The 221,968-nt window shown below is 38.2% G+C and overlaps 6 protein-coding genes, 1 long non-coding RNA gene and 2 pseudogenes across 7 annotated transcripts; 7 read left to right on the forward strand and 2 right to left on the reverse strand.

Moving 5' to 3' along the window:
- The first annotated feature begins 215 nt into the window (after window positions 1-215).
- On the forward strand, window positions 216-33,436 carry LOC118768207 (zinc finger protein 708-like). The gene is made up of 5 exons (XM_036514292.1): window positions 216-391; window positions 980-1,033; window positions 19,981-20,301; window positions 24,278-24,498; window positions 33,379-33,436. Exons 1-4 carry the CDS (start codon window positions 259-261, stop codon window positions 24,460-24,462), a joined length of 693 nt encoding a protein of 230 aa, XP_036370185.1. The 5' UTR covers window positions 216-258; the 3' UTR covers window positions 24,463-24,498; window positions 33,379-33,436.
- Window positions 31,848-32,231, reverse strand: LOC115225173 (zinc finger protein 3-like; the record flags this gene model as incomplete). The annotated part of the gene is made up of 1 exon (XM_029796121.2): window positions 31,848-32,231. A coding segment is annotated over one exon (384 nt), but the record flags the coding sequence as incomplete, so codon positions are not given.
- Window positions 32,888-46,650, forward strand: LOC118768209 (zinc finger protein 679-like). Its single transcript, XM_036514302.1, has 3 exons — window positions 32,888-33,107; window positions 33,354-33,492; window positions 46,025-46,650. The coding sequence occupies exons 1-3, from the start codon at window positions 32,928-32,930 to the stop codon at window positions 46,249-46,251; spliced, it is 546 nt and encodes a 181-aa protein (XP_036370195.1). The 5' UTR covers window positions 32,888-32,927; the 3' UTR covers window positions 46,252-46,650.
- Window positions 46,651-50,139: 3,489 nt separating this feature from the next.
- Window positions 50,140-68,898, forward strand: LOC115225174 (annotated as a pseudogene).
- A 15,490-nt stretch (window positions 68,899-84,388) lies between these two features.
- On the forward strand, window positions 84,389-84,679 carry LOC118768230. Its single transcript, XR_005004058.1, has 2 exons — window positions 84,389-84,431; window positions 84,514-84,679. It is a non-coding gene; the product is annotated as an uncharacterized LOC118768230 (long non-coding RNA).
- A 6,198-nt stretch (window positions 84,680-90,877) lies between these two features.
- LOC118768085 (zinc finger protein 22-like) lies at window positions 90,878-91,632 on the forward strand (the record flags this gene model as incomplete). The annotated part of the gene is made up of 2 exons (XM_036513887.1): window positions 90,878-91,148; window positions 91,592-91,632. Coding segments are annotated over 2 exons (312 nt in total), but the record flags the coding sequence as incomplete, so codon positions are not given.
- Window positions 91,633-91,664: 32 nt separating this feature from the next.
- Window positions 91,665-192,213, forward strand: LOC115225178 (annotated as a pseudogene).
- Window positions 192,214-193,351: 1,138 nt separating this feature from the next.
- LOC118768086 (zinc finger protein 22-like) lies at window positions 193,352-205,460 on the forward strand. The gene is made up of 4 exons (XM_036513888.1): window positions 193,352-193,389; window positions 197,831-198,006; window positions 205,110-205,296; window positions 205,387-205,460. Exons 1-3 carry the CDS (start codon window positions 193,352-193,354, stop codon window positions 205,193-205,195), a joined length of 300 nt encoding a protein of 99 aa, XP_036369781.1. The 3' UTR covers window positions 205,196-205,296; window positions 205,387-205,460.
- A 7,121-nt stretch (window positions 205,461-212,581) lies between these two features.
- On the reverse strand, window positions 212,582-213,403 carry LOC115225181 (zinc finger protein 436-like; the record flags this gene model as incomplete). The annotated part of the gene is made up of 1 exon (XM_029796126.2): window positions 212,582-213,403. A coding segment is annotated over one exon (678 nt), but the record flags the coding sequence as incomplete, so codon positions are not given.
- Window positions 213,404-221,968: the final 8,565 nt, after the last annotated feature.

The raw sequence follows: 221,968 nt of genomic DNA on the forward strand, positions 1-221,968 counted from the left end.
TCTTCTGGATGATGGAATTAAGAGCAACATTTTTTTTGCCATCTGGAATGTAGAGATGATGATGAACCTACAGGTTAAGTTTGAGTAACTTTACAAAAGAGTTAACCAATTTATATCTTCTGTTTTAGATATTAAGCAAGATCACCAATGAAAGTAACATAACATTTAATTATTCTCTGATGCATTTGAACACAAACATTCATAGAAATGAAACAGATACTATCATTGTGATATGTATAACGAAATTATTCTCTCATAATGAATAATTCAACTAAAGCAAAAATCTCTGATAAAAGAGAGAAGCCATATCACTGTGATATCTGTGGTAAGTCATTCTCTCATAGTAGTAATCTAAGAAGGCACAGACGTGTTCATACTGGAGAAAAACCATATCAGTGTGATATCTGTGGTAAGTCATTTTCTGAAAATGGCACTTTAACTCATCACAAATTTATTCATACTGGGGAAAAGCCATATCACTGTGATATCTGTGGTAACTCATTCTCTCAAAGTGGTAATTTAAGAAGGCACAGACGTGTTCATACTGGAGAAAAACCATATCAGTGTGATATCTGTAGTAAATCATTTTCTGACAAAAGCTCTTTAACTCATCACAAATTTATTCATACTGGGGAAAAGCCGCATCAGTGTGATATATGTGGTAAATCATTTCCTGGAAGTGCTGACCTACCTAAACACAAACGTACTCATACAGGAGAGAAACCATATCAGTGTGATATCTGTGGTAAATCATTTTCTCAAAGATCTGAATTACCTAGACACAAACGTACTCATACAGGAGAGAAACCATATCAGTGTGATATCTGTGGTAAATCATTTTCTCGAAATAGCAATTTAACTCATCACAAATTTATTCATACTGGGGAAAAGCCATATCAGTGTGATATCTGTGGTAAATCATTTTCTGAAAATAGCACTTTAACTCATCACAAATTTATTCATACTGGGGAAAAGCCACATCAGTGTGATATCTGTGGTAAATCATTCTCTACCAGTGGTGACTTACGTACACATACAGGAGAGAAGCTATACCATTGTGATATCTGTGGTAAATCATTCACTACAAGTAGTCATTTGACTAGTCATATACGTATTCATACTGGGGAAAAACCATATCAATGTGATATCTGTGGTAAATCATTTTCCCATAATTCTACTTTAAACGGGCACAAACGTATTCATACAGGCGAGAAGCCATATCAGTGTGATATCTGTGGTAAATCATTCTCTGAAAATAGCCATTTAACCAGACACGAACATATTCATACAGGAGAGAAGCGATATCATTGTAATATCTGTGGTAAATCATTTTCCCAGCATTCTACTTTAAACGGGCACAAACGTATTCATACAGGTGAGAAGCCATATCATTGTGATATCTGTGGTAAATCATTCTCTCACAGTAGTGACCTGTCTAATCACAAACGTATTCATACAGGTGAAAAACCATATCATTGTAATATTTGTGGTAAATCATTCTCCAGAAGTAATACTTTGTCTGGTCACAGACGTATTCATACTGGGGAAAAACCATATCCGTGTGATATCTGTGGTAAATCATTTTCCCAGCATTTTACTTTAAAGGAGCACAAACGTATTCATACGGGTGAGAAGCCATATCATTGTGATATCTGTGGTAAATCATTCTCTCACGGTAGTGACCTGCCTAAACACAAACGGATTCATACAGGTGAAAAACCATATCAGTGTAATATCTGTGGTGAGTCATTCTCTCAAAAGCGCCACTTAAGCACACATCTGAGTATTCATACACAGGTGTAATCATATCAATATAAAAAGTTATTACAACACGGCAGGACAAGTGAGACTATAACCCATGGCCTGCACCTGGGATGTAGCCAGTCCATTTATGCATAGCTTTCCTTCTTGGGACACAAAACTCTACTTGTGAAGACCTGTTGAGGCAAGTGAGAATCAGAATCAAAATCGAAATCAACCAACATCAATGGAAATTGCAGCTGTGATACCAGTGCTGGTGGCATGTAAAAAGCATGATCGTGGCCGTTGCCAGTCTAGCCTGGCCCCCATGCGGCTGGCACGTGAAACGCACCATCCGATCGTGGCCGTTGCCAGCCCCATCAGGCGCCTGTAATGGTGACACGTAAAAAGCACCCACTACACTCACAGAGTGGTTGGCATTAGGAAGGGCATCCAGCCGTAGAAACATTGCCAGATCAGACTGGGCCAGGTGCAGCCTTCTGGCTTCCCAGACTCCAGTTGGACTGTCCAACCCATGCTAGCATGGAAAGCGGACGCTAAATGATGATGATGACAAGAATTATGAATATTTTGTCTGCTAAAAGACAGGGTTTATTCCTCTTCAAGCTTGACATTATCAACTTCAGTTTCTTGGATGTCAACATGAAATTCATGAATCACAACTTCAATATCATTTATATATCTAAATATATTAACACAGAGATGACTTTGGTTTCTGAAGATGATTGTGCTGGATTTTTGAGGAATTTGTTTTGAGAGAATAAAGGAATGGGAATAAGGAATAAAAGTTTTAAGTGACATTGATTTTGTCTTTGTTGTGTTTTCATCATCATCATCCTCATCCTTCTTCTTCTTCTTTTTCTTCTCCTCCACCTCCTTCTTCTTCTTCTTCTTCTTCTTCTTCTCCTTCTTCTTCTTCTTCAGTGTTCATTTTCTTTGCATGCTTGGGTGGGAAAGTGTGACCTGAGCTGGCAAGCCAGAGTGCTGCTCCAGGTTCCGCTCAGATTTTGCTTGCTTTCTTTGGCTGTATCCCCTTAAGACGTCCATTGCGGTGAAAAACATTATGTGCCTTATGAATATGTCCCTCGTTTAAGAAACAGATTGGGTTTATTTACATTTGTGGAGAAATAAAGATAGCCTTCCCCCCACCCCTAAACCTAAAACAGATTGAAATGCAATAGATCAATACTAGGGTCATAATTATGGGTGACAATTTCAACAAATCAATGACGTCTATTGAGGTGAAAACATTCTGTGCCGTATGAATATGTCCCTTGTTTAAGAAACAGATTGGGTTTATTTACATTTGTGGAGAAATAAAGATAGCCTTCCCCCCACCCCTAATCCTAAAACAGATTGAAATGCAATAGATCGATACTAGGGTCATAATTATGGGTGACAATTTCATATGATACTGCAAGAAAAAACTGCCGTAAAACCGAAAAGATCCGAATGTGTGAGTACACTTTATTGAAAGAATCTTGTAAAAGTTTGAAAACTCTTGAAAGTGAAGTTCTTGACAGAAAGGGACAAAGAGGAAACTACAACGAATCTCACGAGTCACAGAAGAAAGACAACCATATGAAGAGAAATAACTTCTGCAACACTTTAACCCCGGTTCAACAGTTAAATTCTTAATTAAGGAGCTTAATTACTGCTTCACTGACTCGTTGCTTACTTGTGAATACGGTAAGTTGATAAAGATTTACTTTAAGGCTGTAATAGTGATAATACTACTACTACTACTAATAATAATAATAATGTGAATAATAGAATTCTGTGAACTTCTCTCGATGTTAGAGTAATTATTTATCGAAGCGGAAACCTGACAACAATTAAGAAAATATAATTTGCTCGTCTTAATTAATAACTTCCAAACTGAAATGTTGATCTGTTATTTATGAAAACCTTTGATTGACAGTTCCATGCTTGTTCTCTCTTTCTCTTTCTCTTTTACTTGTTTCAGTCATTTGACTGCGGCCATGCTGGAGCTTCGCCTTTAATAGAGCATCTCGACCCCCGGGACTTATTCTTTTGTAAGCCCAGTACTTATTCTATCGGTCTCTTTTGCCGAACTGCTAAGTGACGGGGACATAGACGCACCAGCATCTAAGGGGACAAACAAAAACACACAAGCACACACACACATGCATATATATACATCTATACGACGGGCTTCTTTCAGTTTCCGTCTGCCAAATCCACTCACAAGGCTTTGGTTGGCATGAGGCTATAGTAGAAAATACTTACCCAAGGTGACACGCAGTGGGACTGAACCTGCAACCATGTGGTTGGTAAGCAAGCTACTTACCACACAGCCACTCCTGCGCCTATATGTATATTGTGATTACATTTTCTTTTGAGTTGTCATATTTTGTGCCACATCTTCTGGGTAATCGGTAGCCATCTTATTTCTGGTGCCACTACAATCTTTCTATTTTCAAGCCCCGCACTCAAGGGGGAGCCGTGTAGTGACACCTGGTCCCTGACGCCATTTTAGGATTTTCATCCACGCATGCACAGGGGTAAGAGCCTGCCGGAAGCCCCTTATGCACATGTGCAGTCATCAGCATCAGCTAAGCTTGACCGCTGTCCTCTCTCTCTCTTCGCCCCGGCTTCCAACCAAGCCGGACACAACTTCACCAGCTCTGTGTGGCTGGAATTCTGAAGGCGATCCATGACTTCAGCGAATCTGAGAAGTATGCCTTCACAATCGTGATTAAACTGTCTCTGTTGCTTCTGCACCAAGGCGACCTAGCTACTGATTGTCCAGAGATGTAACGCTTGTACAGACAGAAAAATAAATATTGTTATTTGTTCAGAGATCCTTGTTCTATTGATTTTTTAATGGCTTTGTGGGGTGACTGGGGAAATGTGAAGATGTGCACGACCCACCTTGGACGGTTTTGAATGACCATAGAAAGTGCGAGCCCTCTAACTGAAAAATTGTGGATGTGTATAAAGGACAAGCACACATTTGGCCATTTATATATAGAGAGATGTTGATGTAATTCAGCCTAAGGAGACATCTACAGCTGGCTACACGACATGATCTGTTTATATTCGCGAGTGCCCGTTCTGCATATTTTATTTGTTAGTATAAAATACTTTTAAAAAATGGAAGACCCGGCAAAACCAGTGAGAACAGTCAAAATCAAAATCAAACCAAATCAATTCATATATCAGAAAGCAGAACCAAATTGAGGTCGATCAACATCAGTGGGAATTGCAGCTGTGGTTAAGCGAACCATCCGATCGTGGTCGTTTTCGGCGCTGCCCCGTCTAGCCTCCGTGTTGGTGGCACGTAAAAGCACCACCCGTTCGTGTACGTTGCCAGCCTCACCTGGCCCCCGTGCCGGTGACACGTAAAAGCACCATCCGTTCGTGGCCATTTGCCAGCTCTGGCTGGCCCCTGTGTCGTTGGCGCGTAATAAGCACTCACTACACTCACGGCGCGGTTGGTGTTAGGAAGGGCATCCAGCCGTAGGAACACTGCCAGATCTGACTGGTCTTGATGAAGCCTTCCAGCTTCACACACCCCAGTTGAACCGTCCAACCCATGCTAGCATGGAAAACGGACGCTAAATAATGATGATGATGATGATGAATCTTCCTCATTTTCTGCAGATTTAAGAATTATCTTTTAAATCTATAGGTGAAAAGGTAAAAATCCCAGCGCTTCTCTATTTCTGTTCGTAATTGTGCATTATGTTGGGAGCGGCGCCATCTTTTCCCTCCCCGTTGTCATTGGAAGAATTAATCAACCTTCGAATATTGAACACACGACACTACATGCCATCCACTGACGGTTCTCTCAAAGTAGCAACTTAATTATACATGAGAGAAAATAGATCACTGTGATCATCATCATCATCATCGTTTAACGTCCGATTTCCATTCTAGCATCGGTTGCACGATCTGATTGAGGACTGGCGAACTAGGAGGCAGCACCAGGCTCAAATCTGATCCGGCAGAGTTTCTACAGCTGGATGCCCTTCCTAACACCAACCAGCTGTAGAAACTCTACCAGATTAGATTGGAGCCTGGTGCTGCCATCTGGTTCGCCAACTGTTCTCTGGGAATAATGGGGATCCTTTCGGTTTGAACGGCAGGTTTTTAAATTTCTAGGTAACTAAAAAAATATTAAACTTCGTATATAGATAGAATGTATTTATAAGGCATCCTTTTCCTTGGCTGTATTGAGAAAATTCTGTAGTTTGTAACATATTTGTCGTTTTTTTTCTGCAATTTCAACCAATCAATGACGTCTATTGAGGTAAAAAAAAACATGTGCCTTATGAATATGTCCCTCGTTTAAGAAACAGATTGGGTTTATTTACATTTTTGAAGAAAAAATAGATACCCTTCCCCCACCCTAACCCTAACAGATTGAAATGCAATAGATCGATCCTATGGTCATAATTATGGTGACAATTACATATGACACCGCTACAAAAAACTGCCGGTCAAACCGAAAAGATCCCTTTTTTTTTACACAAAGTAAATAATAAGGCGATGCTTCCATATATAAGTACGCACGTGACTTTGTTTACATTTGGGAAGATAACAGAAAGCCTTTTCTCCCCACTCCTAACCCTAACACGTGGAAATTATTTTAAAAAACTGCCGTTCAAACTGAAAAGTTCCAAAATATTTTACAAACTATAGAATTTTCTCAATAACGCCAAGAGAAAAAGATGTTTTATAAACACATTCTACCAGTATACGAAGTTTAAAAGTGTTTAGTTACGTGGAAATTATTTTAAAAAACTGCCGGTCAAACCGAAAAGATCCCCAAAAGGTATCCAAGCATTGTTCTTTAGGTGAGAGAGAAGTGTGAAGGAAGAACAATGATTGGACAGGAGAGAAAATGACGTCAGAAACGGATCGGAAGTGCAACGGCCTGACGTCACATCAGGAAGATATGAGTCAAAGATGCCTTCTTTCTTTCGGTGTCTGCGACGGGGTCCAGTTCGTGCGCTGGAAACGGTCGTAGATTAGAATATGTGAGTGTATATATTCTATATTACCTTGAAGGTAAAACCGTTGACAGAATGGGACAAAGAAGACACCGGAACGAAACGAACCAGTCATAGAAAATTGAAGTACTATAATCATATAAAGGGATATAACTTTCCTTAATGAATTAATTAAGGTGCTTAATTAACGATCACTGACTCGTTGTTCGTATCTGAATACGGTAAGTTGACAAATATTTATTTTAAGGCTGTAATGATGATGATGATGATACCATTAATGATAAGGTACTACTAGCGAATAGTGGTCCCGGTGCGCGCACTCGCGTTAGCTAGTCGTAAGTAGTCGAATCTACAATTTTTAAAACTAAGTAAATACATTATTTTTGTAAACAAACTAAGGTTAGGGTTAAAAAGTCGTAGGATCAACTACATACGACTAGCTAGCACGGATGCGCGAGTGAGCGCACCTGGACCACTGTTCGCTAGTAGTACCGCGCACCTCTCCAAGATAATGACGCTTACTTGTGAGAAAAAGTTAGGAAATGGGAAATATATCCAGAATACATAAAGTATGGAGGAAATTAGAAAGATTAATCTATTTTTTAAATATTTTATACTAAAAAATAAAATACGGAGAACGGGCACTCGCGAATATAAACAAACATACAAGGGTGTAAGAGTTAGCAGTTCCTTCTCTAAGCTTGGATTCGAAATCGAATCCAAGAATCATCGGTCGTCAAATACCAATGCATGTATAGGCGCGAAATTAAGAATCCCTTTGTTCTGACAAAAACTGATTGATCATCTCCCTTTGACCTCCGACCTGAGCAATGTCAGGACAAAGGGATTCTTAATTTCGCGCCTATACATGCATTGGTATTTGACGACCGAAGATTCTTGGACTCGATTTCGAATCCAAGCTTAGGGAAGGAAGTGCTAACTCTTACAAGGGTACTATTTAAGAAGAGAGGTCCCGGTGCGCGCATCCGCAGAAGCTAGTCGTGACTAGTCGATCCTTACTTTGTATTTTTGTTTTATTTACTTTGTTTTAAAAAAATGAGCGTAACTTCGGTATAGGTACCGGAAGTACCAGATACATTTCAAGATAGTGTATTTTTTCTTCTATATGGGGGGTTGTGGTTAAGGTTTGTGTTAGGGGTGGGAGAAAAGGGTTTCTGTTATCTTCAGAAATGTAAACAAAGCCACTCACGGTACCTATACCGAAGGATCACAAAAAAATTATTTACTTTGTGTAAAAAAAAATTATTTTTTTTTGTGTTTTATTTACTTTGCTAGGTAGTCGTTGTAGGATCGACTAGTCACGACTAACTATCGCGAGTCTGCGCACCGGGACCGCTCTTTTTAAATAGTACCGGAGAAAATTAGAACGAGTAATCTATTTTTTTAACTATTTTACACTAAAAATAAAATACGCAGAACGGGCACTCGCGAATATAAACAAACATGTATGTACGTATACGTATGTATTTATGCATATATATGTATTATTATGTATACATATATGTGTGTGTGTAAGGGTGAAAGAAATTGAATATTAATTAATAACATCAATTTCGTATGGATTTTGGCGTTTGGTTCAGCAAATTATGTTTTTGATATACTCTACCTATGATTCGAAATTGATTTGTAAGTAAAATTACACAATCTATTAATGATGAAACAATTGTATAGAGTTAATCCATTTTTTCGTTATTTTTCATTTGTCCTGCCCGCTTACATTCTTGGCGTGTTGAATTAATGCTTGAGAACAATTCTTTAGTGGTGGATTCCCTTTGTGGATCTATTTCTAACGTTAGGGTGACCACATGTGGTCCCTCTCTTAATACTTGTATATATATATATATGTGTGTGTGTGTATACAAATATATTTGTAGTGAATCTTGCACGCATGAAGTAGATTGGATCCATCCTTGCCAAAATTTTAATTAACCCTTCACCAAAATTTTTCCCACAGCAGAACAATAGAGAAATCTCTATAGAGAATGTTGTAAAAGTTTCAATGCCTCAATGGATTCTGACCCCTGCAAACATAGACATTAAATGGATGACAGTGTTGATGTTGTAAGATTTGCAATGTTGAATTACTATGTCGTTTAATGATTCTCTTTATCTCACTGCTTCTTTTTTTTCCTATTTCAGAATATAACATCCTGTTGATATGAAAGAAATTACTTCATTCAGATGTGCCTCTGATATTTTATCAGCTCCCATCAACCAAAGGAAGATGATATATTTATAAGGAGCATTCATCAATACATCAAACTCATCTTATAAAGGAAATCTGTGAAAAACAACAGCAAAATATTTCTTCTGGACGATGGAATTAACAGCAACAATTTGAAGTCTTTGCTGTCTGGAATATAGAGGAGATGATTGTTTTACAGGTTAATTAAGCTTGGATAACTTTACAAAGGGGTAGACAATTGTCACCTCTTGATTTAGATATTAAGCAAAATCACAGATGAAAGAAGCATAGCATTAAATTATTCTCTGAAAATAGCAACACAAATATATTCATAGAAATGAATTTTTTTCCTGTTTCAGAATATCATACCATGTTGATTTGAAAGAAATTTCTTCATTCAGATGTGTGTCTGTTATTTTGATTGACTTTCATCAATTAAAGGAAGACCATATATTCATAAGGCACACTCATCAAAAGATCAGCTTCTTTATATAAATAAAATCTTTTACGAACGATGGGGAAATATTTCTTCTGGATGATGGAATTAAGAGCAACATTTTTTTTGTCATCTGGAATGTAGAGATGATGATGAACCTACAGGTTAAGTTTGAGTAACTTTACAAAAGAGTTAACCAATTTATATCTTCTGTTTAGATATTAAGCAAGATCACCAATGAAAGTAACATAACATTTAATTACTCTCTGATGCATTTGAACACAAACATTCATAGAAATGACACAGATACTATCATTGTGATATGTATAACGAAATTATTCTCTCATAATGAATAATTCAACTAAAGCAAAAATCTCTGATAAAAGAGAAGCAATCATATATCTGTGATATCTGTGGTAAATCATTCTCTAAAATAGCACTTTAAAATCACAACTTTATTCATACTGGGGAAAAGCCGCATCAGTGTGATATCTGTGGTAAATCATTTTCTCAAAATAGCACTTTAACTCAGCACAAATTTATTCATACTGGGGAAAAGCCGCATCAGTGTGATATCTGTGGTAAATCATTTTCTCAAAATAGCACTTTAACTCATCACAAATTTATTCATACTGGGGAAAAGCCGCATCAGTGTGATATCTGTAGTAAATCATTTTCTCAAAATAGCAATTTAACTCATCACAAATTTATTCATACTGGGGAAAAGCCGCATAAGTGTGATACCTGTAGTAAATCATTTTCTCAAAAAATTGAATTGACTGTCCATAAACGTATTCATACTGGTGAAAACCATATCAGTGTGATATCTGTTGTAAATCATTTTCTCAAAGTGCTACCTTAGCTACACACAAACGTACTCATACAGGAGAGAAACCATATCAGTGTGATATCTGTGGTAAATCATTTTCTCGAAGTGCTGACTTACCTAAACACAAACCTACTCATACAGGAGAGAAACCATATCAGTGTGATATCTGTGGTAAATCATTTTCTCGAAGTGCTGACTTACCTAAACACAAACGTACTCATACAGGAGAGAAACCATATCAGTGTGATATCTGTGTGATATCTGTGGTAATCATTTTCTACAAGTAGCTCTTTAACTCCTCACAAAGTTATTCATACTGGGGAAAAGCCGCATCAGTGTGATATCTGTGGTAAATCATTTTCTCGAAGTGCTGACTTACCTATACACAAACGTACTCATACAGGAGAGAAACCATATCAGTGTGATATCTGTGGTAAATCGTTTACTAGAAATAGTACTTTGACTAGTCATATACGTATTCATACTGGGGAAAAACCATATCAGTGTGATATCTGTGGCAAATCCTTTTCTGAGCCTTCTTCTTTTAAAGGGCACAAACGTATTCATACAGGTGAGCAGCCATATAATTGCGATATCTGTGGCGTATCATTCTCTGAAAATAGCCATTTAACCAGACACCTACGTATTCATACTGGGGAAAAACCATATCAATGTGATATCTGTGGTAAGTCATTTTCTGGTAATAGCAATTTAATCAGTCACAGACGTATTCATACTGGGGAAAAACCATATCAATGTGATATCTGTGGTGCATCATTCTCTGAAAATAGCCCTTTAACCAGACACCTACGTATTCATACAGGAGAGAAGCCATATTGTTGTAATATCTGTGGTAAATCATTCGCTCACAGTAGTTACTTGCCTAAACATAAACGTATTCATACAGGAGAGAAGCCATATTGTTGTAATATCTGTGGTAAATCATTTTCTCAGCCCTCTACTTTAAAAGGGCACAAACGTATTCATACGGGTGAGAAGCCATATCAGTGTGATATCTGTGGTAAATCATTTTCTTACAGTAGTAACTTACCTAAACACAAACGTATACACACTGGAGAAAAACAATATCACTGTGATATCTGTGGTAAGACATTTTCTGATAATAGCAATTTAATCAGTCACAAACATATTCATACAGGTGAAAAACCATATCATTGTGACATCTGTGGTAAGTCATTCTCTCACACTAGTGACTTGCCTAAACATAAACGTATTCATACTGGGGAAAAACCATATCATTGTGATATTTGTGGTGAGTCATTCTCTCAAAAAGGCCACTTAAGTACACATCTGAGTATTCATACACAGGTGTAATCGTATCAATATCAAAATTTATTACAACCCGGCAGGACAAGTGAGACCATAATCCATGGCCTCTACCTGGAATGTAGCCAGTCCACTTATGCATACCTTTCCTTCTTGGGACACAAAACTCTACTTGTGGATACCTGTTGAGGGAAGGGAGAATCAGAATCAAAGTCGAAATAAATCAACATTAATGGAAATTGTAGCCGTGATACCAGTGCTGGTGGGACGTAAAGAGCAACATTCGAACGTGGCCGTTGCCAGCAGCGTCCCAACTGGCTTCCGAGCCGGTGGCACGTAAGAAGCACCGACCGATCGTGGCCGCTGCCAGCCTCTCCTGGCCCTTGTGCCCGTGGCACGTAAAAAGCATCCACTACATTCACAGAGTGGTTGGCGTTAAGGAAGGGCATCCAGCTGAAGAAACACTGCCAGATCAGACTGCAACCTGGTGCAGCCTCCTGGCTTCCCAGACCCCAGTCAACCGTCCAACCCATGCTAGCAGGGAAAACAGATGTTATACAATGATGATGAGGAGGATTCTCTATTGTTTCCTGTGACAGACAGCTGTTCTTTTGTGTACTGGACATTTTCAATGTTTTGTTATTAAACATTTTGTAAAAATAAAATTTTTTGTGCATGCTTATTCTCTCTTTCTCTTTCTCTTTTACTTGTTTCAGTCATTTGACTGTGGCCATGCTGGAGCTCCGCCTTTAATAGAGCATCTCGACCCCGGGACTTATTCTTTTGTAAGCCCAGTACTTATTCTATCGGTCTGTTTTGCCGAACTGCTAAGTGACGGGGACATAGACACACCAGCATCGATTGTCAAGCAATGCTAGGGGGACAAACACAAACACATTCATATATATACATCTATACAACAGGCTTCTTTTAGTTTCCGTCTATCAAATCCACTCACAAGGCTTTTGTCGGCCTGAGGCTATAGTAGAAGATACTTACCCAATGTGACACGCAGTGGGACTGAACCTGAAACCATGTGTTTGGTAAGCAAGCTACTTACCACACAGCCACTCCTGCGCCTATATGTATATTGTGATTACATTTTCTTTTGTGTTGTCATATTTTGTGCCACATCTTCTGGGTAATCGGTAGCCATCTTATTTCTGGTGTCACTACAATCATTCTATTTTCATGCTCCGCACTAAAGGGGGAGCCTTGTAGTGACGCCATTTTAGGATTTTCATCCACGCATGCACAGGGTAAGAGCCTGCCGGAAGCCCCTTATGCACATGTGCAGTCATCAGCATCAGCTAGGCTTGACCACTGTCCTCTCTCTCTCTTCGCCCCGGCTTCCAACCAAGCCGGACGCAACTTGACCAGCTCAGTGTGGCTGGAATTCTGAAGGCGATCCATAACTTCAGCGAATCTGAGAAGTATGCCTTCACAATCGTGATTAAACTGTCTCTGCTGTTTCCGCACCAAGGCGACCTAGCTACTGATTGTCCAGAGATGTAACGCTTGTACAGACAGAAAAATAAATGTTATTTGTTCAGAGATCCTTGTTCTATTGATTTTTTAATGGCTTTGCGGGGTGACTGGGGTAATGTAAAGATGTGTACGACCACCCTTGGACGGTTTTGAATGACCATAGAAAGTGCGAGCCCTCTAACTGAAAAATTGTGGATTTGTATAAAGGACAGGCACACACAGACAGACATTTGGCCATTTATATATAGAGAGATGTTGATGTAATTCAGCCTAAGGAGACATCTACAGCTGGCTTCACGACATGATCTGTTTATATTCGCGAGTGCCCGTTCTCCATATTTTATTTGTTAGTATAAAATACTTTTAAAAATGGAAGACTTAGCAAGACCAGTGAGAACAGTCAAAATCAAAATCAAAGCAAATCAATTCATATATCAGAAAGCAGAACCAAATTGAGGTCGATCAACATCAGTGGGAAGTGCAGCTGTGGTTAAGCGAACCATCCGATCGTGGTCGTTTCCGGCCCCGCCCCGTCTAGCCTCCGTGTCGGTGACACGTAAAAGCACCATCCGTTCATGGCCGTTTGCCAGCTCTGTCTGGCCCCCGTGTTGGTAACACATAAAAGCACCATCCGTTTGTGGCCGTTTGCTAGCTCTGTCTGGCCACCGTGTCGGTGGCACGTAAAAGCACCATCCGTTCATGACCGTCTGCCAGCTCTTTCTGGCACCTGTGCGGGTGGCACGTAAAAAGCACCCACTACAGTCACGGAGTGGTTGGCGTTAGGAAGGGCATCCAGATCTGAATGGGCTTGATGAAGCCTTCTAGATTCACAGACCCCAGTTGAACCGTCCAACACATGCTAGCATGGAAAGCGGACGCTAAATGATGATGATGATGAATCTTCCTAATTTTCTGCAGATTTAAGAATTATCTTTTAAATCTGTAGGTCAAAAGGTAAAAATCCCAGCGCTTCTCTATTTCCTTTCGTAATTGTGCATTATGTTGGGAGCGGGGCCATCTTTTCCTTCCCCATTGTCATTGGAAGAATTAATCAACCTTCGAATATCGAACACACGACACTACATTCCATCCACTGACGGTTCTCTCAAAGTAGCAACTTAATTATACATGAGAGAAAATAGATCACTGTGATCATCATCATCATCATCGTTTAACGTCCGATTTCCATTCTAGCATTGGTTGCACGATTTGATTGAGGACTGGCGAACCAAGTGGCAACACCAGGCTCCAATCTGATCTGGCAGAGTTACTACAGCTGGATGCCCTTCCTAACACCAACCAGCTGTAGAAACTCTACCAGATCAGATTAGAGCCTGGTGCAGCCATCTGGTTCGACAACTGTTCTCTGGGAATAATGGGGATCATTTCGGTTTGAACAGCAGGTTTTAAAATTTCTAGGTAACTAAAAAAATTTTAAACTTCGTATACAGATAGAATGTATTTATAAAGCATCTTTTTCGTTGGCTCTATTGAAAATTCTGTAGTTTGTAACATATTTGTTGTTTTTATTTCTGCAATTCCAAGCAATCAATGACGTCTATTGAGGTAAAAAAAAAAACATTATGTGCCTTATGAATATGTCCCTCGTTTAAAAAACAGATTGGGTTTATTTACATTTTGAAGAAAAAAAGATACACTTCCTCCACCCCTAACACTAACACTGATTGAAATGCAATAGATCGATACTAGGGTCATAATTATGGGTGACAATTTCATATGACACCGCTACAAAAAACTGCCGGTCAAACCGAAAAGATCCTTTTCTTTTTACACAAAGTAAATAATAAGGCGATGCTTCCATATATAAGTACGCACGTGACTTTGTTTACATTTGTGAAGATAACAGAAAGCCTTTTCTCCCCACTTCTAACCCTAACACGTGGAAATCATTTTAAAAAGCTGCCGTTCAAACCGAAAAGATCCCAAATATCTTCCACACTGTAGAATTTTCTCAATGAAGCCAAGAGAAACAGATGTTTTATAAACACATTCTACTAGTATACGAAGTTTAAAAGTGTTTAGTTACGTGGAAATTATTTTCAAAAACTGCCGTTCAAACCGAAAAGATCCCAAATATCTTACAAACTATAGAATTTTCTCAATAAAGCCAAGAGAAAAAGATGTTTTATAAACACATTCTACCAGTATACGAAGTTTAAAAGTGTTTAGTTACGTGGAAATTATTTTAAAAAACTGCCGGTCAATCCGAAAAGATCCCAAATATCTTACAAACCATAGAATTTTCTCAATAAAGCCAAGAGAAAAAGATGTTTTATAAACACATTCTACCAGTATACGAAGTTTAAAAGTGTTTAGTTACGTGGAAATTATTTTAAAAAACTGCCGGTCAATCCGAAAAGATCCCAAATATCTTACAAACCATAGAATTTTCTCAATAAAGCCAAGAGAAAAAGATGTTTTATAAACACATTCTACCAGTATACGAAGTTTAAAAGTGTTTAGTTACGTGGAAATTATTTTAAAAAACTGCCGGTCAATCCGAAAAGATCCCAAATATCTTACAAACCATAGAATTTTCTCAATAAAGCCAAGAGAAAAAGATGTTTTATAAACACATTCTACCAGTATACGAAGTTTAAAAGTGTTTAGTTACGTGGAAATTATTTTAAAAAACTGCCGGTCAAACCGAAAAGATCCCAAATATCTTACAAACCATAGAATTTTCTCAATAAAGCCAAGAGAAAAAGATGTTTTATAAACACATTCTACCAGTATACGAAGTTTAAAAGTGTTTAGTTACGTGGAAATTATTTTAAAAAACTGCCGGTCAATCCGAAAAGATCCCAAATATCTTACAAACCATAGAATTTTCTCAATAAAGCCAAGAGAAAAAGATGTTTTATAAACACATTCTACCAGTATACGAAGTTTAAAAGTGTTTAGTTACGTGGAAATTATTTTAAAAAACTGCCGGTCAATCCGAAAAGATCCCAAATATCTTACAAACCATAGAATTTTCTCAATAAAGCCAAGAGAAAAAGATGTTTTATAAACACATTCTACCAGTATACGAAGTTTAAAAGTGTTTAGTTACGTGGAAATTATTTTAAAAAACTGCCGGTCAAACCGAAAAGATCCCAAATATCTTACAAACCATAGAATTTTCTCAATAAAGCCAAGAGAAAAAGATGTTTTATAAACACATTCTACCAGTATACGAAGTTTAAAAGTGTTTAGTTACGTGGAAATTATTTTAAAAAACTGCCGGTCAATCCGAAAAGATCCCAAATATCTTACAAACCATAGAATTTTCTCAATAAAGCCAAGAGAAAAAGATGTTTTATAAACACATTCTACCAGTATACGAAGTTTAAAAGTGTTTAGTTACGTGGAAATTATTTTAAAAAACTGCCGGTCAAACCGAAAAGATCCCCAAAAGGTATCCAAGCATTGTTCTTTAGATGAGAGAGAAGTGTGAAGGAAGGACAATGATTGGACAGGAGAGAAAATGACGTCAGAAACGGATCGGAAGTGCAACGGCCTGACGTCACATCAGGAAGATATAAGTCAAAGATGCCTTCTTTCTTTCGGTGTCTGCGACGGGGTCCAGTTCGTGCGCTGGAAACGGTCGTAGATTAGAATATGTGAGTGTATATATTCTATATTACCTTGAAGGTAAAATCGTTGACAGAATGGGACAAAGAAGACACCGGAACGAAACGAACCAGTCATAGAAAATTGAAGAACTATAACCATATAAAGGGATATAACTTTCCTTAATTAATTAATTAAGGTGCTTAATTAACGATCGCTGACTCGTTGTTTGTATCTGAATACGGTAAGTTGACAAAGATTTATTTTAAGGCTGTAATGATGATGATAAGGTACTACTAGCGAACAGAGCTTGCTATCGTAAGTAGTCGATCCTACAATTTTTAAAACGAAGTAAAACATTATTTTTGTAAACAAACTAAGGTTAGGGTTTAAAAGTCGCAGGATCGACTACATACGACTAGCTTGCACGAATGCGCGAGTGCGCGCACCTGGACCACTGTTCGCTAGTAGTACCGCGCACCTCTCCAAGATAATGACGCTTACTTGTGAGAAAAAGTTAGGAAATGGGAAATATATCCAGAATACATAAAGTATGGAGAAAATTAGAAAGATTAATCTATTTTTTAAATATTTTATACTAAAAAATAAAATACGGAGAACGGGCACTCGCGAATATAAACAAACATACAAGGGTGTAAGAGTTAGCAGTTCCTTCTCTAAGCTTGGATTCGAAATCGAATCCAAGAATCATCGGTCGTCAAATACCAATGCATGTATAGGCGCGAAATTAAGAATCCCTTTGTTCTGACAAAAACTGATTGATCATCTCCCTTTGACCTCCGACCTGAGCAATGTCAGGACAAAGGGATTCTTAATTTCGCGCCTATACATGCATTGGTATTTGACGACCGATGATTCTTGGACTCGATTTCGAATCCAAGCTTAGAGAAGGAACTGCTAACTCTTACAAGGGTACTATTTAAGAAGAGAGGTCCAGGTGCGCGCATCCGCAGTAGCTAGTCGTGACTAGTCGATCCTTACTTTGTATTTTTGTTTTATTTACTTTGTTTTAAAAAAATTATATTCTTTGTTTGAAAAAATGAGCGTAACTTCGGTATAGGTACCGGAAGTACCAGATACATTTCAAGAAAGTGTCTTTTTTTCTTATATATGGGGGGTTTCGAAGGATCGCCAAAAAATTATTTATTTTGTGTTTTATTTACTTTGCTAGGTAGTCGTTGTAGGATCGACTAGTCACGACTAACTAGCTCGAGTGCGCTCACCGGGACCACTCTTTTAAAATCGTACCGGAGAAAATTAGAACGATTAATCTAATTTTTTAACCATTTTATACTAAAAAATAAATACGCAGAACGGGCACTCGCGAATATAAACAAACATGTATGTACGTATACGTATGTATTTATGCATATATATGTATTATTATGTATACATATATGTGTGTGTGTAAGGGTGAAAGAAATTGAATATTAATTAATAACATCAATTTCGTATGGATTTTGGCGTTTGGTTCAGCAAATTATGTTTTTGATATACTCTACCGATGATTCGAAAATGATTTGTAAGTAAAATTACACAATCTATTAACGATGAAACAATTGTATAGAGTTAATCCATTTTTTCGTTATTTTTCATCTGTCCTGCCCGCTTACATTGTTGGCGTGTTGAATTAATGCTTGAGAACAATTCTTTGGTGGTGGATTCCCTTTGCGGATCTATTTCTAGCGTTAGAGTGACCACATGTGGTCCTTCTCTTATTACTTGTATGTATATACATATATATATATATATGTGTGTGTGTGTGTGTGTATACAAGTATATTTGTAGTGAATCTTGAAGTAGATTGGATCCATCCTTGCCAAAATTTTATCTAACACTTCACCAAAATTTTTCGCACGGCAGAACAATAGAGAAATCTCTATACAGAATGTTGTAAAAGTTTCAATGCCTCAATGGATTCTGACCCCTGCAAACATAGACATTAAATGGATGACAGTGTTGATGTTGTAAGATTTGCAATGTTGAATTACTATGTCGTTTAATGATTCTCTTTATCTCACTGCTTCTGTTTTTTCTATTTCAGAATATAACATCCTGTTGATATGAAAGAAATTACTTCATTCACATGTGCCTCTGATATTTATCAGCTCCCATCAACCAAAGGAAGATGATATATTTATAAGGAGCATTCATCAATACATCAAACTCATCTTATAAAGGAAATCTGTGAAAAACAACAGCAAAATATTTCTTCTGGACGATGGAATTAACAGCAACAATTTGAAGTCTTTGCTGTCTGGAATATAGAGGAGATGATTGTTTTACAGGTTAATTAAGCTTGGATAACTTTACAAAGGGGTAGACAATTGTCACCTCTTGATTTAGATATTAAGCAAAATCACAGATGAAAGAAGCATAGCATTAAATTATTCTCTGCAAATAGCAACACAAATATATTCATAGAAATGAATTTTTTTCCTATTTCAGAATATCATACCATGTTGATTTAAAAGAAATTTCTTCATTCAGATGTGTGTCTGATATTTTGATTGACTTTCATCAATTAAAGGAAGACCATATATTCATAAGGCACATTCATCAAAACATCAGCCTCTTTATATAAATAAAATATTTGACGAACGATGGGGAAATATTTCTTCTGGATGATGGAATTAAGAGCAACATTTTTTTTGCCATCTGGAATGTAGAGATGATGATGAACCTACAGGTTAAGTTTGAGTAACTTTACAAAAGAGTTAACCAATTTATATCTTCTGTTTTAGATATTAAGCAAGATCACCAATGAAAGTAACATAACATTTAATTATTCTCTGATGCATTTGAACACAAACATTCATAGAAATGAAACAGATACTATCATTGTGATATGTATAACGAAATTATTCTCTCATAATGAATAATTCAACTAAAGCAAAAATCTCTGATAAAATAGAGAAGCCATATCATTGTGATATCTGTGGTAAATCATTCTCCAGAAGTAATCATTTGTCTGGTCACAAACGTGTTCATACAGGAGAGAAGCCATATCACTGTGATATCTGTGGTAAGTCATTCTCTGAAAGTTATAATCTAAGAAGGCACAGACGTGTTCATACTGGAGAAAAACCATATCACTGTGATATCTGTGGTAACTCATTCTCTAAAAGTGGTAATCTACGTAGGCACATACATGTTCATACTGGAGACAAACCTTATAAGTGTGATATCTGTAGTAAATCATTTTCTGACAAAAGCTCTTTAACTCATCACAAATTTATTCATACTGGGGAAAAGCCGCATCAGTGTGATATCTGTGGTAAATCATTTTCTCGAAGTGCTGACTTACCTAAACACAAACGTACTCATACAGGAGAGAAACCATATCAGTGTGATATCTGTGGTAAATCATTTTCTCGAAGAGCTGATTTACCTAGACACAAACGTACTCATACAGGAGAGAAGCCATACCATTGTGATATCTGTGGTGAATCATTTTCTAGAAGTAACATTTTAACTGATCACAAACTTATTCATACAGGAGAGAAGCCATACCATTGTGATATCTGCGGTAAATCATTCACTACAAATAGTAATTTGACTAGTCATATACGTATTCATACTGGGGAAAAACCATATCAGTGTGATATCTGTGGTGAATCATTCTCTGAAATTGGCACTTTAACCCGACACGTACGTACTCATACAGGAGAGAAACCATATCAGTGTGATATCTGTGGTAAATCATTTTCTCGAAGTGGTAACTTAAATAAACACAAACGTACACATACTGGAGAAAAGCCCCATCAGTGTGATATCTGTGGTAAATCATTTTTTCGGCCTTGTTCTTTAAAAGGGCACAAATGTATTCATACAGGTGAGAAGCCATATCATTGCGATATCTGTGGTAAATCATTCTCTGAAAATAGCCATTTAGCAAACCACTACAAATAGCAAGACATCCAAGAGAAAAAAAATGTTTTATTTTGACACATTCTACCAGTAAACGAAGTTTTAAAGTGTTGAGTTAACTAGAAATTGTGTTGAAAACTGCCGTTCAAAAGGAAAAGATCCCTCAACAAAGCTATTGACGAAAGAAATATTGTGAAGCATTTTGTCTGGCATGCTAGTGACCCTGCCAGTAAATAATGGGATTATGTAAACCCTTCAATGTTAAAGTAATCATATAGAAGTGAAAACGGATCTTTTCGGTTTGAACGGCAGTTTTTTCGAGTGGTGCCATATGAAATTGTCACCCATAATTACGACCATGGTATCAATCTATTGCATTTCAATCTGTTTTAGGGGAAGGGTATATTTTTTTTTTCACAAATATAAATAAACCAAATCTGTTTCTTAAACGAGGGACATATTCATACGGCATAGAATGTTTTTTTTTACCTAAATAAACGTCAGTGATTGGTTGAAATTGCAGAAATTGAAGAAAAAACAACAACAAATATCTTACAAACTATAGAATTTTCTCAATAAAGCCAAGAGAAAAATGTTTTATAAACACATTCTACCAGTATACGAAGTTTAAAAGTGTTTAGTTACGTGGAAATTATTTTCAAAAACTGCCGGTCAAACCGAAATGATCCCCAAAAGGTATCCAAGCATTGTTCTTTAGATGAGAGAGAAGTGTGAAGGAAGGACAATGATTGGACAGGAGAGAAAATGACGTCAGAAACGTATCGGAAGTGCAACGGCCTGACGTCACATCAGGAAGATATAAGTCAAAGATGCCTTCTTTCTTTCGGTGTCTGAGTCGGGGTCCAGTTCGTGCGCTGGAAACGGTCGTAGATTAGAATATGTGAGTGTATATATTCTATATTACCTTGAAGGTAAAATCGTTGACAGAATGGGACAAAGAAGACACTGGAACGAAACGAACCAGTCATAGAAAATTGAAGAACTATAACCATATGAAGGGATATAACTTTCCTTAATGAATTAATTAAGGTGCTTAATTAACGATCACTGACTCGTTGTTCGTATCTGAATACGGTAAGTTGACAAATATTTATTTTAAGGCTGTAATGATGATGATAATACCAATAATGATAAGGTACTACTAGCGAACAGTGGTCCCGGTGCGAGCACTCGCGTTAGCTAGTCGTAAATAGTCGAATCTACAATTTTTAAAACTAAGTAAATACATTATTTTTGTAAACAAACTAAGGTTAGGGTTAAAAAGTCGTAGGATCGACTACATACGATTAGCTAGCGCGAGTGCGCGCACCGGGACCACTGTTCGCTAGTAGTACCGCGCACCTCTCCAAGATAATGACGCTTACTTGTGAGAAAAAGTTAGGAAATGGGAAATATATCCAGAATACATAAAGTATGGAGAAAATTAGAAAGATTGATCTATTTTTTAAATATTTTATACTAAAAAATAAAATACGGAGAACGGGCACTCGCGAATATAAACAAACAGACAAGGGTGTAAGAGTTAGCAGTTCCTTCTCTAAGCTTGGATTCGAAATCGAATCCAAGAATCATCGGTCGTCAAATACCAATGCATGTATAGGCGCGAAATTAAGAATCCCTTTGTTCTGACAAAACTGATTGATCATCTCCCTTTGACCTCCGACCTGAGCAATGTCAGGACAAAGGGATTCTTAATTTCGCGCCTATACATGCATTGGTATTTGACGACCGATGATTCTTGGACTCGATTTCGAATCAAGCTTAGAGAAGGAAGTGCTAACTCTTACAAGAGTACTATTTAAGAAGTGAGGTCCCGGTGCGCACATCTGCAGTAGCTAGTCGTGACTAGTCGATCCTTTCTTTGTACTCTTGTTTATTTACTTTGTTTAAAAAAATGAGAGTAACTTCGGTATAGGTACCGGAGGTACCAGATACATTTCAAGAAAGTGTCTTTTCTTTATATATATATGGGGGGTTGTGGTTAAGGTTTGTGTTAGAGGGGGGGGGGAAAGCCATTCATGGTACCTATACCGAAGGATCGCCAAAAAATTACTTATTTTGTGTTTTATTTACTTTGGTAGGTAGTCGCTGTAGGATCGACTAGTCACGACTAACTCTTTTTAAATAATACCGGAGAAAATTAGAACGATTAATCTATTTTTTTAACTATTTTACACTAAAAAATAAAATACGCAGAACGGGCACTCGCGAATATAAACAAACATGTATGTACGTATACGTATGTATTTATGCATATATATGTATTATTATGTATATATATATGTGTGTGTGTAAGGGTGAAGGAAATTGAATATTAATTAATAACATCAATTTCGTATGGAGTTTGGCGTTTGGTTCAGCAAATTATGTTTTTGATATACTCTACCGATGATTCGAAAATGATTTGTAAGTAAAATTACACAATCTATTAATGATGAAACAATTGTATAGAGTTAATCCATTTTTTCGTTATTTTTCATTTGTCCTGCCCCCTTACATTCTTGGCATGTTGAATTAATGCTTGAGAACAATTCGTTAGTGGTGGATTCCCTTTGCCGATCTATTTCTAGCGTTAGAGTGACCATATGTGGTCCCTCTCTTAATACTTGTATGTATATATATATATATATATATATACATGTGTGTGTGTGTGTATACAAATATATTTGCAGTGAATCTGGCACGCATGAAGTAGATTGGATCCATCCTTGCCAAAATTTTAATTAACCCTTCACCAAATTTTTCCCACGGCAGAATAATAGAGAAATCTCTATACAGAATGTTGTAAAAGTTTCAATGCCTCAATGGATTCTGACCCCTGCAAACATAGACATTAAATGGATGACAGTGTTGATGTTGTAAGATTTGCAATGTTGAATTTCTATGTCGTTTAATGATTCTCTTTATCTCACTGCTTCTTTTTTTTTCTATTTCAGAATATTACATCCTGTTGATATGAAAGAAATTACTTCATTCAGATGTGCCTCTAATATTCTATCAGCTCCCATCAACCAAAGGAAGATGATATATTTATACGGAGCATTCATCAATACATCAAACTCATCTTATAAAGGAAATCTGTGAAAAACAACAGCAAAATATTTCTTCTGGACGATGGAATTAACAGCAACAATTTGAAGTCTTTGCTGTCTGGAATATAGAGGAGATGATTGTTTTACAGGTTAATTAAGCTTGGATGACTTTACAAAGGGGTAGACAATTGTCACCTCTTGATTTAGATATTAAGCAAAATCTCAGATGAAAGAAGCATAGCATTAAATTATTCTCTGAAAATAGCAACACAATATATTCATAGAAATGAATTTTTTTCCTATTTCAGAATATACCATGTTGATTTAAAAGAAAATTCTTCATTCAGATGTGTGTCTGATATTTTTATTGACTTTCATCAATTAAAGGAAGGCCATATATTCATAAGGCACATTCATCAATACATCAGCTTCTTTATATAAATAAAATCTTTGACGAACGATGGGGAAATATTTCTTCTGGATGATGGAATTAAGAGCAACTATCATTGTGATATGTATAATGAAATTATTCTCTCATAATGAATAATTCAACTAAAGCAAAAATCTCTGATAAAAGAGAAAGCCATATCACTGTGATATCTGTGGTAAGTCATTCTCTCAATTGTAATCTAAGAAGGCACAGACGTGTTCATACTGGAGAAAAACCATATCACTGTGATATCTGTGGTAAGTCATTTTCTCAAAATAGCAATTTAATTCATCACAAATTTATTCATACTAGGGAAAAGCCGCATCAGTGTGATATCTGTGGTAAATCATTTTCTCGAAGTGCTGACTTACCTAAACACAAACGTACTCATACAGGAGAGAAACCAAATCAGTCTGATATCTGTGGTAAATCATTCTCTACCAGTAGTGACTTAAATAGACACAAAAGTACACATACAGGAGAAAAGCCCCATCATTGTAATATCTGTGGTAAATCATTTCTCTAAGTAGCAATTTAATCAGTCACAAACGTATTCATACAGGAGAGAAGCCATATCTGTGTAAGTCATTCTCTCACAGTAGTGATTACCTATACATAAACTATTCATACAGGTGAAAAACCATATCATTGTATTATCTGTGGTAAATCATTCTCCAGAAGTAATAATTTGTCTGGTCACAGACGTATACATACTGGGGAAAAACCATATCACTGTGATATCTGTGGAAGTCATTTTCTGAAAATAGCAATTTTTAATTCACATCATTTATTTATTCATACTGGGGAAAAGCCGCATCAGTGTGATATCTGTGGTAAATCATTTTCTCGACGTGCTGAATTACCTAAACACAAACGTACTCATACAGGAGAGAAACCATATCAGTGTGATATCTGTGGTACATCATTTTCTCGAAGTGCTGACTTACCTAAACACAAACGTACTCATACAGGAGAGAAACCATGTCAGTGTGATATCTGTGGTAATCATTCTCTACCAGTAGTGACTTAAATAGACACAACGTACACATACTGGAGAGAAAGCCCCATCATTGTAATATCTGTGGTAAATCATTTTTCTCGTAATAGCAAATAATCACAAACGTATTCATACAGGTTAAAAACCATATCTGTGATATCTGTGGTAAGTCATTTTCTGGTAATAGCAATTTAATCACACAAACGTATTCATATAGGAGAGAAGCCATATCATTGTGATATCTGTGGTAAATCATTCTCTCACAGTAGTGATTGCCTAAACATAAACATATTCATACTGGGGAAAAACCATATCATTGTGATATCTGTGGTGAGTCATTCTCTCAAAAATGCCACTTAAGTTCACATCTGAGTATTCATCAACAGGTGTAATCGTATCAATATCAAAATTTGTTACAACCCGGCAGGAAAGGTGAGTCTATAACCCATGGCCTCTACCTGGAATGTAGCCAGTCCACTTATGCATACCTTTCCTTCTTGGGACACAAAACTCTACTTGTGAAGACCTTGTTAAGGCAAGTGAGAATCAGGATCAAAATCGAAATCTATCAACATCAATGGAAATTGTAGCTGTGATACCAGTGCTGGTGGCACGTAAGAAGCACCTACAGATTGTGGCCGCTGCCAGTCTCCCCTGGCACCTGTGCCAGTGGCATGTAAAAAGCACCATCCGAACGTGGCCGTTGCCAGCACCGCTTCAACTGGCTTCCATGCCGGTGGCTTGTAAAAAGCACCGACTGACCGTGGCCACTGCCAGACTGCGTAGGACCCTGTGCCGGTGGCACGTAAAAAGCATCCACTACATTCACAGAGTGGTTGGCGTTTAAAAAGGGCATCCAGCTGTAGAAACACTGCCAGATCAGACTGCAACCTGGTGCAGCCTCCTGGTATCCCAGACCCCAGTCAACCGTCCAATCCATGCTAGCAGGGAAAACAGATGTGATACAATGATGATGAGGAGGATTCTCCATTGTTTCCTGTGACAGACAGCTGTTCTTTTGTGTACTGGACATTTTCAATGTTTTGTTATTAAACATTTTGTAAAAATAAAATCTTTTGTGCTTGCTTATTCTCTCTTTTTCTCTTTCTCTTTTACTTGTTTCAGTCATTTGACTGTGGCCATGCTGGAGCTCCGCCTTTAATAGTGCATCTCGACCCCGGGACTTATTCTTTTGTAAGCCCAGTACTTATTCTATCGGTCTCTTTTGCCGAACTGCTAGTGACGGGGACATAGACACACCAGCATCGGTTGTCAAGCAATGCTAGGGGGACAAACACAGACACACAAACACATGCATATATATATATATATATTCATATATACGACAGGCTTCTTTCAATTTCCGTCTACCAAATCCACTCACAAGGCTTTGGTCGGCATGAGGCTATAGTAGAAAATACTTACCAAATGTGACACGCAGTGCGACTGAACCTAGAACCATGTGGTTGGTAAGCAAGCTACTTACCACACAGCCACTCCTGCGCCTATATCTATATTGTGATTACATTTTCTTTTGAGTTGTCATATTTTGTCCCATAGTTTCTGGGTAATCGGTAGCTATCTTATTTCTGGTGCCACTACAATCTTTCTATTTTCTTGCCCTGCACTGAAGTGGAAGCCTTGTAGTGACGCCTGGTCCCAGATGCCATTTTAGGATTTTCATCCACGCATGTGCAGTCATCAGCATCAGCTAGGCTTGACCACAGTCCTCGCTCTCTCTCTTCGCCCCTGCTTCCAACCAAGCCGGGCGCAACTTGACCAGCTCCATGTGGCTGGAATTCTGAAGGCGATCCATGACTTCAGTGAATCTGAGAAGTATGCCTTCACAATCGTGATGAAACTGTCTCTACTGCTTCCGCACCAAGGCGACCTAGCTGCTGATTGTCCAGAGATGTAACGCTTGTACAGACAGAAAAATAAATATTGTTATTTGTTCAGAGATCCTTGTTCTCTTGATTTTTTAATTGCTTTGCGGGGTGACTGGGGAAATGTAAAGATGTGCACGACCGCCCTTGGACAGTTTTGAATGATATAGAAAGTGCGAGCCCTCTAACTGAAAAAATGTGGATTTGTATAAAGGACACGCACACACAGACAGACATTTGGCCATTTATATACAGAGAGATGTTGATGTAATTCAGCCTAAGGAGACATCTACAGCTGGCTACACGACATGATCTGTTTATATTCACGAGTGCCCGTTCTCCATATTTTATTTGTTAGTATAAAATAATTTTTAAAATGCAAGACCAGTGAGAACAGTCAAAATCAAAGCAAATCAATTCATATATCAGAAAGCAGAACCAAATTGAGGTCGATCAACATCAGTGGGAATTGCAGCTGTGGTTAAGCGAACCATCCGATCGTGGTCGTTTCCCGCGCCGCACCGTCAAGCCTCCGTGTCGGTGGCACGTAAAAGCACCACCCGTTCGGGTCCGTCGCCACCCTCGCCTGGCCCCCGTGCCGGTGACACATAAAAGCACCATCCGTTCGTGGCCGTGTGCCAGCTCTGCCTGGTCCCCGTGTCGGTGGGAGGTAAATGCACCACCCGTTCGCGTCCGTTACCAGCCTTGTCTGGCCCCGTGCCGGTGACACGTAAAAGCACCACCCGCTCGTGTCCGTTGCCAGCCTCACCTGGCCCTCGTGCCGGTGACACGTAAAAGCTCCATCTGTTCGTGGCCGTGTGCCAGCTCTGCCTGGTTCCCGTGTCGGTGGCACGTAAATGCACCACCCGTTCGTGGCCATTTGCCAGCTCTGTGTGGCCCCCGTGTCGGTGGCACGTAAAAGCACCACCCGTTCGTGACCGTTTGCCAGCAATGTCTGGCACCTGTGCGGGTGGCGCGTAAAAAGCACCCACTACACTCACGGAGTGGTTGGCATTAGGAAGGGCATCCAGCCGTAGAACCACTGCCAGATCTGACTGGGCTTGATGAAGCCTTCTAGCTTCACAGACCCCAGTTGAACCGTCCAACCCATGCTAGCATGGAAAGCGGACGCTAAATGATGATGATGATGAATCTTTCTAATTTTTTGCAGATTGAAGAATTATCTTTTAAATCTGTAGGTCAAAAGGTAAAAATCCCAGCGCTTCTCTATTTCCTTTCGTAATTGTGCATTATGTTGGGAGCGGGGCCATCTTTTCCCTCCCCGTTGTCATTGGAAGAATTAATCAACCTTCGAATATTGAACACACGACACTACATTCCATCCACTGACGGTTCTCTCAAAGTAGCAACTTAATTATACATGAGAGAAAATAGATCACTGTGATCATCATCATCATCATCGTTTAACGTCCGATTTCCGTTCTAGCATGGGTTGTACGATTTGATTGAGGACTGGCGAACCAGGAGACAGCACCAGGCTCCAATCTGATCCGGCAGAGTTTCTACAGCTGGATGCCCTTCCTAACACCAACCAGCTGTAGAAACTCTACCAGATCAGATTGGAGCTTGGTGCAGCCATCTGGTTCGCCAACTGTTCTCTGGGAATAATGGGGATCTTTTCGGTTTGAACGGGAGGCTTTTAAATTTCTAGGTAACTAAAAAAATTTTAAACTTCGTATACAGATAAAATGTATTTATAAAGCATCCTTTTCCTTGGCTTTAATGAGAAAATTCTGTAGTTTGTAACATACTTGTTTTTTTTCTGCAATTTCAACCAATCAATGACGTCTATTGAGGTAAAAAAAACATTTGCCTTATGACTATGTCCTTCGTTTAAGAAACAGATTGGGATTATTTACATTTTTGAAGAAAAAAAGATACCCTTCCCCCACCCCTCACCCTACCACAGATTGAAATGCAATAGATCGATACAAGGGTCATAATTATGGGTGACAATTTCATAATGACACCGCTACAAAAAACTGCCGGTCAAACCGAAAAGATCCTTTTTTTTTACACAAAGTAAATAATAAGGCGATGCTTCGATATATAAGTACACACGTGACTTTGTTTACATTTGGGAAGATAACAGAAAGCCTTTTCTCCCCACTTCTAACCCTAACACGTGGAAATTATTTTAAAAAACTGCTGTTCAAACCGAAAAGATCCCAAATATCTTACAAACTGTAGAATTTTCTCAATAAAGCAAAGAGAAACAGATGTTTTATAAACACATTCTACCAGTATACGAAGTTTAAAAGTGTTTAGTTACGTGGAAATTATTTTCAAAAACTGCCGGTCAAACCGAAAAGATCCCCAAAAGGTATCCAAGCATTGTTCTTTAGATGAGAGAGAAGTGTGAAGGAAGGACAATGATTGGACAGGAGAGAAAATGACGTCAGAAACGGATCGGAAGTGCAACGGCCTGACGTCACATCAGGAAGATATAAGTCAAAGATGCCTTCTTTCTTTCGGTGTCTGCGACGGGGTCCAGTTCGTGCGCTGGAAACGGTCGTAGATTAGAATATGTGAGTGTATATATTCTATATTACCTTGAAGGTAAAATCGTTGACAGAATGGAACAAAGAAGACACCGGAACGAAACGAACCAGTCATAGAAAATTGAAGAACTATAACCATATAAAGGGATATAACTTTCCTTAATTAATTAATTAAGGTGCTTAATTAACGATCGCTGACTCGTTGTTTGTATCTGAATACGGTAAGTTGACAAAGATTTATTTTAAGGCTGTAATGATGATGATAAGGTACTACTAGCGAACAGAGCTTGCTATCGTAAGTAGTCGATCCTACAATTTTTAAAACGAAGTAAAACATTATTTTTGTAAACAAACTAAGGTTAGGGTTTAAAAGTCGCAGGATCGACTACATACGACTAGCTTGCACGAATGCGCGAGTGCGCGCACCTGGACCACTGTTCGCTAGTAGTACCTCGCACCTCTCCAAGATAATGACACTTACTTGTGAGAAAAAAGTTTTGAAATGGGAAATATATCCAGAATACATAAAGTATGGAGAAAATTAGAAAGATTAATCTATTTTTTAAATATTTTATACTAAAAAATAAAATACGGAGAACGGGCACTCGCGAATATAAACAAACATATAAGGGTACTATTTAAGAAGAGAGGTCCCGGTGGGCGCGCTAGCGTGTCGTGACTAGTCAATCCTTACTTTGCATTTTTGCTTTATTTACTTTGTTTTAAAAAAATGATCGAAACTTCGGTATAGGTACCGGAATTACCAGATACATTTCAAGATAGTGTATTTTTTTATTCTATATGGGGGGTTGTGGTTAAGGTTTGTGTTAGGGGTGGGAGAGAAGGGTTTCTGTTGTCTTCAGAAATGTAAACAAAGCCACTCACGGGACTTATACCGAAGGATCACCAAAAAATTATTTATTTTGTGTTTTATTTACTTTGCTAGATAGTCGTTGTAGGATCGACTAGTCACTACAAACTAGCGCGAGTGCGCGCACCGGGACCACTCTTTTTAAATCGTACCAGAGAAAATTTGAACGATTAATCTATTTTTTAAACTATTTTATACTAAAAAATAAAATACGCAGAACGGGCACTCGCGAATATAAACAAACATGTATGTACGTATACGTATGTATTTATGCATATATATGTATTATTATATATACATATATGTGTGTGTGTAAGGGTGAAAGAAATTGAATATTAATTAATAACATCAATTTCGTATGGAGTTTGGCGTTTGGTTCAGCAAATTATGTTTTCGATATACTCTACCGATGATTCGAAAATGATTTGTAAGTAAAATTACACAATCTATTAACGATGAAACAATTGTACAGAGTTAATCCATTTTTTCGTTATTTTTCATTTGTCCTGCCCGCTTACGTTCTTGGCATGTTGAATTAATGCTTGAGAACAATTCTTTAGTGGCGGATTCCCTTTGCGGATCTATTTCTAGCGTTAGAGTGACCACATGTGGTCCTTCTCTTATTACTTGTATGTATATATATATATGTGTGTGTGTGTGTGTGTGTGTATACAAATATATTTGCAGTGAATCTTGCACGCATGATGTAGATTGGATCCACCATAGCCAAAATTTTAATTAACCCTTCACCAAACTTTTTCCCACGGCAGAACAATAGAGAAATCTCTATACAGAATGTTGTAAAAGTTTCAATGCCTCAATGGATTCTGACCCCTGCAAACATGGACATTAAATGGATGACAGTGTTGATGTTGTAAGATTTGCAATGTTGAATTACTATGTCGTTTAATGATTCTCTTTATCTCACTGCTTGTTTTTTTTTCTATTTCAGAATATAACATCCTGTTGATATGAAAGAAATTACTTCATTCAGATGTGCCTCTGATATTTTATCAGCTCCCATCAACCAAAGGAAGATGATATATTTATAAGGAGCATTCATCAATACATCAAACTCATCTTATAAAGGAAATCTGTGAAAAACAACAGCAAAATATTTCTTCTGGACGATGGAATTAACAGCAACAATTTGAAGTCTTTGCTGTCTGGAATATAGAGGAGATGATTGTTTTACAGGTTAATTAAGCTTGGATGACTTTACAAAGGGGTAGACAATTGTCACCTCTTGATTTAGATATTAAGCAAAATCACAGATGAAAGAAGCATAGCATTAAATTATTCTCTGAAAATAGCAACACAAATATATTCATAGAATTGAATTTTTTTCCTATTTCATAATATCATACCATGTTGATTTAAAAGAAATTTCTTCATTCAGATGTGTGTCTGATATTTTTATTGACTTTCATCAATTAAAGGAAGACCATATATTCATAAGGCACGTTCATCAAAAGATCAACTTCTTTATATATAAAAAATCTTGGACAAACTATGGGGAAATATTTCTTCTGGATGATGGAATTAAGAGCAACATTTTTTTTGCCATCTGGAATGTAGAGATGATGATGAACCTACAGGTTAAGTTTGAGTAACTTTACAAAAGAGTTAACCAATTTATATCTTCTGTTTGTGCAGGTCACTACTGTGAGAGAATGATTTACCACAGATATTACAATGATATGGCTTCTCTCCTGTATGAATACGTTTGTGACTGATCAAATTGCTATTATCAGAAAATGTCTTACCACAGATATCACAGTGATATGGTTTTTCCCCAGTATGTATACGTTTGTGTTTAGGTAAGTCACTACTGTAAGTGAATGATTTACCACAGATATTACAACAATATGGCTTCTCTCCTATATGAATACGTAGGTGTCTGGTTAAATGGCTATTTTCAGAGAATGATTCACCACAGATATCACATTGATATTGCTTCTCTCCTGTATGAGTACGTTTGTGCCCTTTTAAGAAGAAGGCTGAGAAAATGATTTGCCACAGATATCACACTGATATGGCTTCTCTCCTGTATGAATACGTTTGTGCCCTTTTAAAGAAGAAGGCTGAGAAAATGATTTACCACAGATATCACAATTGTATGGCTTCTCTCCTGTATGAATACGTTTGTGATCAGTTAAAATGTTACTTCTAGAAAATGATTCACCACAGATATCAGATTGATATGGCTTCCCACCTGTATGAATATGTTTGTGCCTTTTTAAAGAAGAAGGCTCAGAAAATGATTTGCCACAGATATCACACTCATATGGCTTCTCTCCTGTATGAGTACGTTTGTGCCCTTTTAAAGAAGAAGGCTGAGAAAATGATTTACCACAGATATCACAATGGTATGGCTTCTCTCCTGTATGAATACGTTTGTGATCAGTTAAAATGTTACTTCTAGAAAATGATTTACCACAGATATTACAATGATGGGGCTTTCCTCCTGTATGAGTACGTTTGTGTTTAGGTAAATCAGCACTTCGAGAAAATGATGATGAACCTACAGGTTAAGTTTGAGTAACTTTACAAAAGAGTTAACCAATTTATATCTTCTGTTTTAGATATTAAGCAAGATCACCAATGAAAGTAACATAACATTTAATTATTCTCTGATGCATTTGAACACAAATATTCATAGAAATGAAACAGATACTATCATTGTGATATGTATAACGAAATTATTCTCTCATTATGAATAATTCAACTAAAGCAAAAATCTCTGATAAAAGAGAGAAGCCATATCACTGTGATATCTGTGGTAAGTCATTCTCTAAAACTGGTAATCTAAGAATGCACAGACGTGTTCATACTGGAGAAAAACCATATCAGTGTGATATCTGTAGTAAATCATTTTCTGAAAATGGCACTTTAACTCGTCACAAATTTATTCATACTGGGGAAAAGCCGCATCAGTGTGATATCTGTGGTAAATTATTCTCTCAAATTAGTCACTTGACTGAACACAAACGTGGTCATACAGGAGAGAAGCCATTCCATTGTGATATCTGTGGTTAATCATTCACTATAGTCATTTGACTAGACATATACGTATTCATAATGGGGAAAAACCATATCAATGTGATAACTGGTGAATCATTCTCTGAAATTAGCAATTTCACGAGACACCTACGTATTCATACAGGAGAGAAGCCATATCATTGTGATATCTGTGGTAAATCATTCTCTCACAGTAGTGACTTGCCTAAACATAATCGTATTCATACTGGGGAAAAACCATATCATTGTGATATCTGTGGTGAGTCATTCTCTCAAAAGCGCCACTTAAGCACACATCTGAGTATTCATACACAGGTCTAATCGTATCAATATCCAAATTTATTACAACCTGGCAGGACAAGTGAGACCATAACCCATGGCCTCTACCTGGGATGTAGCCAGTCCACTTTTGCATACCTTACTTTCTTGAGACACAAAACTCTACTTGTGAAGACCTGTTGAGTCAAGTGAGAATCAGAAATAGAATGAAAATCACTTAACATCAATGGAAATTGTAGCTGAGATACCAGTGCTGGTGGCACGTAAAAAGCACCATCCGATCGGTGCCGCTGGCAGCCTCCCCTGGCACCTGTGCCAGTGGCATGTAAAAAGCACCATCTGATCGTGGCCATTGCCAGCCTCGCCTGGCTCCCATGCTGGTGGCACATAAAAAGCAACGAGCGATCTTGGCCGATGCCAGCGCCCCTTGGCACGTAAAAAGCACCATCCGATCTTTGCCATTGCCATCCTTGCCTGGCTTCCGTGCCAGTGGCACGTAAAAAGCATCGACCGATCGTGGCCGCTGCCTGCCACTCCTGGCCCCTGTGCCGGTGGCATGTAAAAAGCATCCACTGCACTCACAGAGTGGTTGGCGTTTAAGAAGGGCATCCAGCTGCAGAAACACTGCCAGATCAGACTGCAACCTGGTTCAGCCTCCTGGCTTCCCAGACCCCAGTCAACCGTCCAACCCATGCTAGCAGGGAAAACAGATGTTATACAATGATGATGAGGAGGATTCTCTACAGTTTCCTGTGACAGACAGCTCTTCTTTTGTGTACTGGACATTTTCAATGTTTTGTTATTAAACATTTTGTAAAAATAAAATTTTTTGTGCATGCTTATTCTCTCTTTCTCTTTCTCTTTTACTTGTTTCAGTCGTTTGACTGTGGCCATGCTGGAGCACCGCCTTTAATGCAGCATCTCGACCCCGGGACTTATTCTTTTGTAAGCCCAGTACTTATTCTATCGGTCTCTTTTGCCGAACTGCTAACTGACGGGGACATAAACACACCAGCATCGATTGTCAAGCAATGCTAGGGGGACAAACACAATCACATTCATATATATACATCTATACAACAGGCTTCTTTCAGTTTCCGTCTACCAAATCCACTCACAAGGCATTGGTCGGCCTGAGGCAATAGTAGATACTTACCCAAGGTGACACGCAATGGGACTGAATCCAGAACCATGTGTTTGGTAAGCAAGCTACTTACCACACAGCCACTCCTGCGCCTATATGTATATTGTGATTACATTTTCTTTTGAGTTGTCATATTTTGTCCCATAGTTTCTGGGTAATCGGTAGCTATCTTATTTCTGGTGCCACTACAATCTTTCTATTTTCAAGCCCCGCACTCAAGGGGGAGCCGTGTAGTGACACCTGGTCCCTGACGCCATTTTAGGATTTTCATCCACGCATGCACAGGGGTAAGAGCCTGCTGGAAGCCCCTTATGCACATGTGCAGTCATCAGCATCAGCTAGGCTTGACCGCTGTCCTCTCTCTCTCTTCGCCCCTGCTTCCAACCAAGCCGGACGTCACTTGACCAGCTCCGTGTGGCTGGAATTCTGAAGGCGATCCATGACTTCAGCGAATCTGTGAAGTATGCCTTCACAATCGTGATTAAACTGTCTCTGTTGCTTCTGCACCAAGGCGACCTAGCTACTGATTGTCCAGAGATGTAACGCTTGTACAGACAGAAAAATAGATATTGTTATTTGTTCAGAGATCCTTGTTCTATTGATTTTTTAATGGCTTTGCAGGGTGACTGGGGAAATGTAAAGGTGTGCACGACCACCCTTGGACGGTTTTGAATGACCATAGAAAGTGCGAGACCTCTAACTGAAAAATTGTGGATTTGTATAAAAGACACACACACAGACATTTTGCCGTTTATATATATATTTAATGGCTTTGCGGGGTGACTGGGGAAATGTAAAGATGTGCACGACCACTCTTGGACGGTTTTGAATGACCATAGAAAGTGCGAGCCCTCTAACTGAAAAATTGTGGATTTGTTTAAAGGACAGGCACACACAGACAGACATTTGGCCATTTATATTGTTATGGTTTGGCTAGTGCAGTATTTCTTGACCCACTTTTTGGGAGTGGCGCCGGCACGTCTGGAAGAAAAGCAACAGCCCTTTGTTTACTGGAAGAGTAATGGCTTTTTTGGAGGGACCTTTTGGCCTTGTGCGGTCGATTGGGGGTCAGAGAGATGTGAGGGCCGAGGAAGAGGAAAGTAGTGAGAAAGATAGAGTAAGGGCTGAGAGCAGATAGAGAGAGTATAAGGCTAAGAGACAGATTGAGGATAGAGATAGGCAGTTAGGGCTGAGAGCAGTGAGAGAGGATGAGGGGCAGAGGAAGACAGGCAGAGAGTATAGCAGAGCTAGGGTAGTGGCAAGGACAGAGCAAGTGAGGTTTTTGCACTGTCGGATTTTGGAAGTCAGAGGAAGCGGTTGGGATGCGAGAGCTTGGCAGGTTGGAGCTAGCAGCGCAAAAAGGGATATATACAGAGGAATAGGCGACAGAGAGAGAGAAACCACAATATGGGACACTGGCTATTCTAATCAGGAATTAAGGTATTTAATTGTATTGATACGTGCTACGATGTAAAGAGACTGTAGAAGGAAAAAAAAGAATTGGTGTATTGAACAGTGAAATGAACAATGTGAATTGTGTAAAGACATTTTGTACAGTGTTGTGATTTGAACATTGTATAATGTCCTTCGAACTGTATATGACTTGTTGTGTCGTTACCGGACTGTTATATTGTTACTTGCATGTTTAAATGCTTTGATCTGTTGTATACCTGTATTGATTTGTTGTTTCCTTTAAATGCTTTGATGTTGTAACAATTAATTGTCATAAACTAGTTGTTAAATGTAAGCCAGTTGTTGCCTTGCAGTTTTGTGTCTCTCTCGGTTGCCTCTGTGTCTCTCTGTGCTGCTGTTACAGTTGATGTTGTTGTTCTATCTCTCCTCTCTCTGGGTTCCGTGGCAAACCTGCCCGTTCGGGCGAGCGGCGACGGGTGTTTCCGTAAGAATATATATAGAGATGTTGATGTAATTCAGCCTAAGGAGACATCTACAGCTGGCTACACGACATGATCTGTTTATATTCGCGAGTGCCCGTTCTCCATATTTTATTTGTTAGTATAAAATACTTTTAAAAATGGAAGACTTAGCAACACCAGTGAGAACAGTCAAAATCAAAATCAAACCAAATCAATTCATATATCAGAAAGCAGAACCAAATTGAGGTCGATCAACATCAGTGGGAATTGCAGCTGTGGTTAAGCGAACCATCCGATCGTGGTCGTTTCCGGCGCCGCACCGTCTAGCCTCCGTATCGGTGACACGTAAAAGCACCACCCATTCGTGTCCGTTGCCAGCCTCACCTGGCCCCTGTGCCAGTGACACGTAGAAGCACCATCCGTTCTTGGCCGTGTGCCAGCTCTGCCTGGTCCCCGTGTCGGTGGGACGTAAAAGCACCACCCGTTCATGTCTGTTGCCAGCCTAGTCTGGCCCTGTGCCGGTGACACGTAAAAGCACCATCCGTTCGTGGCCGTTTGCCAGCTCTGTCTGGCCCTTGTGCGGGTGGCGCGTAAAAAGCACCCACTACACTCACGGAGTGAATGCTGTTAGGAAGGGCATCCAGCCATAGAAACACTGCCAGATCTAATTGGGCTTGATGAAGCCTTCTAGCTTCACAGACCCCAGTTGAACCGTCCAACCCATGCTAGCATGGAAAACGGACGCTAAATGATGATGATGATGATGATGAATCTTCCTAATTTTCTGCAGATTTAAGAATTGTCTTTTAAATCTGTAGGTCAAAAGGTAAAAATCCCAGCGCTACTCTATTTCCTTTCGTAATTGTGCATTATGTTGAGAGCGGCGCCATCTTTTCCCTCCCCGTTGTCATTGGAAGAATTAATCAACCTTCGAATATCGAACACAAGACACTACATTCCATCCACTGACGGTTCTCTCAAAGTAGCAACTTAATTATACATGAGAGAAAATTGATCACTGTGATCATCATCATCATCATCGTTTAACGTCCAATTTCCATTCTAGCATGGGTTGTACGATTTGATTGAGGACTGGCGAACCAGGAAGCTGCACCAGGCTCCAATCTGATCTGGCAGAGTTTCTACAGCTGGATGCCCTCCTAACACCAACCAGCTGTAGAAACTCTACCAGATCAGAATGAAGCCTGGTGCTGCCATCTGGTTCGCCAACTATTCTCTGGGAATAATGGAGATCTTTTCGGTTTGAACGGCAGGTTTTTAAATTTCTAGGTAACTAAAAAAACTTTAAACTTCGTATACAGATAGAATGTATTTATAAAGCATCCTTTTCCTTGGCTTTATTGAGAAAATTCTGTAGTTTGTAACATATTTGTTGTTTTTTTTCTGCAATTTCAACCAATCAAGGACGTCTATTGAGGTAAAAAAAAAACATTATGTGCCTTATGAATATGTCCTTCGTTTAAGAAACAGATTGGGATTATTTACATTTTTGAAGAAAAAAAGATGCCCTTTCCCCACCCCTAACCCTAACAAAGATTGAAATGCAATAGATCGATACTAGGGTCATAATTATGGGTGACAATTTCATATGACACCGCTACAAAAAACTGCCGGTCAAACCGAAAAGATCCTTTTTTTTTACACAAAGTAAATAATAAGGCGATGCTTCGATATATAAGTACACACGTGACTTTGTTTACATTTGCGAAGATAACAGAAAGCCTTTTCTCCCCACTTCTAACCCTAACACGTGGAAATTATTAAAAAAAACTGCCGTTCAAACCGAAAAGATCCCAAATATCTTACAAACTATAGAATTTTCTCAATAAAGCCAAGAGAAAAAGATGTTTTATAAACACATTCTACCAGTATACGAAGTTTAAAAGTGTTTAGTTACGTGGACATTCTTTTAATAAACTGCCGTTCAAACCGAAAAGATCCCAAATATCTTACAAACTATAGAATTTTCTCAATAAAGCCAAGAGAAAAAGATGTTTTATAAACACATTCTACCAGTATACGAAGTTTAAAAGTGTTTAGTTACGTGGAAATTATTTTCAAAAACTGCCGGTCAAACCGAAAAGATCCCCAAAAGGTATCCAAGCATTGTTCTTTAGATGAGAGAGAAGTGTGAAGGAAGGACAATGATTGGACAGGAGAGAAAATGACGTCAGAAACGGATCGGAAGTGCAACGGCCTGACGTCACATCAGGAAGATATAAGTCAAAGATGCCTTCTTTCTTTCGGTGTCTGCGACGGGGTCCAGTTCGTGCGCTGGAAACGGTCGTAGATTAGAATATGTGAGTGTATATATTCTATATTACCTCGATGGTAAAATCGTTGACAGAATGGGACAAAGAAGACACCGGAACGAAACGAACCAGTCATAGAAAATTGAAGAACTATAACCATATAAAGGGATATAACTTTCCTTAATTAATTAATTAAGGTGCTTAATTAACGATCGTTGACTCGTTGTTTGTGTCTGAATACGGTAAGTTGACAAAGATTTATTTTAAGGCTGTAATGATGATGATAATACCAATAATAATAAGGTACTACTAGCGAACAGTGGTCCCGGTGCGTGCACTCGCGTATCCGCGCTTGCTAGTCGTAAGTAGTCGATCCTACAATCTTTAAAACTAAGTAAATACATTATTTTTGTTAACAAACTAAGGTTAGGGTTAAAAAGTCGTAGGATCGACTACATACGACTAGCTAGCACGGATGCGCGCACCTGGACCACTGTTCGCTAGTAGTACCGCGCACCTCTCCAAGATAATGACGCTTACTTGTGAGAAAAAGTTAGGAAATGGGAAATATATCCAGAATACATAAAGTATGGAGAAAATTAGAAAGATTAATCTATTTTTTAAATATTTTATACTAAAAAATAAAATACGGAGAACGGGCACTCGCGAATATAAACAAACTTATAAGGGTGTAAGAGTTAGCAGTTCCTTCTCTAAGCTTGGATTCGAAATCGAATCCAAGAATCATCGGTCGTCAAATACCAATGCATGTATAGGCGCGAAATTAAGAATCCCTTTGTTCTGACAAAAACTGATTGATCATCTCCCTTTGACCTCCGACCTGAGCAATGTCAGGACAAAGGGATTCCTTATTTCGCGCCTATACATGCATTGGTATTTGACGACCGATGATTCTTGGACTCGATTTCGAATCCAAGCTTAGAGAAGGAACTGCTAACTCTTACAAGGGTACTATTTAAGAAGAGAGGTCCCGGTGCGCAATTCTGCAGTAGCTAGTCGTGACTAATCGATCCTTTCTTTGTACTTTTGTTTTATTTACTTTGTTTTAAAAAAATTATATTCTTTGTTTGAAAAAATGAGCGTAACTTCGGTATAGGTACCGGAAGTACCAGATACATTTCAAGAAAGTGTCTTTTTTTCTTATATATGGGGGCGTTATGGTTAAGGTTTGTGTTAGGGGTGGGAGGGTTAATATCTAGATCCGCACCCGGTGGAAAAAATGGAAACGCAAATGTGTAACAGTTGTAAGGCATCGTATATTGACGTAATAAGACGGAAAAAAGGGGCGCTGACGAACGGGGGTGGGGGGGTGGTGGTGGAAATTCCCAGGATCAACCTGGAATCTAAAATGTGTAACAGTTGTAAGGCATCGTATATTGACGGAATAAGACGTAAAAAAAGGGCGCTGACGAACGGGGGTGGGGGGGGGTCGGAAAATTCCCAGGATCAACCGTAGAGGATCCACGCCCAGGTGGCAAAAATGGAAAAAAATATGTGTAAGAGGTGTAAGGCATCGTATATTGAAGGAATATGACGAAAAAAAAGCGCGCTGACAAACGGGGGGGGGGGGGAGGGCGCTCGGAAAATTCCCAGGATCAACCGTAGAGGATCCACGCCCAGGTGGCAAAAATGGAAAAAAATATGTGTAAGAGGTGTAAGGCATCGTATATTGAAGGAATATGACGAAAAAAAAGCGCGCTGACAAACGGGGGGGGGAGGGCGCTCGGAAAATTGCCTACGATTTAAAGAAAAATTTACCATCAATTTTCACCATTTAAACGCATTGTTGGCATAAGGGAAGTAACTCTCTAAAAATCTCTATATATAAACGGCAGTTTTTCTGTGTGTCTGTCAGGTTGTACCCTCACCCTGACCACGGCTTTCAACCGATTCTGATGAAACTTGACACACACATAACCCAATGTCATAATTCAAAACTAACGCAGCGAAAATTTTGAAAAGTTCCCCCAGTTCTGAAAAATATCGATAAATTCGACATGGGGTCGAGAATTTCAATTTTTTTGCTATTTTCAATATTCTTCAATATTTTTGCTAAAAATGCTTTATAGTTATTTCCCTTACAAACCCGAGCAACGCCGGGCGATACTGCTAGTCTATATATATTTTTTTTTTATTTTACAAACAAAAAGTGAAAACTGAAGTAATAGAATTTGAATTTTTGAAGTTGCGATTGATAATTATTCTGTGACAATCAATAATATTGGGAAAATATAATCTGTACTTACCACATGTGTGGTAGATTTGCTGATTATTTTCAACAAATCTACCACGCTTCTATTTCAAATTCTTTAACGTTGTCAGTTGTTACAGCAGCCACGTGGAAATTGGTCGAACATCTTTATTGCCCAGGATACAAATTCGCAGCTTGCAATAAAAATTCATGAATCCTTTTGGGAGCAGGGCGGAAAGCTTGCATGAATTGGTATGTAGCTACATATTGTTTTAAGTAACACGATTTAATTCCTGCTCTTATGACGTTTTTTTTTAAGCTCCCCCAAAATCTTTCTATTGTCTGTGTATGTATAGATGGGTTTGTTGGATCTACAAAATTCTGGCTGTGATTTATCTTAAAATGCGTGTAGCCTAATGTATCTAACCTATTATATACGGGCCAACAATCACTATATACAGTTGAACCAGGTTTAATGTGGCGTCTAATTAATGGAATTAGTGTGGAAGAATCTCGCCTTAGAATTTCACCACATTCTGATGTCAGGGGTATCAAAAAATTTTTCTTGGAATCTCTTTCGATTCCGCCAAATAGCCAAATAGTTTTCACAAGTCTCCCCCTGTTATATTTCCTCCTAACCAAGACTGTCTCATCTATTTCTACTTCTATTCCTGGCCCTCCAATTGGTGTTTGGGAATTTGTGGCCCAATGAAGACAGACTTCAGAGCAGAAGGACCTCCAATCAACCGACGTAGCAAGCGATATATCTAAATTCTCAATAACTGCTTGGTGCGACCAATCTTCTGTTAAGAAATGGTTTACATACAAAAGAATTTTCCAGGGGGTTAATCTACTCCGATTCAAAAAGGTGTTCTTAAATATGGAAACAGAAAAACCACATTCTGTCGCCTTCTGTCTTCTTCTGCGAACCATTTTCCTGCAACGAAATATATGTGTTCCATTTCGTAGAATACACGGTGAATTGCACGTCGGGCAATTCACATTTCTTGGTATCACCCCATGTTCCCGAAAAAATTCTAATGCTGTTTCATCGTTAAGCCGAAATCTCGAAACCCCGTCATACAGACTCAGCTCGCACGGAATAACACACGATGCCATCATGCAAATTAAAATGACCAGATTAAAGATAAATTCAAATAATATTTTCGTTAAAGGGAAGAGTACGTCTAGTCACTGCGAATACACAAATTTGAAAGGCTTTTCCACGCTGCCTGCGCACGCAATTAGGGCTGGCACTTCACGCAATTAGGGCTGGCACTTCCGGCAATGTGGTCACTCAATGTGGTCAACCGGAAGTTGGGCTGGCACTTCCCAATATTATTGATTGTCACAGAATAATTATCAATCGCAACTTCAAAAATTCAAATTCCATTACTTCAGTTTTCACTTTTTGTTTGTAAAATAAAAAAAAATATATATATAGACTAGCAGTATCGCCCGGCGTTGCTCGGGTTTGTAAGGGAAATAACTATAAAGCATTTTTAGCAAAAATATTGAAAAATATTGAAAATAGCAAAAAAATTGAAATTCTCGACCCCATGTCGAATTTATCGATTTTTTTCAGAACTGGGGGAACTTTTCAAAATTTTCGCTGCGTTAGTTTTGAATTATGACATTGGGTTATGTGTGTGTCAAGTTTCATCAGAATCGGTTGAAAGCCGTGGTCAGGGTGAGGGTACAACCTGACAGACACACAGAAAAACTGCCGTTTATATATAGAGATTTTTAGAGAGTTACTTCCCTTATGCCAACAATGCGTTTAAATGGTGAAAATTGATGGTAAATTTTTCTTTAAATCGTAGGCAATTTTCCGAGCGCCCTCCCCCCCCCCCGTTTGTCAGCGCGCTTTTTTTTCGTCATATTCCTTCAATATACGATGCCTTACACCTCTTACACATATTTTTTTCCATTTTTGCCACCTGGGCGTGGATCCTCTACGGTTGATCCTGGGAATTTTCCGACCCCCCCCACCCCCGTTCGTCAGCGCCCTTTTTTTACGTCTTATTCCGTCAATATACGATGCCTTACAACTGTTACACATTTTAGATTCCAGGTTGATCCTGGGAATTTCCCCCCCCCTTCCCCCCCCACCCCCGTTCGTCAGCGCCCCTTTTTTCCGTCTTATTACGTCAATATACGATGCCTTACAACTGTTACACGTTTGCGTTTCCATTTTTTCCACCGGGTGCGGATCTAGATATTAACCGGTGGGAGAAAAGGGTTTCTGTTATCTTCAGAAATGTAAACAAAGCCACTGACGGTACCTATACCGAAGGATCGCCAAAAACTAATTTACTTTGTGTGAAAACAATTATTTATTTTGTGTTTTATTTACTTTGCTAGGTAGTCGTTGTAGGATCGACTAATCACGACTAACTATCGCGCGTGTGCGCACCGGGACCACTCTTTTTAAGTAGTACCAGAGAAAATTAGAACGATTAATCTATTTTTTTAACTATTTTATACTAAAAAATAAAATACGCAGAACGGGCACTCGCGAATATAAACAAACATGTATGTACGTATACATATGTATTTATGCATATATATGTATTATTATGTATACATATATGTGTGTGTGTAAGGGTGAAAGAAATTGAATATTAATTAATAACATCAATTTCGTATGGATTTTGGCGTTTGGTTCAGCAAATTACGTTTTTGATATACTCTACCGATGATTCGAAAATGATTTGTAAGTAAAATTACACAATCTATTAACGATGAAACAATTGTATAGAGTTAATCCATTTTTTCGTTATTTTTCATTTGTCCTGCCCGCTTACATTCTTGGCGTGTTGAATTAATGCTTGAGAACAATTCTTTAGTGTGGATTCCCTTTGCCGATCTATTTCTAGCATTAGAGTGACCACATGTGGTCCCTCTCTTAATACTTGTATGTATATATATATATATATATGTGTGTGTGTGTATACAAATATATTTGTAGTGAATCTTGCACGCATGAAGTAGATTGGATCCACCAGAGCCAAAATTTTATTTAACCCTTCACCAAAATTTTCCCCACAGCAGAACAATAGAGAAATCTCTATAGAGAATGTTGTAAAAGTTTCAATGCCTCAATGGATTCTGACCCCTGCAAACATAGACATTAAATGGATGACAGTGTTGATGTTGTAAGATTTGCAATGTTGAATTACTATGTCGTTTAATGATTCTCTTTATCTCACTGCTTCTTTTTTTTTTCTATTTCAGAATATAACATCCTGTTGATATGAAAGAAATTGCTTCATTCAGATGTGCCTCTGATATTTTATCAGCTCCCATCAACCAAAGGAAGATGATATATTTATAAGGAGCATTCATCAATACATCAAACTCATCTTATAAAGGAAATCTGTGAAAAACAACAGCAAAATATTTCTTGATTTAGATATTAAGCAAGATCACAGATGAAAGAAGCATAGCATTAAATTATTCTCTGAAGTTAGCAACACAAATATATTCATAGAAATGAATTTTTTTCCTATTTCAGAATATCATACCATGTTGATTTAAAAGAAATTTCTTCATTCGGGATGTGTGTCTGATATTTTTATTGACTTTCATCAATTAAAGGAAGACCATATATTCATAAGGCACATTCATCAAAACATCAGCTTCTTTATATAAATAAAATCTTCGACGAACGATGGGGAAATATTTCTTCTGGATGATGGAATTAAGAGCAACATTTTTTTTGCCATCTGGAATGTAGAGATGATGATGAACCTACAGGTTAAGTTTGAGTAACTTTACAGAAGAGTTAACCAATTTATATCTTCTGTTTTAGATATTAAGCAAGATCACCAATGAAAGTAACATTTAATTATTCTCTGATGCATTTGAACACAAACATTCATAGAAATGAAACAGATACTATCATTGTGATATGTATAACGAAATTATTATCTCATAATGAATAATTCAACAAAAGCAAAAATCAATGATAAAAGAGAGAAGCCATATCACTTTGATATCTGTGGTAAGTCATTCTCTCAAAGTTGTAATCTAAGAAGGCACAGACGTGTTCATACTGGAGAAAAACCATATCAGTGTGATATCTCTGGTAAATCATTTTCTGACAATAGCACTTTAACTCATCACAAATTTATTCATACTGGGGAAAAGCCGCATCAGAGTGATATCTGTGGTAAATCATTTTCTCAAAATAGCACTTTAACTCAAAACAAATTTATTCATACTGGGGAAAAGCCGCATCATTGTGATATCTGTGGTAAATCATTTTCTCAGCCTTCTTCTTTAAAAGAGCACAAACGTATTCATACAGGAGTGAAGCAATACCATTGCGATATCTGTGGTAAATCATTCTCTCACAGTAGTCACTTGCCTAAACATAAACGTATTCATACAGGGAAAAACCATATCAATGTGATATCTGTGGTGAATCATTCTCTGAAATTGGCACTTTAACCGGACACCTATGTACTCATACAGGAGAGAAACCATATCAGTGTGATATCTGTGGTAAATCATTCTCTACCAATAGTGACTTAAATAAACAGAAACGTACTCATACAGGAGAAAAACCATTGTGATATCTGTGGTAAATCATTTTCTGACAATAGCACTTTAACTCATCACAAATTTATTCATACTGGGGAAAAGCCGCATCAGTGTGATATCTGTGGTAAATCATTTTCTCGAAGTGCTGACTTACCTAAACACAAACGTACTCATACAAGAGAGAAACCATATCAGTGTGATATCTGTGATAAATCATTTTCTGAAAATAGCAATTTAACTCATCACAAATTTATTCATACAGGAGAGAAGCCATACTATTGTGATATCTGTGGTAAATCATTCACTACAAATAGTTCTTTGACTAGTCATATACGTATTCATACTGGGGAAAAAACCATATCAGTGTGATATCTGTGGTAAATCATTCTCTACCAGTGGTGACTTAAATAAACACAAACGTACACCTACAAGAGAAAAGCCCCATCATTGTAATGTCTGTGGTAAATCATTTTCTAGAAGTAACAGTTTAACTGATCACAAACGTATTCATACAGGAGAGAAGCCATACCATTGTGATATCTGTGGTAAATCACTTTCCCATAATTCTACTTTAAACAAGCACAAACGTATCCATTCAGGTGAGAAGCCATATCATTGCGATATCTGTGGTAAGTCATTTTCTGGTAATAGCAATTTAATCAGTCACAAACGTATTCATTCAGGTTAAAAACCATATCATTGTGATATCTGTGGTAAATCATTCTCTCACAGTAGTGACTTGCCTAAACATAAACGTATTCATACTGGGGAAAAACCATATCATTGTGATATTTGTGGTATGTCATTCTCTCAAAAACGCCAATTAAGTACACATCTGAGTATTCATACACAGGTGTAATCGTATCAATATCAAAATTTATTACAACCCGGCAGGACAAGTGAGACCATAACCCATGGTCTCTACCTGGGATGTAGCCAGTCCACTTATGCATACCTTTCCTTCTTGGGACAGAAAACTCTACTACTGAAGACCTGTTGATGCAAGTGAGAATCAAAATCGAAATCAATCAACATCAATGGAAATTGTAGCTGTGATACCAGTACTGGTTGCACGTAAAAAGCACCATCCGATTGTGGCCATTGCCAGCCACGCCTGGCCTCTGTGCCGGTGGCACATAAAAAGCAACGGCCGATCTTGGCCGAAGCCAGCCTCACCTGGCCCCTGTGCCGGTGGCACATGAAAAGCATCCACTACACTGACAGAGTAGTTGGCGTTTAGGAAGGGCATCCAGCTGTAGAGACACTGCCAGATCAGACTGCAACCTGGTGCAGCCTCCTGGTTTCCCAGACCCAGTCAACTGTCCAACCCATGCTAGCAGGGAAAACAGATGTTAAACAATGATGATGATGAGGATTCTCTATTGTTTCCTGTGACAGACAGCTGTTCTTTTGTGTACTGGACATTTTCAATGTGGGCGCACTCGCGCAAGCTAGTCGTAAGTAGTCGATCCTACAATTTTTTTTTATTAAACTAAGTAAATAAATTATTTATAGATCCGCGCCCAGGTGGCAAAAATGGAAAAAAATATGTGTAACAGGTGTAAGGCATCGTATATTGAAGGAATATGACGAAAAAAAAAAGCTCGCTGACAAAGGAGGGGGTGGGGACGGGGCTTGGAAAATTCACACGATCAACCGTACTAGATTGGCGCCCGGGTGGCAAAAATGGTAAAAAATGTGTAAAAGGTGTATATATATACATGTATATATATATCACAGACACACACACACACAGTTACGTGCGCAAACACACATGCACACACACAGACAAACACGCACACACACATATTTCCATATCTGTGACTTGTGTTTGTCCCAAGTCAACGCTTCATTTTCGGTTTCGGCTGATTACGTCATCGTAACTTAGCAATTCGACCAAAGGAGAAGGAAGGAATGAGTAGCAGTCTGAAGAGAGATAAGCCCAGCCGTCGATGAGTATGAGTAAACACGCTGATGTGGTGCTCCAGCATGGCGGTCGTCCAAGAATCGAAACTAGCAAACTTCGGACGATAAAATCTACTTTGTAGGTAAATGGTGTCAAGGGAGAGAACTCTTATATATATAAACCATATATATTTAAGAGTAGTCTCCCTTAAGACGTTAAAGACAGATGATAGAACTGAAGCGGTTTCGCAACGTTGTTCAAGGGAGCAAACTCTAGTACCATATATTTGTGAGTATTCTCCCTTGAAACCAATCGTTATGCCAGCAAACTCGTACAGGGGTTGAGAGACGGAGATGGAGAGAGTCAGACCGACAAGCAGTCGGACGGTCACGTAAATCGGTGAATGAAGGATAGAAACGTATTCTGTGTCATTCCATAAATAATTCGGGTTTTTTTTAAAATTTATTTTTCAAGATTAAGATAGGCAGTGTTTTTTTTTTTTAATCTAAAATGTTCTACCTATATATATATATATATATATATGTGTGTGTGTGTATATATATGTGTGTGTGTGTGTGTATATATTTATATATATATGTATATATATATATATATATATATGCACTCACACATACACACGCATATATATATATATATATATATATATATTTCATTTCATTTCATCTAATTTCAGCTCATGAGCTGTGGCCATGCTGGGGCACCACCATTTAAAACTTTGTCAACAACCAGCCATGGGACTTGAACCCAGATCCCTTGGAGATGCATATTTATATGTATGTATATATATTTATGCATACATTCATATATACATACATATATATATATAGGAGTTGAGGAACCTGTGGAAGAGGTAGACCCAGGAAAACCTGGGACGAGGTGGTGAAGCACAACCTTTGAACTTTAGGTCTCACCAAGGAAATGACTAGAGACCGAGACCTATGGAAGTATGCTGTGCGTGAGAAGACCCGGCAAGACCCCTCAGAACAGTCAAAATCAAACCAAATCAACATCAGTGGAAATTGCAGCTGTGGTTAAGCAAACCATCCGATCGTTTGTCCGTTGCCAGCGTCGCCTGGCCCCGTGCCTTTGGCATGTAAAAGCACCATCCGCTCGTGTCCGTTGGCAGCCTCGCCAGGTCCCCGTGCCGGTAGCACGTAAAAGCACCATCCCTTCTTGTCCGTTGCCAACCTCAACTGGCCCCTGTGCCGGTGGCACATAAAAACACCATCCGTTCGTGGCTGTTTGCCAGCGCTGTCTGGCACCTGTGCAGGTCGCACGTAAAATGCACCCACTACACTCACGGAGTGGTTGGCGTTAGGAAGGGCATCCAGCCGTAGAAACACTGCCAAATCTGACTGGGCCTGATAAAGCCTTCCGGCTTCACAGACCCCAGTTAAACCGTCCAACCCATGCTAGCATGGAAAACGGACGCTAAATGATGATGATGATGATGATGATGATTCATCAATACATCAAACCCATCTTATAAAGGAAATCTGTGAAAAACAACGGCAAAATATTTCTTCTGGACGATGGAATTAACAGCAACAATTTGAAGTCTTTGCTGTCTGGAATATAGAGGAGATGATTGTTTTACAGGTTAAATAAGCTTGGATAACTTTACAAAGGGGTAGACAATTGTCACCTCTTCATTTAGATATTAAGCAAAATCACAGATGAAAGAAGCATAGCATTAAATTATTCTCTGAAAATAGCAACACAAATATATTCATAGAAATGAATTTTTTTCCTATTTCAGAATATCATACCATGTTGATTTAAAAGAAATTTCTTCATTCAGATGTGTGTCTGATATTTTGATTGACTTTCATCAATTAAAGGAAGACCATATATTCATAAGACACATTCATCAAAACATCAGCTTCTTTATATAAATAAAATCTTCGACGAACGATGGGGAAATATTTCTTCTGGATGATGGAATTAAGAGCAACATTTTTTTTGCCATCTGGAATGTAGAGATGATGATGAACCTACAGGTTAAGTTTGAGTAACTTTACAAAAGAGTTAACCAATTTATATCTTCTGTTTTAGATATTAAGCAAGATCACCAATGAAAGTAACATAACGTTTAATTATTCTCTGATGCATTTGAACACAAACATTCATAGAAATGAAACAGATACTATCATTGTGATATGTATAACGAAATTATTCTCTCATAATGAATAATTCAACTAAAGCAAAAGTCTCTGATAAAAGAGGGAAGCTATATCACTGTGATCATCATCATCATCATCATCGTTTAACGTCCCCTTTCTATGCTAGCATGGGTTGGACGGTTCAACTGGGGTCTGGCAAGCCCGAAGGCTACACCAGGCCAGTCAGATCTGGCAGTGTTTCTACAGCTGGATGCCCTTCCTAACGCCAACCACTCCGAGAGTGTAGTGGCTGATTTTATGTGCCACCGACACAGGTGCCAGACGAGGCTGGCAGACGGCCACGCTCGGATGGTGTTTTTTATGTGCCACCGACACAGGTGCCAGACGAGGCTGGCAGACGGCCACGCTCGGATATGGTGTTTTCGGTGTTTTTCTTATGTGCCACCGACACAGGTGCCAGACGAGGCTGGCGAACGGCTACGATCGGATGGTGTTTGTTACGTACCCAAGGCACGGAGGCCAGTCGATGCGTTACCGGCTACGGTCCCTTTCGGATGGTTTTCTTATGTGCCACCGGCACTGGTAACACAAGGATACAAATTCCATTGATGTTCATCTATTTTGATTTGGTTTGACTTGATTCGATTTGACTTTGATTTGATTTGCCTCAACAGATCTTCACAAGTGTCACAAGCAGGAAATTATGCACAGGTGGACTGACTACGTCCCAGGTAGGGGCCACGGGTTATGGCTTCACTAGTCTTGCCGGGTCTTCTCACGCACAGCATACTTCCATAGGTCTCGGTCTCTAGTCATTTCCATGGTGAGACCTAACGTTCGAAGGTCGTGCTTCACCACTTCGTCCCAGGTTTTCCTGGGTCTACCTCTTCCACGGGTTCCCTCAACTGCTAGGGATTGGCACTTTCTCACACACCTATCTTCATCCATTCTTGCCACATGACCATACCAGCGCAATCGTCTCTCTTGCACGCAACAACTGATGCTTCTTAGGTACAACATTTCTCTCAGGGAACTAACACTCTGTCGAGTAAGTACACTGACATTACACATCCATCGGAGCATACTGGCTTCATTCCTCATGAGCTTACGCATGTCCTCAGCAGTCATGGCCCATGTTTCACTGCCATGTAGCATGGCAGTTCGAACACATGCATCATACAGTCTGCCCTTTACTCTGAGCGAGAGGCCTTTAGTCACCAGCAGAGGTAAGAGCTCCCTAAACTTTGCCCAGGCTATTCTTATTCTAGCAGTTACACTCTCAGCGCACCCACCCCCACTACTGACTTGGTCACCTAGATAACGGAAGCTATCAACTACATCTAATTTTTCCCCCTGGAAAGTGACGGAAGTTGTTTTCTGCAGATTTTCGGAGGTCAATGCTCCCGAGCATCTGCCACATATAAAAACTATCTTCCCAGTTAGCCTACCTTTGACATTGCTGCACCTCTTCTGTGTCCATAGCTTACACTGGGTACATCTTATAGAGTTTCCACCTACACCTTTTCTACAGATCGAGCAGGGCCATCTTCCTGAGGACATTTGTGGATTGCCTACCTTTCTACTTATTAGTACTTTGGATTTAGCTAGGTTGACTCTAAGGCCCCTCGATTCTAAACCCTCCTTCCACACCTGGAACTTCTCCTCCAGTTCTGATAGTGACTCAGCAATTAGAGCGAGGTCGTCAGCATAGAGGAGCTCCCAGGGGCAACCTGTCTTGAATTCCTCTGTTATTGCCTGGAGGACTATGATAAATAGGAGGGGGCTGAGTACTGAACCCTGGTGGACCCCAACCTCTACTTTGAATTCTTCTGTGTACATGTTGCCAACCCTAACCTTGCTTACGGCATCTCTGTACATGGCTTGCACAGCCCTCACCAGCCATTCATCTATCCCTAGTTTCCTCATTGACCACCAGATGAGGGATCGGGGGACCCTATCAAAGGCTTTCTCCATGTCAACGAAAGCCAGGTACAGGGGCTTATCTTTGGCTAGGTATTTCTCCTGCAGCTGCCTTACCAGGAATATAGCATCAGTGGTGCTTTTCCCTGGCACAAACCCAAACTGCATTTCATCTAAACTAACTCTCTCTCTAATTAGTTGGGCTATGACCCTCTCCGTAACCTTCATTACCTGATCCAACAGCTTGATACCTCTGTAATTATTTGTATCTAGGGCATCACATTTACCTTTGTAGCAGTTGACTAGTACGCTGCTACACCAGTCATTGGGTATGACTCCTTCGTGTATCACCTGGCTGACTATACGGGTGACTAGGTTATAGCCGACACTGCCAGATATTTTGAGCATCTCTGCAGTAATTCCTGATGGGCCTGGGGCTTTCCCTGTCTTCATGCTTCTAATTTCCTTAGCTACCACGGAACTATCAACTCGGATAGCTGGTCCCTCTGTTGGGTCAACATTCGGCAGACTCTCTTTATCCCATTCATTTTCTTTATTCAGCAACCTTTCATAGTGGCATCTCCAAACCTCTCTCTTTGCATCTGTGGTAAGTCATTCTCTCAAAGTGGTAATCTAAGAAGGCACAGACGTGTTCATACTGGGGAAAAGCCGCATCAGTGTGATGTCTGTAGTAAATCATTTTCTGACAATAGCTCTTTAACTCATCACAAATTTATTCATACTGGGGAAAAGCCGCATCAGTGTGATATCTGTGGTAAATCATTTTCTTGAAGTGCTGACGTACCTAAACACAAACGTACTCATACAGGAGAGAAACCATATCAGTGTGATATCTGTGGTAAATCATTTTCTCGAAGTGCTGACTTACCTAAACACAAACGTACTCATACAGGAGAGAAACCATATCAGTGTGATATCTGTGGTAAATCATTTTCTTGAAGTGCTGACGTACCTAAACACAAACGTACTCATACAGGAGAGAAACCATATCAGTGTGATATCTGTGGTAAATCATTTTCTCGAAGTGCTGACTTACCTAAACACAAACGTACTCATACAGGAGAGAAACCATATCAGTGTGATATCTGTGGTAAATCATTTTCTTGAAGTGCTGACGTACCTAAACACAAACGTACTCATACAGGAGAGAAACCATATCAGTGTGATATTTGTGGTAAATCATTTTCTCGAAGTGCTGACTTACCTAAACACAAACATACTCATACAGGAGAGAGACCATATCAGTGTGATATCTGTGGTAAATCATTCTCTACCAGTGGTGAATTAAATAAACACAAACTTATTCATGTGATATCTGTGGTAAGTCATTCTCTCATAGTAGTAAACTAAGAAGGCACAGACGTGTTCATACAGGAGAAAAACCATATCAGTGTAATTTCTGTAGTAAATCATTTTCTGAAAATGGCACTTTAACTCATCACAAATTTATTCATACTGGAGAAAAGCCTCATCATTGTGATATCTGTGGTAAATCATTTTCTCAAAGTGCTAACTTAGCTACACACAAACGTACTCATACAGGAGAGAAACCATATCAGTGTGATATCTGTGGTAAATCATTCACTAGAAATAGTAATTTGACTACTCATATACGTATTCATACTGGGGAAAAACCATATCAATGTGATATCTGTGGTAAATCATTTTCCCAGCATTCTACTTTAAACGGGCAGAAACGTATTTATACAGGTGAGAAGCCATATCATTGTGATATCTGTGGTAAATCATTCTCTCACGGTAGTGACCTGCCTAATCACAATCGTATTCATACTGGGGAAAAACCATATCATTGTGATATCTGTGGTAAATCATTTTCTTGTTTTAGTCATTTGTCTGGTCACAAACGTATACATACTCGGGAAAAAACCATATCACTGTGATATCTGTGGTAAGTCATTTTCTGATAATAGCAATTTAATCAGTCACAAACGTATTCATACAGGTGAAAAACCATATCATTGTGATATTTGTGGTGAGTCATTCTCTCAAAAATGCCACTTAAGTACACATCTAAGTATTCATACACAGGTGTAATCGTATCAATATCAAAATTTGTTACAACCCGGCAGGACAAGTGAGACCACAACCCATGGCCTCTACCTGGGATGTAGCCAGTCCACTTATGCATACCTTTCCTTCTTGGGACACAAAACTCTACTTGTGAAGACTTGTTGAGGCAAGTGAGAATCAGAATCAAAATCGAAATCAACCAACATCAATGGAAATTGCAGCTGTGATACCAATGCTGGTGGCATGTAAAAAGCACCATCCGATCGTGGCCATTGCCAGTCTCACCTGGCCCCCGTGCGGCTGGCACGTAAAAAGCACCATCCGACCGTAGCTGTTTGCCAGCCCCGTGTGGCACCTGTGTCCGGTGGCACGTACAAAGCACCCACTACACTCACGGAGTGGTTGGCGTTAGGAAGGGCATCCAGCCGTAGAAACATTGCCAGATCAGACTGGGCCAGGTGCAGCCTTGTGGCTTCCCAGACCCCGGTCGAACCATCCAACCCATGCTAGCATGGAAAGCGGACGCTAAATGATGATGATGACAAGAATTATGAATATTTTGTCTGCTAAAAGACAGGGTTTATTCCTCTTCAAGCTTGACATTATTAACATCAGTTTCTTGGATGTCAACATGAAATTCATGAATCACAACTTCAATATCATTTATATATCTAAATATATCAACACAGAGATGACTTTGGTTTCTGAAGATGATTGTGCTGGATTTTTGAGGAATTTGTTATGAGAGAATAAAGGAATGGGAATAAGGAATAAAAGTTTTAAGTGACATTGATTTTGTCTTTGTTGTGTTTTCATCATTATCATCCTCATCCTTCTTCTTCTTGTTCTCCGCCTCATCCTCCCTCTTTTTCTTTTTCTTCTTCTTCTCCTCCTCCTCCTTCTCCTCCTTCTCCGTCTTCTTCATCTTCTCCTCCTTTTTCTTCTTCTTCTTCTTCTTCTCCTTCTTCTTTTTCTTCTTCTTCATTGATTTTGTCTTTGTTGTGTTTTCTTCCTCATCATCATCCTCATCTTTCTTCTTCTTCTTCTCCTCCTCATCCTCCTTCTTTTTCTTTTTCATCTTCTTCTTCTTCTCCTTCTTCTCCTCCTCCATCTTCTCCTTCTTCTTCTTTTTCTTCTTCTTCAGTGTCCATTTCCTTTGCATGCCTGGGTGGGAAATTGTGACCTGAGCTGGCAAGCCAGAGTGCTGCTCCAGGTTCCGCTCAGATTTTGCTTGCTTTCTTTGGCTGTATGCCCTTAGGATGTCCATTGAGGTGAAAAACATTCTGTGCCTTATGAATATGTCCCTTGTTTAAGAAACAGATTGGGTTTATTTACATTTGTGAAGAAAAAAAGATAGCCTTGCCCCCACCCTTAAACCTAAAACAGATTGAAATGCAATAGATCGATACTAGGGTCATAATTATGGGTGAAAATTTCAACAGATCAATGACGTCTATTGAGGTGAAAACATTCTGTGCCTTATGAATATGTCCCTTGTTTAAGAAACAGATTGGGTTTATTTACATTTGTGAAGAAAAAAAGATAGCCTTCCCCCCACCCCTAACCCTAAAACAGATTGAAATGCAATAGATCGATACTAGGGTCATAATTATGGGTGACAATTTCATATGACACTGCAAGAAAAAACTGCCGTTCAAACCGAAAAGATCCGAATGTGTGAGTACACTTTATTGAAAGAATCTTGTAAAAATTTGAAAACCCTTGAAAGTGAAGTTCTTGACAGAAAGGGACAAAGAGGAAACTACAACGAATCCCACCAGTCAGTAGAGCCACCTATTGGAGAACTGAAAGAAGACAATCATGTAAAGGGAAATAACTTCTGCTACATTTCAACCCCGGTTCAACATTTAAATTATTAATTAAGGTGCTTAATTACTGATTCACTGACTCGTTGCTTATTTGTGAATACGGTAAGTTGATAAAGATTAACTTTAAGGCTGTAAAGGTGATAATACTACTACTACTACTACTAATAATAATAATAATGTGAATAATAGAATTCTGTGAACCTCTTTATGTTACAGTAATTACTTTTCGAAGCGGGAACCTGACAACAATTAAGAAAATGTGTCGGTAGCACGTTAAAAGCACCAACTGATCGTGGCCGATGCCGGACTCCCCTGGCACCTGTGCAGGTGGCACATAATAAGCACCCAATACACTTCTGGAGTGGTTGGCGTTAGGAAGGGCATCCAGCTGTAGAAACACTGCCAGATCATACTGAGACAACTTACAAATTACAATTTTCTCAAGAAAGCCAAGAGAAAAAATGTTTTATTTTGACACATTCTCCCAGTAAACGAAATTTTAAAGTGTTTAGTTAACTAGAAATTGTGTTGAAAACTGCCGTTCAAAAGGAAAAGATCCCTCAACAATGCTATTGATGAACGAAATATTGTGAAGCATTTTGTCTGGCATGCTAGTGACCCTGCCAGTAAATAATGGGATTATGTGAACCCTTCAATGTTAAAGTAATCATATAGAAGTGAAAACGGATCTTTTCGGTTTGAACGGCAGTTTTTTCTAGTGGTGCCATATGAAATTGTCACCCATAATTACGACCCTGGTATCAATCTATTGCATTTCAATCTGTTTTAGGGGAAGGGTATATTTTTTTTTTCACAAACATAAATAAACCAAATCTGTTTCTTAAACGAGGGACATATTCATACGGCACAGAATGTTTTTTTTACCTCAATAAACGTCAGTGATTGGTTGAAATTGCAGAAATTGAAGAAAAAAAACAACAAATATCTTACAAACCGTTGAATTTTCTCAATAAAGCCAAGAGAAACAGATGTTTTATAAACACATTCTACCAGTATACGAAGTTTAAAAGTGTTTAGTTACGTGGAAATTATTTTTAAAAACTGCCGGTCAAACCGAAAAGATCCCCAAGAGGTATCCAAGCATTGTTCTTTAGATGAGAGAGAAGTGTGAAGGAAGGACAATGATTGGACAGGAGAGAAAATGACGTCAGAAACGGATGGAAAGTGCAACGGCCTGACGTCACATCAGGAAGATATAAGTCAAAGATGCCTTCTTTCTTTCGGTGTCTGCGACGGGGTCCAGTTCGTGCGCTGGAAACGGTCGTAGATTAGAATATGTGAGTGTATATATTCTATATTACCTTGAAGGTAAAATCGTTGACAGAATGGGACAAAGAAGACACAGGAACGAAACGAACCAGTCATAGAAAATTGAAGAACTATAACCATATAAAGGGATATAACTTTCCTTAATTAATTAATTAAGGTGCTTAATTAACGATCGTTGACTCGTTGTTTGTATCTGAATACGGTAAGTTGACAACGATTTATTTTAAGGCTGTAATGATGATGATAATACCAATAATAATAAGGTACTACTAGCGAACAGTGGTCCCGGTGCGTGCACTCGCGTATCCGCGCTTGCTAGTCGTAAGTAGTCGAATCTACAATTTTGAAAACTAAGTAAATACATTATTTTTGTAAACAAACTAAGGTTAGGTTTAAAAAGTCGTTGTAGGATCGACTACATACGACTAGCTAGCGCGAGTGCGCGCACCGGGGCCACTGTTCGCTTGTAGTACCGCGCGCCTCTCCAAGATAATGACGCTTACTTGAGAGAAAAAGTTAGGAAATGGGAAATATATCCAGAATACATAAAGTATGGAGAAAATTAGAAAGATTGATCTATTTTTTAAATATTTTATGCTAAAAAATAAAATACGGAGAACGGGCACTCGCGAATATAAACAAACATATAAGGGTACTATTTAAGAAGAGAGGTCCCGGTGGGCGCGCTAGCTAGTCGTGACTAGTCGATCCTTACTTTGTATGTTTGTTTTAAAAAAATTATTTTCTTTGTTTGAAAAAATGAGCGTAACTTCGGTATAGGTACCGGAAGTACCAGATACATTTCAAGAAAGTGTCTTTTTTATACATATATGGGGGGGGGGTTATGGTTAAGGTTTGTGTTAGGGGTCGGAGAAAAGGGTTTCTGTTATCTTCAGAAATGTAAACAAAGCCACTCACGGTATCTATACCGAAGGATCGCCAAAAATTATTTATTTTGTGTTTTAATTACTTTGGTAGGTAGTCGTTGTAGGATCGACTAGTCACGACTCTTTTTAAATAGTACCGGAGAAAATTAGAACGATTAATCTATTTTTTAACTATTTTACACTAAAAAATAAAATACGCAGAACGGGCACTCGCGAATATAAACAAACATGTATGTACGTATACGTATGTATTTATGCATATATATGTATTATTATGTATACATATATGTGTGTGTGTAAGGGTGAAAGAAATTGAATATTAATTAATAACATCAATTTCGTATGGATTTTGGCGTTTGGTTCAGCAAATTATGTTTTTGATATACTCTACCGATGATTCGAAAATGATTTGTAAGTAAAATTACACAATCTATTAACGATGAAACAATTGTATAGAGTTAATCCATTTTTTCGTTATTTTTCATTTGTCCTGCCCCCTTACATTCTTGGCGTGTTGAATTAATGCTTGAGAACAATTCTTTAGTGGTGGATTCCCTTTGCGGATCTATTTCTAGCGTTAGAGTGACCACATGTGGTCCTTCTCTTATTACTTGTATGTATATGTTTGTGTGTGTGTATACAAATATATTTGTAGTGAATCTTGCACGCATGAAGTAGATTGGATCCACCATAGCCAAAATTTTAATTAACCCTTCACCAAAATTTTTCATATGGCAGAACAATAGAGAAATCTCAATACAGAATGTTGTAAAAGTTTCAATGCCTCAATGGATTCTGACCCCTGCAAACATAGACATTAAATGGACGACAGTGTTGATGTTGTAAGATTTGCAATGTTGAATTACTATGTCGTTTAATGATTCTCTTTATCTCACTGCTTCTTTTTTTTTCTATTTCAGAATATAACATCCTGTTGATATGAAAGAAATTACTTCATTCAGATGTGCCTCTGATATTCTATAAGCTCCCATCAACCAAAGGAAGATGATATATTTATAAGGAGCATTCATCAATACATCAAACTCATCTCATAAAGGAAATCTGTGAAAAACAACAGCAAAATATTTCTTCTGGACGATGGAATTAACAGCAACAATTTGAAGTCTTTGCTGTCTGGAATATAGAGGAGATGATTGTTTTACAGGTTAATTAAGCTTGGATAACTTTACAAAGGGGCAGGCAATTGTCACCTCTTGATTTAGATATTAAGCAAGATCACAGATGAAAGAAGCATAGCATTAAATTATTCTCTGAAAATAGCAACACAAATATATTCATAGAAATGAATTTTTTTCCTATTTCAGAATATCATACCATGTTGATTTAAAAGAAATTTCTTCATTCAGATGTGTGTCTGATATTTTGATTGACTTTCATCAATTAAAGGAAGACCATATATTCATAAGACACATTCATCAAAAGTTCAGCCTCTTTATATAAATAAAATCTTTGATGAATGATGGGGAAGTATTTCTTCTGGATGATGGAGTTAAGAGCAACATGTTTTTTGCCATCTGGAATGTAGAGATGATGATGAACCTACAGGTTAAGTTTGAGTAACTTTACAAAAGAGTTAACCAATTTATATCTTCTGTTTTAGATATTAAGCAAGATCACCAATGAAAGTAACATAACGTTTAATTATTCTCTGATGCATTTGAACACAAACATTCATAGAAATGAAACAGATACTATCATTGTGATATGTATAACGAAATTATTCTCTCATAATGAATAATTCAACTAAAGCAAAAATCTCTGATAAAAGAGAGAAGCCATATCACTGTGATATCTGTGGTAAGTCATTCTCTAAAAGTGGCAACTTAACTAGTCACAAACGTGTTCATACAGGAGAGAAACCATATCAGTGTGATATCTGTGGTAAATCATTTTCTCGAAGTGCTGACTTACCTAAACACAAATGTACTCATACAGGAGAGAAACCATATCAGTGTGATATCTGTGGTAAATCATTTACTAGAAATAGTACTTTGACTAGTCATATACGTATTCATACTGGGGAAAAACCATATCAGTGTGATATCTGTGGCAAATCCTTTTCTGAGCCTTCTTCTTTAAAAGGGCACAAACGTATTCATACAGGTGAGCAGCCATATCATTGCGATATCTGTGGTGTATCATTCTCTGAAAATAGCCATTTAACCAGACACCTACGTATTCATACTGGGGAAAAACCATATCAATGTGATATCTGTGGTGCATCATTCTCTGAAAATAGCCCTTTAACCAGACACCTACGTATTCATACAGGAGAGAAGACATATTGTTGTAATATCTGTGGTAAATCATTTTCTCAGCCCTCTACTTTAAAAGGGCACAAACGTATTCATACGGGTGAGAAGCCATATCGGTGTGATATCTGTGGTAAATCATTTTCTCAGCCCTCTACTTTAAAAGGGCACAAACGTATTCATACAGGTGAGAAGCCATATCAATGTGATATCTGTGGTGAATCATTCTCTTACAGTAGTGACTTACCTAAACATAAACGTATTCATATTGGGGAAAAACCATATCATTGTGATATTTGTGGTGAGTCATTCTCTCAAAAACGCCACTTAAGTACACATATGAGTATTCATACACAGGTGTAATCGTATCAATATCAAAATTTATTACAACCCGGCAGGACAAGTGAGACCATAACCCATGGCCTCTACATAGAATGTAGCCAGTCCACTTATGCATACCTTTCCTTCTTGGGACACAAAACTCTACTTGTGAATACCTGTTGAGGGAAGGGAGAATCAGAATCAAAATCGAAATAAATCAACATTAATGGAAATTGTAGCTGTGATACCAGTGCTGGTGGCACGTAAAAAGCAACATTAGAACGTGGCCGTTGCCAGCACCGTCCCAACTGGCTTCCGGGCCGGTGGCACGTAAGAAGCACCAACCGATCGTGGCCGCTGCCAGCCTCTCCTGGCCCTTGTGCCCGTGGCACGTAAAAAGCATCCACTACATTCACAGAGTGGTTGGCGTTTAGGAAGGGCATCCAGCTGTAGAAACACTGCCAGATCAGACTGCAACCTGGTGCAGCCTCCTGGCTTCCCAGACCCCAGTCAACCGTCCAACCCATGCTAGCAGGGAAAACAGATGTTATACAATGATGATGAGGAGGATTCTCTATTGTTTCCTGTGACAGACAGCTGTTCTTTTGTGTACTGGACATTTTCAATGTTTTGTTATTAAACATTTTGTAAAAATAAAATTCTTTGTGCATGCTTATTCTCTCTTTCTCTTTCTCTTTTACTTGTTTCAGTCGTTTGACTGTGGCCATGCTGGAGCGCCGCCTTTAATGCAGCATCTCGAACCCGGGACTTATTCTTTTGTAAGCCGAGTACTTATTCTATCGGTCTCTTTTGCCGAACTGCTAAGTGACGGGGACATAGACAAACCAGCATCGATTGTCAAGCAATGCTAAGGGGACAAACACAAACACATGCATATATATACATCTATACAACAGGCTTCTTTCAGTTTCCGTCTATCAAATCCACTCACAAGGCTTTGGTCGGCATGAGGCTATAGTAGATACTTACCCAAGGTGCCACGCAGTGGGACTGAACCTGGAACCATGTGGTTGGTAAGCAAGCTACTTAGCACACAGCCACTCCTGCGCCTATATCTATATTGTGATTACATTTTCTTTTGTGTTGACATATTTTCTGCCACATCTTCTGGGTAATCGGTAGCCATCTTATTTCTGGTGCCACTACAATCTTTCTATTTTCATGCTCCGCTCTCAAGGGGCAACCTTATAGTGACGTTTGGTCCCAGACACCATTTTAGGATTTTCATCCACGCATGCGCAGGGGTAAGAGCCTGCCGGAAGCCCCTTATGCACATGTGCAGTCATCAGCATCAGCTAGGCTTCACCGCTGTCCTCTCTCTCTCCCTCTTCGCCCCTGCTTCCAACCAAGCCGGACGCAACTTGACCAGCTCCGTGTGGCTGGAATTCTGAAGGCGATCCATGACTTCGGCGAATCTGTGAAGTATGCCTTCACAATCGTGATTAAAGTGTCTCTGCTGCTTCCGCACGAAGGCGACCTAGCTACTGATTGTCCAGAGATGTAACGCTTGTACAGACAGAACAATAAATATTGTTTTTTGTTCAGAGATCCTTGTTCTATTGATTTTTTAATGGCTTTGCGGGGTGACTGGGGTAATGTAAAGATGTGCACGACCACCCTTGGACGGTTTTGAATGACCATAGAAAGTGCGAGCCCTCTAACTGAAAAATTGTGGATTTGTATAAAGGACAGGCACACACAGACAGACATTTGGCCATTTATATATAGAGAGATGTTGATGTAATTCAGCCTAAGGAGACATCTACAGCTGGCTTCACGACATGATCTGTTTATATTCGCGAGTGCCCGTTCTCCATATTTTATTTGTTAGTATAAAATACTTTTAAAAATGGAAGACTTAGCAAGACCAGTGAGAACAGTCAAAATCAAAATCAAAGCAAATCAATTCATATATCAGAAAGCAGAACCAAATTGAGGTCGATCAACATCAGTGGGAAGTGCAGCTGTGGTTAAGCGAACCATCCGATCGTGGTCGTTTCCGGCGCCGCCCCGTCTATCCTCCGTGTCGGTGACACGTAAAAGCACCATCCGTTCATGGCCGTTTGCCAGCTCTGTCTGGCCTCCGTGTCGGTAACACATAAAAGCACCATCCGTTTGTGGCCGTTTGCTAGCTCTGTCTGGCCACCGTGTCGGTGGCACGTAAAAGCACCATCCGTTCATGACCGTCTGCCAGCTCTTTCTGGCACCTGTGCGGGTGGCACGTAAAAAGCACCCACTACAGTCACGGAGTGGTTGGCGTTAGGAAGGGCATCCAGATCTGAATGGGCTTGATGAAGCCAGCTAGATTCACAGACCCCAGTTGAACCGTCCAACACATGCTAGCATGGAAAGCGGACGCTAAATGATGATGATGATGAATCTTCCTAATTTTCTGCAGATTTAAGAATTATCTTTTAAATCTGTAGGTCAAAAGGTAAAAATCCCAGCGCTTCTCTATTTCCTTTCGTAATTGTGCATTATGTTGGGAGCGGGGCCATCTTTTCCTTCCCCATTGTCATTGGAAGAATTAATCAACCTTCGAATATCGAACACACGACACTACATTCCATCCACTGACGGTTCTCTCAAAGTAGCAACTTAATTATACATGAGAGAAAATAGATCACTGTGATCATCATCATCATCATCGTTTAACGTCCGATTTCCATTGTAGCATGGGTTGCACGATTTGATTGAGGACTGGCGAACCAAGTGGCAACACCAGGCTCCAATCTGATCTGGCAGAGTTACTACAGCTGGATGCCCTTCCTAACACCAACCAGCTGTAGAAACTCTACCAGATCAGATTGGAGCCTGGTGCAGCCATCTGGTTCGACAACTGTTCTCTGGGAATAATGGGGATCATTTCGGTTTGAACAGCAGGTTTTAAAATTTCTAGGTAACTAAAAAAATTTTTAACTTCGTATACAGATAGAATGTATTTATAAAGCATCTTTTTCGTTGGCTCTATTGAGAAAATTCTGTAGTTTGTAACATATTTGTTGTTTTTATTTCTGCAATTCCAAGCAATCAATGACGTCTATTGAGGTAAAAAAAAAACATTATGTGCCTTATGAATATGTCCCTCGTTTAAGAAACAGATTGGGTTTATTTACATTTTTGAAGAAAAAAAGATACACTTCCTCCACCCCTAACACTAACACTGATTGAAATGCAATAGATCGATACTAGGGTCATAATTATGGGTGACAATTTCATATGACACCGCTACAAAAAACTGCCGGTCAAACCGAAAAGATCCTTTTCTTTTTACACAAAGTAAATAATAAGGCGATGCTTCCATATATAAGTACGCACGTGACTTTGTTTACATTTGTGAAGATAACAGAAAGCCTTTTCTCCCCACTCATAACCCTAACACGTGGAAATCATTTTAAAAAGCTGCCGTTCAAACCGAAAAGATCCCAAATAACTTCCACACTGTAGAATTTTCTCAATAAAGCCAAGAGAAACAGATGTTTTATAAACACATTCTACCAGTATACGAAGTTTAAAAGTGTTTAGTTACGTGGAAATTATTTTCAAAAACTGCCGGTCAAACCGAAAAGATCCCCAAAAGGTATCCAAGCATTGTTCTTTAGTTGAGAGAGAAGTGTGAAGGAAGGACAATGATTGGACAGGAGAGAAAATGACGTCAGAAACGGATCGGAAGTGCAACGGCCTGACGTCACATCAGGAAGATATAAGTCAAAGATGCCTTCTTTCTTTCGGTGTCTGCGACGGGGTCCAGTTCGTGCGCTGGAAACGGTCGTAGATTAGAATATGTGAGTGTATATATTCTATATTACCTTCAAGGTAAAATCGTTGACAGAATGGGACAAAGAAGACACCGGAACGAAACGAACCAGTCATAGAAAATTGAAGAACTATAACCATATAAAGGGATATAACTTTCCTTAATTAATTAATTAAGGTGCTTAATTAACGATCGCTGACTCGTTGTTTGTATCTGAATACGGTAAGTTGACAAAGATTTATTTTAAGGCTGTAATGATGATGATGATAATACCAATAATAATAAGGTACTACAAGCGAACAGTGGTCCCGGTGCGAGCACTCGCGTATCCGCGCTGACTAGTCGTAAGTAGTCGAATCTACAATTTTTAAAACTAAGTAAATACATTATTTTTGTAAACAAACTAAGGTTAGGGTTAAAAAGTCGTAGGATCGACTACATACGACTAGCTTGCACGGATGCGTGAGTGCGCGCACCTGGACCAGTGTTCGCTAGTAGTACCGCGCACCTCTCCAAGATAATGACGCTTACTTGTGAGAAAAAGTTAGGAAATGGGAAATATATCCAGAATACATAAAGTATGGAGGAAATTATAAAGATTGATCTATTTTTTAAATATTTTATACTAAAAAATAAAATACGGAGAACGGGCACTCGCGAATATAAACAAACATACAAGGGTGTAAGAGTTAGCAGTTCCTTCTCTAAGCTTGGATTCGAAATCGAATCGAAGAATCATCGGTCGTCAAATACCAATGCATGAATCGGCGCGAAATTAAGAATCCCTTTGTTCTGACAGAAACTGATTGATCATCTCCCTTTGACCTCCGACCTGAGCAATGTCAGGATAAAGGGATTCTTAATTTCGCGCCTATAGATGCATTGGTATTTGACGTCCGACGATTCTTGGACTCGATTTCGAATCCAAGCTTAGGGAAGGAAGTGCTAACTCTTACAAGGGTACTATTTAAGAAGAGAGGTCCCGGTGCGCGCATCCGCAGTAGCTAGTCGTGACTAGTCGATCCTTACTTTGTATTTTTGTTTTATTTACTTTGTTTTAAAAAAATTATTTACTTTGTTTTAAAAAAATGAGCGTAACTTCGGTATAGGTACCGGAAGCACCAGATACATTTCAAGATAGTGTATTTTTTTCTTCTATATGGGGGGTTGTGGTTAAGGTTTGTGTTAGGGGTGGGAGAAAAGGGTTTCTGTTATCTTCAGAAATGTAAACAAAGCCACTCACGGTACCTATACCGAAGGATCACAAAAAAATTATTTACTTTGTGTAAAAAAAAATTATTTATTTTGTGTTTTATTTACTTTGCTAGGTAGTCGTTGTAGGATCGACTAATCACGACTAACTATCGCGAGTGTGCGCACCGGGACCGCTCTTTTTAAATAGTACCGGAGAAAATTAGAACGATTAATCTATTTTTTTAACTATTTTACACTAAAAAATAAAATACGCAGAACGGGCACTCGCGAATATAAACAAACATGTATGTACGTATACGTATGTATTTATGCATATATATGTACTATTATATATACATATATGTGTGTGTGTGTAAGGGTGAAAGAAATTGAATATTAATTAATAACATCAATTTCGTATGGATTTTGGCGTTTGGTTCAGCAAATTATGTTTTTGATATACTCTACCGATGATTCGAAAATGATTTGTAAGTAAAATTACACAATCTATTAATGATGAAACAATTGTATAGAGTTAATCCATTTTTTCGTTATTTTTCATTTGTCCTGCCCGCTTACATTCTTGGCGTGTTGAATTAATGCTTGAGAACAATTCTTTAGTGGTGGATTCCCTTTGTGGATCTATTTCTAACGTTAGAGTGACCACATGTGGTCCCTCTCTTAATACTTGTATATATATATATATGTGTGTGTGTGTGTATACAAATATATTTGTAGTGAATCTTGCACGCATGAAGTAGATTGGATCCATCCTTGCCAAAATTTTAATTAACCCTTCACCAAAATTTTTCCCACAGCAGAACAATAGAGAAATCTCTATAGAGAATGTTGTAAAAGTTTCAATGCCTCAATGGATTCTGACCCCTGCAAACATAGACATTAAATGGATGACAGTGTTGATGTTGTAAGATTAATGATTCTCTTTATCTCACTGTTTCTTTTTTTTCCTATTTCAGAATATAACATCCTGTTGATATGAAAGAAATTACTTCATTCAGATGTGCCTCTGATATTTTATCAGCTCCCATAAACCAAAGGAAGATGATATATTTATAAGGAGCATTCATCAATACACCAAACTCATCTTATAAAGGAAATCTGTGAAAAACAACAGCAAAATATTTCTTCTGGACGATGGAATTAACAGCAACAATTTGAAGTCTTTGCTGTCTGGAATATAGAGGAGATGATTGTTTTACAGGTTAATTAAGCTTGGATAACTTTACAAAGGGGTAGACAATTGTCACCTCTTGATTTAGATATTAAGCAAAATCACAGATGAAAGAAGCATAGCATTAAATTATTCTCTGAAAATAGCAACACAAATATATTCATAGAAATGAAATTTTTTCCTATTTCAGAATATCATACCATGTTGATTTGAAAGAAATTTCTTCATTCAGATGTGTGTCTGTTATTTTGATTGACTTTCATCAATTAAAGGAAGACCATATATTCATAAGGCACACTCATCAAAAGATAAGCTTCTTTATATAAATAAAATCTTTTACGAACGATGGGGAAATATTTCTTCTGGATGATGGAATTAAGAGCAACATTTTTTTTGTCATCTGGAATGTAGAGATGATGATGAACCTACAGGTTAAGTTTGAGTAACTTTACGAAAGAGTTAACCAATTTATATCTTCTGTTTTAGATATTAAGCAAGATCACCAATGAAAGTAACATAACATTTAATTACTCTCTGATGCATTTGAACACAAACATTCATAGAAATGACACAGATACTATCATTGTGATATGTATAACGAAATTATTCTCTCATAATGAATAATTCAACTAAAGCAAAAATCTCTGATAAAAGAGAGAAGCCATATCACTGTGATATCTGTGGTAAGTCATTCTCTGAAAGTGGTAATTTAAGAAGGCACAGACGTGTTCATACTGGAGAAAAACCATATCAGTGTGATATCTGTGGTAAATCATTTTCTCAAAATAGCACTTTAACTCATCACAAATTTATTCAAACTGGGGAAAAGCCGCATCAGTGTGATATCTGTGGTAAATCATTTTCTCAAAATAGCACTTTAACTCAGCACAAATTTATTCATACTGGGGAAAAGCCGCATCAGTGTGATATCTGTGGTAAATCATTTTCTCAAAATAGCACTTTAACTCATCACAAATTTATTCATACTGGGGAAAAGCCGCATCAGTGTGATATCTGTAGTAAATCATTTTCTCAAAATAGCAATTTAACTCATCACAAATTTATTCATACTGGGGAAAAGCCGCATAAGTGTGATACCTGTAGTAAATCATTTTCTCAAAAAATTGAATTGACTGTCCATAAACGTATTCATACTGGTGAAAAACCATATCAGTGTGATATCTGTTGTAAATCATTTTCTCAAAGTGCTGCCTTAGCTACACACAAACGTACTCATACAGGAGAGAAACCATATCAGTGTGATATCTGTGGTAAATCATTTTCTCGAAGTGCTGACTTACCTAAACACAAACGTACTCATACAGGAGAGAAACCATATCAGTGTGATATCTGTGGTAAATCATTTTCTACAAGTAGCTCTTTAACTCCTCACAAAGTTATTCATACTGGGGAAAAGCCGCATCAGTGTGATATCTGTGGTAAATCATTTTCTCAAAGTGCTGACTTACCTAAACACAAATGTACTCATACAGGAGAGAAACCATATCAGTGTGATATCTGTGGTAAATCATTTACTAGAAATAGTACTTTGACTAGTCATATACGTATTCATACTGGGGAAAAACCATATCAGTGTGATATCTGTGGCAAATCCTTTTCTGAGCCTTCTTCTTTTAAAAGGCACAAACGTATTCATACAGGTGAGCAGCCATATCATTGCGATATCTGTGGCGTATCATTCTCTGAAAATAGCCATTTAACCAGACACCTACGTATTCATACTGGGGAAAAACCATATCAATGTGATATCTGTGGTAAGTCATTTTCTGGTAATAGCAAATTAATCAGTCACAGACGTATTCATACTGGGGAAAAACCATATCAATGTGATATCTGTGGTGCATCATTCTCTGAAAATAGCCCTTTAACCAGACACCTACGTATTCATACAGGAGAGAAGCCATATTGTTGTAATATCTGTGGTAAATCATTCTCTCACAGTAGTTACTTGCCTAAACATAAACGTATTCATACAGGAGAGAAGCCATATTGTTGTAATATCTGTGGTAAATCATTTTCTCAGCCCTCTACATTAAAAGGGCACAAACGTATTCATACGGGTGAGAAGCCATATCAGTGTGATATCTGTGGTAAATCATTTTCTTACAGTAGTAACTTACCTAAACACAAACGTATACACACTGGAGAAAAACAATATCACTGTGATATCTGTGGTAAGACATTTTCTGATAATAGCAATTTAATCAGTCACAAACATATTCATACAGGTGAAAAACCATATCATTGTGAAATCTGTGGTAAATCATTCTCTCACACTAGTGACTTGCCTAAACATAAACGTATTCATACTGGGGAAAAACCATATCATTGTGATATTTGTGGTGAGTCATTCTCTCAAAAAGGCCACTTACGTACACATCTGAGTATTCATACACAGGTGTAATCGTATCAATATCAAAATTTATTACAACCCGGCAGGACAAGTGAGACCATAACCCATGGCCTCTACCTAGAATGTAGCCAGTCCACTTATGCATACCTTTCCTTCTTGGGACACAAAACTCTACTTGTGAATTCCTGTTGAGGGAAGGGAGAATCAGAATCAAAATCGAAATAAATCAACATTAATGGAAATTGTAGCTGTGATACCAGTGCTGGTGGCACGTAAAAAGCAACATTCGAACGTGGCCGTTGCCAGCACCGTCCCAACTGGCTTCCGGGCCGGTGGCACGTAAGAAGCACCGACCGATCGTGGCCGCTGCGAGCCTCTCCTGGCCCTTGTGCCTGTGGCACGTAAAAAGCATCCACTACATTCACAGAGTGGTTGGCGTTTAGGAAGGGCATCCAGCTGTAGAAACACTGCCAGATCAGACTGCAACCTGGTGCAGCCTCCTGGCTTCCCAGACCCCAGTCAACCGTCCAACCCATGCTAGCAGGGAAAACAGATGTTATACAATGATGATGAGGAGGATTCTCTATTGTTTCCTGTGACAGACAGCTGTTCTTTTGTGTACTGGACATTTTCAATGTTTTGTTATTAAACATTTTGTAAAAATAAAATTCTTTGTGCATGCTTATTCTCTCTTTCTCTTTCTCTTTTACTTGTTTCAGTCGTTTGACTGTGGCCATGCTGGAGCGCCGCCTTTAATGCAGCATCTCGAACCCGGGACTTATTCTTTTGTAAGGCGAGTACTTATTCTATCGGTCTCTTTTGCCGAACTGCTAAGTGACGGGGACATAGACACACCAGCATCGATTGTCAAGCAATGCTAGGGGGACAAACACAGACACATGCATATATATACATCTATACGACAGGCTTCTTTCAGTTTCCGTCCATCAAATCCACTCACAAGGCTTTTGTCGGCCTGAGGCTATAGTAGAAGATAGTTACCCAATGTGACACGCAGTGGGACTGAACCTGAAAACATGTGTTTGGTAAGCAAGCTACTTACCACACAGCCACTCCTGCGCCTATATCTATATTGTGATTACATTTTCTTTTGAATTGTCATATTTTGTGCCACAGTTTCTGGATAATCGGTAGCCATCTTACTTCTGGTGTCACTACAATCATTCTATTTTCATGCTCCACACTCAAGGGAGAGCCTTGTAGTGACGCCTGGTCCCAGACGCCATTTTAGGATTTTCATCCACGCATGCCCATGGGTAAGAGCCTGCCGGAAGCCCCTTATGCACATGTGCAGTCATCAGCATCCGCTAGGCTTGACCGCTGTCCTCTCTCTCTCTTCGCCCCTGCTTCCAACCAAGCCGGACGCAACTTGACCAGCTCAGTGTGGCTGGAGTTCTGAAGGCTATCCATGACTTCCGCGAATCTGTGAAGTATGCCTTCACAATCGTGATTAAACTGTCTCTGCTGTTTCCGCACCAAGGCGACCTAGCTACTGATTGTCCAGAGATGTAACGCTTGTACAGACAGAAAAATAAATATTGTTATTTGTTCAGAGATCCTTGTTCTATTGATTTTTTAATGGCTTTGCGGGGTGACTGGGGAAATGTAAAGATGTGCACGACCACCCTTGGACGGTTTTGAATGACCATAGAAAGTGCAAGACCTCTAACTGAAAAATTGTGGATTTGTATAAAGGAGAGGCACACACAGACAGACATTTGGCCATTTATATATAGAGAGATGTTGATGTAATTCAGCCTAAGGAGACATCTACAGCTGGCTACACGACATGATCTGTTTATATTCGCGAGTGCCCATTCTCCATATTTTATTTGTTAGTATACAATACTTTTAAAAATGGAAGACTTAGCAAGACCAGTGAGAACAGTCAAAATCAAAATCAAAGCAAATCAATTCATATATCAGAAAGCAGAACCAAATTGAGGTCGATCAACATCAGTGGGAATTGCAGCTGTGGTTAAGCGAACCATCTGATCGTGGTCGTTTCCGGCCCCGCCACGTCTAGCCTCCGTGTCGGTGACACGTAAAAGCACCATCCGTTCGTGGCCGTTTGCCAGCTCTGTCTGGCCCCCGTGTCGTTAACACATAAAAGCACCATCCGTTTGTGGCTGTTTGCCAGCTCTGTCTGGCCACCGTGTTGGTGGCACGTAAAAGCACCATCCGTTCATGACCGTCTGCCAGCTCTTTCTGGCACCTGTGCGGGTGGCACGTAAAAAGCACCCACTACACTCATGGAGTGGTTGGCGTTAGGAAGGGCATCCAGCCATAGAAACACTGCCAGATCTGAATGGGCTTGATGAAGCCTTCTAGCTTCACAGACCCCAGTTGAACCGTCCAACACATGCTAGCATGGAAAGCGGACGCTAAATGATGATGATGATGATGAATCTTGCTAATTTTCTGCAGATTTAAGAATTATCTTTTAAATCTGTAGGTGAAAAGGTAAAAATCCCAGCGTTTCTCTATTTCCTTTCGTAATTGTGCATTATGTTGGGAGCGGGGCCATCTTTTCCCTCCCCGTTGTCATTGGAAGAATTAATCAACCTTCGAATATCGAACACACGACACTACATTCCATCCACTGACGGTTCTCTCAAAGTAGCAACTTAATTATACCTGAGAGAAAATAGATCACTGTGATCATCATCATCATCATCGTTTAGCGTCCGATTTCCATTCTAGCATGGGTTGCACGATCTGATTGAGGACTGGCGAACCAGGAGGCAGCACCAGGCTCTAATCTGATGTGGCAGAGTTTCTACAGCTGGATGCTCTTCCTAACACCAACCAGCTGTAGAAACTCTACCAGATCAGATTGGAGCTTGGTGCAGCCATCTGGTTCGCCAACTGTTCTCTGGAAATAATGGGGATCTTTTCGGGTTGAACGGCAGGTTTTTAAATTTCTAGGTAACTAAAAAACTTTAAACTTCATATACAGATAGAATGTATTTATAAAGCATCTTTTTCTTTGGCTTTATTGAGAAAATTCTGTGGTTTGTAAACTATTTGTTGTTTTTTGTCTTTTATAAAAAAACATTATGTGCCTTATGAATATGTCCCTCGTTTAAGAAATAGATTGGGTTTATTTACATTTTTGAAGAAAAAATAGATACCTTTCCCCCACCACTAACCCTAACACAGATTGAAATGCAATAGATCGATACTAGGGTCATAATTGCGGGTGACAATTACAAATGACACCGCTAGAAAAAACTGCCGGCCAAACAGAAAAGATCCTTTTTTTTTACACAAAGTAAATAATAAGGCGATGCTTCGATATATAAGTACAAACGTGACTTTGTTTACACTTGTGAAGATAACAGAAAGCCTTTTCTCCCCCACCCCTAACCCAAACACGTGGAAATTATTTTAAAAAACGGCCGTTCAAACCGAAAAGATCCCAAATATCTTACAAACTATAGAATTTTCTCAATAAAGCCAAGAGAAAAATGTTTTATAAACACATTCTACTAGTATACGAAGTTTAAAAGTGTTTAGTTACGTGGAAATTATTTTTAAAAACTGCCGGTCAAACCGAAAAGATCCCCAAAAGGTATCCAAGCATTGTTCTTTAGTTGAGAGAGAAGTGTGAAGGAAGGACAATGATTGGACAGGAGAGAAAATGACGTCAGAAACGGATCGGAAGTGCAACGGCCTGACGTCACATCAGGAAGATATAAGTCAAAGATGCCTTCTTTCTTTCGGTGTCTGCGACGGGGTCCAGTTCGTGCGCTGGAAACGGTCGTAGATTAGAATATGTGAGTGTATATATTCTATGTTACCTTGAAGGTAAAATCGTTGACAGAATGGGACAAAGAAGACACCGGAACGAAACGAACCAGTCATAGAAAATTGAAGAACTATAACCATATGAAGGGATATAACTTTCCTTAATTAATTTATTAAGGTGCTTAATTAACGATCACTGACTCGTTGTTTGTATTTGAATACGGTAAGTTGACAAATATTTATTTTAAGGCTGTAATGATGATAGTAATGCCAATAATAATAAGGTACTACTAGGGAACAGTGGTCCCGGTGCGCGCACTCGCGTATCCTCGCTTGCTAGTCGTAAGTAGTCGATCCTACAATCTTTAAAACTAAGTAAATACATTATTTTTGTAAACAAACTGAGGTTTGGGTTAAAAAGTCGTAGGATCGACTACATACGACTATCTTGCACGGATGCGCGAGTGCGCGCACCGTGACCACTGTTCGCTAATAGTACCGCGCACCTCTCCAAGATAATGACGCTTACTTGTGAGAAAAAGTTAGGAAATGGGATATATATCCAGAATGCATAAAGTATGGAGAAAATTAGAAAGATTAATCTATTTTTTAACTATTTTATACTAAAAAATAAAATACGGAGAACGGGCACTCGCGAATATAAACAAACATATAAGGGTACTATTTAAGAAGAGAGGTCCCGCTCGGCGCGCTAGCTAGTCGTGACTAGTCGATCCTTACTTTGTATTTTTGTTTTATTTACTTTGTTTTAAAAAAATTATTTACTTTGTTTAAAAAAATGAGCGTAACTTCGGTATAGGTACCGGAAGTACCAGATACATTTCAAGAAAGTGTCTTTTTTATATATATATGGGGGGGGGGTTAAGGTTTGTGTTAGGGGTGGGAGAAAAGGGTTTCTGTTATCTTCAGAAATGTAAACAAAGCCACTCACGGTACCTATACCGAAGGATCACAAAAAAATTATTTACTTTGTGTAAAAAAAAATTATTTATTTTGTGTTTTATTTACTTTGCTGGGTAGTCGTTGTAGGATCGACTAGTCACGACTAACTATCGCGAGTGTGCGCACCGGGACCGCTCTTTTTAAATAGTACCGGAGAAAATTAGAACGATTAATCTATTTTTTTAACTATTTTACACTAAAAAATAAAATACGCAGAACGGGCACTCGCGAATATAAACAAACATGTATGTACGTATACGTATGTATTTATGCATATATATGTATTATTATATATACATATATGTGTGTACATATATATATATATATATATATATGTGTGTGTGTGTGTGTATACAAATATATTTGTAGTGAATCGTAAAGTAGATTGGATCCATCCTTGCCAAAATTTTAATTAACCCTTCACCAAAATTTTTCCCACGGCAGAACAATAGGGAAATCTCTATACAGAATGTTGTAAAAGTTTCAATGCCTCAATGGATTCTGACCCCTGCAAACATAGACATTAAATGGATGACAGTGTTGATGTTGTAAGATTTGCAATGTTGAATTACTATGTCGTTTAATGATTCTCTTTATCTCACTGCTTCTTTTTTTTTCTATTTCAGAATATAACATCCTGTTGATATGAAAGAAATTACTTCATTCAGATGTGCCTCTGATATTTTATCAGCTCCCATCAACCAAAGGAAGATGATATATTTATAAGGAGCATTCATCAATACATCAAACTCATCTTATAAAGGAAATCTGTGAAAAACAACAGCAAAATATTTCTTCTGGACGATGGAATTAACAGCAACAATTTGAAGTCTTTGCTGTCTGGAATATAGAGGAGATGATTGTTTTACAGGTTAATTAAGCTTGGATGACTTTACAAAGGGGTTGACAATTGTCACCTCTTGATTTAGATATTAAGCAAAATCACAGATGAAAGAAGCATAGCATTGAATTATTCTCTGAAAATAGCAACACAAATATATTCATAGAAATTAATTTTTTTCCCATATCAGAATATCATACCATGTTGATTCAAAAGAAATTTCTTCATTCAGATGTGTGTCTGATATTTTGATTGACTTTCATCAATTAAAGGAAGACCATATATTCATAAGGCACATTCATCAATACATCAGCTTCTTTATATAAATAAAATCTTCGCCGAACGATGGGGAAATATTTCTTCTGGATGATGGAATTAAGAGCAACTTTTTTTTTGCCATCTGGAATGTAGAGATGATGATGACCCTACAGGTTAAGTTTGAGTAACTTTACAAAAGAGTTAACCAATTTATATCTTCTGTTTTAGATATTAAGCAAGATCACCAATGAAAGTAACATATCATGTAATTATTCTCTGATGCATTTGAACGCAAACATTCATAGAAATGACACAGTTACTATCACTGTGATATGTATAACGAAATTATTCTCTCATAATGAATAATTCAACTAAAGCAAAAATCAATGATAAAAGAGAGAAGCCATATCAGTGTGATATCTGTGGTAACTCATTCTCTAAAAGTGGTAATCTAAGTAGGCACATACGTGTTCATACTGGAGACAAACCTTATAAGTGTGATATCTGTAGTAAATCATTTTCTGACAAAAGCTCTTTAACTCATCACAAATTTATTCATACTGGGGAAAAGCCGCATCAGTGTGATATCTGTGGTAAATCAATTTCTCGAAGTGCTGACTTACCTAAACACAAACGTACTCATACAGGAGAGAAACCATATCAGTGTGATATATGTGGTAAATCATTTTCTCGAAGTGCTGAATTACCTAAACACAAACGTACTCATACAGGAGAGAAACCATATCAGTGTGATATCTGTGGTAAATCATTTTCTAAAAGAGCTGATTTACCTAGACACAAACGTACTCATACAGGAGAGAAACCATATCAGTGTGATATCTGTGGTAAATCATTTTCTGAAAATAGCAATTTAACTCATCACAAATTTATTCATACTGGGGAAAAGCCATACCATTGTGATATCTGTGGTGAATCATTTTCTAGAAGTAACAATTTAACTGATCACAAACTTATTCATACAGGAGAGAAGCCATACCATTGTGATATCTGTGGTAAATCATTCAGTAGAAATAATAATTTGACTAGTCATATACGTATTCATACTGGGGAAAAACCATATCAATGTGATATCTGTGGTGAATCATTCTCTGAAAATGGCCCTTTAACCAGACACCTACGTATTCATACTGGGGAAAAACCATATGAGTGTGATATCTGTGGTAAATCATTTTCCCAGCATTATACATTAAAGGAGCACAAACGTATTCATACAGGTGAAAAACCATATCATTGTGATATCTGTGGTAAATCATTCTCCAGAAGTAATCATTTGTCTGGTCACAGACGTATTCATACAGGTGAAAAACCGTATCATTGTGATATCTGTGGTAAATCATTCTCCAGAAGTAATCATTTGTCTGTTCACAAACGTATACATACTCGGGAAAAAACCATATCACTGTGATATCTCTGGTAAGTCATTTTCTGATAATAGCAATTTAATCAGTCACAAACGTATTCATACAGGTGAAAAACCATAATGTTGTGATATTTGTGGTGAGTCATTCTCTCAAAAACGCCAATTAAGTACACATCTGAGTATTCATACACAGGTGTAATCGTATCAATATCAAAATTTATTACAACCCGGCAGGACAAGTGAGACCACAACCCATGGCCTCTACCTGGGATGTAGCCAGTCCACTTATGCATACCTTATCTTCTTGTGACACAAAACTCTACTTGTGAAGACCTTTTGAGGCAAGTGAGAATCAGAATCAAAATCAAAATCAACCAACATCAATGGAAATTGCAGCTGTGATACCAATGCTGGTGGCATGTAAAAAGCACCATCCGATCGTGGTCGTTGCCAGACTCGCCTGGCCCCCGTGCGGCTGGCACGTAAAACGCACCATCCGATTGTGGCCGTTGCCAGCCCCGTCTGGCACCTGTAATGGTGGCATGTAAAAAGCACTCACTACACTCACGGAGTGGTTGGCGTTAGGAAGGGCATCCAGCCGTAGAAACATTGCCAGATCAGACTGGGCCAGGTGCAGCCTTGTGGCTTCCCAGACCCCGGTCGAACCATCCAACCCATGCTAGCATGGAAAGCGGACGCTAAATGATGATGATGACAAGAATTATGAATATTTTGTCTGCTAAAAGACAGGGTTTATTCCTCTTCAAGCTTGACATTATCAACTTCAGGTTCTTGGATGTCAACATGAAATTCATGAATCACAACTTCAATATCATTTATATATCTAAATATATCAACACAGAGATGACTTTGGTTTCTGGAGAGGATTGTGCTGGATTTTTGAGGAATTTGTTATGAGAGAATAAAGGAATGGGAATAAGGAATAAAAGTTTTAAGTGACATTGATTTTGTCTTTGTTGTGTTTTCATCATCATCATCCTCATCCTTCTTCTTCTTGTTCTCCGCCTCATCCTCCTTCTTTTTCTTTTTCTTCTCCCCCTCTTTCTTCTCCTCCTTCTCCGTCTTCTTCATCTTCTCCTTTTTCTTCTTCTTCTTCTCCTTCTTCTTTTTCTTCTTCTTCAGTGTTCATTTCCTTTGCATGCCTGGGTGTGAAATTGTGACCTGAGCTGGCAAGCCAGAGTGCTGCTCCAAGTTCCACTCAGATTTTGCTTGCTTTCTTAGGCTGTATCCCCTTAAGACGTCCATTGAGGTGAAAAACATTCTGTGCATAATGAATATGTCCCTCGTTTAAGAAACAGATTGGGTTTATTTACATTTGTGGAGAAAAAAAGATAGCCTTCCCTCCACCCCTAAACCTAAAACAGATTTAGATGCAATAGATCGATACTAGGGTCATAATTATGGGTGACAATTTCATATGACACTGCAAGAAAAAACTGCCGTTCAAACCGAAAAGATCCGAATGTGTGAGTACACTTTATTGAAAGAATCTTGTAAAAGTTTGAAAACCCTTGAAAGTGAAGTTCTTGACAGAAAGGGACAAAGAGGAAACTGCAACGAATCCCACCAGTCAGTAGAGCCACCTATTGGAGAACTGAAGGAAGACAATCATATAAAGGGAAATAACTTCTACTACACTTCAACCACGGTCCAAGTAGATTCTTAATTAAGGAGCTTAATTACTGATTCACTGACTCGTTGCTTATTTGTGAATACGGTAAGTTGATAAAGATTTACTTTAAGGCTGTAAAGGTGATAATACTACTACTAATAATAATAATGTAAATAATAGAATTCTGTGAACCTCTCGATGTTACAGTAATTATTTTTCGAGGCGGGAACCTGACAACAATTAAGAAAATATATTTGCTCGTCTTAATTAATAACTTCCAAACTGGAATGTTGATCCGTTGTTTATGAAAACCTATGATTGACTGTTCCATGTGATATAAGGTAAATTGACATCTAAAGTGAGTGTAATGTAGCATAATTAATTAGTAAAATGAGGGGAAACCGATTGAAGAATACCACATTAATTAAAGTTGCCCTGTTGCTTAAGAGGCACTAATTAATTGGTGAGTTGATAATGACTTACTTTAAGGTTATATTAAGAATAGTAACGATGATGATGGTTTCAAATTTTGGATGTGGGCCAGCAATCTTTCATGTGAGCGGGAAGTTGAATACATAGAACCCAGTATTTCCTGAAAGGGTTGAAAGACAAAGTCGACCTCGGCCGTATTTGAAGTCAGGAGTTTCTGCCAAGGATGGCTTCGATGTTCATTCGTTTCGGGGTCGATGAATAATGATAATAATAATAATAAAATGTTTTCTACACTAGGCATAGGCCCGAATTATTGGGGGAAGCGGACAGTGGATTACTGGTACTTAATCCGTCGACGCTGAAGGGATTAAAGGCAAAGTCAACCTCTATGGAATTCCTGCTTCGAGAGCAAAGTAGACAGGGATTTTCACTGTGGTTCGTCCGTAAAAATGGAACGTCTGTTTAGTCGAGAGAGGCGTCTTGGAGAATTAAATGGTCGATGGTAGCCACCCTCACACTGTGTAGCAAAATAAGCAATAGACCGACACGCCCTTGTTCCTGATTATTTTTATGTATAGCTCAACAAGGATCTTTTCCTTTTGATAGCCAGTTTTCAACACAATTTCTAGTTAACTAAACACTTTAAAACTTCGTATACTGGTAGAATGTGTTAAAATAAAACATTTTCTTCTCTTGGCTTTCTTGAGAAATTGTAATTTGTAAGTTTAACGTACTTTAATTTTTCGAATTTTAACCAATGAATCACCTCTATCTAGCTAAAATCATTTGCTGCGTCTAAAACTGAGACAACATCCTATAGAATTATTTTTTTGTTAATTGTTTAAATTATTTTCCATTGCTTTCGTTTTAGCCTTTCGTTTTTTTTTTATAATTGTTATCCTTAAATTAATTTAACAATTAAGAAAAAAAAACCGAAAGGCTAAAATTTAGGGTGAGGGTTAGGGTTAAGGTTAGTGACAGGATGTTGTCTCAGTTTTAGACGCAGCAAATGACTTCAGCTAAATAGAGGGCATAGGATTGGTTAAAATTCGATAAAATTAAACTACTTTAAACTTTCAAATTACAATTTTCTCAAGAAAGCCAAGAGAAAAAAAATGTTTTATTTTGACACATTCTACCAGTTATACGAAGTTTAAAAGTGTTTAGTTAACTAGAAATTGTGTTGAAAACTGCCGTTCAAAAGGAAAAGATCCCTCAACAAAGCTATTGACGAACGAAATATTGTGAAGCATTTTGTCTGGCGTGCTAGTGACCCTGCTAGTAAATAATGGGATTATGTGAACCCTTCAATGTTAACGTAATCATATAGAAGTGAAAACGGATCTTTTCGGTTTGAATGGCTTTTTTTTCTAGTGGGGCCATATGAAATTGTCACCAATAATTATGACCCAAGTATCGATCTATTGCATTTCAATCTATTTTAGGGTTAGGGTTAGGTTTGGGGGGAAGGGTATATTTTTTTCTTCACAAATATAAATAAACCCAATCTGTTTCTTAAACGCACAGAATGTTTTTTACCTCATTAGACGTCAGTGAATGGTTGAAATTGCAGAAAAAAAACAACAAATATCTTACAAACTATAGAATTTTCTGAATAAAGCCAAGAGAAAAAGATGTTTTATAAACACTTTCACCAGTATACGAAGTTTAAAAGTGTTTAGTTACGTGGGAATTATTTTAAAAAACTGCCATTCACATCGAAAAGATACTTTTTTTCTTCAGAAATGTAAATAAACACAATCTGTTTCTTAAACGAGGGACATATTCATACGAGACAGAATGTTTTTTTCACCTCAATAGACGTCATTGATTGGTTGAAATTGCAGAAATTTAAGAAAAGACAACAAATATCTTACAAACCGTTGAATTTTCTAAATAAAGCCAAGAGAAAAATGTTTTATAAACACATTCTACCAGTATACGAAGTTTAAAAGTGTTTAGTTACGTGGAAATTATTTTAAAAAACGGCCGTTCAAACCGAAAAGATCCCAAATATCTTACAAACTATAGAATTTTCTCAATAAAGCCAAGAGAAAAATGTTTTATAAACACATTCTACCAGTATACGAAGTTTAAAAGTGTTTAGTTACGTGGAAATTATTTTCAAAAACTGCCGGTCAAACCGAAAAGATCCCCAAAAGGTATCCAAGCATTGTTCTTTAGTTGAGAGAGAAGTGTGAAGGAAGGACAATGATTGGACAGGAGAGAAAATGACGTCAGAAACGGATCGGAAGTGCAACGGCCTGACGTCACATCAGGAAGATATAAGTCAAAGATGCCTTCTTTCTTTCGGTGTCTGCGACGGGGTCCAGTTCGTGCGCTGGAAACGGTCGTAGATTAGAATATGTGAGTGTATATATTCTATATTACCTTGAAGGTAAAATCGTTGACAGAATGGGACAAAGAAGACACCGGAACGAAACGAACCAGTCATAGAAAATTGAAGAACTATAACCATATAAAGGGATATAACTTTCCTTAATTAATTAATTAAGGTGCTTAATTAACGATCACTGACTCGTTGTTTGTATCTGAATACGGTAAGTTGACAAATATTTATTTTAAGGCTGTAATGATGATGATAATACCAATAATAATAAGGTACTACAAGCGAACAGTGGTCCCGGTGCGAGCACTCGCGTATCCGCGCTGACTAGTCGTAAGTAGTCGATCCTACAATTTTTAAAACTAAGTAAATACGTTATTTTTGTAAACAAACTAAGGTTAGGGTTAAAAAGTCGTAGGATCGACTACTTACGACTAGCTTGCACGGATGCGCGAGTGCGCGCACCTGGACCACTGTTCGCTAGTAGTACCGCGCACCTCTCCAAGATAATGACGCTTACTTGTGAGAAAAAGTTAGGAAATGGGAAATATATCCAGAATACATAAAGTATGGAGAAAATTAGAAAGATTAATCTATTTTTTAAATATTTTATACTAAAAAATAAAATACGGAGAACGGGCACTCGCGAATATAAACAAACATACAAGGGTGTAAGAGTTAGCAGTTCCTTCTCTAAGCTTGGATTCGAAATCGAATCCAAGAATCATCGGTCGTCAAATACCAATGCATGAATCGGCGCGAAATTAAGAATCCCTTTGTTCTGACAAAAACTGATTGATCATCTCCCTTTGACCTCCGACCTGAGCAATGTCAGGACAAACGGATTCTTAATTTCGCGCCTATACATGCATTGGTATCTGACGACCGAAGATTCTTGGACTCGATTTTGAATCCAAGCTTAGAGAAGGAAGTGCTAACTCTTACAAGGGTACTATTTAAGAAGAGAGGTCCAGGTGCGCGCATCCGCAGGAGCTAGTCGTGACTAGTCGATCCTTACTTTGTATTTTTGTTTTATTTACTTTGTTTTAAAAAAATTATATTCTTTGTTTGAAAAAATGAGCGTAACTTCGGTATAGGTACCGGAAGTACCAGATACATTTCAAGAAAGTGTCTTTTTTTCTTATATATGGGGGTTTCGGTTAAGGTTTGTGTTAGGGGTGGGAGAAAAGGGTTTCTGTTATCTTCAAAATGTAAACAAAGCCACTCACGGTACTTATATCGAAGGATCGCCAAAAAATTATTTATTTTGTGTTTTATTTACTTTGCTAGGTAGTCGTTGTAGGATCGACTAGTCACGACTAACTAGCTCGAGTGCGCTCACCGGGACCACTCTTTTAAAATCGTACCGGAGAAAATTAGAACGATTAATCTAATTTTTTAACCATTTTATACTAAAAAATAAAATACGCAGAACGGGCACTCGCGAATATAAACAAACATGTATGTACGTATACGTATGTATTTATGCATATATATGTATTATTATGTATACATATATGTGTGTGTGTAAGGGTGAAAGAAATTGAATATTAATTAATAACATCAATTTCGTATGGATTTTGGCGTTTGGTTCAGCAAATTATGTTTTTGATATACTCTACCGATGATTCGAAAATGATTTGTAAGTAAAATTACACAATCTATTAACGATGAAACAATTGTATAGAGTTAATCCATTTTTTCGTTATTTTTCATTTGTCCTGCCCGCTTACATTCTTGGCGTGTTGAATTAACGCTTGAGAACAATTCTTTAGTGGTGGATTCCCTTTGCGGATCTATTTCTAGCGTTAGAGTCACCACATGTGGTCCTTCTCTTATTACTTGTATGTATATATATATATATATATGTGTGTGTGTATACAAATATATTTGTAGTGAATCTTGCACGCATGAAGTAGATTTGATCCACCATAGCCAAAATTTTAATTAACCCTTCACCAAATTTTTCCCACGGCAGAACAATAGAGAAATCTCTATACAGAATGTTGTAAAAGTTTCAATGCCTCAATGGATTCTGACCCCTGCAAACATAGACATTAAATGGATGACAGTGTTGATGTTGTAAGATTTGCAATGTTGAATTACTATGTCGTTTAATGATTCTCTTTATCTCACTGCTTCTGTTTTTTTCTATTTCAGAATATAACATCCTGTTGATATGAAAGAAATTACTTCATTCAGATGTGCCTCTGATATTTTATCAGCTCCCATCAACCAAAGGAAGAGGATATATTTATAAGGAGCATTCATCAATACATCAAACCCATCTTATAAAGGAAATCTGTGAAAAACAACAGCAAAATATTTCTTCTGGACGATGGAATTAACAGCAACAATTTGAATCTTTGCTGTCTGGAATATAGAGGAGATGATTGTTTTACAGGTTAATTAAGCTTGGATAACTTTACAAAGGGGTAGACAATTGTCACCTCTTGATTTAGATATTAAGCAAAATCACAGATGAAAGAAGCATAGCATTAAATTAATCTCTGAAAATAGCAACACAAATATATTCATAGAAATGAATTTTTTTCCTATTTGAGAATATCATACCATGTTGATTTAAAAGAAATTTCTTCATTCGGGATGTGTGTCTGATATTTTTATTGACTTTCATCAATTAAAGGAAGACCATATATTCATAAGGCACATTCATCAAAACATCAGCTTCTTTATATAAATAAAATCTTCGACGAACAATGGGGAAATATTTCTTCTGGATGATGGAATTAAGAGCAACATTTTTTTTGCCATCTGGAATGTAGAGATGATGATGAACCTACAGGTTAAGTTTGAGTAACTTTACGAAAGAGTTAACCAATTTATATCTTCTGTTTTAGATATTAAGCAAGATCACCAATGAAAGTAACATAACATTTAATTATTCTCTGATGCATTTGAACACAAACATTCATAGAAATGAAACAGATACTATCACTGTGATATGTATAACGAAATTAATCTCTCATAATGAATAATTCAACTAAAGCAAAAATCTCTGATAAAAGAGAAAAGCCATATCACTGTGATATCTGTGGTAAGTCATTCTCTCAAAGTGTAATTAAGAAGGCACAGACGTGTTCATACTGGAGAAAAACCATATCAGTGTGATATCTGTGGTAAATCATTTTCTGAAAACAGCACTTTAACTCGTCACAAATTTATTCATACTGGGGAAAAGCCGCATCAGTGTGATATCTGTGGTAAATCATTTTCTCAAAGTGCTTACTTACCTAAACACAAACATACTCATACAGGAGAGAAACCATATCAGTGTGATATCTGTGGTAAATCATTTTCTCAAAGTGCTGAATTACCTAGACACAAACGTACTCATACAGGAGAAAAGCCCCATCATTGTGATATCTGTGGTAAATCATTCACTACAAATAGTGATTTGACTAGTCATATACGTATTCATACTGGAGAAAAACCATATCAGTGTGATATCTGTGGCAAATCATTTTCTAAGCCTTCTTCTTTAAAAAGTCACAAACGTATTCATACAGGTGAGAAGCCTTATCATTGCGATATCTGTGGTGAATCATTCTCTGAAAATAGCAATTTCACCAGACACCTACGTATTCATACAGGAGAGAAGCCATATTGTTGTAATATCTGTGGTAAATCATTTTCTCAGCCTTCTACTTTAAAAGGGCACAAAACTATTCATACAGGTGAGAAGCCATATCAGTGTGATATCTGTGGTAAATCATTCCCTTACAGTAGTGAATTACCTAAACACAAACGTATACACACTAGGGAAACAGAACATCACTGTGATATCTGTGGTGAATCATTTTCTTGTAATAGCCATTTAACCAGACACAAACATATTCATACAGGAGAGAAGCGATATCATTGTAATATCTGTGGTAAATCATTTTCCTATAATTCTACTTTAAAAGGGCACAAACGTATTCATACAGGAGAGAAACCATATCAGTGTGATATCTGTGGTAAGTCATTTTCTGTTAATAGCAATTTAATCAGTCACAGACGTATTCATACAGGAGAGAAACCATATCAGTGTGATATCTGTGGTAAATCATTCTCTACCAGTAGTGACATAAATAAACACAAACGTACACATACAGGAGAAAAGCCTCATCATTGTAATATCTGTGGTAAATCATTTTCTAGAAGTAACATTTTAACTGATCACAAACGTATTCATACAGGAGAGAAGCCATACCATTGTGATATCTGTGGTAAATCATTCACTATAAATAGTCATTTGACTAGACATATACGTATTCATACTGGGGAAAAACCATATCAATGTGATATCTGTGGTAAATCATTTTCTCAAAATATTAATTTGACTATCCACAAACGTATTCATACAGGAGAGAAGCCATATCATTGTGATATCTGTGGTAAATCATTTTCTCGCAGTAGTTATTTCCACAAACATAAACGTATTCATATTGGGGAAAAACCATATCATTGTGATATTTGTGGTGAGTCATTCTCTCAAAAACGCCACTTAAGTTCACATCTGAGTATTCATACACAGGCGTAATCGTATCAATATCAAAATTTATTACAACCCGGCAGGACAAGTGAGACCATAACCCATGGCCTCTACCTGGGATGTAGCCAGTCCACTTATGCATAGCTTTCCTTCTAGGGACACAAAACTCTACTTGTGAAGACCTGTTGCGGCAAGTGAGAATCAGATTCCAAATCGAAATCAATCAACATCAATAGAAATTGTAGCTGTGATACCAGTGCTGGTGGCACATAAAAAGCACCAACCGATCGTGGCCGCTGCCAGCTTCCTCTGGCACCTGTGCCAGTGGCATGTAATAAGCACCATCCGAACGTGGCCGTTGCCAGCACCGCTTGAACTGGCTTCCATGCCGGTGGCTTGTAAAAAGCACCGACTGACCGTGGCCACTGCTAAGTGACGGGGACATAGACACACCAGCATCGATTGTCAAGCAATGCTAAGGGGACAAACACAAACACATGCATATATATACATCTATACAACAGGCTTCTTTCAGTTTCTGTCTACAAAATCCACTCACAAGGCTTTGGTCGGCATGAGGCTATAGTAGATACTTACCCAAGGTGCCACGCAGTGGGACTGAACCTGGAACCATGTGGTTGGTAAGCAAGCTACTTACCACACAGCCACTCCTGCGCCTATATGTATATTGTGATTACATTTTCTTTTGAATTGTCATATTTTCTGCCACATCTTCTGGGTAATCGGTAGCCATCTTATTTCTGGTGCCACTCCAATCTTTCTATTTCCATGCTCCGCTCTCAAGGGGCAACCTTATAGTGACGCCTGGTCCCAGACGCCATTTTAGGATTTTCATCCACGCATGCGCAGGGGTAAGAGCCTGCCGGAAGCCCCTTATGCACATGTGCAGTCATCAGCATCAGCTAAGCTTGACCGCTGTCCTCTCTCTCTCTCTTCGCCCCTGCTTCCAACCAAGCCAGACGCAACTTGACCACCTCCGTGTGGCTGGAATTCTGAAGGCGATCCATGACTTCAGCGAATCTGAGAAGTATGCCTTCACAATCGTGATTAAAGTGTCTCTGCTGCTTCCGCACGAAGGCGACCTAGCTACTGATTGTCCAGAGATGTAACGCTTGTACAGACAGAAGAATAAATATTGTTATTTGTTCAGAGATCCTTGTTCTATTGATTTTGTTATGGCTTGGTGGGGTGACTGGGGAAATGTAAAGATGTGCACGACCTCCCTTTGACGGTTTGGAATGACCATAGAAAGTGCGAGCCCACGAACTGAAAAATTGTCGATTTGTATAAAGGACACACGCACAGACAGATATTTTTCCGTTTATATATATATTTAATGGCTTTGCGGTGTAACTGGGGAAATGTAAAGATGTGCACGACCACCCTTGGACGGTTTTGAATGACCATAGAAAATGCGAGCCCTCTAACTGAGAAACTGTGGATTTGTATAAAGGACACGCACACACAGACAGACATTTGGCCATTTATATATAGAGAGATGTTGATGTAATTCAGCCTAAGGAGACATCTACAGCTGGCTACACGACATGATCTGTTTATATTCGCGAGTGCCCGTTCTTCATATTTTATTTGTTAGTATAAAATACTTTTAAAAAATGGATGAATCTTCCTAATTTTCAGCAGATTTAAGAATTATCTTTTAAATCTGTAGGTCAAAAGGTAAAAATCCCAGCGTTTCTCTATTTCCATTCGTAATTGTGCATTATGTTGGGAGCGGCGACATCTTTTCCCTCCCCGTTGTCATTGGAAGAATTAATCAACCTTCGAATATCGAACACGCAACACTACATTCCATCCACTGACGGTTCTCTCAAAGTAGCAACTTAATTATACATGAGAGAAAATAGATCACTGTGATCATCATCATCATCATCGTTTAACGTCCGATTTCCATTGTAGCATGGGTTGCACGATTTCATTGAGGACTGGCGAACCAGGAGGCAGCACCAGGCTCCAATCTGATCTGGCAGAGTTTCTACAGCTGGATGCCCTTCCTAACACCAACAAGCTGTAGAAACTCTGCCAGATCAGATTGGAGCCTGGTGCAGCCATCTGGTTCGCCAACTGTTCTCTTAGAATAATGGGGATCTTTTCGGTTTCAACGGCAGGTTTTTAAATTTCTATGGAACTAAAAAAATTTTAACTTCGTATACAGATAGAATGTATTTATAAAGCATCCTTTTCCTTGGCTTTATTGAGAAAATTCTGTAGTTTGTAACATATTTGTTGTTTTTTTTTCTGCAATTTCAACCAATCAATGACGTCTATTGAGGTCAAAGAAACAGTATGTGCCTTATGACTATGTCCCTCGTTTAAGAAACAGATTGGGATTATTTACATTTTTGAAGGAAAAAATATACCCTTTCCCCACCCCTAACCCTAACACAGATTCAAATGCAATAGATCGATACTAGGGTTATAATTATGGGTGACAAGTTCATATGACACTGCTACAAAAAACTGCCCGTCAAACCGAAAAGATTTTTGTTTACATTTGTGAAGATAACAGAAAGCCTTTTCTCCCCACTCCTAACCCTAACACGTGGAAATTATTTTTAAAAAACTGCCAGTCAAACCGAAAAGATCCTTTTTTTTACACAAAGTAAATAATAAGGCGATGCTTCGATATATAAGTACACACGTGACTTTGTTTACATTTGTGAAGATAACAGAAAGCCTTTTCTCCCCACTCCTAACCCAAACACGTGGAAATTATTTGCAAAAACTGCCGTTCAAACCGAAAAGATCCCAAATATCTTACAAACTATAGAATTTTCTCAATAAAGCCAAGAGAAACAGATGTTTTATAAACACATTCTACCAGTATACGAAGTTTAAAAGTGCTTAGTTACGTGGAAATTATTTTAAAAAACTGCCGGTCAAACCGAAAAGATCCCCAAAAGGTATCCAAGCATTGTTCTTTAGATGAGAGAGAAGTGTGAAGGAGGACAATGATTGGACAGGAGAGAAAATGACGTCAGAAACGGATCGGAAGTGCAACGGCCTGACGTCACATCAGGAAGATATAAGTCAAAGATGCCTTCTTTCTTTCGGTGTCTGCGACGGGGTCCAGTTCGTGCGCTGGAAACGGTCGTAGATTAGAATATGTGAGTGTATATATTCTATATTACCTTTAAGGTAACATCGTTGACAGAATGGGACAAAGAAGACACCGGAACGAAACGAACCAGTCATAGAAAATTGAAGAACTATAATCATATAAAGGGATATAACTTTCCTTAATTAATTAATTAAGGTGCTTAATTAACAATCACTGACTCGTTTGTATCTGAATACGGTAAGTTGACAACGATTTATTTTAAGGCTGTAATGATGATAGTAATGCCAATAATGACAGGGTACTACTAGCGAACAGTGGTCCCGGTGCGCGCACTCGCGTATCCTCGCCTGCTAGTCGTAAGTAGTCGATCCTACAATTTTTAAAACTAAGTAAATACGTTATTTTTGTAAACAAACTAAGGTTAGAGTTAGAAAGTTGTAGGATCGACTACATACGACTAGCTTGCACGGATGCACGAGTGCGCGCACCGGGACCACTGTTCGCTAGTAGTACCGCGCACCTCTCCAAGATAATGACGCTTACTTGTGAGAAAAAGTTAGGAAATGGGAAATATATCCAGAATACATAAAGTATGGAGGAAATTAGAAAGATTAATCTATTTTTTAAATATTTTATACTAAAAAATAAAATACGGAGAACGGGCACTCGCGAATATAAACAAACATATAAGGGTACTATTTAAGAAGAGAGGGCGCGCTAGCGTGTCGTGACTAGTCGATCCTTACTTTGTATTTTTGTTTTATTTATTTTGTTTAAAAAAATGAGCGAAACTTCGGTATAGGTACCGGAAGTACCAGATACATTTCAAGAAAGTGTCTTTTTTATATATATATATATGGGGGGTTATGGTTAAGGGTTGTGTTAGGGGAGGGAGAAAAGAGTTTATGTTATCTTCAGAAATGTAAACAAAGCCACTCACGGTACTTATACCGAAGGATCGCTAAAAAATTATTTACTTTGTGTAAAAAAATTATTTATTTTGTGTTTTATTTACTTTGCTAGGTAGTCGTTGTAGGATCGACTAATCACGACTAACTAGCGCGAGTGCGCGCACCGGGACCACACTTTTTAAATAGTACCAGAGAAAATTAGAACGATTAATCTATTTTTTTAACTATTTTATACTAAAAAATAAAATACGCAGAACGGGCACTCGCGAATATAAACAAACATGTATGTACGTATACGTATGTATTTATGCATATATATGTATTATTATGTATACATATATGTGTGTGTGTAAGGGCGAAAGAAATTGAATATTAATTAATAACATCAATTTCGTATGGATTTTGGCGTTTGGTTCAGCAAATTATGTTTTTGATATACTCTACCGATGATTCGAAAATGATTTGTAAGTAAAATTACACAATCTATTAACGATGAAACAATTGTATAGAGTTAATCCATTTTTTCGTTATTTTTCATTTGTCCTGCCCGCTTACATTCTTGGCGTGTTGAATTAATGCTTGAGAACAATTCTTTAGTGGTGGATGACCTTTGTGGATCTATTTCTAACGTTAGAGTGACCACATGTGGTCCCTCTCTTAATACTTGTATATATATATATATATATATGTGTGTGTGTGTATACAAATATATTTGTAGTGAATCGTAAAGTAGATTGGATCCATCCTTGCCAAAATTTTACTTAACCCTTCACAAAAATTTTTCCCACGGCAGAACAATAGAGAAATCTCTATACAGAATGTTGTAAAAGTTTCAATGCCTCAATGGATTCTGACCCCTGCAAATATAGACATTAAATGGATGACAGTGTTGATGTTGTAAGATTTGCAATGTTGAATTACTATGTCGTTTAATGATTCTCTTTATCTCACTGCTTCTTTTTTTTTCTATTTCAGAATATAACATCCTGTTGATATGAAAGAAATTACTTCATTCAGATGTGCCTCTGATATTTTATCAGCTCCCATCAACCAAAGGAAGATGATATATTTATAAGGAGCATTCATCAATACATCAAACTCATCTTATAAAGGAAATCTGTGAAAAACAACAGCAAAATATTTCTTCTGGACGATGGAATTAACAGCAACAATTTGAAGTCTTTGCTGTCTGGAATATAGAGGAGATGATTGTTTTACAGGTTAATTAAGCTTGGATAACTTTACAAAGGGTTAGACAATTGTCACCTCTTGATTTAGATATTAAGCAAAATCTCAGATGAAAGAAGCATAGCATTAAATTATTCTCTGAAAATAGCAACACAAATATATTCATAGAAATGAATTTTTTTCCTATTTCATAATATCATACCATGTTGATTTAAAAGAAATTTCTTCATTCAGATGTGTGTCTGATATTTTTATTGACTTTCATCAATTAAAGGAAGACCATATATTCATAAGGCACATTCATCAAAACATCAGCTTCTTTATATAAATAAAATCTTCGCCGAACGATGGGGAAATATTTCTTCTGGATGATGGAATTTAGAGCAACATTTTTTTTGCCATCTGGAATGTAGAGATGATGATGAACCTACAGGTTAAGTTTGAGTAACTTTACAGAAGAGTTAACCAATTTATATCTTCTGTTTTAGATATTAAGCAAGATCACCAATGAAAGTAACATAACATTTAATTATTCTCTGATGCATTTGAACACAAACATTCATGGAAATGAAACAGATACTATCATTGTGATACGTATAACGAAATTATTCTCTCATAATGAATAATTCAACTAAAGCAAAAATCTCTGATAAAAGAGAGAAGCCATATCACTGTGATATCTGTGGTAAGTCATTCTCTCAAAGTTGTAATCTAAGAAGGCACAGACGTGTTCATACAGGAGAGAAACCATATCAGTGTGATATCTGTAGTAAATCATTTTCTGACAAAAGCTCTTTAACTCATCACAAATTTATTCATACTGGGGAAAAGCCGCATCAGTGTGATATCTGTGGTAAATCATTTTCTCGAAGTGCTGACTTACCTAAACACAAACGTACTCATACAGGAGAGAAACCATATCAGTGTGATATCTGTGGTAAATCATTTTCTCAAAGATCTGATTTACCTAGACACAAACTTACTCATACAGGAGAGAAACCATATCAGTGTGATATATGTGGTAAATCATTTTCTCGAAGTGCTGAATTACCTAAACACAAACGTACTCATACAGGAGAGAAACCATATCAGTGTGATATCTGTGGTAAATCATTTTCTCAAAGAGCTGATTTACCTAGACACAAACGTACTCATACAGGAGAGAAACCATATCAGTGTGATATCTGTGGTAAATCATTTTCTGAAAATAGCAATTTAACTCATCACAAATTTATTCATACTGGGGAAAAGCCATACCATTGTGATATCTGTGGTGAATCATTTTCTAGAAGTAACAATTTAACTGATCACAAACTTATTCATACAGGAGAGAAGCCATACCATTGTGATATCTGTGGTAAATCATTCAGTAGAAATAATAATTTGACTAGTCACAGACGTATTCATACTGGGGAAAAACCATATCAATGTGATATCTGTGGTGAATCATTCTCTGAAAATAGCCCTTTAACCAGACACCTACGTATTCATACTGGGGAAAAACCATATAAGTGTGATATCTGTGGTAAATCATTTTCCCAGCATTATTCATTAAAGGAGCACAAACGTATTCATACAGGTGAAAAACCATATCATTGTGATATCTGTGGTAAATCATTCTCTAGAAGTTGTCATTTGTCTCGTCACAGACGTATTCATACTGGGGAAACACCATATCATTGTGATATCTGTGGTAAATCATTCTCCAGAAGTAATCATTTGTCTGTTCACAAACGTATACATACTCGGGAAAAAACCATATTACTGTGATATCTCTGGTAAGTCATTTTCTGATAATAGCAATTTAATCAGTCACAAACCTATTCATACAGGTGAAAAACCATAACGTTGTGATATTTGTGGTGAGTCATTCTCTCAAATACGCCAATTAAGTACACATCTGAGTATTCATACACAGGTGTAATCGTATCAATATCAAAATTTATTACAACCCGGCAGGACAAGTGAGACCACAACCCATGGCCTCTACCTGGGATGTAGCCAGTCCACTTATGCATACCTTATCTTCTTGTGACACAAAACTCTACTTGTGAAGACCTTTTGAGGCAAGTGAGAATCAAAATCGAAATCAAACAACATCAATGGAAATTGCAGCTGTGATACCAGTGCTGGTGGCATGTAAAATGCACCATCCGATCGTGGATGTTGCCAGTCCCGCCTGGCCCCCATGCCAGTGGCACGTAAAAAGCACCGGCCGACCGTAGCTGTTTGCCAGCCCCATCTGGCACCTGTGTCCGGTGGCACATAAAAAGCACCCACTACACTCACGGAGTGGTTGGCGTTAGGAAGGGCATCCAGCCATAGAAACATTACCAGATCAGACTGGGCCAGGTGCAGCCTTCTGGCTTCCCAGACTCCAGTTGGACTGTCCAACCCATGCTAGCATGGAAAGCGGATGCTAAATGATGATGATGACAAGAATTATGAATATTTTGTCTGCTAAAAGACAGGGTTCATTCCTCTTCAAGCTTGACATTATCAACTTCAGTTTCCTGGATGTCAACATGAAATTCATGAATCACAACTTCAATATCATTTATATATCTAAATATATCAACACAGAGATGACTTTGGTTTCTGAAGAGGATTGTGCTGGATTTTTGAGGAATTTGTTATGAGAGAATAAAGGAATGGGAATAAGGAATAAAAGTTTTAAGTGACATTGATTTTGTCTTTGTTGTGTTTTCATCATCATCATCCTCATCCTTCTTCTTCTTGTTCTCCGCCTCATCCTCCTTCTTTTTCTTTTTCTTCTTCTTCTCCCCCCTTTCTTCTCCTCCTCTCCGTCTTCTTCATCTTCTCCTTTTTCTTCTTCTTCTTCTCCTTCTTCTTTTTCTTCTTCTTCAGTGTCCATTTCCTTTGCATGCCTGGGTGGGAAATTGTGACCTGAGCTGGCAAGCCAGAGTGCTGCTCCAGGTTCCACTCAGATTTTGCTTGCTTTCTTAGGCTGTATCCCCTTAAGACGTCCATTGAGGTGAAAAACATTCTGTGCCTTATGAATATGTCCCTCGTTTAAGAAACAGATTGGGTTTATTTACATTTGTGGAGAAATAAAGATAGCCTTCCCCCCACCCCTAAACCTAAAACAGATTTAAATGCAATAGATCGATACTAGGGTCATAATTATGGGTGACAATTTCATATGACACTGCAAGAAAAAACTGCCGTTCAAACCGAAAAGATCCGAATGTGTGAGTACACTTTATTGAAAGAATCTTGTAAAAATTTGAAAACCCTTGAAAGTGAAGTTCTTGACAGAAAGGGACAAAGAGGAAACTACAACGAATCCCACCAGTCAGTAGAGCCACCTATTGGAGAACTGAAAGAAGACAACCATGTAAAGGGAAATAACTTCTGCTACATTTCAACCCCGGTTCAACAATTAAATTCTTAATTAAGGTGCTTAATTACTGATTCACTGACTCGTTGCTTATTTGTGAATACGGTATTTTGATAAAGATTTACTTTAAGGCTGTAATAGTGATAATACTACTACTACTACTAATAATAATAATGTGAATAATAGAATTCTGTGAACCTCTTTATGTTACAGTAATTATTTTTCGAAGCGGGAACCTGACAACAATTAAGAAAATGTGCTGGTAGCACGTTAAAAGCACCAACTGATCGTGGCCGATGCCGAACTCCCCTGGCACCTGTGCAGGTGGCACATAAAAAGCACCCACTACACTTCTGGAGTGGTTGGCGTTAGGAAGGGCATCCAGCTGTAGAAACACTGCCAGATCAAACAGAGACAACTTACAAATTACAATTTTCTCAAGAAAGCCAAGAGAAAAAAATGTTTTATTTTGACACATTCTCCCAGTAAACGAAATTTTAAAGTGTTTAGTTAACTAGAAATTGTGTTGAAAACTGCCGTTCGAAAGGAAAAGATCCCTCAACAAAGCTCTTGATGAACGAAATATTGTGAAGCATTTTGTCTGGCGTGCTAGTGACCCTGCCAGTAAATAATGGGATTATGTGAACCCTTCAATGTTAAAGTAACCATATAGAAGTGAAAACGGATCTTTTCGGTTTGAACGGCAGATTTTTCGAGTGGTGCCATATGAAATTGTCACCCATAATTACGACCCTGGTTTCAATCTATTGCATTTCAATCTGTTTTAGGGGTTGGGTATATTTTTTTTTCACAAATATAAATAAACCAAATCTGTTTCTTAAACGAGGGACATATTCATACGGCACAGAATGTTTTCACCTCAATAGACGCCATTGATTTGTTGAAATTTTCACCCATAATTACGACCCTAGTATCGATCTATTGCATATCAATCTGTTTTAGGGGTGGGGGAAGGGTATATTTTTCCTTCAGAAATGTAAATAAACCCAATCTATTTTTTAAACGAGGCACATATTCATACGGTACAGAATGTTTTTTACCTCAATAGACGTCAGTGATTGGTTGAAATTGCACTAATTGAAGAAAAAAACAACAAATATCTTACCAACAGTAGAATTTTCTCAATAAAGCCAACAGAAAAGGATGTTTTATAAACACATTCTACCAGTATACGAAGTTTAAAAGTGTTTAGTTACGTGGAAATTATTTTTAAAAACTGCCGGTCAAACCGAAAAGATCCTCAAAAGGTATCCAAGCATCGTTCTTTAGATGAGAGAGAAGTGTGAAGGAAGGACAATGATTGGACAGGAGAGAAAAATGACGTCAGAAACGGATCGGAAGTGCAACGGCCTGACGTCACATCAGGAAGATATAAGTCAAAGATGCCTTCTTTCTTTCGGTGTCTGCGACGGGGTCCAGTTCGTGCGCTGGAAACGGTCGTAGATTCGAATATGTGAGTGTATATATTCTATATTACCTTGACAGAATGCGACAAAGAAGACACCGGAACGAAACGAACCAGTCATAGAAAATTGAAGAACTATAACCATATAAAGGGATATAACTTTCCTTAATTGATTAATTAAGGTGCTTAATTAACGATTGCTGCCTCGTGGTTTCTTTCTGAATACGGTAAGTTGACAAAGATTTATTTTAAGGCTGTAATGATGATGATAATAGCAATAATGATAAGGTACGACTTGCGAACAGTGGTCCCGGTGCGCGCACTCGCGTATCCGCGCTTGCTAGTCATAAGTAGCCGATCCTACAATTTCTAAAACTAAGTAAATACGTTATTTTTATAAACAAACTAAGGTTAGGGTTAAAAAGTCGTAGGATCGACTACATACGACTAGCTAGCACGGATGCGCGAGTACGCGCACCGGGACCACTGTTCGCTAGTAGTACCGCGCACCTCTCCAAGATATTGACGCTTACTTGTGAGAAAAAGTTAGGAAATGGGAAATATATCCAGAATACATAAAGTATGGAGAAAATTAGAAAGATTAATCTATTTTTTAACTATTTTATACTAGCGGTGGGCGCGCTGGCTAGTCGTGACTAGTCGATCCTTACTTTGTATTTTTGTTTTATTTACTTTGTTTTAAAAAAATGATCGTAACTTCGGTATAGGTACCGGAAGTACCAGATACATTTCAAGAAAGTGCCTTTTTTTTTTATATATATGGGGGTTTTGGTTAAGATATGTGTTAGGGGTGGGGGAAAAGGGTTTCTGTTATCTTCAGAAATGTAAACAAAGCCACTCACGGTACTTATACCGAAGGATCGCTAAAAAATTATTTACTTTGTGTAAAAAAATTATTTATTTTGTGTTTTATTTACTTTGCTAGGTAGTCGTTGTAGGATCGACTAGTCACGACTAACTAGGGCGTGTGCGCTCACCGGGACCACTCTTTTTAAATAGTACCGGAGAAAATTAGAACGATTAATCTATTTTTTTAACTATTTTATACTAAATAATGAAATACGCAGAACGGGCACTCGCGAATATAAACAAACATGTATGTACGTATACGTATGTATTTATGCATATATATGTATTATGTATACATATATGTGTGTGTGTAAGGGTGAAAGAAATTGAATATTAATTAATAACATCAATTTCGTATGGATTTTGGCGTTTGGTTCAGCAAATTATGTTTTTGATATACTCTACCGATGATTCGAAAATGATTTGTAAGTAAAATTACACAATCTATTAACTATGAAACAATTGTATAGAGTTAATCCATTTTTTCGTTATTTTTCATTTGTCCTGCCCCCTTACATTCTTGGCGTGTTGAATTAATGCTTGAGAACAATTCTTTAGTGGTGGATTCCCTTTGCGGATCTATTTCTAGCGTTAGAGTGACCACATGTGGTCCCTCTCTTAATACTTGTATATATATATATATATATATATATATATATATATGTGTGTGTGTGTGTGTGTATGCAAATATATTTGTAGTGAATCTTGCACGCATGAAGTAGATTGAATCCATCCTTGCCAAAATTTTAATTAACCCTTCACCAAAATTTTTCCCACGGCAGAACAATAGAGAAATCTCTATACAGAATGTTGTAAAAGTTTCAATGCCTCAATGGATTCTGACCCCTGCAAACATAGACATTAAATGGACGACAGTGTTGATGTTGTAAGATTTGCAATGTTGAATTACTATGTCGTTTAATGATTCTCTTTATCTCACTGCTTCTTTTTTTTTCTATTTCAGAATATAACATCCTGTTGATATGAAAGAAATTACTTCATTCAGATGTGCCTCTGATATTTTATCAGCTCCCATCAACCAAAGGAAGATGATATATTTATAAGGAGCATTCATCAATACATCAAACTCATCTTATAAAGGAAATCTGTGAAAAACAACAGCAAAATATTTCTTCTGGACGATGGAATTAACAGCAACAATTTGAAGTCTTTGCTGTCTGGAATATAGAGGAGATGATTGTTTTACAGGTTAATTAAGCTTGGATAACTTTACAAAGGGGTAGACAATTGTCACCTCTTGATTTAGATATTAAGCAAAATCACAGATGAAAGAGCATAGCATTAAATTATTCTCTGAAGATAGCAACACAAATATGTTCATAGAAATGAATTTTTTTCCTATTTCATAATATCATACCATGTTGATTAAAAAGAAATTTCTTCATTCAGAGGTGTGTCTGATATTTTGATTGACTTTCATCAATTAAAGGAAGACCATATATTCATAAGACACATTCATCAATACATCAGCTTCTTTATATAAATAAAATCTTCGACGAACGATGGGGAAATATTTCTTCTGGATGATGGAATTAAGAGCAACATTTTTTTTGCCATCTGGAATGTAGAGATGATGATGAACCTACAGGTTAAGTTTGAGTAACTTTACAAAAGAGTTAACCAATTTATATCTTCTGTTTTAGATATTAAGCAAGATCACCTATGAAAGTAACATAACATTTAATTATTCTCTGATGCATTTGAACACAAACATTCATAGAAATGAAACAGATACTATCATTGTGATATGTATAACGAAATTATTCTCTCATAATGAATAATTCAACTAAAGCAAAAATCTCTGATGAAAGAGAGAAACCATATCACTGTGATATCTGTGGCAAGTCATTCTCTCAAAGTTGTAATCTAAGAAGGCACAGACGTATTCATACTGGGGAAAAACCATATCAGTGTGATATCTGTAGTAAATCATTTTCTCAAAATAGCAGTTTAACTCATCACAAATTTATTCATACTGGGGAAAAGCCGCATCAGTGTGATATCTGTGGTAAATCATTTTCTCGAAGTGCTGACTTACCTAAACACAAACGTACTCATACAGGAGAGAAACCATATCAGTGTGATATCTGTGGTAAATCATTTTCTCAAAGAGCTGAGTTACCTGGACACAAACGTACTCATACAGGAGAGAAACCATATCAGTGTGATATCTGTGGTAAATCATTTTCTGAAAATAGCACTTTAACTCATCACAAATTTATTCATACTGGGGAAAAGCCGCATCAGTGTGATATCTGTGGTAAATCATTTCCTCGAAGAGCTGATTTACCTAGACACAAACATACTCATACAGGAGAGAAACCATATCAGTGTGATATCTGTGGTAAATCATTCTCTGGAACTGCTGATTTACCTAGACACAAACGTACTCATACAGGAGACAAACCATATCAGTGTGATATCTGTGGTAAATCATTTTCTGAAAATAGCAATTTAACTCGTCACAAACGTATTCATACTGGGGAAAAGCCATACCATTGTGATATCTGTGGTGAATCATTTTCTAGAAATTACAATTTAACTGATCACAAACTTATCCATACAGGAGAGAAGCCATACCATTGTGATATCTGTGGTAAATCATTCACTACAAATAGTTCTTTGACTAGTCATATACGTATTCATACTGGGGAAAAACCATATCAGTGTGACATCTGTGGTAAATCATTCTCTACCAGTGGTGACTTAAATAAACACAAACGTACACATACAGGAGAAAAGCCCCATCATTGTAATATCTGTGGTAAATCATTTTCTAGAAGCAGACATTTGTCTGGTCACAGACGTATTCATACTGGGGAAAAACCATATCAGGGTGATATCTGTGGTAAATCATTCTCTCTTAATAGCAATTTAATCAGTCACAAACATATTCATACAGGAGAGAAGCCATATCATTGTGATATCTGTGGTAAATCATTCTCTCACGGTAGTGACTTGCCTAAGCACAAACGTATTCATACAGGTGAAAGACCATATCATTGTGATATTTGTGGTGAGTCATTCTCTCAAAAAGGCCACTTAAGTACACATATGAGTATTCATACACAAGTCTAACAGTATCAGTATCAAAATATATTACAACCCGGCAGGACAAGTGAGACCACAACCCATGGCCTCTAACTGGGATGTAGCCAGTCCACTTATGCATACCTTACCTTCTTGGGACACAAAACTCTACTTGTGAAGACTTGTTGAGGCAAGTGAGAATCAGAATCAAAATCGAAATCAATCAACATCAGTGGAAATTGTAGCTGTGATACCAGAGCTGGTGGATCGTAAAACGCACTATCCGATCGTGGCCATTGCCAGTCTAGCCTGGACCCGTGCCGGTGGCACGTAAAAAGCACCATCCGAACATGGCCGTTGCCATCACCGCCTCAACTGGCTTCCGTGCCGGTGGCACGTAAGAAGCACCGACCGATCGTGGCCGATGCCAGACTCCCCTGGCCCCTGTGCCGGTGGCACATAGAAAGCATCCACTGCACTCACAGAGTGGTTGGCGTTTAGGAAGGGCATCCAGCTGTAGAAACACTGCCAGATCAGACTGCAACCTGATGCAGCCTCCTGGCTTCCCAGACCCCAGTCAACCGTCCAACCCATGCTAGCAGGGAAAACAGATGTTAAACATGATGATGAGGAGGATTCTCTATTGTTTCCTGTGACAGACAGCTGTTCTTTTGTGTACTGGACATTTCCAATGTTTTGTTATTAAACATTTTGTAAAAATAAAATTTTTTGTGCATGCTTATTCTCTCTTTCTCTTTCTCTTTTACTTGTTTCAGTCGTTTGACTGCGGCCATGCTGGAGCACCGCCTTTAATAGAGCATCTCGAACCCGGGACTTATTCTTTTGTAAGCCTAGTACTTATTCTATCGGTCTCTTTTGCCGAACTGCTAAGTGACGGGGACATAGACACACCAGCATCGATTGTCAAGCAATGCTAGGGGGACAAACACAAACACATGCATATATATACATCTATACAACAGGCTTCTTTCAGTTTCCGTCTACCAAATCTACTCACAAGGCTTTGGTCGGCCTGAGGCTATAGTAGAAGATACTCACCCAATGTGCAACGCAGTGGGACTGAACCTGAACCATGTGTTGGTAAGAAGCTACTTACCACACAGCCACTCCTGCGCCTATATGTATATTGTGATTACATTTTCTTTTGAGTTGTCATATTTTCTGCCACATCTTCTGGGTAATCGGTAGCCATCTTATTTCTGGTGCCACTACAATCTTTCTATTTCCATGCTCCGCTCTCAAGGGGTAACCTTATAGTGACGCTTGGTCCCAGACACCATTTTAGGATTTTCATCCACGCATGCCCATGGGTAAGAGCCTGCCGGAAGCCCCTTATGCACATGTGCAGTCATCAGCATCAGCTAGGCTTGACCGCTGTCCTCCTCTCTCTTCGCCCCTGCTTCCAACCAAGCCGGACACAACTTCACCAGCTCCGTGTGGCTGGAATTCTAAAGGCGATCCATGACTTCAGCGAATCTGTGAAGTATGCCTTCACAATCGTGATTAAACTGTCTCTGCTGTTTCCGCACCAAGGCGACCTAGCTACTGATTGTCCAGAGATGTAACGCTTGTACAGACAGAAAAATAAATATTGTTATTTGTTCAGAGATCCTTGTTCTCTTGATTTTTTAATGGCTTTGCGGGGTGACTGGGGAAATGTGAAGATGTGCACGACCACTCTTGGACGGTTTTGAATGACCATAGAAAGTGCGAGCCCTCTAACTGAAACATTGTGGATTTGTATAAAGGACAGGCACACACAGACAGACATTTGGCCATTTATATATACAGAAATGTTGATGTAATTCAGCCTAAGGAGACATCTACAGCTGGCTACACGACATGATCTCTTTATATTCGCGAGTGCCCGTTCTCCATATTTTATTTGTTAGTATAAAATACTTTTAAAAAATGGATGAATCTTCCTAATTTTCTGCCGATTTAAGAATTATCTTTTAAACCTGTAGGTGAAAAGGTAAAAATCCCAGCGCTTCTCTATTTCCTTTCGTAATTGTGCATTATGTTGGGAGCGGGGCCATCTTTTCCCTCCCCGTTGTCATTGGAAGAATTAATCAACCTTCGAATGTCGAACACACTACACTACATTCCATCCACTGACGGTTCTCTCAAAGTAGCAACTTAATTATACATGAGAGAAAATAGATCACTGTGATCATCATCATCATCATCGTTTAACGTCCGATTTCCATTCTAGCATGGGTTGCACGATTTGATTGAGGACTGGCGAACCAGGAGGCAGCACCAGGCTCCAATCTGATCTGGCAGAATTTCTACAGCTGGATGCCCTTCCTAACACCAACCAGCTGTAGAAACTCTACCAGATCAGATTGGAGCCTGGTGCTGCCATCTGTTCTTTGGGAATAATGGGGATCTTTCCGGTTTGAACGGCAGGTTTTTAAATTTCTAGTAAAACTAAAACAATTTTAAACTTCGTATACAGATAGAATGTATTTATAAAGCATCTTTTTCCTTGGCTTTATTGAGAAAATTCTGTAGTTTGTAACATATTTGTTGTTTTTTTTTCTGCAATTTCAACCAATCAATGACGTCTATTGAGGTAAAAAAACACGTGCCTTATGACTATGTCCCTCGTTTTTGTAGCGGTGTCATATGTAATTGTCACCCATAATTATGACCCTAGGATCGATCTATTGCATTTCAATATGTGTTAAGGTTAGGGGTGGGGGAAGGGTATCATTTTTTATTCTAAAATGTAAATAAACCCAATCTGTTTCTTAAACGAGGGACATATTCATAAGGCACATAATGTTTTTTTCACCTCAATAGACATCATCGATTGGTTGAAAGTGCAGAAAAAAACAACAAAGATGTTACAAACTACAGAATTTTCTCAATAAAGCCAAAGAAAAAGATGCTTTATAAATACATTCTATCTGTATATGAAGTTTAAAATTTTTTTAGTTACCTAGAAATTTAAAAACCTGCAGTTCAAACCGAAAAGATCCCCATTATTCCCAGAGAACAGATGGCAGCACCAGGCTCCAATCTGATCTGGCAGAGTTTCTACAGCTGGATGCCCTTCCTAACACCAACCAGCTGTAGAAACTCTACCAGATCAGATTGGAGCCTGGTGCAGCCATCTGGTTTGACAACTGTTCTCTGGGAATAATGGGGATCTTTTCGGTTTGAACGGCAGGTTTTTAAATTTCTAGGTAACTAAAAAAATTTTAAACTTCATATACAGATAGAATGTATTTATAAAGCATCTTTTTCTTTGGCTTTATTGAGAAAATTCTGTAGTTTGTAACATCTTTGTTGTTTTTTTCTGCACTTTCAACCAATCAATGATGTCTATTGAGTTAAAAAAAACATTATGTGCCTTATGAATATGTCCCTCGTTTAAGAAACAGATTGGGTTTATTTACATTTTAGAAGAAAAAATGATACCCTTCCCCCACCCCTAACCTTAACACATATTGAAATGCAATAGATCGATCCTAGGGTCATAATTATGGGTGACAATTACATATGACACCGCTACAAAACTTCCGGTCAAACCGAAAAGACCCTTTTTTTTTACACAAGGTAAATAATAAGGCGATGCTTTGATATATAAATACACACGTGACTTTGTTTACATTTGCGAAGATAACAGAAAGCCTTTTCTCCCCCACTTCTAACCCTAACACGTGGACATTCTTTTAAAAAACTGCCGGTCAAACCGAAAAGATCCCAAATATCTTACAAACTATAGAATTTTCTCAATAAAGCCAAGAGAAAAAGATGTTTTATAAACACATTCTACCAGTATACGAAGTTTAAAAGTGTTTAGTTACGTGGAAATTATTTTCAAAAACTGCCGGTCAAACCGAAAAGATCCCCAAAAGGTATCCAAGCATTGTTCTTTAGATGAGAGAGAAGTGTGAAGGGAGGACAATGATTGGACAGGAGAGAAAATGACGTCAGAAACGGATCGGAAGTGCAACGGCCTGACGTCACATCAGGAAGATATAAGTCAAAGATGCCTTCTTTCTTTCGGTGTCTGCGACGGGGTCCAGTTCGTGCGCTGGAAACGGTCGTAGATTAGAATATGTGAGTGTATATATTCTATATTACCTTCAAGGTAAAACCGTTGACAGAATGGGACAAAGAAGACACCGGAACGAAACGAACCAGTCATAGAAAATTGAAGAACTATAACCATATAAAGGGATATAACTTTCCTTAATTAATTAATTAAGGTGCTTAATTAACGATCACTGACTCGTTGTTTGTATCTGAATACGGTAAGTTTGACAAAGATTTATTTTAAGGCTGTAATGATGATGATAATAGCAATAATGATAAGGTACGACTAGCGAACAGTGGTCCCGTGCGCGCACTCGCGTATCCGCGCTTGCTAGTCGTAAGTAGTCGATCCTACAATTTTTAAAACTAAGTAAATACGTTATTTTTGTAAACAAACTAAGGTTAGGGTTAAAAAGTCGTAGGATCGACTACATACGACTAGCTTGCACGGATGCGTGAGTGCGCGCACCTGGACCACTGTTCGCGAGTAGTACCGCGCACCTCTCTAAGATAATGACGCTTACTTGTAAGAAAAAGTTAGGAAATGGGAAATATATCCAGAATACATAAAGTATGGAGAAAATTAGAAAGATTGATCTATTTTTTTAATATTTTATACTAAAAAATAAAATACGGAGAACGGGCACTCGCGAATATAAACAAACTTATAAGGGTACTATTTAAGAAGAGCGGTCCCGGTGAGCGCGCTAGCTAGTCGTGACTAGTCGATCCTTACTTTGTATTTTTGTTTTATTACTTTGTTTAAAAAAATGAGCGTAACTTCGGTATAGGTACCGGAAGTACCAGATACATGTCAAGAAAGTGTCTTTTTTTTTTATATATATGGGGTTTTTTGTTAAGATTTGTGTTAGGGGTGGGAGAAAAGTGTTTCTGTTATCTTCAGAAATGTAAACAAAGCCACTCACGGTACCTATACCGAAGGATCGCTAAAAAATTATTTACTTTGTGTAAAAAAATTATTTATTTTGTGTTTTATTTACTTTGCTAGGTAGTCGTTGTAGGATCGACTAGTCACGACTAACTATCGCGAGTGTACCGGAGAAAGTTACAACGATTAATCTATTTTTTTAACTATTTTATACTAAAAAATAAAATACGCAGAACGGGCACTCGCGAATATAAACAAACATGTATGTACGTATACGTATGTATTTATGCATATATATGTATTATTATGTATACATATATGTGTGTGTGTAAGGGTGAAAGAAATTGTATATTAATTAATAACATCAATTTCGTATGGATTTTGGCGTTTGGTTCAGCAAATTATGTTTTTGATATACTCTACCGATGATTCGAAAATGATTTGTAAGTAAAATTACACAATCTATTAACGATGAAACAATTGTATAGAGTTAATCCATTTTTTCGTTATTTTTCATTTGTCCTGCCCGCTTACATTCTTGGCGTGTTGAATTAATGCTTGAGAACAATTCTTTAGTGGTGGATTCCCTTTGCGGATCTATTTCTAGTGTTAGAGTGACCACATGTGGTCCCTCTCTTAATACTTGTATATATATGTGTGTGTGTATACAAATATATTTGCAGTGAATCTTGCACGCATGAAGTAGATTGGATCCACCATAGCCAAAATTTTAATGAACCCTTCACCAAAATTTTTCCCACGGCAGAACAATAGAGAAATCTCTATACAGAATGTTGTAAAAGTTTCAATGCCTCAATGGATTCTGACCCCTGCAAACATAGACATTAAATGGACGACAGTGTTGATGTTGTAAGATTTGCAATGTTGAATTACTATGTCGTTTAATGATTCTCTTTATCTCACTGCTTCTTTTTTTTTCTATTTTAGAATATAACATCCTGTTGATATGAAAGAAATTACTTCATTCAGATGTGCCTCTGATATTCTATCAGCTCCCATCAACCAAAGGAAGATGATATATTTATAAGGAGCATTCATCAATACATCAAACCCATCTTATAAAGGAAATCTGTGAAAAACAACAGCAAAATATTTCTTCTGGACGATGGAATTAACAGCAACAATTTGAAGTCTTTCCTGTCTGGAATATAGAGGAGATGATTGTTTTACAGGTTAATTAAGCTTGGATAACTTTACAAAGGGCAGGCAATTGTCACCTCTTGATTTAGATATAAGCAAAATCACAGATGAAAGAAGCATAGCATTAAATTAATCTCTGAAAATAGCAACACAAATATATTCATAGAAATTAATTTTTTTCCTATTTCAGAATATCATACCATGTTGATTTAAAAGAAATTTCTTCATTCAGATGTGTGTCTGATATTTTGATTGACTTTCATCAATTAAAGGAAGACCATATATTCATAAGGCACATTCATCAAAACATCAGCCTCTTTATATAAATAAAATCTTCGACGAACGATGGGGAAATATTTCTTCTGGATGATGGAATTAAGAGCAACATTTTTTTTGCCATCTGGAATGTAGAGATGATGATGAACCTACAGGTTAAGTTTGAGTAACTTTACAAAAGAGTTAACCAATTTATATCTTCTGTTTTAGATATTAAGCAAGATCACCAATGAAGTAACATAACATTTAATTATTCTCTGATGCATTTGAACACAAACATTCATAGAAATGAAACAGATACTATCATTGTGATATGTATAACGAAATTATTCTCTCATAATGAATAATTCAACTAAAGCAAAAATCTCTGATAAAAGAGAGAAGCCATATCACTGTGATATCTGTGGTAAGTCATTCTCTCATAGTAGTAATCTAAGAAGGCACAGACGTGTTCATACTGGAGAAAAACCATATCAGTGTGATATCTGTGGTAAGTCATTTTCTGAAAATGGCACTTTAACTCATCACAAATTTATTCATACTGGGGAAAAGCCTATCACTGTGATATCTGTGGTAACTCATTCTCTCAAGGTGGTAATTAAGAAGGCACAGACGTGTTCATACTGGAGAAAAACCATATCAGTGTGATATCTGTAGTAAATCATTTTCTGACAAAAGCTCTTTAACTCATCACAAATTTATTCATACTGGGGAAAAGCCGCATCAGTGTGATATATGTGGTAAATCATTTCCTGGAAGTGCTGACCTACCTAAACACAAACGTACTCATACAGGAGAGAAACCATATCAGTGTGATATCTGTGGTAAATCATTTTCTCAAAGATCTGAATTACCTAGACACAAACGTACTCATACAGGAGAGAAACCATGTCAGTGTGATATCTGTGGTAAATCATTTTCTCGAAATAGCAATTTAACTCATCACAAATTTATTCATACTGGGGAAAAGCCATATCAGTGTGATATCTGTGGTAAATCATTTTCTGAAAATAGCACTTTAACTCATCACAAATTTATTCATACTGGGGAAAAGCCACATCAGTGTGATATCTGTGGTAAATCATTCTCTACCAGTGGTGACTTACCTACACACAAACGTACACATACAGGAGAGAAGCTATACCATTGTGATATCTGTGGTAAATCATTCACTACAAGTAGTCATTTGACTAGTCATATACGTATTCATACTGGGGACAAACCATATCAATGTGATATCTGTGGTAAATCATTTTCCCATAATTCTACTTTAAACGGGCACAAACGTATTCATACAGGCGAGAAGCCATATCAGTGTGATATTGTGGTAAATCATTCTCTGAAAATAGCCATTTAACCAGACACGAACATATTCATACAGGAGAGAAGCGATATCATTGTAATATCTGTGGTAAATCATTTTCCCAGCATTCTACTTTAAACGGGCACAAACGTATTCATACAGGTGAGAAGCCATATCATTGTGATATCTGTGGTAAATCATTCTCTCACAGTAGTGACCTGTCTAATCACAAACGTATTCATACAGGTGAAAAACCATATCATTGTAATATTTGTGGTAATCATTCTCCAGAAGTAATACTTTGTCTGGTCACAGACGTATTCATACTGGGGAAAAACCATATCCGTGTGATATCTGTGGTAAATCATTTTCCCAGCATTTTACTTTAAAGGAGCACAAACGTATTCATACGGGTGAGAAGCCATATCATTGTGATATCTGTGGTAAATCATTCTCTCACGGTAGTGACCTGCCTAAACACAAACGGATTCATACAGGTGAAAAACCATATCAGTGTAATATCTGTGGTGAGTCATTCTCTCAAAAGCGCCACTTAAGCACACATCTGAGTATTCATACACAGGTGTAATCATATCAATATAAAAAGTTATTACAGCACGGCAGGACAAGTGAGACTATAACCCATGGCCTGCACCTGGGATGTAGCCAGTCCATTAATGCATAGCTTTCCTTCTTGGGACACAAAACTCTACTTGTGAAGACCTGTTGAGGCAAGTGAGAATCAGAATCAAAATCGAAATCAACCAACATCAATGGAAATTGCAGCTGTGATACCAGTGCTGGTGGCATGTAAACGGCACCATCGAATCGTGGCCGTTGCCAGTCTCGCCTGGCACCCGTGCCGGTGGCACGTAAAAAGCACCATCCGACCGTAGCTGTTTGCCAGCCCCGTCTGGCACCTGTGTCCGGTGGCACGTAGAAAGCACCCACTACACTCACGGAGTGGTTGGCAATAGGAAGGGCATCCAGCCGTAGAAACATTGCCAGGCAAGACTGGGCCAGGTGCAGCCTTCTGGCTTCCCAGACTCCAGTTGGACTGTCCAACCCATGCTAGCATGGAAAGCGGACGCTAAATGATGATGATGACAAGAATTATGAATATTTTGTCTGCTAAAAGACAGGGTTTATTCCTCTTCAAGCTTGACATTATCAACTTCAGTTTCTTGGATGTCAACATGAAATTCATGAATCACAACTTCAATATCATTTATATATCTAAATATATCAACACAGAGATGACTTTGGTTTCTGAAGATGATTGTGCTGGATTTTTGAGGAATTTGTTTTGAGAGAATAAAGGAATGGGAATAAGGAATAAAAGTTTTAAGTGACATTGATTTTGTCTTTGTTGTGTTTTCATCATCATCATCCTCATCCTTCTTCTTCTTCTTTTTCTTCTCCTCCACCTCCTTCTTCTTCTTCTTCTTCTTCTTCTCCTACTCCTTCTTCTTCTTCTTCTTCAGTGTTCATTTTCTTTGCATGCTTGGGTGGGAAAGTGTGACCTGAGCTGGCAAGCCAGAGTGCTGCTCCAGGTTCCACTCAGATTTTGCTTGGTTTCTTTGGCTGTATGCCCTTAGGACGTCCATTGCGGTGAAAAACATTCTGTGCCTTATGAATATGTCCCTCGTTTAAGAAACAGATTGGGTTTATTTACATTTGTGGAGAAATAAAGATAGCCTTCCCCCCACCCCTAAACCTAAAACAGATTGAAATGCAATAGATCAATACTAGGGTCATAATTATGGGTGACAATTTCAACAAATCAATGACGTCTATTGAGGTGAAAACATTCTGTGCCATAAAAATATGTCCCTCGTTTAAGAAACAGATTGGGTTTATTTACATTTGTGGAGAAATAAAGATAGCCTTCCCCCCACCCCTAATCCTAAAACAGATTGAAATGCAATAGATCAATACTAGGGTCATAATTATGGGTGACAATTTCAACAAATCAATGACGTCTATTGAGGTGAAAACATTCTGTGCCGTATGAATATGTCCCTCGTTTAAGAAACAGATTGGGTTTATTTACATTTGTGAAGAAAAAAGATACCCTTCCCCACACCCCTAACCCTAAAACAGATTGAAATGCAATAGATCGATACTAGGGTCATAATTATGGGTGACAATTTCATATGAGACTGCAAGAAAAAACTGCCGTTCAAACCGAAAAGATCCGAATGTGTGAGTACACGTTATTAAGATAATCTTGTAAAAATTTGAAAACCCTTGAAAGTGAAATTCTTGTCAGAAAGGGACAAAGAGGAAACTACAACGAATCTCACGAGTCACAGAAGAAAGACAACCATATGAAGAGAAATAACTTCTGCAACACTTTAACCCCGGTTCAACAATTAAATTCTTAATTAAGGAGCTTAATTACTGCTTCACTGACTCGCTTATTTGTGAATACGGTAAGTGGAAAAAGATGTACTTTAAGGCTGTAAAGGTGATAATACTACTACTACTACTAATAATAATAATGTGAATAAATAGGTTTATGTGAACTTCTCTCGATGTTAGAGTAATTATTTATCGAAGCGGAAACCTGACAACAATTAAGAAAATATAATTTGCTCGTCTTAATTAATAACTTCCAAACTGAAATGTTGATCTGTTGTTTATGAAAACCTATGATTGACTGTTCCATGCTTGTTCTCTCTTTCTCTTTCTCTTTTACTTGTTTCAGTCATTTGACTGCGGCCATGCTGGAGCTTCGCCTTTAATAGAGCATCTCGACCCCCGGGACTTATTCTTTTGTAAGCCCAGTACTTATTCTATCGGTCTCTTTTGCCGAACTGCTAAGTGACGGGGACATAGACGCACCAGCATCTAAGGGGACAAACAAAAACACACAAGCACACAAACACATGCATATATATACATATATACGACGGGCTTCTTTCAGTTTCCATCTACCAAATCCACTCACAAGGCTTTGGTTGGCATGAGGCTATAGTAGAAAATACTTACCCAAGGTGACACGCAGTGGGACTGAACCTGGAACAATGTGTTTGGTAAGCAAGCTACTTACCACACAGCCACTCCTGCGCCTATATGTATATTGTGATTACATTTTCTTTTGTGTTGTCATATTTTGTGCCACATCTTCTGGGTAATCGGTAGCCATCTTATTTCTGGTGTCACTACAATCTTTCTATTTCCATGCTCCGCTCTCAAGGGGTAACCTTATAGTGACGTTTGGTCCCAGACACCATTTTAGGATTTTCATCCACGCATGCACAGGGGTAAGAGCCTGCCGGAAGCCCCTTATGCACATGTGCAGTCATCAGCATCAGCTAGGCTTGACCGCTGTCCTCTCTCTCTCTTCGCCCCTGCTTCCAACCAAGCCGGACACAACTTCACCAGCTCCGTGTGGCTGGAATTCTGAAGGCGATCCATGACTTCAGCGAATCTGTGAAGTATGCCTTCACAATCGTGATTAAACTGTCTCTGCTGTTTCCGCACCAAGGCGACCTAGCTACTGATTGTCCAGAGATGTAACGCTTGTACAGACAGAAAAATAAATATTGTTATTTGTTCAGAGATCCTTGTTCTCTTGATTTTTTAATGGCTTTGCGGGGTGACTGGGGAAATGTGAAGATGTGCACGACCACTCTTGGACGGTTTTGAATGACCATAGAAAGTGCGAGCCCTCTAACTGAAACATTGTGGATTTGTATAAGGACAGGCACACACAGACAGACATTTGGCCATTTATATATACAGAAATGTTGATGTAATTCAGCCTAAGGAGACATCTACACCTGGCTACACGACATGATCTCTTTATATTCGCGAGTGCCCGTTCTCCATATTTTATTTGTTAGTATAAAAATACTTTTAAAAAATGGATGAATCTTCCTAATTTTCTGCCGATTTAAGAATTATCTTTTAAACCTGTAGGTGAAAAGGTAAAAATCCCAGCGCTTCTCTATTTCCTTTCGTAATTGTGCATTATGTTGGGAGCGGGGCCATCTTTTCCCTCCCCGTTGTCATTGGAAGAATTAATCAACCTTCGAATGTCGAACACACTACACTACATTCCATCCACTGACGGTTCTCTCAAAGTAGCAACTTAATTATACATGAGAGAAAATAGATCACTGTGATCATCATCATCATCATCGTTTAACGTCCGATTTCCATTCTAGCATGGGTTGCACGATTTGATTGAGGACTGGCGAACCAGGAGGCAGCACCAGGCTCCAATCTGATCTGGCAGAATTTCTACAGCTGGATGCCCTTCCTAACACCAACCAGCTGTAGAAACTCTACCAGATCAGATTGGAGCCTGGTGCTGCCATCTGTTCTTTGGGAATAATGGGGATCTTTCCGGTTTGAACGGCAGGTTTTTAAATTTCTAGTAAAACTAAAACAATTTTAAACTTCGTATACAGATAGAATGTATTTATAAAGCATCTTTTTCCTTGGCTTTATTGAGAAAATTCTGTAGTTTGTAACATATTTGTTGTTTTTTTTCTGCAATTTCAACCAATCAATGACGTCTATTGAGGTAAAAAAAACACGTGCCTTATGACTATGTCCCTCGTTTTTGTAGCAGTGTCATATGTAATTGTCACCCATAATTATGACCCTAGGATCGATCTATTGCATTTCAATGTGTGTTAAGGTTAGGGGTGGGGGAAGGGTATCATTTTTTCTTCTAAAATGTAAATAAACCCAATCTGTTTCTTAAACGAGGGACATATTCATAAGGCACATAATGTTTTTTTCACCTCAATAGACGTCATTGATTGGTTGAAATTGCAGAAAAAAACAACAAAGATGTTACAAACTACAGAATTTTCTCAATAAAGCCAAAGAAAAAGATGCTTTATAAATACATTCTATCTGTATAGGAAGTTTAAAATTTTTTTAGTTACCTAGAAATTTAAAAACCTGCCGTTCAAACCGAAAAGATCCCCATTATTCCCAGAGAACAGATGGCAGCACCAGGCTCCAATCTGATCTGGCAGAGTTTCTACAGCTGGATGCCCTTCCTAACACCAACCAGCTGCAGAAGCTCTACCAGATCAGATTGGAGCCTGGTGCTGCCATCTGGTTCGCCAGCTGTTCTCTGGGAATAATGGGGATCTTTTCGGTTTGAACGGCAGGTTTTTAAATTTCTAGGTAACTAAAAAATTTTAAACTTCATATACAGATAGAATGTATTTATAAAGCATCTTTTTCTTTGGCTTTATTGAGAAAATTCTGTAGTTTGTAACATCTTTGTTGTTTTTTTCTGCACTTTCAACCAATCAATGATGTCTATTGAGGTAAAAAAACATTATGTGCCTTATGAATATGTCCCTCGTTTAAGAAACAGATTGGGTTTATTTACATTTTAGAAGAAAAATGATACCCTTCCCCCACCCCTAACCTTAACACATATTGAAATGCAATAGATCGATCCTAGGGTCATAATTATGGGTGACAATTACATATGACACCGCTACAAAAACTGCCGGTCAAACCGAAAAGACCCTTTTTTTTACACAAGGTAAATAATAAGGCGATGCTTTGATATATAAATACACACGTGACTTTGTTTACATTTGCGAAGATAACAGAAAGCCTTTTCTCCCCCACTTCTAACCCTAACACGTGGACATTCTTTTAAAAAACTGCCGGTCAAACCGAAAAGATCCCAAATATCTTACAAACTATAGAATTTTCTCAATAAAGCCAAGAGAAAAAGATGTTTTATAAACACATTCTACCAGTATACGAAGTTTAAAAGTGCTTAGTTACGTGGAAATTATTTTAAAAAACTGCCGGTCAAACCGAAAAGATCCCCAAAAGGTATCCAAGCATTGTTCTTTAGATGAGAGAGAAGTGTGAAGGAAGGACAATGATTGGACAGGAGAGAAAATGACGTCAGAAACGGATCGGAAGTGCAACGGCCTGACGTCACATCAGGAAGATATAAGTCAAAGATGCCTTCTTTCTTTCGGTGTCTGCGACGGGGTCCAGTTCGTGCGCTGGAAACGGTCGTAGATTAGAATATGTGAGTGTATATATTCTATATTACCTTGAAGGTAAAACCGTTGACAGAATGGGACAAAGAAGACACCGGAACGAAACGAACCAGTCATAGAAAATTGAAGAACTATAACCATATAAAGGGATATAACTTTCCTTAATTAATTAATTAAGGTGCTTAATTAACGATCACTGACTCGTTGTTTGTATCTGAATACGGTAAGTTGACAAAGATTTATTTTAAGGCTGTAATGATGATGATAATAGCAATAATGATAAGGTACGACTAGCGAACAGTGGTCCCGTGCGCGCACTCGCGTATCCGCGCTTGCTAGTCGTAAGTAGTCGATCCTACAATTTTTAAAACTAAGTAAATACGTTATTTTTGTAAACAAACTAAGGTTAGGGTTAAAAAGTCGTAGGATCGACTACATACGACTAGCTTGCACGGATGCGTGAGTGCGCGCACCTGGACCACTGTTCGCTAGTAGTACCGCGCACCTCTCTAAGATAATGACACTTACTTGTAAGAAAAAGTTAGGAAATGGGAAATATATCCAGAATACATAAAGTATGGAGAAAATTAGAAAGATTGATCTATTTTTTTAATATTTTATACTAAAAAATAAAATACGGAGAACGGGCACTCGCGAATATAAACAAACTTATAAGGGTACTATTTAAGAAGAGCGGTCCCGGTGAGCGCGCTAGCTAGTCGTGACTAGTCGATCCTTACTTTGTATTTTTGTTTTATTTACTTTGTTTTAAAAAAATGAGCGTAACTTCGGTATAGGTACCGGAAGTACCAGATACATTTCAAGAAAGTGTCTTTTTTTTTTTTATATATATGGGGTTTTTTGTTAAGATTTGTGTTAGGGGTGGGAGAAAAGTGTTTCTGTTATCTTCAGAAATGTAAACAAAGCCACTCACGGTACCTATACCGAAGGATCGCCAAAAAATTACTTATTTTGTGTTTTATTTACTTTGGTAGGTAGTCGTTGTAGGATCGACTAGTCACGACTAACTAGCGCGAGTGCGCGCACCGGGACCACTCTTTTTAAATAGTACCGGAGAAAATTACAACGATTAATCTATTTTTTTAACTATTTTATACTAAAAAATAAAATACGCAGAACGGGCACTCGCGAATTGGTTCAGCAAACTTAGGGAAGGAAGTGCTAACTCTTACAAGGGTACTATTTAAGAAGAGAGGTCCCGGTGCGCGCATCCGCAGAAGCTAGTCGTGACTAGTCGATCCTTACTTTGTATTTTTGTTTTATTTACTTTGTTTTAAAAAAATGAGCGTAACTTCGGTATAGGTACCGGAAGTACCAGATACATTTCAAGATAGTGTATTTTTTTCTTCTATATGGGGGGTTGTGGTTAAGGTTTGTGTTAGGGGTGGGAGAAAAGGGTTTCTGTTATCTTCAGAAATGTAAACAAAGCCACTCACGGTACCTATACCGAAGGATCACAAAAAAATTATTTACTTTGTGTAAAAAAAAGTTTTTTTTTTTTGGTGTTTTATTTACTTTGCTAGGTAGTCGTTGTAGGATCGACTAGTCACGACTAACTATCGCGAGTCTGCGCACCGGGACCGCTCTTTTTAAATAGTACCGGAGAAAATTAGAACGAGTAATCTATTTTTTTAACTATTTTACACTAAAAAATAAAATACGCAGAACGGGCACTCGCGAATATAAACAAACATGTATGTACGTATACGTATGTATTTATGCATATATATGTATTATTATGTATACATATATGTGTGTGTGTGTAAGGGTGAAAGAAATTGTATATTAATTAATAACATCAATTTCGTATGGATTTTGGCGTTTGGTTCAGCAAATTATGTTTTTGATATACTCTACCGATGATTCGAAAATGATTTGTAAGTAAAATTACACAATCTATTAATGATGAAACAATTGTATAGAGTTAATCCATTTTTTCGTTATTTTTCATTTGTCCTGCCCGCTTACATTCTTGGCGTGTTGAATTAATGCTTGAGAACAATTCTTTAGTGGTGGATTCCCTTTGTGGATCTATTTCTAACGTTAGGGTGACCACATGTGGTCCCTCTCTTAATACTTGTATATATATATATATGTGTGTGTGTGTATACAAATATATTTGTAGTGAATCTTGCACGCATGAAGTAGATTGGATCCATCCTTGCCAAAATTTTAATTAACCCTTCACCAAATTTTTCCCACAGCAGAACAATAGAGAAATCTCTATAGAGAATGTTGTAAAAGTTTCAATGCCTCAATGGATTCTGACCCCTGCAAACATAGACATTAAATGGATGACAGTGTTGATGTTGTAAGATTTGCAATGTTGAATTACTATGTCGTTTAATGATTCTCTTTATCTCACTGCTTCTTTTTTTTCCTATTTCAGAATATAACATCCTGTTGATATGAAAGAAATTACTTCATTCAGATGTGCCTCTGATATTTTATCAGCTCCCATCAACCAAAGGAAGATGATATATTTATAAGGAGCATTCATCAATACATCAAACTCATCTTATAAAGGAAATCTGTGAAAAACAACAGCAAAATATTTCTTCTGGACGATGGAATTAACAGCAACAATTTGAAGTCTTTGCTGTCTGGAATATAGAGGAGATGATTGTTTTACAGGTTAATTAAGCTTGGATAACTTTACAAAGGGGTAGACAATTGTCACCTCTTGATTTAGATATTAAGCAAAATCACAGATGAAAGAAGCATAGCATTAAATTATTCTCTGAAGATAGCAACACAAATATATTCATAGAAATGAATTTTTTTCCTATTTCAGAATATCATACCATGTTGATTTGAAAGAAATTTCTTCATTCAGATGTGTGTCTGTTATTTTGATTGACTTTCATCAATTAAAGGAAGACCATATATTCATAAGGCACACTCATCAAAAGAGCAGCTTCTTTATATAAATAAAATCTTTTACGAACGATGGGGAAATATTTCTTCTGGATGATGGAATTAAGAGCAACATTTTTTTTGCCATCTGGAATGTAGAGATGATGATGAACCTACAGGTTAAGTTTGAGTAACTTTACGAAAGAGTTAACCAATTTATATCTTCTGTTTAGATATTAAGCAAGATCACCAATGAAAGTAACATAACATTTAATTACTCTCTGATGCATTTGAACACAAACATTCATAGAAATGACACAGATACTATCATTGTGATATGTATAACGAAATTATTCTCTCATAATGAATAATTCAACTAAAGCAAAAATCTCTGATAAAAGAGAGAAGCCATATCACTGTGATATCTGTGGTAAGTCATTCTCTAAAAGTGGTAATTTAAGAAGGCACAGACGTGTTCATACTAGAGAAAAAGCATATCAGTGTGATATCTGTGGTAAATCATTTTCTCAAAATACCACTTTAACTCATCACAAATTTATTCATACTGGGGAAAAGCCGCATCAGTGTGATATCTGTGGTAAATCATTTTCTCAAAATAGCACTTTAACTCAGCACAAATTTATTCATACTGGGGAAAAGCCGCATCAGTGTGATATCTGTGGTAAATCATTTTCTCAAAATAGCACTTTAACTCATCACAAATTTATTCATACTGGGGAAAAGCCGCATCAGTGTGATATCTGTAGTAAATCATTTTCTCAAAATAGCAATTTAACTCATCACAAATTTATTCATACTGGGGAAAAGGCGCATAAGTGTGATACCTGTAGTAAATCATTTTCTCAAAAAATTGAATTGACTGTCCATAAACGTATTCATACTGGTGAAAAACCATATCAGTGTGATATCTGTTGTAAATCATTTTCTCAAAGTGCTACCTTAGCTACACACAAACGTACTCATACAGGAGAGAAACCATATCAGTGTGATATCTGTGGTAAATCATTTTCTCGAAGTGCTGACTTACCTAAACACAAACCTACTCATACAGGAGAGAAACCATATCAGTGTGATATCTGTGGTAAATCATTTTCTCGAAGTGCTGACTTACCTAAACACAAACGTACTCATACAGGAGAGAAACCATATCAGTGTGATATCTGTGGTAAATCATTTTCTACAAGTAGCTCTTTAACTCCTCACAAAGTTATTCATACTGGGGAAAAGCCGCATCAGTGTGATATCTGTGGTAAATCATTTTCTCGAAGTGCTGACTTACCTATACACAAACGTACTCATACAGGAGAGAAACCATATCAGTGTGATATCTGTGGTAAATCATTTACTAGAAATAGTACTTTGACTAGTCATATACGTATTCATACTGGGGAAAAACCATATCAGTGTGATATCTGTGGCAAATCCTTTCTGAGCCTTCTTCTTTTAAAGGGCACAAACGTATTCATACAGGTGAGCAGCCATATAATTGCGATATCTGTGGCGTATCATTCTCTGAAAATAGCCATTTAACCAGACACCTACGTATTCATACTGGGGAAAAACCATATCAATGTGATATCTGTGGTAAGTCATTTTCTGGTAATAGCAATTTAATCAGTCACAGACGTATTCATACTGGGGAAAAACCATATCAATGTGATATCTGTGGTGCATCATTCTCTGAAAATAGCCCTTTAACCAGACACCTACGTATTCATACAGGAGAGAAGCCATATTGTTGTAATATCTGTGGTAAATCATTCGCTCACAGTAGTTACTTGCCTAAACATAAACGTATTCATACAGGAGAGAAGCCATATTGTTGTAATATCTGTGGTAAGTCATTTTCTCAGCCCTCTACTTTAAAAGGGCACAAACGTATTCATACGGGTGAGAAGCCATATCAGTGTGATATCTGTGGTAAATCGTTTTCTTACAGTAGTAACTTACCTAAACACAAACGTATACACACTGGAGAAAAACAATATCACTGTGATATCTGTGGTAAGACATTTTCTGATAATAGCAATTTAATCAGTCACAAACATATTCATACAGGTGAAAAACCATATCATTGTGACATCTGTGGTAAATCATTCTCTCACACTAGTGACTTGCCTAAACATAAACGTATTCATACTGGGGAAAAACCATATCATTGTGATATTTGTGGTGAGTCATTCTCTCAAAAAGGCCACTTAAGTACACATCTGAGTATTCATACACAGGTGTAATCGTATCAATATCAAAATTTATTACAACCCGGCAGGACAAGTGAGACCATAATCCATGGCCTCTACCTGGAATGTAGCCAGTCCACTTATGCATACCTTTCCTTCTTGGGACACAAAACTCTACTTGTGGATACCTGTTGAGGGAAGGGAGAATCAGAATCAAAGTCGAAATAAATCAACATTAATGGAAATTGTAGCCGTGATACCAGTGCTGGTGGGACGTAAAAAGCAACATTCGAACGTGGCCGTTGCCAGCAGCGTCCCAACTGGCTTCCGAGCCGGTGGCACGTAAGAAGCACCGACCGATCGTGGCCGCTGCCAGCCTCTCCTGGCCCTTGTCCCCGTGGCACGTAAAAAGCATCCACTACATTCACAGAGTGGTTGGCGTTAAGGAAGGACATCCAGCTGAAGAAACACTGCCAGATCAGACTGCAACCTGGTGCAGCCTCCTGGCTTCCCAGACCCCAGTCAACCGTCCAACCCATGCTAGCAGGGAAAACAGATGTTATACAATGATGATGAGGAGGATTCTCTATTGTTTCCTGTGACAGACAGCTGTTCTTTTGTGTACTGGACATTTTCAATGTTTTGTTATTAAACATTTTGTAAAAATAAAATCTTTTGTGCATGCTTATTCTCTTTCTCTTTCTCTTTTACTTGTTTCAGTCATTTGACTGTGGCCATGCTGGAGCTCCGCCTTTAATAGAGCATCTCGACCCCGGGACTTATTCTTTTGTAAGCCCAGTACTTATTCTATCGGTCTGTTTTGCCGAACTGCTAAGTGACGGGGACATAGACACACCAGCATCGATTGTCAAGCAATGCTAGGGGGACAAACACAAACACATTCATATATATACATCTATACAACAGGCTTCTTTTAGTTTCCGTCTATCAAATCCACTCACAAGGCTTTTGTCGGCCTGAGGCTATAGTAGAAGATACTTACCCAATGTGACACGCAGTGGGACTGAACCTGAAACCATGTGTTTGGTAAGCAAGCTACTTACCACACAGCCACTCCTGCGCCTATATGTATATTGTGATTACATTTTCTTTTGTGTTGTCATATTTTGTGCCACATCTTCTGGGTAATCGGTAGCCATCTTATTTCTGGTGTCACTACAATCATTCTATTTTCATGCTCCGCACTAAAGGGGGAGCCTTGTAGTGACGCCATTTTAGGATTTTCATCCACGCATGCACAGGGGTAAGAGCCTGCCGGAAGCCCCTTATGCACATGTGCAGTCATCAGCATCAGCTAGGCTTGACCGCTGTCCTCTCTCTCTCTTCGCCCCGGCTTCCAACCAAGCCGGACGCAACTTGACCAGCTCAGTGTGGCTGGAATTCTGAAGGCGATCCATAACTTCAGCGAATCTGAGAAGTATGCCTTCTCAATCGTGATTAAACTGTCTCTGCTGTTTCCGCACCAAGGCGACCTAGCTACTGATTGTCCAGAGATGTAACGCTTGTACAGACAGAAAAATAAATGTTATTTGTTCAGAGATCCTTGTTCTATTGATTTTTTAATGGCTTTGCGGGGTGACTGGGGTAATGTAAAGATGTGTACGACCACCCTTGGACGGTTTTGAATGACCATAGAAAGTGCGAGCCCTCTAACTGAAAAATTGTGGATTTGTATAAAGGACAGGCACACACAGACAGACATTTGGCCATTTATATATAGAGAGATGTTGATGTAATTCAGCCTAAGGAGACATCTACAGCTGGCTTCACGACATGATCTGTTTATATTCGCGAGTGCCCGTTCTCCATATTTTATTTGTTAGTATAAAATACTTTTAAAAATGGAAGACTTAGCAAGACCAGTGAGAACAGTCAAAATCAAAATCAAAGCAAATCAATTCATATATCAGAAAGCAGAACCAAATTGAGGTCGATCAACATCAGTGGGAAGTGCAGCTGTCGTTAAGCGAACCATCCGATCGTGGTCGTTTCCGGCGCCGCCCCGTCTAGCCTCCGTGTCGGTGACACGTAAAAGCACCATCCGTTCATGGCCGTTTGCCAGCTCTGTCTGGCCCCCGTGTCGGTAACACATAAAAGCACCATCCGTTTGTGGCCGTTTGCTAGCTCTGTCTGGCCACCGTGTCGGTGGCACGTAAAAGCACCATCCGTTCATGACCGTCTGCCAGCTCTTTCTGGCACCTGTGCGGGTGGCACGTAAAAAGCACCCACTACAGTCACGGAGTGGTTGGCGTTAGGAAGGGCATCCAGATCTGAATGGGCTTGATGAAGCCTTCTAGATTCACAGACCCCAGTTGAACCGTCCAACACATGCTAGCATGGAAAGCGGACGCTAAATGATGATGATGATGAATCTTCCTAATTTTCTGCAGATTTAAGAATTATCTTTTAAATCTGTAGGTCAAAAGGTAAAAATCCCAGCGCTTCTCTATTTCCTTTCGTAATTGTGCATTATGTTGGGAGCGGGGCCATCTTTTCCTTCCCCATTGTCATTGGAAGAATTAATCAACCTTCGAATATCGAACACACGACACTACATTCCATCCACTGACGGTTCTCTCAAAGTAGCAACTTAATTATACATGAGAGAAAATAGATCACTGTGATCATCATCATCATCATCGTTTAACGTCCGATTTCCATTCTAGCATTGGTTGCACGATTTGATTGAGGACTGGCGAACCAAGTGGCAACACCAGGCTCCAATCTGATCTGGCAGAGTTACTACAGCTGGATGCCCTTCCTAACACCAACCAGCTGTAGAAACTCTACCAGATCAGATTGGAGCCTGGTGCAGCCATCTGGTTCGACAACTGTTCTCTGGAATAATGGGGATCATTTCGGTTTGAACAGCAGGTTTTAAAATTTCTAGGTAACTAAAAAATTTTAAACTTCGTATACAGATAGAATGTATTTATAAAGCATCTTTTTCGTTGGCTCTATTGAGAAAATTCTGTAGTTTGTAACATATTTGTTGTTTTTATTTCTGCGATTCCAAGCAATCAATGACGTCTATTGAGGTAAAAAAAAACATTATGTGCCTTATGAATATGTCCCTCGTTTAAAAACAGATTGGGTTTATTTACATTTTTGAAGAAAAAAAGATACACTTCCTCCACCCCTAACACTAACACTGATTGAAATGCAATAGATCGATACTAGGGTCATAATTATGGGTGACAATTTCATATGACACCGCTACAAAAAACTGCCGGTCAAACCGAAAAGATCCTTTTCTTTTTACACAAAGTAAATAATAAGGCGATGCTTCCATATATGAGTACGCACGTGACTTTGTTTACATTTGTGAAGATAACAGAAAGCCTTTTCTCCCCACTTCTAACCCTAACACGTGGAAATCATTTTAAAAGCTGCCGTTCAAACCGAAAAGATCCCAAATATCTTCCACACTGTAGAATTTTCTCAATAAAGCCAAGAGAAACAGATGTTTTATAAACACATTCTACCAGTATACGAAGTTTAAAAGTGTTTAGTTACGTGGAAATTATTTTTAAAAACTGCCGGTCAAACCGAAAAGATCCCCAAAAGGTATCCAAGCATTGTTCTTTAGTTGAGAGAGAAGTGTGAAGGAAGGACAATGATTGGACAGGAGAGAAAATGACGTCAGAAACGGATCGGAAGTGCAACGGCCTGACGTCACATCAGGAAGATATAAGTCAAAGATGCCTTCTTTCTTTCGGTGTCTGCGACGGGGTCCAGTTCGTGCGCTGGAAACGGTCGTAGATTAGAATATGTGAGTGTATATATTCTATATTACCTTGAAGGTAAAATCGTTGACAGAATGGGACAAAGAAGACACCGGAACGAAACGAACCAGTCATAGAAAATTGAAGAACTATAACCATATAAAGGGATATAACTTTCCTTAATTAATTAATTAAGGTGCTTAATTAACGATCGCTGACTCGTTGTTTGTATCTGAATACGGTAAGTTGACAAAGATTTATTTTAAGGCTGTAATGATGATGATAAGGTACTACTAGCGAACAGAGCTTGCTATCGTAAGTAGTCGATCCTACAATTTTTAAAACTAAGTAAATACATTATTTTTGTAAACAAACTAAGGTTAGGGTTTAAAAGTCGTAGGATCGACTACATACGACTAGCTTGCACGAATGCGCGAGTGCGCCCACCTGGACCAAGGTTCGCTAGTAGTACCGCGCACCTCTCCAAGATAATGACACTTACTTGTGAGAAAAAGTTTTGAAATGGGAAATATATCCAGAATACATAAAGTATGGAGAAAATTAGAAAGATTAATCTATTTTTTAAATATTTTATACTAAAAAATAAAATACGGAGAACGGGCACTCGCGAATATAAACAAAAATACAAGGGTGTAAGAGTTAGCAGTTCCTTCTCTAAGCTTGGATTCGAAATCGAATCCAAGAATCATCGGTCGTCAAATACCAATGCATGTATAGGCGCGAAATTAAGAATCCCTTTGTTCTGACAGAAACTGATTGATCATCTCCCTTTGACCTCCGACCTGAGCAATGTCAGGACAAAGGGATTCTTAATTTCGCGCCTATACATGCATTGGTATTTGACGACCGATGATTCTTGGACTCGATTTCGAATCCAAGCTTAGAGAAGGAACTGCTAACTCTTACAAGGGTACTATTTAAGAAGAGAGGTCCAGGTGCGCGCATCCGCAGTAGCTAGTCGTGACTAGTCGATCCTTACTTTGTATTTTTGTTTTATTTACTTTGTTTTAAAAAAATTATTTTCTTTGAAAAATGAGCGTAACTTCGGTATAGGTACCGGAAGTACCAGATACATTTCTAGAAAGTGTCTTTTTTTTTCTATATGGGGGGTTATGGTTAAGGTTTATGTTAGGGGTGGGAGAAAAGGGTTTCTGTTATCTTCAGAAATGTAAACAAAGCCACTCACGGTACTTATACCGAAGGATCGCCAAAAAATTATTTATTTTGTGTTTTATTTACTTTGGTAGGTAGTCGTTGTAGGATCGACTAGTGACGACTTACTAGCGCAAGTGCACACACCGGGACAACTCTTTTTAAATAGTACCGGTGAAAATTACAACGATTAATCTATTTTTTAAAACTATTTTATACTAAATAATGAAATACGCAGAACGGACACTCGCGAATATAAACAAACATGTATGTACGTATACGTATGTATTTATGCATATATATGTATTATTACGTATACATATATGTGTGTGTGTAAGGGTGAAAGAAATTGAATATTAATTAATAACATCAATTTCGTATGGATTTTGGCGTTTGGTTCAGCAAATTATGTTTTTGATATACTCTACCGATGATTCGAAAATGATTTGTAAGTAAAATTACACAATCTATTAACGATGAAACAATTGTATAGAGTTAATCCATTTTTTCGTTATTTTTCATCTGTCCTGCCCGCTTACATTCTTGGCGTGTTGAATTAATGCTTGAGAACAATTCTTTGGTGGTGGATTCCCTTTGCGGATCTATTTCTAGCGTTAGAGTGACCACATGTGGTCCTTCTCTTATTACTTGTATGTATATACATATATATATATATATGTGTGTGTGTGTATACAAATATATTTGTAGTGAATCTTGAAGTAGATTGGATCCATCCTTGCCAAAATTTTATTAACCTTCACCAAAATTTTTCGCACGGCAGAACAATAGAGAAATCTCTATACAGAATGTTGTAAAAGTTTCAATGCCTCAATGGATTCTGACCCCTGCAAACATAGACATTAAATGGATGACAGTGTTGATGTAAGATTTGCAATGTTGAATTACTATGTCGTTTAATGATTCTCTTTATCTCACTGCTTCTGTTTTTTTCTATTTCAGAATATAACATCCTGTTGATATGAAAGAAATTACTTCATTCACATGTGCCTCTGATATTTTATCAGCTCCCATCAACCAAAGGAAGATGATATATTTATAAGGAGCATTCATCAATACATCAAACTCATCTTATAAAGGAAACCTGTGAAAAACAACAGCAAAATATTTCTTCTGGACGATGGAATTAACAGCAACAATTTGAAGTCTTTGCTGTCTGGAATATAGAGGAGATGATTGTTTTACAGGTTAATTAAGCTTGGATAACTTTACAAAGGGGTAGACAATTGTCACCTCTTGATTTAGATATTAAGCAAAATCACAGATGAAAGAAGCATAGCATTAAATTATTCTCTGCAAATAGCAACACAAATATATTCATAGAAATGAATTTTTTTCCTATTTCAGAATATCATACCATGTTGATTTAAAAGAAATTTCTTCATTCAGATGTGTGTCTGATATTTTGATTGACTTTCATCAATTAAAGGAAGACCATATATTCATAAGGCACATTCATCAAAACATCAGCCTCTTTATATAAATAAAATATTTGACGAACGATGGGGAAATATTTCTTCTGGATGATGGAATTAAGAGCAACATTTTTTTGCCATCTGGAATGTAGAGATGATGATGAACCTACAGGTTAAGTTTGAGTAACTTTACAAAAGAGTTAACCAATTTATATCTTCTGTTTTAGATATTAAGCAAGATCACCAATGAAAGTAACATAACATTTAATTATTCTCTGATGCATTTGAACGCAAACATTCATAGAAATGAAACAGATACTATCATTGTGATATGTATAATGAAATTATTCTCTCATAATGAATAATTCAACTAAAGCAAAAATCTCTGATAAAAGAGAAAAGCCATATCACTGTGATATCTGTGGTAAGTCATTCTCTCAAAGTTGTAATCTAAGAAGGCACAGACGTGTTCATACTGGAGAAAAACCATATCACTGTGATATCTGTGGTAAGTCATTTTCTGAAAATAGCAATTTAATTCATCACAAATTTATTCATACTAGGGAAAAGCCGCATCAGTGTGATATCTGTGGTAAATCATTTTCTCGAAGTGCTGACTTACCTAAACACAAACGTACTCATACAGGAGAGAAACCAAATCAGTCTGATATCTGTGGTAAATCATTCTCTACCAGTAGTGACTTAAATAGACACAAAAGTACACATACAGGAGAAAAGCCCCATCATTGTAATATCTGTGGTAAATCATTTTCTCGTAATAGCAATTTAATCAGTCACAAACGTATTCATACAGGAGAGAAGCCATATCATTGTGATATCTGTGGTAAGTCATTCTCTCACAGTAGTGAGTTACCTATACATAAACGTATTCATACAGGTGAAAAACCATATCATTGTATTATCTGTGGTAAATCATTTTCCAGAAGTAATAATTTGTCTGGTCACAGACGTATACATACTGGGGAAAAACCATATCACTGTGATATCTCTGGTAAGTCATTTTCTGAAAATAGCAATTTAATTCATCACAAATTTATTCATACTGGGGAAAAGCCGCATCAGTGTGATATCTGTGGTAAATCATTTTCTCGACGTGCTGAATTACCTAAACACAAACGTACTCATACAGGAGAGAAACCATATCAGTGTGATATCTGTGGTACATCATTTTCTCGAAGTGCTGACTTACCTAAACACAAACGTACTCATACAGGAGAGAAACCATATCAGTGTGATATCTGTGGTAAATCTTTCTCTACCAGTAGTGACTTAAATAGACACAAACGTACACATACTGGAGAAAAGCCCCATCATTGTAATATCTGTGGTAAATCATTTTCTCGTAATAGCAATTTAATCAGTCACAAACGTATTCATACAGGTTAAAAACCATATCACTGTGATATCTGTGGTAAGTCATTTTCTGGTAATAGCAATTTAATCAGTCACAAACGTATTCATATAGGAGAGAAGCCATATCATTGTGATATCTGTGGTAAATCATTCTCTCACAGTAGTGATTTGCCTAAACATAAACATATTCATACTGGGGAAAAACCATATCATTGTGATATCTGTGGTGAGTCATTCTCTCAAAAATGCCACTTAAGTTCACATCTGAGTATTCATCAACAGGTGTAATCGTATCAATATCAAAATTTGTTACAACCCGGCAGGAAAGGTGAGTCTATAACCCATGGCCTCTACCTGGAATGTAGCCAGTCCACTTATGCATACCTTTCCTTCTTGGGACACAAAACTCTACTTGTGAAGACCTTGTTAAGGCAAGTGAGAATCAGGATCAAAATCGAAATCTATCAACATCAATGGAAATTGTAGCTGTGATACCAGTGCTGGTGGCACGTAAGAAGCACCTACCGATTGTGGCCGCTGCCAGTCTCCCCTGGCACCTGTGCCAGTGGCATGTAAAAAGCACCATCCGAACGTGGCCGTTGCCAGCACCGCTTGAACTGGCTTCCATGCCGGTGGCTTGTAAAAAGCACCGACTGACCGTGGCCACTGCCAGACTGCGTAGGACCCTGTGCTGGTGGCACGTAAAAAGCATCCACTACATTCACAGAGTGGTTGGCGTTTAAAAAGGGCATCCAGCTGTAGAAACACTGCCAGATCAGACTGCAACCTGGTGCAGCCTCGTGGTATCCCAGACCCCAGTCAACCGTCCAATCCATGCTAGCAGGGAAAACAGATGTGATACAATGATGATGAGGAGGATTCTCCATTGTTTCCTGTGACAGACAGCTGTTCTTTTGTGTACTGGACATTTTCAATGTTTTGTTATTAAACATTTTGTAAAAATAAAATCTTTTGTGCTTGCTTATTCTCTCTTTCTCTTTCTCTTTTACTTGTTTCAGTCATTTGACTGTGGCCATGCTGGAGCTCCGCCTTTAATAGTGCATCTCGACCCCGGGACTTATTCTTTTGTAAGCCCAGTACTTATTCTATCGGTCTCTTTTGCCGAACTGCTAAGTGACGGGGACATAGACACACCAGCATCGGTTGTCAAGCAATGCTAGGGGGACAAACACAGACACACAAACACATGCATATATATATATATATATACATATATACGACAGGCTTCTTTCAATTTCCGTCTACCAAATCCTCTCACAAGGCTTTGGTCGGCATGAGGCTATAGTAGAAATACTTACCAATGTGACACGCAGTGCGACTGAACCTAGAACCATGTGGTTGGTAAGCAAGCTACTTACCACACAGCCACTCCTGCGCCTATATCTATATTGTGATTACATTTTCTTTTGAGTTGTCATATTTTGTCCCATAGTTTCTGGGTAATCGGTAGCTATCTTATTTCTGGTGCCACTACAATCTTTCTATTTTCTTGCCCTGCACTGAAGTGGAAGCCTTGTAGTGACGCCTGGTCCCAGATGCCATTTTAGGATTTTCATCCACGCATGTGCAGTCATCAGCATCAGCTAGGCTTGACCACTGTCCTCGCTCTCTCTCTTCGCCCCTGCTTCCAACCAAGCCGGGCGCAACTTGACCAGCTCCGTGTGGCTGGAATTCTGAAGGCGATCCATGACTTCAGTGAATCTGAGAAGTATGCCTTCACAATCGTGATGAAACTGTCTCTACTGCTTCCGCACCAAGGCGACCTAGCTGCTGATTGTCCAGAGATGTAACGCTTGTACAGACAGAAAAATAAATATTGTTATTTGTTCAGAGATCCTTGTTCTCTTGATTTTTTAATGGCTTTGCGGGGTGACTGGGGAAATGTAAAGATGTGCACGACCGCTCGTGGACAGTTTTGAATGATATAGAAAGTGCGAGCCCTCTAACTGAAAAATTGTGGATTTGTATAAAGGACACGCACACACAGACAGACATTTGGCCATTTATATATAGAGAGATGTTGATGTAATTCAGCCTAAGGAGACATCTACCGCTGGCTACACGACATGATCTGTTTATATTCACGAGTGCCCGTTCTCCATATTTTATTTGTTAGTATAAAATAATTTTTAAAATGGAAGACCCGGCAAGACCAGTGAGAACAGTCAAAATCAAAGCAAATCAATTCATATATCAGAAAGCAGAACCAAATTGAGGTCGATCAACATCAGTGGGAATTGCAGCTGTGGTTAAGCGAACCATCCGATCGTGGTCGTTTCCCGCGCCGCACCGTCAAGCCTCCGTGTCGGTGGCACATAAAAGCACCACCCGTTCGTGTCCATTGCCAGCCTCACCTGGCCCCCGTGCCGGTGACATGTAAAAGCACCATCCGTTCGTGGCCGTGTGCCAGCTCTGCCTGGTCCCCGTGTCGGTGGGAGGTAAATGCACCACCCGTTCGCGTCCGTTACCAGCCTTGTCTGGCCCCGTGCCGGTGACACGTAAAAGCACCACCCGCTCGTGTCCGTTGCCAGCCTCACCTGGCCCTCGTGCCGGTGACACGTTAAAGCTCCATCTGTTCGTGGCCGTGTGCCAGCTCTGCCTAGTTCCCGTGTCGGTGGCACGTAAATGCACCACCCGTTCGTGTCCGTTGGCAGCCTCGCCTGGACCCCATGCCGCTGACACGTAAAAGCACCATCCGTTCGTGGCCGTTTGCCAGCTCTGTCTGGCCCCCATGTCGGTGGCACGTAAATGCACCATCCGTTCGTGACCGTTTGCCAGCAATGTCTGGCACCTGTGCGGGTGGCACGTAAAAAGCACCCACTACACTCACGGAGTGGTTGGCATTAGGAAGGGCATCCAGCCGTAGAACCACTGCCAGATCTGACTGGGCTTGATGAAGCCTTCTAGCTTCACAGACCCCAGTTGAACCGTCCAACACATGCTAGCATGGAAAGCGGACGCTAAATGATGATGATGATGAATCTTTCTAATTTTTTGCAGATTGAAGAATTATCTTTTAAATCTGTAGGTCAAAAGGTAAAAATCCCAGCGCTTCTCTCTTTCCTTTCGTAATTGTGCATTATGTTGGGAGCGGGGCCATCTTTTCCCTCCCCGTTGTCATTGGAAGAATTAATCAACCTTCGAATATCGAACACACGACACTACATTCCATCCACTGACGGTTCTCTCAAAGTAGCAACTTAATTATACATGAGAGAAAATAGATCACTGTGATCATCATCATCATCATTGTTTAACGTCCGATTTCCATTCTAGCATGGGTCGCACGATTTGATTGAGGACTGGCGAACCAGGAGGCAGCACCAGGCTCCAATCTGATCTGGCAGAGTTTCTACAGCTGGATGCCCTTCCTAACACCAACCAGCTGCAGAAACTCTACCAGATCAGATTGGAGCCTGGTGCTGCCATCTGGTTCGCCAGCTGTTCTCTGGGAATAATGGGGATCTTTTCGGTTTGAACGGCAGGTTTTTAAATCTCTAGGTAACTAAAAAATTTTAAACTTCATATACAGATAGAATGTATTTATAAAGCATCTTTTTCTTTGGCTTTATTGAGAAAATTCTGTAGTTTGTAACATCTTTGTTGTTTTTTTCTGCACTTTCAACCAATCAATGATGTCTATTGAGTTAAAAAAACATTATGTTGCCTTATGAATATGTCCCTCGTTTAAGAAACAGATTGGGTTTATTTACATTTTTGAAGAAAAAATGATACCCTTCCCCACCCCTAACCTTAACACATTGAAATGCAATAGATCGATCCTAGGGTCATAATTATGGGTGACAATTACATATGACACCGCTACAAAAACTGCCGGTCAAACCGAAAAGACCCTTTTTTTTTTACACAAGGTAAATAATAAGGCGATGCTTTGATATATAAATACACACGTGACTTTGTTTACATTTGCGAAGATAACAGAAAGCCTTTTCTCCCCCACTTCTAACCCTAACACGTGGACATTCTTTTAAAAAACTGCCGGTCAAACCGAAAGGATTCCAAATATCTTACAAACTATAGAATTTTCTCAATAAAGCCAAGAGAAAAAGATGTTTTTATAAACACATTCTACAAGTATACGAAGTTTAAAAGTGTTTAGTTACGTGGAAATTATTTTCAAAAACTGCCGGTCAAACCGAAAGATCCCCAAAAGGTATCCAAGCATTGTTCTTTAGATGAGAGAGAAGTGTGAAGGAAGGACAATGATTGGACAGGAGAGAAAATGACGTCAGAAACGGATCGGAAGTGCAACGGCCTGACGTCACATCAGGAAGATATAAGTCAAAGATGCCTTCTTTCTTTCGGTGTCTGCGACGGGGTCCAGTTCGTGCGCTGGAACGGTCGTAGATTAGAATATGTGAGTGTATATATTCTATATTACCTTGAAGGTAAAATCGTTGACAGAATGGGACAAAGAAGACACAGGAACGAAACGAACCAGTCATAGAAAATTGAAGAACTATAACCATATAAAGGGATATAACTTTCCTTAATTAATTAATTAAGGTGCTTAATTAACGATCGCTGACTCGTTGTTTGTATCTGAATACGGTAAGTTGACAAAGATTTATTTTAAGGCTGTAATGATGATGATAATACCATTAATGATAAGGTACTACTAGCGAACAGAGCTTGCTATCGTAAGTAGTCGATCCTACAATTTTTAAAACGAAGTAAATACATTATTTTTGTAAACAAACTAAGGTTAGGGTTAAAAAGTCGTAGGATCGACTACATACGACTAGCTTGCACGAATGCGCGAGTGCGCGCACCTGGACCACTGTTCGCTAGTAGTACCTCGCACCTCTCCAGGATAATGACGCTTACTTGTGAGAAAAAGTTAGGAAATGGGAAATGTATCCAGAATACATAAAGTATGGAGGAAATTAGAAAGATTAATCTATTTTTTAAATATTTTATACTAAAAAATAAAATACGGAGAACGGGCACTCGCGAATATAAACAAACATATAAGGGTACTATTAAGCGTGTCGTGACTAGTCAATCCTTACTTTGCATTTTTGCTTTATTTACTTTGTTTTAAAAAAATGATCGAAACTTCGGTATAGGTACCGGAATTACCAGATACATTTCAAGATAGTGTATTTTTTTATTCTATATGGGGGGTTATGGTTAAGGTTTGTGTTAGGGGTGGGAGAGAAGGGTTTCTGTTGTCTTCAGAAATGTAAACAAAGCCACTCACGGTACTTATACCGAAGGATCACCAAAAAATTATTTATTTTGTGTTTTATTTACTTTGCTAGATAGTCGTTGTAGGATCGACTAGTCACTACAAACTAGCGCGAGTGCGCGCACCAGGACCACTCTTTTTAAATCGTACCAGAGAAAATTTGAACGATTAATCTATTTTTTAAACTATTTTATACTAAAAAATAAAATACGCAGAACAGGCACTCGCGAATATAAACAAACATGTATGTACGTATACGTATGTATTTATGCATATATATGTATTATTATATATACATATATGTGTGTGTGTAAGGGTGAAAGAAATTGAATATTAATTAATAACATCAATTTCGTATGGAGTTTGGCGTTTGGTTCAGCAAATTATGTTTTTGATATACTCTACCGATGATTCGAAAATGATTTGTAAGTAAAATTACACAATCTATTAACGATGAAACAATTGTATAGAGTTAATCCATTTTTTCGTTATTTTTCATTTGTCCTGCCCGCTTATGTTCTTGGCATGTTGAATTAATGCTTGAGAACAATTCTTTAGTGGCGGATTCCCTTTGCGGATCTATTTCTAGCGTTAGAGTGACCACATGTGGTCCTTCTCTTATTACTTGTATGTATATATATATATATATATATATATATATATGTGTGTGTGTGTGTGTGTATACAAATATATTTGCAGTGAATCTTGCACGCATGAAGTAGATTGGATCCACCATAGCCAAAATTTTAATTAACACTTCACCAAAATTTTTCCCACGGCAGAACAATAGAGAAATCTCTATACAGAATGTTGTAAAAGTTTCAATGCCTCAATGGATTCTGACCCCTGCAAACATGGACATTAAATGGATGACAGTGTTGATGTTGTAAGATTTGCAATGTTGAATTACTATGTCGTTTAATGATTCTCTTTATCTCACTGCTTCTTTTTTTTTCTATTTCAGAATATAACATCCTGTTGATATGAAAGAAATTACTTCATTCAGATGTGCCTCTGATATTTTATCAGCTCCCATCAACCAAAGGAAGATGATATATTTATAAGGAGCATTCATCAATACCTCAAACTCATCTTATAAAGGAAATCTGTGAAAAACAACAGCAAAATATTTCTTCTGGACGATGGAATTAACAGCAACAATTTGAAGTCTTTGCTGTCTGGAATATAGAGGAGATGATTGTTTTACAGGTTAATTAAGCTTGGATGACTTTACAAAGGGTAGACAATTGTCACCTCTTGATTTAGATATTAAGCAAAATCACAGATGAAAGAAGCATAGCATTAAATTATTCTCTGAAAATAGCAACACAAATATATTCATAGAAATGAATTTTTTTCCTATTTCATAATATCATACCATGTTGATTTAAAAGAAATTTCTTCATTCAGATGTGTGTCTGATATTTTTATTGACTTTCATCAATTAAATGAAGACCATATATTCATAAGGCACGTTCATCAAAAGATCAACTTCTTTATATATAAAAAATCTTGGACAAACTATGGGGAAATATTTCTTCTGGATGATGGAATTAAGAGCAACATTTTTTTGCCATCTGGAATGTAGAGATGATGATGAACCTACAGGTTAAGTTTGAGTAACTTTACGAAAGAGTTAACCAATTTATATCTTCTGTTTGTGCAGGTCACTACTGTGAGAGAATGATTTACCACAGATATTACAATGATATGGCTTCTCTCCTGTATGAATACGTTTGTGACTGATCAAATTGCTATTATCAGAAAATGTCTTACCACAGATATCACAGTGATATGGTTTTTCCCCAGTATGTATACGTTTGTGTTTAGGTAAGTCACTACTGTAAGTGAATGATTTACCACAGATATTACAACAATATGGCTTCTCTCCTATATGAATACGTAGGTGTCTGGTTAAATGGCTATTTTCAGAGAATGATTCACCACAGATATCACATTGATATTGCTTCTCTCCTGTATGAGTACGTTTGTGCCCTTTTAAAGAAGAAGGCTGAGAAAATGATTTGCCACAGATATCACACTGATATGGCTTCTCTCCTGTATGAATACATTTGTGCCCTTTTAAAGAAGAAGGCTGAGAAAATGATTTACCACAGATATCACAATTGTATGGCTTCTCTCCTGTATGAATACGTTTGTGATCAGTTAAAATGTTACTTCTAGAAAATGATTCACCACAGATATCAGATTGATATGGCTTCCCACCTGTATGAATATGTTTGTGCCTTTTTAAAGAAGAAGGCTCAGAAAATGATTTGCCACAGATATCACACTCATATGGCTTCTCTCCTGTATGAGTACGTTTGTGCCCTTTTAAAGAAGAAGGCTGAGAAAATGATTTACCACAGATATCACAATGGTATGGCTTCTCTCCTGTATGAATACGTTTGTGATCAGTTAAAATGTTACTTCTAGAAAATGATTTACCACAGATATTACAATGATGGGGCTTTCCTCCTGTATGAGTACGTTTGTGTTTAGGTAAATCAGCACTTCGAGAAAATGATGATGAACCTACAGGTTAAGTTTGAGTAACTTTACAAAAGAGTTAACCAATTTATATCTTCTGTTTTAGATATTAAGCAAGATCACCAATGAAAGTAACATAACATTTAATTATTCTCTGATGCATTTGAACACAAATATTCATAGAAATGAAACAGATACTATCATTGTGATATGTATAACGAAATTATTCTCTCATTATGAATAATTCAACTAAAGCAAAAATCTCTGATAAAAGAGAGAAGCCATATCACTGTGATATCTGTGGTAAGTCATTCTCTAAAACTGGTAATCTAAGAATGCACAGACGTGTTCATACTGGAGAAAAACCATATCAGTGTGATATCTGTAGTAAATCATTTTCTGGAAAATGGCACTTTAACTCGTCACAAATTTATTCATACTGGGGAAAAGCCGCATCAGTGTGATATCTGTGGTAAATTATTCTCTCAAATTAGTCACTTGACTGAACACAAACGTGGTCATAAGGAGAGAAGCCATTCCATTGTGATATCTGTGGTTAATCATTCACTATAGTCATTTGACTAGACATATACGTATTCATAATGGGGAAAAACCATATCAATGTGATAACTGGTGAATCATTCTCTGAAATTAGCAATTTCACCAGACACCTACGTATTCATACAGGAGAGAAGCCATATCATTGTGATATCTGTGGTAAATCATTCTCTCACAGTAGTGACTTGCCTAAACATAATCGTATTCATACTGGGGAAAAACCATATCATTGTGATATCTGTGGTGAGTCATTCTCTCAAAAGCGCCACTTAAGCACACATCTGAGTATTCATACACAGGTCTAATTGTATCAATATCCAAATTTATTACAACCTGGCAGGACAAGTGAGACCATAACCCATGGCCTCTACCTGGGATGTAGCCAGTCCACTTTTGCATACCTTACTTTCTTGAGACACAAAACTCTACTTGTGAAGACCTGTTGAGTCAAGTGAGAATCAGAAATAGAATGAAAATCAATTAACATCAATGGAAATTGTAGCTGAGATACCAGTGCTGGTGGCACGTAAAAAGCACCATCCAATCGGTGCCGCTGGCAGCCTCCCCTGGCACCTGTGCCAGTGGCATGTAAAAAGCACCATCTGATCGTGGCCATTGCCAGCCTCGCCTGGCTCCCATGCTGGTGGCACATAAAAAGCAACGAGCGATCTTGGCCGATGCCAGCGCCCCTTGGCACGTAAAAAGCACCATCCGATCTTGGCCATTGCCATCCTTGCCTGGCTTCCGTGCCGGTGGCACGTAAAAAGCATCGACCGATCGTGGCCGCTGCCTGCCACTCCTGGCCCCTGTGCCGGTGGCATGTAAAAAGCATCCACTGCACTCACAGAGTGGTTGGCGTTTAAGAAGGGCATCCAGCTGCAGAAACACTGCCAGATCAGACTGCAACCTGGTTCAGCCTCCTGGCTTCCCAGACCCCAGTCAACCGTCCAACCCATGCTAGCAGGGAAAACAGATGTTATACAATGATGATGAGGAGGATTCTCTACAGTTTCCTGTGACAGACAGCTCTTCTTTTGTGTACTGGACATTTTCAATGTTTTGTTATTAAACATTTTGTAAAATATAAATTTTTTGTGCATGCTTATTCTCTCTTTCTCTTTCTCTTTTACTTGTTTCAGTCGTTTGACTGTGGCCATGCTGGAGCACCGCCTTTAATGCAGCATCTCGACCCCGGGACTTATTCTTTGTAAGCCCAGTACTTATTCTATCGGTCTCTTTTGCCGAACTGCTAAGTGACGGGGACATAAACACACCAGCATCGATTGTCAAGCAATGCTAGGGGGACAAACACAATCACATTCATATATATACATCTATACAACAGGCTTCTTTCAGTTTCCGTCTACCAAATCCACTCACAAGGCATTGGTCGGCCTGAGGCTATAGTAGAAGATACTTACCCAAGGTGACACGCAATGGGACTGAATCCAGAACCATGTGGCTGGTAAGCAAGCTACTTACCACACAGCCACTCCTGCACCTATATGTATATTGTGATTACATTTTCTTTTGAGTTGTCATATTTTGTGCCACATCTTCTGGGTAATCGGTAGCCATCTTATTTCTGGTGCCACTACAATCTTTCTATTTTCAAGCCCCGCACTCAAGGGGAAGCCGTGTAGTGACACCTGGTCCCTGAAGCCATTTTAGGATTTTCATCCACGCATGCGCAGGGGTAAGAGCCTGCCGGAAGCCCCTTATGCACATGTGCAGTCATCAGCATCAGCTAAGCTTGACCGCTGTCCCCTCTCTCTCTTCGCCCCTGCTTCCAACCAAGCCGGACGCAACTTGACCAGCTCAGTGTGGCTGGAATTCTGAAGGCGATCCATGACTTCAGTGAATCTATGAAGTATGCCTTCACAATCGTGATTAAACTGTCTCTGCTGCTTCCGCACCAAGGCGACCTAGCTACTGATTGTCCAGAGATGTAACGCTTGTACAGACAGAAAAATAGATATTGTTATTTGTTCAGAGATCCTTGTTCTATTGATTTTTTAATGGCTTTGCAGGGTGACTGGGGAAATGTAAAGATGTGCACGACCACCCTTGGACGGTTTTGAATGACCATAGAAAGTGCGAGCCCTCTAACTGAAAAATTGTGGATTTGTATAAAAGACACACACACAGACATTTTGCCGTTTATATATATATTTAATGGCTTTGCGGGGTGACTGGGGAAATGTAAAGATGTGCACGACCACTCTTGGACGGTTTTGAATGACCATAGAAAGTGCGAGCCCTCTAACTGAAAAATTGTGGATTTGTTTAAAGGACAGGCACACACAGACAGACATTTGGCCATTTATATTGTTATGGTTTGGCTAGTGCAGTATTTCTTGACCCACTTTTTGGGAGTGGCGCCGGCACGTCTGGAAGAAAAGCAACAGCCCTTTGTTTACTGGAAGAGTAATGGCTTTTTTGGAGGGACCTTTTGGCCTTGTGCGGTCGATTGGGGGTCAGAGAGATGTGAGGGGGCCGAGGAAGAGGAAAGTAGTGAGAAAGATAGAGTAAGGGCTGAGAGCAGATAGAGAGAGTATAAGGCTAAGAGACAGATTGAGGATAGAGATAGGTAGTTAGGGCTGAGAGCAGATAGAGAGGATATTAGCAGTGAGAGAGGATGAGGGGCAGAGGAAGACAGGCAGAGAGTAGCAGAGCTAGGGTAGTGGCAAGGACAGAGCAAGTGAGGTTTTGCACTGTCGGATTTTGGAAGTCAGAGGAAGCGGTTGGGATGCGAGAGCTTGGCAGGTTGGAGCTAGCAGCGCAAAAAGGGATATATACAGAGGAATAGGCGACAGAGAGAGAGAAACTACAATATGGGACACTGGCTATTCTAATCAGGAATTAAGGTATTTAATTGTATTGATACGTGCTACGATGTAAAGAGACTGTAGATGGAAAAAAAGAATTGGTGTATTGAACAGTGAAATGAACAATGTGAATTGTGTAAAGACATTTGTACAGTGTTGTGATTTGAACATTGTATAATGTCCTTCGAACTGTATATGACTTGTTGTGTCGTTACCGGACTGTTATATTGTTACTTGCATGTTTAAATGCTTTGATCTGTTGTATACCTGTATTGATTTGTTGTTTCCTTTAAATGCTTTGATGTTGTAACAATTAATTGTCATAAACTAGTTGTTAAATGTAAGCCAGTTGTTGCCTTGCAGTTTTGTGTCTCTCTCGGTTGCCTCTGTGTCTCTCTGTGCTGAAGTTACAGTTGATGTTGTTGTTCTATCTCTCCTCTCTCTGGGTTCCGTGGCAAACCTGCCCGTTCGGGCGAGCGGCGACGGGTGTTTCCGTAAGAATATATATAGAGATGTTGATGTAATTCAGCCTAAGGAGACATCTACAGCTGGCTACACGACATGATCTGTTTATATTCGCGAGTGCCCGTTCTCCATATTTTATTTGTTAGTATAAAATACTTTTAAAAATGGAAGACTTAGCAACACCAGTGAGAACAGTCAAAATCAAAATCAAACCAAATCAATTCATATATCAGAAAGCAGAACCAAATTGAGGTCGATCAACATCAGTGGGAATTGCAGCTGTGGTTAAGCGAACCATCCGATCGTGGTCGTTTCCGGCGCCGCACCGTCTAGCCTCCGTGTCGGTGACACGTAAAGCACCACCCATTCGTGTCCGTTGCCAGCCTCACCTGGCCCCTGTGCCAGTGACACGTAGAAGCACCATCCGTTCTTGGCCGTGTGCCAGCTCTGCCTGGTCCCCGTGTCGGTGGGACGTAAAAGCACCACCCGTTCATGTCTGTTGCCAGCCTAGTCTGGCCCTGTGCCGGTGACACGTAAAAGCACCATCCGTTCGTGGCCGTTTGCCAGCTCTGTCTGGCCCTTGTGCGGGTGGCGCGTAAAAAGCACCCACTACACTCACGGAGTGAATGCTGTTAGGAAGGGCATCCAGCCATAGAAACACTGCCAGATCTAATTGGGCTTGATGAAGCCTTCTAGCTTCACAGACCCCAGTTGAACCGTCCAACCCATGCTAGCATGGAAAACGGACGCTAAATGATGATGATGATGATGATGAATCTTCCTAATTTTCTGCAGATTTAAGAATTGTTTTAAATCTGTAGGTCAAAAGGTAAAAATCCCAGCGCTACTCTATTTCCTTTCGTAATTGTGCATTATGTTGAGAGCGGCGCCATCTTTTCCCTCCCCGTTGTCATGGAAGAATTAATCAACCTTCGAATATCGAACACAAGACACTACATTCCATCCACTGACGGTTCTCTCAAAGTAGCAACTTAATTATACATGAGAGAAAATTGATCACTGTGATCATCATCATCATCATCGTTTAACGTCCAATTTCCATTCTAGCATGGGTTGTACGATTTGATTGAGGACTGGCGAACCAGGAAGCTGCACCAGGCTCCAATCTGATCTGGCAGAGTTTCTACAGCTGGATGCCCTCCTAACACCAACCAGCTGTAGAAACTCTACCAGATCAGAATGAAGCCTGGTGCTGCCATCTGGTTCGCCAACTATTCTCTGGGAATAATGGAGATCTTTTCGGTTTGAACGGCAGGTTTTTAAATTTCTAGGTAACTAAAAGAACTTTAAACTTCGTATACAGATAGAATGTATTTATAAAGCATCCTTTTCCTTGGCTTTATTGAGAAAATTCTGTAGTTTGTAACATATTTGTTGTTTTTTTTCTGCAATTTCAACCAATCAAGGACGTCTATTGAGGTAAAAAAAAAACATTATGTGCCTTATGAATATGTCCTTCGTTTAAGAAACAGATTGGGATTATTTACATTTTTGAAGAAAAAAAAGATGCCCTTTCCCCACCCCTAACCCTAACAAAGATTGAAATGCAATAGATCGATACTAGGGTCATAATTATGGGTGACAATTTCATATGACACCGCTACAAAAAACTGCCGGTCAAACCGAAAAGATCCTTTTTTTTACACAAAGTAAATAATAAGGCGATGCTTCGATATATAAGTACACACGTGACTTTGTTTACATTTGCGAAGATAACAGAAAGCCTTTTCTCCCCACTTCTAACCCTAACACGTGGAAATTATTAAAAAAAACTGCCGTTCAAACCGAAAAGATCCCAAATATCTTACAAACTATAGAATTTTCTCAATAAAGCCAAGAGAAACAGATGTTTTATAAACACATTCTACCAGTATACGAAGTTTAAAAGTGTTTAGTTACGTGGAAATTATTTTCAAAAACTGCCGGTCAAACCGAAAAGATCCCCAAAAGGTATCCAAGCATTGTTCTTTAGATGAGAGAGAAGTGTGAAGGAAGGACAATGATTGGACAGGAGAGAAAATGACGTCAGAAACGGATGGGAAGTGCAACGGCCTGACGTCACATCAGGAAGATATAAGTCAAAGATGCCTTCTTTCTTTCGGTGTCTGCGACGGGGTCCAGTTCGTGCGCTGGAAACGGTCGTAGATTAGAATATGTGAGTGTATATATTCTATATTACCTCGATGGTAAAATCGTTGACAGAATGGGACAAAGAAGACACCGGAACGAAACGAACCAGTCATAGAAAATTGAAGAACTATAACCATATAAAGGGATATAACTTTCCTTAATTAATTAATTAAGGTGCTTAATTAACGATCGTTGACTCGTTGTTTGTGTCTGAATACGGTAAGTTGACAAAGATTTATTTTAAGGCTGTAATGATGATGATAATACCAATAATAATAAGGTACTACTTGCGAACAGTGGTCCCGGTGCGTGCACTCGCGTATCCGCGCTTGCTAGTCGTAAGTAGTCGATCCTACAATCTTTAAAACTAAGTAAATACATTATTTTTGTTAACAAACTAAGGTTAGGGTTAAAAAGTCGTAGGATCGACTACATACGACTAGCTAGCACGGATGCGCGCACCTGGACCACTGTTCGCTAGTAGTACCGCGCACCTCTCCAAGATAATGACGCTTACTTGTGAGAAAAAGTTAGGAAATGGGAAATATATCCAGAATACATAAAGTATGGAGAAAATTAGAAAGATTAATCTATTTTTTAAATATTTTATACTAAAAAATAAAATACGGAGAACGGGCACTCGCGAATATAAACAAACTTATAAGGGTGTAAGAGTTAGCAGTTCCTTCTCTAAGCTTGGATTCGAAATCGAATCCAAGAATCATCGGTCGTCAAATACCAATGCATGTATAGGCGCGAAATTAAGAATCCCTTTGTTCTGACAAAAACTGATTGATCATCTCCCTTTGACCTCCGACCTGAGCAATGTCAGGACAAAGGGATTCCTTATTTCGCGCCTATACATGCATTGGTATTTGACGACCGATGATTCTTGGACTCGATTTCGAATCCAAGCTTAGAGAAGGAACTGCTAACTCTTACAAGGGTACTATTAAGAAGAGAGGTCCCGGTGCGCAATTCTGCAGTAGCTAGTCGTGACTAGTCGATCCTTTCTTTGTACTTTTGTTTTATTTACTTTGTTTTAAAAAAATTATATTCTTTGTTTGAAAAAATGAGCGTAACTTCGGTATAGGTACCGGAAGTACCAGATACATTTCAAGAAAGTGTCTTTTTTTCTTATATATGGGGGCGTTATGGTTAAGGTTTGTGTTAGGGGTGGGAGGGTTAATATCTAGATCCGCACCCGGTGGAAAAAATGGAAACGCAAATGTGTAACAGTTGTAAGGCATCGTATATTGACGTAATAAGACGGAAAAAAGGGGCGCTGACGAACGGGGGTGGGGGGGGGGGGGGGGAAATTCCCAGGATCAACCTGGAATCTAAAATGTGTAACAGTTGTAAGGCATCGTATATTGACGGAATAAGACGTAAAAAAAGGGCGCTGACGAACGGGGGTGGGGGGGGGTCGGAAAATTCCCAGGATCAACCGTAGAGGATCCACGCCCAGGTGGCAAAAATGGAAAAAAATATGTGTAAGAGGTGTAAGGCATCGTATATTGAAGGAATATGACGAAAAAAAAGCGCGCTGACAAACGGGGGGGGGGGGGGAGGGCGCTCGGAAAATTCCCAGGATCAACCGTAGAGGATCCACGCCCAGGTGGCAAAAATGGAAAAAAATATGTGTAAGAGGTGTAAGGCATCGTATATTGAAGGAATATGACGAAAAAAAAGCGCGCTGACAAACGGGGGGGGGGGGAGGGCGCTCGGAAAATTGCCTACGATTTAAAGAAAAATTTACCATCAATTTTCACCATTTAAACGCATTGTTGGCATAAGGGAAGTAACTCTCTAAAAATCTCTATATATAAACGGCAGTTTTTCTGTGTGTCTGTCAGGTTGTACCCTCACCCTGACCACGGCTTTCAACCGATTCTGATGAAACTTGACACACACATAACCCAATGTCATAATTCAAAACTAACGCAGCGAAAATTTTGAAAAGTTCCCCCAGTTCTGAAAAATATCGATAAATTCGACATGGGGTCGAGAATTTCAATTTTTTTGCTATTTTCAATATTCTTCAATATTTTTGCTAAAAATGCTTTATAGTTATTTCCCTTACAAACCCGAGCAACGCCGGGCGATACTGCTAGTCTATATATATTTTTTTTTATTTTACAAACAAAAAGTGAAAACTGAAGTAATAGAATTTGAATTTTTGAAGTTGCGATTGATAATTATTCTGTGACAATCAATAATATTGGGAAAATATAATCTGTACTTACCACATGTGTGGTAGATTTGCTGATTATTTTCAACAAATCTACCACGCTTCTATTTCAAATTCTTTAACGTTGTCAGTTGTTACAGCAGCCACGTGGAAATTGGTCGAACATCTTTATTGCCCAGGATACAAATTCGCAGCTTGCAATAAAAATTCATGAATCCTTTTGGGAGCAGGGCGGAAAGCTTGCATGAATTGGTATGTAGCTACATATTGTTTTAAGTAACACGATTTAATTCCTGCTCTTATGACGTTTTTTTTTAAGCTCCCCCAAAATCTTTCTATTGTCTGTGTATGTATAGATGGGTTTGTTGGATCTACAAAATTCTGGCTGTGATTTATCTTAAAATGCGTGTAGCCTAATGTATCTAACCTATTATATACGGGCCAACAATCACTATATACAGTTGAACCAGGTTTAATGTGGCGTCTAATTAATGGAATTAGTGTGGAAGAATCTCGCCTTAGAATTTCACCACATTCTGATGTCAGGGGTATCAAAAAATTTTTCTTGGAATCTCTTTCGATTCCGCCAAATAGCCAAATAGTTTTCACAAGTCTCCCCCTGTTATATTTCCTCCTAACCAAGACTGTCTCATCTATTTCTACTTCTATTCCTGGCCCTCCAATTGGTGTTTGGGAATTTGTGGCCCAATGAAGACAGACTTCAGAGCAGAAGGACCTCCAATCAACCGACGTAGCAAGCGATATATCTAAATTCTCAATAACTGCTTGGTGCGACCAATCTTCTGTTAAGAAATGGTTTACATACAAAAGAATTTTCCAGGGGGTTAATCTACTCCGATTCAAAAAGGTGTTCTTAAATATGGAAACAGAAAAACCACATTCTGTCGCCTTCTGTCTTCTTCTGCGAACCATTTTCCTGCAACGAAATATATGTGTTCCATTTCGTAGAATACACGGTGAATTGCACGTCGGGCAATTCACATTTCTTGGTATCACCCCATGTTCCCGAAAAAATTCTAATGCTGTTTCATCGTTAAGCCGAAATCTCGAAACCCCGTCATACAGACTCAGCTCGCACGGAATAACACACGATGCCATCATGCAAATTAAAATGACCAGATTAAAGATAAATTCAAATAATATTTTCGTTAAAGGGAAGAGTACGTCTAGTCACTGCGAATACACAAATTTGAAAGGCTTTTCCACGCTGCCTGCGCACGCAATTAGGGCTGGCACTTCACGCAATTAGGGCTGGCACTTCCGGCAATGTGGTCACTCAATGTGGTCAACCGGAAGTTGGGCTGGCACTTCCCAATATTATTGATTGTCACAGAATAATTATCAATCGCAACTTCAAAAATTCAAATTCCATTACTTCAGTTTTCACTTTTTGTTTGTAAAATAAAAAAAAATATATATATAGACTAGCAGTATCGCCCGGCGTTGCTCGGGTTTGTAAGGGAAATAACTATAAAGCATTTTTAGCAAAAATATTGAAAAATATTGAAAATAGCAAAAAATTGAAATTCTCGACCCCATGTCGAATTTATCGATTTTTTTCAGAACTGGGGGAACTTTTCAAAATTTTCGCTGCGTTGAATTATGACATTGGGTTATGTGTGTGTCAAGTTTCATCAGAATCGGTTGAAAGCCGTGGTCAGGGTGAGGGTACAACCTGACAGACACACAGAAAAACTGCCGTTTATATATAGAGATTTTTAGAGAGTTACTTCCCTTATGCCAACAATGCGTTTAAATGGTGAAAATTGATGGTAAATTTTTCTTTAAATCGTAGGCAATTTTCCGAGCGCCCTCCCCCCCCCCCGTTTGTCAGCGCGCTTTTTTTTCGTCATATTCCTTCAATATACGATGCCTTACACCTCTTACACATATTTTTTTCCATTTTTGCCACCTGGGCGTGGATCCTCTACGGTTGATCCTGGGAATTTTCCGACCCCCTCCACCCCCGTTCGTCAGCGCCCTTTTTTTACGTCTTATTCCGTCAATATACGATGCCTTACAACTGTTACACATTTTAGATTCCAGGTTGATCCTGGGAATTTCCCCCCCCCCTTCCCCCCCCACCCCCGTTCGTCAGCGCCCCTTTTTTCCGTCTTATTACGTCAATATACGATGCCTTACAACTGTTACACATTTGCGTTTCCATTTTTTCCACCGGGTGCGGATCTAGATATTAACCGGTGGGAGAAAAGGGTTTCTGTTATCTTCAGAAATGTAAACAAAGCCACTGACGGTACCTATACCGAAGGATCGCCAAAAACTAATTTACTTTGTGTGAAAACAATTATTTATTTTGTGTTTTATTTACTTTGCTAGGTAGTCGTTGTAGGATCGACTAATCACGACTAACTATCGCGCGTGTGCGCACCGGGACCACTCTTTTTAAGTAGTACCAGAGAAAATTAGAACGATTAATCTATTTTTTTAACTATTTTATACTAAAAAATAAAATACGCAGAACGGGCACTCGCGAATATAAACAAACATGTATGTACGTATACATATGTATTTATGCATATATATGTATTATTATGTATACATATATGTGTGTGTGTAGGGTGAAAGAAATTGAATATTAATTAATAACATCAATTTCGTATGGATTTTGGCGTTTGGTTCAGCAAATTACGTTTTTGATATACTCTACCGATGATTCGAAAATGATTTGTAAGTAAAATTACACAATCTATTAACGATGAAACAATTGTATAGAGTTAATCCATTTTTTCGTTATTTTTCATTTGTCCTGCCCGCTTACATTCTTGGCGTGTTGAATTAATGCTTGAGAACAATTCTTTAGTGGTGGATTCCCTTTGCCGATCTATTTCTAGCATTAGAGTGACCACATGTGGTCCCTCTCTTAATACTTGTATGTATATATATATATATATATGTGTGTGTGTGTATACAAATATATTTGTAGTGAATCTTGCACGCATGAAGTAGATTGGATCCACCAGAGCCAAAATTTTATTTAACCCTTCACCAAAATTTTTCCCACGGCAGAACAATAGAGAAATCTCTATACAGAATGTCGTAAAAGTTTCAATGCCTCAATGGATTCTGACCCCTGCAAACATAGACATTAAATGGATGACAGTGTTGATGTTGTAAGATTTGCAATGTTGAATTACTATGTCGTTTAATGATTCTCTTTATCTCACTGCTTCTTTTTTTTTTCTATTTCAGAATATAACATCCTGTTGATATGAAAGAAATTGCTTCATTCAGATGTGCCTCTGATATTTTATCAGCTCCCATCAACCAAAGGAAGATGATATATTTATAAGGAGCATTCATCAATACATCAAACTCATCTTATAAAGGAAATCTGTGAAAAACAACAGCAAAATATTTCTTCTGGACGATGGAATTAACAGCAACAATTTGAAGTCTTTGCTGTCTGGAATATAGAGGAGATGATTGTTTTACAGGTTAATTAAGCTTGGATAACTTTACAAAGGGTTAGACGATTGTCACCTCTTGATTTAGATATTAAGCAAGATCACAGATGAAAGAAGCATAGCATTAAATTATTCTCTGAAGTTAGCAACACAAATATATTCATAGAAATGAATTTTTTTCCTATTTCAGAATATCATACCATGTTGATTTAAAAGAAATTTCTTCATTCGGGATGTGTGTCTGATATTTTTATTGACTTTCATCAATTAAAGGAAGACCATATATTCATAAGGCACATTCATCAAAACATCAGCTTCTTTATATAAATAAAATCTTCGACGAACGATGGGGAAATATTTCTTCTGGATGATGGAATTAAGAGCAACATTTTTTTTGCCATCTGGAATGTAGAGATGATGATGAAAGTTTGAGTAACTTTACAGAAGAGTTAACCAATTTATATCTTCTGTTTTAGATATTAAGCAAGATCACCAATGAAAGTAACATTTAATTATTCTCTGATGCATTTGAACACAAACATTCATAGAAATGAAACAGATACTATCATTGTGATATGTATAACGAAATTATTATCTCATAATGAATAATTCAACAAAAGCAAAAATCAATGATAAAAGAGAGAAGCCATATCACTTTGATATCTGTGGTAAGTCATTCTCTCAAAGTTGTAATCTAAGAAGGCACAGACGTGTTCATACTGGAGAAAAACCATATCAGTGTGATATCTCTGGTAAATCATTTTCTGACAATAGCACTTTAACTCATCACAAATTTATTCATACTGGGGAAAAGCCGCATCAGAGTGATATCTGTGGTAAATCATTTTCTCAAAATAGCACTTTAACTCAAAACAAATTTATTCATACTGGGGAAAAGCCGCATCATTGTGATATCTGTGGTAAATCATTTTCTCAGCCTTCTTCTTTAAAAGAGCACAAACGTATTCATACAGGAGTGAAGCAATACCATTGCGATATCTGTGGTAAATCATTCTCTCACAGTAGTCACTTGCCTAAACATAAACGTATTCATACAGGGAAAAACCATATCAATGTGATATCTGTGGTGAATCATTCTCTGAAATTGGCACTTTAACCGGACACCTATGTACTCATACAGGAGAGAAACCATATCAGTGTGATATCTGTGGTAAATCATTCTCTACCAATAGTGACTTAAATAAACAGAAACGTACTCATACAGGAGAAAAACCATTGTGATATCTGTGGTAAATCATTTTCTGACAATAGCACTTTAACTCATCACAAATTTATTCATACTGGGGAAAAGCCGCATCAGTGTGATATCTGTGGTAAATCATTTTCTCGAAGTGCTGACTTACCTAAACACAAACGTACTCATACAAGAGAGAAACCATATCAGTGTGATATCTGTGATAAATCATTTTCTGAAAATAGCAATTTAACTCATCACAAATTTATTCATACAGGAGAGAAGCCATACTATTGTGATATCTGTGGTAAATCATTCACTACAAATAGTTCTTTGACTAGTCATATACGTATTCATACTGGGGAAAAAACCATATCAGTGTGATATCTGTGGTAAATCATTCTCTACCAGTGGTGACTTAAATAAACACAAACGTACACCTACAAGAGAAAAGCCCCATCATTGTAATGTCTGTGGTAAATCATTTTCTAGAAGTAACAGTTTAACTGATCACAAACGTATTCATACAGGAGAGAAGCCATACCATTGTGATATCTGTGGTAAATCACTTTCCCATAATTCTACTTTAAACAAGCACAAACGTATCCATTCAGGTGAGAAGCCATATCATTGCGATATCTGTGGTAAGTCATTTTCTGGTAATAGCAATTTAATCAGTCACAAACGTATTCATTCAGGTTAAAAACCATATCATTGTGATATCTGTGGTAAATCATTCTCTCACAGTAGTGACTTGCCTAAACATAAACGTATTCATACTGGGGAAAAACCATATCATTGTGATATTTGTGGTATGTCATTCTCTCAAAAACGCCAATTAAGTACACATCTGAGTATTCATACACAGGTGTAATCGTATCAATATCAAAATTTATTACAACCCGGCAGGACAAGTGAGACCATAACCCATGGTCTCTACCTGGGATGTAGCCAGTCCACTTATGCATACCTTTCCTTCTTGGGACAGAAAACTCTACTACTGAAGACCTGTTGATGCAAGTGAGAATCAAAATCGAAATCAATCAACATCAATGGAAATTGTAGCTGTGATACCAGTACTGGTTGCACGTAAAAAGCACCATCCGATTGTGGCCATTGCCAGCCACGCCTGGCCTCTGTGCCGGTGGCACATAAAAAGCAACGGCCGATCTTGGCCGAAGCCAGCCTCACCTGGCCCCTGTGCCGGTGGCACATGAAAAGCATCCACTACACTGACAGAGTAGTTGGCGTTTAGGAAGGGCATCCAGCTGTAGAGACACTGCCAGATCAGACTGCAACCTGGTGCAGCCTCCTGGTTTCCCAGACCCAGTCAACTGTCCAACCCATGCTAGCAGGGAAAACAGATGTTAAACAATGATGATGATGAGGATTCTCTATTGTTTCCTGTGACAGACAGCTGTTCTTTTGTGTACTGGACATTTTCAATGTGGGCGCACTCGCGCAAGCTAGTCGTAAGTAGTCGATCCTACAATTTTTTTTATTAAACTAAGTAAATAAATTATTTATAGATCCGCGCCCAGGTGGCAAAAATGGAAAAAAATATGTGTAACAGGTGTAAGGCATCGTATATTGAAGGAATATGACGAAAAAAAAAAGCTCGCTGACAAAGGAGGGGGTGGGGACGGGGCTTGGAAAATTCACACGATCAACCGTACTAGATTGGCGCCCGGGTGGCAAAAATGGTAAAAAATGTGTAAAAGGTGTATATATATACATGTATATATATATCACAGACACACACACACACACTTACGTGCGCAAACACACATGCACACACACAGACAAACACGCACACACACATATTTCCATATCTGTGACTTGTGTTTGTCCCAAGTCAACGCTTCATTTTCGGTTTCGGCTGATTACGTCATCGTAACTTAGCAATTCGACAAAAGGAGAAGGAAGGAATGAGTAGCAGTCTGAAGAGAGATAAGCCCAGCCGTCGATGAGTATGAGTAAACACGCTGATGTGGTGCTCCAGCATGGCGGTCGTCCAAGAATCGAAACTAGCAAACTTCGGACGATAAAATCTACTTTGTAGGTAAATGGTGTCAAGGGAGAGAACTCTTATATATATATAAACCACATATATTTAAGAGTAGTCTCCCTTAAGACGTTAAAGACAGATGATAGAACTGAAGCGGTTTCGCAACGTTGTTCAAGGGAGCAAACTCTAGTACCATATATTTGTGAGTATTCTCCCTTGAAACCAATCGTTATGCCAGCAAACTGTACAGGGGTTGAGAGACGGAGATGGAGAGAGTCAGACCGACAAGCAGTCGGACGGTCACGTAAATCGGTGAATGAAGGATAGAAACGTATTCTGTGTCATTCCATAAATAATTCGGGTTTTTTTAAAATTTATTTTTCAAGATTAAGATAGGCAGTGTTTTTTTTTTTTAATCTAAAATGTTCTACCTATATATATATATATATATATATGTGTGTGTGTGTATATATATGTGTGTGTGTGTGTATATATTTATATATATATGTATATATATATATATATATATATGCACTCACACATACACACGCATATATATATATATATATATATATATTTCATTTCATTTCATCTAATTTCAGCTCATGAGCTGTGGCCATGCTGGGGCACCACCATTTAAAACTTTGTCAACAACCAGCCATGGGACTTGAACCCAGATCCCTTGGAGATGCATATTTATATGTATGTATATATATTTATGCATACATTCATATATACATACATATATATATATAGGAGTTGAGGAACCTGTGGAAGAGGTAGACCCAGGAAAACCTGGGACGAGGTGGTGAAGCACAACCTTTGAACTTTAGGTCTCACCAAGGAAATGACTAGAGACCGAGACCTATGGAAGTATGCTGTGCGTGAGAAGACCCGGCAAGACCCCTCAGAACAGTCAAAATCAAACCAAATCAACATCAGTGGAAATTGCAGCTGTGGTTAAGCAAACCATCCGATCGTTTGTCCGTTGCCAGCGTCGCCTGGCCCCGTGCCTTTGGCATGTAAAAGCACCATCCGCTCGTGTCCGTTGGCAGCCTCGCCAGGTCCCCGTGCCGGTAGCACGTAAAAGCACCATCCCTTCTTGTCCGTTGCCAACCTCAACTGGCCCCTGTGCCGGTGGCACATAAAAACACCATCCGTTCGTGGCTGTTTGCCAGCGCTGTCTGGCACCTGTGCAGGTCGCACGTAAAATGCACCCACTACACTCACGGAGTGGTTGGCGTTAGGAAGGGCATCCAGCCGTAGAAACACTGCCAAATCTGACTGGGCCTGATAAAGCCTTCCGGCTTCACAGACCCCAGTTAAACCGTCCAACCCATGCTAGCATGGAAAACGGACGCTAAATGATGATGATGATGATGATGATGATTCATCAATACATCAAACCCATCTTATAAAGGAAATCTGTGAAAAACAACGGCAAAATATTTCTTCTGGACGATGGAATTAACAGCAACAATTTGAAGTCTTTGCTGTCTGGAATATAGAGGAGATGATTGTTTTACAGGTTAAATAAGCTTGGATAACTTTACAAAGGGGTAGACAATTGTCACCTCTTCATTTAGATATTAAGCAAAATCACAGATGAAAGAAGCATAGCATTAAATTATTCTCTGAAAATAGCAACACAAATATATTCATAGAAATGAATTTTTTTCCTATTTCAGAATATCATACCATGTTGATTTAAAAGAAATTTCTTCATTCAGATGTGTGTCTGATATTTTGATTGACTTTCATCAATTAAAGGAAGACCATATATTCATAAGACACATTCATCAAAACATCAGCTTCTTTATATAAATAAAATCTTCGACGAACGATGGGGAAATATTTCTTCTGGATGATGGAATTAAGAGCAACATTTTTTTTGCCATCTGGAATGTAGAGATGATGATGAACCTACAGGTTAAGTTTGAGTAACTTTACAAAAGAGTTAACCAATTTATATCTTCTGTTTTAGATATTAAGCAAGATCACCAATGAAAGTAACATAACGTTTAATTATTCTCTGATGCATTTGAACACAAACATTCATAGAAATGAAACAGATACTATCATTGTGATATGTATAACGAAATTATTCTCTCATAATGAATAATTCAACTAAAGCAAAAGTCTCTGATAAAAGAGGGAAGCTATATCACTGTGATCATCATCATCATCATCATCGTTTAACGTCCCCTTTCTATGCTAGCATGGGTTGGACGGTTCAACTGGGGTCTGGCAAGCCCGAAGGCTACACCAGGCCAGTCAGATCTGGCAGTGTTTCTACAGCTGGATGCCCTTCCTAACGCCAACCACTCCGAGAGTGTAGTGGCTGATTTTATGTGCCACCGACACAGGTGCCAGACGAGGCTGGCAGACGGCCACGCTCGGATGGTGTTTTTTATGTGCCACCGACACAGGTGCCAGACGAGGCTGGCAGACGGCCACGCTCGGATATGGTGTTTTCGGTGTTTTTCTTATGTGCCACCGACACAGGTGCCAGACGAGGCTGGCGAACGGCTACGATCGGATGGTGTTTGTTACGTACCCAAGGCACGGAGGCCAGTCGATGCGTTACCGGCTACGGTCCCTTTCGGATGGTTTTCTTATGTGCCACCGGCACTGGTAACACAAGGATACAAATTCCATTGATGTTCATCTATTTTGATTTGGTTTGACTTGATTCGATTTGACTTTGATTTGATTTGCCTCAACAGATCTTCACAAGTGTCACAAGCAGGAAATTATGCACAGGTGGACTGACTACGTCCCAGGTAGGGGCCACGGGTTATGGCTTCACTAGTCTTGCCGGGTCTTCTCACGCACAGCATACTTCCATAGGTCTCGGTCTCTAGTCATTTCCATGGTGAGACCTAACGTTCGAAGGTCGTGCTTCACCACTTCGTCCCAGGTTTTCCTGGGTCTACCTCTTCCACGGGTTCCCTCAACTGCTAGGGATTGGCACTTTCTCACACACCTATCTTCATCCATTCTTGCCACATGACCATACCAGCGCAATCGTCTCTCTTGCACGCAACAACTGATGCTTCTTAGGTACAACATTTCTCTCAGGGAACTAACACTCTGTCGAGTAAGTACACTGACATTACACATCCATCGGAGCATACTGGCTTCATTCCTCATGAGCTTACGCATGTCCTCAGCAGTCATGGCCCATGTTTCACTGCCATGTAGCATGGCAGTTCGAACACATGCATCATACAGTCTGCCCTTTACTCTGAGCGAGAGGCCTTTAGTCACCAGCAGAGGTAAGAGCTCCCTAAACTTTGCCCAGGCTATTCTTATTCTAGCAGTTACACTCTCAGCGCACCCACCCCCACTACTGACTTGGTCACCTAGATAACGGAAGCTATCAACTACATCTAATTTTTCCCCCTGGAAAGTGACGGAAGTTGTTTTCTGCAGATTTTCGGAGGTCAATGCTCCCGAGCATCTGCCACATATAAAACTATCTTCCCAGTTAGCCTACCTTTGACATTGCTGCACCTCTTCTGTGTCCATAGCTTACACTGGGTACATCTTATAGAGTTTCCACCTACACCTTTTCTACAGATCGAGCAGGGCCATCTTCCTGAGGACATTTGTGGATTGCCTACCTTTCTACTTATTAGTACTTTGGATTTAGCTAGGTTGACTCTAAGGCCCCTCGATTCTAAACCCTCCTTCCACACCTGGAACTTCTCCTCCAGTTCTGATAGTGACTCAGCAATTAGAGCGAGGTCGTCAGCATAGAGGAGCTCCCAGGGGCAACCTGTCTTGAATTCCTCTGTTATTGCCTGGAGGACTATGATAAATAGGAGGGGGCTGAGTACTGAACCCTGGTGGACCCCAACCTCTACTTTGAATTCTTCTGTGTACATGTTGCCAACCCTAACCTTGCTTACGGCATCTCTGTACATGGCTTGCACAGCCCTCACCAGCCATTCATCTATCCCTAGTTTCCTCATTGACCACCAGATGAGGGATCGGGGGACCCTATCAAAGGCTTTCTCCATGTCAACGAAAGCCAGGTACAGGGGCTTATCTTTGGCTAGGTATTTCTCCTGCAGCTGCCTTACCAGGAATATAGCATCAGTGGTGCTTTTCCCTGGCACAAACCCAAACTGCATTTCATCTAAACTAACTCTCTCTCTAATTAGTTGGGCTATGACCCTCTCCGTAACCTTCATTACCTGATCCAACAGCTTGATACCTCTGTAATTATTTGTATCTAGGGCATCACATTTACCTTTGTAGCAGTTGACTAGTACGCTGCTACACCAGTCATTGGGTATGACTCCTTCGTGTATCACCTGGCTGACTATACGGGTGACTAGGTTATAGCCGACACTGCCAGATATTTTGAGCATCTCTGCAGTAATTCCTGATGGGCCTGGGGCTTTCCCTGTCTTCATGCTTCTAATTTCCTTAGCTACCACGGAACTATCAACTCGGATAGCTGGTCCCTCTGTTGGGTCAACATTCGGCAGACTCTCTTTATCCCATTCATTTTCTTTATTCAGCAACCTTTCATAGTGGCATCTCCAAACCTCTCTCTTTGCATCTGTGGTAAGTCATTCTCTCAAAGTGGTAATCTAAGAAGGCACAGACGTGTTCATACTGGGGAAAAGCCGCATCAGTGTGATGTCTGTAGTAAATCATTTTCTGACAATAGCTCTTTAACTCATCACAAATTTATTCATACTGGGGAAAAGCCGCATCAGTGTGATATCTGTGGTAAATCATTTTCTTGAAGTGCTGACGTACCTAAACACAAACGTACTCATACAGGAGAGAAACCATATCAGTGTGATATCTGTGGTAAATCATTTTCTCGAAGTGCTGACTTACCTAAACACAAACGTACTCATACAGGAGAGAAACCATATCAGTGTGATATCTGTGGTAAATCATTTTCTGAAGTGCTGACGTACCTAAACACAAACGTACTCATACAGGAGAGAAACCATATCAGTGTGATATCTGTGGTAAATCATTTTCTCGAAGTGCTGACTTACCTAAACACAAACGTACTCATACAGGAGAGAAACCATATCAGTGTGATATCTGTGGTAAATCATTTTCTTGAAGTGCTGACGTACCTAAACACAAACGTACTCATACAGGAGAGAAACCATATCAGTGTGATATTTGTGGTAAATCATTTCTCGAAGTGCTGACTTACCTAAACACAAACATACTCATACAGGAGAGAGACCATATCAGTGTGATATCTGTGGTAAATCATTCTCTACCAGTGGTGAATTAAATAAACACAAACTTATTCATGTGATATCTGTGGTAAGTCATTCTCTCATAGTAGTAAACTAAGAAGGCACAGACGTGTTCATACAGGAGAAAAACCATATCAGTGTAATTTCTGTAGTAAATCATTTTCTGAAAATGGCACTTTAACTCATCACAAATTTATTCATACTGGGAAAAGCCTCATCATTGTGATATCTGTGGTAAATCATTTTCTCAAAGTGCTAACTTAGCTACACACAAACGTACTCATACAGGAGAGAAACCATATCAGTGTGATATCTGTGGTAAATCATTCACTAGAAATAGTAATTTGACTACTCATATACGTATTCATACTGGGGAAAAACCATATCAATGTGATATCTGTGGTAAATCATTTTCCCAGCATTCTACTTTAAACGGGCAGAAACGTATTTATACAGGTGAGAAGCCATATCATTGTGATATCTGTGGTAAATCATTCTCTCACGGTAGTGACCTGCCTAATCACAATCGTATTCATACTGGGGAAAAACCATATCATTGTGATATCTGTGGTAAATCATTTTCTTGTTTTAGTCATTTGTCTGGTCACAAACGTATACATACTCGGGAAAAAACCATATCACTGTGATATCTGTGGTAAGTCATTTTCTGATAATAGCAATTTAATCAGTCACAAACGTATTCATACAGGTGAAAAACCATATCATTGTGATATTTGTGGTGAGTCATTCTCTCAAAAATGCCACTTAAGTACACATCTAAGTATTCATACACAGGTGTAATCGTATCAATATCAAAATTTGTTACAACCCGGCAGGACAAGTGAGACCACAACCCATGGCCTCTACCTGGGATGTAGCCAGTCCACTTATGCATACCTTTCCTTCTTGGGACACAAAACTCTACTTGTGAAGACTTGTTGAGGCAAGTGAGAATCAGAATCAAAATCGAAATCAACCAACATCAATGGAAATTGCAGCTGTGATACCAATGCTGGTGGCATGTAAAAAGCACCATCCGATCGTGGCCATTGCCAGTCTCACCTGGCCCCGTGCGGCTGGCACGTAAAAAGCACCATCCGACCGTAGCTGTTTGCCAGCCCCGTGTGGCACCTGTGTCCGGTGGCACGTACAAAGCACCCACTACACTCACGGAGTGGTTGGCGTTAGGAAGGGCATCCAGCCGTAGAAACATTGCCAGATCAGACTGGGCCAGGTGCAGCCTTGTGGCTTCCCAGACCCCGGTCGAACCATCCAACCCATGCTAGCATGGAAAGCGGACGCTAAATGATGATGATGACAAGAATTATGAATATTTTGTCTGCTAAAAGACAGGGTTTATTCCTCTTCAAGCTTGACATTATTAACATCAGTTTCTTGGATGTCAACATGAAATTCATGAATCACAACTTCAATATCATTTATATATCTAAATATATCAACACAGAGATGACTTTGGTTTCTGAAGATGATTGTGCTGGATTTTTGAGGAATTTGTTATGAGAGAATAAAGGAATGGGAATAAGGAATAAAAGTTTTAAGTGACATTGATTTTGTCTTTGTTGTGTTTTCATCATTATCATCCTCATCCTTCTTCTCTTGTTCTCCGCCTCATCCTCCTCTTTTCTTTTTCTTCTTCTTCTCCTCCTCCTCCTTCTCCTCCTTCTCCGTCTTCTTCATCTTCTCCTCCTTTCTTCTTCTTCTTCTTCTTCTCTTCTTCTTTTTCTTCTTCTTCATTGATTTTGTCTGTTTGTTTTCTTCTCATCATCCTCATCTTTCTTCTTCTTCTTCTCCTCCTCATCCTCCTTCTTTTTCTTTTTCATCTTCTTCTTCTTCTCCTTCTTCCTCTCCTCCATCTTCTCCTTCTTCTTCTTTTCTTCTTCTTCAGTGTCCATTTCCTTTGCATGCCTGGGTGGGAAATTGTGACCTGAGCTGGCAAGCCAGAGTGCTGCTCCAGGTTCCGCTCAGATTTTGCTTGCTTTCTTTGGCTGTATGCCCTTAGGATGTCCATTGAGGTGAAAAACATTCTGTGCCTTATGAATATGTCCCTCGTTTAAGAAACAGATTGGGTTTATTTACATTTGTGAAGAAAAAAAGATAGCCTTGCCCCCACCCTTAAACCTAAAACAGATTGAAATGCAATAGATCGATACTAGGGTCATAATTATGGGTGAAAATTTCAACAAATCAATGACGTCTATTGAGGTGAAAACATTCTGTGCCTTATGAATATGTCCCTTGTTTAAGAAACAGATTGGGTTTATTTACATTTGTGAAGAAAAAAAGATAGCCTCCCCCCACCCCTAACCCTAAAACAGATTGAAATGCAATAGATCGATACTAGGGTCATAATTATGGGTGACAATTTCATATGACACTGCAAGAAAAAACTGCCGTTCAAACCGAAAAGATCCGAATGTGTGAGTACACTTTATTGAAAGAATCTTGTAAAAATTTGAAAACCCTTGAAAGTGAAGTTCTTGACAGAAAGGGACAAAGAGGAAACTACAACGAATCCCACCAGTCAGTAGAGCCACCTATTGGAGAACTGAAAGAAGACAATCATGTAAAGGGAAATAACTTCTGCTACATTTCAACCCCGGTTCAACATTTAAATTATTAATTAAGGTGCTTAATTACTGATTCACTGACTCGTTGCTTATTTGTGAATACGGTAAGTTGATAAAGATTAACTTTAAGGCTGTAAAGGTGATAATATACTACTACTACTACTAATAATAATAATAATGTGAATAATAGAATTCTGTGAACCTCTTTATGTTACAGTAATTACTTTTCGAAGCGGGAACCTGACAACAATTAAGAAAATGTGTCGGTAGCACGTTAAAAGCACCAACTGATCGTGGCCGATGCCGGACTCCCTGGCACCTGTGCAGGTGGCACATAATAAGCACCCAATACACTTCTGGAGTGGTTGGCGTTAGGAAGGGCATCCAGCTGTAGAAACACTGCCAGATCATACTGAGACAACTTACAAATTACAATTTTCTCAAGAAAGCCAAGAGAAAAAATGTTTTATTTTGACACATTCTCCCAGTAAACGAAATTTTAAAGTGTTTAGTTAACTAGAAATTGTGTTGAAAACTGCCGTTCAAAAGGAAAAGATCCCTCAACAATGCTATTGATGAACGAAATATTGTGAAGCATTTTGTCTGGCATGCTAGTGACCCTGCCAGTAAATAATGGGATTATGTGAACCCTTCAATGTTAAAGTAATCATATAGAAGTGAAAACGGATCTTTTCGGTTTGAACGGCAGTTTTTTCTAGTGGTGCCATATGAAATTGTCACCCATAATTACGACCCTGGTATCAATCTATTGCATTTCAATCTGTTTTAGGGGAAGGGTATATTTTTTTTTTCACAAACATAAATAAACCAAATCTGTTTCTTAAACGAGGGACATATTCATACGGCACAGAATGTTTTTTTTACCTCAATAAACGTCAGTGATTGGTTGAAATTGCAGAAATTGAAGAAAAAAAACAACAAATATCTTACAAACCGTTGAATTTTCTCAATAAAGCCAAGAGAAACAGATGTTTTATAAACACATTCTACCAGTATACGAAGTTTAAAAGTGTTTAGTTACGTGGAAATTATTTTTAAAAACTGCCGGTCAAACCGAAAAGATCCCCAAGAGGTATCCAAGCATTGTTCTTTAGATGAGAGAGAAGTGTGAAGGAAGGACAATGATTGGACAGGAGAGAAAATGACGTCAGAAACGGATGGAAGTGCAACGGCCTGACGTCACATCAGGAAGATATAAGTCAAAGATGCCTTCTTTCTTTCGGTGTCTGCGACGGGGTCCAGTTCGTGCGCTGGAAACGGTCGTAGATTAGAATATGTGAGTGTATATATTCTATATTACCTTGAAGGTAAAATCGTTGACAGAATGGGACAAAGAAGACACAGGAACGAAACGAACCAGTCATAGAAAATTGAAGAACTATAACCATATAAAGGGATATAACTTTCCTTAATTAATTAATTAAGGTGCTTAATTAACGATCGTTGACTCGTTGTTTGTATCTGAATACGGTAAGTTGACAACGATTTATTTTAAGGCTGTAATGATGATGATAATACCAATAATAATAAGGTACTACTAGCGAACAGTGGTCCCGGTGCGTGCACTCGCGTATCCGCGCTTGCTAGTCGTAAGTAGTCGAATCTACAATTTTGAAAACTAAGTAAATACATTATTTTTGTAAACAAACTAAGGTTAGGTTTAAAAAGTCGTTGTAGGATCGACTACATACGACTAGCTAGCGCGAGTGCGCGCACCGGGGCCACTGTTCGCTTGTAGTACCGCGCGCCTCTCCAAGATAATGACGCTTACTTGAGAGAAAAAGTTAGGAAATGGGAAATATATCCAGAATACATAAAGTATGGAGAAAATTAGAAAGATTGATCTATTTTTTAAATATTTTATGCTAAAAAATAAAATACGGAGAACGGGCACTCGCGAATATAAACAAACATATAAGGGTACTATTTAAGAAGAGAGGTCCCGGTGGGCGCGCTAGCTAGTCGTGACTAGTCGATCCTTACTTTGTATGTTTGTATTTAAAAAAATTATTTTCTTTGTTTGAAAAAATGAGCGTAACTTCGGTATAGGTACCGGAAGTACCAGATACATTTCAAGAAAGTGTTTTTTTATACATATATGGGGGGGGGGGGTTATGGTTAAGGTTTGTGTTAGGGGTCGGAGAAAAGGGTTTCTGTTATCTTCAGAAATGTAAACAAAGCCACTCACGGTATCTATACCGAAGGATCGCCAAAAATTATTTATTTTGTGTTTTAATTACTTTGGTAGGTAGTCGTTGTAGGATCGACTAGTCACGACTCTTTTAAATAGTACCGGAGAAAATTAGAACGATTAATCTATTTTTAACTATTTTACACTAAAAATAAAATACGCAGAACGGGCACTCGCGAATATAAACAAACATGTATGTACGTATACGTATGTATTTATGCATATATATGTATTATTATGTATACATATATGTGTGTGTGTAAGGGTGAAAGAAATTGAATATTAATTAATAACATCAATTTCGTATGGATTTTGGCGTTTGGTTCAGCAAATTATGTTTTTGATATACTCTACCGATGATTCGAAAATGATTTGTAAGTAAAATTACACAATCTATTAACGATGAAACAATTGTATAGAGTTAATCCATTTTTTCGTTATTTTTCATTTGTCCTGCCCCCTTACATTCTTGGCGTGTTGAATTAATGCTTGAGAACAATTCTTTAGTGGTGGATTCCCTTTGCGGATCTATTTCTAGCGTTAGAGTGACCACATGTGGTCCTTCTCTTATTACTTGTATGTATATATATATATATATATGTGTGTGTGTGTGTATACAAATATATTTGTAGTGAATCTTGCACGCATGAAGTAGATTGGATCCACCATAGCCAAAATTTTAATTAACCCTTCACCAAAATTTTTCATATGGCAGAACAATAGAGAAATCTCAATACAGAATGTTGTAAAAGTTTCAATGCCTCAATGGATTCTGACCCCTGCAAACATAGACATTAAATGGACGACAGTGTTGATGTTGTAAGATTTGCAATGTTGAATTACTATGTCGTTTAATGATTCTCTTTATCTCACTGCTTCTTTTTTTTTCTATTTCAGAATATAACATCCTGTTGATATGAAAGAAATTACTTCATTCAGATGTGCCTCTGATATTCTATAAGCTCCCATCAACCAAAGGAAGATGATATATTTATAAGGAGCATTCATCAATACATCAAACTCATCTCATAAAGGAAATCTGTGAAAAACAACAGCAAAATATTTCTTCTGGACGATGGAATTAACAGCAACAATTTGAAGTCTTTGCTGTCTGGAATATAGAGGAGATGATTGTTTTACAGGTTAATTAAGCTTGGATAACTTTACAAAGGGGCAGGCAATTGTCACCTCTTGATTTAGATATTAAGCAAGATCACAGATGAAAGAAGCATAGCATTAAATTATTCTCTGAAAATAGCAACACAAATATATTCATAGAAATGAATTTTTTTCCTATTTCAGAATATCATACCATGTTGATTTAAAAGAAATTTCTTCATTCAGATGTGTGTCTGATATTTTGATTGACTTTCATCAATTAAAGGAAGACCATATATTCATAAGACACATTCATCAAAAGTTCAGCCTCTTTATATAAAAAAATCTTTGATGAATGATGGGGAAGTATTTCTTCTGGATGATGGAGTTAAGAGCAACATGTTTTTTGCCATCTGGAATGTAGAGATGATGATGAACCTACAGGTTAAGTTTGAGTAACTTTACAAAAGAGTTAACCAATTTATATCTTCTGTTTTAGATATTAAGCAAGATCACCAATGAAAGTAACATAACGTTTAATTATTCTCTGATGCATTTGAACACAAACATTCATAGAAATGAAACAGATACTATCATTGTGATATGTATAACGAAATTATTCTCTCATAATGAATAATTCAACTAAAGCAAAAATCTCTGATAAAAGAGAGAAGCCATATCACTGTGATATCTGTGGTAAGTCATTCTCTAAAAGTGGCAACTTAACTAGTCACAAACGTGTTCATACAGGAGAGAAACCATATCAGTGTGATATCTGTGGTAAATCATTTTCTCGAAGTGCTGACTTACCTAAACACAAATGTACTCATACAGGAGAGAAACCATATCAGTGTGATATCTGTGGTAAATCATTTACTAGAAATAGTACTTTGACTAGTCATATACGTATTCATACTGGGGAAAAACCATATCAGTGTGATATCTGTGGCAAATCCTTTTCTGAGCCTTCTTCTTTAAAAGGGCACAAACGTATTCATACAGGTGAGCAGCCATATCATTGCGATATCTGTGGTGTATCATTCTCTGAAAATAGCCATTTAACCAGACACCTACGTATTCATACTGGGGAAAAACCATATCAATGTGATATCTGTGGTAAGTCATTTTCTGGTAATAGCAATTTAATCAGTCACAGACGTATTCATACTGGGGAAAAACCATATCAATGTGATATCTGTGGTGCATCATTCTCTGAAAATAGCCCTTTAACCAGACACCTACGTATTCATACAGGAGAGAAGACATATTGTTGTAATATCTGTGGTAAATCATTTTCTCAGCCCTCTACTTTAAAAGGGCACAAACGTATTCATACGGGTGAGAAGCCATATCGGTGTGATATCTGTGGTAAATCATTTTCTCAGCCCTCTACTTTAAAAGGGCACAAACGTATTCATACAGGTGAGAAGCCATATCAATGTGATATCTGTGGTGAATCATTCTCTTACAGTAGTGACTTACCTAAACATAAACGTATTCATATTGGGGAAAAACCATATCATTGTGATATTTGTGGTGAGTCATTCTCTCAAAAACGCCACTTAAGTACACATATGAGTATTCATACACAGGTGTAATCGTATCAATATCAAAATTTATTACAACCCGGCAGGACAAGTGAGACCATAACCCATGGCCTCTACATAGAATGTAGCCAGTCCACTTATGCATACCTTTCCTTCTTGGGACACAAAACTCTACTTGTGAATACCTGTTGAGGAAGGGAGAATCAGAATCAAAATCGAAATAAATCAACATTAATGGAAATTGTAGCTGTGATACCAGTGCTGGTGGCACGTAAAAAGCAACATTAGAACGTGGCCGTTGCCAGCACCGTCCCAACTGGCTTCCGGGCCGGTGGCACGTAAGAAGCACCAACCGATCGTGGCCGCTGCCAGCCTCTCCTGGCCCTTGTGCCCGTGGCACGTAAAAAGCATCCACTACATTCACAGAGTGGTTGGCGTTTAGGAAGGGCATCCAGCTGTAGAAACACTTCAGATCAGACTGCAACCTGGTGCAGCCTCCTGGCTTCCCAGACCCCAGTCAACCGTCCAACCCATGCTAGCAGGGAAAACAGATGTTATACAATGATGATGAGGAGGATTCTCTATTGTTTCCTGTGACAGACAGCTGTTCTTTTGTGTACTGGACATTTTCAATGTTTTGTTATTAAACATTTTGTAAAAATAAAATTCTTTGTGCATGCTTATTCTCTCTTTCTCTTTCTCTTTTACTTGTTTCAGTCGTTTGACTGTGGCCATGCTGGAGCACCGCCTTTAATGCAGCATCTCGAACCCGGGACTTATTCTTTTGTAAGCCGAGTACTTATTCTATCGGTCTCTTTTGCCGAACTGCTAAGTGACGGGGACATAGACAAACCAGCATCGATTGTCAAGCAATGCTAAGGGGACAAACACAAACACATGCATATATATACATCTATACAACAGGCTTCTTTCAGTTTCCGTCTATCAAATCCACTCACAAGGCTTTGGTCGGCATGAGGCTATAGTAGAAGACACTTACCCAAGGTGCCACGCAGTGGGACTGAACCTGGAACCATGTGGTTGGTAAGCAAGCTACTTACCACACAGCCACTCCTGCGCCTATATCTATATTGTGATTACATTTTCTTTTGTGTTGACATTTTTCTGCCACATCTGGGTAATCGGTAGCCATCTTATTTCTGGTGCCACTACAATCTTTCTATTTTCATGCTCCGCTCTCAAGGGGCAACCTTATAGTGACGTTTGGTCCCAGACACCATTTTAGGATTTTCATCCACGCATGCGCAGGGGTAAGAGCCTGCCGGAAGCCCCTTATGCACATGTGCAGTCATCAGCAGCAGCTAGGCTTCACCGCTGTCCCCTCTCCCTCTTCGCCCCTGCTTCCAACCAAGCCGGACGCAACTTGACCAGCTCCGTGTGGCTGGAATTCTGAAGGCGATCCATGACTTCCGCGAATCTGAGAAGTATGCCTTCACAATCGTGATTAAAGTGTCTCTGCTGCTTCCGCACCAAGGCGATCTAGCTACTGATTGTCCAGAGATGTAACGCTTGTACAGACAGAAAAATAAATATTGTTATTTGTTCAGAGATCCTTGTTCTATTGATTTTTTAATGGCTTTGCGGGGTGACTGGGGAAATGTAAAGATGTGCACGACCACCCTTGGACGGTTTTGAATGACCATAGAAAGTGCGAGCCCTCTAACTGAAAAATTGTGGATTTGTATAAAGGACAGGCACACAGAGACAGACATTTGGCCATTTATATATAGAGAGATGTTGATGTAATTCAGCCTAAGGAGACATCTACAGCTGGCTTCACAACATGATCTGTTTATATTCGCGAGTGCCCGTTCTCCATATTTTATTTGTTAGTATAAAATACTTTTAAAAATGGAAGACTTAGCAAGACCAGTGAGAACAGTCAAAATCAAAATCAAAGCAAATCAATTCATATATCAGAAAGCAGAACCAAATTGAGGTCGATCAACATCAGTGGGAAGTGCAGCTGTGGTTAAGCGAACCATCCGATCGTGGTCGTTTCCGGCGCCGCCCCGTCTATCCTCCGTGTCGGTGACACGTAAAAGCACCATCCGTTCATGGCCGTTTGCCAGCTCTGTCTGGCCCCCGTGTCGGTAACACATAAAAGCACCATCCGTTGTGGCCGTTTGCTAGCTCTGTCTGGCCACCGTGTCGGTGGCACGTAAAAGCACCATCCGTTCATGACCGTCTGCCAGCTCTTTCTGGCACCTGTGCGGGTGGCACGTAAAAGCACCCACTACAGTCACGGAGTGGTTGGCGTTAGGAAGGGCATCCAGATCTGAATGGGCTTGATGAAGCCTTCTAGATTCACAGACCCCAGTTGAACCGTCCAACACATGCTAGCATGGAAAGCGGACGCTAAATGATGATGATGATGAATCTTCCTAATTTTCTGCAGATTTAAGAATTATCTTTTAAATCTGTAGGTCAAAAGGTAAAAATCCCAGCGTTTCTCTATTTCCTTTCGTAATTGTGCATTATGTTGGGAGCGGGGCCATCTTTTCCTTCCCCATTGTCATTGGAAGAATTAATCAACCTTCGAATATCGAACACACGACACTACATTCCATCCACTGACGGTTCTCTCAAAGTAGCAACTTAATTATACATGAGAGAAAATAGATCACTGTGATCATCATCATCATCATCGTTTAACGTCCGATTTCCATTCTAGCATTGGTTGCACGATTTGATTGAGGACTGGCGAACCAAGTGGCAACACCAGGCTCCAATCTGATCTGGCAGAGTTACTACAGCTGGATGCCCTTCCTAACACCAACCAGCTGTAGAAACTCTACCAGATCAGATTGGAGCCTGGTGCAGCCATCTGGTTCGACAACTGTTCTCTGGGAATAATGGGGATCATTTCGGTTTGAACAGCAGGTTTTAAAATTTCTAGGTAACTAAAAAAATGTTTAACTTCGTATACAGATAGAATGTATTTATAAAGCATCTTTTTCGTTGGCTCTATTGAGAAAATTCTGTAGTTTGTAACATATTTGTTGTTTTTATTTCTGCAATTCCAAGCAATCAATGACGTCTATTGAGGTAAAAAAAAAAACATTATGTGCCTTATGAATATGTCCCTCGTTTAAGAAACAGATTGGGTTTATTTACATTTTTGAAGAAAAAAAGATACACTTCCTCCACCCCTAACACTAACACTGATTGAAATGCAATAGATCGATACTAGGGTCATAATTATGGGTGACAATTTCATATGACACCGCTACAAAAAACTGCCGGTCAAACCGAAAAGATCCTTTTCTTTTTACACAAAGTAAATAATAAGGCGATGCTTCCATATATAAGTACGCACGTGACTTTGTTTACATTTGTGAAGATAACAGAAAGCCTTTTCTCCCCACTTCTAACCCTAACACGTGGAAATCATTTTAAAAAGCTGCCGTTCAAACCGAAAAGATCCCAAATATCTTCCACACTGTAGAATTTTCTCAATAAAGCCAAGAGAAACAGATGTTTTATAAACACATTCTACCAGTATACGAAGTTTAAAAGTGTTTAGTTACGTGGAAATTATTTTCAAAAACTGCCGGTCAAACCGAAAAGATCCCCAAAAGGTATCCAAGCATTGTTCTTTAGATGAGAGAGAAGTGTGAAGGAAGGACAATGATTGGACAGGAGAGAAAATGACGTCAGAAACGGATCGGAAGTGCAACGGCCTGACGTCACATCAGGAAGATATAAGTCAAAGATGCCTTCTTTCTTTCGGTGTCTGCGACGGGGTCCAGTTCGTGCGCTGGAAACGGTCGTAGATTAGAATATGTGAGTGTATATATTCTATATTACCTTGAAGGTAAAATCGTTGACAGGATGGGACAAAGAAGACACCGGAACGAAACGAACCAGTCATAGAAAATTGAAGAACTATAACCATATAAAGGGATATAACTTTCCTTAATTAATTAATTAAGGTGCTTAATTAACGATCGCTGACTCGTTGTTTGTATCTGAATACGGTAAGTTGACAAAGATTTATTTTAAGGCTGTAATGATGATGATGATAATACCAATAATAATAAGGTACTACAAGCGAACAGTGGTCCCGGTGCGAGCACTCGCGTATCCGCGCTGACTAGTCGTGAGTAGTCGAATCTACAATTTTTAAAACTAAGTAAATACATTATTTTTGTAAACAAACTAAGGTTAGGGTTAAAAAGTCGTAGGATCGACTACATACGACTAGCTAGCACGGATGCGCGAGTGTGCGCACCTGGACCACTGTTCGCTAGTAGTACCGCGCACCTCTCCAAGATAATTACGCTTACTTGTGAGAAAAAGTTAGGAAATGGGAAATATATCCAGAATACATAAAGTATGGAGGAAATTAGAAAGATTGATCTATTTTTTAAATATTTTATACTAAAAAATAAAATACGGAGAACGGGCACTCGCGAATATAAAGAAACATACAAGGGTGTAAGAGTTAGCAGTTCCTTCTCTAAGCTTGGATTCGAAATCGAATCCAAGAATCATCGGTCGTCAAATACCAATGCATGTATAGGCGCGAAATTAAGAATCCCTTTGTTCTGACAGAAACTGATTGATCATCTCCCTTTGACCTCCGACCTGAGCAATGTCAGGATAAAGGGATTCTTAATTTCGCGCCTATAGATGCATTGGTATTTGACGTCCGACGATTCTTGGACTCGATTTCGAATCCAAGCTTAGGGAAGGAAGTGCTAACTCTTACAAGGGTACTATTTAAGAAGAGAGGTCCCGGTGCGCGCATCCGCAGTAGCTAGTCGTGACTAGTCGATCCTTACTTTGTATTTTGTTTTATTTACTTTGTTTTAAAAAAATTATTTACTTTGTTTTAAAAAAATGAGCGTAACTTCGGTATAGGTACCGGAAGCACCAGATACATTTCAAGATAGTGTATTTTTTTCTTCTATATGGGGGGTTGTGGTTAAGGTTTGTGTAGGGGTGGGAGAAAAGGGTTTCTGTTATCTTCAGAAATGTAAACAAAGCCACTCACGGTACCTATACCGAAGGATCACAAAAAAATTATTTACTTTGTGTAAAAAAAAATTATTTATTTTGTGTTTTATTTACTTTGCTAGGTAGTCGTTGTAGGATCGACTAATCACGACTAACTATCGCGAGTGTGCGCACCGGGACCGCTCTTTTTAAATAGTACCGGAGAAAATTAGAACGATTAATCTATTTTTTTAACTATTTTACACTAAAAAATAAAATACGCAGAACGGGCACTCGCGAATATAAACAAACATGTATGTACGTATACGTATGTATTTATGCATATATATGTACTATTATATATACATATATGTGTGTGTGTGTAAGGGTGAAAGAAATTGAATATTAATTAATAACATCAATTTCGTATGGATTTTGGCGTTTGGTTCAGCAAATTATGTTTTTGATATACTCTACCGATGATTCGAAAATGATTTGTAAGTAAAATTACACAATCTATTAATGATGAAACAATTGTATAGAGTTAATCCATTTTTTCGTTATTTTTCATTTGTCCTGCCCGCTTACATTCTTGGCGTGTTGAATTAATGCTTGAGAACAATTCTTTAGTGGTGGATTCCCTTTGTGGATCTATTTCTAACGTTAGAGTGACCACATGTGGTCCCTCTCTTAATACTTGTATATATATATGTGTGTGTGTGTATACAAATATATTTGTAGTGAATCTTGCACGCATGAAGTAGATTGGATCCATCCTTGCCAAAATTTTAATTAACCCTTCACCAAAATTTTTCCCACAGCAGAACAATAGAGAAATCTCTATAGAGAATGTTGTAAAAGTTTCAATGCCTCAATGGATTCTGACCCCTGCAAACATAGACATTAAATGGATGACAGTGTTGATGTTGTAAGATTTGCAATGTTGAATTAATATGTCGTTTAATGATTCTCTTTATCTCACTGTTTCTTTTTTTTCCTATTTCAGAATATAACATCCTGTTGATATGAAAGAAATTACTTCATTCAGATGTGCCTCTGATATTTTATCAGCTCCCATAAACCAAAGGAAGATGATATATTTATAAGGAGCATTCATCAATACACCAAACTCATCTTATAAAGGAAATCTGTGAAAAACAACAGCAAAATATTTCTTCTGGACGATGGAATTAACAGCAACAATTTGAAGTCTTTGCTGTCTGGAATATAGAGGAGATGATTGTTTTACAGGTTAATTAAGCTTGGATAACTTTACAAAGGGGTAGACAATTGTCACCTCTTGATTTAGATATTAAGCAAAATCACAGATGAAAGAAGCATAGCATTAAATTATTCTCTGAAAATAGCAACACAAATATATTCATAGAAATGAAATTTTTTCCTATTTCAGAATATCATACCATGTTGATTTGAAAGAAATTTCTTCATTCAGATGTGTGTCTGTTATTTGATTGACTTTCATCAATTAAAGGAAGACCATATATTCATAAGGCACACTCATCAAAAGATAAGCTTCTTTATATAAATAAAATCTTTTACGAACGATGGGGAAATATTTCTTCTGGATGATGGAATTAAGAGCAACATTTTTTTGTCATCTGGAATGTAGAGATGATGATGAACCTACAGGTTAAGTTTGAGTAACTTTACGAAAGAGTTAACCAATTTATATCTTCTGTTTTAGATATTAAGCAAGATCACCAATGAAAGTAACATAACATTTAATTACTCTCTGATGCATTTGAACACAAACATTCATAGAAATGACACAGATACTATCATTGTGATATGTATAACGAAATTATTCTCTCATAATGAATAATTCAACTAAAGCAAAAATCTCTGATAAAAGAGAGAAGCCATATCACTGTGATATCTGTGGTAAGTCATTCTCTGAAAGTGGTAATTTAAGAAGGCACAGACGTGTTCATACTGGAGAAAAACCATATCAGTGTGATATCTGTGGTAAATCATTTTCTGAAAATAGCACTTTAACTCATCACAAATTTATTCATACTGGGGAAAAGCCGCATCAGTGTGATATCTGTGGTAAATCATTTTCTCAAAATAGCACTTTAACTCATCACAAATTTATTCATACTGGGGAAAAGCCGCATCAGTGTGATATCTGTGGTAAATCATTTTCTCAAAATAGCACTTTAACTCATCACAAATTTATTCATACTGGGGAAAAGCCGCATCAGTGTGATATCTGTAGTAAATCATTTTCTCAAAATAGCAATTTAACTCATCACAAATTTATTCATACTGGGGAAAAGCCGCATAAGTGTGATACCTGTAGTAAATCATTTTCTCAAAAAATTGAATTGACTGTCCATAAACGTATTCATACTGGTGAAAAACCATATCAGTGTGATATCTGTTGTAAATCATTTTCTCAAAGTGCTACCTTAGCTACACACAAACGTACTCATACAGGAGAGAAACCATATCAGTGTGATATCTGTGGTAAATCATTTTCTCGAAGTGCTGACTTACCTAAACACAAACGTACTCATACAGGAGAGAAACCATATCAGTGTGATATCTGTGGTAAATCATTTTCTCGAAGAGCTGATTTAATTAGACACAAACGTACTCATACAGGAGAGAAGCCATACCATTGTGATATCTGTGGTGAATCATTTTCTAGAAGTAACATTTTAACTGATCACAAACTTATTCATACAGGAGAGAAGCCATACCATTGTGATATCTGTGGTAAATCATTCACTACAAATAGTAATTTGACTAGTCATATACGTATTCATACTGGGGAAAAACCATATCAGTGTGATATCTGTGGTGAATCATTCTCTGAGATTGGCACTTTAACCCGACACGTACGTACTCATACAGGAGAGAAACCATATCAGTGTGATATCTGTGGTAAATCATTTTCTCGAAATGGTAACTTAAATAAACACAAACGTACACATACTGGAGAAAAGCCCCATCATTGTAATATCTGTGGTAAATCATTTTCTAGAAGTAACAGTTTAACAGTTCACAATCGTATTCATACAGGAGAGTAGCCATACCATTGTGATATCTGTGGTAAATCATTTTCTCGGCCTTGTTCTTTAAAAGGGCACAAATGTATTCATACAGGTGAGAAGCCATATCATTGCGATATCTGTGGTAAATCATTCTCTGAAAATAGCCATTTAGCAAACCACTACAAATAGCAAGACATCCAAGAGAAAAAAAATGTTTTATTTTGACACATTCTACCAGTAAACGAAGTTTTAAAGTGTTTAGTTAACTAGAAATTGTGTTGAAAACTGCCGTTCAAAAGGAAAAGATCCCTCAACACAGCTATTGACGAACGAAATATTGTGAAGTATTTTGTCTGGCGTGGTATTGACCCTGCCAGTAAATAATGGGATTATGTGAACCCTTCAATGTTAAAGTAATCATATAGAAGTGAAAACGGATCTTTTCGGTTTGAACGGCAGTTTTTTCGAGTGGTGCCATATGAAATTGTCACCCATAATTACGACCCTGGTATCAATCTATTGCATTTCAATCTGTTTTAGGGGAAGGGTATATTTTTTTTTCACAAATATAAATAAACCAAATCTGTTTCTTAAACGAGGGACATATTCATACGGCATAGAATGTTTTTTTTTACCTCAATAAACGTCAGTGATTGGTTGAAATTGCAGAAATTGAAGAAAAAACAACAACAAATATCTTACAAACTATAGAATTTTCTCAATAAAGCCAAGAGAAAAATGTTTTATAAACACATTCTACCAGTATACGAAGTTTAAATGTGTTTAGTTACGTGGAAATTATTTTCAAAAACTGCCGGTCAAACCGAAATGATCCCCAAAAGGTATCCAAGCATTGTTCTTTAGATGAGAGAGAAGTGTGAAGGAAGGACAATGATTGGACAGGAGAGAAAATGACGTCAGAAACGGATCGGAAGTGCAACGGCCTGACGTCACATCAGGAAGATATAAGTCAAAGATGCCTTCTTTCTTTCGGTGTCTGAGTCGGGGTCCAGTTCGTGCGCTGGAAACGGTCGTAGATTAGAATATGTGAGTGTATATATTCTATATTACCTTCAAGGTAAAATCGTTGACAGAATGGGACAAAGAAGACACCGGAACGAAACGAACCAGTCATAGAAAATTGAAGAACTATAACCATATGAAGGGATATAACTTTCCTTAATGAATTAATTCAGGTGCTTAATTAACGATCACTGACTCGTTGTTCGTATCTGAATACGGTAAGTTGACAAATATTTATTTTAAGGCTGTAATGATGATGATAATACCAATAATGATAAGGTACTACTAGCGAACAGTGGTCCCGGTGCGAGCACTCGCGTTAGCTAGTCGTAAATAGTCGAATCTACAATTTTTAAAACTAAGTAAATACATTATTTTTGTAAACAAACTAAGGTTAGGGTTAAAAAGTCGTAGGATCGACTACATACGACTAGCTAGCGCGAGTGCGCGCACCGGAACCACTGTTCGCTAGTAGTACCGCGCACCTCTCCAAGATAATGACGCTTACTTGTGAGAAAAAGTTAGGAAATGGGAAATATATCCAGAATACATAAAGTATGGAGAAAATTAGAATGATTACTCTTTCTCTCTTTTACTCTTTTACTTGTTTCAGTCATTTGACTGCGGCCATGCTGGAGCACCGCCTTTAGTCGAGCAAATCGACCCCGGGACTTATTCTTTGTAAGCCCAGTACTTATTCTATCGGGCTCTTTTTGCCGAATCGCTAAGTGGCGGGGATCTATTTTTTAAATATTTTATACTAAAAAATAAAATACGGAGAACGGGCACTCGCGAATATAAACAAACATACAAGGGTGTAAGAGTTAGCAGTTCCTTCTCTAAGCTTGGATTCGAAATCGAATCCAAGAATCATCGGTCGTCAAATACCAATGCATGTATAGGCGCGAAATTAAGAATCCCTTTGTTCTGACAAAAACTGATTGATCATCTCCCTTTGACCTCCGACCTGAGCAATGTCAGGACAAAGGGATTCTTAATTTCGCGCCTATACATGCATTGGTATTTGACGACCGATGATTCTTGGACTCGATTTCGAATCCAAGCTTAGAGAAGGAAGTGCTAACTCTTACAAGAGTACTATTTAAGAAAAGAGGTCCCGGTGCGCGCATCCGCAGTAGCTAGTCGTGACTAGTCGATCCTTTCTTTGTACTCTTGTTTTATTTACTTTGTTTAAAAAAATGAGCGTAACTTCGGTATAGGTACCGGAGGTACCAGATACATTTCAAGAAAGTGTCTTTTCTTTATATATATATGGGGGGTTGTGGTTAAGGTTTGTGTTAGAGGGGGGGGGAGAAAAGCCATTCACGGTACCTATACCGAAGGATCGCCAAATAATTATTTACTTTGGTAGGTAGTCGCTGTAGGATCGACTAGTCACGACTAACTCTTTTTAAATAATACCGGAGAAAATTAGAACGATTAATCTATTTTTTTAACTATTTTATACTAAAAAATAAAATACGCAGTACGGGCACTCGCGAAAATAAACAAACATGTATGTACGTATACGTATGTATTTATGCATATATATGTATTATTATGTATACATATATGTGTGTGTGTAAGGGTGAAAGAAATTGAATATTAATTAATAACATCAATTTCGTATGGATTTTGGCGTTTGGTTCAGCAAATTATGTTTTTGATATACTCTACCGATGATTCGAAAATGATTTGTAAGTAAAATTACACAATCTATTAACGATGAAACAATTGTATAGAGTTAATCCATTTTTTCGTTATTTTTCATTTGTCCTGCCTGCTTACATTCTTGGCATGTTGAATTAATGCTTGAGAACAATTCGTTAGTGGTGGATTCCCTTTGCCGATCTATTTCTAGCGTTAGAGTGACCATATGTGGTCCCTCTCTTAATACTTGTATGTATGTATGTATATATATATATATATATGTGTGTGTGTGTGTGTGTGTATACAAATATATTTGCAGTGAATCTTGCACGCATGAAGTAGATTGGATCCATCCTTGCCAAAATTTTAATTAACCCTTCACCAAATTTTTCCCACGGCAGAATAATAGAGAAATCTCTGTACAGAATGTTGTAAAAGTTTCAATGCCTCAATGGATTCTGACCCCTGCAAACATAGACATTAAATGGATGACAGTGTTGATGTTGTAAGATTTGCAATGTTGAATTTCTATGTCGTTTAATGATTCTCTTTATCTCACTGCTTCTTTTTTTTTCTATTTCAGAATATTACATCCTGTTGATATGAAAGAAATTACTTCATTCAGATGTGCCTCTGATATTCTATCAGCTCCCATCAACCAAAGGAAGATGATATATTTATAAGGAGCATTCATCAATACATCAAACCTATCTTATAAAGGAAATCTGTGAAAAACAACAGCAAAATATTTCTTCTGGACGATGGAATTAACAGCAACAATTTGAAGTCTTTGCTGTCTGGAATATAGAGGAGATGATTGTTTTACAGGTTAATTAAGCTTGGATGACTTTACAAAGGGGTAGACAATTGTCACCTCTTGATTTAGATATTAAGCAAAATCTCAGATGAAAGAAGCATAGCATTAAATTATTCTCTGAAAATAGCAACACAAATATATTCATAGAAATGAATTTTTTTCCTATTTCAGAATATACCATGTTGATTTAAAAGAAAATTCTTCATTCAGATGTGTGTCTGATATTTTGATTGACTTTCATCAATTAAAGGAAGACCATATATTCATAAGGCACATTCATCAATACATCAGCTTCTTTATATAAATAAAATCTTTGACGAACGATGGGGAAATATTTCTTCTGCATGATGGAATTAAGAGCAACATTTTTTTTGCCATCTGGAATGTAGAGATGATGATGAACCTACAGGTTAAGTTTGAGTAACTTTACAAAAGAGTTAACCAATTTATATCTTCTGTTTTAGATATTAAGCAAGATCACCAATGAAAGTAACATAACATTTAATTATTCTCTGATGCATTTGAACACAAACATTCATAGAAATGAAACAGATACTATCACTGTGATATGTATAACGAAATTAATCTCTCATAATGAATAATTCAACTAAAGCAAAAATCTCTGGTAAAAGAGAAAAGCCATATCACTGTGATATCTGTGGTAAGTCATTCTCTCAAAGTTGTAATCTAAGAAGGCACAAACGTGTTCATACTGGAGAAAAACCATTTCAGTGTGATATCTGTGGTAAATCATTTTCTGAAAACAGCACTTTAACTCGTCACAAATTTATTCATACTGGGGAAAAGCCGCATCAGTGTGATATCTGTGGTAAATCATTTTCTCGAAGTGCTGACTTACCTAAACACAAACGTACTCATACAGGAGAGAATCCATATCAGTGTGATATCTGTGGTAAGTCATTTTCTGGTAATAGCAATTTAATCAGTCACAGACGTATTCATACAGGAGAGAAACCATATCAGTGTGATATCTGTGGTAAATCATTCTCTACCAGTGGTGTCTTAAATAAACACAAACGTACACATACAGGAGAAAAGCCCCATCATTGTAATATCTGTGGTAAATCATTTTCTAGAAGTGACAGTTTAACTGATCACAGACGTATTCATACAGGAGAGAAGCCATACCATTGTGATATCTGTGGTAAATCATTTTCCCATAATTCTACTTTAAACAAGCACAAACGTATTCATACAGGTGAGAAGCCATATCACTGCGATATCTGTGGTCAATCATTCTCTGAAAATAGCACTTTAACTAGACACCTACGTATTCATACAGGAGAGAAGCCATATCATTGTAATATCTGTGGTAAATCATTCTCTTACAGTAGTGACTTACCTAAACACAAACGTATACACACTGGCAAAAAACCATATCACTGTGATATCTGTGGTAATTCATTTTCTTGTAATAGAAATTTAATCAGTCACAAACGTATTCATACAGATGAAAAACCATATCACTGTGATATCTGTGGTAAGTCATTTTCTGGTAATAGCATTTTAATCATTCACAGACGTGTTCATACAGGAGAGAAACCATATCAGTGTGATATCTGTAGTAAATCATTTTCTGACAAAAGCTCTTTAACTCATCACAAATTTATTCATACTGGGGAAAAGCCGCATCAGTGTGATATCTGTGGTAAATCATTCTCTCAAATTAGTCACTTGACTCAACACAAACGTGGTCATACAGGAGAGAAACCATATCAGTGTGATATCTGTGGTAAATCATTTTCTCGAAGAGCTGATTTAACTGAACACAAACGTACTCATACAGGAGAGAAACCATAGTGTGATATCTGTGGTAAATCATTTTCTCGAAGTGCTGAATTACCTAAACACAAACGTACTCATACAGGAGAGAAACCATATCAGTGTGATATCTGTGGTAAATCATTTTCTCAAAGAGCTGATTTACCTAGACACAAACGTACTCGTACAGGAGAGAAACCATATCAGTGTGATATCTGTGGTAAATCATTTTCTGAAAATAGCAATTTAACTCATCACAAATTTATTCATACTGGGGAAAAGCCATACCATTGTGATATCTGTGGTAAATCATTCAGTAGAAATAATAATTTGACTAGTCATATACGTATTCATACTGGGGAAAAACCATATCAATGTGATATCTGTGGTGAATCTTTCTCTGAAAATGGCCCTTTAACCAGACACCTACGTATTCATACTGGGGAAAAACCATATAAGTGTGATATCTGGTAAATCATTTTCCCAGCATTATACATTAAAGGAGCACAAACGTATTCATACAGGTGAAAAACCATATCATTGTGATACCTGTGGTAAATCATTCTCCAGAAGTAATCATTTGTCTGGTCACAGACGTATTCATACAGGTGAAAAACCGTATCATTGTGATATCTGTGGTAAATCATTCTCCAGAAGTAATCATTTGTCTGTTCACAAACGTATACATACTCGGGAAAAAACCATATCACTGTGATATCTCTGGTAAGTCATTTTCTGATAATAGCAATTTAATCAGTCACAAACGTATTCATACAGGTGAAAAACCATAACGTTGTGATATTTGTGGTGAGTCATTCTCTCAAAAACGCCAATTAAGTACACATCTGAGTATTCATACAGAGGTGTAATCGTATCAATATCAAAATTTATTACAACCCGGCAGGACAAGTGAGACCACAACCCATGGCCTCTACCTGGGATGTAGCCAGTCCACTTATGCATACCTTATCTTCTTGTGACACAAAACTCTACTTGTGAAGACCTTTTGAGGCAAGTGAGAATCAAAATCGAAATCAACCAACATCAATGGAAATTGCAGCTGTGATACCAGTGCTGGTGGCATGTAAAATGCACCATCCGATCGTGGCCGTTGCCATTCCCGCCTGGCACCTGTGTCCGGTGGCACGTAAAAAGCACCCACTACACTCACGGAGTGGTTGGCATTAGGAAGGGCATCCAGCCGTAGAAACATTGCCAGATCAGACTGGGCCAGGTGCAGCCTTCTGGCTTCCCAGACTCCAGTTGAACCGTCCAACCCATGCTAGCATGGAAAGCGGATGCTAAATGATGATGATGACAAGAATTATGAATATTTTGTCTGCTAAAAGACAGGGTTTATTCCTCTTCAAGCTTGACATTATCAACTTCAGTTTCTTGGATGTCAACATGAAATTCATGAATCACAACTTCAATATCATTTATATATCTAAATATATCAACACAGAGATGACTTTGGTTTCTGAAGATGATTGTGCTGGATTTTTGAGGAATTTGTTTTGAGAGAATAAAGGAATGGGAATAAGGAATAAAAGTTTTGAGTGACATTGATTTTGTCTTTGTTGTGTTTTCATCATCATCATCCTCATCCTTCTTCTTCTTCTTCTCCTCCTCATCCTCCTTCTTTTTTCTTTTTCTTCTTCATCTTCTCCTCCTTTTTGTCTTTCTTCTTCTTCTTCTCCTCCTCCTTCTTCTCCTCCTCCTTCTTCTTCTTCTTCTTCTTCAGTGTCCATTTCCTTTGCATGCCTGGGTGGGAAATTGTGACCTGAGCTGGCAAGCCAGAGTGCTGCTCCAGGTTCCACTCATATTTTGCTTGCTTTCTTTGGCTGTATGCCCTTAGGACGTCCATTGCGGTGAAAAACATTCTGTGCCTTATGAATATGTCCCTCGTTTAAGAAACAGATTGGGTTTATTTACATTTGTGAAGAAAAAAAGATAGCTTTCCCCCCCACCCCTAACCCTAAAACAGATTGAAATGCAATAGATCGATACTAGGGTCATAATTATGGGTGACAATTTCATATGACACTGCAAGAAAAAACTGCCGTCAAACCGAAAAGATCTGAATGTGTGAGTACACTTTATTGAAAGAATCTTGTAAAAATTTGAAAACCCTTGAAAGTGAAGTTCTTGACAGAAAGGGACAATGAGGAAACTACAACGAATCCCACCAGTCAGTAGAGCCACCTATTGGAGAACTGAAGGAAGACAATCATATAATGGGAAATAACTTCTACTACACTTCAACCACGGTCCAAGTAGATTCTTAATTAAGGTGCTTAATTACTGCTTCACTGATTCGTTGCTTATTTGTGAATACGGTAAGTTGATAAAGATTAACTTTAAGGCTGTAAAGGTGATAATACTACTACTACTACTACTAATAATAATAATAATAATGTGAATAAATAGGTTTATGTGAACTTCTCTCAATGTTAGAGTAATTATTTTTTGAAGCGGGAACCTGACAACAATTAAGAAAATATATTTGCTCGTCTTAATTAATAACTTCCAAACTGAAATGTTGATCTGTTGTTTATGAAAACCTATGATTGACTGTTCCATGTGATATAAGGTAAATTGACATCTAAAGTGAGTGTAATGTGGCATAATTAATTAGTAAAATGAGGGGAAACCGATTGAAGAATACCACATTAATTAACGTTGCCCTGTTGCTTAAGAGGCACTAATTAATTGGTGAGTTGATAATGACTTACTTTAAGGTTATATTAATAATAGTAACGATGATGATGGTTTCAAATTTTGGCTAAGGCCAGCAATTTTTATCATGTGAGCCGGAAGTTGAATACATAGAACCCAGTATTTCCTGAAAGGGTTGAAAGGCAAAGTCGACCTCGGCAGTATTTGAAGTCAGGAGTTTCTGCCGAGGACGACTTCGATGTTCATTCGTTTCGGTGTCGATGAATAACGATAATAATAATAATAAAATGTTTTCTACACTAGGCAGAAGGGCCGAATTCTTGTGGGGAGCAGACAGTGGATTACTGGTACTTAATCCGTCAACGCTGAAAGGATTAAAGGCAAAGTCGACCTCCATGGAATTCCTGCTTCGAGAGCAAAGTAAACAGGGATTTTCACTGTGGTTCGTCCGCAAAAATGGAACGTCTGTTTAGTCGAGAGAGGCGTCTTGGAGAATTAAATGGTCGATGGTAGCCCCCCTCACACTGTGTAGCAAAATAAGCTATAGACCGACACGCTCTTGATCCTGATTATTTTAATGTATAGCTCAAAAAGGATCTTTTCCTTTTGATGGCCAGTTTTCAACACAATTTCTAGTTAACTAAACACTTTTAAACTTCATATACTGGTAGAATGTGTTAAAATAAAACATTTTCTTCTCTTGGCTTTCTTGCGAAAATTGTAATTTGTAAGTTTAACGTAGTTTAATTTTTCAAATTTTAACCAATGAATCACCTCTATCTAGCTAAAATCATTTGCTGCGTCTAAAACTGAGACAACATCCTATAGAATTATTTTTTTGTTAATTGTTTAAATTATTTTCCATTGCTTTCGTTTTAGCCTTTCGTTTTTTTTTTTATAATTGTTATCCTTAAATTAATTTAACAATTAAGAAAAAAAAACCGAAAGGCTAAAATTTTGGGTGAGGGTTAGGGTTAAGGTTAGTGACAGGATGTTGACTCAGTTTTAGACGCAGCAAATGACTTCAGCTTTGGATAAAATTCGATAAAATTAAACTACGTTAAACTTTCAAATTACAATTTTCTCAAGAAAGCCAAGAGAAAAAAAATGTTTTATTTTGACACATTCTACCATTATACGAAGTTTTAAAGTGTTTAATTAACTAGAAATTGTGTTGAAAACTGCAGTTCAAAAGGAAAAGATCCCTCAACAAAGCTATTGACGAACGAAATATTGTGAAGCATTTTGTCTGGCGTGCTAGTGACCCTGCCAGTAAATAATGGGATTATGTGAACCCTTCAATGTTAAAGTAATCATATAGAAGTGAAAACGGATCTTTTGGGTTTCAACGGCAGTTTTTTCTAGTGGTGCCATATGAAATTGTCACCCATAATTACGACCCTGGTATCAATCTATTGCATTTCAATCTGTTTTAGGGTTAGGGTTGGGGGGAAGGGTATATTTTTTTCTTCACGAATATAATTAAACCCAATCTGTTTCTTAAACGCACAGAATGTTTTTTACCTCATTAGACGTCAGTGAATGGTTGAAATTGTAGAAAAAAAACAACAAATATCTTACAAAGTATAGAAGTTTCTCAATAAAGCCAAGAGAAAAAGATGTTTTATAAACACTTTCACCAGTATACGAAGTTTAAAAGTGTTTAGTTACGTGGGAATTATTTTTAAAATTTGCCATTCACACCGAGAAGATACTTTTTTTCTTCAGAAATGTAAATAAACACAATCTGTTTCTTAAACGAGGGACATATTCATACGAGACAGAATGTTATTTACCTCAATAGACGTCATTGATTGGTTGAAATTGCAGAAATTGAAGAAAAAACAACAACAAATATCTTACAAACCGTTGAATTTTCTCGATAAAGCCAAGAGAAAAAGATGTTTTATAAACACATTCTACCAGTATACGAAGTTTAAAAGTGTTTAGTTACGTGGAAATTATTTTAAAAAACTGCCGGTCAAACCGAAAAGATCCCCAAAAGGTATCCAAGCATTGTTCTTTAGTTGAGGGAGAAGTGTGAAGGAAGGACAATGATTGGACAGGAGAGAAAATGACGTCAGAAACGGATCGGAAGTGCAACGGCCTGACGTCACATCAGGAAGATATAAGTCAAAGATGCCTTCTTTCTTTCGGTGTCTGCGACGGGGTCCAGTTCGTGCGCTGGAAACGGTCGTAGATTAGAATATGTGAGTGTATATATTCTATATTACCTTGAAGGTAAAATCGTTGACAGAATGGGACAAAGAAGGCACCGGAACGAAACGAACCAGTCATAGAAAATTGAAGAACTATAATCACATAAAGGGATATAACTTTCCTTAATTAATTAATTAAGGTGCTTAATTAACGATCACTGACTCGTTATTTATATCTGAATACGGTAAGTTGATAAAGATTTATTTTAAGGCTGTAATGATGATGATACCAATAATGATAAGGTACTACTAGCGAACAGTGGTCCCGGTGCGAGCACTCGCGTATCCGCGCTTGCTAGTCGTAAGTAGTCGATCCTACAATTTTTTAAACTAAGTAAATACATTATTTTTGTAAACAAATTGAGGTTAGGGTTAAAAAGTCGTAGGATCGACTACATACGACTAGCTTGCACGGATACGCGAGTGCGCGCACCGGGACCACTGTTCGCTAGTAGTACCGCGCACCTCTCCAAGATAATGACGCTTACTTGTGAGAAAAAGTCAGGAAATGGGAAATATATCCAGAATACATAAAGTATGGAGGAAATTAGAAAGATTAATCTATTTTTTAACTATTTTATACTAAAAAATAAAATACGGAGAACGGGCACTCGCGAATATAAACAAACATATAAGGGTACTATTTAAGAAGAGAGGTCGCGGTGGGCGCGCTAGCTAGTCGTGACTAGTCGATCCTTACTTTGTATTTTTGTTTTATTTACTTTGTTTTAAAAAAAATTATTTACTTTGTTTACAAAAATGAGCGTAACTTCAGTATAGGTACCGGAAGTACCAGATACATTTCAAGAAAGTGTCTTTTTTATATATATATGGTGGGGGGTTAAGGTTTGTGTTAGGGGTGACAGAAAAGGGTTTCTGTTATCTTCAGAAATGTAAACAAAACCACTCACGGTACCTATACCGAAGGATCGCCAAAAAATTACTTACTTTGTGTAAAAAAATTATTTCTTTTGTGTTTTATTTACTATGGTAGGTAGTCGTTGTAGGATCGACTAGTCACGACTAACTAGCGCGAGTGCGCGCACCGGGACCACACTTTTTAAATAGTACCGGAGAAAATTAGAACGATTAATCTATTTTTTTAACTATTTTATACTAAAAAATAAAATACGCAGAACGGGCACTCGCGAATATAAACAAACATGTATGTACGTATACGTATGTATTTATGCATATATATGTATAATTATATATACATATATGTGTGTACATATATATATATATATATGTGTGTGTGTGTGTGTGTATACAACTATATTTGTAGTGAATCGTAAAGTAGATTGGATCCATCCTTGCCAAGATTTTAATTAACCCTTCACCAAAATTTTTCCCACTGCAGAACAATAGAGAAATCTCTATACAGAATGTTGTAAACGTTTCAATGCCTCAAAGGATTCTGACCCCTGCAAACATAGACATTAAATGGATGACAGTGTTGATGTTGTAAGATTTGCAATGTTGAATTACTATGTCGTTTAATGATTCTCTTTATCTCACTGCTTCTTTTTTTTTCTATTTCAGAATATAACATCCTGTTGATATGAAAGAAATTACTTCATTCAGATGTGCCTCTGATATTTTATCAGCTCCCATCAACCAAAGGAAGATGATATATTTATAAGGAGCATTCATCAATACATCAAACTCATCTTATAAAGGAAATCTGTGAAAAACAACAGCAAAATATTTCTTCTGGACGATGGAATTAACAGCAACAATTTGAAGTCTTTGCTGTCTGGAATATAGAGGAGATGATTGTTTTACAGGTTAATTAAGCTTGGATAACTTTACAAAGGGGTAGACAATTGTCACCTCTTGATTTAGATATTAAGCAAAATCACAGATGAAAGAAGCATAGCATTAAATTATTCTCTGAAAATAGCAACACAAATATATTCATAGAAATGAATTTTTTTCCCATATCAGAATATCATACCATGTTGATTCAAAAGAAATTTCTTCATTCAGATGTGTGTCTGATATTTTGATTGACTTTCATCAATTAAAGGAAGACTATATATTTATAAGGCACATTCATCAAAAGATCAGCTTCTTTATATAGATAAATTCTTCAACGAACGATGGGGAAATATTTCTTCTGGATGATGGAATTAAGAGCAACCTTTTTTTTTGTCATCTGGAATGTAGAGATGATGATGAACCTACGGGTTAAGTTTGAGTAACTTTACGAAAGAGTTAACCAATTTATATCTTCTGTTTTAGATATTAAGCAAGATCACCAATGAAAGTAACATAACATTTAATTATTCTCTGATGCATTTGAACACAAACATTCATAGAAATGAAACAGATACTATCATTGTGATATGTATAACGAAATTATTCTCTCATAATGAATAATTCAACTAAAGCAAAAATCTCTGATAAAAGAGAGAAGCCATATCAGTGTGATATCTGTGGTAACTCATTCTCTAAAAGTGGTAATCTAAGTAGGCACATACGTGTTCATACTGGAGACAAACCTTATAAGTGTGATATCTGTAGTAAATCATTTTCTGACAATAGCTCTTTAACTCATCACAAATTTATTCATACTGGGGAAAAGCCGCATCAGTGTGATATCTGTGGTAAATCATTCTCTCAAATTAGTCACTTGACTGAACACAAACGTGGTCATACAGGAGAGAAGCCATACCATTGTGATATCTGTGGTAAATCATTTTCTAGAAGTAACATTTTATCTGATCACAAACTTATTCATACAGGAGAGAAGCCATTCCATTGTGATATCTGTGGTAAGTCATTTTCTCGAAGAGCTGATTTACCTAGACACAAACGTACCCATACAGGAGAGAAACCATATCAGTGTGATATCTGTGGTAAATCATTCTCTTCCAGTGGTGACTTAAATAAACACAAACGTACACATACAGGAGAAAAGCCCCATCATTGTGATATCTGTGGTAAATCATTCACTAGAAATAGTGATTTGACTAGTCATATACGTATTCATACTGGGGAAAAACCATATCAGTGTGATATCTGTGGCAAATCATTTTCTGAGCCTTCTTCTTTAAAGGGGCACAAACGTATTCATACAGGTCAGAAGCCATATCATTGCGATATCTGTGGTAAATCATTCTCTGAAAATAGCAATTTCACCAGACACCTACGTATTCATACAGGAGAGAAGCCATATTATTGTGATATCTGTGGTAAATCATTTTCTCAGCCTTCTGCTTTAACCAGACACCTACGTATCCATACAGGAGAGAAGCCATATCAGTGTGATATCTGTGGTAAATCATTCTCTTACAGTAGTGACTTACCTAAACACAAACGTATACACACTGGGGAAAAAGAATATCACTGTAATATCTGTGGTGAATCATTTTCTTGTAATAGCCATTTAACCAGACACAAACATATTCATACAGGAGAGAAGCCATATCATTGTGACATCTGCGGTAAATCATTTTCCCATAATTCTGCTTTAAAAGGGCACAAACGTATTCATACAGGAGAGAAGCCATATCATTGTGACATCTGTGGTAAATCATTCTCTCACAGTAGTAACTTGCACAAACATAAACGTATTCATATTGGGGAAAAACCATATCATTGTGATATTTGTGGTGAGTCATTCTCTCAAAAAACCACTTAACTACACATCTGAGTATTCATACACAGGTGTAATCATATCAATATCAAAATTTATTACAACCCGGCAGGACAAGTGAGACCATAACCCATGGCCTCTACCTGGGATGTAGCCAGTCCACTTATGCATAGCTTTCCTTCTAGGGACACAAAACTCTACTTGTGAAGACCTGTTGAGGCAAGTGAGAATCAGAATCCAAATCGAAATCAATCAACATCAATGGAAATTGTAGCTGTGATACCAGTGCTGGTGGATCGTAAAACGCACTATCCGATCGTGGCCATTGCCAGTCTCCCCTGGCCCCTGTGCCGGTGGCACGTAAAAAGCATCCACTACACTCACAGAGTGGTTGGCGTTTAGGAAGGGCATCCAGCTGTAGAAACACTGCCAGATCAGACTGCAACCTGGTGCAGCCTCTTGGCTTCCCAGACCCCAGTCAACCGTCCAACCCATGCTAGCAGGGAAAACAGATGTTATACAATGATGATGAGGAGGATTCTCTATTGTTTCCTGTGACAGACAGCTGTTCTTTTGTGTACTGGACATTTCCAATGTTTTGTTATTAAACATTTTGTAAAAATAAAATTTTTTTTGCATGCTTATTCTCTCTTTCTCTTTCTCTTTTACTTGTTTCAGTCGTTTGACTGCGGCCATGCTGGAGCTCCGCCTTTAATAGAGCATCTCGACCCCGGGATTTATTCTTTTGTAAGCCCAGTACTTATTCTATCGGTCTCTTTTGCCAAACTGCTAAGTGACGGGGACATAGACTCACCAGCATCGATTGTCAAGCAATGCTAGGGGGACAAACACAGACACACATGCATATATATACATCTATACAACAGGCTTCTTTCAGTCTCTGTCTACCAAATCCACTCACAAGGCTTTGGTCGGCATGAGGCTATAGTAGAAGATACTTACCCAAGGTGCAACGCAGTGGGACTGAACCTGGAACAATGTGGTTGGTAAGCAAGCTACTTACCACACAGCCACTCCTGCGCCTATATGTATATTGTGATTACATTTTCTTTTGAGTTGTCATATTTTGTGCCACATCTTCTGAGTAATCGGTAGCCATCTTATTTCTGGTGCCACTACAAACTTTCTATTTTCATGCCCCGCACTCAAGGGGAAGCCTTGTAGTGACGCCTGGTCCCAAACGCTATTATAGGATTTTCAACCATGCATGCGCAGGGGTTAGAACCTGTCGGAAGCCCCTTATGCGCATGTGCAGTCATCAGCATCAGCTAGGCTTGACCGCCGTCCTCGCTCTCTCTCTTCGCCCCTGCTTCCAACCAAGCCGGACGCAACTTGACCAGCTCCGTGTGGCTGGAATTCTGAAGGCGATCCATGACTTCGGCGAATCTGTGAAGTATGCCTTCACAATCGTGATTAAAATGTCTCTGCTGTTTCCGCACCAAGGCGACCTAGCTACTGATTGTCCAGAGATGTAACGCTTGTACAGACAGAACAATAAATATTGTTATTTGTTCAGAGATCCTTGTTTTATTGATTTTTTTAATGGCTCTTCGGGGTGACTGGGGAAATGTAAAGATGTGCACGACCACCCTTGGACGGTTTTGACCATAGAAAGTGCGAGCCCTCTAACTGAAAAATTGTGGATTTGTATAAAGGACACGCACACACAGACAGACATTTGGCCATTTATATATAGAGAGACTAGCAGTATCGCCCGGCGTTGCTCGGGTTTGTAAGGGAAATAATTATATAAGCATTTTTAGAGATGTAAAGTATAATAGCCATCTCAATATGGCTAACCACAAAGGGGGAGGGGTGTTACTGTAGCTTTTTACGTTCTGAGATTTAATAATAAATTTTAGAGAGTTACTTCCCTTATATATGTCAAAAATGGGAAAAATTGATGGTAAATTTTTTTTTAAATCGTAGACTCATCGTAGACGCGCGCTAATACCCAGACGGTCTCGATATGAATCACGACTATAAGATACCCGGTTTTGGTTAAACTGCACCGCAAAATGTGGGAGTAGTTAGGAATCTAAATCGTAGGAGACAGACACACAACCTCACTTTTATATATAAAGATTTCCTCTATTTACATAATATTAAGGTCTCTTTCTTTCTTTTGTTATCTTACTGTTTTTACCAATATACATATATATATATATATATAAATATATATATAGTTACAGAGATGTACTTGCATAGCAAGTGACTTGATCTGAGATCGTGTGCTGGAACGAAAACAGTTGCAGCGTTGAAGGTGTTTATAAGCCATTTAAGAAACACACAAAAACCGTTAGATTCACTTCAACATTTAAATTTAATTTGTCAAAATATTTTCGTCGCTTTGAGACCGCGACCTGTTAGCACGATATTTTTGTCAGTGAACAGGTCGCGGTCTCAAAGCGACAAAAATATTTTGGCAAATTAAATTTAAATGTTGAAGTGAATGTAACGGTTTTTGTGTGTTTCTTAAATGGCTTAGAAACACCTTCCACGCTGCAATATATATATACACACATATATATATATGTATGTATGTATGTGTGTATATGTGTATGCATGTATGTGTGTGTGTGTGCGTGTCTGTGCTTGTGATTGTCCTCCACCACTGCTTGACAACGAATGTTGGTTTGTTTACATCCCTGTCACCTAGTGGTTTGACAAAGGAAACAGATAGAATAAGTACAATGCTTACAAAAATAAAACTGGAGTTGATTCATTAAACTACAATTCTTCAAGGCATTGCCCCAGCATGGCCACAGACCAATGGCTGGAAAAAGCAGAAGAATAAAAGAATACATTCTCTGCTTTGGTCTTATGTTCAAGGCATGAGAAAGCTTGAGTTTACATGAGAAGGCCTAACAGACCTGGTAGAAACAGCAGCCAAATCTCCCTCAAATCACACCTTACAAAATCACACCTTACTGTCTTATCTATGTATATATGTATGTATGAGCCTATGAGGGAGACCCCTACATGGCAGCTAGACATGGTAGAAATAGCAGCCAAATCTCCCTCAAATCACACCTTACTGTCTTATCTTTCTGCTACTTGGATATAGGTGTTATATTCGTCGTAAAAAAGTTTCCTGTCACACACTCACACACACACACACACACACACGCACCCTCACACACACACAGACGCACACACACACGCACGTTAGCTTACAATTTTATTTATATATTTGCGTGTGTATGTGTGGAAAGAGGAAGTGGGAGGCAGAGTGAAAGAATCACTCACTACAGTAAGTGAATTAGTTTCATTTTATTCGTTGCCGACTGTGTGTGTGCGTTTGCGTGTGGTGTAAACCAGACTAAGAAAAGCATTTGACACACACACCAGAATGTGAGTTTTCTGTAAATTTTGCTTAATTGGAGTTTAAATTTTAAAAACTGGACCTGGCATGACGCGATGCATTGTACTCTTAAAAATGCTAGGTAAATTGTAATTGAAGAAATCCTATATTGTAGATTTGTATAACTCCCAAAGGGAGGCAGATAAAATCTGCCTTTTATAATAAGAGATGTTGATGTAATTCAGCCTGAGGAGACATCTACAGCTGGCTACACGACATGATCTGTTTATATTCGCGAGTGCCCGTTCTCCATATTTTATTTGTTAGTATAAAATACTTTTAAAAATGGAAGACTTAGCAAGACCAGTGAGAACAGTCAAAATCAAAATCAAACCAAATCAATTCATATATCAGAAAGCAGAACCAAATTGAGGTCGATCAACATCAGTGGGAATTGCAGCTGTGGTTAAGCGAACCATCCAATCCTGGTCGTTTCCGGCACCGCACCGTCTAGCCTCCGTGTCGGTGGCATGTAAAAGCACCACCCGTTCGTGTCCGTTGCCAGCCTCACCTGGCCCCCGTGTCGGTGGCACGTAAAAGCACCATCCGTCCGTGGCTGTTTGCCAGTTCTGTCTGGCACCTGTGCGGGTGGCGCGTAAAAAGCACCCACTACACTCACGGAGTGGTTGGCGTTAGGAAGGGCATCCAGCCGTAGGAACACTGCCAGATCTGACTGGGCTTGATGAAGTCTTCTAGCTTCACAGACCCCAGTTGAACCGTCCAACCCATGCTAGCATGGAAAACGGACGCTAAATGATGATGATGATGATGATGATGAATCTTCCTAATTTTCTGCAGATTTAAGAATTAGCTTTTAGATCTGTAGGTCAAAAGGTAAAAATCACAGCGCTTCTCTATTTCCTTTCATAATTGGGCATTATGTTGGGAGTGGGTCCATCTTTTCCCTCCCCGTTGTCATTGGAAGAATTAATCAACCTTCGAATATCGAACGCACGACACTACATTCCATCCACTGACGGTTCTCTCAAAGTAGCAACTTAATTATACATGAGAGAAAATAGATCACTGTGATCATCATCATCCTCATTGTTTAACGTCCGATTTCCATTCTAGCATGGGTTGCATGATTTGATTGAGGACTGGCGAACCAGGAGGCAGCACCAGGCTTCAATCTGATCCGGCAGAGTTTCTACAGCTGGATGCCCTTCCTAACACCAACCAGCTGTAGAAACTCTACCAGATCAGATTGGAGCCTGGTGCTGCCATCTGGTTCGCCAACTCTTCTCTGGGAATAATGGGGATCTTTTCGGTTTGAACGGCAGGTTTTTAAATTTCTAGGTAACTAAAAAAGTTTTAAACTTCGTATACAGATAGAATGTATTTATAAAGCATCTTTTTCGTTGGCTCTATTGAGAAAATTCTGTAGTTTGTAACATATTTGTTGTTTTTTTTTCTGCAATTTCAACCAATCAATGACGTCTACTGAGGTAAAAAAAAACATTATGTGCCTTATGAATATGTCCCTCGTTTAAGAAACAGATTGGGTTTATTTACATTTTTGAAGAAAAAAAGATACCCTTCCTCCACCCCTAACCCTAACACAGATTGAAATACAATAGATCGATACAAGGGTCATAATTATGGGTGACAATTTCATATGACACCGCTACAAAAAACTGCCGGTCAAACCGAAAAGATCCTTTTTTTTTACACAAAGTAAATAATAAGGCGATGCTTCCATATATAAGTACGCACGTGACTTTGTTTACATTTGTGAAGATAACAGAAAGCCTTTTCTCCCCACTTCTAACCCTAACACGTGGAAATTATTTTCAAAAACTGCCGTTCAAACCGAAAAGATCCCAAATATCTTACAAACTGTAGAATTTTCTCAATAAAGCCAAGAGAAAAAGATGTTTTATAAACACATTCTACTAGTATACGAAGTTTAAAAGTGTTTCGTTACGTGGAAATTATTTTAAAAAACTGCCGGTCAAACGGAAAAGATCCCCAAAAGGTATCCAAGCATTGTTCTTTAGATGAGAGAGAAGTGTGAAGGAAGGACAATGATTGGACAGGAGAGAAAATGACGTCAGAAACGGATCGGAAGTGCAACGGCCTGACGTCACATCAGGAAGATATAAGTCAAAGATGCCTTCTTTCTTTCGGTGTCTGCGACGGGGTCCAGTTCGTGCGCTGGAAACGGTCGTAGATTAGAATATGTGAGTGTATATATTCTATATTACCTTGAAGGTAAAATCGTTGACAGAATGGGACAAAGAAGACACCGGAACGAAACGAACCAGTCATAGAAAATTGAAGAACTATAACCATATAAAGGGATATAACTTTCCTTAATTAATTAATTAAGGTGCTTAATTAACGATCACTGACTCGTTGTTTGTATCTGAATACGGTAAGTTGACAAAGATTTATTTTAAGGCTGTAATGATGATGATAATACCAATAATAATAAGGTAGTACTAGCGAACAAAGCTTGCTATCGTAAGTAGTCGATCCTACAATTTTTAAAACGAAGTAAATAAATAATTTTTATAAACAAACTAAAGTTAAGGTTAAAAAGTCGTAGGATCGACTACATACGACTAGCTAGCACGGATGCCCGAGTGCGCGCACCTGGACCACTGTTCGCTAGTAGTACCGTGCACCTCTCCAAGATAATGACGCTTACTTGTGAGAAAAAGTTAGGAAATGGGAAATATATCCAGAATACATAAAGTATGGAGGAAATTAGAAAGATTAATCTATTTTTTAAATATTTTATACTAAAAAATAAAATACGGAGAACGGGCACTCGCGAATATAAACAAACATATAAGGGTACTATTTAAGAAGAGAGGTCGCGGTGGGCGCGCTAGCTAGTCGTGACTAGTCGATCCTTACTTTGTATTTTTGTTTTAAAAAAATTATTTTCTTTGTTTGAAAAAATGAGCGTAACTTCGGTATAGGTACCGGAAGTACCAGATACATTTCAAGAAAGTGTCTTTTTTTTATATATATTGGGGGGGGGTATGGTTAAGGGTTGTGTTAGGGGTGGGAGAAAAGGGTTTCTGTTATCTTCAGAAATGTAAACAAAGCCACTCACGGTACCTATACCGAAGGATCGCCAAAAAATTATTTATTTTGTGTTTATTTACTTTGCTAGGCAGTCGTTGTAGGATCGACTAGTCACGACTAACTAGCGCGAGTGCGCGCACCGGGACCACTCTTTTTAAATAGTACCGGAGGAAATTAGAACGATTAATGTATTTTTTTAAACTATTTTATACTAAAAAATAAAATACGCAGAACGGGCACTCGCGAATATAAACAAACATGTATGTACGTATACGTATGTATTTATGCATATATATGTATTATTATGTATACATATATGTGTGTGTGTAAAGGTGAAAGAAATTGAATATTAATTAATAACATCAAATTCGTATGGATTTTGGCGTTTGGTTCAGCAAATTATGTTTTTGATATACTCTACCGATGATTCGAAAATGATTTGTAAGTAAAATTACACAATCTATTAACGATGAAACAATTGTATAGAGTTAATCCATTTTTTCGTTATTTTTCATTTGTCCTGCCCGCTTACATTCTTGGCGTGTTGAATTAATGCTTGAGAACATTTCTTTAGTGGTGGATTCCCTTTGCGGATCTATTTCTAGCGTTAGAGTGACCACATGTGGTCCCTCTCTTAATACTTGTATGTATATATATATATATATGTGTGTGTGTGTGAATACAAATATATTTGTAGTGAATCTTGCACGCAAGAAGTAGATTGGATCCACCAGAGCCAAAATTTTAATTAACCTTTCACCAAAATTTTTCCCATGGCAGAACAATAGAGAAATCTGTATACAGAATGTTGTAAAAGTTTCAATGCCTCAATGGATTCTGACCCCTGCAAACATAGACATTAAATGGATGACAGTGTTGATGTTGTAAGATTTGCAATGTTGAATTACTATGTCGTTTAATGATTCTCTTTATCTCACTTGCTTTTTTTTCTATTTCAGAATATAACATCCTGTTGATATGAAAGAAATTACTTCATTCAGATGTGCCTCTGATATTTTATCAGCTCCCATCAACCAAAGGAAGATGATATATTTATAAGGAGCATTCATCAATACATCAAACTCATCTTATAAAGGAAATCTGTGAAAAACAACAGCAAAATATTTCTTCTGGACGATGGAATTAACAGCAACAATTTGAAGTCTTTGCTGTCTGGAATATAGAGATGATTGTTTTACAGGTTAATTAAGCTTGGATAACTTTACAAAGGGGTAGACGATTGTCACCTCTTGATTTAGATATTAAGGAAGATCACAGATGAAAGAAGCATAGCATTAAATTATTCTCTGAAAATAGCAACACAAATATATTCATAGAAATGAATTTTTTTCCTATTTCAGAATATCATACCATGTTGATTTAAAAGAAATTTCTTCATTCGGGATGTGTGTCTGATATTTTTATTGACTTTCATCAATTAAAGGAAGACCATATATTCATAAGGCACATTCATCAAAACATCAGCTTCTTTATATAAATAAAATCTTCGACGAACGATGGGGAAATATTTCTTCTGGATGATGGAATTAAGAGCAACATTTTTTTTGCCATCTGGAATGTAGAGATGATGATGAACCTACGGGTTAAGTTTGAGTAACTTTACGAAAGAGTTAACCAATTTATATCTTCTGTTTTAGATATTAAGCAAGATCACCAATGAAAGTAACATTTAATTATTCTCTGATGCATTTGAACACAAACATTCATAGAAATGAAACAGATACTATCATTGTGATATGTATAACGAAATTATTATCTCATAATGAATAATTCAACTAAAGCAAAAATCAATGATAAAAGAAAGAAGCCATATCACTTTGATATCTGTGGTAAGTCATTCTCTCAAAGTTGTAATCTAAGAAGGCACAGACGTGTTCATACTGGAGAAAAACCATATCAGTGTGATATCTCTGGTAAATCATTTTCTGACAATAGCAATTTAACTCATCACAAATTTGTTCATACTGGGGAAAAGCCGCATCAGAGTGATATCTGTGGTAAATCATTTTCTCAAAATAGCACTTTAACTCATCACAAATTTATTCATACTGGGGAAAAGCCGCATCATTGTGATATCTGTGGTAAATCATTTTCTCAGCCTTCTTCTTTAAAAGAGCACAAATGTATTCATACAGGGGAGAAGCCATACCATTGCGATATCTGTGGTAAATCATTCTCTCACAGTAGTCACTTGCCTAAACATAAACGTATTCATACAGGGAAAAACCATATCAATGTGATATCTGTGGTGAATCATTCTCTGAAATTGGCACTTTAACCGGACACCTATGTACTCATACAGGAGAGAAACCATATCAGTGTGATATCTGTGGTAAATCATTCTCTACCAATAGTGACTTAAATAAAACAAACGTACTCATACAGGAGGAGAAAAACCATTGTGATATCTGTGGTAAATCATTTTCTGACAATAGCACTTTAACTCATCACAAATTTATTCATACTGGGGAAAAGCCGCATCAGTGTGATATCTGTGGTAAATCATTTTCTCGAAGTGCTGACTTACCTAAACACAAACGTACTCATACAGGAGAGAAACCATATCAGTGTGATATCTGTGGTAAATCATTTTCTGAAAATAGCAATTTAACTCATCACAAATTTATTCATACAGGAGAGAAGCCATACCATTGTGATATCTGTGGTAAATCATTCACTACAAATAGTTCTTTGACTAGTTATATACGTATTCATACTGGGGAAAAACCATATCAGTGTGATATCTGTGGTAAATCATTCTCTACCAGTGGTGACTTAAATAAACACAAACGTACACATACAAGAGAAAAGCCCCATCATTGTAATGTCTGTGGTAAATCATTTTCTAGAAGTAACAGTTTAACTGATCACAAACGTATTCATACAGGAGAGAAGCCATACCATTGTGATATCTGTGGTAAATCACTTTCCCATAATTCTACTTTAAACAAGCACAAACGTATCCATTCAGGTGAGAAGCCATATCATTGCGATATCTGTGGTAAGTCATTTTCTGGTAATAGCAATTTAATCAGTCACAAACGTATTCATTCAGGTTAAAAACCATATCATTGTGATATCTGTGGTAAATCATTCTCTCACAGTAGTGACTTGCCTAAACATAAACGTATTCATACTGGGGAAAAACCATATCATTGTGATATTTGTGGTATGTCATTCTCTCAAAAACGCCAATTAAGTACACATCTGAGTATTCATACACAGGTGTAATCGTATCAATATCAAAATTTATTACAACCCGGCAGGACAAGTGAGACCATAACCCATGGTCTCTACCTGGGATGTAGCCAGTCCACTTATGCATACTTTCCTTCTTGGGACAGAAAACTCTACTACTGAAGACCTGTTGATGCAAGTGAGAATCAAAATCGAAATCAATCAACATCAATGGAAATTGTAGCTGTGATACCAGTACTGGTTGCACGTAAAAAGCACCATCCGATCGTGGCCATTGCCAGCCACGCCTGGCCTCTGTGCCGGTGGCACATAAAAAGCAACGGCCGATCTTGGCCGAAGCCAGCCTCCCCTGGCACCTGTGCCGAAGGCACATGAAAAGCATCCACTACACTGACAGAGTAGTTGGCGTTTAGGAAGGGCATCAAGCTGTAGAGACACTGCCAGATCAGACTGCAACCTGGTGCAGCCTCCTGGTTTCCCAGACCCAGTGAACTGTCCAACCCATGCTAGCAGGGAAAACAGATGTTAAACAATGATGATGATGAGGATTCTCTACAGTTTCCTGTGACAGACAGCTGTTCTTTTGTGTACTGGACATTTTCAATGTGGGCGCACTCGCGCAAGCTAGTCGTAAGTAGTCGATCCTACAATTTTTTTTATTAAACTAAGTAAATAAATTATTTTATTTATAGATCCGCGCCCAGGTGGCAAAAATGGAAAAAAATATGTGTAACAGGTGTAAGGCATCGTATATTGAAGGAATATGACGAAAAAAAAAAAGCGCGCTGACAAAGGAGGGGGTGGGGAGGAGGCTTGGAAAATTCACACGATCAACCGTACTAGATTGGCGCCCGGGTGGCAAAAATGGTAAAAAATGTGTAAAAGGTGTATATATATACATGTATATATATATCACAGACACACACACACACACTTACGTGCGCAAACACACATGCACACACACAGACAAACACGCACACACACATATTTCCATATCTGTGACTTGTGTTTGTCCCAAGTCAACGCTTCATTTTCGGTTTCGGCTGTTTACGTCATCGTAACTTAGCAATTCGACAAAAGGAGAAGGAAGGAATGAGTAGCAGTCTGAAGAGAGATAAGCCCAGCCGTCGATGAGTGTGAGTAAACACGCTGATGTGGTGCTCCAGCATGGCGGTCGTCCAAGAATCGAAACTAGCAAACTTCGGACGATAAAATCTATTTTGTAGGTAAATGGTCTCAAGGGAGAGAACTCTTATATACATATAAACCACATATATCTAAGAGTAGACTCCCTTAAGACGTTGAAAACAGAAAACAGAAGTGAATCGGTTTCGCAACATTGTTCAAGGGAGCAAACTCTAGTACCATATATTTGTGAGTATTCTCCCTTGAAACCAATCGTTATGCCAGCAAATTCGTACAGGGGTTGAGAGACGGAGATGGAGAGAGACAGACCGACAAGCAGTCGGACGGTCAAGTAAGTCGGTGAATGAAGGATAGAAACGTATTCTGTGTCATTCCATAAATAATTGTTTTTTAAAAAATTTATTTTTCAAAATTAAGATAGGCAGTGTTTTTTTTTAATCTAAAATTTCTACATATATATATGTGTGTGTGTATATATATGTATATATATAGTGTGTGTGTGTATATATTATATTAGTGTGTGTGTATATATAGATATGTGTGTGTGTGTGTATATATTTATATATATATGTATATATATATATATCTGCACTCACACATACACACGCATATATATATATATATATATTTCATTTCATTTCATCTGATTTCAGCTGATGAGCTGTGGCCATGCTGGGGCACCACCATTTAAAACTTTGTCAACAACCAGCCATGGGACTTGAACCCAGATCCCTTGGAGATGTATATATATATGTATGTATATATATTTATGCATACATTCATATATACATACATATATATATATAGGAGTTCAGGGAACCTGTGGAAGAGGTAGACCCAGGAAAACCTGGGACGAGGTGGTGAAGCACAACCTTCGAACTTTAGGTCTCACCAAGGAAATGACTAGAGACCGAGACCTATGGAAGTATGCTGTGCGTGAGAAGACCCGGCAAGACCCCTCAGAACAGTCAAAATCAAACCAAATCAACATCAGTGGAAATTGCAGCTGTGGTTAAGCAAACCATCCGATCGTTTGTCCGTTGCCAGCGTCGCCTGGCCCCGTGCCTTTGGCATGTAAAAGCACCATCCGCTCGTGTCCGTTGGCAGCCTCGCCAGGTCCCCGTGCCGGTAGCACGTAAAAGCACCATCCTTCTTGTCCGTTGCCAACCTCAACTGGCCCCTGTGCCGGTGGCACATAAAAACACCATCCGTTCGTGGCTGTTTGCCAGCGCTGTCTGGCACCTGTGCAGGTCGCACGTAAAATGCACCCACTACACTCACGGAGTGGTTGGCGTTAGGAAGGGCATCCAGCCGTAGAAACACTGCCAAATCTGACTGGGCCTGATAAAGCCTTCCGGCTTCACAGACCCCAGTTAAACCGTCCAACCCATGCTAGCATGGAAAACGGACGCTAAATGATGATGATGATGATGATGATGATTCATCAATACATCAAACTTATCTTATAAAGGAAATCTGTGAAAAACAACAGCAAAATATTTCTTCTGGACGATGGAATTAACAGCAACAATTTGAAGTCTTTGCTGTCTGGAATATAGAGGAGATGATTGTTTTACAGGTTAATTAAGCTTGGATAACTTTACAAAGGGTTAGACAATTGTCACCTTTTATTTAGATATTGAGCAAAATCTCAGATGAAAGAAGCATAGCATTAAATTAATCTCTGCAAATAGCAACACAAATATATTCATAGAAATGAATTTTTTTCCTATTTCAGAATATCATACCATGTTGATTTAAAAGAAATTTCTTCATTCAGAGGTGTGTCTGATATTTTGATTGACTTTCATCAATTAAAGGAAGACCATATATTCATAAGGCACATTCATCAAAACATCAGCTTCTTTATATAAATAAAATCTTCGCCGAACGATGGGGAAATATTTCTTCTGGATGATGGAATTAAGAGCAACATTTTTTTTGTCATCTGGAATGTAGAGATGATGATGAACCTACGGGTTAAGTTTGAGTAACTTTACAAAAGAATTAACCAATTTATATCTTCTGTTTTAGATATTAAGCAAGATCACCAATGAAAGTAACATAACATTTAATTATTCTCTGATGCATTTGAACACAAACATTCATAGAAATGAAACTATCACTGTGATATGTATAACGAAATTAATCTCTCATAATGAATAATTCAACTAAAGCAAAAATCAATGATAAAAGAGAGAAGCATATCACTGTGATCATCATCATCATCATCATCGTTTAACGTCCGCTTTCCATGCTAGCATGGGTTGGACGGTTCAACTGGGGTCTGGCAAGCCCGAAGGCTACACCAGGCCAGTCAGATCTGGCACTGTTTCTACAGCTTGATGCCCTTCCTAACGCCAACCACTCCGAGAGTGTAGTGGGTGATTTTATGTGCCACCGACACAGGTGCCAGACGAGGCTGGCAGACGGCCACGCTCGGATGGTGTTTTTTATGTGCCTCCGACACAGGTGCCAGACGAGGCTGGCAGACGGCCACGCTCGGATGGTGTTTTTTATGTGCCACCGACACAGGTGCCAGACGAGGCTGGCAGACGGCCACGCTCGGATATGGTGTTTGCGGTGTTTTTCTTATGTGCCACCGACACAGGTGCCAGACGAGGCTGGCGAACGGCTACGATCGGATGGTGTTTGTTACGTACCCAAGGCACGGAGGCCAGTCGATGCGTTACCGGCTACGGTCCTTTTTGGATGGTTTTCTTATGTGCCACCGGCACTGGTACCACAAGGATACAAATTCCATTGATGTTCATCTATTTTGATTTGGTTTGACTTGATTCGATTTGACTTTGATTTGATTTGCCTCAACAGGTCTTCACAAGTGTCACAAGCAGGAATTATGCACAGGTGGACTGACTACGTCCCAGGTAGGGGCCACGGGTTATGGCTTCACTAGTCTTGCCGGGTCTTCTCACGCACAGCATACTTCCATAGGTCTCGGTCTCTAGTCATTTCCATGGTGAGACCTAACGTTCGAAGGTCGTGCTTCACCACCTCGTCCCAGGTTTTCCTGGGTCTACCTCTTCCACGGGTTCCCTCAACTGCTAGGGATTGGCACTTTCTCACACACCTATCTTCATCCATTCTTGCCACATGACCATACCAGCGCAATCGTTCTCTTGCACGCAACAACTGATGCTTCTTAGGTACAACATTTCTCTCAGGGAACTAACGCTCTGTCGAATAAGTACACTGACATTACACATCCATCGGAGCATACTGGCTTCATTCCTCATGAGCTTACGCATGTCCTCAGCAGTCACGGCCCATGTTTCACTGCCATGTAGCATGGCAGTTCGAACACATGCATCATACAGTCTGCCCTTTACTCTGAGCGAGAGGCCTTTAGTCACCAGCAGAGGTAAGAGCTCCCTAAACTTTGCCCAGGCTATTCTTATTCTAGCAGTTACACTCTCAGCGCACCCACCCCCACTACTGACTTGGTCACCTAGATAACGGAAGCTATCAACTACTTCTAGTTTTTCCCCCTGGAAAGTGACGGAAGTTGTTTTCTGCAGATTTTCGGAGGTTATGCTCCCGAGCATCTGCCACATATAAAAACTATCTTCCCAGTTAGCCTACCTTTGACATTGCTGCACCTCTTATGTGTCCATAGCTTACACTGGGTACATCTTATAGAGTTTCTACCTACACCTTTTCTACAGATCGAGCAGGGCCATCTTCCTGAGGACATTTGTGGATTGCCTACCTTTCTACTTATTAGTACTTTGGTTTTAGCTAGGTTGACTCTAAGGCCCCTCGATTCTAAACCCTCCTTCCACACCTGGAACTTCTCCTCCAGTTCTGATAGTGACTCAGCAATTAGAGCGAGGTCGTCAGCATAGAGGAGCTCCCAGGGGCAACCTGTCTTGAATTCCTCTGTTATTGCCTGGAGGCTATGATAAATAGGAGGGGGCTGAGGTGGACCCCAACCTCTACTTTGAATTCTTCTGTGTACATGTTGCCAACCCTAACCTTGCTTACGGCATCTCTGTACATGGCTTGCACAGCCCTCACCAGCCATTCATCTATCCCTAGTTTCCTCATTGACCACCAGATGAGGGATCGGGGGACCCTATCAAAGGCTTTCTCCATGTCAACGAAAGCCAGGTACAGGGGCTTATCTTTGGCTAGGTATTTCTCCTGCAGCTGCCTTACCAGGAATATAGCATCAGTGGTGCTTTTCCCTGGCACAAACCCAAACTGCATTCTCATCTAAACTAACTCTCTCTCTAATTAGTTGGGCTATGACCCTCTCCGTAACCTTCATTACCTGATCCAACAGCTTGATACCTCTGTAATTATTTGTATCTAGGGCATCACATTACCTTTGTAGCAGTTGACTAGTACGCTGCTACACCAGTCATTGGGTATGACTCCTTCGTGTATCACCTGGCTGACTATACGGGTGACTAGGTTATAGCCGACACTGCCAGATATTTTGAGCATCTCTGCAGTAATTCCTGATGGGCCTGGGGCTTTCCCTGTCTTCATGCTTCTAATTTCCTTAGCTACCACGGAACTATCAACTCGGATAGCTGGTCCCTCTGTTGGGTCAACATTCGGCAGACTCTCTTTATCCCATTCATTTTCTTTATTCAGCAACCTTTCATAGTGGCATCTCCAAACCTCTCTCTTTGCATCTGTGGTAAGTCATTCTCTCAAAGTGGTAATCTAAGAAGGCACAGACGTGTTCATACTGGGGAAAAGCCGCATCAGTGTGATATCTGTGGTAAATCATTTTCTTGAAGTGCTGACGTACCTAAACACAAACGTACTCATACAGGAGAGAAACCATATCAGTGTGATATCTGTGGTAAATCATTTTCTCGAAGTGCTGACTTACCTAAACACAAACGTACTCATACAGGAGAGAAACCATATCAGTGTGATATCTGTGGTAAATCATTTTCTGAAAATAGCACTTTACTCTCACACAAATTTATTCATACTGGGGAAAAGCCGCATCAGTGTGATATCTGTGGTAAATCATTTTCCTCAAATAGCAATTTAACTCATCACAAATTTATTCATACTGGGGAAAAGCATATCAGTTTGATATCTGTGGTAAATCATTTCCTCAAAGTGCTGACTTACCTAAACACAAGACGTTCATACAGAAGAAACCAATCAGTGTGATATCTGTGGTAAATCATACTCTACCAGTGGTGAATTAAATAAACACAAACTTATTCATACAGGAGAGAAGCAAACCATTGTGATATCTGTGGTAAATCATTCACTAGAAATAGTAATTTGACTACTCATATACGTATTCATACTGGGGAAAAACCATATCAGTGTGATATCTGTGGTAAATCATTTTCCCAGCATTCTACTTTAAACGGGCACAAACGTATTCATACAGGTGAGAAGCCATATCATTGTGATATCTGTGGTAAATCATCTCTCACGGTAGTGACCTGCCTAATCACAATCGTATTCATACTGGGGAAAAACCATATCATTGTGATATCTGTGGTAAATCATTCTCTTGTAGTAGTCATTTGTCTGGTCACAAACGTATACATACTCGGGAAAAAACCATATCACTGTGATATCTGTGGTAAGTCATTTTCTGATAATAGCAATTTAATCAGTCACAAACGTATTCATACAGGTGAAAAACCATATCATTGTGATATTTGTGGTGAGTCATTCTCTCAAAAATGTCACTTAAGTACACATTTAAGTATTCATACACAGGTGTAATCGTATCAATATCAAAATTTGTTACAACCCGGCAGGACAAGTGAGACCACAACCCATGGCCTCTACCTGGAATGTAGCCAGTCCACTTATGCATACCTTTCCTTCTTGGGACACAAAACTCTACTTGTGAAGACTTGTTGAGGCAAGTGAGAATCAGAATCAAAATCAAAATCAACCAACATCAATGGAAATTGCAGCTGTGATACCAATGCTGGTGGCATGTAAAAAGCACCATCCGATCGTGGCCATTGCCAGTCTCGCCTGGCCCCCGTGCTGGTGGCACATAAAAAGCACCATCCGACCGTAGCTGTTTGCCAGCCCCGTGTGGCACCTGTGTCCGGTGGCACGTACAAAGCACCCACTACACTCACGGAGTGGTTGGCGTTAGGAAGGGCATCCAGCTGTAGAAACATTGCCAGATCAGACTCTGCCAGGTGCAGCCTTCTGGCTTCCCAGACCCCAGTTGAACCGTCCAACCCATGCTAGCATGGAAAGCGGACGCTAAATGATGATGATGACAAGAATTATGAATATTTTGTCTGCTAAAAGACAGGGTTCATTCCTCTTCAAGCTTGACATTATCAACTTCAGTTTCTTGGATGTCAACATGAAATTCATGAATCACAACTTCAATATCATTTATATATCTAAATATATCAACACAGAGATGACTTTGGTTTCTGAAGAGGATTGTGCTGGATTTTTGAGGAATTTGTTATGAGAGAATAAAGGAATGGGAATAAGGAATAAAAGTTTTAAGTGACATTGATTTTGTCTTTGTTGTGTTTTCATCATCATCATCCTTCTTCTTCTCCTCCTCATCCTCCTTCTTCTTCTTCTCCTCCTAATCCTCCTTCTTTTTCTTTTTCTTCTTCTTCTTCTCCTTCTTTTTGTTTTTCTCTTCTTCTTCTCCTCCTCCTCCTTCTTCTTCTCCTCCTCCTTCTTCTTCTTCTTCTTCTTCTTCTTCTTCTTCTTCTTCTTCTTCTTCTTTTCTTCTTCTTCAGTGTCCATTTCCTTTGCATGCCTGGGTGGGAAATTGTGACCTGAGCTGGCAAGCCAGAGTGCTGCTCTAGGTTCCACTCAGATTTTGCTTGCTTTCTTTGGCTGTATGCCCTTAGGACGTCCATTGCGGTGAAAAACATTCTGTGCCTTATGAATATGTCCCTCGTTTAAGAAACAGATTGGGTTTATTTACATTTGTGAAGAAAAAAAGATAGCCTTCCCCCCCACCCTTAAACCTAAAACAGATTGAAATGTAATAGATCGATACTAGGGTAATAATTATGGGTGAAAATTTCAACAAATCAATGACGTCTATTGAGGTGAAAACATTCTGTGCATAATGAATATGTCCCTCGTTTAAGAAACATATTGGGTTTATTTACATTTGTGAAGGAAAAAGATACCCTCCTCCCCACCCCTAACCCTAAAACAGATTGAAATGCAATAGATCGATACTAGGGTCATAATTATGGGTGACAATTTCATATGACACTGCAAGAAAAAACTGCCGTTCAAACCGAAAAGATCCGAATGTGTGAGTACACTTTATTGAAAGAATCTTGTAAAAATTTGAAAACCCTTGAAAGTGAAGTTCTTGACAGAAAGGGACAAAGAGGAAACTACAACGAATCCCACCAGTCAGTAGAGCCACCTATAGGTGAACTGAAAGAAGACAACCATGTAAAGGGAAATAACTTCTGCTACATTTCAACCCTGGTTCAACAATTAAATTCTTAATTAAGGTGCTTAATTACTGATTCACTGACTCGTTGCTTATTTGTGAATACGGTATTTTGATAAAGATTTACTTTAAGGCTGTAATAGTGATAATACAACTACTACTACTAATAATAATAATGTGAATAATAGAATTCTGTGAACCTCTTTATGTTACAGTAATTATTTTTCGAAGCGGGAACCTGACAACGATTAAGAAAATGTGCTGATAGCACGTTAAAAGCACCAACTGATCGTGGCCGATGCCGGACTCCCCTGGCACCTGTGCAGGTGGAACATAAAAAGCACCCACTACACTTCTGGAGTGGTTGGCGTTAGGAAGGGCATCCAGCTGTAGAAACACTGCCAGATCAAACAGAGACAACTTACAAATTACAATTTTCTCAAGAAAGCCAAGAGAAAAAAATGTTTTATTTTGACACATTCTCCCAGTAAACGAAATTTTAAAGTGTTTAGTTAACTAGAAATTGTGTTGAAAACTGCCGTTCAAAAGGAAAAGATCCCTCAACAAAGCTATTGACGAACGAAATATTGTGAAGCATTTTGTCTGGCGTGCTAGTGACCCTGCCAGTAAATAATGGGATTATGTGAACCCTTCAATGTTAAAGTAATCATATAGAAGTGAAAACGGATCTTTTCGGTTTGAACGGCAGTTTTTTCTAGTGGTGCCATATGAAATTGTCACCCATAATTACGACCCTGGTATCAATCTATTGCATTTCAATCTGTTTTAGGGGAAGGGTATATATTTTTTTTCACAAATATAAATAAACCAAATCTGTTTCTTAAACGAGGGACATATTCATACGGCACAGAATGTTTTTTTTTTACCCTCAATAAACGTCAGTGATTGGTTGAATTGCAGAAATTGAAGAAAAAAACAACAACAAATATCTTACAAACCGTTGAATTTTCTCAATAAGCAAGAGAAAAAATGTTTTATAAACACATTCTACCAGTATACGAAGTTTAAAAGTGTTTAGTTACGTGGAAATTATTTTAAAAACTGCCGGTCAAACCGAAAAGATTCCCGAAAGGTATCCAAGCATTGTTCTTTAGATGAGAGAGAAGTTGAAGGAAGGACAATGATTGGACAGGAGAGAAAATGACGTCAGAAAACGGATCGGAAGTGCAACGGCCTGACGTCACATCAGGAAGATATAAGTCAAAGATGCCTTCTTTCTTTCGGTGTCTGCGACGGGGTCCAGTTCGTGCGCTGGAAACGGTCGTAGATTAGAATATGTGAGTGTATATATTCTATATTACCTTCAAGGTAAAATCGTTGACAGAATGGGACAAAGAAGACACCAGAACGAAACGAACCAGTCATAGAAATTTGAAGAACTGTAACCATATAAAGGGATATAACTTTCCTTAATTAATTAATTAAGGTGCTTAATTAACGATCACTGACTCGTTGTTTGTATCTGAATACGGTAAGTTGACAAAGATTTATTTTAAGGCTGTAATGATGATGATAATACCAATAATAATAAGGTACTACTAGCGAACAGTGATCCCGGTGCGAGCACTCGCGTATCCGCGCTTGCTAGTCGTAAGTAGTCGATCCTACAATTTTTAAAACTAAGTAAATACATTATTTTTGTAAACGAACTAAGGTTAGGGTTAAAAAGTCGTAGGATCGACTACTTACGACTAGCTAGCACGGATGCGTGAGTGCGCGCACCGGGCCACTGTTCGCTAGTAGTACCGCGCACCTCTCCAAGATAATGACGCTTACTTGTGAGAAAAAGTTAGGAATGGAAATATATCCAGATACATAAAGTATGGAGAAATTATAAAGATTGATCTATTTTTTAAATATTTTATACTAAAAAATAAAATACGGGGAACGGGCACTCGCGAATATAAACAACATACAAGGGTGTAAGAGTTAGCAGTTCCTTTCTAAGCTTGGATTCGGAATCGAATCCAAGAATCATCGGTCGTCAAATACCAATGCATGTATAGGCGCGAAATTAAGAATCCCTTTGTTCTGACAGAAACTGATTGATCATCTCCCTTTGACCTCCGACCCGAGCAATGTCAGGACAAAGGGATTCTTAATTTCGCGCCTATACATGCATTGGTATTTGACGACCGATGATTCTTGGACTCGATTTCGAATCCAAGCTTAGAGAAGGAAGTGCTAACTCTTACAAGGGTACTATTTAAGAAGAGAGGTCCCGGTGCGTGCATCTGCAGTAGCTAGTCGTGACTAGTCGATCCTTACTTTGTATTTTTGTTTTATTTACTTTGTTTTAGAAAAATTATTTTCTTTGTTTGAAAAAATGAGCGTAACTTCGGTATAGGTACCGGAAGTACCAGATACGTTTCAAGAAAGTGTCTTTTTTTTCTATATATATGGGGGGTTGTGGTTAAGGTTTGTGTTAGGGGTGGGAGAAAAGGGTTTCTGTTATCTTCAGAAATGTAAACAAAGCCACTCACGGTACCTATACCGAAGGATCGCCAAAAAATTATTTATTTTGTGTGAAAACAATTATTTATTTTGTGTTTTATTTACTTTGCTAGGTAGTCGTTGTAGGATCGACTAGTCACGACTAACTAGCGCAAGTGCGCTCACCGGGACCACTCTTTTTAAATAGTACCAGAGAAAATTAGAACGATTAATCTATTTTTTAACTATTTTATACTAAAAAATAAAATACGCAGAACGGGCACTCGCGAATATAAACAAACATGTATGTACGTATACGTATGTATTTATGCATATATATGTATTATTATGTATACATATATGTGTGTGTGTAAGGGTGAAAGAAATTGAATATTAATTAATAACATCAATTTCGTATGGATTTTGGCGTTTGGTTCAGCAAATTATGTTTTTGATATACTCTACCACCGATGATTCGAAAATGATTTGTAAGTAAAATTACACAATCTATTAACGATGAAACAATTGTATAGAGTTAATCCATTTTTTCGTTATTTTTCATTTGTCCTGCCCGCTTACATTCTTGGCGTGTTGAATTAATGCTTGAGAACAATTCTTTAGTGGTGGATTCCCTTTGCCGATCTATTTCTAGCGTTAGAGTGACCATATGTGGTCCCTCTCTTAATACTTGTATGTATATATATATATATATATATATATATATGTGTGTGTGTGTGTGTATACAAATATATTTGCAGTGAATCTTGCACGCATGAAGTAGATTGGATCCATCCTTGCCAAAATTTTAATTAACCCTTCACCAAAATTTTTCCAATGGCAGAGCAATAGAGAAATCTCTATACAGAATGTTGTAAAAGTTTCAATGCCTCAATGGATTCTGACCCCTGCAACATAGACATTAAATGGACGACAGTGTTGATGTTGTAAGATTTGCAATCTTGAATTACTATGTCGTTTAAATGATTCTCTTTATCTCACTGCTGCTTCTTTTTTTTTCTATTTCAGAATATAACATCCTGTTGATATGAAAGAAATTACTCATTCAGATGTGCCTCTGATATTTTATCAGCTCCCATCAACCAAAGGAAGATGATATATTTATAAGGAGCATTCATCAATACATCAAACTCATCTTATAAAGGAAATCTGTGAAAAACAACCAAAATATTTCTTCTGGACGATGGAATTAACAGCAACAATTTGAAGTCTTTGCTGTCTGGAATATAGAGGAGATGATTGATTTACAGGTTAATTAAGCTTGGATAACTTTACAAAGGGGTTGACAATTGTCACCTCTTGATTTAGATATTAAGCAAAATCTCAGATGAAAGAAGCATAGCATTAATTATTCTCTGAAAATAGCAACACAAATATATTCATAGAAATGAATTTTTTTCCTATTTCATAATATCATACCATGTTGATTTAAAAGAAATTTCTTCATTAAGATGTGTGTCTGATGTTTTGATTGACTTTCATCATTAAAGGAAGACCATATATTCATAAGGCACATTCATCAAAAGATCAGCTTCTTTATATAAATAAAATCTTGCGCCGAACGATGGGGAAATATTTCTTCTGGATGATGGAATTAAGAGCAACATTTTTTTTGCCATCTGGCATGTAGAGATGATGATGACCCTACAGGTTAAGTTTGAGTAACTTTACAAAAGATTAACCAACTTATATCTTCTGTTTTAGATATTAAGCAAGATCACCAATGAAAGTAACATAACATTTAATCATTCTCTGATGCATTTGAACACAAACATTCATAGAAATGAAACAGATCTAGCATTGTGATATGTATAACGAAATTATTCTCTCATAATGAATAATTCAACTAAAGCAAAAATCTCTGATAAAAGAGAGAAGCCATATCAGTGTGATATCTGGGTATAACTCATTCTCTAAAAGTGGTAATCTAAGTAGGCACATACGTGTTCATACTGGAGACAAACTTATAATGTGATATGTGTGTAAACATCATTCTCTCAATTGTACATTGACCCACACAAACGTGGTCATACAGGAGACACCAATACTGATGGTCCATCAGTGATCACATCTCGGAGCTTATTTAACTGAACACAAGTACTCATACAGGAGAGAACCATCATTGTGTGATATCTGTAGTAATCATTCTCTCAAAGAGTCACTGACTCAACACAAACGTGGTCATACAGGAGAGAAACCATATCAGTGTGATATCTGTAGTAAATCATTTTCTGACAAAAGCTCTTAACTAATCTCACAATTTATTCATACTGGGGAAAAGCCGCATCAGTGTGACATCTGTGGTAAATCATTTCTCGAAGTGCTGACTTACCTAAACACAAAACGTACTCATACTCAGGTACAGGAAAAAACCATATCATGTGATATCTGTGGTAAGTCATTCTCTCAAAGTTGTAACATCTAAGGCACAGACAGTGTTCATACAGGAGAGAAACCATATCAGTGTGATATCTGTGGTAAATCATTTTCTGACAATAGCACTTTGACACATCACAAATTTATTCATACTGGGGAAAGCCGCATCAGTGTGATATCTGTGGTAAATCATTCTCTCAAATTAGTCACTTGACTCAACACAACACAAGGTCATACAGTGAGAGAAACACATAGTCAGTGATGATATCTGTGGTAAATCATATCAGAGTTGATATCTGTGGTAAACATTTTCTCGAAGACTGATTTACTCACACAGACGTACTCATACAGGAGAAACCATATCAGTGTGATATCTGTGGTAAATCATTTTCTGACAAAAGCTCTTTACTCTTCACAAATTATATTCATACTGGGGGAAAGCCGCATCAGTGTGATATCTGTGGTAAATCATTCTGTCAAATTAGTCACTTGACTCAACACAAACGTGGTCATACAGGAGAAAAACCATATCAGTGTGATATCTGTGGTAAATCATTTTCTCGAAGTGCTGATTAACTGAACACAACACAACACACACTCATACAGGAGAGAAACCATATCAGTGTGATATATGTGGTAAATCATTTTCTCGAAGTGCTGATTTAACTGAACACAAACGTACTCATACAGGAGAGAAACCCATATCAGTGTGATATATGTGGTAAATCATTTCCTGGAAGAGCTGATTTACCTAGACACAAACGTATTCATACAGGTGAAAAACCATATCATTGTGATATCTGTGGTAAATCATTCTCCAGAAGTAATCATTGTCTGGTCACAGACGTATTCATACTGGGGAAAAAACCATATCATTGTGATATCTGTGGTAAATCATTCTCCAGAAGTAATCATTTGTCTGTTCACAAACGTATACATACTCGGGAAAAAACCATCACTGTGATATCTCTGTAAGTCATTTTCTGATAATAGCAATTTAATCAGTCACAAACGTATTCATACAGGTGAAAAACCATAACGTTGTGATATTTGTGGTGAGTCATTCTCTCAAATACGCGCAATTAATTACACATCTGAGTATTCATACACAGGTGTAATCGTATCAATATCAAAATTTATTACAACCCACCCGCAGGACAAGTGAGACCACAACCCATGGCCTCTACCTGGGATGTAGCCAGTCCACTTATGCATACCTTATCTTCTTGTGACACAAAACTCTACTTGTGAAGACCTTTTGAGGCAAGTGAGAATCAAAATCGAAATCAAAATCAAAATCAACCAACATCAATGGAAATTGCAGCTGTGATACCAGTGCTGGTGGCATGTAAAATGCACCATCCAATCGTGGCCGTTGCCATTCCCGCCTGGCACCTGTGTCCGGTGGCACGTAAAAAGCACCCACTACACTCACGGAGTGGTTGGCATTAGGAAGGGCATCCAGCCGTAGAAACATTGCCAGATCAGACTGGGCCAGGTGCAGCCTTCTGGCTTCCCAGACCCCAGTTGAACCGTCCAACCCATGCTAGCATGGAAAGTTGACTCTAAATGAGGATGATGACAAGAATTGTGAATATTTTGTCTGCTAAAAAACAGGGTTTATTCCTCTTCAAGCTTGACATTATCAACTTCAGTTTCTTGGATGTCAATATGAAATTCATGAATCTCGACTTCAATATCATTTATATATCTAAATATATCAACACAGAGATGACTTTGGTTTCTGAAGAGGATTGTGCTGGATTTTTGAGGAATTTGTTTTGAGAGAATAAAGGAATGGGAATAAGGAATAAAAGTTTTGAGTGACATTGATTTTGTTTTTGTTGTGTTTTCATCATCATCATCCTTCTTCTTCTCCTCCTCATCCTCCTTCTTTTTCTTTTTCTTCTTCATCTTCTCCTCCTTTTTGTTTTTCTTCTTCTTCTCCTCCTCCTTCTTCTTCCCCTACTCCTTTTTCTTCTTCTCCTTCTTCTTCTTCAGTGTTCATTTTCTTTGCATGCTTGGGTGGGAAATTGTGACCTGAGCTGGCAAGCCAGAGTGCTGCTCCAGGTTCCACTCAGATTTTGCTTGCTTTCTTTGGCTGTATGCCCTTAAGACGTCCATTGAGGTAGAAAAACATTCTGTGCCTTATGAATATGTCCCAGAACGTAGTGATAGATGAAATACCGATAAGTCTTTTGCTCGGCGTGCTAATGTTTCTGCCAGCTCGCTGCTGTGTGTGACAGCCTCAGCAATTCATGTTACATAGTACCATGACCAGAGCTTCATATGTGGTACCAGTACCAGGGCTTTTTACACAGCACCAACCATAGTAATTTTTCACTTGCAACCACCACCAGAGTTTTTCACATGACATCATTGCCCATGGTTTTTTCATGAGGGATCAACACCAAAGAATTTTATGTGATACCAATTCCTGCGCTTTTTGTGTGACACCATCACCAGGCCTTTTCTTGTGTGGTACTCTCTCTCTCTTTTACTCTTTTACTTGTTTCAGTCATTTGACTGCGGGCCATGCGAGCACACCGCCTTTAGAGTCGTAGCATATATATGTATATATATATATATAGGTATATATATTCTTATATGTAGTATAGTATTATATATGTATATAATGTATATATGTATGTATGTATATATGTATATATGTATATATATATATATGGTATGTATACATATATATGATATGGGTATATCTTATATTCAGTTTTCCCGTCTACCAAATCCACTCACAAGGCTTTGGTTGGCCCGAGGCTATAGCAGAAGACACTTGCTCATGGTGCCACGCAGTGGGACTGAACCCAGAACCATGTGGTTGGTAAACAAGCTACTTACCACACAGCCCCTCCTAGACCCTCACCAGTGCTTTTTAAGTGGGACCAGCAGCAGTGACTTTTACATGACCTCGGCCCAAAAGCACTTTCCATGGCTCCAGCACTAGCATTTTTTTCCTGACCCCAGCAACTGTAATTTTTGTATCGCTCCAGTACCTTACACGTGGCTCCAGCACCATTGCTTTTCATGTGGCAACAGCCCCTATGCATTGTATATGACACTGGTATTTAAGCTTTTTACATGACTCCAGCTCCAGGGTTGTATATTTGGCAACAGGGTCACCAAGGACTGTGCAAGATAAAAACACCCCCAACTGCAAGAAGGTAAAAGCAATAAGGAAAGGATATTACTTTGTGCCAGTTGAGAGATTTACAGATCTGTTCAGGTGGCATGTAAAATGCACCAATCCGATCATGGCCGTTGCCAGCCTCGCCTGGCACGTAAAAAGCACCCACTACACTCACGGAGTGGTTGGCGTTAGGAAGGGCATCCAGCTGTAGAAACTCTGCCAGATCAGACTGGAGCCTGGTGCAGCCTCCTGGCTTCCCAGATCCACGGTCGAACCGTCCAACCCGTGCTAGCATGGAAAGCGGACATTAACCCTTTCGTTACTGTATTTATTTTGAGATGTTCTGTGTTTCTTTCAATTACTTTAAATATAACAAAGAATTTAATAAAATAACTTAGTTAGCATTAAGCTGGTGTTAGGAACATAAATTGTGACTAAGGTTTGGCAGAAGATTTGAAATCAAAACTTTTGAAAACAAGACATTTGTACTACAGAGCCAGAGGTGGTTTCAGCTGGGTTGGTATCAAAAGGGTTAAGAATTGTTTCTCTATCATATATTTTAAGCCTTTTGTTACCATTTTCTGTCGAGATGTTCTGTGTTTCTTTCAATTACTTTAAATATAACAAAGAATTTAATAAAATAACTTAGTTATCATTCAGCTAGTGTTAAATGATGATGATGAAGAGATAGCATCTAGATATAGAACAACAACACAAACACAAAATGGTAACTTTTGTGTGACTTTTTATTCATAATTCTTTAAAATCCGACCAAAGGCATTTTCAGTAATCAAGTCATCTCGGAGTCAATATTTTTACAGATGATGACACATTTGAGGTTCCCATTAACAGTATTGAAGTTAACAAGGGGAAAAAGAAAGTCTTCGGCAGACAAATTAGTCTTAATTACTCTCTCTTTACTCTTTTACTTGTTTCAGTCATTTTGACTGCGGCCATGCTGGAGCACCGCCATTAGTCGAGCAAATCGACCCCGGGACTTATTCTTTGTAAGCCCAGTACTTATTCTATCGGTCTTTTTTACCCAACCGCTAAGTGACGGGGATGTAAACACACCAGCATCGGTTATCAAGCAATGCTAGGGGGACAAACACAGACACACACATATATATATATATACATATATTCGACAGGCTTCTTTCAGTTTCCATCTACCAAATCCACTCACAAGGCTTTGGTTGGCCTGAGGCAATAGTAGAAGACACTTGCCCAAGATGCCACGCAGTGGGACTGAACCCAGAACCTTGTGGTAGGTAAGGAAGCTACTCCTGCGCCTATTGTTGTATTTTGACAGTGATAAAGTTACACATGTGGGTGAATACCTACATGTGTATGGATGTAGCTTTTTCAAGAGAATGGTTTAGCACAGATGTCACACTGACCTGGCTTCTCTCCTGCAGAATTGCATTTATGTACATTCATTCATCATTGTTTGACCGTGGTCGAGACAATGGAATTTACCATGCTACGCCAGACTTCACGGTCCATCATAGCATTACGGAGGTCCTGTTGCTGGATGCCTGTATCCCTGGAGATTACATCAGGGTAGGAGAGTGTGCGCCCTCTGGTATTGCGACCGTGGTCGAGACAATGGAATTTACCATGCTACGCCAGACCTCACGGTCCATCATGGCATTACGGAGGTCCTGCTGCTGGATGCCTGTATCCATGGAGATTACATTAGGGTAGGAGAGTGTGCGACTCTGGCATTGTGAGTAGATGGCTTCCAGAGAAGAGTAGAAATTACCTCCTTTTCAGCTCTACAACAATGTCCAGCAAACTGGACTCTCCAACCTTTCACAAGAGATGACACAGGTGGTAGTTTCCCATATATTTGCATTTTGGTTGGATGGCGCTTCCACGAGAGATTTTGAGCTCTCATAAGGAGGCGAGTGTAAGTTCCATCCAACCGCCTCTCAAGCTTCTTTGATAACGTCCAGGTTTCTGAGCTATATAGTAGAATTGGTTCGACTGTGGCTTTGAAGATTTCAAGTTTGAAGTCTCTACTTAGGTTTGATGACCAGATCTTATGCATGTTATGCATAAGATGACTTGCATAAGATTTATGTACACTTAAGTTAGATCTACGAGAGAATGAATCATAGATACCAACTTCAAAATAAAAATCAAATGGGGATTGTAGTTAAGATACCCGTGCCGGTGACACATAAAAAGCACCATCCGAACGTGGCAGATGCTAGTGCCGCCTGACTGGCGTCCGTGTCGGTGACATGTAAAAGCACCAACCGATCGTGGCCGCTTGCTAGCCTCCTCTGGCACGTAAAAAACACCTACTACACTCATGGAGTGGTTGGCGTTAGGAAGGGCATCCAGCCATAGAAACTCTGCCAGATGAAGATTGGAGCCTGGTACAGCCATCTGGTTCGCCAGCCCTCAGTGAAATCGTCCAACTCATGCCAGCATGGAAAGCAGACGTTAAACGATGATGATGACCATAACATAGATTCTGTTTGGTTTGAACATGTTCATGTGTAGTTAAAACACAATTTTCAAAAAATGAATGACTACAGGTTATTGCTTCTCTCCTTTATGTGTCTGTTTGTGTTTAGTTGAGGCACTATTTTGAGAGAATGATTTATCACAGACTAGCACTATGCTAGTGCATGCATATACAGCTGCATTCGTGCGCACAAACACGCAAGTACTGTCCAAATCTCCGACCAATCACATACAGCTAGCTGGCATTCAATTGGTGTATCAAGTTTCGGGCATTTTGATTGGGATTTGGATAGAAAATTCACAAAAGGGTCACTTCTATTGATTTTTTTAATGGCTTTGTGGGGGTGACTGGGGAAATGTAAAGATGTGCACGACCACCCTTGGATAGTTTTGAATGACTATAAAAAGTGCGAGCCCGCTAACTGAAAAATTGTGGATTTGTATAAAGGACACGCACACATTCATTTTGCTGTTTATATATAGAGAGATATCACCGTGATATGGCTTCTCTCCTGAATGAATATGCTTGTGATTAGTGAAATGACAATTACAAGAGAATGAGTTACCACCGATACGGTTTCTCTTTCGTATGAATATATTTGTGACTAGTTAAAGCACTATTTTCAAAAAATGTTTTACCACAGATATCACAGCGATATGTTTTTTTTCCAGTATGAATTCGTTTGTGCCTTTGAAAATTTTCTAGCGGTGTTATATGAAATTGTCACCCATAATTATGACCCTAGTATCGATCTATTGCACAACAATCTCTTTTATGATTGGGGTTAGGGGGAAGGGTATCATTTTTTTCTTCACAAATGTAAATAAACCCAATCTGTTTCTTAAACGAGGGACATATTCATATGGCACAGAATGTTATTTTACCTCAATGGACGTCTTAAGGGGATACAGCCTAAGAAAGCAAGCAAAATCTGAGTGGAACCTGGAGCAGCACTCTGGCTTGACAGCACCTGTCACACTTTCCCACCCAAACCTGCAAAGAAAATGGACACTGAAGAAGAAGAAGAAGAAGAAGGAAGATGATGTTGATGATGAAAACACAACAAAGACAAAATCAATGTCACTTAAAACTTTTATTCCTTATTCCCATTCCTTTATTCACTCATAACAAATTCCTCAAAAATCCAGCACAATCCTCTTCAGAAAACAAAGTCATCTCTGTGTTGATATACTTAGATATATAAATGATATTGAAGTTGTGATTCATGAATTTCATATTGACATCCAAGAAACTGAAGTTCATAATGTCAAGCTTGAAGAGGAATAAACCCTGTCTTTTAGCAGACAAAATATTCATAATTCTTGTCATCATCATCATTTAGCGTCCGCTTTCCATGCTAGCATAGGTTGGACGGTCCAACTGGAGTCTGGGATGCAGAAGGCTGCACCTAGCCCAGTCTTATCTGGCAATGTTTCTACAGCTGGATGCCCTTCCTAATGCCAACCAGTCTGTGAGTGTAGTGGGTGCGTTTTACGTGCCACCCGCACAGGTGCCAGACGAGGCTGGCAAACGGCTACAGTCGGATGGTGCTTTTTACATGCCACCAGCACTGGTATCACAGCTACAATTTCCATTGATGTTGATTGATTTCGATTTTGATTCTGATTCTCACTTGAGTCAACAGGTCTTCACAACGAAGGTTTGTGTCCCAAGAAGGAAAGGTATGCATAAGTGGACTGGCTACATCCCATGTAGAGGCCATATATTGTGGTCTCACTTGTCCTGCTGGGTTGTAATATATTTTGATACTGATACTGTTAGACTAGTGTATGAATACTCAGATGTGTACTTAAGTGGCGTTTTTGAGAGAATGACTCACCACAAATATCACAATGATATGGTTTTTCCCCAGTATGAATACGTTTATGTTTAGGCAGGTCACTACTGTGAGAGAATGATTTACCACAGATATCACAAAGATATAGCTTCTCTCCTGTGTGGGTTCGTCTGTGATTGATTAAATTGCTATTATCAGAGAATGATTTACCACAGATAACACATTGATATGGTTTTTCCCCAGTATGAATACGTCTGTGACCAGACAAATGACTACTTCTAGAAAATGACTTACCACAAATATCACACTCATATGGTTTTTCACCTGTATGAATACGTAGGTGTCTGGTTAAAGGGCTATTTTCAGAGAATGATTCACCACAGATATCACACTGATATGGCTTCTCACCTGTATGAATACGTTTGTGCCTGTTTAACGTAGAATGCTGGGAAAATGATTTACCACAGATATCACAATGATATGTCTTCTCTCCTGTATGAACAAGTTTGTGATCAGTTAAAATGTTACTTGTAGAAAATGATTTACCACAGATATTACAATGATGTGGCTTTTCTCCTGTATGTGTACGTTTGTGTTTATTTAAGTCACCACTGGTAGAAAATGATTTACCACAGATATCACACTGATATTGTTTCTCTCCTGTATGAGTACGTTTGTGTGTAGCCAAGTTAGCACTTCGAGAAAATGATTTGCCACAGATATCACACTCATGCGGCTTTTCCCCAGTATGAATAAATTTGTGACGAGTTAAAGTGCTATTTTGAGAAAATGATTCAGTACAGATATCACACTGATATGGTTTGTCTCCAGTATGAACACGTATGTGCCTACTTAGATTACCACTTTTAGAGAATGACTTACTGCAGATATCACAGTGATATGGCTTTCTCTTTTATCAGAGATTTTTGCTTTAGTTGAATTATTCATTATAAGAGAATAATTTTGTTATACATATCACAATGATAGCATCTGTTTCATTTCTATGAATGTTTGTGTTCAAATGCATCAGAGAATAATTAAATGTTATGTTACTTTCATTGGTGATCTTGCTTAATATCTAAAACAGAAGATACAAATTGGTTAACTCTTTTGTAAAGTTACTCAAACTTAACCTGTAGGTTCATCATCATTTCTACATTCCAGATGGCAAAAAAAATGTTGCTCTTAATTCCATCATGCAGAAGAAATATTTCCCCATCGTTCGTCAAAGATTTTATTTATATAAAGAAGCTGATCTTTTGATGAATGTGCCTTATGAATATATGGTCTTCCTTTAATTGATGAAAGTCAATCAAAATATCAGACACACATCTGAATGAAGAAATTTCTTTTAAATCAACATGGTATGATATTCTGAATAGGAAAAAAATTCATTTCTATGAATAATTTGTGTTGCTATTTTCAGAGAATAATTTAATGCTATGCTTCTTTCATCTGTGATTTTGCTTAATATCTAAATCAAGAGGTGACAATTGTCTACCCCTTTGTAAAGTCATCCAAGCTTAATTAACCTGTAAAACAATCATCTCCTCTATATTCCAGACAGCAAAGACTTCAAATTGTTGCTGTTAATTCCATCGTCCAGAAGAAATATTTTGCTGTTGTTTTTCACAGATTTCCTTTATAAGATGAGTTTGATGTATTGATGAATGCTCCTTATAAATATATCATCTTCCTTTGGTTGATGGGAGCTGATAAAATATCAGAGGCACATCTAAATGAAGTAATTTCTTTCATATCAACATGATGTGATATTCTGAAATAGAAAAACAGAAGCAGTGAAGTAAAGAGAATCATTAAACGACATAGTAATTCAACATCAACACTGTCGTCCATTTAATGTCTATGTTTGCAGGGGTCAGAATCCATTGAGGCATTAAAACGTTTACAACATTCTGTATAGAGATTTCTCTATTGTTCTGCCCTAGGAAAAATTTGGTGAAGGGTTAATTAAAATTTTGAAAAAGATGGATCCAATCTACTTCAAGATTCACTACAAATATATTTGTATACACACATACACATATATGTACACACACACATATATATATACAAGTATTAAGAGAGGGACCACATGTGGTCACTCTAACGCTAGAAATAGATCCGCAAAGGGAATCCACCACTAAAGAATTGTTCCCAAGCATTAATTCAACACGCCAAGAATGTAAGCGGGCAGGACAAATGAAAAATAACGAAAAAATGGATTAACTCTATACAATTGTTTCATCGTTAATAGATTGTGTAATTTTACTTACAAATCATTTTCGAATCATCGGTAGAGTATATCAAAAACATAATTTGCTGAACCAAACGCCAAAATCCATACGAAATTGATGTTATTAATTAATATTCAATTTCTTTCACCCTTACACACACATATATGTATACATAATAATACATATATATGCATAAATACATACGTATACGTACATACATGTTTGTTTATATTCGCGAGTGCCCGTTCTGCGTATTTCATTATTTAGTATAAAATAGTTAAAAAAATAGATTAATTGTTCTAATTTTCACCGGTACTATTTAAAAAGAGTTGTCCCGGTGCGCGCACTTGCGCTAGTTAGTCGTGACTAGTCGATCCTACAACGACTACCTAGCAAAGTAAATAAAACACAAAATAATTTTTTGGCGATCCTTCGGTATAAGTACCGTGAGTGGCTTTGTTTACATTTCTGAAGATAACAGAAACCCTTTTCTCCCACCCCTAACACAACCCTTAACCATATATATGAAAAAAAAGACACTTTCTTGAAATGTATCTGGTACCTCCGGTACCTATACCGAAGTTACGCTCATTTTTTCAAACAAAGAAAATAATTTTTTTAAAACAACGTAAATAAAACAAAAGTACAAAGTAAGGAGCGACTAGTCACGACTAGCTACTGCGGATGCGCGCACCGGGACCTCTCTTCTTAAATAGTACCCTTGTAAGTGTTAGCACTTCCTTCTCTAAGCTTGGATTCGAAATCGAGTCCAAGAATCATCGGTCGTCAAACACCGATGCATGTATAGGCGCGAAATTAAGAATCCCTTTGTCCTGACATTGGTCAGGTCGGAGGTCAAAGGGAGATGATCAATCAGTTTTTGTCAGAACAAAGGGATTCTTAATTTCGCGCCTATACATGCATTGGTATTTGACGACCGATGATTCTTGGATTCGATTTCGAATCCAAGCTTAGAGAAGGAACTGCTAACTCTTACACCCTTATAAGTTTGTTTATATTCGCGAGTGCCCGCTCTCCGTATTTTATTTTTTAGTATAAAATATTTAAAAAATAGATCAATCTTTCTAATTTTCTCCATACTTTATGTATTCTGGATATATTTCCCATTTCCTAACTTTTTCTCACAAGTAAGCGTCATTATCTTGGAGAGGTGCGCGGTACTACTAGCGAACAGTGGTCCAGGTGCGCGCACTCGCGCATCCGTGCACGCTAGTATGTAGTCGATCCTACGACTTTTTAACCCTAACCTTAGTTTGTTAACAAAAATAATGTATTTACTTAGTTTTAAAGATTGTAGGATCGACTACTTACGACTAGCAAGCGCGGATACGCGAGTGCACGCACCGGGACCACTGTTCGCTAGTAGTACCTTATTATTATTGGTATTATCATCATCATTACAGCCTTAAAATAAATCTTTGTCAACTTACCGTGTTCAGATACAAACAACGAGTCAACGATCGTTAATTAAGCACCTTAATTAATTAATTAAGGAAAGTTATATCCCTTTATATGGTTATAGTTCTTCAATTTTCTATGACTGGTTCGTTTCGTTCCGGTGTCTTCTTTGTCCCATTCTGTCAACGAATTTACCTTCAAGGTAATATAGAATATATACACTCACATATTCTAATCTACGACCGTTTCCAGCGCACGAACTGGACCCCGTCGCAGACACCGAAAGAAAGAAGGCATCTTTGACTTATATCTTCCTGATGTGACGTCAGGCCGTTGCACTTCCGATCCGTTTCTGACGTCATTTTCTCTCCTGTCCAATCATTGTCCTTCCTTCACACTTCTCTCTCATCTAAAGAACAATGCTTGGATACCTTTTGGGGATCTTTTCCGTTTGACCGGCAGTTTTTTAAAATAATTTCCACGTAACTAAACACTTTAAACTTCGTATACTGGTAGAATGTGTTTATAAGACATCTTTTTCTCTTGGCTTTATTGAGAAAATTCAACGGTTTGTAAGATATTTGTTGTTGTTTTTTCTTAAATTTCTGCAATTTCAACCAATCAATGACGTCTAATGAGGTAAAAAACATTCTGTCTCGTATGAATATGTCTCTCGTTTAAGAAACAGATTGTGTTTATTTACATTTCTGAAGAAAAGATGTATTTTTTTGGTGTGAATGGCAGTTTTTTAAAATAATTCCGACGTAACCAAACACTTTTAAACTTCGTATACTGGTGAAAGTGTTTATAAAACATCTTTGTCTCTTGGCTTTATTGAGAAAATTCTATAGTTTGTAAGATATTTGGGATCTTTTCGGTTTGAACGGCAGTTTATTAAAAGAATGTCCACGTAACTAAACACTTTTAAACTTCGTATACTGGTAGAATGTGTTTATAAAACATCTGTTTCTCTTGGCTTTATTGAGAAAATTCTATAGTTTGTAAGATATTTGGGATCTTTTCGGTTTGAACGGCAGTTTTTTTTAATAATTTCCACGTGTTAGGGTTAGAAGTGGGGAGAAAAGGCTTTCTGTTATCTTCGCAAATGTAAACAAAGTCTCGTGTGTACTTATATATCGAAGCATCGCCTTATTATTTACTTTGTGTAAAAAAAAAGGATCTTTTCGGTTTGACCGGCAGTTTTTTGTAGCGGTGTCATATGAAATTGTCACCCATAATTATGACCCTAGTATCGATCTATTGCATTTCAATCTGTGTTAGGGTTAGGGGTGGGGAAAGGGCATCTTTTTTTCTTCAAAAATGTAAATAATCCCAATCTGTTTCTTAAACGAAGGACATATTCATAAGGCACATAATGTTTTTTTTTACCTTAATAGACGTCATTGATTGGTTGAAATTGCAGAAAAAGAAACAACAAATATGTTACAAACTACAGAATTTTCTCAATAAAGCCAAGGAAAAGGATGCTTTATAAATACATTCTATCTGTATACGAAGTTTAAAGTTTTTTTAGTTACCTAGAAATTTAAAAACCTGCCGTTCAAACCGAAAAGATCCCCATTATTCCCAGAGAATAGTTGGCGAACCAGATGGCAGCACCAGTCTTCATTCTGATCTGGTAGAGTTTCTACAGCTGGTTGGTGTTAGGAGGGCATCCAGCTGTAGAAACTCTGCCAGATCAGATTGGAGCCTGGTGCAGCCTCCTGGTTCGCCAGTCCTCAATCAAATCGTGCAACCCATGCTAGAATGGAAATCAGACGTTAAACGATGATGATGATGATGATCACAGTGATCTATTTTCTCTCATGTATAATTAAGTTGCTACTTTGAGAGAACCGTCAGTGGATGGAATGTAGTGTCTTGTGTTCGATATTCGAAGGTTGATTAATTCTTCCAATGACAACGGGGAGGGAAAAGATGGCGCCGTTCCCAACCTAATGCACAATTACGAAAGGAAATAGAGAAGCACTGGGATTTTTACCTTTTGACCTACAGATTTAAAAGATAATTCTTAAATCTGCAAAAAATTAGGAAGATTCATCATCATCATCATCATTTAGCGTCCGTTTTCCATGCTAGCATGGGTTGGACGGTTCAACTGGGGTCTGTGAAGCTGGAAGGCTTCATCAAGCCCAGTCAGACCTGGCAGTGTTTCTACAGCTGGATGCCCTTCCTAACGCCCACCACTCCGTGAGTGTAGTGGGTGCTTTTTACGTGCCACCCGCACAGGTGCCAGACAGAGCTGGCAAACGGCCACGAACGGATGGTGCTTTTACGTGTCACCGGCACGGGGGCCAGGCGAGGCTGGCAACGGACACAAACGGGTGGTGCTTTTACGTGCCACCGACACGGGGGCCAGACAGAGCTGGCAAACGGCCACGAACGGACGGTGCTTTTACGTGTCACCGGCACGGGTCCAGGCGAGGCTGGCAACGGACATGAACGGGTGGTACATTTACGTGCCACCGACACGGGGACTAGGCAGAGCTGGCTTACGGCCACGAACGGATGGTGCTTTTACGTGTCACCGGCACGGGGGCCAGGCGAGGCTGGCAACGGACACGAACGGGTGGTGCTTTTACGTGCCACCGACACGGGGGCCAGGTGAGGCTGGCAACGGACACGAACGGGTGGTGCTTTTACGTGCCACCGACACGGGGGCCAGACAGAGCAGGCAAACGGCCACGAACGGATGGTTCGCGTAACCACAGCTGCAATTCCCACTGATGTTGATCGACCTCAATTTGGTTCTGCTTTCTGATATATGAATTGATTTGCTTTGATTTTGATTTTGACTGTTCTCACTGGTCTTGCTAAGTCTTCCATTTCTAAAAGTATTTTATACTAACAAATAAAATATGGAGAACGGGCACTCGCGAATATAAACAGATCATGTCGTGTAGCCAGCTGTAGATGTCTCCTCAGGCTGAATTACATCAACATCTCTTATTATAAAAAGCAGATTTTATCTGCCTCCCTTTGTATCTTATAGAAATCTACAATATAGGATTTCTTCAATTACAATTTACCTTGCCTTTTTTAGAGTAGAATGCATCGGGTCGTGCCAGGTCCAGTTTTCAAAATTTCAACCCCAATTAAGCAAAATTTAGAGAAAACTCACATTGTGATGTCTAAGTCAAATGCTTTTCTTAGTGTGGCCTACACCACACGCACACACACAGTGTGCAACGAATAAAGTGAAAGTAATTCACTTTTTGTACTGAGTGACTCTTTCACTCTGCCACTTCCTCTTTACACACATAGACACGCAAATATATAAATAAAATTGTAAGCTAACGTGTGTGTGTGTGTGTGTGTGTGTGAGGGTGCGTGTGTGTGTGTGCGTGTGCGTCAGTGTGTGACAGGAAAGTTTTTTAGGACGAATATAAGACCTATATCCAAGTAGCAGAAAGATCGCCCAAAAGTGTATATAGATATTTAAATGTGTTTATATATTTATCTATACACAGATGTATGTATAATGTGTCTGTATATATTTCCATGGAGGTAACCTTTCACTCCATACAAAGTTTTTTAGGACGAGTATAAGATCTAAAGTATATACAAGTAGCAGAAAGATCGCCCAAAAGTGTATATAGATATTTAAATGTATTTATATATTCATCTATGCACAGATGTATGTATAATGTGTGTGTATATATTTCCATACACGTAACCATTCACTCTGCACAAAGTTTTTTAGGACGAAAATAAGATCTAAAGTTATCTCTAAGTAGCACAAAGATCGCCCAAAAGTGTATATAGATATATAAATGTATTTATATATTCATCTATGCACACATGTATGTATAACATGTGTGTATATATTTCCATAGAGGTAACCATTCACTCCATACAAAGTTTTTTAGGACGAAAATAAGATCTAAAGTTATCTCTAAGAAACAGAAAGATCGCCCAAAGTGTATATAGATATTTAAATGTATTTATATATTCATCTATACACACATGTATGTATAATGTGCGTGTATATATTTCCATAGAGGTAACCATTCAATCCATACAAAGTTTTTTAGGATGAAAATATTTATATATAAAAGAAAGGTTGTGTGTCTGTCTACTCCGATTTAGATTCCTAACTACTCCCACATTTTGCGATGCAGTTTAACCAAAACCGGGTATCTTATAGTCGTGATTCATATCGAGCCCTTCTGGGTATTAGCGCGTGTCTACGATGAGTCTATGATTTTACAAATAATTTACCGTCATTTTTTTCCATTTTAATGCATATTTTTTTTAAATAAACGGAAGTAACTCTCAAACTTCACACCAATATGCGTGCTCATATGTGACGTAATATCACATCAGCAGCATTTCCTCACACCCTCCTTGCACTTGGCGAAGGCAAAATACCAGGGGATGAAAATGGTAATATTGCCATCGATTCCATTTGTACCATTGTTAAGACGCCTTCTGATCTCAGAGATGCAGTGTTCCCAGATCTACAAGCTAATTATCAGAATATGGATTGGATTGGCAAAAAGGCTATACTGGCCCCGAGGAATAAAACTGTTCACCATATTAATGATGAAATGCTAAAACTCATTCCTGGGGAAGTCTATGTATATCAGTCTATCGATACAACTCCTGACCCAGAGGACGTCATCAACTATCCAATAGAGGTACTCAATTCCTTTGAGCACCCCGGACTACCACCACACTTTCTCAAACTTAAAGTTGGTGCCCCTATAATGCTCATCAGAAATTTGGTTCCCCCAAAACAATGCAATGGCACACGTTTGATTGTTAAGTCCTTATCTCCCGACGTAAGCATATATCAATATTTGCCTGAATAATCATCATAATTCAGTGCAATCATTAAAAGTACTTTCAAGCAGTTCAGCGCCGAGCAATTCTGCTAGTCTCTATATATATAAATGGCCAAACGTTTGTCTGTGTGTGCGTGTCCTTTATACAAATCCACAATTTTTCAGTTAGAGGGCTCGCACTTTCTATGGTCATTCAAAACCTTCCTAAGGTGGTCGTGCACATCTTTACATTTCCCCAGTCACCCCACAAAGCCATTAAAAAAATCAATAGAACAAGGATCTCTGAACAAATAACAATATTTATTTTTCTGTCTGTACAAGCATTACATCTCTGGACAATCAGTAGCTAGGTCGCCTTGGTGCGGAAGCAGCAGAGACAGTTTAATCACGATTGTGAAGGCATACTTCACAGATTCGCTGAAGTTATGGATCGCCTTCAGAATTCCAGCCACACGGAGCTGGTGAAGTTGCGGCCGGCTTGGTTGGAAGCAGGGGCGAAGAGAGAGAGAGGACAGCGGTCAAGCCTAGCTGATGCTGATGACTGCACATGCGCATAAGGGGCTTCCGGCAGGCTCTTACCCCTGCGCATGCGTGGATGAAAATCCTAAAATGGCCTCTGGGACCAGGCGTCACTACAAGGTTCCCCCTTGAGTGCGGGGCATGAAAATAGAAAGATTGTAGTGGCACCAGAAGTAAGATGGCTACCGATTACCCAGAAGATGTGGCACAAAATATGACAACTCAAAGAAAATGTAATCA

This window comes from Octopus sinensis, linkage group LG27 (genome assembly GCF_006345805.1).
Source record: "Octopus sinensis linkage group LG27, ASM634580v1, whole genome shotgun sequence".
Taxonomy (NCBI): Eukaryota; Metazoa; Mollusca; class Cephalopoda; order Octopoda; family Octopodidae; genus Octopus; species Octopus sinensis.

What these genes read in the sequence shown, in the direction of transcription:
- LOC118768207 (XM_036514292.1), top strand. Translation starts at nt 259, where the DNA reads ATGAATAATTCAACTAAAGCAAAAATCTCTGATAAAAGAGAGAAGCCA. An exon ending in CAGTGGTGACTTACGTACAC is followed by an intron (nt 1,034 to 19,980) that starts ATACAGGAGAGA and finishes ATTTACCTAGAC; the next exon opens with ACAAACGTACTCATACAGGA. An exon ending in TAAATCATTTTCTCGAAGTG is followed by an intron (nt 20,302 to 24,277) that starts GTAACTTAAATA and finishes GTGATATCTGTG; the next exon opens with GTAAATCATTTTCTCGAAGT.
- LOC118768209 (XM_036514302.1), top strand. Translation starts at nt 32,928, where the DNA reads ATGAATAATTCAACTAAAGCAAAAATCTCTGATAAAAGAGAGAAGCCA. An exon ending in TTTCTGAAAATGGCACTTTA is followed by an intron (nt 33,108 to 33,353) that starts ACTCGTCACAAA and finishes ATTAGCAATTTC; the next exon opens with ACGAGACACCTACGTATTCA. An exon ending in ATATCATTGTGATATCTGTG is followed by an intron (nt 33,493 to 46,024) that starts GTGAGTCATTCT and finishes GTAATGTCTGTG; the next exon opens with GTAAATCATTTTCTAGAAGT.
- LOC118768086 (XM_036513888.1), top strand. Translation starts at nt 193,352, where the DNA reads ATGGAGAGAGACAGACCGACAAGCAGTCGGACGGTCAA. An exon ending in ACAAGCAGTCGGACGGTCAA is followed by an intron (nt 193,390 to 197,830) that starts GTAAGTCGGTGA and finishes ATTTTCTTGAAG; the next exon opens with TGCTGACGTACCTAAACACA. An exon ending in ATTTTCTGAAAATAGCACTT is followed by an intron (nt 198,007 to 205,109) that starts TACTCTCACACA and finishes TCAAAGAGTCAC; the next exon opens with TGACTCAACACAAACGTGGT.